The sequence below is a fragment of the Thunnus maccoyii genome, chromosome 16 (assembly GCF_910596095.1).
Source record: "Thunnus maccoyii chromosome 16, fThuMac1.1, whole genome shotgun sequence".
Lineage (NCBI taxonomy): Eukaryota > Metazoa > Chordata > Actinopteri > Scombriformes > Scombridae > Thunnus > Thunnus maccoyii.
This window is the reverse complement of record NC_056548.1, coordinates 7,737,965-8,006,034: the sequence shown is the minus strand read 5'-3', so window position 1 is coordinate 8,006,034 and position 268,070 is coordinate 7,737,965. Positions and strand designations below refer to the sequence as shown.

Sequence of the window (268,070 nt, the reverse complement as noted above, 5' to 3'; positions counted from 1 at the left end):
ATATGCAGTTATTAATTTGCAAAACATCTTAATAACTTAGAGTCTTAAGAGAAACTTACCTTTCAACATGTAGTTTTGTGTGTCAAACTACATATTAACATATAAGGTTATTTCTTAAAAATTTTATAATGACTCCATTTCCCATCTACTACCACATTAACATAGCAGCCACTTTTAGGAAATTATTGAGAAAATTTACTGGAAATTAGTAGGAAAGTACGGGACTCATAAAATAAAGTGTTACTGTTGGATATGTTTATCAGTTGTGACCAGATTTTTTCCCATTGTTTTATTAGAATAAGTTTTTGAGTCACAAAAAACTAAAATTATTCAGTAATTTAAAGCAAAGATTAGAAGAAAAAAAAAGAAAGCATAACCTCGTATAGGATAAATACGTTTTTTTTCCTCTTCTGTTTATCATCTTAGGACCCATCAAATTGATCTTGCGACCCCTTGTGGTGGTCTTGACGTGCAGACTGGGAACCACTTTGCTCTGCTGTCCCTAAACGTATCTCAACCACTTAATCTACAAAGTCTTTCTTTTGGTCACTATCCAAAACTCTGCCTGGAACATAAATTGATTGGTAAGCTGAATAAATTTTATTCTGCTAAAAGTAGATTTTAATCAAACAAGGCCTGAATTTAGATCTGAAAACATGTTTTGCACCTACAAAAGGTGCCCTTCACTCTAAAATCTTGACCTACAAACTACTTTTTGTGCTCACACAGTTTTGTCATTTTAAAACTTCCATATTTTTGAATGCCTGCCAGTGTGTGTGTGTATGTGTGTGTGTGTAAGAGACTGAGTCAATCAGCCTGCCTGTGTGTTTCTCTGCATGAGAGCATTTCACTCTGAGTGAATCTGCAGAATGAGAGCAGTTATTATTGCTGGGAACCTGCAGGCAGATTGCAATGGCAGCCAGTTATCAGTGCACCTCATACTCTAAAAATACCCTGCAGATGACATCCTTTTGTGCCCCTACCATCGCCCCCTTTCTCCAGCCATCAGCTCTGCTCCACTTATGGCGCAAAATGAATCTCCTTCCTCCCCAGCAGTCATCTGCTCGCCTCCTTCAACTTAATGTGGCAGTGAAGAAAATAAGTGGCAGACCGGGGAGTTGTAATGTTGTTTTGTGTTGTTCTCTGAAGCAACATCACTGTGCTCAGGCTGCTGCTGGTTGGAAGCAGGAACATTGTGGTAAATGTACCTGAATTGGTTGAAATAGTGGCTCAGAAATCAGCTGGCCAAGATTTTAGTCCACAGTAAAATATCTTGACAACCACGAACATTACAGTGATGATACTTTTACTCTTTGTCTGACTTTTTTACACTTCTTACACTAATGATGCCTTCAAGTGGTTCTTGTGTTTTAAGCCTCCATCTGGAAGATAACCCACTGGTGTGATAAGGAGTTGCTCCCACCAACAAACACTCGGCTGTGGAAGATTTTTCTAATTTTACATTTAATTTGCTGTTCATTAAACTGTTGATGGCTGGCCAGAGGCTGATTGTTGCCATGGTTACTGCTCTGCTACAGTGCAGCCTGATGATGCCAGTCACAGACATTTCTCTGGCTGCAGTCCTTGAACTATTTTTACATTCCAACAATGTTTCTTCGGCCATGAATTTATATTTATATTTGTATTCATATATGAACAATGGATCATATGATTTCTTGTATGTGAAGAAAGTGGCTCATCGTGATGAAGCCACAGAGAATTACCACTCGATTCAGAAGTTCCCCTTATTTTAGCCCCTTTCAGCCTAGTGTTTTGGTTTTCCAGCCTGAAACTTTACTGTTTCAGTTCACAGCTGCAGCAGGCAGTTGTTTTCAGCAACAAAACCCCCCCCCCCCAAAACTCACTGTACCAGAGCGGGCTATATACTTTGATAATTGAATAATTGTTTCTGTCAATTTTCAAACAAAAAGGCCAAATACTCTCTTATTTCAGTTTCTCAGATGTGATGATTTGCTGTTTTTTTGTCATATGTGACAGTAAATTAAAAATCTTCAGTCTTTGGGGTGTTGGTCATGAACTTTGAACCTCCACTTGTAATATAATCATTTCAAATCAATATTCAGTGTCAACTATCAAGTCGAGAGAAGTCAGATTTATTTGTGTAGCCCAGTATCACATATGACATCTCAAAAATGGTTCCTGATCCAGCTCAACTTCTCTTAGAAGATAAAACTCTGAGCATACGAGGAGAGGAAATGGTAGAAACTTCAGAAGAGGAAATTCACAGACAGATGTCCTCTCCGCGGACAGCTGGAGGTACCATAGTAGAAAATATAACAGTGGAATTGTAATCTAACAACAGGATTAAAGCACATGATGTTCAGTAAAACGAGTCCAAGAAATGAGTCCACTGAGTAAGTCTATATCGTTTCTGCTTTGGTCCGTAGCCATAATTGGGATCATGTGGGGGAACACAGTAATTACTGCAAAATAAAATCCATCAGCCTGATTATTGTAGCGGCACATAATAAATCAAGTCTCCCCTGCAGCAGCACAAACAGAAGTTCAGAAAATCAGCTCCTCTCCTGGCCACACGTCATGTCACAGCAGGTGTTCTCCATCAGTGGTCAAACACACCTGTTGTAATGGCACTGATGTTATATGCTTTAAAGTTTCAACCAAAAGAGAGAAGTACTGCAGCAGTTTTTATTTTTCTGATTCACTTTTGATTTGCATTTCAAGCAGACACACATAAGGGTTTTTTGCTTTAACTTCAAACACCATAATGACAAAATGAAAAGAAGCTCTACATTTGTACAGTCTGTGCACTAAGTTACAAATCATGAAATATTATGAGGAAAATGTGACAGCTTGTGATCATCACTGTGAATGTGTGTGTGGGTGGGTGTATGCGTATGAGCTGCAGAAGAGTACAAACAGCTTATATTACTGTTATATTCACTGTGGGAAACACATGGATGTTGAATTATTGATCTCTTTACTTTATGTTCTCAACAAAGAAAGCAGCTCTCTTACAAAGAGGATGTTCAAAAAAACATTTGTGTCTAGTAGGGTGCCAGTAGTTTATTTAATGTATTCATACAGGACAATTACAAATAACACTAATGAGTGCAACAGCAGTTACTTGGCTACTGTGCACATTTACAGGTGAAGCTAATTTGCAGCACTGTAATGTGATTTCTACTTCATTAAAACTGCATAAATTGATTCTTTGGCCACTTGCGGGCAGAGGAAAAATCAATAAACTCATCATTGACATATTATCACTTTATTAAGTTTATATGACAAATGTTTCATTACATATCCAGCAGACATGAAGCAACATTAGCTTTGAATATAAGTCCAATATTTACTCGTTTTGTAGCTCTGTTTTGGTCTCCACCAACTCCAACTCAGTTGCTGAATACTCCATTCTCTTCACCAGCTAGTCATGGCACCAAGCAGCATCTGGTGCTGGACAGGAAGTGTACAATGGATTTAACTGAGCTTTTTCATAAGACAACATTTGCCTGTTGCTGCTCCCGTTGCAAATAAGGTTGGTAACAGTGATAGCAGTGTCATATTAACCATTGTTAATATAAAAATATTGATTAGTGCATCTTCAAGAAACAAGACAGATTAGAAATAATCTTCCAGTAGCTACCAAAATGTTCCCACAAGTGTTCTGAATGTGATGTGAAATGCTTAAAGGGGACATATTATGCTTTTTTTTATGATTTTCTGTCATTTATATACTGTTGTAATGTCAGATGTTTATGTTAAACATGGTCAAAGTTCCAAAACTTGAGGTGCATGTATGTAAAAATGCCACCTTCAAGTCAAAATGTAGGGCCTCAAGCCTGCTCTGAACACTTCGTTTGTTACCTCTACTTCCTCCTTGTGATGACATCAGATCGTTCACACATGCCCACAAACGGCTGTCTGTTCTGTAGCCTTTGTTGCTAACGTTGTTATAAGGAGTTTTTTGAGCTGTAAATCATGCAAAAATATACTGGTACAGCCCCAGAATAAAAATATAGACCTGGAAATGTGGATGACATGTCCACTTTAATGGACAAACTATTAGCCATCCCATAAAGGCTTCTACTGCAGCGCTCTTTGTAGCACTAGCAGGTATACATGCTTATCTGTCTGGCAGCCATAATTCCTTGTATTCTGACAATTTCTTTTTCAATATTTTCAAGATTACTTAGCTTTCTTACATGCAGTAGACCTGCAGCTGTAACTCTGCATGGACCTGATTGCCATTGGTGGGTAGTGCAACATTTCATGTGCTACTGTATTGTTAAACAGCTCTCAGAGACTGTTGGCATCCACGTGACAGCTGATGGATTCCAGTAATTTCAAGGTTTCAAGAGTGATGAGTGAGAAGTGGCACAGCGTGGGAGTGAAGAAGTAGAGCATGTACTCCAATCACAACCAAGCCTCTTAAACTGTGGCTGCAGCATGCAACACTTCACAGTTAGTTACTTGGGGTATTACACTTCTTTCTGTCCCCAAATCTCTCCCTCAGACACACATGTACTGTATTCACTGTCACTGCCTTTCCCTTGCACAGTGTCTTCCTCTTTTCAAAATAAGCAATATTTAGGCTGGACTTCAGGCTTTGTAGCTGCTAATATAATATTCAAAATGGCTGTACAGATAGGACTGTGTTAAAGGAATAAATAGTCGGACATTTTGGGAAATATGCGCATTAGCTTTCTGGCTGAAGGTTAGATGAAAACATTGATACCACTCTCATGTCTGTCTGTAAATATGAAGCTACAGCCAGCAGCTGGTTAGCTTACCTTAGCAGTTACACGTTATATGTCGTCTCTTTAACTTGTACAAAAACCAATGTGTAAAAATTACAATTTTTACAAAATGAGATTTTATGGGTCAGACTGTTTCCTGGCCAGGTACAGTAACTTCCTGGAGTCTCAGCTGGTTGCCTGGTAACTGCTTTCTTGTTTGGCAGCCCCATTAGCAGACACACAAGTTAGAAAGTAGATGGAGTTGGTGGAGACCAAAATTAGAGTTAAAAATAGAGTGAATATTGGATTTGTCTGTCACATGGCCACATGTCGCTGTGTTTACTGAATGTGTAACCAGGCAACCAGTTGTAAACATTAATAAATTGATGTTACAGAGCTTTGTGTCTGTTGTTTAATGCAAATTTAAGATAAACTTGAACATCTCAATCTGTTTTGTCCGTGTTAATGTGCAATCAGCACATCCTGGTGTTGTAAACATGTTTATACATAAACAGTACCACTAAAATTTATATTTGTAAGAATGTCATTGTACATTACAACTGACTGTTCTCTCAAATGACAGTATGACAATAAATATTTGATTGATTGATAATGAATAGTATTAATCGAATATCTAACTTGAACAATTTGGTTTCTGGCTGATTTGGTGACATCTATGGTAACATCAAGAACATCATAATAAGACGAGTCCCAGAATTCAATCCAAAATGACACATTTATTGATCACTGGGGAAAAGAGAAACGCTTTGAGCACACATTAAAAAAAAAGTTATTTCACAGAAATTTACTATATTATTTTAAAGTTTTTTTGTTTTTCTACATTAAGTGTAAATGCAATAAAAATAAAGTAAATCATTTTTATTAAAAATATTCACCATAAAATAAAGGCTGTAATCTGTAAATTGATGTAATGGAATATTATAGTTTTTTTAACAGGATTATTCAATTACTTAATGGTTTTGAATGTTAAATTACATTGAATTCTATGTAGAAATACAAAAAATACACATCCTATTACTGAATGTAATTGAATGAGAATGAGATTCTTTCTGACTTACTGACCAATCTTGACGATTTGGAGTTTTTGCTCATTGTTTTCCTGAGGTGAATTTTATTCCGATGAAATGCAAAAGGCATAGGACTTCAGAAGCAGGAATTAAGTTTTGAAATCAGTCTTGCAACTACTACATCTGTGCTGTTGCTAAAATAATGTCTTGTTTCAGCAGCAAGTCAACATTTCTGAGAGTGAAGCTGGACTTGTGATTCTGATGCTCCAAATTACACAGTGAGTTTCAATTTATTTGTTTTATATGCCAACATATCAACGTAGATAATGTCCCATTGCTGTCTGTGTAGTAGTGTGTACTTTAGATTTATTACTATAGTGGCCTATATAAAACACATCAGCAATTTGCAGCAATATCCCAGTCCTTCAGTGTTTCATTCCTGGATGGATGCAACACTGAAAAATGCTGTGCTAATAATAATAATAATAATAATAATAAGAAGAAGAAGAAGAAGAAGAAGAAGAAGAAGAAGAAGAAGAAGAAGAAGAAGAATACAGTTTATAATACACACTGTTTTTGTTTTTCAGGTGGTTCACAGGGATAAACGCTGAGGGAGGCACCCCGTCCTTTCACTAAAGATGGAGAAAGATGACATCAGTCAACCCTTGTGTATTAAGTCTCTTAAAGAAACGAATGGACTTTTGAGTGGGACTTGGTATGAATCAGCAAACCCTTTCACCCACCCACACAATCAGTCTCTTAGCCACACTTTTCAGTGACTCACTGAGTTAGTCATGGTTACTTGTAGTGACTGTCACTCAATCAGTCACTTTCTCAGTCATTCACTCGCTCATTACAAACTTTTATAAACGCACACTTGGACAGTCTGGTTACAGCTTGCATTAGAGGGGCATGATTTTTTTTTTTTAATGGAAAATATTTTGGTTAAAGCATGTTTCAGGTTAAGAAAAATGAACACATTTCCACACTAACTTCTAAACTTTGTATCCAGGCAGTATTTGAGACTGTGCTGCCAGAGTTGTCCACGTGGTCACTTCTGAAATGGATAATTATGAACCTGGAGTCTACACAGAGAAGGTCCACAGCTGTGCCCCCGAGAGCCTTACAGGCTCTCAAGGCTCCCGTCGAGGCCCCTGCCCAGGCTCCCCAGCCGTGCCCCTGAGAGCCTTCATTATAAAATATTGCTAGAATGTTAAACAAATGTATAAATCTGCCCCAAAAAATGAAAAATATTGAAATACCTTAAAATTACCTACTTTAAATAAAGACTTGTTTTATACAGTATTCTCTTGTAAATTCATAGAATTATCCAGTTTTTCCTTGAGGCCGCCCAATCCAAGCACAGATTTCTTGATGTAAAATTATATTCAAATTACCGTCCTTTAACACCCATTAAAGGTATCTTGAGAGCTTAAGGCTTTAATTGTATGTGATTATATCATCTATTTACAGTAAATTCCCTTGTAAATATTGGTTTTATACTGTACAAAAAAATAAGATCATGTGAACATAGCTTACAAAAACATAATTTTAATAATCATTACTTCATACAAACAATATTTGAAAGTAATTACAAGCAACTATCCAAAATATCTAAAGACATTTCCAATTAATGAATGAAATTTAATGTATACAAATAGTATTTGACAGTAATTACCAGTAACTATCCAATATATCTGTCTGACACTCTTCTTCAGAGGGATATTTTTTGTATATTGTGTGTGCACTGCCATCATTCTTCAGAACCTGCCACTTATAGGCTACTTGAGGCTAAAGAGAGCTATTGTATTTAGGTCTTGATGCACAGCATATTGGTGTTGGGGCTACATATCAAAACCAAATGGTGATAAAATATATGTTTGTTGTATCCTATGTTCCATCCTAACGCTGAGCTGAAACCTGTCTGTTGTTTGCTGCTGTGCATCATTAAAAAAGTGATATACACTTATTTGTGAGTGCTGATGACTTCCTTTGTCATTTTTGTGATATGCTGCCCTGACAGTGTTTTTTTGTTATCATACATATTGACATGTGCAACACATGCTTATTTTAAAAAGATAAGTAATTTCATTTCAAAACCTGAAGGTAGCTATAATAAATGCTGTAAATCCACTTTAAAAATGTCTCTCAATACATTATGTTAGACCACAACTTGAAATTGCATATGTAGCATCCATGCGTTTTTTCCTTGTGAAGGTGTCATTTGTGGATCTAATTTTTCTCCTCTAAATATTAAGACCCAAAGTGAGTCACAGTCAGTCTATGTTCAACAAAATCCAAGGCCCTCATTGCAGTCCTACTGCTCCCTCAAATCATTTGGTCACTCCAACATTTCTACAAATCGAAGGGAACAAAGAGCAAAAAGCAGAGACAATATAAGATGAATAAAGAGGGACCTCAATATGAGTAATGGTTTACAAATGTTTTTTTGGTTTTTTTTATTAGCAATAGGTGAGAGATGTGTGAAAGATGGGGATTTGATGCTAGGACTGAACAGTTCAAGCAAGGCTTGAGCTTTGATAATATGGGTAATATGGGGGTGAAGGTATGTAAGACCTTAAAATAGTTGAAAAAACATATAAATGTAAACACAGATAATGTCTCTATAGTCTCTGTACTTCAGACTGATCAAGAAAGTGTGCGTAGATTCAAGTGTTATTTGTTTGTTATTTGACAGTAAGTGATAGGCAACTTTTGCTGCCAGACGTTTTACAGTTTTTTTACGCTTTTTTTTTTTTTTTTTTACAGTGCAGCTAAAGCTTCTGTCAGAAATACAGAAGAAGACGAGAAACTTGTATTTATATTTGTACTTGTTTTTCCCAAATTGTCCAGCCATGTATAATACATTTACTTGTACTGATGCAAATATGTTTCCTCTTCAAAATGTCAGGGTCCGGAGGGCATGTGTGCGTGCACGGACTCTTGAATCAGGCGCAGGAATAGCAAACTCTACCAGTGACAATGTAAACTACTATATAAAGAGTTAAGTGATGAGCATCAGTACATTTAATGGCTATAGCAGAATAAATTCTATAACATAAATAGCATCAAGAACTATGTTTGATATGATGAAAATCTTAAGGGTATAACTCTAAGTCCTGCACTTGTTTCTAGCACTAGAAAATCACTGTTGTATTGCTCTCAATAAGCTAAAGGCTTTGTGAGAAAACTGTCACCGCATCCATGATCAAGGCTGGTACACTCTGATCCTCTAAGCGTAGGCAGATACTGGATGAAACTGATGTGTTTGTTCCCTCTATAAAATCATGTTGCGTCAGCAGAATCAAATAACACATTTCCCAATGGACTAACAAGGAAGACCAGACATACAGTACCTGAAAGCTGGAGAGCTTAACGTGGCAATTAGAGCTAAATACCAGCTGTTCCAGGATCCTCATCAACATCTGGAGCCACCAGAGCAAGCCTAATTACCTACGAGATTTCATATTTTGCCCCATGTCCTCTCACATATCTTACTCACTCTCACAATGGGGACTTCCTGTAGTTCAGACTCTCTGAGGGATTCACTGCCAACTGCTCACACATTAGCTTCAGGCAGCATGGTTACACTCCAGCTGTTGCTGTAACACACTGATTATAACAGCATCATTCACTTTATTGCGGATAACTTAATTTCATATTAATAATGTGACAATATGTCTTGTAAGAGCAACCAGGTGTTGATTAAGGCATTTTTTCTAGCCTTGTTTCATTTGAAGCCTAATTTTCTGGCAGAGTTTTAATTAGAAACCTGGGATCTCCTCTACCCTTAAAGGCCCAAATGCACTGAAAGCATCTGACAAGCACATTTTGAAGTATACCGATTGTTTTAAATGACTGAATGCACACCAAAAGCCTTATGAGGCGCATCAAACTGTCTTGACACCCCTACTCTGACCTTGTTTCAATTTTGGAGCATCAAATGAGGACCCAGCGACCGCAGCTGTTTTTTTCTGCAACTGAAAAAGGGAGAGATAGAGCGAGTGAGCTGAGAGCACCAGCAAGTGAGAGAGAAAGAGAGAGAGACGAGTGAGGAGAGGGAGAGGCGGTAGAGAGAATGAGAGGAATAAAATGTTATTTTCTGATTGTTACATGGCAGTTACGTTCTAGAGCACAAATAATTAACCTTTAAACACTCAACACATGATTCACTGTGGAAACACTCTTAGTTTAATTTTCCTCCTCTGCATTTCTACTTTTCAGTCATTCATTACATCCAACTAATGCAGCAGTAAATACAAAGAACAACAGGACAAATCTGTGTTGGTTCTGTGGTGTTGGCATTTAAATCTGATGCCTGCAGTGCACCATAGGAGCATCAAACGACGCGTGTCAAATGAGGCGCGTCAATTATAGCTTTCAATGCATTTGAGCCTTAAATGTTCTATATGTAGGAATCAGAAATTCCTTCTCTTTGGCTGTTAAATGAGCTGCAGTCCACATCTTAGCACTTGCACGCAAGACTATTGCAGGTGATGTCTTTTTCCTCACTTACGCTTCTCATAATGACATACAAGATCTCTAACGTTGTGTTTTGTACCGTGTTTCAGCAAAGCATCTCTCACTCCCAGTCAGTCAAAACCTGCAGACACTGAATGATCCGTCCTTCTTCTCCGTTCATTTCTCTGCACATTTCCATTAGTGAGTCATGTGTGAAATGGGAGCTGTGTGGAAGGATGTAAAAAGTTTAAATTTTTGATATCTTCCACCGATCTTCTCTCCTTTTACGTCAACACTGTTATGAGTTTCTCTCCTTGGTGTAAAATCCAAACTACAGTAATTGCCTCTGTAACAGATACAACACCTCCTGCTCCGTCTCATAAAAACTATAAATCACTCTGCATCCCCAAAATTGCATCAGGGATTCTACGGCATAATGCTTATTCTCATTGGTTAAAGTTAGTACAAACAGTATCTGCAGTCTTCAGCTCAGTAGCCTGCAGAAGTGTCAGAGTGTCAAACTATCGAACCCTCTGGCCACTGATTAATGAGTCTCTCTCCGCCCACAGCCTGCAGCCCTCTGAAGATGCCACCGGGTCGTCATTTCGCCTTCATGTCCGTGTCACCTGAGGAGGCGATGTTTGACTCAACCCCACATATGCCACATGTGTTTGGATGTGCTGCAGACTGGATGATAAATGGTTTGTTTCTTAATGGTAAACATTAATCATGCTCCTTAGATAGACTCCACTAATTACCAAACACTTCTCTGAAAAACCAATTAACGCCAACATGGTTATTCCTTTAAAATTGCTCTCAAATGCAGAAAATATACCAATTTTTCTCTTAAAGTATCAGGATGTGTAATAGTTAATCACATTTTTCTAGCCAAGACAAGTTTTTAAAAATGGATGAGGATTCCCAATGTGGTTTCAACCTCACTCCCCTCCCACACTGGGCATCCTAACATAATTGCCACTGACCTATTATTGAAAATTTGTCTCCAGTTAATGCACAATATGGATGAATGGATGGATATAGGTAAAAGAAACAAATGCAATGCAATTAAAGGCTAAATTATATAACTAAATAGACTAACTGGGATATAAAAAGAAAATAAATAGAACATAAATAATAGATAAGTAACATAATCAATTATCAAAATATGAATCTGAAATTCAGTGGATAGTAAAATGTTTGATAAAACACTTTCAATTTACAACTTTTGCAGACTACTGTTGTTTGCCCGCTAGCCATGCTAGCTTGTGCAGTTTATGCTTACAACCCCACCAACAGTATTTCCTGTTCCCCAGTGTTTTTGGCCACGCCATTTGAGTAAACTTTGCCAGGCAGATTTTGGTCTGACTGCAGCTTTACGTAGAGATTTCACTACATTTTTACACCTACTAACTGCCTTGTGTTGTGCAGCTAACTGAACCAATTGGAATCAACTGACAAAGCTAATATTAGCAAGCTAGCGTTAACGTTTAAGCATCTTTTAGAGTGAGGACAAAAATATGAAATTATCGTAGTGACATCTGGTCTAACCCTTTGATTAAATGCTGTTGTTAAATAACACAACATACAGTACTTAAAATTACAAAAAGTTATAATGTTTTGCTAAATGACCCATAACGTCAGCTAGGTTAGCATCATCCTTTCCTCTAATTCTTAAATGCATTACTATTTACTCTGAAACACACATATTTCTCCATGTTTGCACTTTGCACTTGAACAAAACAAAGTCATATCTTCATTTACAACATATTTTCCAGCTAAGACTTTATTTAAGTTAATGGTACAACCTGGTTTTTGCTAGCTTACAACAATATAATACAATACAATACAAACAACATTATAAATCCCACTAGGGGCCATTTGTTTGGAGCAGCTTGTTGTTCACACAACCCAATAACATACAAACAAATAAATCATACAATATACAGCACACAAAAGTAATAAAAACACCAGGAAGCTGTATGTGGAATAAAAATCTTTAAGTAAGATCGATAAATAAGCTTGATAAAAACAATAAAAAGATAATCAGATCAGATAAATCATTCACCAACAATGACAATGGTAAGACCTACAGAGCATTTAGTAGTCGAATTGCAGAGGGAATGAACAAAACTAGGTCGTAGTTAAAACAAATTTAGGAATGACTTTACACACAAAGTTGGATTTAGCTGGTGCAGCCCAATCCTGGACATGAAAAAGCAGCTCCTAAATGTGATGAACGACCAGAAATTCAGGAGCTAAAGAACCATACAAAATGGTGAACGCCCCAGTGCAATGTGTGGTACCTTGTGGAATAAATTTTTATTACACTGCCAACCACCCAGGCAGAAGGAAGGATGGAGGAATCCATCACCTAAAGGGGAAGAAAATAATGTTTTAACCACAGAAACATAATTTTGGCTGCAGTGAAATTAACTCAGAAGCCTTAAGGTCAGTGCCACAGCTGAGTATAGGTCAGTGTTTAATTTGGTTTCCTTAATAGGTTTAGTTTAATCTCACTGGGAGCCTCTTTGGTGGTATGCATCTGTCCCATGGTGGAAAGTGCAAGTTGCATGCAACAATGGGCTTATGACGTGTATTCTCACATGTCACTGAATCTCCTTCATGTTTGTTTTTGGACGTCTGTTTAGGCATCTTTGTGTGTGCATTTTCCAACATGGTCATTCATTTTATTGGTCATCAAAGAGTGGTTTTGTGCTTGTCTTGCTCTGAGGCTCTGCAATAAGAGTTTCTCCCAGCTTATCACTGCAGCGCTCTGAGGTTTTATGCAAAGTGACTGCAAAGTGGCCGAGTCGCAGTGTGGCATGCAAGGGAAAAGGAAGAGGAGGGGTGATGCATTGAGTGACACAAGAGGAGGCGGTACGGTTAAAACTAGCTCAGTCGGACAGTGGGTCACTGGGCCGGGGAGCACCACTGATTCTGCTGAGCTCAGCTTAAAGAGACACATATGCAAGCACCCCAATGCCTTTCTCAGCATGTGCCAAAGGTTTTCAGATTTAATATTCTTAATCTTTAATGACACTTTATGACTTCCAGAGGCTGTGAAAGGCATATAATATTACTTCAGTAATAATTGAATGTGTCATGGCCTCAAGATTAGCCAGGGGTTCTCCAGATTGAATTAACTTTAATTCCATTATGTTTGACCTGCGATCAGAGAGCTTGAACCAACTATGATCCTTCACTTTACATGTAACTTTTGATGTTAGATGAACTCGTTAATAATCTTTGTCTCTAGGGTTGGCAATGTCAGTCAATTGGTCCACAACTTTGGTCCAGACTTAAATAACTCAACAACTATTGGATCGATTTCCACAAAATTTTGTGCAGATATTTATCGTCACCAGTGGACGGATTCTAATGACTAGTGATCCCCTGATCTTTCCTCTAGCATCGCCATGAGTTTAACATTTGTGATTCAGAGTGAAAAATTTTAATAACTTGTCGTGAAATTCGCTACATATATTCAGCTTACCAAAAGGATGAATCTGTAGTACCACCAGCAGCTCAAGGTTTTCATTTATTCAGTGAAATATCTCAAAAAAACCTTTTATACAGACATCTGTGGTTATATGTATTCTAGGGACTTTGGTCATATCCCCTTGACTTTTGTGAGTCAGATTAAAATATCTCGACAACTATCAGGCGGATTGTCATGAAATTTGCTACTTATATTCAACTTCCCTTAAGAATCTAATGACTATAGCACCACCAGCAGGTCAATGTTTTCATTTATTCAGTGAAATATCTCAACACTTGCTTGATAGACTGGTACACCATTTTATACAGACATTCATGGTTCTCAGAAGATGTATTCTAGTGACTTTGGTGATACCCTGACTTTTTCTTCTGGTGCCACACTGAGGTTGGCATTTTTGATTGTTATTGACTACTATCAGACGGAAATTTTGTACAAACATTCCTGGTCACTAGAGGATAAATTGTAATAACTTTGGTGATCCCCTGATTTTCCATTTAGTGCAATTATCCGGTCAAATTTGTCCAAGACTTAAAAACTAAAGACATTCCCTTCAGCCTCAGCTGTACTTTGTGTTTATTACAAATTCATAAATGTTAGCATGCTTAAACACTAAACTAAGATGGTGAACATTGACATGATTGTTATTGTGGGCATATTAGCATATTACTGATGTTAGCATTTAGCTCAAAGCATCGCTGTGCCAATGTACAGCCTCACAGAGCTGATAGTGTGACTGCAGACTTTCTATCCTGTTAAAGAAAATCTCCTAAATGTCTCTATGCAAAATATGTTTCTATTACAGTTTGGGAATTTGGAGCTCATGCAATGCTGAAAAACATTTTACAAAAACGTCATGCAGGGAAGGAAACAAGGTCAGTGATATTCAAATGAGAATGACCTCATCTGTTGCTCTGCTTGTCTTTGTTTTATTTTACTGTGTGTAGAGTAAGTGTGCTAAATTAAAAGAAAATCTGCAGCAGCATCTATTCATTAAATGAAAAACAGGCAAGTGTATTTGTTTGCATATTCTGTTTGGTTTTTGCATAACAGCAGGGGCAGGTTTACTGGGGTTTTGTATGCTGTAGATTAGTTCAGGAGCGCTCGTGGTTAATAGTGTGCAGCCTGGGATACCTCTTTATGAGGCTGTGTAAATGTGTCAGGCGGTAGCAGGGGAAAGCCAACTCCTCTGGTCCCTCTAATTGGATTTACACGTGTGGAAGAAGGCCTGGATTCATTTGGAACAAAAGACTATTCTACTCATCCTACACAGTCCGTCTATTGTTCAACATTTACAGTTCCCTCACTTCCATGCTGGAGCAGAACCAAGACTGGAGCCAAGAGTTGGCTCCCTTGTTATGATAGGTTAGGAGGAGGAGAGCATAGTTTTAACAACACATACTGTATGCAGTCCTCTATTGTTCTAACAGCCAAGATGAATATCAGGGAAGTTGGCATCCACATTTGTAAGAATACAAACAGGTGAGTGTTGAGATGTTCACCACCCACAGTACATTTATATTAGTACTTGTCTGCACACAAGATGAAAAAGCCCTTTGAGCTAAGAATATAGAGCCTGTAATTACATTTTCAGTAGTCAAATGTACAACAAACAAGGCTGCCGTAACCCACAGATCCTTGCAGTCCTGGGTCATGAAGCTCTGCTGAACACTTTGTTCATCATTTGTGGATGTAAACACACTCAGATTAATGCTGAAAGTCAGCACTTTAATCTTGTAGTCGTCGTTTTTTTGTCAGATCCAATGTTCTGGAGCCAAAATAATAACCAAGCATCTATTATCACTTTCCATTTTCTGACTGCACTGTATTGCATAGATTTTTTGTATATTTTTTTGGTTGTATTGCAGCTTATTTTCCCACATCACAGCCCAATATTATGTGCTCCTTGAGGAAACTGCTACAGAACACCAAATAACCCTCATCTTTGCTCACAATGTACCTGAACATTTATCAAATCTACTTTAAAAGCAGCAATGATAATAACTGTTCTCTGAGGATGACTCACCTTCATCCAAATATTAGGGACCAGACATCCCTGCCTTAATCAAAACTTTAGTTCAAATGCATTAATGCTAACAGCTCTGAGGGATCCATTAACATTCACACATGCTCACATTAATGTTGACACTCCTCTGTGCAGATTTGAAGGTGAAAGCAAAGAGGTGTTGAACACGTCTGATATTGAAGGGAAACTTCAGTATTTTTCAACTTTTCAACACTATTTTCTCTTCTTTTTTCTTCTTTGTGTCTAAGTGACTAATGGGGACAACAATTTTTGAAATTGGTCAAGTGTTTACCGAGAGCACTGCAGCCTGCAGCCATGACTTTGAAAATCTTTTAGATAACACTAAGCTATGCTTTCTGTACTCCAACAACAACAAACTCTTTCCGGCACTCCTCTCTCCAACTCTGTCATGGCTGAACGCTTAGCTGATTTTGACAATAACTCAACTCTCACAACATTTCAGAACAAGACTTCTCCTTGATCGAGACTTGGTTAGACACAATAACAAACGGACTGGATCCAAACCCCCAGGAACAACAACAGGCTTGGAAGCCAATCTGACATACTGGCCAAACTGTTTAATTACAACTTCCAGGTCCAACAGGGGCCCAAAAAGCATTTTTCCACTACACAATCATAGGAAAAGGAGCGGCTGTACAACAATGGACACATTTTTTTGAGCGTCATATCCCCCATGAAATGATTTCTTACACTATCAGAATTTGATCCATATGATCTGATAACATTTGGAAAGTCTAGAAGAGCCACACAATCGAATTTAATTACGTTAGTACTCGAGGGCTAAACTGGAAGTTAGCTGTCCAAGATGGCAGAGGTCTCTAGTGAGCATGTTCTATGGGCGGATGGGGCCCAACGAGAGCTGCCTGTTGAATGTTCTCGCTCAATACTGGACCAATTTCAGAAATCGTTATCCCCATTAATCACTTAGACACAAAAAGATGGGACAATAGGGTCCAGGTTGAAAAATACCTAAGTTTCCTTTAAAAAACACTGACACAAATGGCATCCCTTGGTATCTCATTTGCTGCTAATGGCATTTAATGATGAGACTTCAGAAACACACAGAAGACGGTTCATCTGTTGAGGCATAATGGGGCTGACAAACTCGGTCTCCTTCAAAATTAGATTTAAAGACTAGCTGCTTTGTACTGTTTTGTCCTCTTTTGTGTCTGTGAATGATTGCTGTCGTGTGTGTGTGTACACCAGCACAAAGGCTGCTTTTCAAATGATCTCTAGTTTATTGATTTAAATGCATTGCTTCTTTAATGACTGTCTGCAGTCCAGGTTATTTGATTGGTCAGACATTCAAATCTGGATTTGTATGCAGAGGCTCTGTTTTCCTAGACTGAAATTGAATTTGTGGATGATATAACCCAGGATCCTCATCAGACATCAACTTTTATATTTCAGGAGTAATCAGTGGTGGAAAGTACATTTTTTATTTCATTTTCTTTATTTATAAGGACAAAGTATAATCATCAACATTTGTGTAAATGTTAGTAGCAAAATTTCACCTGCAATCCTCTGGCAAGATGTTCTAAAGTACATTTATTCAGGTATCTGCTACTTAAAGCAGCTATAATTGATATTTGTATAATATTTATATAATAACAAATAACAAATTTTAACCAAATTTCCTGAATATCAGCACAAGAAAAAATTCTAATTAATGTGCTTTTCCATCCACAGTTGGGGCCATTAAACCGTTTCAGAAGAAGAGCACCAGTCAATCCTCCAACAGTTAAAAATAATAATGTAGAAAACATGATGGAAATATGATATTTATGGTTGCTTTATGTATTGTTTTGACTCCTCATCACTCCATACAGATCTGATGTTGTTGTCTCTTCAGTGGAGCAGAAGCATCAGTGGACATTTAAGTCACATTCATGTATGTCATGATTTAATCGCTAAATCTGTTTAAATTGCACTTTGTTGCATTTTGCTTTTACTTTTACAGCTTTTCCGACTCATCCAAGCATAAAAATGTTTTTGTGATATTTCAAGATATTTTTTTTTTTTAATTTTTGACATTTCTACTTTTTTCTACTCTTTTTTTATGCGCAAACTGAAAACGCAAATAAAAACAGGTGGATGGAAACTCACCTAATATGAAATGTGAGGAGAATTATCAACCAACTCCGCAGCTCCTCTCAGCTTTTATTGAGCTTTTTTAGCGAGTTTCAGCTTATAGTTTATCTGTCCAGCTGCAACTTTACTGTTTTGGTTCACTCTCACTGCTCTCATAGCGTTGTTTTCGGCCACAGCAGACAGCTGTTTTCTAAAAATCCCACTGTACACTACCTGCTCAGCACCAAATGGCAAACAGACACAGTTAGCGACTAGCTGGTGAACATAGTGGAACATTTAGCAGCTAAACAGCACAAATTTCCCTCGGGAGTTGGTGGAGTGCAAAAACAGAGCTAATGGAGAGTGAATATTAGACTTACATTCAGCAGGTGGACAGAAACACGACTCCAAATGAATGATAATGTTGCTCCGTAACTGCTGGATGTGTAAAAAAGCAACTGCTTGCTAATAAGTTTAACATATCAACTTAAAAGGTCAATGTACTGTTCAGTTTGGTTCTGCTATTTCTTGTGGAGTATTTTAATTTGTATTATAATCTATTGTGTTCATTGTGTTCAGCATAGCTACACAGAACCTTAAGTGAAGTTTACTTCTTCCACAACTGGGAATGGTAGCTTTAGATCACAATTCTCTCACTGAAAGCAAATACAGACTTACGCTGTTTACACTCCCTGTAGGCCTGTGCTGCTAAAATACATCAATCCTGCTCATAAAGAGAAAGAGAATCTTACATAAGGCGATTTCCTTGTTTCTAAGAATGCCCAATGCCCATGTAAGTACAATCATTCATGACTCAGTGACAGATGATGCTCTCACAAGCCTCTCCTGGTGTCTGAAAAGGGAGGAAGGATTGTCGGAAGCGGTGGGAGGACAGGACAGGCAAGTGTGAGGAAAAAGCCTGAATAGCAAGATGTGGGAGGCGCACAATGGCATATAATTCACGGACAGACACCCACGCAGACACACACTCATCAAAACCCTTAAAAATATATCTATGTAAGGAGGTTCCTGCCTGGAGCAAAGTACATGAATAAATCCCTTTCCTTCATAAAAATAGACATGTCCTTTGAAACAGACCCGTCTTTCATTTGTGACGTAAAAGGTTTCTCTCGTCACAAAGTACCTCTGATGATTTTAAGAATTACATCGCTGTCAGGATGCCAGGTGCGCCAGAGCTGCATTCACATTAAGTAATTCATTGATTCATGACGATGCCTCTTTGAACTAACAAAGATAAATTTCAGTCTATAGTGCAGCAGGTAGAAACTCTTCCTCTGAAACATGTCCATGTACATTTTCAGCCGCTGGTTTTGTGGAAGAAAACAACACATTTATTTTTCTCTACAGACTTTCAGAAAATCCTAAAAATAAAGACTTTAATGCTTTGAACTGAGCCACACAGCTTCCAAATTAATCATAAGCTTATATCAAAAGATTTAGAAATAATTCATGAAAACCAAAACAGGCAAGAACTGCCAGTGCATCACAATTCTCTATACTATGTCTACTAATAATGTATTCTTCAGCTCTCTCTCTCTCTATATATATATATATACACACCCAGACACTCTCTTAGGTCAATGAGGAAGAGTTGCTCTTCTGTTTGTCCTTACATATCCCTATTTACCGATGTCTTTCCCATAGATCAGAATGCAGATGTCACTGCAGTCTTTGTGACTGAAGCTCCTGCCTCAACGACGAACCCTCTTTCAAAATCACTTAGATCTTTTCCTCTTGCCTTCTTGATACAAAATCAGAATCATCTGGGCCCGCTCAGCATTTTTATACATGTACACAGAGCATGATTGGATGTTAATTGCGTAATTGTACCATGCAGTGCACCTGTGTGGATACATCTGCATTCGTTATGTTTCTCCACTCAGGTTTTTACTTTAATTTGTCACTCTGTGACATTTATACTAACAACCAAGAAGCACGGAGAGGCAGATTTCACTTATTATAGACCAAAACTGTGGAACAGCCTGAAACATCTTAAGACCTTTTTAATCTTGCGTTTAAGGAGGCAGTTTAAATTTTTATAGCCCAGCCCATTTTAATAAATCTCACTGAAACATTTATTTGTTTTTCTTAACTCAGTTTTATTGTATTTATTGCTTGTTTGCATCTTTTGCTATTTTATAGATAACATACAAGAAATGTAAGTACTGTGCTGTTCTGGACTAACGGGAAGTTTTGCTGATAATCAATCTGTGACTACAGACCAGTTTCAAACTTGAAAACTTATCAAACACTTAGTAAGAATATTCTTAATATATTACCCAAACATTTTAAGTTTTTTGGTTGCAGCTGTTTATTTTCTTACTGTTGTCACCAGAGCTGCTGCCAAACCATTCACAGTGGATTCACCAGTTCCTTTGCATGGCAGGACAACAGCATCGAAAATCAAGTAATTTCTGTATGTATGTCGTCTTTTTTTTTTAAAAAATGGAATTTTGTCTGAGGTGAACAATATTGTACCCAAAACATGTACCATATAATATAGAAATATATACAGAAAAGGTGAATGAACTATTACCATACACGAGACAATACAGCATTACCCCCAAAACAAACAAAATGATCATCGGATTACAACTTTTGTGACATTATTTTTCTCCTGTCATCCGAGAAAAACACAGTGTTTTAACATGGAGATGTTGGTGAAGTAGTACAAATCATTCAAACATTAATTTCTCTGTGCTCTGACTATAAAATATTTACAACTTTGAAACAAGATTTCTATCAAACCAGTAACCTCTTCAGTTGGTGGGAACTCTCTAAACCTCTAAACCTTGTTGGGTAGCAGTGTAGTTTAAAAGAAACTATTTTTCGGATCTCCTTCGTGTTGGACAGGCAGCTTCATTCAATTCACAGGGGGGACAAATCCACATATTTACTCAGTACTGAATGGCTTTGAAAGCTCACATGAGGCTGCTGCAATCTGTTATTTGTTGATTTCTTTTTCCTTTCTTTGCCGCGATCTGTTGCAGTTTATCACAGATACATTTTTGTACTGTGTTCTGTGTTGTAACGGTAGCTGTTTTTGTTGTTTTTTGTTGCAAATTGAAAGAGTATTATGGATTTCCTGATTTGTTGCGCTGCCTGTCCAGTAAAAAGGTAGGTTCTATCCAGGAATGTATGTACTTGTATATCCAGTATGTAAGTGTGGAATTGACACTTTTCTGTCTCAATAAGGACAAACATTATTATTATTGTAACTTAGAGCAGAATAAATAAAGAGCTACTACTAGAAACCCATGTAGGAATGTTGGACTGGATGAACACAACAAGCTGTTTCACCTGTGATGTAATACAGACAGAAAAAGAAGCGCAAGTGAAATATGAATGACAAAAGTTTACCTCCGTTAAAAAAAAAAAAAAAACTCTCCACAGACATTAGAGGTATGTGTACTTGTTCTTTCTTGTAGTACAGTGTGAGATCTAATATTAGTTCAGGAGTAGGCTTACTATACGATGACATTCAAAAGCTTTCAGTGATGCTCAGTGTTGTAGTTTGCAGTGCATTAACAAGGAGGTTTTCCAACAAACTCAGCTGCCTTTGGCCCATTTAAAGCATCTATTTTTGATCGCTTTGCCTCTCAAAAAGGCCGGGAATAGCACCTTGTGTTTAAAGGTAAAGTGGGTCTCTGTTGCCCAGTCTGTTAAAGAAAAATGTCTGTATTTTTCAACCTGGGTCTTATTCTCATAATTTTTGCCCTTCTGACCATAAGTTATGCTAACTTTTCACTCAGTAGCTCTGTTGTAGAGATTCCAGGAAATGTGACTCCAGCCAAACAACGTACAATATATCAGGGCAAACAGTGCGAGGTGAGCCACATAAAGCATTTGAAATGCTTCTTTCCAAGTCCAAAGTAAACACAAGAAGTAGTCCCCTTAATTGGCTATTGTAGCTAATGTACTGTTGCCAACTATTTTCAGAGGGAAGTAGCTAAAGTTGGGTTCAAAAAGTCGCTATAAGGCTGTGTTATTGGTGGAAATCCTATTGGGTCCTCCTGTAATTTAGGGATGAGAACCCAGTAATGCTGTAAGATTCTGTAAGCTCTCACCAAATAGCATTACTTTGAATGAATGAAATACCACTGGATGTAAAGTTGGATTAAAATGTGATCATCAGCAGCAGCAGCTCAGAAATACCCAAGAAAGTGTTTTATGTGTGTCCGTTTGCTAAATGATTTACAGTTTCCACCAGACAAACTGCTTTCCAAGAAAAATATAAAATCAACCATTCAATCTTGACCCTTCTCCATTTATCCAGCAAGGCCAATGCCAGGGTCTGACTGGTGGCTTTCTGATGTCCTTTGCTGTCGGAGCCGGTGCTCTCCGCCAAGCCTCTTATTGCTCCCCAGGGGGCTGCTGCTGCTGAGGTGGGGGAGGCATCAATGAGTAAACCAGTGGATCAATGGTCACCAAGCCAACCTCTCTGTCCTCATCTATGCTTGTGGGAGGTCAACTCTCAATGGCAGAAATGAGAGATTTACACTGAGAGCTGGGTGTGGCTGGCTGTCAAATGGAGAGAAACTTAAGGAGGGATGAAAGGGAAGAAAGGGAAGTGGGTAGGTTTCTGAAAATTACATTAACTTTGTCAATTATTTTAGAGGTTTGAACTAACATCACTAGCTGTATGAGTTGTAATCCTGAAGGTTTTACGGTGTGAGGAGAGAGGGAGTTATATTTCACCAACTGCTGTTGAGGGCTCTTCATATTTGATAAAGGTGTTTAATGGGTTTTTATCTTTGGGCTTTAGACTGTGGTAAGAGGAGCATTTTTCCGCTCTTCATAACTCCCCACGGAGTTCCCAAGCTTTATGTCAACTGATGGATATCGTCCATCATTGGAAAAGAATGATTTTTTCTTTCTTCCATCTTTTTTTTTGGCATGTTAAAGCAGCATACAGTACCTCCTTGTGTAGAATAAACAGCAGCAATGGCTGTAACATTATACTTTTTTTGTGCTCCATTTTCCCGCACCTGTTCTGTTTTCACTAAATTGGAGGTAAACAAAGGAGTCCTCAGGCCGGTAACAAAGCCTGCAGTAACAAGAGCCAATTCCATTAGCAAGGTCTCTGCTGGATGTGGGGGTTGGGGTTTGGGGAGAGGGACTGAATGTATGGATTGAGGCTTTTTGAAGCACATTGCAACTGTGGTGGTTAAGAATCATATAAAGAGAGGAGAAGAGAATACACCATCCATCTGGGAATCCATTTGCACATGGCACAACACCATAACTCTTAATTTTCTTGACATTTCTGGGTTAGTTAGAGTATTTACTCAGAGTCAGTCCTTGGAGAAGAGAGGAAAAGGTGCAGCTGCTCAATAAAAAAGGGCTTAACACTCTAAACTGAAGCCTTGTTAAACTACACAACTATATAATTCAAATAAACGATCCCTAAAGACACATCAATTTCCGCTTAGCTCAACTAATTTCAAACTACATGTCAGATAATTTGTATACTTTCGCCCACAGCAGCTCAGACACAGTTAGAACTGACTGATTGCATGTTTAAAGACAATGAAAAGAATCAATACTCTATGTTCTGTACTTAATTCCTCAGGTTGCTCTGGGTTAGGAGAACACTGTGTGAGTCCCCGTGCAACAGGAGAGCAAAATCCCCAACCCACTTAGAATAAAAAAAATCATTAAGGCTATTAATTGCAGCACATATTCTCTGCAGAGCCTGAACGGTTTGCACGGCAGAGGTGGAAAGTGATGCTGCACGTGGAGGCCTTTCCCTGCTCACATGTCTCTTCAAACAGCCCACACATACAGTGAAATGACGATTGCACTCAGTGTAGTGTTGCTCTCCATTAGTGATGCAGTGATGCATTGTGATTGCTTGTTTCATGGAAATTCACTATTACTCTGACCCTGGCCTCTCATACTCTACACAAGACCTCTGTGCAGCAGCAAAGAGAGAGAAATAACCATCCAGCACACAGCTGAGTATTTAAATGTATTTCAGTTGCAGTTTCAACCGCTTTGGTCTTTGTATTTTCACTGACACAGCAAAGAGGCAAAGAGCCAATCCAAATCAGCGGCTAAGAAACACATCATTATAACATTCCTGTTGCTCTTATTCCCTGCATGAACATGCAATATTCAAACACAGCATGCAAAAAGGCAACAACACAATTTCTCTTCTCTACTCAGTGATTTTACTGGATCAGTAAAATCCTCCTCAGTCAGTAAGGCTGCATGTTCTGACAACAACCATTGTTAAATTGCTTGAGCATTTTCCACAAACTTGGTGAGTGAATAAATGTGAACTTTTGCTGTGAAGTTAAAGGATTGAAGACTTGAGATCAAAAGTTCTCTTATCTTAAAGGCCCCATTAATGTGTGTGACTTTGGGTTGTCTGAGGCGTAAGTTGACAATCGTGAAAGAAACATGGTGAAATCTTTGGTCGTCAATCCAAAACGGTGGTCCTAGATCACACTGAGAGACACGTCTACTGACGACCGATTTAGAGCCTTGGTGACTAAAGACAGCTGGCAGCAAAATTCAAACATTGTCAGAAGTTTAACACTTATACACTGGCTACGCCCCATGTTTTTTCAAATAAAATTTAGGGGGAAAACATGCTTGGTCTCTTTAATACATCCATGGCACACAAAAACCAAAACAATAGAGGTGAAACAAAAAAGAATTTGTGTGACTTTTCAAAACATATGAGTGAGCTAATGACATATCTCTGGTTTCATATATTTTTTCTATTTACATTGTAGCACCACGATTCACCACACGTTCAGCGCACTTTCTGACATGCCTGACATTACATACCGTACAGTCTGACGCGGATTGTGACCAAGATTTTATTAAAGACGTCTCTCACAAAGTGACACGCTGATGCACATAACACGCTGCAAATGTTTCTATATTCTCTTTTTAATAAGGTCAGAGGGGTGGCCCAATACAAAACAACCATGTTACTTGTCTCACTGCATTTTTCCTTCAGGCCATGTTTGTAAAACCTCTGTTCACTCTCCTTCACTTCCCACTTTTCAGGTTATATAATAATGGGTGGATTCATTTTGAGACCAAATTTACACTTTAATAACATGTTTAGCACTGTGTTTACTGTCATTAATTCTGGAGCATATTGAGTTTAGAAATTATAATCATAAATATGACACATAATTTCCACTTTCTCCCTCAAGGCCTAATTTACAAATATTGCATCATTAAAATGCATTTTTCAGGTTACATTGAAGGGCACAGATGGGGCTGAATCCATAAACATGAGTTTGCTTTAAGTTGCCGAAGATGCCGCATTGCACTGAGATGTCAGTAAGTCAGCAGAGTGACTTTGGGCTTTTGTCATCCAAGATGCCCGTTCTGCTACAGAGAACCGTAATAGCAGATGGTGATAATGTGAGAGCTGTTGTATAAGGAAAGGTTACTGGAGGTGAACATGCGTGTGATCTATAGGCAAAGGTTTGATTCAGTAGTTTCTGAAGGTTAGATGAAGCCATGAACTTTGGGAACAGTATATTAGCTCAGTGTCCCTGAGAATTACATCCATATTGGATGATTCATGATTCATGTCCAGTGCCACTGTTCAGGAAGTAGTGTGCCATGTATGTAGTGAGGCAGAAAATAATGGTGTGGAGGTCAGAATGGTAACAAGTCTGACTTTCATACAAGAGACCTGAGTTCCATCAGATAACTGCAATTAAAGCTTTATGTGATTTTCTGTGATTTTTATACTGTTATGATGTTGGATGTATGTTAAACATGGTTAAAGGTCCAAACTTTGAAGTGAACGTATGTAAAAATGCTCCCTGAAAGTCAAGAGCCCAGGCATCAACCTGTTCTGAATACTTTAGTTGTAATGTTACCTCTATTTCCCCATCGAACTGACGTCAGATTGCTTCACACACACCCACAAATGTTACATAGTCTTTGTTGCACGGGTTGGTCACGTTGTCCTCTCACATGTTTCGGATCGGATTCAGACTCAAACATGTACGGATGTATTGAGAAGTTTCCATTTCTAGTATATGATGAGAAACAAGAATGAGATCTTACTACTGTTGTTTGTTTACATAGTCTTCAAGGCTACTGGAAGTCTGCAGAGGGCTAGCTTCCAGAGGCTAACCTATCGGGTTAAAGAGACAGGAGCTAGAACGGCCTGTTTCAGACAGAGGCTGAACCGAGAAGCTGCATAAAGAGCCAGTATAAGATAAATAAGGAGTTAATTGGACTGTAAATCATGCACAGATACACCCAGCCCCAGACGATTATAACAATAGACCTGGAAATGTGCCCCTTAGTTCCAATTAAGGGCAACGTTAATGCAACAGCATACAAATATATTTTACACAATAGTGTGCTTACAAACTGTTGCAACAATTAGAGGAAGGACATTTCTCGTTTAAAAATAACAGTGCTGCCATTAACAAAGCCAGGTTCATAAAGAAATGGTTTCCTCAGTTTGACGTGGAGGAACTTGACTGGCGCACACACGGCCCTGACCTCAAAACCTTCCAACACCTTTGGGATGAAGGGTAACACTGACTGCGAGCCAGGCCTCGTCACCCAACATCAGTGTCTGACCTCACCAAAGCTCTTGTGGCTGAATGGGAGCAAATAACTGGCATAACTGGCATAACTGGCAAATAGCTGGCATTTTATAACCAGGTTCCAAAATCTTACAGAGAGCCCTCCCAGAAGAGTGAAGGCTGTGATAGCAGCATATTAAAGCAGATGGTTTTGGAAGGATATGTTCAACAATGATGTATTTGTGTAATGTTTTGACCATGTAGTTTATACTGCATGGCAACACAGTAAGCATGTTTTGGGTGATTTTGTCTCAGAACTAGACTAAGTTTTGTTTGAAAATTACACATTTTTAGACATATATGTTACATATTGTGATACACATATTGTTGTTGAGATATAGTTATTGAAATTGTATTGATACAGCACGTCTTTGCTAACTCTAAACTTACTTTTCAACCAAATCCATCCACTTGACAATCCCCATTTGGACAATGAAGCAATTTTGACTCTACTTCTTTATCTTTAATTCAAAACAAAAGAAGCGTAGAAGGTTGTTCAGAGAGTATGTTTGCTTTGCTGTGTAATTTGGGACCCAGGATAATCATCATTTCACCCAAATTACAGTAACTTAATCCTTTAAAGAGGTATAAAACCACAACTTCTCTTAAGCTTGAGCTCAGAAACAAAAACACCAGCCGCTTCTATCCATATCTTGACAATATAACCAGTGTGTCCCATAGAGATTGCTATCTAGCCTGAGCTGTGTACCGTAAAGCTCCTGCAGTCTGTGTACTTCTTTACACAGATGGCTTGATGCCTCTGGGGCTGCAGAGGGAGTCCGCGGTAAGAGGAGTTAATAGACTCAGTCCAACACACAAAGGACACTTTATCCCTTATCGATGGAGGGGCAGACTCCAATAAATTACATGAGCTCCGAGCAGGACGATTGAACTGTGAGCTGAATACTGTTTCAACTAATAATGGGGGCTTTTCCTCTGGTATGTAAGATATTTAGGTACTGAAGGTTGTTGTTTTTGAGAGTGTTATGTTTCCTTTGAGTGGTGTATTTTCTCTTGAAATGTGATTTTTTTAGGAACACAAGACAGATAAGGATTATTCCAGAAATTCAGACCAATAGGATATCAGTTACCAGAGTAAGAAAGGCTGTTTTAGCTATTGGTACACAATAAGGTGATGACAAATGTGTTGTATATGTTATATTATTAAATATTTAATCAATAATTAATTAATATTTAATTGTATTAAATATATTAGCTTAAAAGTAATGAGGTTTTCAAGAAAAAAGGCTTTTAGGATGAGGAGTTACAAATGTGTTTGGCGAACACGCTAGTGTAAACTTACTAAACTAAACTTACCCATATCCAATAAAGAGCAGGATAGAGCCGCCGCTAACGTTAGCTTAAACTCTGATATAGTATCCTGGACCAGCTTTGAAACAGTTGGGAAATACTACAAAGTTGATTTAAAATTGTAAACTGTGCTTTCTTAAAACATAACCAATAAACCCACAAACTAATGTAGCATAAAATGCTCCTTGATCTAATAAGTGCGCTGTATTTCCCAGATCAAGTGCTGTTATGCTTTACTACTGTATTAAGTCAGGTATAGCCAAACATGCTAACGTTTGCTGCTAACGTTAGAGCAGATAAACACACAGTTTAAATCAATTATTTACACTTCTGCTCTTGTATTTGGGGTTTTGGAAATGCTAAAAAGAAAGACACCAACCTTCAAGCTAAGCTGATCAGCTGGTGGCTGTAGTTTTATATTTAATGGACATTCATGAGGGCGTTATTGATCCTTGCACCTAGTTCTTGGTTAAAGCAAAAGCCTATTTCCCAAAATGTCAAACTATTCCTGACTGACTTAATGTGAAATTAATGTGATATTGTTACATCATCACCAGCCAAGTAATTAGAAGCTATTTACGTTTGTCCTAATGATGTCTTCTGTGTTGCTCTCCAGGTCACCAAAAACGCACGAGCTTAATGACGAATTTAAGGAGCATTCTGGGATGTGATCGCTTAAAAGTAAAAAGAAATCTGTGAAGATTTTCTCCCAGAGCCGGATGGTGTGTCTGTCCTGGCAGCAGGAGAGATCTGGCACTGCTACAAGAAAAGGAAAAAAAAAGATGAAATAGAGATTTAGGAGGATTGGCCACTTGTCTGCTCGAAGGCAGCAAACAGGAAGATGCAGTGTGGCCCCAAACTGAGGAGATTACACAGTAGAACAATGTCATCATGCTGGAGGCGTCAGCAAGCACACATCCAAAAATAGCTAATGGTCTTGTTACAAACATTTGGTTTGAATCAACAATGTATTTGCTTAATTCCAGGGAGATATTTACATGGATAAAATTGCCATTTGTTGTATATTTTCTCAAATCTTAGAGAATTATGAGTAAGAACAATGTCATCACAGGAGGATCTGGAAGTAATTAAACACCAAATGTGTTGATAGTGTTGAAGAAGTGACGATCAGATGTACAATTTTCAGTTTTCAGGTGAATATTTCATGTTATGACAAAGGAAATATGTCTATATTTACATGAGGATCACTGTAGAGTTTGATTTGCTTATGAGTATTTCTTTTGAATCAACATTATAACCGATCTCACCGAGATGATACAAATGTCCACTTTGATATGTTTATCAGCAACCATACGTTCTGATTCATTTAACACATTACTGAACGCCTGACTGACTATCTTCATTCGACAAAGACATCCATATTAATGCTCTTCCCATTCTCAAACTGCTTTAGAAAATATGCAAATGTAATCCCACCGAGTGGCCTCACATTGCCCTCCATGGGTCTGAGAAACAGGCATTCCGTTAAAAGGGATTATATCATTTAATTTCCCCATCAACAGCCTCGCTGAGGACTAAAACGGGAGCTCATGTTGCCATGGATGTCTCAGTGATGACTGAGGTATTTGGCCGAGGCTCTGGATACTGAAAGAAAACCTCTTTTGAATGCAGTGAAGAGCTGCTGTTGCTCTATCTTATCTCGCAAGGTGTCAGTTTCCATGTTTTCAATCTCCCACAGGAGCGATCTTTGCTCCGCCGGCAGCTGAGAGGAGAAGATTTTCAACTAACAAACAATCAAAACCCTGCGAGTTTATACTAAGCAGCGGCTATGCAAAGCTATTTGGGCATTTATGCAGATCCTGGATTAACTGTTTAAAAATAGTATTTCCTGTTCCCGTCAGTCAGATAAAACCTACAGTGGAAACAAACAATTAGTGTCATTATCGATTAATCTGCCTATTATTTTCTCGAATAATTGATTAATCATTTGGTCATATCAGAAAATAGTGAGAAATAGCTGCTATAATATAAAAAGTCTTCAGATGTCTTGTTTAGTTCAAAGATTTTCAGTTTACTGTCATGTTTTACAAAGAAAACCATGAAATCAACACATCTGAGAAGCGGAAACCAGCAAACTTTAAGCATTTTTGCGTAAAAATGTATTAAACCGATTAATCGATTATCAAAATAGTTGCTGATTCATTTTCTGTCGATCGATTAATCAACAAATCTTTGCAGTTCTAGTGGAAAGTAACGAAGTACATTTAACAGTTTTGAGATACTTGTACTTCACTTGAATATTTCCACTTTTATACTTAATGATTCTGTTCCACCACATTTGCATATCAACTGGACATTTCTTGTTTGTAGTCTGTGACAGTTGTCTTACCCTGTTTATGTTGTTTATATTTATTGTTTTAATGCTGTTTATGCTGCTCTCTTGGCCAGGTCTCTCTTGATAAATAGATTTTAAACTCAATGAGACTTTTTACCAGGATAAATAAAGGATAGAAAAGAGAATTTCAGGGGGAAATATTACACTTTGCTTTATAATGCTGAAAGGATTCATCAGTTAATCAATCAGATCATTTATCAAACAAAAAATGCCAAACATCTTCTTTCAGCTTATCAGATGTGAGTGTTTCTGCTTTCCCCTGTTTTGTATTGTAAATTGATTAATATTGGATGGAAGATAATGATTGTCACCTTCAGGAGCTTGTGATGGACATTTTTCATTATTTCTTGACGTTCTATTGACAAAATTGTCCACTGATTAATCAAACAAAATAATCAATATATTCAGTAATAGTGACAGCTAATTGACTGATAAAGATTTGGCATTCAAAGCATGTGATGAGCTTATAAAACACGATCAATTAACTACCAAGCAGTGTATTTTAAATTATATTAGTTAGAACTGCAGCTACAACAGTAAAATGCTGCCTAAACATCAATGCATCACTAACAACAATCCAATAATGTGATATACAATAATATCATACTCTTAATATGCAGTATCATGGGGGCTTGAATGCAGGATTTGTAACTCATGTTCATGTTTACATTGTAGTTGCTGCTCTTCCACCTCCAGACTAATCGGATTAAGAGAGTATCCTCTAACAAAACACAATATTTTCTTTGGTTTTGATTGTCCTCATAGCATCATATAAACAAAGAATGATCTAATGTTATTGTGTGTGCGCACTGGCACGATTTATTAATTTATTCTCTATTCAAAGTAATACTAAAGTCTCTCATTGTTGTTCCTCATAATCCCCTAAACAATTAAGTAGGTGTTGCATGTTCAGTTATGTCTACAGACACAGTATCTGTTATTGTATCTCGCTGTAAAGCTCATTAACAGACCAACTCTACACTGACAGTCGTGTTATCCAATGGTTGTTTGGAATCCACCGGTTGTCCAATGATAACCCGGGCTGAGGTGATGCTGTGTGTCTATTGGTGAACAGTGTGTCGTATCGGTGAGTCTGCCTCCTCGGTGCTGATGCCTTTTCCTTTGGTCAAGGTTGCACTTGCAGTCATCGCAGTAAGGACGCGACTGGAGTAGCGTTTACGCACAAACAGCGCAAGACTGATCAGCCGAGGCTCTGCTGCTGCAACTTCTCCTGTTTGTGTTTGCGCGCCACAGAGGAATCTCTCACCTCACGGAAGCTGCCATGGATGAAATGGAGGAAGAGTTAAAATGCCCTGTTTGCGGCTCTTTTTACCGGGAGCCCATCATATTGCCATGCTCCCACAACATTTGCTTGGCTTGTGCTCGGAATATTCTTGTGCAAACCCCCGACGCGGAATCTCCACAGAGCAGCCGAGCCTCCGGATCCGGCGTCTCCGATTATGATTATCTTGATTTGGATAAAATGAGTTTGTACAGCGAGGCGGACAGTGGCTACGGATCTTATGGGGGCTTCGTCAGCGCTCCGACCACCCCTTGCCAAAAATCACCAAACGGGGTGCGGGTTTTCCCCCCGACTGTCCCCCAGCCTCCTCCGCAACAGCATCTTCTACCACAGCCCGGCTCCTTACCTCCGATCCCCCGCAACTCCTGCATCACTTGTCCGCAGTGTCACCGCAGCCTCATCTTGGACGACCGGGGGCTCCGCGGATTCCCCAAGAACCGGGTGCTGGAGGGTGTTGTGGACAGGTATCAGCAGAGCAAAGCGGCCGCTCTCAAATGCCAGCTCTGCGAGAAGAGTCCGAAGGAGGCCACTGTGATGTGCGAGCAGTGCGACGTCTTCTACTGCGACCCGTGCCGCCTGCGGTGCCATCCTCCCCGCGGTCCCCTAGCCAAGCATCGCCTGGTGCCCCCGGCGCAGGGGCGGATAAGTCGCCGCACGAGTCCGCGTAAAATCTCCACATGTACAGAGCACGAACTGGAGAATCTAAGCATGTACTGTGTACAGTGTAAGATGCCAGTGTGTTATCAGTGTTTGGAAGAAGGCAAACACGGCACACATGAAGTCAAAGCTCTGGGCGCAATGTGGAAACTGCACAAGGTACGTGCGTAAAAATTATTAAACTGCAAAATCTGTGTTTGCTGTTTGCATTTCATTGTGTGTGTGTAGCTTTTTTTTATTCACCATGATTCATCATCCTCTGAGCTGAGCAACAAGTACGCCTTGAAAATTATTTGCGCTATCTTGTCAGCTCCGCTTAGCATCCTGTAGATATAAGGAGCTTTATGAATGTTCATTCTGTCACACTGGATTTAAATTAATTCTCTGCAAAGCACCGCATAAGTGAATGAATTTCCTCTCCAGCACGCATTTCATTCATTTCATTCACGAGGCAAAGAAAATAAATGCGCACGTCTCTCCAGACTGGGAACTCCGGTGTCTTTGGTGCGCAAAGCTGTCAGGAGGAGGAGGAGGCACCTCTATTTGAAATTCTGTTCACGAGTGGACAACCAGAAAAGCAGCAGGCCTATTTTATCAACAGGAAACAGCCTCTATCACATCTGCACTCCTGTATGTTTGCCTTTAAATGACGAACTTGTTGCTCAGAGATTTTGGCAGGATTTCAGCTCTTGAACCATTTGTCCCCCCCTGAGCCTCCACACAGAGGAATCCTTCCCTCTATATATATGTTCCACTTCATCTGTGTTGCTTTGACAGCTCACAGGCGACCCTGAGATCATTAGGCACGGCTAATATTGGAGCTATGCTTTAATAAGACCCAGCAGTGAAGCACAGAATCCGGGGTCTTTGGTGTGGATTGAGATACTATTTTGGACACCGGGATGCTGTGGGCAGGGAGGCACTGTGCTTCAGAAGGCACAGCTGACTTTATCCACACCTCCGCACCAGCAACCCTCACCTCCACACTCCAGCTTCTAGAGCAGAGGGAGGATGTAGAGCTGGATATAGAAGCTCTCTGCTACTCACAAACACCCACATACACACAGGAAGAGCATTGTGTAGTAATGGTGTCTCCTTGTTTCTATGCGAAAAAACAGAAAAATGGTGAATGTGTTGAGCTTTTGTGCACAAGCAATGCATAAAAACACACACGCCGCTCTGCTTTCTTACTGCTGAAGATAAGCAGTCCTCGTCATTTACAGTCAGAATTGAATCCAAAACAGCCATATAACAGACCTCCAGTCCAATCATCTCCCTTTAGATGGTGGTGTGATAGTGTGTCACCTCAGATGTTTGAGGCAATTGTGAAATTGATGGAAAAATCAGCAAGGGGTCAAACATTTCGCTCACATCAAATTGCCATCACTTGAAAAGTTGACAACCTTTTCTGCTTCATCTTCCTCAGATCTAAAATGGGAAAAAGGGCTAAAGGAGTAAATTTGTTAGAAACCAATCGGTAGTACCAGGAATGTTGATGTCAATATCCAGCCTGTCGCCCTGTTTTTGGCTCGCATCGTGGCACCTGCTTATTTCTGACCTGTCATCTGAAGCTGCTGCCTACAGAGCCCTAACAGATGGCAGAGAGCTCGGAGCTGGCAGCGTTGGGAACGGGCATGTTTTGGAGCTTCGGGGTGTTCCTCACACAGCTCATCGGGGAAAAAAAATGAGAAGCTGTTCCATGTCCTGCGGATATAGTTTCTCATGTGTCACTTGTACTACACCATACTCATATGGCACTGGGTGGAAACACATATACTGTAGTGAGTAATGGAATCTGATCGATCACTGTAGCCAGATTTTCTTGTACAATACTCGCTCTGATTGACATTGAGATTGCCTGAAATATAAGACTTTGTTGTTCTTACGTAGGCCTGGATTGAAATTTTTAGTTTATAAGATGTCAGAAAAGTTACCATCAGTTTCCCAGAATGCAAGGTGACATTTTTAAATAGCTTGTTTTGTGTGATATCATATATCATGATTTTTTTGACCAAATACCTCGATATTGATATTGCGACAGTATTGTAGGGATGACTATTGGTGTTTCTACAAAATATGTACACAATGAGATTTTTGATAAATAATCAGCAGTAATGTGGATATAATGACTAATTAGTTAAAGGCAAATAATAGAACAGCAAGAACAGTCTGGTAAGTTCAGAAAATGACATCACTTTACTGTAACACAGCCTTTAAAACCAGGAAAAGACACTTATGCCATATCACGACATTACGATATCCAAAATCTAAGACGATATCTAGTCTCATATCACGATATCGATATAATATCTATATATCGCCCAGCCCTAGTGACAAATAGTTTAAAAGCCAAAGATATTCAATTTACGAAGATAGAAAACAGACAAAAGACTTCTTCACATCTGAGAGGTCAAAACCAGAAAATGTTTGGTTAAGACAGATAGAGAACCTGCTAAGTGTGTCGGTACATTTTCAAGAAGTTTCACAGTAATATTTAGACTATAGGAGTAAAATGAGTTTGACCTTTAAATCTTTAATTGCTAAAATGCCCCACTATGTTCTCCAGCTAGTTGCTAACTTTGTCTGTCTGACATTTGTTGCTGTGCAGGTGGCGTGCAGCCGGTTTATCTGAGATTTTTTGTGGAAAAAAAGTTGGTGAGAGTGAACTAAAACAGTAAAGTTGTGGTTGTGGCACAAAAACAATGAGCTGAAAGGCGCTAAAACGCTCAGATGAGCTGAGACGAACTGCAGAGTCGGGTGATAATTCTCTATGTGTTTGTCGCAAAGAGCAAACCTTTCACATAATATAGTAACATAATGTAATCATTTGATCCTTTGTTAATATAAAATCACCACAAGCATAAACATCTTTCTCTTCCTTTATAAACAAACTAATCAAAGTTGTTGTGCTGCTGCATCTTTCAACATCACCGCCTTGTTTCGATGCATGAAGTATTACACTTAGAAACTTGAACCATGTTCATATCTTAACTCAGCACCTGCAACATTTACATTTTAGAGCTGAAAATTTGGCGGAGCACCATGTTCTATCATTTAATAAGATCTCTTCTACTGGGATTTTGTTCAAGGTTTTTAATCTGTACCATCGTCGTCGTCGTCTTGGTACATTGGGACAAACTGTGCTCTTCCTATCTCTGTGAAACATTTCTCTCTTTACGGAGAAAGAGTTGAACCACCTGCCGCCATGGCAACCAAATCCCCCTTGATGTTGTGCAGAGCGGCAGAGGTCTCTAAGATACCGGACCCCATGAGGAATCCATCCCAGATGCTTTTCAGCATTCCCCTCCTCTTCTACATGTGTGTGCGTGTCTCAGCATGTCACTGACTTTAATATGTGCCCATGTGTAATAAAATGAATGCTGCCTCAGATCATCACTCTCGTTCTTCATGCTCTTCTTCTCTACAACTTCTCTGCTGGTCTCCCAAGCCCAAAGTCCCCCTTTGGACTGCGTGACCATGTCTAAAATGCGATGGCAATCAATTTCATGTCTCCAAAGTCAATTTCAGTTACAAAAGATGAGCAGAAATTTAAGAGCTATGTAGTGTGGTTAGTCCAGCGCTCGTCTGCCTCTTCAGATTTGTGTCAGAAGGTTTTATGCGGTGACAGAATGTCTGTGTTAATCTCCGTAAATCACATTAAAAAGAGTAAAGGGGCAACGTCAGAGTGTTAAATCTCTACACAGCGAGTGGTCCTCGGCTCTTCACGGATGTCATAAGAGGTCGCGCAGGACCTCAAATGCTATCTAGGTCACGCACTGTCGCCTCAGTGTGTTTAGTGGCAATTAAAGGTGATTAATCAGATACAGTAGGAGCTTATGTACAAGAAGATGTGTGGGTGTGCAGAAAATAAGAAGCAGATTGTAGCAGAAAATTAGTCATTTGCCCTCTTGCCGCTGGAGGAGAGATAAATCAAAGAGAGAGAGGAGGAGAATTTAACCTGGATGACCCTGAAAATCTCCCTTTGAGCTCTGCACACAAGCAGAAAGAGGTTGTAGAAGTGAGTAATTTGGGGAATTCGCAAGTGATTTAAGGATTTTTTTTCTTCTTTTCTATTGTGCACATGTGCCGCTCTTTAATGTCACCGTGTGTTTGATCTTAAGCCTCCTGACATAAACAGACAGCCTGCACACCCTGTCACAAAGTGAACACAGATGGATGCGCTGCAAGCTCTCATCTAAGATGCCCCAAAAACCCAAGCTTAATGAGGACAGACAGAGCAGGTACTAGGACAAATATTAAAATTCTCATCTCAGTCCTGGGGCCAATGTTGTCAGCAGCAGTTGATTCATGGGTGAGCTACCTGTAGGGTTGCCTGAGCTCAGTGGGAGCGAAGGAAAAGCCTTTAAAACTCAGACACCGGCAGCGGGATCCCTGCGCTTCTCTCCTGCTTTAACTCCTGTCTGCTGATAGTAATGAGGCTGACTGTCAGTCTGCACCTGTTGTGTCCACAACGAGTCCTGCTTTGTGGCTGCACAACATTCAGGACATCCAGACAAAGACCAGCAGGAAACTGTCCTATACTGAAAATATATGAACTTCATTACTATAGAAGGAAGAAGAAATGTGCTGAGCTACTAAGGTCGTAGACTCATAGACAACCCCGCCGTTATCCGACATCGGAAAGGTTCTGTTTTTCAACTTTACCGTTTTGGTTCAATCTCATCAGTCTTGTTTTCAGCTGTAGTAGGCAGCTGTTTACTGCACACAAAAAAAACCTCTAAAAACTGGCTATAAAGTACCTGTTTAGCACCAAGCAGCTAAACAGGTACTTTATAGCCAAAGTTAGGAACTAGCTGGTGAAGATAGTGGAGCATAAAGAGCCAGATATTTCCTTCAGGAGTTAGTAGAGACCAAAACAAAGTTGCAAGGAAAGTAAATATTGGACATTAGATTGCCAGAAACACTGCTTTAAATGAATGCTAATGTTGCTCCATGTCTGCTGGATCTACCAAAAGGCAGCAGTTATGTTTACAACCAATAAAAACAATCCTATTATATGATCTTGCAACATATCATATAATGCAGACTTTTGGTGGTCAGAGAGTCCTAATGACAGTTTAAAAGTATGTTTTGTAATTTCTCTCTATATGTTTATGAAGCAGACTCATAAAGGGATACACTAACATTTTTTGCTGAATCATTTTCAACTCGCATGGACGCATATTCATGTCAATTCACAACCACCCTGGGAGAATTCACGTCTACTCGCATCTTTTGACTTCAAATGTACTTGTGTTGTCTCTAAGATCCGCTTCATGTTCTGTGGTAAAGTGAACCGCTGAACCATTTATGTTAGTTTGCCCCAAGCAGCCAATGTACCAACTGTACATTAGCAGCTAGCAAACAACGGGTCATGTCTGCAGGAGAGTTTGTGTTCACTTGAGCCTCTGATTGGACTCAGAACTCACCAGAAACTTGTTTTTGTCGTGTTATTCCCCTCCAGTCTCAAGTCTTTTCCCAGATTCATAAAGCCCCACATCAATTTGCGCCACCCCAGAAAAATTAACATCTCCTCTTGTGTTTCCATTGACTACGTATGCAATAGCGCCACCGCTAACATTCGCTTCATGTTTTGTCTGTACTCAGAATGTGTCCTGATTGGTTGGTCTAACTTCTGTTGGTAAAAATGATAATTCGATCACATCATCCTGCTGTACTCCAAGACATCACGTCATGAGTCATCTGTTTAATGCTTTTTCTTCCTGAGTGTCCTCTTCTTCTCCCTCCTGAGTTTATGTCGAGTCAGTAGAGTGGCCCTGCGGCGACACCGTGGACTAAATCTTTAAGTACAGTACGTCGTCTTTTTCTTTGTGAGTGTGTGCAGATAAATGACACGGTTCGATTGTTCAAGATAGCACATTGTGATTCGCTGATATGGGGATGAGACGGAGGACAAAGGCAGGACTGAACTTTATAGAGAATGAAATTTCACAGCGGGACGGCTTGGATGTCTCAAAGCCGTTTAGGTTGATGCTCCATTATAGGCGGTGATATTTACCCTCGGAGCTGCCATGTAAAGAGATTAGCTGTGTAAATGTTAATGAAAGAGGGAGATAACGACCAGGAAAATGAGAGCGACTGAATGACCCAGAATGCCCAAAGAGAGAGGAAGTGAAACAGAGACCGAGCAGGAAAAGAGATGCAGCTGAATATCTCATCGTTGGAGTAAATGAGTCAAGTACTTAACAGAATATTTCATGTCCACTCTGCTTCTTCTTGAGTCCGCACAGAAAACATTGGCTCATGTACTGAAGGTATTTTTGTTTTGACATATTTTTATATAACTTTTTCTGGGTGAGAACACAGACCAGCTGAATATTTCAACTTGCTCCAGGCGTGGAACTGGAGAAACATAAATGCCTCAAAACTCAACCATGCCAATTTTCCTTTGTGGCTAAACTGGGAAAGAAAGAAAGAACTTTTTTTTTTTCCTCTCTCTCTCTATACATAAATGAGTCCCGACCAAAAAAACAAGTTGTCAAATTTTAAGGAGCTTTGCTACATTTTTAAAACAGAATCATTTATTACGCTATGATATATCTGGCTGCTCAGCCCACATTAAATGAGGACACCAGTTGCGTAAGAAAGTGAGCTCAACCTGAAATCTGGGTAGCAGAGGCTCCGGACAGGTTAAAGCCTGTCGACCGACCTCGTTTTCATCATCATCACTACCACAATTATCATCAGCATAATCACCATCAATGTCACTGTTTTGATCATTAAGTTACTTTGAAAATGGATGTAATTATCTTCAGTCTGTCCCAGTGTCTCTGCCTTATTATCTTCACAACTACCAAGATCTTGCAAAAACAAGCAAATTGGAATTAATTCAAACAGAGCTTCACTGGAGGAAGAAGAAGTCTTACTGGTTGAGTCAAACCTCACTGGATCAGGATTTCAGAGAGCAACTCGCTTGAAAAGGGAAAAAGGGAGCTTTGTAATGACTCTTTTTTACATTTATTCAAGTACATGATATCCATGATCTAAGAAAATCAAGAATGTACTCAGATAGATCTGGTTGGCTGGCAGGTGATCATTAAAATTGTATATCAGGACACCTGTAGTTACAGCCAACAGTTTGATCTCTGTTATAATCACTGCTACACCTCTATTAAGCTGCACGTTACCATAGAAACACTACAAATGCTCTACAGTATATACACAGTTGCACTGAATCCCAGTTAAACCATAGATATCCACCATTTTAGCCAAAAGAAGATAGAAAAAGCTCTGTTTTTGTTTAATTGATAAGTGATGGTGTAAGCATGATAATGTGCCCTGAAATACTCCAATATTGAGCTGCAAATGATTAGTTGATCAATTGATCAGTCAATCGACAGAAAATTAATCTGCAACTATTTTGATAATTGATAAATCATTTAAGTCATTTCTTGAACAGAAACGCCAAATATTTGCTGGTTGCAACGTCTCAAATGCGAAGATTTTCTACTTTACTCTGTTATATGTAATTGGACGCTGAATATTTTTGGATTGTCGACTGATGATTGGACGACAAGATATTTGAGGACGACACCTTGGACTGTGTGAAATTATAGACATTTTTTACTATTATCCATTTTATAGACATAATGATTCATCAAGAAAATAATCAACAGATGAATCAATAATGAAAATAATTGTTAATTGCAGCCCTAATTGAGAATAATGGTGTAAAAAAGGCCTCTGTCTTCTCAAGTCAATCTGTCGATTTCTTATGTCCGGACGCCTTGTCGAGCATCTTTGCTTACATAGTTCAGTGACGACAATTACCTGAAGTGGTGATTTGATTTATCATGGCTGATTTGTCTCCCTATTACACTTGATGGTGCGTTTCCAGTAATCCCAACCCGTTTCCAGCTACACTACAGGTGCACTCTACGCCTCTGGCCATGAAAACACATGCGTCCGAGTCCTGTAGAGCCCACAACAAATTGCATTGTCTGCACTTTGCACCACTGAGTCATGAAAGTAGAGCTTAAAAAGGATAACCTCTGCTACTACTCACGTTGCAATTGTGTGGGCTGTCACATGGAAAGTCTGAATTAGAAAGAGAAAGTCAAGATGTTGCCTCGAACATAAGCTACATAAGCAGCATCTTCTTTCTATTAATGTGTCTCTTTCTGCTGGGATTGTTTGTAGTTCCCTTGTTTAGGAATCAGACAAACTTTCTCACCTCATCAATTTTTAAACTTTCAGCAATCCCACTCTGAACCACCGGCCTCTTGTTACTGTTTCTGACCCAGAAATCTCACGTTTAACACTACTAGTTTTGCAGTTTGTTTAGATTTTACATTGTTTTGGGGAGAAAAAAAAAAACAACATTTCGACTTATATCAGTTCACACGTGCCGAAAAACATCTGGAGGATTTCTGAAAAATGCCGCATGAATAAACAGGAGATTAAGATTACGGGATTTAAACAGTTGCTGCTAAGGTGTGAAGATCCCCTCCAGACATGTCACATTATTAAAATACTCTGCTTTGAATAATAATTAGTGTCTGATATAGAGCTTTTTCCACAAAGAAGGTAAATTACCTTGTAAGAAATTTGTAAAATGGCATCTACTCCTTTTCCTTCACTGAAAACTCCAGAATCTATAAATATACAAATAATACTGCTGGATACAAGATGTCTCCTACTTCAATAAAAAGTCCATTCTCAGTGTTTGTGCAAAGGTGGCTTCTAGTTTCCACACTTTTTTTTATCACACTTGTGTAACTTTCATACAGGAAAGTACGCCTGAAACTCAGATTTAAGCGTAAAGAAACTTTCCTCCTTCAGTAGACGAATGTGAAAACAGCCTCCTAGTGTCAAACTCTGCACATGCATCATTCTGCACAGTGAAGCTCAAACATCCAACTGAAGTAACAAGAAGAGTGGAGGGGGACTTTTATTTCCAAAGAACAACAGAAACTGTACCTTCCTTGTATTTGTACGGAGTAGATAATAATGCTCAATTACCAACAGATGCGATCTAGTGAAAGAAAAAGGTATCAAAGCATCTGACATATAAAAGGAAAACATACCTTCCTCTTCCTCTTACACAGGTGTTATCAAGACTCATCTCGGTCCCTCTCAGGCCAGATGTCATCACTGTGACATTTTCAAACTAGATCAGCAGGTAGGCGACTTGATCATCTGCGGGATATGTCGCCCTCGCCAGATAAATGCAGCACTGACAAGAATAGATCACTTCTGCCCCATTTCCTGCTGTGCTGTCCCAGGTGTCCGTCAAATAAGGACTCTGTTTCTCCGATGAAGAAACTGTTCATTTTTTTTTTTCAAAGCCCTCATTATTATTATCGGAGTTTCATTTGCCTTTTTTTTTTTTTTTTTTTCTGTGTGGATAGTTAACGACTTCTTGTGCATTATTGATGACAGCAGATATAAGAGATGAATAATGTACCACCCACTTAAGTTCTGCTTGTGGAAGATGGTTTCATATGGGATCTTGTTAAACACAATCTGGCCGAATCTTAACTCTTCCAGCGTGTTTGGAAGATGTAAGAGCTTAATTTTTAACAACAGCAAGGTTCCCAAGACGGTAAATATCATGAAGTCGCCTGCTTAATATTTCAAACTGTATTCTCTTAGGGCCGCGGCAGTGCATGTAAACAACCGCAACCTTTCATGTTAGAGTCTCTGGTTACTGATACTGTAGGGGGGGAAACACAATCAGTAATCAAGCAATGAAAAAATTACATTAATTTGCACTTTCTTCCACTTGAGGGATTTAGTGGAAGTGTGTTTTTTTTTTTGTTTGCTGTTTTCATTAACCAGATGTTGACCTTACACTCAGCTTACGTCTGTTTACAGTGTGTAACCAAATGACTGTGTATTACACGCAGGATTAAATTAGCCTAAAGAGACTGTTTAAAGAATGAGAAACCCGAAGCACTGAGCCTGACTTTTAAAATTTCTCCGAGAGGTAACGCAGCTTTTTGAAAGTAGGTTAGGGGAACTCAAAAGCTATCTGAAACATTTTGTGGATGTATGTGTTTTTTAATTAGCTCGAAGTGGAGAACTTTTCCTTCGCTTTAAGAGCTTAGCAGTGACATTACACCTACCTCCTGCCTGTCCTTGCTCTTCCCACTTCCTGGTGGAGGGTTTAATCCAAATTGGCTCTGACGCCTCTCTGACATCTACGCTTTCCCGTGACAGATTGGCTAGTTCAGTCAGCCGCGGAGAGAAAATGAAACACACAGAATGGGCCTGGAGCTGCTGGTGAATTATTCATGCCATGCACGTGTTCCCACTCGGCTTAATTACTGAGATGATTAGTGCTCCCAAATAGCAGGGACACCCTAAGCCCCCCCCCCCCCCTCCAACCACAACCACCAAACCCTGCGTGAAACCACAATCAGAGCTCAGTCCTAACATTCCTGCATCCTCTTCTCCGCCCTGATGTTGCATGATGCTTTTATTTCGACTGTCCCTGAAGAAGATTTTATCCCTGGGGCCAACTAGAAGTCGTATTGCATTGATGTAAAAGGAGAATTGTGGAGCTGAAACTCAAAAAAAAAAAAAAAAACATGCTCTCTGAGGATCCAGTGTGCATGTGTTACAGCAAGAACTAAAATTACGAGAGCATGAATCATGTTATGGCAGTGAAATCCATCCCCATGACAAGAAATGAAAATGCAAATCCAAGTATGATGAGATGTAAATATCATGCACGATAAGTTATCGTTAATAGTTCTCATCTATCATCCTGGAAATGATGGAAATCTCATCATGTTGGCCATAAATTCAGCATCTCTTAAAGGACAGGTTCACAGTTTTTCAAGCGTGTATTAAAACAACAGTCAGATGCCCATATGAACACTGAAAGAGGTTTTCCTCGCTGTAATCATTCCTCCTGTTCATACTGGCTATTAAAAGATCCCCTTCAAATGTGCTTTCAATGTAAGTGATAGTGTATCTGAAGCTTATATGAGGTTTCAGCAGTCTGAGTTAGTCATATTAAGTGGATATCTGCAGCATTTACAGTCTTTTTAGCATCAGATTCCCTCTTTGTGTTTCCCTGTTGAGCTCCGGTGGAAGTATAGTAACAAAAAGAGGAACTTTGGCACTAAAAAGACCGTAATGTTGAAAGATTTCTACTTGATTTGGGCAGCTGAAGCTTCATATTAAGCACATCATCAGTTAACCACATTATTTTGTGGGATTACAGGTTATGTTACATAATCTTCTTTCCAGAACTGCAACGTTCACTATGGTGGAGCCATAATGCTACTTGAGAGTTTGGAGTTAGGCTATCTTAAGCAGCTAAACATTGCTTAAGATAGCCTAACGTATGTTTCCCAAACACCTCAGCTAGTCCTCACCCTTAAAACTTTTTCTTGTAAACATACTGTTTGAAAATCTGAAAAAATAATGCATAAATCTAACGTCTGTGTTAGAATGAATAACATTTTAATTTGATTTTTAGGTTAATTAGCTCTTTCTCAGCTAACTTTTTGCCTTGAAGATGTAGCTGCAGCATCAGTCTTTTATCATGTTATCATGTATGTAGCCATCATGTATCTACTTTTACATTGTTCTTGTTTTAAATCAAATCAGCAGGAAACATAAAAAGTCAGCTGTAGATGGCGTTCAGTCATTTGCTAATTAACCAACGATAGCTAATTAGAGCTGCTGAACTTAGCATAGCGTCATTTTAGCATTTTTGCTGACAGAATCGATGGTCATCAGCTAGAAATGAGAAGCCTGCTTTTGTTTCTGTTTGAAAGCAACGACCCATTGTTTTAGAAACTACTAAGGACCTTAAGTGGTAAATCTGCCACTTTTATCTTTGTAACCTTCATATGTGTCCTGCCAGAACTGAAAGCTCGACAGATGTAGCAACAGTAAGGGAGCTGATCGTGGCAAACAGTCAATTTAATTTCCCACTCTCAAACTGTGAAGCTTTGGTCTCAGTCCCATCATGCTCTTCAACCCATTTGTCACTGAAGTCTGTCTTTCCAAATGCCGACCGACCTGCTGGCCATGACACTGTGCCTTTACGACACAGGAAGTCGCTGTAAGCTGTGTAGAAATAAAACAGCCTCTACTTTCATGGCACGTTCTGACCTGGTTTTGAGGACTGAGCTCTGCAGGCTCTTGAACAGACGCTGCGGAAAAACGCCTCCAGACAATCAAGTGCTTTTCATTTCATCTGCTCTGTCACTGAACGCACGCTGACTGTTAACTGCAGCGAGGCGAGGCGGGAGCTCCCTCAACGTCCATCCCTGGATCACAGCAGGACAGAGAAGGAGAATGAGATAGAGAGAGAGGAAAATGAGAAAACTGAGAGAGAAAACAAACTCAGCTGAACGGGGCGGGTGTGACTGACCCGGCTGATCTTTAATGGAACCACCTGAGTTTTAGTGACCGTCGTGGATGGTCTGAGTGTGATTGGCAGGACCTGAAAACGATGGTGGCTGCTCAGTGATCCAGGTGAAATGGAGCTCATTGATTTCAGAGTCCCATCTCAGAAATAGATCAGGAGGCTAGATGCATAGTGTACTGTATACTTTTGTAACAGAAATACTTTTAAGCTGGAGTGCAGGACTTTTGTCTCCCCTTTCTGGCAGTCAGTGTAATTACAAAAACACTGTCGACACATACATCATCGGTTATGCAGTAGCCTACTCCGTCACTACTGTAAAACAATGGATAAATTGTTTTGAGCGTCACACAACTCCCACAAAATGACTAATTTCACTATCAGAATTTGATCCATTCAGTCTGATAACATTTCTAAAGTCTAGAAGAACATGATTAAGTCATTTTATCCCCATTTAAGTTAGCAGAGAGCTAACCAGATGTTAGCCGCTCTAGTGCACATGCTCTGCAGTATGCATTCAGCACGTGAATGTCAAACCCAACATCTAAAAACTCTGGTGTATTGTGACATCACAGCTGTGGCAAAGGCTTGAATTTAACGGACATTCATTAATATGTAAAAGTTCTGCACTGCAGGTTTGAAGGCATAGTTCAACATTTTGCTTTATTGGAGAGAGTTAGATGAGAAGATTGATACAAGTCTCAAATGAAGCTTCTCCCAGCAGCCAGTTAGCTTAGCTTAGCATAAAGACAGGAAACAATTTTTAAACAATTTAAACAAAGAAGATGTAACATGTTAATTATTGAAATTTAGGTGATGGTAAGCATATTTTTTTTACGTTAAGACAGAGCCAGGCTAGTTATGTCCCCTTGTTTTCAGACTTAATGCTAAGCTAAGCTAACTGTCTGGTTGTAGCTTCACATTTAACTTTCAGACATGAGACTGATATCAATCTTCTAACTCTCAGCAAAAAGTGAATAAGCTAATTTCCCAAAATATTGAACTGTGCCTTCAAGTAGACCAATTAACTTATATTATTTTGTTGACATATACTGTTTCCAAAAGTCAAGAAATAGCAAGCTAAATTGCCAAATTCTTAAATGTGAGAATTTCATGTCATTTAATGTCATTCATCATCTAATGATAAAGAATAAAGAAAAGATTTTAAAAAATATCACATTTTTGGCTGTTGGTCTGACAAAAAAAGCGATTTAAGTGTCACCTTGAGCTCTGGGAACTTTTTGTTTGTTTTTTTGTAACCCATATTTAACCAGGAAGTCTTTTGAAGTCTTTTATAAGGGAGACCAGGCCAAAATGACAGCGTAAAATAGGTGCCCAGTTACGTAAAATAAAAATACATATCATAAATTTACAACAATCACACATAACACAACAAAATAGGAACTGAGAGACATGAGAAAGATAAAACTTGACTATTTCAAACTATTACATTCATCCTAATTTTTTGAATGTGATGCTTGAATGCCTTAAAGACCTATCTGTCCCCCAAATTTAATGTAAATCTGTTTAGAAGGTTGTGAGATGTCCTGTTGACTAAGATGGGGGGGAAACATACATCTCATGTCTCCTCATTCACGTAGTTCTCTTGAGACGTTGACATACGAGTCCCAAGCTAACAGAGAGGAAGTTTCTTGAAGTCCTTGACAATCCTGGAAAGTTTACATTTCAGGCTTTGCTCAGCTGTTACCAGCTCAGACTGTCCCTCGGTGTAGTAGACTCATGTTAGCTGCAGCTGTCATGGTTTCCCAAACGCTGAGGTCAAAGGTCAGCTGCCGGCCCCCGCAGACAGATTCCCATTTGACCGGTTAACGTCAGATGCCAGTAGCTGGGTTGACACAAAGGGGGGAATGTGTGTAATGGGTTGTTTCCACTGAGTTTTTCACTGTATCAGCTAGTTGCAGGTTTTATTGCTCTCTTCCGGAGCTGAAGTGATTTTTCTTTCTTTGGTTCGATAACGCCCAATACCCTCTTTTCCTCCCAGGAGACAATAAGCTCCACAACTTGGCGGTTGTCCTGCTCACTCATCCGAACGAGGTTCCCACAGGGTCAGGCCCGCGTCCTCTCGCTCCGTCACCTCCTTGTTCACCACAGCCGCGCCTCACATACATGAACAACCCATTTTTCTATTCTTCCCACTATCCAAACAGGAGAATTTGAGTGTCATCGCACACATCCAAAGCAATGGCATTTCCCGTTACATGCAGCGCGTTCAACTCTTCATGCCCAGGGGCTTTAAACTCACAATAAACCCATGCAACAGTTAAGGGCTTTATTGTTCATTAATCAACTTAGTTTTAGTTGGAAATGTCAGTTTCGTGTGAGAATAAAGCTCAGAATAAGACTTTGTCTCAAGGGTGAAAACTTCAAAATATCAGCTTCTCAGCAGCTGTGAAAAGCAGTCTTGTTTTTAAATTGTCCGCTGTACATTTTAGAGTTATTTCAGTTTGGATATTTTCAAATGCAGGGTGACAGCTAATTACACTGGCCTAGAAATCTGCATCTAAAACAATTTCATGCTGGGCTGCCTCCTTCCTGTCAATGTTAAAGGTCCCATAAAGTTGTTTTTGGATTGTACTTCATGTACCATCAACTGACGTATTTCTGCATGAAACAGGATGTTGGGGTGGGATTTAATGTCAAGAGCAATATGATGTGGGAGTTACTACAAACTACAAACTGACATAAGTTTCCATCACCTCCATATACAAGTCATGTGAAGGGTCACAAAAAGAATGGATCTGATTTTATCTTAAGCATCAGACCTGGTGATGTTGATGCTTCTATTGCACACTGACACCAAATATACACCTCATGTTACTCCTGCCAGTGCTAATCAGCGGGGTAGACCTGCAGTTTTTATGTGATTAGAGGAGTTGAATATACGCCCTGAGTGCAAGATGAGTTTATGAATTATTGACATTTTACAGGAAATTGAAACAGGATTTTTGAAAATGTTTTTAGCATTAGATAACAGAACAGAGATATGCGCTTATAACATGGAAAAGCTACGATTCCCTTTTCATGTAAATGGTAAATGGACTGCATTTATGTATAAAGCGCCTTCATGGTCACTCAAAGCGCTTTATACTACATGCCACCATTAACTCATTCACACACATGTTCATACACTGATGGCACAGCCTTTGGGAGCAATATGGAGTTCAGTATCTTGCCCAAGGACACTTCGATATGCGGACTGGCATCTTCCAGTTGTTGGACGACCCGCTCTACCTCTGAGCAACAGTATAATGTATATGTAAAGTATAATGGCATCATTTTCCACCACTCGTTTGTCCAACTCCAAGCCAAGAGAAACTGTGTTGGAATTCTTGAAAATGTTGGAAAGGTTTGGGGTCAGTCTATAAAACCTCACACCTGTACTAGTCTATGGTTGAATAGAGTGAAAACAACACGTCGCCAACAGTGCTTCCGCTTTATCTCTGATGTCCTCTCTCTCTCTATCTCTGATCTCCACAGGGGCAGCTGTCTCAGGCTCTCAATGGCCTGTCAGACCGAGCCACTGAGGCCAAGGAGTTCCTGGTCCAGCTGAGAAACACGGTGCAGCACATCCAGGTACTATAAGACACACAAACACATGGACAACTGCTGCTTTTCCCAGCTGCATCCAGATATGTGCATCCGGTCACAGACATAGGACACTTAGATGGAAACGGACCTGATTTAGCAGATGTTTTGTCCCCTGTGCTATAGCGGTTTTAAATTTATTTGCTCATTAATCACAAGACCAGCCACAGTGTGTATTAGTCTATTTGTCTGCATGTATGTAATGAATGTTGTATGTACAGTATATGTATATGTGTTCTTGTTGTATGTAGATGTGTTTTTGTATGTATCTATGTACATTCTGGAGGCAAGTACAACGCAAAATGCACTGCGGAAACAAATTTCCCCTTGGGGACAATAAATATCTATCTAAGTATAAAATATTTGAATCCTATTAGTAATATGGCAGTGATGTGTGTTGGCTCTCTGTTATCCCAGACTGTCCACCACAGCATGTGATCAACAGAGACAGGAAGGCTTATTGTATTAAGTGTCACTGTTAGCATTTTATAATCCCTGGTTTAAGCTCACTTAAGGTGCGTTTAGAGTGTGCGACAACAATGATGGTGTATGTTTATCGCATTGTATGTCACGTTGTGCGAGACACCTATAGTCAAATCTTGGTCACAATCTGCATCAGACCGTACAATATAAATATGAGGCTGTCAGATCGTACGCTGGATGTGTGGTGAATCGTAGCGCTACGATGTAAACAGAAAGAATCATATGAAAGCAAAGACGCGTCATCAGCTCGCTCAGATGTTTTGAAAATGCAGCAAAATCAACTCAGCACCATAGGCGTATTAAGGAGGACGAATATTTTATATTTTTTCCTTGAAGTGTCATCTTAAGTTGTATTCTGATTGGCTGGTTTGGGTTTTAGCAGGAGTCACATTGTGAGAATTTGTTCTTAAATTTCTAAAACTGTTAGATTTTTGTCTCATGCTGTCTCTCAGTGCGACCTTAGCAGCACAGGTTTGGATTGATGAGAGATTTTAACCACTTTTCTCTCACGATTAAAGTCAACTGTCATCCATAAATCACACAGTGTAAAGGGGCTTTTACAGGGAGACTTAAAGTAGAGCTACTGTATGTTTCGCTCAGTTCTGACTTAACCCTCGACTCTGGATCAAAGCCTCTTTGCAATAATTTTCAACACATCAAACATGAAACTAGAATGTTTAAATAATAGACACTTTCATGTGTAGCGTAATAAACTCTAAAATGGCATCTTAAGAATATATTTATGACAAAAATTGTTTCATGTGCTGACAGTGCTTCAGTCACAGACTGTCAGGATGTAAAGGATCAATAAAGACAGTTGAATACAATGAAACAGCATCGCCATAGTAACAGCAGACCATTTCCTGCTGCAGGTTTCAATCTGGAGAATGTTTTATTTGTGTGAGCTGTTATATTGACCTGAGTGGAAATGTTCCTTCAGTCACAGTCAGTGGTGTCACATGTACTTAAGTACATTATATTGATCAGGAATAGATGTAGATGCTCACAGCCTTCTTCTGCCGGGTGTGGAGACAAAGCTTCAGTCCAGCTGGAGAGGGTGATTAGAGGAGGAAGGTGGGATCAGATGCCCTTGTTGATTATCATCACTCAATGGGCTGACACTCCAGGGAGACCCTAAGAACATCAGGATCATTGTATCCACCCACCTCGTCTGATGCAAGCAGCCAGAGTAGAGATGAGAATTTAAATGCTTTTTTAGGGAGTGTTTATGATTTTATTTTTGTAGATGGATTGAAGTCAAACAAACTATTGCTCCCTCATTTAGCTCAAACTCTTAACTAAAGCATAACATATAATATAGGCCTTATCATGTGTATTCATTTTAGTGTTAATCCAGCTTTTAAAATGGTGTATATTTTCTAGTCAGAATCAGTTTGAAAGTCTGTATGTTTTCTGTCTGTTTGTCTTTGAATGACGTCACTTTAGAGCTGCAACGACCAACCAAAAATGAATCTGCAAGTATTTTGTTAATCGATTAAGCATTCAAGTAATTTCTAAAATGTAGTTTACATGATCATACACTAAATTTCTCCTTCCAGGATCAAATTTTCAGACATTTTATAAACCAAACAATTAATCGATTCATCTAGAAAAAAAATCGTTAGTTGCAGCCCTACTTTCCTCCTCGCCAACGTTATGATTTTCCCGCCTCTGTGCGTTTGTCCTGCAGGAGAACGGAGTGGAGTTTGAGGCCTGTTTGGTGGCTCAGTGCGACGCCCTCATCGACGCTCTGAACCGACGCAAAGCTCAGCTGCTGTCTCGGGTAAACAAAGAGCACGAACACAAGCTGAAGGTGAGTCAGCAGCCTATGACCAGACACACCTGGGTACACTCACACTGTCAAAAAAAACTAAATCTGAATGTGTCAGACGGAGCTAGGACTGCTTTCAAAACTCTCCTTGGTGGTATTTACAGAAAATCAAAGCAAAAAGGCAAACAATAAGCAAAAGGATAATATTAAATGAGCTGTTTTTGCATTAGAAGTTTGATGTTTGAGTGATGAATCTAAAATTTTAGATTGGAGAGCTACATCCGCAACAACAAGGAGAGTTTTCCAAACAAGAAGAAGCAACAAATTGTGACAAAGTACTGATTTCAGGCAAGGTTTTAAATGTCTGTAAGTTAATTTTGAACTTATAGTGGAAACAGTGGAAACTACTGGTTTCCTCAATGGTATGAAAATCACTTTTGTTCTGACATTACTGACATGAACTGAAAGCAGCTGCTGCCTGCAAGGACAGAAATCCATCTTAATATTAATGATACACTTTAAAATGGTCGGCTGTTATGTCAAATGTGTTATCTGTAGCTAAATGGGCTGAATATGCAAAAGTGATATTAGCTTTGTATTTGTTCCCAAAGGCTTTTTAAATTACTTTGGAAGATTTATTCACTGCAAGTTACCTCAAAATGCAAAATTATACAACCTACAAAGAAGCACATTTTTTTGTTGTCGCTGCGTATAGGTGACAGTAAACATTTAGTGAAGATTAATGACAAATGAAGCTCGATTCCAATGATTTCAGATGCATAAAGTGACATTTTTCTTTAAACCATTTGCAACACATTGAACGAGGGACATAACTGAGAGACGGAGTCGACAGGAGGAGGAGGGGGAGGAGGGAGAGATACATTTGTGCTGTACAGCATCCAATTTCACGCTTGGACGGTCTGCAGAATCAAGGTTTCACACATGTACGTAGGTGGTTTGAGAAACACAGTCTGTGCATGGCAACATGTGAACACACTCAATACGCTCACACACTCACAGATACATACACACACTTACCTTTTCCTCCTCCATATTTGAATTTTTTTCAGATGTGAAGCATTTCGTGGAAGTGTCTTTGTTTATATCACTCACAAAATGAAAAACTAGTTTCATTCACATTTAGCAAACTGCAGATTGTCAGACCAGTTCTGCACCTGCACAACTCTGCCACCTACAGGAAAGGACTTGAATAGTTGATAAAGTTTGACGCCACCTGCAGGTAAAGAGAGTTAAACCGCAGTTTTAAATTGCTGCTTTTTTCTTTCTATGTTTTTGAGGTTTACCACCTGTTAGCTAAACATAATTTATAAAAGTGGAATATCATTGTGTCAGACTATCCTCCATTAGATATTAAATAATAAAACGGAAACATCCATAAATACAGTTGAAGATGTAAAACATCTAATGTTAGTTATTTTAATAATTTTAATAATTTACTTTTCTTTCTAAAGGTTTATGAACTGGGCTTAAAAAGGCATTTGACCACCAGACAAGAACAGCTGACTAGTGTTAACCATCTAGATAGATGAGGTCAAAAGATTTACAAATCGTTCATATATATATAAAATATATAAACGTTTTTTTCCTTTGAAAAAATTTAAAAAGAAAAAAAAAATCTGGTTAAATGCGTCCTCCTTCCTTCTGCAAAATAACTGGTAGGACAATCCTGGAGAACAGAGGGTGCACAATGACACCTGTTAAAAACTGTATTCTTTCAGTATTTAGTTTAAAATATGCTCCAGTTGACAAAACTCTCACATTTTGTAGGTTAAAATTTAAAATTTAAAACTTCTCACACATGCAGCAACTATAGGAATTTAAAAAAAACTGCAGTAACACTTGTTGCCTGCGGGTGTCACGACTGTCAAAATCAGCAGCAGCTTTTACTTTTTCTTTCTTTACCTGTAGATGGAGCACAGACATGTTCACACCTGCAGGTCTACGCTGGTGCCGATGTTGCTTTTTCGGACTAAACCTGCAGAGCCTGGTTTTGGGTGGCACTGCAAACACTTAAAGGACATGTGTGTAGACTTTAGTGGCATCTAGCGGAACGGACTTGGCAGACAGTATGTTTTAATTAGTGTATAATCACCTGAGTCATCTTCCATGGAGCCCACCATGTTGCTCCGCCATGTTTCTCCAGTTACCCTCCTACAGGCTTGGAAGAGGAGGGGGACGGGTATTCAGTTGGTTGTAATCTGCAACCTCACTGCTAGATGCCACTAAGTCTTACACACTGGTCCTTTAAAATGCAAAATCTGTTCTGTTAATGATGATGGATGGTTATTAGGTGGCGAGAGGCACATTGGACGCATTCACACCTCCAAGATGGAGGAATTTTAATATTTCTCAGGCAGCTCACATCTGATCCCGTCTGTCAGCCAACAGGTCGGCGCCTCGATGTGCTGTTCACTGAATCTTAATGCAAGAAAGACACATTTCTCCGTGATAGATCTGGTTCTTTTTTTGTGTTTTCAGTGTAGATCTCTCATGTGAATCTGTGCTGCTCACTCACTCAGGGACACAACTTCCATCACAGGAGTTTCCCATGAAGTCGGTGATGCAAGAAATGTCTCTCTGTTTCACGTGTTCTTTATTTTTCATTTGCTCCTGGAGGGCAGCGTAGCTCACTTTAGATATGAGGCAGAGGAAAAGGGGGGAAGGGGGGAAAGGGATCACCAGAGACTTTGCCTGTTTTCTGGAGTGCATCTCCAGTAATTGGAGCCCCTCTGACATGGGCAGTCAATGGGATGCTTTATGCTTCATTAGCATGTGGCTCAGTGGCGTAGGTCGTCCTGCAGCCGTAATTGAATGAGACACATTTCTGTCTGGATGCACTCCTGATGATAATGTAGTCCTTTGTGGTTTTTCCAGATGTAGCATCACAGATAGGATTTATTTGCATATGAAAAGCAGATTGTTGCTTAAAACAAAGTGCCAGCTATGCATTTTATACGTTTCTAATTAAGAAAATAACTAAGCGCCCCAAATAATCCTGCTGATGCAGTTGCATTTTTGTGCGGAGAAACAATAAAAAGCATAGAAAACATCAAATCAATTGAAACCTGTTTAGATCCTGCAGCTGACTTTGCATCTTCTACAGAGCTTCATGCTGCTCTCCTCTGGTCCTGGCTGCTGACGCCAAAGCCCGGTCGCCATGGTGACCAGGAGGACATGTTGAGCTTGTTGTTTGAAGATGTGGAGGCGAGAAGTAGTCCTTCATAACATGAGTCAGGTTCATTTTCTTTCCCAGCACATCAGGAGGACTGACCCATGTTTTTGTTTAGATTTCAGAGAGACGGCAAAGTGTCACACTGAGCGCTTATATAAGCATCAACTCACTCAACTATCCAGATAATAAAGTGGTGTTTGCTACTTTATAGTCAGAGCTGAAGCAAATACTGAGGTCCAGTTGTTCAGTGGTGTCACTCAACCCTGTGAAAAACACACAAAAAGTAAAACAAACACAAAACATGAAGAAAAACAGACAAACATACAGGAAAAAAGTTATATACAGTATATAGTTCATTAGTTCAGTAAACTGTCATAACACTTCATCTGAAAGTACAAATTAGTAGAGTAACTTAGTCTCCAGATAGTGCAACTGTTTAACTGTTCAGTTACACAGTTTTCTATAAATTACATCTTTTTACAGTAAATGCTGGTCTCTCATTTTTTCTTTTAATTTAGCTTCATGTTTTTGTTGAAAATTTGAAATATATTTAGTCTGAATGACATCAGAATCAGCCTTCAAAGCCCACCATGTGATTGTAAACTCCTCTTCGGGTCATTAAAAACCCCAATTTCCCCAAATACAACACTGAGGACCAGACTTCAGTGTCCTCGTAGCAGCTACAGTCCTGTTCATAGCTTAAAGGATCATGTTTTAGGCCCTTAACTTACTTAACAGCCATTCTTTTCACTTTATGTCAGTAGGATCTGAAAAGCAACTCACAAAGACTTGTTTCATACATAATCCATCACAGTGAACATTTTGTAGGCATCTTTTAAGTCTTTTTGTCATGAAGAGCAAAGGGCTGTGTTTTTTGGGGCAGTTTTGGATTCACAGACTATTCAAAAATCAAACATGTAAGACAAAGAGTTAGCAGACATGGACGTTGAATTTTGACATGTCTTGCTTTAAAAAGTTGCCGTTCTACAGCAGACTGAAGTGACTGATAGTGCTTCCCACTAGAGCTGCAACGATAGTCAATTAATTGGTTGGTTGCCAAGTATTTTGCTAATCGATTAATCGTTTTCTGTCATTTTTTTAAGAAAAAATGTCCAAATTCTCTGGTTTTCTGGTCTTCCAGCTTCTCAAATCTGAGTATTTTCTGGTTTCTATGACAGTAAACTGAATATATTTGGGTTATCTACTCTTGCTCAGGACAAAAGAAGACCATTTCACCATTTTCTGACATTTTATAGACCAAACACCTAATCGATTAATTGAGAAAATAAGTAACCGTTAGTTGCGGCCCTGTTTCCCACAAGCACTTGAATGAACCAACAATCTCTGATGTTTTAAAGACTCTCTTTGACAACGTAATAAAATAAATGTACCTTTCTCAAGCATGTTTCAGATCTCTACAAACTTATTTTTGATGGCGGGATAAGAAAACACCAGTATGGTCCTTCAGTGTTATGTAGAGAATGTATTAAAGATGATCAAACCGAGGCGCGCTGCCTCCGCTGTCAGTCCCTCTCACTGCATTTCATCTGCGAGATCAGAGCTCTGAGCACTGAACTGATGAGAGATTCTTCTGAGGGCTGATTAGAGCGAAACAAAGTGAATCTGAAACTAAGTCTCACGCTCGCTGTGAAGTTTGCCACCGGATGCTTCGTCCCCTGGACGCCCAGCACGGGTCGTTTAATGACCACATTCACACAGAGGCTATTTTTACTTCCACTGTAGTGGTTCGCTGTCTGTGTGGTTTGTCCTCCATGTTGTCTCCTCCTCGACTGCCTTTGCTCCAGGGGATCCCTGCTCCCCAAAGTCCTCAAGCACTCAAACATAAGGAAGAGTTTAGATTATACAGTGGCTCGTAGATGAACTCAGGAAATATAAAGAACTCCGGAGGCAAATATCGAATGATTCAGTCTCTCACTGTGCAAGATCTGCAGCAGAGACTGTTTATCAGCGGATTTGGCTGGGTGAACATTAAATATTTAGACTGCTGTCGAATCCAGTATCGACCTATTATTTCCCAGTATATTTGTGCAACGATTAGTTGATTGACAGAAAATGAATTGCTATCTATTTTGATAGTTGAATAATCGTTTTGAGTCATTTTTTAAGAAAAAAATGCCAAAATATTCTGGCTCCAGCTTCTTAAATATGAATATTTTCTAGTTTCTATAGTCTTCTATGATAATAAACTGAATATCTTTGAAACTTGGGCTTTGGGAAACAGTATTCGACATTTTTTTACCTTTAATTGACATTCCATAGACTGAACAACTAATCGATTAATTGATAATGAAAATAATCATTAGTTGCAGCCCTAGATTAGATTGATAGAAGATTAATCAAAAACAATTGTAGTCACAGCTTCTCAAATATGAAGAATTGCTGCATTTATCAAATTATAAGCTAAGTCTCTTTGGATTTTAGACTGTTTGGTCAGAATAAACAAGTAATTTAAAAGATGTTACCTTTGCCTCTGTGAAATTGTGATAAACCTTTCAGGAACCATAAATCTATTAATTGAAAAAATAACTAGAAGATCTGTCAATAATGAAAATAGTCCTTATTTGTAGTCTTATATCTGTCATTCTGACTCTTTGCTCTGTTGGATTTCTTGTCATGTTTGTATGTAACAAGTAAAGCTTCTCTGCATTTTTCCTGCGACGGTCTGACTAAGAGATACATTAATACCAAGCAGGCAGCGCCTTGATCTGCGCTGACAGCTGAGTGTCAGTAGAAGTAGCACTCGTCACTTTCTTTAACCGTCATACATACAAGACAGAGCAGAAGGCGTTTCTAATCCCATTATTCAGCTTCCTTTTTTTTTTCTTGTAACTGTTTAATTTAATGTTTCCTTCCACAATCCCTCTCATCCGTCTTCTCTTCTTATCCCCCCTTTTCTTAACCTCCTTTTGCTCCCCAACATCTTTCACTTTCCTCAACCTCTTGCATCTCCTTCTTTCTCTGTTCTCCCTCTCCCTCACATTCTGCTTATATATTCCACTTCCCTCTGTATTGTATTGTCTTCCCTCTGTACTATATATTAACATCATTAAATCATCTTCATGCACTTTCTTAATGTTATAAATGTCCTTACTTGTTCTGTCTACCAGCCTGTATGCTGCTGCTGTAAAGGGACATGTAAGAAAACTGCAGCCACAGTATCTTGCAAGGCCAAAAGTGCTGCAGTGGCCTAATAATTACAGCAGAAATGGATTGATGGAGATAATATATTTTACAGCGAGGCAGCAGGTCCTGCAGACTCACTCAGTTGATGAAATATGGGATAATATTTGCCCCCGTAAATATCTTGCCTTGTTTGATGTGCTTCGGTTGTTGTCAGAGCTTATAGAGAATATTTACATTTGTGCAGCTCTCGTGAATCAAGTCTCTCATTTAAAGTTGTGCTGTGAGGTTATTGAAGTTGTTAATCCAAAGTGAACAAAGTGTTTTAATGATACTGTGTCCCACTGCAAGAGAATACCTGCATGAAGAAATTCATGAAAACCTGCTGTGCCGAACTCGGACGATGACCGTAAAGGGAAATATCACTGCATGTTTCAGCACTTTGAGCTCCAGTTTCTATTAATTCTGTCCTCTCTCTCTGTTTGGGATTGTTTTAGCAGCACTGTTGAGCTGCCATGACTCTGTGTGACAAGTCCAACGTGCTTAATCACCATGACAGCCACATATGTCTGAGGGGACGGAGTTTGTTTCCCACGTGAGCTCCGTTCATCTCTGCCGCTGCAGAAACTGTGGCCCACTTGCACAGCCAGCTCTGCCCTCTACCGCTGTCCTGCACTTTGTTTACGTCACTCACTCCTCTCTCTATTTCTTCCTTACTCTCTTTCTTTTTTTCTGTCTTAATCCATCTCTCCTCAAGATGCTAAATTTCCTCCTCTACCGCCTCCACCTCGACGCTGCGTTCCGGTCCCTCTCTGTTAAATTCAGATGAATGAATCTTCCCTTCACCCATTATCCAGCGATCATCCGGCAGAGCGGTATTGCCGGTGGCTGCCTTTTTATCTTATTCCGAAGCTGATTTAAAGCAGATTTCAGGAAAGATGACTGGAATGCTGAGAGAAGCTGCTCAGTAAGCAGCAGCGAGAGGAAGAAAGGAAAGGAAAGGGAGATTCGATGAAAAGTTGTTGTCATTTCTCTGCATCTTTACCATCATGTGAGCTTCCTCCAAATGCATTGTACTCTGTGAATTAAGAGATTGTGATCCCAGCTGCGTGCGAAGCAGCGACAGAGCACGTCTGATTGTTAAACAGCCAGCGACAGCAGTGAGAAACTCTTCCTGGAGCCCTGCCAGGCCACTGCAGGGGTGTGGATGTTCCAGGGTTGACACAGCAGGGATGGTTTGGCCCTGAGCCAGAGACATATAGACTGAATCATCCGAGCTGGAGTGAAATCTCCTCTCACTGTAGAGGAGAGGTTAAACACGGTCCTCTCACTGATTGATTACAGCACTAAAAGAGGGGAATAATTAGAATATGATTAACTTTGTAGGTCTAAAATATTTATTGAGTAGAAAATATTCGGTTTGCATTTAATATTTAATTCTCTTAAAGTGCAGTTAGACTTTCAATTTGTTTTCCTTGGTCTGAACATTGAAGGAGAAGTTGCCATTTTGTATTTGGTTCATTTAAGTTCACAACTGTGGTTGTACCGATGCTCAGCAATCATTTTCGCAGCCCCAGAGGGTATGCAAAACCGCAGATATTTTGGCAGAAGATACAGTAATGGGTCAAAACAAATGTGATTCCAGACCCTGCAACTTTAGCTAAATGTGACTGACTAATCTTTGCTTAAATGCAACCTCCCTAGTGTTCACTGTAGATAAGAGTTCACGAGGAAACAGCTGAAGCAGTGGAAGCGACGAGGCCTCCAGTGTTTCAGAACTTAAAAAACACATTTTCAAGCGTCTTTGTGCAGTTAGACACCCGGGGTCAGTTAAAAATAGTTTCCAGCTGCCCAGACAAACTAAATTGGAACATAAGCCGTCATATTAAACTTACTTGGTGTGGTGGCATTAACACATATTGTCTAAATAAACTGCATCACTCAAGAAAGAAAAGTGATTATTAAACGATTATAACATTCGTTGGCAAAACAAATCACCACAAGGCCCTTTAGTAGCAGTTCTGGACCTTTCAATTGTATCGTACAAACATAATAATAGATGTTCAAATTTCCATTTATCAGCGTTTTAAGGACTTCTCATCCATGTTGGTTTAAAAGTTGAGAGGCCGAACTTAAGGTGGCCTTTTCCCAAAATGTGCCTCTTAAGAGTAAAATAACTTTACAAAGTGCTGAATGTCAATGAAAGTGTCTAAAAAAACATAAAAGCTAAAGATAAATGAGAACCAGCAATGATAAACATGATAAAATGTATATATAAAGGTACTTTATTTGTCACACATACAGTTGTACAGTGAAATGCATCCAACCCATCCTAAGTATGAGGAGCAGTAGGCAGCCACTGTGCAGTGCCCGGAGACCAACTCCAGCTCTATGCAGATGCCTTTGGTCAAGGTCACTGACAGCAGAATTAATCTAACATACATGTTTTGATGGTGGGAGAACATGCACGCTCCATGCAGAAAGACACAGCCGGGAATCAAACCCAGGACCTTCTTGCTGTGAGGCAACAGTGCTGGACACCGAGCCGCTGCACCGCCAAATAACAGATCTGTAAAAACACGACTATAAGAAATTATTAATTGAGAAGTTATCATTCATGTATCCTACAAATATACTTTTGAGCCCAAAAAAATCACCTTTTTTAAGTTATCACCTGTTTGGCTGAGTCATTTATATGCCTTTTAATTGAAATGTCTTGCAACGTGATTAGTTACGTCATTCATTTTGATACATTTCTTGTTTTCTGTGATTCTTCCTTAAAGAGAACGGATGTTTCAGATATGTTTATTATACCACATGAGCTCTGTATCATGTAAATTATAGTTTTAGTTTTGCATGTAACGACGTCCTTAATGCAGATGCTCTTTCCTTTAATATGATGGTTAAAAGACCTGCGTATATATTTTTGCACTCTCATCTTGTTATATCTTATATTGTTATATGGTGAACTTGCAGAAGGTCATGTTGAATGTTGCAAATTAATAAGCTGCACTGCTTTATGGGAATATTGGATTCAGAGAACTGTTGCATTACATTACATTCACAGCATTCACATCTGGTTATTATAACTGATTTCTTGAGTTCAATTTCCAGAAATTATATCATGATTCATATTGCTATTGTGAAACTGCACACAGAATACTGTGATAAACACTTTTTTATCAATATTGTCCACTGCTATTTGATGCCTGTCAGAGGACAATCCCAAAATCGTTTATGTTCTGAATAGATTAGAAAAGGGGCAATAAATAATATTTAAATATGTATTTACCAGGTTGATTACATATGTGAAAGGCCAGTTAATTAGATTACAATCAGCTATGATTACAGTGGAGTCTAAGACTGTGTTGGACTGTATGTGTCAGTGGTACAATACTTGCATACTTGATGCACTCTGACTGCAGTCATCAGTAAATCATCTTCATGTGTGCTGTCGGTCTACGGGCGGCTGCAGAAAGGATTTTCCTCTCTGTTCAGCCTTGGAGCCCCTCAGACAGCAGCGATGAAGTAACTGTTACCTAGCAACCCTCGGTCCAGCACCTCCGTTTATTTCACACTGTTGCAAGAGGCTCTGTGGACATCAGTGATAGAGAGGGAATCTCCCGGGTAGCATCGAATGCTGTGAGAAAAATATCAAATCAATCAAATATCTTATTGTACGTGCTATAGGGATGGTATTCGTAGCATGTTAGGGGAAGATATTATGAATACCGGGTGATCAGCATGTATCCGACAGATTTTTGAATGTCGAAAATGTTTCCTGTGACAAGCTTCAGCCCAAAAATAAATGTCCACCTACAGAAAATTAACTTTTACATGTCTCGGACTCTCGTAGTCGCTCAGAAAACTAGAGGCTAAATGTGTCAGAGCACGTCTCGTCTCTGATGTAATGCTGACGACTGTTCACACGTCCCGCGTGTGAAAACAAAATGTCACTCTCCTTTCCGTTAACGTCAATAACAGGATCGATGTCTACTCAGCCTCCTCTTCCTTCCTTCCTCCCTTCAGTCTGTGTCCGAGTCTCGAGAGAGAGAGAGAGAAAAAAATACTCAATCAATCACTTTGACAATCCCGGTGTTAATCTCATTATTTGTATTCCTCCTGGTCGTCCCATTCAGCTTCTCTTCATCCATTAACAGCTTTGTTTAATCTGTGTTTTCCAGCCTCCTCCCTCCATTCGACCTCTCCTCTTTCTCTTTCGTTTTGCCTCCTTTTCTCCTCTTCACTATCGCCATTTTTTGTTGTCACGAGCTCCATCCTTTCTTCTCATTCATCAACATCTCTCCCTCCCTTCTTATTTACTCTCAATTAATTATTTCTCTTCATCTCAAGTCTTTCCCTTTCCTCCTCTACTCTGCCCTATTAAAACCGCAGCAGCACTTTATTAAACCATCTTTGTGCATTTCATTCATATTCCACTCCAGAGTGATTACAGGAAAAGGATGATGATTAACATATGATTATCTTTGTTTTTGTTGTGTAATTGTATTATACTTGCAAAACTCGATTCCCTCTTGGCTTCCTCCTCTTCTACTTCTTCTTCTTCTTCTTCCTCCTCTTCTTTTTTTGCCTCATTCCTTCTTCTTTCTCTCCATTTTCCAGGTTGTTCGGGATCAGATCTCCCACTGTACGGTGAAGCTGCGTCAGACCACGGGCCTGATGGAGTACTGTCTGGAGGTCATCAAGGAGAACGACCCCAGTGGTTTCCTCCAGGTCAGAGACATAACAAACAAGTTCATTTTGCTACTGGAAGCTTTACCTTCTCAACCTTTTTCATGTCCCAGGTAACAGCGAAAGAAGTGGAGCAAGATGCAAAATGTTTGCACCTATTTTTTGCTCATGACCCCTTAAAGAAAAAACTTAACTCATAAAGCACCTTTAAAAAGCAAAGCTACAAAGTGCCTTACAGTATAAAATAAACATCAAAGAAAAAGTTAAGATAAAATAACTAAAAATGATAATAAAATATAATAGAAAAATAAGTGAGTTTTAAGAATGTTTTTTTTCAAAAAGAATACTGAGCGGCCTGAGACCCTCAATAAAATGATGCAATGTCTACTTACAATGTCTATCAGTTGTGACCAGTTCAACTAAAGAGTGATTTTCTAATAGCAGATTTATGTTTTTACTCCTGTTAATTATCTTGCGACCCATCGTGGGGCTCCCGCTCCCCCAACCAGCTTTCATAGAGAACAGCCAGAAAGTAAAGCTGTAAAATCTATTGTGACGAAACGTAAAGCGATGACGATCTATCTTTCTGCTTTTAAAGATGTAATTGTCACACTTTGTCCTACTTGCACTGGGAGATTCTGTTACACTTTCTCTAAGCAGGGAATTTACTCAAAATGACAAATTTCTCCTCAAAAACTGCTTCATTACTGGGAGCAAATATGACTCAGACTCAATACATGTTAGAAAACGTGGCCTTTTCTTCCATGTGAAACATAAATGCAACCAAAACCAAAGTGACAGATGAAGTACAGAACAGTTCTGTTTGTTGCCAGGAGAAGTTTTCGTAGCTCTCACTGAGTTATTCCGTCTTGTTAAAATCAAACATATTTGTCAGCTTTGAGTAAAGTTTGACAGTTTGATGGTGAGCAGATGTCGGGCTTGTGTTCTTCTGACTGTCGTTCTGACTGAAGAGCTGAGGTGTATTTGAGGCAATGATGACGAAATATTGTTCACAGCGTCATGATTGTTCTTGATGGTGAAATACAAGTGTTAACCGTGTAAAACAGACCATTTAGAATGAGATTTTAAGCACGGTGCACATTTATTTCACTCATTATGGTACAATATTTTGAAGGGAAATACAGTACAATGTTTAATTTCCTAATAATTTCCTTGTAAGTTTGTCATTTGTAACTAAATACAGGAAAAATGTTTTTCTTGGAAGAATCGCTCCAGTTATACCCAATTAGATTAGATACTTATTTTCATAGGTGTTGAACTGATGTCGACAGTTACCTTAGCAAATAATTGGAATCAATTGGAAGGCACTAATTGAAAACCGTCTCTATGTTCCCCTTAATTAGTACCAAATTACCTAATTTTGATTAAAAGACAAAATGTAAAGGATGATAAAAACATTTGGATACATCTGTGATTTGTCTCCTGCTGCTCTCAGATCTCTGACGCTTTGATCCGGAGGGTTCACATGACAGAGAGCCAGTGGGGGAAGGGAACCCTCACCCCGAGGATGACCAGCGACTTTGACCTCACTCTGGACAGCGGACCCCTCCTGCAGACCATCCACCAGCTGGACTTTGTCCAGATGAAAGGTAAAGGAGGAGATATAACGGGCACAGACACTTGAGGGATTTATAGTGGAAGGAGAGGGAAGAGAAAGGATGACAGGCAGCACGGCGGCGGGGAGACTTTTTTTAAACTTGAGGAGGCAAGTTCAAGACCCATCTGCTTTGCGGAAGTGTCTGGGCGAGACAGTAAATCCCTACCAGCCTGTGAACAAGATGTTCTGCAGTCAGACTGCTCTGAGATAGGAGTCAGATAATAGTGATGAAAATTTGAAATTTGTTTAAAGTAATTGGTTTATTGTGACATTAATGTTAAAATATGGATGTTACAACTTAATTTTGCACTAATATTTACCACTTTACCTCTTAAAATCACACATTATTTTCCTGGTAAACATGAGGTTAATTCAGAGGTGATTTAAATGGGGGAACTTGCTGTTATTCTGTATGTATGCATAGTGATTTGGGTTTGATTTGTGCATTTATTTATCTGATTTAAACAGCTTGGTATCACTGATATACTGTAGGTGTTTGCTAAAATATTCTATAAAATACTTAGAAAGTCAGAGAAGTTTGGTGTGTTGATAATTCATGATTCAGAGGCCTTCGATTAATGCGTTATGAATACATAAATACATAATGGAGTTTATAAATGATAAATATTGAACAGGTCATTGTGCGCTGTAGAGTCATATCCCTATTTGTGCACGTATGGGTGTCTTTTCATATCTCAGTGGGCTGTAATTTGGCCTGGTTTCCCCTCCTCAGTCCCAGCTGCTCCCATGCTCCAACTGGAGGAATGCTGCACTCAGAACAACAGCGCCACGTTGTCATGGAAACAACCGCCGCTCTCCACCATCGCCGTGGAAGGGTACATCCTGGAGCTTGACGATGGGAACGGGGGGCCGTTCAGGGTAGGTTTTCTTCTGCAGGTACAAGTTGAGATTTATCTGTCCTTACTTTAATGGATGACATGACTTTTACTCTTAAAACCTTGAATTGGGAACATTTAGATTTACATTTAGATCCCAAAGTAACACATTTTCACAAGTTAAAGACCAGTTAAAGTCATAATTCACCTTTACAGAACACTACTCCCCCTCTCTCTCAACAAAGACTCCTTCATTTGGTGCCAGCGAGGACACCAGCTCAGCCAGGCGAACGTGAAAGCAACGCTTTGTCGCTGAAATCCCTCGAGGCGAAGTGCGACGGCCGTACATCACAGCTCTTGGGCGATATGAGAGCAGGTCATGTGACGCACTGTAGCTGAGCATTGAATGACATGCCGTCAGGAGAAAGGGTCTGTAATGCAGCTGTCAGCCGGGATGATCTCGCAGGAAGTGTGATCCGGGATCAAAGCGGTGTTCGTACCCTCCCAGAGGTTCACCATGTAATCCATCCACCTTAGACCCTCCCCGGTTTTCCATACATTGAGGCCCCTGCTTTGTTATAACAGCAACTTATACCTCTTGAACAATGCCCTTACTAAAATGGCAGCGGATATCTGTCTGACCTCTAAAATTGTAAAGTTCCTCTGTAGACCTGTTGACTCTCATAACAATCTTTTTTTTTAAAGTGATGTTAAACTTAAGGATGAAGCTCCCAGCCAAGTGACTTGCTGCTGTAGAAAGTGTTGTTTCACTCTTTAAATCTGGCAAATACTTAAAGCAAACACTGTACAGACTCACTACTGGGAAGGAAATAATGGTTACTAATACAGAGAGAAAAGTGAGGAAGCAACACTCTTTTTTTCCATAGTGGCAGAATCCATATTGTTCCTTTGTTTTTGGGCCACAGTATGTTTGTCCATGTAATGAGAGTAAATGAACAGAGAAAAATCTGCTGTTCCCATTTCCTACTGAAACACAGGAGCAACCGATACAGGCTATCATGTACAGGAAGCAACAGTATACAAACAAAGCTTCTGCCAAATTTGTACCACAGAAAATGAAAACTCGACCCTTTATCTACCCTCTGCAATGTCAGTCAGAACTCCTTTACAGTTAGTAGGACACCAACAATGTCCTACCTTCATCCTAGTATTGCCCCTGGGCCACTGGAAAGTACCACCCTCAGAGCAGGGACTTTTCTGCACCAGGAACTGTAGCAGAGAAACTAAAGGTCGTCTCTGGTTCCTCTGGATTAAAATGCAGGTTTAAGTTCCTGCATTTTATCCAGAGGAACCAGAAGAAGAGTTCTTGTGGTGGAAACAGGCTAAAAGTCACTGTAATCCCATCTCATCCTTTGACCAAACTGAAGTTATGAACACAGCTGAAGCACATTTCTATCAGATTCCTCTATAATATCAAATATCACATAATCTGAGTGGTTTGATATTTGAGGTTCAACTTATTTGTTGTTTCTGAAGCTTTAATTGATAATGTTTTGATGTTGTTATAGTTGATTTTCCTTACTTTTATAACTCAAATTACTAGCTCTTATGGACAGCAAAATAAAACCCTGACAGTGCAATAACTGAGCTCAAATACACACACACACACACACACACACCTTTTCTTCATGTTGAAAATACAATATATAGCACCTCCTTCACTACCAAATGTTACAGTCTCAGTTATACTCCTTCCCTGTTTTCTTTAACTTGTCTTCTCTGATTTCAGTGATCTGTCATCAGCTTTGTCTTTAAAAATCGTTTTAAAATGCTCAGCTTTCATGCTTGTATAAACATGATATTTTTTCTTTGTAAGATCTCTAAATGCTTAAAAAAAAAAAGAATAACAAATCAGCCCCCCGGCTACACTTTTGACACAGATTTTGTAAGGCTGCACTGGTGAAATTTGATTGACTTTTACACTTTATAAAACTGAATAGATGGGAAATGAGATTACAGTTACTAACACTCAGAGCATCAGCTGAATGCTCCCTGTGTAATGTGAATGGTGCAGCAGCTGTTTGCTGAGGCATCCTGTGTTTTAATTTAGGAAAAGCAGGCAGTGACCTGCCTCTCTGAAGCCTGGTAGCTAAAGCCAGCTGGCCGTAATCTCTCGCCCTTTCGAGTTCATTGTGTGTTCTGTAATCGACCGAAAGTACGAGCCTCTATCTTAATTACAACTGCTCCGTAAGTGGACATTTACATTCAATGTGCCAACAGATCCTCCAACTCTATCCGCTAACTGCTAATTGGAAGGCAGTCGATGCCAAACTCTGTTAAAGCTTGGAGTCTTTCAGTGGTAGCCTGAAATTTACAACACAGGTATATGATCAGAGTAAATGTAGAGAATCATCTCAGAACACATTGTGGGACTTCATATTATATTTGTTGTGTTTAAATTTGCTGTTTAGTTTGTACCAAAGTTTGTTTGTTTGAGTGTTTTAAATGTCCGACTGTTGTTTTTGTCTGCCGAAGGTCTGTGCATCTCTTCAATTTCAACTCAAATCACTTTATGTCATATCTGCGCCTGATGCTTAACTTTGACAAACAAAAATTTTCCAAATTGCAAAGGAAGTTTTCTCTTCCTCTTCCATTCTCTGACTCATTGAGGCACGCCAACACAGTGCCACGCTGAGCTTGGCGAGTTGTGTCCCCATGTCTATTTATACTCCCATGTGGGCTGCCTCACCCACGCTCAGTTGTACAAACTCACACTCTCACTTATTGCACTCCCTGCCAAATCCAAACGGGACTTTCCTTTCAGATGCAGAGCCTGCTGGGTTAAAAAAAAACAGGGCTCTCTGTCTGTTCGGTGTCATGACTACGCACTCGCTGTATCTGCCAGAGCGTCTTCACAGGAAACTCTATGTGTCTTTACAGGAAGTGTACGTGGGGATAGAGACCATCTGCACGGTGGACGGGCTCCACTTCAACAGTACGTACAAGTCCAGAGTGAAGGCCTTCAATGCCAGCGGAGTGGGACAGTACAGCAAGACGCTTATCATGCAGACCTCTGAGAGTACGTAAAGCACCAACTCCTCCTCCTACTCCTCCGACTACTGTATATAACTGTATATCTTTAAGAAAAAAAATACACCCTTGAACAAAATCCATCCATTTGTTCCTCTGATGCCCACAAAGTTAGAATCCAAAGAAAGAGCGAAGACTCTAGTCTGTGTTGGCAATAAAACATACTTTCTAGAGCTTCTTTACTGGCAGTAAAGATCTCAGATACAAACCACTTCCATATATGTGTTATTTAAGAAATTTTATTTATATATCACTCTTCAAAACTATTACAGAAGTGCTTCTAAGAAGGAAAAAGGGAACAAGTGTAAAAGCTCAGTTTTGCACAACTCAGAAGGTTTGATTTAAACAAGTTTTACAGTGTCTGTAGTTCAAAACAAGTAACCATAACAGTTAGTCAAGTCCAAACAGGCAAACAAAGAAAAGAGGCTAGGCAAGAAAAGGCAGACAAAAGCAGAACAACTAGATGCTAAGATGATATGCACAGGACACGGTTTGGCAGGGAAGTGGGGAGGGAATGAAGGCTGGTTTATATACTGGCAGAGCTAATTACAAGGAAATAGAGGCTGGGTGAAGATGGTTATAAGTACTAGTTGTTCTGCAGTCGTGACTAAAAGAGGACATGTAAACATAACACAAACTGTACAAACCACAACCAATTTAAGATAACTGAGTTTTAAGATTTTAAAAAATGACAAAAAACAAGTGACATTTAGAAGCTGTTTAGAAATGTGCACTGTTTTGATTTCTCTTAGACTATGCAGAGGGCCAGAGCACATCTCTACACTGTATATACTGTATCTTTACTATCACTCTTTATCACTCGTTATTTCTTATTTTTATCATTTACAAAATGGCAACTGCTTTCAGTTGACACAAATAAAATTTAAATTGGATATTCATTTTTCAGCACTTTTGCTTTCCAAGCTACCTGCCACATGTTTGCTACTCTGTGTTTGTGTTTCTCAGGTGGATTTTACACATGATTTTTTCATTTCCGTTTACACAGGTGTTAAATTGCGAATTGAAAACACAGCCATGCTTACTCTTTGGTGTTGTTACTGTGCCAAAATATGTACTTCTTTTTTTGCCTCATCAAACCTTCAAAGAGTCTTGGGTACATTTCCATTGATTAAATGTTGGATTTTTTATGTTACTGATGATGAACCATGACTGTTGTGCATGAACCCAGGAGAGTAACTACTACTGTGATAATAGCTAATGCGGAGTTTAATGAAAAAACAAACAAATCCACATATAATTTGATCATGACTTTGTGTTCTAGCAAACAGCTGGCAGGTATTTTATTACAGGTCTAACACTAGTAGGAGTATAGTCTGCAAAATATTTTCACTTGATGAGATCACAGACTAGAGTCTCGCCTCAGTTTCCTGGTACTTTTGGGAACAACGTGTTCATTTGCAGCAAAAAAATCTTGACTGAACTCCAGAAGATCTTCAGAATAACAAATTGCTGCTGCCAAATTAAACCCTTGCATCTTCAACAAGTCAACTTAGAAATTCAGATTTAAAAAACTTGCATTTTAAGTTTGTAATTATGATTTTCAAAGTGGTTTGAAGGACCTGAGGGTCGTGAAATTTCCTCAACCTATTTTACCTTTTATCTAACAAAAAAATGATTGACACTAAAAGCCTTCAACATGTCAGCAAGGTTTTAACCCAACAGCAGCAGCAGGATGTGAATTCTGTTTTAGGGTGTTTTTGAGCTTTTAAACCAGGTGCATCCAGTAGCGGCTGATTCATGTATAATCCGCCCACGTGCTTGCTTTCCCATTAGTTAAATGCTGCTCTGCATAGACGGGGAAGCTTGTCATCCATCAGTGGACCTGAAAAGCCCAGACAGCCTCCCTACCTGACAGAGAGAGCACTCAGCATCTGTTGGGGGCTGCACAAAGTGATCTAACCACTCAGACGTTTTCAGTGTTTTGCAGAGATTTGACCTCCTTCGGCCTGACCGGACTGTGCTTTGATTTAGTCAGAAAGAAAAGCCTGAATTTCTCGACCAGAACAGTTTTTCTCTTTGTTTTCATGCTTGTTCTTTTCAAGTCTCTCCTGGTTTGTTTCTAGGAGCTCTTCAGTTTTGTTTTTGGGACCTCCTCTGTAATCTTTCGGCCACTGAGCAAAACCAGCTTCCCTGATCAAACCTGCTTTTTTACCCTCTCCGCCACCCCTCCCGAAACCTCTACACTGTCTGCTTCACTGCTTTGCTCCACTCTCCTGCTCCCCTCTTTTCTTTCCCCTTTTTCCCTCTCTTCCTCCTCCCCGCTTCATTTCACATTTCAGCTGGACTCCCTCCATGCGATATGCAATCTATAGGCACAGGTATGGACGGCTCTCATTGCTGACTGTTTCCACTTTGATCTCCTCCTGGCCATTGCCTGTCTTCACTCTTAAACCAGCAAGCGGGCAGTTTGCTGTTCTGTGGGCTGCACATATTAAACGTTCAATACAGGCTTCTAATAAATGCCTTTCCTTTGGGAAATAAGGCTATGTAATGAAACTTTACAGCACATAGTGACACCAATGAAAGCTGTGGACAAGCACGTGTAGTGGAGCCCATGTAAAGCACAAACGCCCGCCTGTTAAACTCCAACATTTCTCTATATAGAGTAGTTAAGATGATATATTTTCCAACCCTGAGTCAAGCAACTTAATTATTAGCATTTGATTGATCCTGCTTGAATGTAACGCAACAGCGCAGATGGTTAAAGGCATAAATAATTAAAATATGTTAACATAATTTTCAACTTAATCCCAGAGATATCATTTATGCAGATGGTTTTGGTGTTATTTGCTGAGGTTTTGAGATCTCTACCACCAACTTAACACAATGAACGTGAACAGTAATTCATCTGTAGTGCTCACATCATTAAAACATGAATATGATCCACTAGATCCAGAGATCTTGTTGTGGACGGATTTGACCTTTTTCTTTTACATTTGGCAGAAAAAAGGCCTGTTGAAAATTAAGTACAGGGAGGTTTGTGGATTCTCCAGAGGAGTAACCATTATTTCTAAAAAAGACTCGCTGATGTTGAAAATTTTAAATGCTTCAAACAGCACAAACAAAATTTCAAGTGAAGGCTGCAAAGATCTTGAAACCCCTTCAAATAAAACCAAAACTATCAGGACAACTACAACTAGATACCACTGGGGGATAAGTGAGAAACATGTTTTATTTTCTTTAAATTTAGTGTGAACTGACTGTTGTATGATGATGAAGAAATTACTAAGAATTTAAAGTCAGTTCATTACATCTTTCTGATTGGGAACTGAATCTGGATTCAGTAAACAGCACCTATCTGGTGTTCCAAGCAGGTGAAAACAAATGCCAGTTATTATGAGCATGACACAGGTGTGATAATTAAATAGTTTCCGCTATAGTTTAATGCTTAGAATTATTAATCATATGATCATAATGGTGATAGAGAATGATCATCTTCTTTCATATAATTATTATTCCTTTTATTAAAGCTATTTTTAAAGTGTAACTTCACCTCATCTAACCTTCAACCTCTAGACTCATGTCACCTTTGTAAAGTCTGTCCAACATGCTCGTGATTATTGCATCAGGTTTTATAAGTCAGTGACATCACAGATGCTAAATGACAGTTTGTGCTAACTATTCCCAGTCGCTTGGTTCACGTTTGACACCGCCTCCGCCCACCCGGACATCATCTTCTCCAACGACAACCTGACGGTGTCGTGCAACAGCTATGACGACAGAGTGGTGATGGGCAACTCCGCTTTCTCCCGTGGCGTGCACTACTGGGAGATGACCGTCGATCGCTATGACAACCACCCGGACCCGGCCTTTGGGATCGCACGGGGTGACGTCCTGAAGGATGTGATGCTGGGGAAGGACGACAAGGCCTGGGCCATGTACGTGGACAACAATCGCTCTTGGTTCATGCACAACAACTCACACACCAACAGGTATTTAAAGGAAATTACACTCTTTTTTGGTTTTGTTTGTTTATCATCACTTCTGCAGCCATGCACTGACAATAAGTTGTTTTTAAGTCTTTTATGCATCTTATATAAAAAGTTTATTTGGAAAATCCATGAGAGGATTAGAGGACACCTGCAAATAATCTCTGTGTATCACAAATCTGGCAGGATATTGCAGATAACAGCACTTATTTTATGTAAAGATCTGTCATCTCTTCAGTTGATTTCTCTCTGTGTGACCGTGCAGGACGGACGGTGGCATCAGTAAAGGATCTACAATAGGAGTGCTGCTTGACTTCACACGCAGGATCATCATCTTCCTCATCAACGATGAGCAGCAGGGTCCGGTGGCATTTGAGGGCTTGGAGGGCGTCTATTACCCTGCTATCAGCCTCAACCGAAATGTCCAGGTAGAAAATCATAATGTTTATATCACAAGGTGGTATTAGTTTGTTAGTTAGTTAATTCATTTATTGACTTAAATATCACAAAACAAATATATAAATTAACTTCACATGATCAAACAATATTCCATATACAATACACACCAATTAAAAAGAAAGCTACACTTTTAAACTACTTCCATTTCTGAGATAGAAGATTGTTGTAATTATCTGGCTGCTTAAAACATTCAAACAAGCCTTGTGGTGGTTCAGGTCGGTACAGAAGTTGTTTTATAGTCTCTTGTTCCACTTTTGATATCCAATTATACATGTACAGTACATGACATATCTTACATATATATATATATATATATATATATATATATATAAACTAGGCTCATACTGTATAAATGAATCTACATATCCTCGCTGATATACCACTGCTTGCTTATAGCAATTTTTTCTTGCCAGCTTCCTCCTGCAGTAGCATTTTATTCTACTGTATGCAGGTTTTTAATCTTTATTCAAATGTGTGTTAATGTTTGCAAAATGTAGTGTATGTCAGGCTCTACTAAATGAGTTCTGGAATAAATGGTTAAATTATTTCTGTTTTAAAAAGCTGCACACATTAAAATAACTTTGTATTCTTCATACAGTGTCACAGTAAACAAATGCATTATTCAGCTAAAATGTAATTACAAAATAATTTTCTGTCAATAACATGAAGTCTCAATATAAACCTTTTTTTGTTATTAAAATTTGTATTAACTTCTCCAATATATACAAAATATAATGAAACACAAGACCACATATTACAGAAAGTCAATGAAGAACAAATAACAGAACAAAACAAAATAAATACATCTGGGCAAACAGAATTAGCTACAAGTAAAATAAGAAAAAACAATAAACTGCAGAGACAGAAATAAAAAATAAGGGGGCACAATGATGTATCAGTAACTACAACATAAATGGGGTAGCACATTTCCATAAAAATACTAATTGTAGGAATATTTTCTTCAATATAAACCATTTATTAAAATTTGTAAATTGTCAATGCAGTGAGTCTCTACTAACTCCAGGTGGCGCTGTTTCATAGCTGACTCTGCATTCATACATCCCCAAGCAAAGCTGCAGGCACAGTTTTTACAAGCAGATCAATAAAGTATCACATGAGTACAGTTATTATTCATTACAACTGCTTCTCCGAGTTTTACAAATATGGGCTTTGAGGATTAAACCTTAAAAGAGGAATCTTCAAAGACTCAAACAACAGTTAGTAGCTTTGAATTTCTTATTGCTCTCAGCCAGTTTTTGTTCTGTGTCTCTTGGTGATGAAAGTAAAATGCCTCTAAGACAAAACACGTTAGTGACTGAAGAAACAGTTCAACAGCTCCACCCGCAGGCAGAAAATAAATCACCATAAATTATCAACACTTAGAGAATACATTCACAGTTTATGTGATAACTAATATGAGGCTTCAGCTGTCCACATGAGTCAAATCAAGTCAATATCTTTCACAGTTACAGTCTTTTTAGTGCCAAATTCCTTGTTTTTGTCCAATACTTCCACTGCAGCTGAACAGGAAAACACTGTCGGTAGCAACACAAAGAGGACTTGTTTTACTAAAAAAGTCTGTAACTGTGGAAGAACTCAACTTTATTTGACAACCTCAGATGACTGAAGCCTCATTATTATTATCTTTTAAATCTATTTTTGCCCAAAACAAGATCTGAAGGGAATGTTCTACTGGTCAGTATGAACAGGAGGAATGATTACAGCGAGAGAAAAACCAAAAAACGTTCCAGTTGTTAAAAAAAACTGTGAATCTATCCTTTAAATTTTTATGTACACATATTTTTCTTTTGCTCTGCAGGTCACCCTCCACACTGGTCTACCCATCCCTGACTTCTACACCCCCGGGGAGGCAGATCCGACCGGCTCCGTGTGCTAAAAGACTCACCACCAGTTTGGGAAAACCTCTCCAGGATTCCCCAGGGCTCATCCTACCAGTCCCACTCTCACCCCCCTCACCTCGTCAACTCCCCTCCTCTCGTCCCCTTGACCGACTGACCCCATGACTCTCTGCAAGAGGCCCATCCAGCGCTGAGCCATGCCTTTATCATGCCTAAACCTTGGACTCATGGACCATCCGCAGTACTCTACCAAAACGGATCTTGACGTGATACAGATAAGCTGTCGCTGAAGAAACCAAATTTAATTATGATCTCAAGCCGGATGGAAGAAGTTGTTTTTTAAATGGGTCGACTTAGAAAAAGGAACTCCGTCATTCCATCTAGATACAATTTAGTGCATTTTACTCCTCATTCTCATCCTGACACACATACAGAGGTAGTCTTTTAGAGTGTGTGTGTGTGTGTGTGTGTGTGTGTGTGTGCGTGTGTGTGAGGGTGGGTCGAGACTGGTCAGCAGGTGCAACGATCCACGGATGAGAGCAATAGTCCCGACTCTCCGCTGCTGTCACTGTCGTATCCTCGTCCGTGTAAATGAGACGCTTTTCTTAGTGGCTTAGCTCGTGTGAACCTTCTGTATCGTCTGTAAAAAAAAAAACAAATAAATAAATAAATAAAATACAGCATCGGCGTGTAAAATGCTACAGGAAGCGAGGCCTTCATGCAGCCTTTCTCTGCGGTGCAGCTCTCAGAACAGGAGGGAGGGATTTTTGGTTTCGTGTATCATACGAGCGGGCGATTCTGTTCATGGAAAAATGGGTTAAAGATGACGACTGTGAAGCTTCTTGAATAAGGTGCTAAAGCAGCTCGCTTAGTTCTGGCTTTTCTACTGTAGGTGACTGAATCCTGGTAGTTTTGTAATATTGTTATTGAGATTATCTATTGCAAAGAGGTGTATAGCTAAATAAGTTATTGATGTTCAGAGTTTTTCCAATGAGAATCCGTCATTGTTCCTTTATTTGATGTATAGCTATTAAAGCGAGGAAGACGCTGAATCTGAATTTTTTTTTTTTTTTGTCGCTTTAAAAATGTAGTTTGGAGTTTGTTCTTGAACTGACGAGGCTTTTCGGTTCGCTTTACGTCCTACAAAAGCAACAGGAAAGGTGACGATGTGTTGAGACATCGAATTTGGGCAACAAGCGGTTAGAAGTTTCTTAAAAATGTTTCCTGGCAGCACTGAGTGAACTCATGCGATTACTCTGAGGGAACTGTTGCCCAAAAACGTTGCATCTCAGCCCAGACACATACAGCACATGTCTAGCATACACACTAGGTGCTCTCCTGTGTTTGAGCTTCATGGGTGTGCCTTCTTCTCCCCCTTTTCAATCCTCCCAAACGATTTATGAAGCTTTGCTACAAACTAGATTCATTGCTTCAGCAGAGTAACCTGCAACATCTGTGATGCCTGACTTCACCTGCTGCTACATATTTTTTCTATCGTAAAAAGGGCAAAACTAGACAGTAATCATGTTTGCTATGGATATAATAACCACACAGTATTTAAGGAAATATTACAGTCAGGTACGGTGAGGTGTCGTTTCTTAATTTTCTGTGATTTTCTTTTGATTGTGGAATCATCTGGGATCAATATGACATGGTTGGAGTAATGGCTGCACTCAGAAAATTACAGACATAATGTCCAGTATGATATGTGCATGTATGCTGACACTTGTAAACTAAACCAGGCTGCGTTCAGTAAGCTGCACAGCTGACTTCAAGCTTTGATTCATTTAATTGGCCTGTTTTTCAAGGTGAGCCTTTTGTCCGGCCGTAATTATAAAGCTACAGCATAAAACCAGAGGGGTCACTGAGCAGCGAGAGCTTTCCTTTGAGACAGTGCAGCCATTATCACGGCATTACACAACCTCAGATTCCAGGACAAATAAACAAAACAGCTTTAGTTCAAATAAAAAACGGTTCATTAAAGGGATTTTCCATATGTCCAGCATGAGATGACACACACTTCTGTTACTTTTCAACACTCTCGTAACATTTTCTGTGTGAATTTGTGAAGCTAGATCAGTTTGTTTTTGATTGAAAAATAACATAAATGTGTGTTTCTGACCTGAACACATGGAGGTGCTGAAACTCAACAGTGTGTGATTGTAACATTTATTGTTTCTAAACCAGCCAAATACGCTTTAATGATGTTAAAACAGACCCGGGGATGATTTGACGTGAAATCATACTTTTATGAATTATTGACACACAGTCGCTGGGCGATACTGGGTGTCTTCAAATGTACATACATACTGTATGTGTGTGTGAGTGTGTGTGTTACCTGCATTATAACCTCATTTTAACTCCAAAGTGATTATTTTTGCCCCGTTTGATCTGAGGTGGAATGTCATCACTCGATATTATTTACAGTGATACTCGAATATGTCTATTTTATGGATATGAAATGAACATTGTTATTACTTTGATTTTAACACGGTATGATTACTATGATTGTTATAATTATATGTCTATCATTACCATATTACTGCTATTATTATTGATTCTTTGAAGTGTAATATGAGCCTCTGTGTTTTCTGTATGTGTGAATATTCAATAAATAGGTGTCAACAAGGTGTTTCGATGCCTGGAATATATATCTGTCTGTCTGTCCGTCTCATATTTTATTGTTTTTACAACATTTAATCAAAGTATATTTAATCAGTGTCATAAAAAAACCCTTTTGTGACACCAATCATCACAAAAAACAGATCTCTACAAAGTGATTTAAATGAATTACAAATAAAAAATGCATGTTTGCATAATATAATATTTACCCTATCTCCAAATGTAGGATTTAGTAGATTTAAAGTGTCTTTTATGACACTGAGTCAGTATTTAGTAGATACTTATTGAGTTTGTGTGGACAGGTCTCTCTCAAATTTACACATCTGGACAATTTTTACCCATTATTCTTTGCAAAACTGCTCCAGCTGTCAGGTTGCATGAGGATCTTGAGTCTTTTTCAAGTCAAGCCACAAATTCTCGATTAGATTGCAGTCTCAGGACTTTAACATTGCTTTATGCTTTCGTTCATGCAGGATTTCTCTGTTGTACTCATTTCTTTCTCCATCCTCACAGTCCTTTCAGGATTTACTGCAGAGGAGCTTCTTCACAGCATGACGCTGCCTGGCAGCGCTGTGCCTCATGGTGGGGGTGGCATAATCATTATGATGATGTGAAGTGTGACATGGGGTTTAGTCTAATGGCAAAAAATCTCAGTTTTGGTCTCATCAGATCAAAGAAGCTATACCTAACACAGCTGACATCAGGGTCTCCCACAAGACAAAGAGTTACTTTGTCTGTGCTGCTCTCTCATAAAGCTGCAACAGGTGAAGCACCCGACGAACTCTGAAGGTTGTAAACCTTCAGAGTCGTCAGAGGTCTCATTTGCCTCCATCACTTGTCTTCTTCTTGCACTCACTCAGATTTCAATGACAGCCTGCTTCAGGCAGATTTACATCTGTGTCATGCTCTTTCCATTTCTTAAAGATTTAAGATTTAACTGACTTGGATATTTTCTTTTCCTGACTTGTTCTTTACACTCTTCATTTTTCCTCTTAATGTAGATCAAAAGTCAGACCCTTAAGATACAAGTTTATTTATACTACAATTAACGGAAACCCATGACTACACACATGACTACACCATGTTAAACAGGCATTTGGCTGCAGCAGTGAATATTTTAGGTGTGTCCTAAAACAGGAGGTAAATACTTGTGCAAACTTGTGCAAAATGTATTTTGTAGTAATAAAAAAGTTAAACTTTTCATTAGAGGACAAACAACTATGTGGAAAAAGAAATATATTTTCAGAGGAACACGTATCTCTTAAAAATTTAACACTAGATGAAATATGAACATTAATCAAACAGAGTGTCTCCGCCTAGAAACTTGGTTCAACCCTTCCTATTTGTTGTCTCTGTTCACCTTTTCCTGGTGCAGCTCTGAAGCTCCGCTCAGCTGAGGCAGGAAACACCCTCCCCCTGAACTCACCAATGAAAAGCAGCAAAGGAGGAGACTGCTGCATGAAAAACTGCCACCATTTTACCTTTTCACTTCACTTCCAACCAGGACAGCAACAGTTACTCAGCACAAACCATGGCAACACCGCTCACCGACCACGAGAAGCGCAAGCAGATCAGCATCAGGGGGATTGTGGGAGTGGAGAATGTTGCTGAGCTGAAGAAGGGCTTCAATCGTCACCTGCATTTCACTCTGGTGAAAGACAGAAACATTGCCACACCCAGGGATTATTACTTTGCCCTGGCCCACACTGTGAGAGATCACCTGGTGGGGAGATGGATAAGAACACAGCAGTTTTACTATGAAGCAGATCCAAAGGTAAAGATCAGAAGTTTTAGTAAACTGCTTTGCATACTGTGAAAATACATCCTCATTTAACTCAGAGACGTGTCAATGACACTCTTTCAAAATATGTTTTAGATGTTTGAAATGCAGTTTCCTGGAAAATCTGAAGCACTCACTGTCAAATAAGTATGTTAAATACATGCTTTAATTGGTATCAGTTTGAGGCAAAAACTGACCAAAATATCTATATTTTATATATAAATGACACTTCACAGAGCAACACATCAGCATTTTCTTTCTCCAAGTATATATATAGAATATATTAAAGTGTATTTTGCAAAGCATATTCTGTGACATGTTTTTTTAACGTTTCAATGGGAAGTAGGTTGTGTGCAATGTTTTCACATTGCATCAAACTTTCCAGCAGTATTTGTAATGGCATCATGTTTACAGAGCTATTTCCTGCAGGAAAATGTTTGCTTATGCCAGCTTCATTCACATAATGTTTAAAACTAAATCATAAATATTTGCCTGTATTTAATCTTAGATCTTACCAGTTATAGTAACTGGATTAAAAAGAGGAACTTTGTGCACACATGCAGACGGTTTGTTTCTGCTTTTTCTTTGTGCAGAGGGTGTATTATCTATCTCTGGAGTTCTACATGGGCCGGACGCTCCAAAACACAATGATCAATCTTGGGCTGCAGAACGCCTGCGATGAAGCAATCTATCAGGTCAGACAGCAGTTACAGGAAATGCAGGCTACAACAAAGACATGTTGAGCACACACATAATATTGTATTTAATAACATTTTGCTTCCTCATAAAAATGAGAACAGTAGGCTCTTATGTTCCTCCTCTCTGCTGTAGCTCGGCCTGGATATGGAGGAGCTGGAGGAGATGGAGGAGGATGCAGGTCTGGGGAACGGAGGTCTGGGCAGACTGGCAGGTAAAAGGCTGCAGATGTTTGAACCTGTGCAGATATAAAACAGTGTGGCAGACACAGAGATGTCATACCAACACTCCTCCTAAATAACCCAGGGTTAGAGAATAAAAGACTACAGTACATACTTCTTTTAAACAAACACAAAATGAGCCAAAGGTCTTTCATGAAACCCAGAAACCCAAATACATAAATTAACAGCTATTTCTGCATGCAAACTCTTTATCTCCAGCACAACAATACTCCATTATAAGTCTAGTCTTGGCAGTTGTCCATCAAATGCCAGTCTGCCTGATGAACATTTGAAGCAACTTGCACCCACAGAAATGTTGCAAGAGACAGACAAATGAACAAATGAACACTGAACTTCCCCAACAGCACCACAAACAGTCATTCCATTTCTCAATTCAGCACTATGGAGTTTGTATTTTTGATTTTATGTTTAATTTTTAAAGTATTTTCTGCACACAGCATGCTTCTTGGATTCAATGGCCACCTTGGGTCTGGCAGCATACGGTTATGGCATTCGATATGAATATGGAATCTTTAACCAGAAGATAAGAGACGGCTGGCAGGTAAAAACTGTACACAATTCAGTTCATCAAAAGACTATTAGCTACACATTGACTGACCCTATTATCTAAATATAAATATTTTTATTTCAGTCAAAATATTGTGAGCTGGAGGTCACACCACAGATTCATCTCTAGAGATCTCTAGAGTTCATAGTTTATCTTTTCTTATCTAACAGGATTCTCTTTTCTGAACATGTTCATACTGTCAGGAGTTGAGGAGGCCAAAGTAGAAGTGAAGTAGGTCACAATACATCATAAGCTAATCATTAATACCAGATGAGTTTGTGGTTTACCTCCCTTTAGTGCCACTGCAGTGGTGCAAGTTCTGTGTAAAAGATGGTGGGTGGTTGGTTTGAGATGAAAAAAAAAACAACATACATTGCGTATTTTGTGATAAGAGATCCTCACACTGAAGGCTTTTGCCCTCTTGAATTCAGCTGGTTATTTGCAGGTCAAACCCTCAGTGTAAACATGCACTTCTGAACAGTGAACTAGATTTAGACTCAGTGTTTTTTTCACTGGGGTGAATGAGCCCTGCATGTTTAATCCCTGCTGCTTGTGGACAGTAAATTTTAGTGAAAATATGTATATTTTATTCAGAACTTCACACAGAATTTTATCAAAGGATCATGAACAGGACTGTGCTTGATATATCAGTGAGATTAATTAATTAAGTGAGAGTAATCATATCTGAAAAGCATGTCAGAAGTCAGGCAGGGTCTCAGCATGCAACATCATGTTAACACGATCTCATCTTTACCCTGCAGGTGGAGGAGGCAGATGATTGGCTGCGGCATGGAAACCCCTGGGAGAAAGCGCGTCCTGAGTACATGTTGCCGGTTCACTTCTACGGTCGAGTAGAGGAGACGAGCGAAGGCTCCAAATGGGTGGACACTCAGGTACTGATATTGAATTATTGATTAGGTCTAACATAGATAAGATAACAGGCTTCTGTAAACATATAGATCCTGTTGAGAAATGTAACATTTCTATGTGTCTTCCTCTCACTATTTCCTGTGCAGGTGGTTCTGGCGATGCCCTATGACACGCCCATCCCTGGATACATGAACAACACTGTAAACACCATGAGGTTGTGGTCTGCTCGTGCCCCCAATGACTTTAACCTGAGAGACTGTGAGTGCTGAAGCCATTTTTGAGTTTTTGGGGGTTTCTGCATTTCCTTTTAGCTTTCAACAGAAAAAAAGTTTGCAAGACAGAAGGAAACTGCCGCAACACTGGCACCTTGCAACAAGATATCTGTGTTGCAAAGTAGCTCAAATGAAGCAGTTTGTTCCTCTCCTGCAAAGTTTATTTCTTTGTTTACTATACATGCACCTATAAGCAGATATTATATGTGCAGAAGCCATCACTGCTGTCTTAATGAAACTGAAATGTATTTTACTCTCTTTAGTTAATGTTGGAGATTACATCCAGGCCGTTCTGGACAGAAATCTGGCAGAGAACATCTCCCGTGTCCTCTACCCCAACGACAACGTACGTTATCTTTGAAACAATCACTTTCTTCAGTAAACACTTGAAAGCTTTTAAAATCTACTGTATTTTCCTGCTGTTGCTGGACTTCTATCCTTTATTAAGCCAGATAAAAGTCTCATTGAGATTAAAATCTCTTTTTCAAAACACACAATATCCAGTTAAGATACAATAAGAGTATACAAATTATTCAGTCAATATCCAATGAAAGAGTAGACAAAAACATTTTAGTTTTTAGTTAAAGTTAAGATGCATAAACAGAAACAGAAATACATGATACACACACATACATTCCTACTAAATCAAGGTCTTAACTATCACTTTGCTCTTTCCTCTCTACACGTTTCTATGATGTAGTTCTTTGAGGGAAAAGAACTTCGTCTGAAGCAGGAATACTTTGTCGTGGCCGCCACACTCCAAGACATCATCCGGCGCTTCAAGACCACAAAGAAGGGCGGTCCTGGTCGCACGTCCTTTGAAACCTTCCCAGATAAAGTAAGTGTCAGAATCAGCTGCTTCAGAGGTGAAGACCAGTGTTTCATTTCCTCAATCACATGGCAGCTGCAACAAGATCTTTACAGCTTTTTACTCTTTGTACACAAATCTGTGGCATAGCCTCCAAACTCAGCTTGTTCCCTTGATTTAAAGGTGGCCTGTATTGCACAACAATAACATTAAAGTTATGTAAAACAGAGCAGAGATTCAACAGAAACATCTACTTAAGTGGTGCATTACTATGAAGAATACTGTGATCTTTGTATTCCTTTTATTGGTCTGAAAACAAAATGCATTACAGCAACAGCAGACATGTTTCATAATGCCAAATGAGAAACCCTGCAGACATAATATTGTGATTTTGTGCAAAGGCACGGCAAATGTAATGTAATGAGTGTCTTTAATTCTAAGATATTTCAGGTATTAAACACCTGCAGCCCCTTTATTTTCCCTGTCTAGCAGTGTTTCACAGGTGGTTCTTCAATAATACTGAGAGAAGGATAAAAGTAAACTAAGTCAAACTGCAACAGCACCAACACCTCATGCAACAGATTTTTTTGGAGCCTGCAGTTATATAGCAACAGCTAGAGGAGGTAACAGTGGTAGAGCTTACAGGTTGTCATATTTTCCAGGTTGCCATCCAGCTGAATGACACTCACCCGGCCATGGCCATCCCCGAGCTGATGAGAGTCTTTGTGGACATTGAGAAACTCGACTGGGACACGGTGGGTGAGAGTCAGATTTGGTGGACTGCAGGGTGAATGTTTTCAATCATTTAGCTTATTGAGAGTGACTTTTAATCAGTGCAACAGATTTAAATATGGAAATAATGGACAAATACAGGAAATGAAAGCCACACAGCCAAGATGACAAATGAAATACTAATTCCTGTAATTATGTGCAATAAGAAGTGTTAGGTCAGGTCATCAAGAAAGTAGAAAATAGAAACTTACAGGTTGCACTGTTGGTATGTCATTAATTACAAAGCTCAGGTGTGATGTTGAATGAGAGAAAAAAAACTCCTCTCACCTCTGCAGGCCTGGGATCTCACCAAGCGCACCTTTGCCTACACCAACCACACGGTCCTCCCCGAGGCTCTGGAGCGCTGGCCTGTGGAGCTGCTGGAGAATCTCCTGCCCAGACACCTTCAGATCATCTACCAGATCAACCAGAACCACCTCAACGTACGTATATTAGTTGATGTAGTCCTAAAGGAATTCTTGTAGAATACTGAAATGTTTATTATGAAAATGAAAAACTCAGGAAGGAAAGAGATTAATTCTGAAACCACTGAAAGAAATGTGACATTTTTAGAAACCCACTATCACACAGCTGTCAGTCTCCATCTTTATTCCTCCAATAAGAGAGAGAAGCTAATGTCTCATATTTCCTGAACACATCTGTGACACACTGCATGAATTTGACACCACGTCTATGTCTGTTCTGTTACTGCAGAGGATTGCAGAACTCTATCCAGACGACGTAGACAAACTGAGGAAAATGTCTCTGATTGAAGAGGACGGATGCAAGAGGGTGAACATGGCGCACCTGTGCATTGTGGGATCTCACGCTGTAAACGGTGTTGCTAAGATACACTCCGACATCATCAAGACTGACGTGTAAGCTTAAAAGCGTAGCTTAAAAACATGCAGCTGTGCACAAAAAGTAAAAAGTAGCTTTTAAATTTCATACAACAAATGACCAAAAAAAAGCAGTGACAAACTGTATCTGCGGATACTAACAAAGGTTACAAGTGGAAGCTCAGCAGCTCAGATGGGCAGACAACTAACTAGACGGTTGCTAAACACCACACGAGTATGGCCTCATAAATTACCACAGTATTGAATCATCAAGTCTGTTAACTGTAAAAAGATGTGTCACTCGATTTCACTTGAAAACTTCGACACTTTTCCACTAAATAAGTGGCAACTGTGACCTGCTGGTGGAGAAATTCAGACACTCACTTAGTCTCAAATATCCTCAGATGATGCAATCCATCTAATAGTTGTTAAAATATTTCAATCTGTTGATCAACCAATCGATTTATGGTTAAGAGGATAAAACAAACATGCTGGTGTGCTGTTTTAACTACTGTTTGATACTACTTGATACACACACTTCCATTATTTTGTCTCTGATAAACCAAATTTAGTCATTCTTTAACATTTCCCATATTTCTTCAACAGTTTCCGTAACTTCAGTGATCTTGAACCAGAGAAGTTTCAGAACAAGACCAACGGCATCACTCCCAGACGCTGGCTGCTTCTCTGCAACCCCGGACTGGCTGAGCTCATAGCTGAGGTCTGTTTGAGCTGCCATGGCAATAAATAAACAATCAATAAATCAATCAATAAATAAATGCTGCCAAAATACAGTGCAGTGGTTAAGACCTCTGACTCCCCAGCTGTAGTAATTTATGAGTGAATCTTGGCAGAGTTTTCCACATCTTGTGTTACAGTTAGATTTAATGCCTGTTTTTAGGTGATCGGGGAGGATTATGTGAACGACCTCAGCCAGCTACAGAAGCTGAATGACTTTGTTGACCACGCTGCCTTCATCCGTGATGTCTCCAAAGTGAAACAGGTTGGAGTTTAGAGTTTAAACAGAAATGACATAAACAGTTATAAGCAAATTGATAATGCATATGTATTCTGCACAGCCAGTCATAAAGAAGGTGTAGATTTAGAGGCTTTATCTGATATAAAACGTGTTCACATGGCATTTTGTTTCCTGTTTTGCCCTGTTGCACCATGAATACAATAACCTAAACATGAATTGTTCTAATGTGGGCAGTGGTAGTACTTCTCTCTGCACATATAACATCTCTCAGTCAGTTGTCTGTCATTTCTACACATCATAACAGGAAAAGACATTAAAATCTAATTCATTTGTGCATTGCCACATAGCATTTTGCCGCATTAAAACAAACACGTCCTGACAGGCTGCACCTGTGATTCAGCAACTTCACCTCAGTGAGTAACAACTCTGTTGCCAAGTCACGCATTTCAGATTTTTTTTTTTTTTTTCTCACAGGATAACAAGGTGAAATTTGCCCAATACCTGGAGAAAGAGTACAGGGTGAAAATAAACCCATCGTCCATGTTCGACGTCCATGTGAAGAGAATCCACGAGTACAAGCGACAGCTCCTGAACTGCCTGCACATCATCACCATGTATAACCGTATGTGAATGGCTCACTGCTCATTACTGAGTGACAGATGGTTTCACAGGCCGTCACAGGGCTGCGACTGTGAGTGAGAAGTTAAATGATATCATCGGACAGGCGGAAGATTCCCCACCCGACAGGTTCTCCGAGCAAGTTAAAACAAACACTAAGAATGACATGAATCTGACATTCAAACCAACAGTGGGAATTTTCCATGCAGGCTGAGATAAACAGTGCGGCAATTTTAATCATTCAGAATTTATTATCACTTCGAGAAAATGCTCATTTTCCCTGCATCAAAATCTTTTTCTTTTCTTGGAATGTGACTAAATTTTACTATACTTTTACTCAAGTATCATACCAAGTACAGTTTTTAGCTACATTATTCTTCTACTCCTCTACATTAAAGAGGAAAATACTTTAAAAAATAACTTTCACTTCTCTACATTTATCTGACAGCTATAGTTACTTTGCAGATAAAGATTTCCATTGAAACATTATCATTTCCTGAAATATGATAAATTGTCACACATTAAACTACCCAACAGTTTATAAATAAGTTCAAATTAGTTCCCCCTCGACCAGCTACAACATTAAAATGCTGCTTACATGTTAATGCATCCAAATTAGTAATTTGATAATACAGTAAAATATGTACCATATATAGTATAACATTTTGCACAACTATTACTTTTTCTTTTGATTCTTTAAGTACAATTTGCTACTTCTGTACTTTCACTCAAGTAAAGAATGTGAGTACCGTTTCATATATGTGCATTTCATACACAATTACAAATTTCATAAAATGTACAACATAAGACAGATAAAAGAATAATTAAGGACAGATCCATCATAGAAAAAAAATAACACATGTAAAATATCACAAATGAGAGTAATAAATAGTAAAATCAAAGTGGGAAACACAGAAAAAATAAATAAATTTAGAATGAAATATAACCAGAACTGGAGAATGCCAAAGATAAACCAGTTATTCTATGTGAGATATACTTGTTTACTTGTCTGCAAATCATTAAGATATATGATTTGTAGACAAGTAATAATACAGTATTTTAAAAATCATTTCCATGACTATTTTGTTGCCAGTGCAGAGACGTGAGAAAGGATGTGTTCATATTTCTTCATTATAATAATGAGTTTGTGTTCTGTATTGTGTCTCTAGGCATCAGGAAGAATCCGACTGCACCTTTTGTACCTCGAACAGTGATCATCGGGGGCAAGGTACCAGCTCAGCCTCAGCCAAAGCTGACATGACAAATAATGCAGATAAAGAGCCAATAAACAGACCAGGAAGTGTGTTAATAGTTTGTTTTAAAGCGAGTCATCCATTGTCGCCCTCTGCAGGCTGCTCCCGGGTATCACATGGCGAAGATGATCATCAAGCTGATCACTGCAGTAGGTGATGTGGTGAATAATGACCCAGTGGTGGGAAACAAGCTGAAAGTCATCTTCCTGGAGAACTACAGGGTCTCTCTAGCAGAGAAAGGTACCATCCAGACAACTTACTTTAACACCTACACATGGTCTTGACCTTTTCATAACACAAGAGCATGTGCAAAATTCTGATTTCAAGGGTTTAACTCCAAAACATTAAGGATAATCCACCAAAAATCACAGCTTAACACGTTTCCCTCTTTAATTTTAATCTAATTTTTCTTCCTCAGTGATACCTGCCACAGATTTGTCAGAGCAGATCTCGACTGCCGGTACTGAAGCTTCAGGAACAGGCAACATGAAGTTCATGCTGAACGGAGCGCTCACCATCGGCACCATGGATGGAGCCAACGTGGAGATGGCCGAGGAGGCCGGAGAGGAGAACCTCTTCATCTTTGGCATGCGAGTGGAGGACGTGGCTGAAATGGACAAAAAGGGGTAAAGGAGACTTCTTTTGCATGATCTGGGTACACTGCCAAACTGAATTGCCCTTTCGGGATAAATAAAGTTGTCTGAGTCTGTCTGACTTTTTACTTAAGATTTGATTTTATCTTATTTGGATCTTTTTTATTCTGTTATTAACTTTTGCTCATACTTTGTCAGATATGATGCCATGTCGTACTACCAGAAGATACCAGAGCTGAAACATGTGATGGACCAGATCACAAGTGGATATTTCAGCCCTAAAAATCCAGAACAGTTCAAGGACCTTACAAACATGCTCTTCAGACATGACCGGTGAGCAACACACAGATCAATAATCTCATTAAATTTAATGTATCCCATCTTCAAAAGCATTTCTTTTCCCCTCTTTGTATGAGTTTCACTGCTCACTTTTTGGATTTTTTGTTGAGCTCAAGTTGTCAGGCGTATTTATGTTTCCCCCCCTTTGTCTCTCTTCAGTTTCAAAGTATTTGCAGACTTTGAAGACTACTTGAAATGTCAAGAGAAAGTCAGCAAACTCTATCAGGTAACAATCATCTCACAAATATTTCTCAGGATTTTCAACAGAGGGCATACGGTCTTTTTTTTCCTCTTCTTGTATGTTCTTTTCTATTATAAAAAAGTGTATTTTTTTGGCGTTTAGAAAATTTACAAAAGGTAGTATAAAAAGAGAGGGTAAACAGAAAAATAACAAGCTGAAAATGAGCAAGCAGGAAAAATTAACTATTAGGATATAGAATAGATTGGTAGAATATGGTTAGTAGTAATTATCAAGAAGATAGAAGCAGGATTACAACAATACATCCTTTATAAAAACCTACAAAAATGTTTTATTTTTCTTTAAAAGAATCCCAAGGAGTGGACGAAGATGGTGATCAGGAACATCGCTGCGACAGGAAAGTTCTCCAGTGACAGAACCATCACAGAGTACGCCACAGAGGTGTGGGGGGTCGAGCCGACCGACCTGAAGATCCCGCCTCCGAGTGAGCCCAGAGAAGCCATCGAGGAAACTGCCAGAGCTCTGAAGAAAATGTGAGGTTGTTTGACGACCGAGAGGCTGCTTTTAATGTTTACAGTATAGTTTCTGTTCGCCTGCGCTCTTCAAGTAACACCTCACTGAACTTTTTCAAGAAGATCTGCACACGTCTTCGTTTTTATTTTTATTGTCAAAGCACTTGCATTGATATATGTCTGTTACAGTCCTTTAGCACCAACACATACAGTAAACCAAGAATTATTGTGGAGAGACAGACAGAGATAGAGAGAGAGAGAGGTCAAGTACTTCCTTATGAGCAAACTATTTCCTCATATTGAACATTCCTGGGGTACAGGATGGATGGGAGTTTCTGCATTTCAGGAATTCAGTAGGACGTCAGGCAGAGCAGGTGACTAAAGTGAATTTTTAATTACATTCCTGTGAGTATGCTCTATGTACATGTGTGACAATGCCTCTCCATACTCCAGGCAGATATAAACAAATGCTAACATGCTATTTGCAGATCTTACTTGACCCCATTCTTGTCACATTGTGTGTCTCTCTCAGTATCTTTCTTGTCATAGGAAAAAAATATGAACACTTTTCATTCCTGATCTAAAGTATTTCTTCCCAGTTTTGAAATAAAATATTAATATATAATGACATGAAGTGCTTTTGTTTCAGTTTTGAGAAAGATAAACAAGTACTGTCGGACAAAAATAAATCATGATATCAGAATTTATTGGACATTATCTTGCAAAATGTGCTTTATAGATGCCAACAATTGGAGATGAGAGCTGGAGCCAATGCAAAACTGCCACACTGCCAAGTTCTGTTGAATTACTTCTACTGTTTCAGGGTTTGCAGAAATCTCCTGCAACAAGAAGCAGATGGAATATTAAATGTATTAAAGTTTCCTGAGGGAAATGTGGTTTTACGCACAAAGTCTGCAAGAACAACACAGTAAGCTTAATGAAAAACACAATAATGACTGCAAAAACATGCACTGTACAGACAAGCTTTGGTGGATTAAACTATCCATTTCAGTAAACAAAAATTATACATTTAAACTTTCACCTGGACTAACTAGAACAAGTTTTTTTTTTTTTTTGCACATTGCATTGTAAAAATACATGTCAGTTTTCAATTTAAACTTACCCAACCGCAACTGGCAGATTGGGATCTAAGTAGATGTCGTTGTGGGAGAATCCAAGATGTGCACCGTAGGAGATCATTTCGACTTTAACATCTTTCTTATGTTCCTTCTGAGCCTCAAGTGATATCTGGTGCAGCTGAAGACAAAAAAAAAAAAGGTGCAAAGTAATTGAGCAAAAAGGCAGCAACATCCACTGTAAAAGGACATTATTTAAACACTCAAAGGAGGGATACATGAAGCTCTACTGTACCTTCAGACCCATGTGATAAGGAACAATATTGTCATCCTCTGCATGCAGTATAAGAACTGGACTGGTCAAGGTCTTTAAACTGCAGAGATGTTGGGTAGAAAATATTTTTACAGTCAGAGACGGATATAAAAAATGCCAAATAATGCCCCGTAAGCTGAATAAAATTTATTTAGCACCATATTTATCACATTTTTAGCACAACTAAAAACTAATAAACCAACAGCTAGAACAAAGGATTGGTTTGTAACAGGAGAGGCACTTTTTTTTAAAGTCGTTCTTACTTTTTATCGTTAGCAAATACTATGTTGTTCATTTCCAAAATGTTCCAAACCAAGCTCTCAAATCCCGGAAGGAACATGTACATCTGGAAGAAAACAGGGAACAGATTGTGAGGAAATATTTTTGTAATATCCTGTGTAATAACATGCACACTTGCGGAAAAGAAATGGCTGTTTGGTAAACATCAGTTTTCTGAGTGTATCCCAGTAGGAATGAAGATAATAAGACATTGTTATGCTTAGATATAAGAGCATCATTCATTTTAAGATAGTGAATATATTAAAAGTATGAAGAGAGTGTTAGGTGAGTTGTGTCACCAGTATATTTAAATTGTCATTATGGTAAATATAAGTACATTCATTTGAGGTTTCATTTATGAATTTAACCTTTGGGCCTCATTTAAAGCAGCTGAGCTAAAATAGGGGTGGTCAGTGGTTTTCAGATCAATATCATAGGCTATAAACATGATTTTGTGGGTTTAAATTCAATCCACTCTGACTTTGACACATTTTTGCACCTTATCCACTCTCCCTCTCCAGTCTTTATTTTTAATTTTCTCACAAACATTTTACCATAGGAGTAAAAAGTTGTTCTTGTTTGCATGTGGCATTCTTTTAAAATGAGACAAACAGCTGTGTATTTGTGGACTTGTAAGGACCCTGAAGGCTGCAGACAGACAAAAATGACAAAAAAACAAACGTGCAACAGGCCTCACCTTAGCAAGCGGATGGATGGCTACAACTTCTCCAATTCTTGTGTATGGAGCCTCAAGGATTAAAGCATCAACAGCAGACCCTGATATTAAAAAACAAATGATAAAATAAACATTAAATATGGATGACAAGGGTATTCAAATCAAATTTAGAGGCGTATAAAGTCAATATTCATTGACTACATGGCACACTATGCTGTATTATTGAGTAATTTTAACATAAAATGCAGTTTATAGCTCATGATTTTCAGTTTGTGCTTTTTATCTATTGCAGTCATTGTTTTTTGTCACCTGCTCATACCATGGCTGACCTTTAAAAAGACTGTAACCCACCTTGCTCTTGCATTTTCACTGCAGTATTGGTTGCCACTCTGCAAGAAAACAAAATGAGAGCAGGTTTTACTCATCTGATTTCTTTGCTGAGTTGCTTCTATTAGTTACACGTGTCTGAAGAGAAACTGACCCGGTGCCAAGCGAGTGTCCCCACAGACAGACGAGACTCCCACTGCTTTGCTTCTTTACCCAGTTGTACAGATAGAGGGCGTCAGTGGTCAGGCCGGTTTCACTCGGCTCCCCAGTGGAGTCTCCAAAACCTCATTAGAAGAAATATGAACCAGCAAAATCAGGACACTACTACTATTACTACTTCTAAGTAAAGTAGTAATACCTCAATGTGAAAATACTTTACATTACTACAAGCAAAAGTCCTGCAATCCACTTTTAATTAAGAAAAGGTACAGAAGAATTATCAGCAAGAGTAAAAGTAAAAGTCCTCATCAGGCAGCAGAATGGATCCTCACGGGTGTTATATTATTACATACGGCTACTATATTATATTATTTGATTGTTATTGATGCTTCAACATGTAAGCAGCATTTTGTTATTGTAGTTGATCGAGTTGAAGCTACTTTAAACTACTTTATATACACTGATGCAACATGGCATCGTATTTTAAAAACTTATGTTTTATTTGAAAAAACTAAAACTATAGTGGTCAAACAAATGAAGTTCAGTAAAAAGAACAATATTACCCTCTGAAATTGAGTTTAGTAGAAGTATAAAGTAACGTACAAGTACCTCAAAGTGGTACTTAAGTGCAGCACTTAAGTAAAAGTACTTTACACCACTGGACACAGCATTACATCAAGACAGCATATTGTCTAGACAATAAATTGATGATAAATATTCTGTTTTAGACCTGGATAAACTATCTGCTAGTTCAATTTCCACCTTTTAGATTACATTGTAAAATGACATTTGTAGTTTGCAGATACATATTGGTTTATTTAACAGGAACATTAAGAAACATTGCTGTAAATGTGCAAGAGTTGGTCAAAAGGCTATTTTCCATCTGCAGTTCCTGCACAGATGTTACAAAATCACCCTAAAAAAAAAAAACAATGTAAGATTTAAACTGACAACGTTATTGATATTATTTATGAGTGTGCAGGGCAATAATAAAAAGAGAAGAGAATATTAATGTTAGTAATAAATATACAGGACATTATACTACATTGTCAGGTACTTATTAAAACATACAACACAGAACGCATAATACAAGTGTCCCAGTCTGGCTCTGTGTCCCTCCATCAGTCCACTAGATGCCCTCAGACTTTTTCCCTGTTTGTTGGACTGAGTGGGAGATGGACAGATAAGATTAACATAAAGGACCACTTGAGATACTGTTGCTCATTGCATTTAACTTTTGTCCAGACGTTTTACTGCCTAGTTAGTAATACATGTGCTCGATTGGAAGAGCTAACAGAACTGAAGTGAAATCTGAAATAATTTTGCCTTCACCTGGTAAAGAATGAGTATGTTTGTTTTGAGAATGTGTTTCAGGCTGGTGTCTCAGAGCTGCCAGGTTTAATATCATTTGTTAATTCAAACTCCAAGTGGTGATGTATCAGTTTTTGGGTAATGGAACAGATCTATGTTTTGGACTTTAAAAATTTGCATGTCTCACATTGTCTTGCAGCCCACTTGGCTCTGTGGCACAGAGTCTTTTTTGTTTGCATTTGGCCTGCTGGCATTTGGGGCGTTCTTGAGCCTACTTGTGTTTTCTGGTTTTTTGGCTGTCTGTTTGCACTGTTTCCCTCCTGTGTTTCTCCCCAGCTCCTCCCCAGCCTGTTTTTCTCTCACACTTTCCCTACACACCTGCTCTGTATCAGTCTCGTCAGTCCTGCCCTGCTGCATGTGTCTTTGCCAGCCAATCAGCCCTTGTGTCTTTCCACCTGTTCCTCGTTGTTTCATTAGTTCAGTTTCTATTTAAGTCCTGGTTTTCAGTTCAGTCTTGTTGGATCCTTTGTTCTGTTCTGCTTTGCCTGCATTAGCATGAATAAAGCGTTATTCTTCAGTCCCTGCATTTGGGTCCATCTCCTGCTACTCTTCTTGACAACAAGACATACAAAGCAATGAAATGGGGAATATTAATGTTTCTAGCAACAATAAGCATCTTACCTCTGTAGTCTAAAGACAAGACGTGATACCCTGCAGCACTTAAAATCTGCAACACACAAAAACGACAAATTCATGCAACGCTGAAACTGTTCATCAAAACTGAGAATCAACCGTACTTGAGGACATAAACCGTACCTTCACAAGTTCTACTCTGTGATTTATGGCCCTGGAGAAATGACACAAGAGCAATGAATACAAACAAACAAGAGGCTTTCAGATTCATTTACTCTGACCCACAAACCCTCACATGTATTGTGCCTCTGGATGAACCAAGGGGCCCGAACAGTCATGTAATACCCACTAGACTCCATTAGGATCAATTCAAGGGTCTCTATACTGCCGCACTCATCCCACCTGGTCCCTAAGTTGCCATGGAGATATATAATAACAGGACGGCCGTCTCCCAGCGTCTCTTGGTACCACTCAGGGCTTCTCCCTGCGGACGCCTCCCATTGGCTGGCAGGGAGCGTATGCCTACGAGACACAAAGATGGAGAGAGCGAGAGAAGAGGAAGAGTGAACAGACACAAACAAACACGCTCATGTTGTAAGATATACAGCAGGTTTTTGAGTGCTTTCTTGTAGCTGAATGACTAGATTGTGGTCCCATTCACTGTGGAGCCACCTGTACCAAACATGCAAATACAGACACACTCAAATGGACACAACAGGAACCCACAGATGACCTACCACACACCCACTGAGACGCCCTCCTCAGTGTTGAGGTAGAAGTTGCACGTGTGGTTCAGTACGTCTTCAGGTCTGCCAAGATCCACCAACAATGGAAACCTCACTGAAGCCGCAGCGGAAAAGAGTACACAAGGTCAGCATGATTTTTATATATTGTATAGTTTTTATCACGTTGTATCACATCATATTAGGCTATACTGGTTTGTATTATCATTTCTTATCAAAATGTATCGTATTGAATAGTATCGTTTCATGTCGTATTAAGTAAGTTTTCTTTTGCGTGTGTAAAGATTTTTTTGTCTAAAGTATTGCATTACAATAAGACAGTTGATGTATTTAATTATTCAATCATAAATTTAATCATGCTCTATAGGATTTTACAAATATTTTCCATATCCTGGCATGTATCAATATGGAAAAATTATATTATTAACATGAAATTAAATTAAACCATATAATACAATCCTAGCATATTATATTGTATCAAATGTATCAAGGTGGGTAATTTTACAATTCCTGACGGGTTGCTGTTGAACTACACAGCGCTGCAGTCGACGCTGTTCAGTTTTTGTCACTCCGTGCTTTTGTTTTTAATGCAGCAGGAAGTGATTGAGCAAACTCAATTATTTTATCTCAAAGTCTCAAATATCATATATCTTGGAAATGTAAGCACCAATCTCATATCAAATTGTGGTACCAGTGCATATTCTATCAAACTGTGAATCTTTGTGGGTTTATAGGGCTTTGCATGTTTAGTGAATCTTTACACCTCTACAGTAAATGCATTTATTTTGCATAATGAGAATAGTGTACTGTATGATAATATCCAATAACACCACCAAGCTAGTTCTGTTTCATGGTGTGTTTCTGCATACATAATGTATTTTACATGAGAATACTTTATCATAACATGTTATTTTAAGTTTACATAGTAACCATAACATTGTCAATGACAAATTTGATCACCCAAGCATTATGTTGTTCTAGCAAACAGCTATACATTGAATAGAAGCCAGAATAAATATAGCTAAACTGATCTAACTTGTAGTGACTGTGCATTGAATAGAAGATGTGGATTTGAAAAATACACTACTTACACAAGTGAGCAAATATGGCATGGCCCAGTATCCACGGGAACAGGTATAAAATGACAGGCACTGAGACATACACAGTGATCAGGAATGACACAGCTCTCTTCATCCTTGCCACAGACGAAATTATTTCCCCTCAGCGGCAACAAAATCTGACCTCCTTGAGTCCCTTTTCCCTTGTTTCAGTCGTGAACTGAGGGAGTATCCAGCAGCGCTCTCCTCCTGACAACATGAGTATTGTGAAATACAGAGAAACGAGGTCAACGTTCAACTGAGACTAATCATATGCCCTACTGCTATTGGTTCAAATTTGATACAGTGATTCAAACATGTACTGAAGGAGCAATTCTGTCAGCTATGTACACTATTTATCAAACTATAAGGCATATCCAAGGACCTGAAAACCTTTTTTCCACAACAAAGGATACAAATCCATTACAAATGCAACTGCGTGATGTGTAGCCAAACAAACAGCAATAAATGTAGTAAAACCATACACAGGTACAAACACTTGGTGACACAAATGCACCTACCACCTGTATAACCACTAGCGACCCTGTAGTTTCCATTTGAAATGTAGTGGAGTACAAGTATAAAGAAGCACCTTTAAGTTGCACTTAATTACCACACTTAAATAAAATGTACTTAGTTACACTCCACAAAAGGATTTCAGGGTTTTATAATAGCACAGACCAACTAGTATCACTTTGTGTCCAGGATTATTTATGAGGGTAAATATGCAATTAGTGGACCAAGACGGGCACTGCAGTTGGAAGGTGAGAGCAAAGTTATGGCCTTTGTCCCAGTCTGATTCAAACACTGTAGAGTGTTTGGACTAAATAACCCACATTGTGTTGACAGAATACAGTGTGTACACTCTACACACACACACACACACATATTCTGACATAGAAGACTACCAGTGGTAGGAAAAGTATTCAGATCCTTTACTTAAGTAAAAGTACCAATACAGCAATGTAAAAATACTCCAAGTAAAAATCCTGCATGAAAATCCTGGTATTAGCAATAAAATGCAGTTAAAGTATTGCAGTAAAAGTAGAATTGGTCCCTCTGATTGATATATTATTATATATGACATCATGAGATTACTAATACTGAAGCATCAGTGTGTAAGCAGCATGTTACTGTTATAACTGCCAGAGGTGGTGCTAGTTTGAACTACTTTATATACAGTTAGCTAGTTTAGTCCGGTGGTTCCCAAACTAGGGGTCAGGCCCCTCCAAAGGGTCACCAGATAAATCCAATAATCCAATATTTCACCAAAAATCAAAGATGAGAGAAAAAGTCTTAAAACTGAAAACACATTTGTGTATCAGAACTTTGTTTTTTCTTCTTTCCTCTCCCGTTAATCATCTCACAACCCCCTCAGATTTATCAGGTGACCCTTTGGAGGGCCCAATGCCTAGGTTGGGAACCACAGGACTAAACTAGCTAACTGTATATTAAGTAGTTCAAACTAACTCCATCTCCAGCAGCTACAACAATAACATGCTGCTTACACACTGATGCTTCAGTATTAGTAATCTAATGATGTCATATATAATAATATATCAGTCAGAGGGACTAAACCACTACTTCTACTGCAATACTTTAACTACATCAAGCTGATAAAACATATATACTTTTTTCATGCATGACTTCTACTTGTAATGGAGTATTTTTACATTGCTGTATTGGATCTGAATACTTCTTCCATCACTGGAGATAACTAGACAGCTAGCTAAAGAATGACAGCTATATCAAGTGAAAGTTAGCTAATAAAGCTAAAACCAAAATTACTTATTTTTTTCCTTAGCTGTTTAATTTGATGAACCGATATGTCCAGCTTGTTATTCATAACTAAAAGAGAGAAATAAAGACAAGATGGAGAAAAAACAGCGAACGTTAAACTCCTGCTAAAGCTAGCTAGCATAACGTTAGCAGAGTAACAGCAACCAACTGCCATTTCAGCTTCTAAATCTAGTGGTATTTGTTTGATTTTGTGTAGTTAAGCTGCCTTTACATGACATAAAAACAAATACATATTGTTCACAAACCTTGTGAACAATAACTGTATAATTACAATACATTTTATTTCTTAAACTAGTTCAAATGGACGAGAAAGCTGTAAGCTGTAAGTAGATATACTGCATTTTCTACTTTCATTCAGTAAACTGGTCGATAGCAGTGCTGGTTTGGTTCACAGGGGGCCAGACAGCAGCCACTCAGGCCCTCGCAGGCTCCCGGTCACCGCCCCTTCCTCCACCAGCCGCTTTTCAAAAACCGCTACAAGCCAGAGGAGGATGACACAGCCGTGGACACAAAGCAACTACCAAACCCCTTGAAAGCAACAAACTCTCCAATTGGGACCAAACCGTCTGCCTCGTCAAATTAAACCCCCCGTCACACCCGGTCTCTGAGGAAAGGATAATTACCTGCGAGGGAAGTTAACGCGAAGAGAAATGTTGTAAAAGTTTGTTTTATAGCCGCGTTTCAATCTCTAAATTTCAGTTGGAGACGGAGACAGCTGTCTTCCAAGTTCAGCGACTTTGGTGAGTGTTTTTAGCCCACAATATTAACGCTAAATCCGCTTCCTCTCTTCTATATTCACCGCTGGTTTTAGCATAAAAAAGATAGGATGCAGTTAGCCAACAGCACTCCCGAGCAGCCGTTTCCTCCCAACATGCCTGCTGATAAATTAGCCCAGCGGTTAGCATAGCCCGTCACTTTCCTATCAATGTCCCCTTTTGACTGGTTGAACTAGTAAAAATGACTTTTCTGCTGGTTTTACTAGCCCCATTACTGACTTTAAAGTTTACTCTGGTGCAGTCATTAAATTAGTAAAGCAAACTGCGCTCAGGCATCACCAAGACAACTGTTGACAGTGTTTGCAATGAATGATTCTGCAAGGAGCTTATTGAGTAACTGGTTAAGTTAATGTGTCTGCAATGATACTGGGCATTTTTACTTCACTTTTCTTGTTAACTGGGTTCACAGCTGACTCAAAGTGTTTTGAATTTGTAACAAAGCCTTGAAAATAGTATATTTTGTGATTGAAATATACCAGTGTTTACATCCTTAAGAAAACCCTGCATGGATATGTGAAGCTGTAGCAGCTGGAGAATGATTTCAGTATTATTATTATTATTTTTTTTTTTTTGAAAATGATTGAGTGTCTTGTGAGACCCATTTTTTTACCATGCACTTTTCTCTCCCTCTAATTTCATCCAACTGGATTTGTGAAAGTAGTTGAAATGTCATTGAAACTTTTGGCTTTGTGGTCAAATGATGGCATGCCATAGATAAATATTACAGCTGCTTGGAGAAATGGTGATAAGAGTGAAGATCCTTTTAGATTGAATCTAAAGCTGCAATGATTTAGCAGACAGAAAATGTATTGGCAACTATTTTGATAATTGAATAATCAGTTTTAAGTTATTTTTTTAAGGAAAAGTGCCACATGTGCTAGTTGCAGCTTCCCCAGTGTGAGGATTTGAAGCTTTTTTGTATTATATACATAATAATCATTAGTTGCCTAATTTAATCAATTACTTTGTGTAATGCACTTTGCAAGGCATCTCCTGAGTTTATTAGTCTTTTTTTCTGCAGCACCTATTCATCATCAAATAAAAATGAAGGCTCTAAAGCATCGTGGACCTAAGGAAAACTAAGTTGCAGAGCAGTATATGCGTTTCATAAAAGGGTCATATAAAACTGATGTTAGGCTAATGTTAGGTAAAAACCCTTAAATATTCGCCATAACATTTTCTGATTATATTTTGTAAGCTTTATAAAGTTCTCCTTTTCATACTTAGTTTTTTGGCTGCAATGAATAGTCGATAAATTGATTTTGAAAATTAATTGCCAACTATTTATGATACACTTTGAATAATTGTTTTAAGTCAAGCTTTTAAAATGTGACTATTTTTAGTCCTCTATGACAGTAAACTGAATCTCTTCAGGTTGTGGACTGTTGATCAGGGCAAAACAAGACATTTGAGGACGTCAGCTTCAGCTTTGGGAAACAGTGATTGATATTTTTCACCATTTTTCGACATTTTATAGCCCAAACAAATAATCGGTCAAATGAAAAAATGGTCTCCAGATTAATCTATAATGAAAATAATCATTAGTTGCGGCCTTAGTTAGTTTAGACAAACAACTTTTCACGTTGACATCTGTTAACGATGATCACCAGTCACACCAGTACCAGTGAATGCTGTGATGGTGTGAAGATTAACCTCTTTCTTGTGACCTTGTCTGGTGTGATTCTCTGACCGCAGCAGCTGTCAGTCTTCGGCCACCGTGAGCCACTGCCGCCGCGACCGAGCCAAGCAGGAGGGCTACCGGGATAATTGGCTCAGAGGCTGCTTGCAGAAAGCAAACGTATAATCACTGCAGCAACACGTGCAAAGTGTGAGGAGTAAAACTTATTTGAATTAAGGTCAGGGTCGAAAATATCCTAATTGGCAAGACGCCATAGCTTCAGATGCTTGTCATAATGCTGAGGCGTGATTTTTCTTGCTTTTTATAAGCTGCTCAACTGTGCAGATGCAGAATACTGATTTGGTTTTTTGTGGACAGCCTATTGTCCGTCGTGAATGGGTACCCCGAGTCTGGGGTGTGGGGGACACCTGGCCGAGCGCTTGATGATCTCACTGAGAGCAGCTGGAAAAGCAGGAGGTCAGGAGGGTGCTTTTTTTTTTTGTATAGACATATAGGCTCAAACTGGGAAATTTCAACTCATTAGGTATAGTGGTAAACTCTTAAAGGTCTAAAATACAACATATATGTAATGCTTTTGTTAGATCAAAGTAAACTAATATTATAAGAAATGAAGAGGCCTTATTTATCCATTATACAGTAAGAGATTAGGTTCCTACAACGGTAAAAAAGCTGGTTTTAGCTGGAATAAAGTATGAAGTGGCATTAAAAGAAGGCCACCAAAAGTCCAGACATATAAATAGTTGAAATCTGAAAAGCAAAAAAAACCAACATATACAGTACAATTGAGGCATTATGTGTACATACGACTGCTGCCAACACTTTGAATACAGAATAGTGTCCAGGAAATGAAGCGGATATAAAATTTGTGGAAAGTATTTGTAAGTAAAAATAGAAGTAGATGCATGTTCTACTCTGTTCAGCTCCCCATTGCTATTTCCAGTCATGTTCACTGACATTTACCTTCCTTAAGCTTCAGGTGGCTGACCTTGGCTGTTGCGTCTGAGTTATGTCATTGCTTAAGATAGTCAGACTTTCATCAGATTTTATTTTCTTTTTTTGACTCTCATCTCACTTTCCTCTCTTAAAATAGCAGATCCTAGATAGTTACCCAGGATTCGTCGTTAACATCTCTTATAGATCCGAGAGACGTGGCTTTTTATGCATTTCAGTATTTAGCTGAGCTGAACGCGAGGCTTTGCTCTGTGTCAAATGATCTCATTGTTTTTCAATTACAGCGATGATGCATCCCAAGTAGAAAGAACAAAAACTTTGTGTAAGTGTCTGTAATTAATGCCACTGGCCGATACATGCTGGCACAAGGCTCTGGTGTAACCTTCTCAATTAGTCCCTGGCTGCTTTTTCACTGCCACTTTGCTGTCTTTGTCCTTGTTTTTATCACCAGTTTGAATAGCATTTAGTCTAAAAACTTCAAACATCATTCATGATTTTTACTTTTTCAGCCCTCTCAAAGTGAAGTTCCTTTTATTTTTTAACATGAGATTCATTGACATGATTCATAATAAATCTGAAATCTATTTTAACTACATCAAAGTTTATATTTTTCTATCTGGTCTGCTTCATGTGCAGTGTGTTACAGCAGTCATGAAATGTTCCTGCTAAGCATCAAAAGAGAGTCAGACTTGGTCATGTCTATCAATTTATCTGATTGTCTAATCGTTGTAATTGGATTAGCTAAAGCCTCCACCACAAATGACGCTGGAGCAGTGTGTTGGTAGCTCAGTCGCTCAGCGACAATCAGATGAAGGTACTGTTAGGAACTGCTGTTGAGATAGATGTTTCCACCCTGTTTGTGAGTATCTTTTTAACAATGACTGGATTTGCTGGATTGTTTAAAAGTGTTGGAGTGAAAGGATTTTCATCTCATCCTCCTGTGAGACCATGAGATACTGTGATTTTTAAAATGAATTCTGCTAAGATTTTTATTCTCTTTCTCTCAGGGCAGGGTGCTGTCCTGTGGGATGGATGACGCCCAAGAGCAGGACCACTACGAGGAGCGCTTAAAAGAAGTTTTTAACAGTTTTGACACCAGTGGCTCCGGCTCTCTGAACCCAGAAGAACTCTCCGACCTCTGCCAGTCCCTGCACCTGGGTGATGCCACGCCAGCCCTTCTCCACGCTCTGCTGCAGCAGCAGGACCAACTCACTGCCAGGGTAAGTTTACTCCTGCAACTGAAAAAAGGTGCTGTAATAAACTTTAAAATCTGTGGTGAAAGCATTGTGTGGCATTGTCTGTCCTGTCTTTGGCAAATGCTGTGTTTATGTGCTGTGTCGCAACTAGTGAGTTCAAGTAATTTGCTCAGAGAAAAATATTTGCAAGATTAAAATTGTTCCTTTTTGTGGTGAACATGGGGATTTTGGCCTTTTGGCTTTCCTGAGCACAGAGTCCTCTCTGTCCATTGAATTCGGCAGACGCCTGTGTTGAGCCACTCCAGCTTTCAGGTCTTTGTGTCTCTAGGCTTTCTGGTGCTTTGTTAGCTGTCTTGTTGAGGAGAAAATGTGCCCCCATCAACCCTCATCCCAGGTGTCTGTCGTCAGGACAACCAAGCCGACTAATCACCATTCACAGATGCATTTCTTTGAGGGTGCAGCATGTGGAAATGTACGAAATAGAAAGGACATTGGCCAAATCTGTACAACTGGACTCCGCGGGTTGTATGTTCTGTGCATCTCTAGTATTTAGTCTTCTTTTGGAATGAGATATATTCCAGACCTCTACACTTTTTGCATGAAGTTTTGTATGTGTATATAAGCGTGTGGACAGACGGATGGCTATTGTCTTGCGTGTGCGGGTGTGTGTGGGCGGGGTTAGCAGAGGGGCCAGTGAACTGATTGCCTTGCTATGGCATCCAACAATAAAGTCAAAAGGGGAAAAACCCCCACCTAAAGCCGGCAGCCGCCAACACAAAGAAAATCACCATATTCAGGGTTAGCAGCTGTTGATTCTTGAAGTGTGACCTCCCCACCACCACCACCACCACCACCTCCACCCAGACACCCAGGGACACCCGGCCCCCACCCAGCACATAGGGAATTACACCCAGTCGAAGGAATTTCATGAACTTTATTTTTTTTTAATCGTAGAGCAGATTTGCTTCACATACTAAGCATTGCTTGCATTTTATACAAGGAATCCTGTTTTTTTTCATTGTTGCAGGTTGACTTTGAACAGTTCAAGGATGCACTGATTCTGGTTTTGTCATCAAGCATCGAGCCACCTCAGGCAGAACAGGAGACCCTGCCAAAACCAGGTACGGTGTAGATTCTGGTGTCAGTCTCATGTTTTTTTACAATCACTAAAGTGTCAACCTGGAACCAAGCAGGCACCGTGAACCCATATCATTAGCCTAACCTGTCATTTATGTCAATATGAGTTTACTTTAAGAGACCTTTTTTCCATTCAACAAGTCATCCAAGCAGAGAAGGTGGCTGTGTGAGCTGAATAAGTGGATCAGGCCCCATGCAGATTCAGCAGTAAATCTACATACAGAGCCAAAACCACAGGCCCAAAGCCAATTAGCTGACAAGTTGAACTTTTTGCACCATCATGGTTGGACCACTGGCATGGTTTGTTTATTTTATGGGGGATGGTAGCACAAACAGTGATTTTTACACTTGGCTAGTTCACAGAAAAAATGTAATTATGCCCCCCCATCTTGTTGAATATCTTAAATAACTTTGCTAAATATGTTTTTGTGTGAGTTGAGTATTACAGGGGCTAAACCTTTTTATCTCAGTTATTTTATATCTTTAGAGACAAATCTCACACAAGCGGTCAAAAAAACTGAAACATTAAAGTGTTTGCATGAAATAAATATATAAAGAGATTTAGTTTTAGTATATGGTGCAAGATACTGGTGTCACAAGAGTGAAGTGTGGGAAATGTGATCCTCAAAGTAATTACTGCTCTGTCATTATTTACATAATTATAATATTTCAATATTTACTTAATGGCAGTGAAGCATAAAGTCTACTTAACCTACAGTTCCAGTGAATTTCTCAGCAGTTTGTTCCTGAAACACTGTTGACTTGAAGTTTCATGTCTGTTTTATTCAAACAAATGGGAACACGTGACTTTAGAGAAGTAGTTACTTTGTGGAGAAGTAGCTGCTGAATGCCGTGGCAAATATTAGTCATTGGTCATTCATTCTGTATGTGATCATATCCTCTGTTGTGTGCAAAGCATATTATGACTTTTTTTTTTAAAAAAGCTCTGCAGGGAAATGTGACTCTATTGAAGTGGTTTTACAGTTTCTTTTTTGTATTTTATCTCCTCAGAGTCTCCTGAGATCCAACCAAAGTTTGTAAAGGGCAGTAAACGATATGGCCGCCGCTCTACGCCAGAGTTCATAGCGCCTATTTCAGACTTTCCCGAAGTTATGAACGCAAACGTCGAGGAGGGGGAGGATCTGGAGGAAAACTATGACTCAGCCGTTCCTAGGAAGCGTGAGGTAAGACTGATGTTCTTTAAGTTTTACCAGCACTGTTCTGTACCGCCATCCTTATCAAGCCTGCTGTCCTTGTATGTACTGTGTTTCTCGGCAGCCACGGACTGGCGGCATGATGTTATTCTTAGCTAATCAGCTTAGCGGCATGCAGGGCAGATCCTGAAATGTAATGTAGATGCTCCAACACAGGGTTCACAAGGCCCTTTCATTGCATAACAACATAGCTTTGTCTGTAAATAACACTGTGAGCATCATTACTGTTTAATGAGCCTCGGGCAATCGAGACGTAACCACAATGTTTGTGTAGCGTCACATAGTTTTATCAGTTTAATATTTCATGCTGCCATTCTGTATCAGCAGAACTGTGTTCAGTGTCAAATTATACTTTGTACTGATTGTATAGACCGACACTGATGTGGTGGTCAAGGTAACAGCACAGTGTTTTAGGAATTTACATCATCATGTCCAACCAGAACAGAGCATTCAATAGGTGAAGCAAGAGGCAAGTGCATATTGTAGTGTTTGTGAATGCTTTAAATCTTCTCCTCCTTTTTATTTTTCTTTATTTGAGATTGACAGTATCAAAAGGAGCCTCACTTTGTCTGCATAAGTTTGCAGTTGCTCAAATGCAACAAGCTTCTGTGTCACAGTTTTCTAGCTTTCATTCATGGTCATGCGCAGCTGAGCGCTCAGCATGGTTCCCCCCTGTTGATCTTCTAGATCCTCGTCGTGGATAATCCCGCTCTTACTGCTGACTCTATAGAGTTGTTTGACATGTGTAGGAAGGACTAAGCTCACACTTTGCCTGAGTATCCATGACCTACAACACAAGTCAGAATGGTAGATTTCTGGTAAAGTAGTGCTGAAACAATTAGTCTATTAATGGGTGAGTCAACTGACAGAAAATAAATCTGCAACAATTTTGATAAAACACAAATTTTATGTAATTTATTAAGACAAAAGTGCCAAGCATTCACTAGTTCTAGCTTCTCAAATGTGAGGATTTGCTGTTTTTCTCTATTTTTATATGACTGAATCTTTGGGTTTTGGGCAGTATGCCTTTTTCACAGCAGCTATTATGACCTGTCGTAGTAGGAAAAGCACAGGTGTTACTAATAACGTTAACAATGACTCTGTTCTATTCAAGCGTCCCAGTAAGCCTTGACAACGTGACAGTGAGCCAGCATGCACAATACCAGGATCCTGAAACCACTGCAGTGAAAAGGAGTTGTCATTATGATTTTTACACTTGTGCTTTTCACACACCGTGACATGTCAAAATGTCTTCTATGAAAAAGGCCTGTTGGGTTGCACAAAGCAAGCGATTTGAAGATGTCACCTTGTGCTCTGAGAAACTGCGATCACTATTTTCTGGTTTGACGCAGCACAAAGTGTCAGTTTCTGCTAAGTTTGGGATTTACTGACCGCCGTGGCCTCAGGAGGGCAACAGGTTAATTTCTCATGCGGGTGCAGACCTTTACCAGGTTGAGACTAATCTCAAACATGAATGTGCTGCAGCAACATTAATGGAGACAAAGAAAAGTCACTGAAATGGTATGATGGCCGTTTCAGTTTGTGCACGGATGGATGTGTTAATATTCTGTGTATTGTCTGCGCCCCCCGACTCCACCCCAGATGCCTGCCAGCGCCAAGACAAACACTATTGGAGACATTGAACTGAAGCGTGTCTTGGTATTGAGTAATCTAGGTTGCAACAATACGACAATGTCCGGCCTGGGGACCAGCAGATGGGGATGGGTCAGGGGGCTCTGCTGCAGAGACTGCAGGCTTGGCGCTTTGGGAGGAGGAAGGGAGTGGGGCTGTGACAGAGGAACAATAAGCCCCACTAACCCCCACCCTCCTGGATGCCTATGCACCATGTATCAAAACGCCACTTGCAGAATCCCATCTGTTCTTCATTCCCTCACTGTTTGCTTCCCAAACAATAGATAGCCACGCTGGGTTCGGGTTGGATCTCAGTGGGTCACACATCACTAAACCCCTCCTCCTTTTATATTTCGTGACAAGCACAAAAAAACAACAAAAAACCACAAAATCTTTGTTTAAAATCTATTTTTTTTTAAAAAGCCCCCTGGTTCCTCAGATTTGAATTGAAATGTCTTGGTTTGTGGTTTGAAAATCATTTTAAAAACATTATTTTTCCTGAGCAAGAGTTTCATTTTCACCAGTAGCTACTCCTTCAAACATTGGAATTTCTTTTTTTTTTTAAATTTTGCACAAATTTTGCAATTTTGGGCATGAAGATCATTCTATTGCATGTCTGCGGGGGAAAAAAGGAAATAAAGAAAAGTGTGTCACACATTTTGTCTATTATTACGACCATTCCTGATTTGCCCACTGACCCTCCCTGGGGCCCGTGCCATCACAAAAGCTCTCTTGTGTTTTTTGTCAACCACTTCAGCCCCCATCGCACCCAAACTCAACCTTGTCTAATTTACAAACATGTCTGATTATCACATGAGAGAATCAGCCTGCAGGAATTTTTTATAAGGTGATTTTTCTCACCAGATGAGCTTGGATATTTTGAAATTTTAAAACTGAAGCTAAAGAAGCCCTAGATGGGTTAATTGTTAAAGTGTTAGCGATTGTTTACAGGGTCTTTGTGATGTTAATCTTAAATTCTGTGTCTCTAACAGCGCTGGAATGTTCATGCAACAAGCACAGAGGAGTACGAGGCGGAGGGTACGTCAAACTCGCAGTATTTTCAGACATTTCACTTCATAAACGTTTATCACAAAACATTCACGGTCTGTCACTTTGTGCGTAGGCCAGATGCATCTCTGGAACCCCGATGAGCCGAGCACCCCTCGGGGATCCATCGCTCCCCTGTCGAACCGTTTAGAGGAGAGGCTGCGTGAAGCCTGTGAAGAGTTGGCGATATCGTGGGACGGATGTGCCAGTCACACCGAACTGCTCACTCTATGTGAATACCTTGGCTTGGAGGTGAGACAACAGCTGAAAAGAGAGATCATACGCTTTATTTCAGTGCAGGTTTTTCATATCTGATACCTAATCAACCTTAAAGGTCTATAAATGACATTGCTTTGACTCTTGATTAAAATTCTGTTGCAGGATTTATTCGATGCCCCAGTGGCACACAATATAAAACACATCTTTGGTTCTAAATGAATGTGGTTATAATTTATTAACATTAAAGTAACCATACATTTTTGAATTGCCTGTATTCCTTTTGTTTTTCCTTTGCTCTATCTCACTACCTCAATACATGGCTCCTACACACTTTATAGCTGAATCCCATTAGTCTGTGTAAAATTTTGAATGAATTGTGAGCTTAACCACCTTCAAATCATCCCGGGGGAGTTTAAATGACAAAAATCACACACTGACACATGTATACAGTGTAAAGAAGATATTTATTCTTTCCAGCAAATATTGCTTCTTTCAAAAAAAAAAAAACAAACAGAACTGCTTTTATTTTCAGGTAAATGGGGATATGCTCCAGAGTCTAACCGGCGACGGAGTGATGAATGTTCAAGAGTTTGTTTCCAGGGTTGTAAACCACAACAAACCCCCGACACCCTCCGCCTCCACACCTTACAGACAACTCAAACGACTCCACTCCACTCAGGTGAGCCCTTTGGTTGCTGAGCGCTACCATGTCACAAGCTGAGGGGTAATTCCCTTGCTGTTGAATAACATTTACTTGGTTTATGTATTTTTATCATTATTGAAGAGGTGACACATTCCTGCACAAAAACAAAAATTGTACACACTGACTTTCGGAGATTAATTATATTTTAAATATATATAGTTTAAATATATCCATCATTTAAACTACATTTCTCCAGTTTTAAGACAGTCTTTCCTCCTTACAGCCGTTTGATGAGGGAGGCCGTAGAATAGCGACCTCCGCTGCCCTGACCAGCACCATTGGCATGCGTCTGTTCTCCACCCTCGATGACGGTACCGGTTACATTCCAGTCGAAGACGTCTTGGATGCCTGGATGGAAGAAGGCATCGAAAACAGCACTGAGATCTTGCAGGTGGCATATTTGACTAATTTTTTCCAAGTCTGACTGTGGCTGTTAGTTTTAGAAACCATCAGAATTATTTACTTATTTCATTTGTGTGTTTTATTTTCTGTAAAAATAATTTGACAGATAATGACAGACAGGAGTCAAAGTGTTATTCAAATGATTGTGCAAATGAGTAAAGTACTGAATGAAATATTCACAAAAAAGAAACATCTAATCATGCATTATTTTTTCAGGCCTTGAATTTCGACCTCGATGGAAAACTAAGTCTTAGTGATCTCACCATGGCACTTGAAAACGAGCTACTCGTTACTAAGAATGGGATTCACCAAGCAGCACTGGCGAGCTTCAAAGCTGAGATCAGACATCTCCTGTGAGTATGAGTCATCGCTATAATGCAGCTCAGTCAGATCTTAATACTGCTTAATATTGTAGAACAGTTGTTTAGTCTGAATTAAAATAAAATCCATACAACCTACATCAGGATTTATCAGTGTTGTCATGGGTAACTCTTTGTTTAATTATTATTCCTGTTGTTTTCTTCCTGTCAGAGAGCGTGTCGACCGAGAACTCAGGGAGAAAGAGAAAATCCGATCTGACCTGGAAAAAGCAGAGAAACTGAAAACTCAGCTTGCCACCGAGGTTGATGAGCATCACTCTGCAATCGAGCACACAAATAACCTTAATCTCAGGTAACTTTATTTCTTGAATTACAGCAGATATCCCTGCTGTTGTTTGTTCCTTTTATCACAGAAAGAGATCTCAGCCTAATAATTGCACCTATTTGACCTAATAGTCCATTCATAGAGACTTCAGTTGAGCCTTTTTAGTTTTATATACTTTCACATTACATTTATTTATATATACAGCACATTTTATTATTTTTAACTACAATACCCTGCCTTATGAAGCAAAGATTGTATAAATTGTTATAAATGTTTACTGCTAAATCCTGTGAAAAGTAAGTCTAAATACTAAATATAATAATCAGTCAACACGATGAGGTGAACCTTACTAATCCTGTTGATATTTGGTACAGTCAGTGTTATGTTCTTCTTGTTCAGTATGTAAGTGTTTAATTATGTATTCTCTGTGCCTGCATGTCTACAGGAAGCTTGAGCAAGACCACAAAGAGAAGCTAGCAGCAGTGCGATCAGAGCTAATGAAAGAGATGGACCAGATCCAGCAGCAGGCGGGCCTGCAGCGTGAGGAACTGGAGGCAGAGATCGAGAAGATCAGGGAGGATGAATCTTTTCTCCGAGACCATCTCTCCATCTCTGTGAAGGTACCAAAAACAGTTGTGGTGAAATAGTTTTCATTAACAACTTTGATATTGGCTACACTTTTCTCACTAAACATTACATCATCATTTGCATGTCCAAAATAACAAATAGTTGAGGATTGTAAACATATCCGATGTTGTTTGTATCTATTAGGAAAACAGACGTCTTGAGATGGAGTTGCTGGACAACACCGAAAAACTAGTGGAGGCACAAAGCCAAATTACAAAACTCCAGACGAGCATGGATAACGTTATGAAGGAAAAGGTACCAAGACATTTTCTGGCTATCCAATTCCAAAATACAGACTTTATATGTTGTTGAGGGTTTTAATTTTTTTGTTTGTGGTATTATTTTCTGTTTGCTTTTTTGTTTGTGATTTGTTTTTCAGAAGAACCCATTTAAGTCCACCTGGGTTTATCATATACAGCCCTTTTTGTTTGTATCTTTGTCTTTATTTGTTGATTTCTGAGCAAACAAACTAAACTTGTGTGTGTGATCTCATTCTTAAGTTTGGTGACTTGGACCCTGGCAGCGCAGACTTCCTTCTCCAGGAGGAACGTATTAAACAACTACGGGGCAGCTATGAAGCGCAGTGCAGGGTAAACACAACTAAATCACAAAAAGCGCACAGCCTTTCTTGCATCTTTTCTCTTTGTTTGCCTGTTTATCCATACAGAAACATGCAAGATATGTGTAATATTAGCTAAACAAAGTGGGTTTTAGATGCAACTTCAGGTGCAAAATATTTTTCCTAAGGTCTTGTGCTATATGTTGTCAGATAGTTAATTCTGTTTATTCTTTATACTCATTTAACTCATTGTATTCTTGTTTATTAATAGGAACTGCAGGATCGTATTGATGAGCTGCAGTCAGAGTTGCAGGAGTTCCACAGTCTCGGTCGAACTCATCAGTCCTGCCACAAACCTCTCTCTGAAGAGTTGGAGAGTAAAAGCCCCGGCATGGAGTCTGACCCAGGTAGGCCTACTACTACTGATACACGAAATTAATACCCAGAGAACTCGATACAGATTGCTATAATTTAACAGTCAGTACATTCACACTTTGCTTATTAGCCACCGACTCATAATTTCTGTTTTTGCAGGCCTCGGTTCAGAGGAGGTTCAGCCGTTCAGCATGAGCCTAGATGCAGAGATGATGCTGGAGCAACTAAAGGAGCAACATCTTCAGGAAATTGAGGAATTGCGAAACCAGCTGGAAAGCAAGGTAAGTCCAGTAGATCTATTATATTTAATTGGGTTACACATACACGTGGGAATTGTAGTGATTAAAAACAGCAGCAGGGAGACATGTGGATGTAATATTGTTGTGAATTGAGATGAGAGATTTCTCAGCCTCAACCTGCCATTGAGTTCCTCTATATTCTTATCCCAACAGATCAGTGAATTTGATGAGATGGTCGAAAAGCAGAGGGCGACACACGAGGACCAGAAGGCTACATTGGCCCTCCAGTACCAGCAGGAGGTCCAGGCTTTAAGGGAGGAGATGGCCGACGTTCAGAGCCACGCACAGGAGCTCCAGAGCCAGCTCGAGCAGGCGGAGCTGGAGCGGACCTGTCTGGAGCAGAAGCAGGCCGAGGAGAGGGAAGAACTTGAGAACTTGAAGGAGGAGGAAGTGGGAGCCCTCAAACAACAGCTGCTAGAGGCCCAAACCAACACTGCAGACCTGGAGGAGCAGCTGAACACCCTCAAAGCCCAGCAGGCTGCGACGGATGAAAACCTTGCCACTGAGATGGAGGAGCTGAGAAACCAGCATGCCGATAATATCAAGACACTAGAGGAGAAGAATGTGGAGCTGCTTGAAGCCAGACTGGAAGAGGAGAGACAGAAATTGCAGGAAGAAAAGGATGAGTTGGAAAAGAGATTGTTAGATGATTTTGAAGGGGAGAAGGGATTATTGAAACAAAGCCATGAGGATGAACTGAATGCCAGACTAGAGGAGGCAAAGTGCAGGTTTGAGGGAGAGCGTGACGAGACTGTGCAAAGACTGACGGAGCAGTGGCAGAAAGAGAGAACTCAGCTGGATGAGCAGAATAACGAGACTCTGCAGGTGTTGCTGGAGGAGGAGATGCTGAGACTCGTCAAGGAGCAGGAAGAGAAGGAGAGCAAGCTCAGGGAACAGTGGGAGAGCGAACGAGCTCAGCTACAGGAGCGTCACGAGGAGGCTCTGCTCGACAGAATCCTTCAGGAAAGGTTGCAGTTACAAGAGCAGTACGAGCAGAGGGAGAACAAGCTAAAGGAGGAGTGGGAGAGGGATAGGTTGCAGCTGGAGGAGGATTATGAAGGGATGCTCCAGGATAGGCTGAACGAAGACAGGGAGAAGCTTGAGAGTGAGAAAGAGGAGGCAGAGAGGAGAGCAGGATGCTTGATGGAGGAGGAGAAAGCTCGTCTAGAGGAGAGCCATCGAGAGGCCTTGCAGGAGCTGACTGTCAAACACACCGAGGAGAGGAACGCGCTCAGCAGCATGTTGGACAAACTACGAGACGACATCGCTCAGGAGAGGTGAGGCGTTTAACTTTTGAGAGACTTTTACTTGTGTTCATGTCATAGTAAATTATTCATCAATAAAACTATTAATAGTTCTGAAACATGCATTATTTACAGGAATAGTTCAACATTTTGGGGAAATACACTTATCTGCTTTCTTGCCAAGAGTTAGATGAGGAAAATTTGTACCACTCTGATGTCAGTTTTAAAAATTAAGCTACAGCCAGCAGGCGCTTAGCTTAGCATAAAGACTGGAAACAGAGGGAAACAGCTGGCCTGGATCTGCTGGCTCTGTCCAAATGTAAAGAAATCTGCTTACAAGCACCTCTAAAGCTCACTAATTAACTTGTTACATCTCGTTAATTTAGTAAACTGATGTGTAAAAATGACAAGCTGTTTTTTTTTTTAATGAGGTCTATGTGCAGGACTATTTCATGGCCAGGTGCAGCGACCTCCTGGAGTTTTGTCTGTGAAGTTTGTGTTTAAAATGTGTTTAGAACTACATATTAATTTTATACAGTATATCCTAAATACTACTGATCACAGTATATTGTGAAACAGATAAAGAAAAAGGAAGCCTACTACGCACCTCATCCTAAACACAAATGATGTAAACCATCCCACGATGGGCGTCATATCAGTTGCAACCTCAGACTCCTCTACATGTGCAGTGTTTCCCTTGTCTGCTTCCGCTGCACGTTGTATTGTGGGACAAGTGTCAACACACACACACTACATACTTGAAACCTGCTTAGAATTAGTATTTAGTATGGATTAGTCCTCTATGTAAACCCCTTAATGAAACCTCTATTTGACGTTTTTACACTTCAGCTTTTGTGTGGATTAAACAATTGTGTTAAAACTTATAAAACTTGTTAATTAGTGAGCTTAAGAGAGGCTGGTAGTTCGATTTTTTACCTTTGGACAAAGCTAAGCTAAGCTGGCCACCTCCTGACTGTAGCTTCATATTCAATGGACAGATATGAGAAAGTTATCAATCTTCTCATTTAATGGTTGATAAGAAAGCAAAAAAGCTATTTTTTCAAAATGTCAAAGTATTTCTTTAAAGTAAAATGCTGAAAAAGTAATGTTGCTTTTCAGAATTTTTCATGTTTGCTGTACTATTGAGAGTTCAAAACTGCTTCTGTAACAATCATTGAATAACCATGTACAGGAGGGAAATCGAGGTCAGCTTCTCCCAAAGAATCAAGGAGGTGGAAGATCGTTTCTCAGGTGATCAAGAATGTGTCGCAGAGCGTTTTAAGGCTGATATTTTGAAACTCGAACAGCACTACCAAAGTGAGCTGAAGACGCTTTCTGAAAGCCACGTTGAGCAGAAGCTAAACTGGGAGGCAGAGGTGCAGAAGGCCCTTGAGAACGCTGAAGAACAAAGAAAAATAATGGAGGAGGGCATGGAGCAAGAAAAAGAGAGCCTAAATCAGGAGTGGACAAAAGAAAGACATGAGCTGGAAGGTATTCACAAGGAAGAACTGGATGCACTGGTGATGAAGAACCAGCAGCTGCAAAATGAACTGGATAACCTCACTAGTATGGCCCAGACTAAAGAAATAGAGCTCAGCAGGCAGCTAAATGACCTCCATAACCGGCTTCAGGAAAACCTGCAGACCAAAGAGGAGCTTCTGGCTCAGTCTGATCAGAAAGCAGTTGAGGCTGAACTTCTGCTAAATCAAATTGTGGAAGATTTTAAACAGGAGAGGGAAGAACTTCTGAGTAGCCAGTCAGAACTTGAGGGAAAATACAACGAGATGCTTTCAATTTCTGAGAGGCAGGTAAGAGAGAGGATCGAACTGTTAACTGAGCGTGATGACTTAAAGATGAAGATAGAAGAGCTGGAGATGCTTCTTAAACAGGCAGCAGTGGACTTTGATCTGGAGAGGAAGGAGCTACTGGAACTTATCTCCAGTCTTGAGGAAAAGTTAAAAGATAATCTTAAGAATGAAGATCTTGTAGCAGAGCGAGATCTGCTGAGAATGAAAATTGAAGAGCAAGAGATGGAACTCAGTCGAGTTTTGGCCGCTGCAGAAAAGGCTGAGAAGATGGAAATAGTTGAATCAGATGAGGTGGAAGAGGTGCTAAACCAGGAAACATGTTCGGCACCCTCCGAAATCTGTCTTGATAATGTTATTCTTGCCGATTCCAATGAGGAAGTAGTTTGTTTGTCACCAGTTGAAGCAATTCTGGATGAAAAAGAGACTCCTGATGCAATGGATGGATGTCCTGAAAATATCCAAAGTGCTACTGATGATGATAAAGAAGACAACATGCCCGAAATAAAGACAGATGCCACTGAGAACCAAGAAGAAGCTGATGAAATTGTCATGCAAGATAAGATGACTGAGGACTCAAATGCTGTTGGCGAGGGATGTGATGATCACGTTGTTGCTGCTTCAGAAGATTACCAAGTTGGAGTTTCAAGCCCCGAAGAAGCTGAAAAAGACCCAGATGTAGTCTGTTGTTCTGCAGAAACTGAACTTTCTCATGAAGAAGATCCCTGTGATAACCATGACCCAGAATCCTCAGTTCCAGGCGAAAATCATTGCGGTGATGCTGAAAATTTGAAGAATGTTGAAAACAAAAAAGAGGCTGTTTCCTCAAATAGTCAGTGTGAAGTGGAAGAGTTCGCCTCATCGCTCGAGGCATTTGAAGGTGATGAAGATGCAACAGCTGGTGAGAACAAAGTTGCTCACGAATCATGTGAAGAGGAGAACAAACCTCAAGATGTGCCAGCTGAAGATGAGCTGTATCATGAGACTGCGGTTGATCCCTCAGCGCTTGGAGAGACAGGTGACCCTTATGAACTTTCTCTAGAGGATGCTGAGGATATTTGTCTACCGAGTGTCTCTCACGAGCCGGAACATGAAGTTGAACTTGATGAGGATGCTGACTGCGCACGTGATTGTTTGGAACTGCTGGATGAAGATGGTGATTGCGAGCACCAGGATTTTTCTCTCTTCAAACTACAGGCTTTGTATAACACTGCTACAGAGGAGAACATCCTACTACATGAGAAGATTACTTTGCTTCAGCAGAAAACAGAAATCCTTGAAAATCTTTTGGCTCATAACAATGAAAAGATCAAAACCGGCCAGCAGGTGTTAGAGGAGAACTACAGCCTCAAAGTCAAAATGCTGCTGTTGATGGAGCACATCAAAACGCTGGAGATAAAGGCCTTAAAAATGACGGATCTTCAGATTAGATACGAAGATTGCATGTGTGAAAATGCCAAACTGAAGGATCAAAACGGTGAACTTGAAAAGAGGGTTTGGAGCCTCGAAAGCAGGATGAATATTTTCCATGATTTCCAAGACCAGCAGATTGCACTTGTGGATGAGATCAGCAGGATGCGAGAGGAGAACAGTAAGCTGTCCGAGTTGTTCAGCGACTTGGAGAGGCAGGGTGACGCGCTTTCGGCCGTGCAAACAGACACCGGATCCCCACAGAGCCCCTCAGAGGAGTCCTTCCTGGATCTGAACAGCCAGGCGGTGTCTGGCCTGCAGGACTGCTGCATGGAGTTTGAGATGCAGAACATCAAACTCCGCCAAGCCATCACAGAGCTGCAGGACAAGTCGCAGACATTAAATGAAACGACACAGGTCCATAGGTAATGTGGAGAAAAAAAAAAAAACTAGGATCCCGTCCTCCTGTGTCTGCAGTGGCCTTTGTTATCCCAACCCTTCAAGAGCACTCTTTTGTTCCCAAGCGCGACGTAGTGCTGTTGTCCTACCTGTGATTAGGCTCCTAATGCTCCTAAACCTTTTGTGCAATGATCTTGGGAAAACTTGTGACTTTGCTGCTTTGATCCCTGTAGATCACCAGTGGAAAGTTCAATGTGTGTAAATGGTAGAATGTGTTGCTTTTTAATCGATGTGTTGCAAAGAATTTCCTATCAATGTTCATTTTTTATATCATCCTACTGAATTCTGAACACGTTTTCTGAGAATTATGGTTTTATAATAGCTCTTAACTAGTTTTGTCTGTCTGTAGATCCGAGGCCAGTCGTCTCGCTGAAGAAAACCTCCTCCTCAAGCAAAAGATCGATGCGTTGAAGGAAGAGGACTTGAAAGAGGCCCAGGAAGAGTTGACGTAAGGAAACAACACATTTAATTTGCGAATAGCCATTTCTGTGAATTTTGTTTTGTAATGCAAACATGTGACATTGACGTTTTTTCCTGTTGTTAAATTTTAGTCAGAGTTTGGAGCACTTTAAAAAAGAGAAGATTTCGGCTCAAAAGGCAGCAGAGATGTTCAAGAAACAGGTAAATGTGACTTGATATTATAAAGAAAAGTTCCTAAAAATAATTTTCTCTTCACACATACACCCTTCCTTCATTCAGTTCATTTACCTCCTCCTCTGCAGATTGTAGTGCTGCGTTCGCAGAGCCAGCAGCTAGAGGATGAGAAGGGGATGCTGTCAGAGAAAAATGCAGAAAATATTGCTGACATGGAGAAGCTAAAACAGCAGCTGGCAGAGCTGATAAAGGAGAATGAAAGGAGGGAGGCGTTCCCCGCTGACGAGAAGAACAAGGTAAACAGTGTTTTGTGACAAGACTCGCGGTCGTCATGGTGTCATAGCGAGTAGTTAATCGGTGGCTGTTTTGTGTTAGCTGGCAGCTTGTGTGTCTGCTCTGGAGGCAGAATTGACCAAAGCTCTGGAGGACACTGCACAGCTGGAGGAGAGGAATACCCAGCTGTCACAGCAGCTCTCTAGTCTCAGAGAGAAGGTGAGCATTGGGTCACGGGCATTTTAACGGATCTAATATTAACCACATAAAGCACACACAGAGTGCAAAAAATATTAACACCTCGTACTCTTACCATGAAATGACCCACTGAATCTAGGCGATCTTCAATAATGAATCAGAAGAAATGCTGAAGTATTTTTCATCTTTGGGACAGCTGTGATCTACTGGGATATTTCTGTGTGATCTAGCATTAACAGTTAAGGATTGTTCCATTACAACTGTCGTCTTCTTATTGTTCCTAGATGGTCAACGTCGACTCGATGGAGAATCAGCTCAGCCATCTGGTAGAGGAGCGAAAGAGTGTGGGGAAAGAGGCTCAGGGCCTCCGCAGCCAGCTAGCCAAAACTCAGGAGAGGGTAAGAGTCTGCCACAACTTACAGAATCCTCAATACTGTTGTTTTAATAATGAGCTCTCTCTTTAGCAACTGCTCGAGAACTGCTTGTACGAATTTTTGGCTTGAGTTATTTAAACAAGATGTGGGGGGAAAAAAACTACTTGGCAACTCTAGCTGACTAACTGGAAGAATCTTATTTATTTCACCAATTTGTTTTGGCACCAAGGTCTTCATCAGGGTGATTTTTATATTGAAATTAAGGGTTTTTTTTTTCCACTCCAGGTAAAGACGGCAGATGAAACTCTTCAGGCTGCCAACCATCAAAGTGCTCGTCTTAAGTCAGACGTCCGTCTTTTGCAGCAGGAGAGGGATGCCCTCAAACATGATGTTGCACTGCTGCACAAACAGCTGCAGAATGCCAACGATAAAGTAAGACATGTTTTATTTCTGTGACATGGCAGACTGATCAAATTAGTTATTAAAAGTGTAAACCTCATACTCAAGACAAAGAGAAAGATAATATCTGCTCAATTGTCCGGACAAGGAAGCACAATTTTGACAATATCTTGATTTGTGTTTATCGCAGAACCACATTCTGGAGATGGCCTTGCACTCGAGCGGTCTCCAGAGTCAGAGCAAGAGGCTGTACGGAGATGAGGTGTCTCTGCTGAAGGATCAGGAGCAGCAAGTGCTGAGGCAGGAGAACGAGAGGCTTCAGGCAGAAGTGCAACACATCAAAGGAGACCTCGTGCAGTCCAGAGAAAAGGTGACGAGTAATTTCTACCTTTTTTAAAGAACTGCAATGAACTTAACAAACCCACAGTCATATTAGTAGTATTCCTTTATCTCTGTCACTTATCTATGAGCTTTTCTCTGTGCAGGTCCGACAGCTTGATGCCACCATCCTGTCCCTGAAGCAGCACAAACACAGTCAGTCCTCGCTGGTGAAGGCCTTGGAACAGGAAAACGCCTCTCTGAAGCAGGAACTAGAGGCACAGAAGGAACTGACCAGAGTAAGAGCTGCATTATGTGCTCTCTTCTAAACATGCCGATTATGTGTTGCCCTCTTGTATTCTTATCGCTTTATGTGCATCGGTTTCAGGGTTGTGAAGCTGGAGAAGGACACACAGAGCTGGAGAGCCTTCAGCAAGAAAATGAGGCGCTCAAGGCCCAAATGGCTCGACTGTCTACGCAGCTCCTAGAGGTACCAAACTTTTTCTGTTTTTATTACATTAGGTTTTACAAAACAGTGCTATTTAAATAGGACATTAGCTTTCAATGCATTTGTTATCTGTGGCTGCAACTTTTGGACTTGTCTTCAACCTAATTTTTTTCCAAATATGGAATTAAGACTTCTCAATGGCAGTTCATTATTAACACATACATTCACCTCATACTGTACATGTTTCTCTTCCAGCTATGTTGTGCTTCTCTTACTCTTGTTTTCCTACTTTCAGACGTTTCAGGCTCAGTTGGTTGGTCTTCTGCCTCCGTCACCTCACAGGATGCCCAGGGGACAGCATCGCGGTGAAGATCCAGACAACATGCAGGTACGATACAACCAGAACCTTCACTCTTATCAGACCAGGTCAAACATATATATGTAGTTGAAAATATATGAGCTAAATGAAAGATACGTGTCTAAATTCTACACTGGAGGGATTAAAAAGTTTAAATGAACACTTAGAAATTAAAATTAAGAGTCTACTTTGAGCTTAGATTTAGTACCATTGCATCATCGCATGGTTTGGTTTTTCATTCATCTCCTGTCATTTCTCTGTTGTTGCATCATAGTCATTTGTCATAATGGTCATAAATTCATTATTAATGGCTACAAGAAGGGAACAACGAAATACATCTCATGTTGGAAATACTACGGGATATAACGGGAGTTAAACACCCAGTGCATTTCTGTCACTGTCACTTTGGTTTAGAAGGTGTTTCCACTCAGTTCAGGTGCTTGTAGATTAATTTGCTTCCTGACTGTTATTTTCACGTCTTTTAAGCAAAAAACAGTTAAACTAAATTATCATAAATGAAAAAGAAAAGTAATAAATCACCAAATTTTTCATCATCACAGCAAATACTGTATAAAATGTTAATAATAAATTGCTTAAAAGTGTGTAAATTCTCAAACACCTGAACTGAGTGACACTTTTCCATCATCTGTTTGTTTTAATGCTCGGTTTGCTGTGCTCCTTGTTTTGGTGCCTCTCACAGATCTTCCATCTCAGCGCCTGTCTGTCCTCATCTCCTTGTGTCGTGTGTGTGTGTGTGTATAGAGTTTACTTTTTGGGTTTGGTATTTAGTCTGTGGTGCCTTTGTGTCTGTTCGTTGTGTTTCTGACTCACTGTCACTGTCTTTATTTAATTTTCCATCTCGGGACTGAAGTGAGTTGCTTTGGTGAGATCCCCCTGGGTGTGTTCCTGGTGCCTGTTTTTTTTTTTCATTTGTCACCTTTCGCAGAGTCACGTTGCACGAACTTCCGTCTCTCGCCATCAGATAGATGTCATTTGTTCAGGTTTATATGTAAATAGAGACAAAAACAGCCAGTGCATTTTATTAATATCTGACGTTCTGTTGTGTCATTTCTATCTGTAGCATAATACTACAAGTCATCAATAGGTGATCATGAATGTCGTGATAGAAGGGTAAACATGACTAAACACAGTTTGCACACTTTTTGATATCCCATTTAATATTAACAGTTGTGTATATAATAACTATACATTTATATAACCCAAACAAATCAAAATCTACATAACCAATTCATTGCATGTTTTATTATAGTCTGTAATCCATAGAGAGTATGAAGCTTGTATCTATTTTAAGTTATTTTTCTCCTATTAAGCTTACAAATGGTTAACAAAGTGTTTATTAAAATGAAAACCATTTGAGGGACTCACAAGAAGGATTTTTTTTAAATGGTCAAAATAAATGCAGCACAGACCGAGATATTTTGACTTTTAGCTGGATCTTACATTTCCCATAATGCAACTGATTAGCGTCTGAGGGCATCATCAGAGTTTTTGGGGGGGTTTGTTTTAAGACTTTGGAAGGGTCTTCCACATCCACAGAAAACATTATACAACTATTTTCAGTCTGAGTAGAACTGGTGGAGTGCCCCTTAAATCATAGAGAAGTATAGTATACACAACTTTTATATAAAATGGGATCTCATAATGATTATTTAATACATTGAAAGATGAATGATCATATGAATAAATGCTATATACTTGCCCCTATGCAATTAAACATTAAATAGATAAATACAGACAAAATATGCAATATATAACCATGACATTGTGATATAATCTCATACATTTTTGAAAGTGAGCTTATTATTTGATTGGCTGTCCAGCACAGCAGCCAGTCACATGACCAGCTCTGCCTATTTGTCTTGATAAAAAGACAAACTTTAAGATAAGTGTCATTATGAAATAAAACAGTCATTGGGGGGGATTGGCATGTATTTGGCATGAAATTGCATTGTGAAGTAACTTTTTTGGAAAATGGACATTTTGAAATAAAAACAAACAACTAAATATAAATGACCTGAAATAAACTGTTGCTGTGAAAAGAAGCAACTAAGAATTATTTGTATTGCCGATTTAATCTGCCAGTTATTTTCATGATTAATCATTTGGTCAATAAATCAAATCAAAAATGGTGGAAAACACCCATCACAACATCCTGGAGTCTAATATGACATCTTCAGATGTTTTATTTTGCCCAACAAAGAGTTCAAAACACCCCAAAATATTACATTTACAGTCATGTAAGACCAAGAAAAGCCTTCAACCAGTGAATATTTGGCATTTTATCACAACAGTTGCCGCTTAATTTTCTGTCAATCGATTAATCGTTGCAGCCATAATTTTATAAAAATGTATAAGATTATTTTAAAATGTCATGGTTATATTAAATATATACAGTATATATTCTCTGTATTCATTCATATGATTATTTCATAATGTCTTATTTATTTAATATTGAACACACATCTCCATATATAAAATCCCTGTGTTAAAGCGTGTTAACTGACTAGTCTTGCGTAGTATTATAGTGTATTTGTAGGATCAGAGAGGAGGGTAGAGCTCTGGTGAAGTGTACCTGCCTTTTCTCTCCAGGGGCCGATGCCGGAGCAGCGGGCGGCTCACGCAGACAGCTACCGGCGGATCGGTGGATTGTAACACCAGCGTCTTTCCCTGCTCTCCACTTTAGCCTCTTTTTTTTCCTCCTCAAAGACTGCTCTGCTCAGTCCTGCTTCTTCCTCTGATACGTTTCGGAGCAAAAAATCTCTAGTACTGTATACGCCGCCCTTTCTGCATCCTTATAGGAGATTGTGAACAAATGTGGTGCCTGATTCAAAAGGCATGAATGTGTAATTGTATTGCACTGCTGCTAGGTGGCAGGAAAACACACAAAACGGCCCCGGATTGTTTTCCCAATGGGATTTCGATTAAAACACTGACATTATTATTAAAAATGTAAAGTTTGTCAGACACGCCATATCAATTGTAACATCTATATACGTACAAACTTACAAAGTTTTGTCTTGACAAACTTTAATTTTTTGAAAGCAAATGCTCTGTGCATTTTGTAGTGGAACTATCTTTGTTGATTACAGGGAATCTTTTTTATGTATTTCTGGGAATGTTCTGTTATGCACTTGTACCATTTATCATTGTTTGAGACAGGGTAAATCCTCAGAGGCTGAATCTTGTGTGACAGTTTGCCTTATGATCATCGAGGAGTGTTAAGTTGAGGCGAGGTTAGTGCCTAACAGCCTTCTGAGCCTTCTCTAACAATCAAGCAGTTCCAACCCGTTGATATAAGCTGTTACTGTGTCCAGTCAGGGTTTAGAGAGGTTTGTGAAGGAAAGTTTTCACTGTTTTTTTTTTTTTTTTTTTTTTGTCTTTTTGTCGTTTATGCCTGTATTTCTTACTTGACACTACACATAATTGAATGTTTCTTCAAGCTTCCTGTTGAATTTGTTCTTGTATTTGTGTTCTGGGCCTTTGTGTCGCTGCCGCACAACCAAAGTCATTCACATCTTTCTGGGTTTTGTTTTTTTTTTTTCTTGAGCGAGGACTGTTCAAACACAACGTCACTCAGCTGTTAACTCTCAATGTTAATCTGGTATTTATTTATTTATTATTAGAAAATCCACGTGAAGCGTTCAAGATGAAATCACTGTTTGTAGTGTGTCATTAGTACAATGTGTCGTCATCTATTACTGTCATATCTGTGTTTGCTTTTTGAGTCATTTAGTGATACTTTTGTAAAGACTCAAATGTATTTTATTTTATTATTTTGTTAATTATTTTAATATAATCATGTTAGTGTTTATTTTATTTATGCATTAAATTATTTTTGTAGAGGTATCTGGAATACATGGCATAATTTTATACCTATTTATATTTTATTTATTTTTTTTAGCGCATTGTCTTCTTCTTCTTTAGAAATGTACCAGACATCATTTAATGCAGAAATCAAGATAAAATAAAGCATCTAGCTCACAAGAATGTGGTCTGTGTACTGTGTGACTTTTCTCACCAACACAATATTTAGTTTACACCAGTTCAAAGGCTTAAAAAAAAATAAAAAAATCAAATTCTCATTCATCATTTTATTGCATTTGAAGCAATTTGATGATATCCTTCGCTGTCTTCTCACCAGGATGAAAAGGAGAGGAAGATGAAGAATATGGAGGAGCGTATGAGGGAAATTGAACTGTCGCTGCATAACGTCAAGCTGCTGCTCAAAGAGAAGGTCGCTCAGCTTAAAGACCAGGTCAGTTCAAAAAGCACATAATCACCTGAAGAATAAAAAATACTCACCCAAAACAAATCACACAATGGCTTTTGAAAGATTTTCAAGAGTGTTAAAATCATGGAACTTAGTAAAAAAAAAAAAAAAAGTATGGAGTTGTTTTTTCTGAGATAAGTTGTGATTTAAAGTATTTTAAGATGTTGTAGCTTTTAGAACCTGACCGATACTTGACGTTAAAGGTTGATTTTAATCTTTGAGAGCTCCAGCATCAGCATTATTCTTTAGAGAAACACTTAAACTAAATGTTATCTAATGCACCTCCTAAAGGACAGGTGTGTATGAAAACGATGATCATTTGAAAAAAAAAAAGTTAAATTTTTCAACGTTCTCAGCACCGAGTTTATTAGAGAAACAACATTTCAGTGTGATACAAAACATCTTTGTACTAAAGCCACAACCTGTGTGACCAACCAAACTGAAACCAAATCTCAAAACAACTAATACTACATCACAAAAAAACATCATTATCAAATAATTACTGAATATCAAACAAGCAAAAATAATCAATTTTGCTGTAGTCATTTGTCCATTTCAAACTGACCTTTAGAAGATCCATTTCAATGTATTTAGAGGTTTATCTGAAGATAATATGAGGCCTCAGCTGTCTGAGTTAGTCAAATAAAGTGGGTATCTTCCACAATTTGTCTTTTTGGTTGAAAAAAAAAAAAAAAAAAAATTCCCTCATTGTGTCTCATCAAACAGTGTTTTCCTGTAACAAAAACAGGGAATTTGGCACTACTTTGAAAGATACTGACTTGATTTGACTAATTTGGACAGCTGAAGCTTCACATTAGCTTAAAACTAATTTAAATATATTTTTGTACAGAAGGAGGTTTGTGGACTTTGGCCCCCATCACTTATATTAAAAGTGCATTATGAAAGGGTCTCTTCATGGCCAGAATGAACAGGAGGAATGATTACAGCAAGAAAAACATTCATTTGGGGACCTGACTGTTGTTTTAAGACAGACTTGAAAAATTGTGACCCCGTCCTTTAAAACAATATACATAAATTATCTCTTTAAAAGAGGTAAATGGGGAACCATCCCAACAAAACATCGTAATGAAATATCAACTCATTATTCAGGCTCTTAGGGGAAAGTAAAGTGTAGCTCCAATGAGTTTCCCTTCTTTTGAGAAGTGGGTCAAGGTTTCCCTCTCTTGGAGGAAGATCAACTTTCTGAATGCCAACAAAACAAAGAGTTGGAACATGACAGCGAGCGCCACTGAAGTGAAACGTGGCAGGATAACTGAGGTCTGCTTTCCTAATTGAACTTTTGTTTTCACTAATAGCAAAAATGCTTCATATAAACAGTCTGATAAAGATCCCTTAAATGTGGTTATTAAACAATTATGGCCAAGATAAGTACAGTTAAGAAATAAACTTGTTAGACAAACTGTTTCTAAACTGACACAAGCTAAAACTTTGGCCGGTTAATTTAACATCCAGCGACTAGTAACCTACACCAAATAAGACATAAATTTGAATTATAAAAAGTCTTAATCAGTGAATTTCTCTGACTTTTTTCCAGTTGCACAAGAATGGCAAAGCGGACGTGCTGATCAAAGACCTGTACGTGGAGAACAGCCAACTGCTGAAGGCTCTGGAGATAACCGAGCAGCGGCAGAAAATAGCAGAGAAGAAGAACTACCTACTGGAGGAGAAGATCTCCAGCCTGAACAAGATAGTGCGCGACCTAAACCCTTCGCCCCTCCCGTCACTATCTTACCACTTTAAATGTTCGTAAGGCATCGCTCAAAATGTCCGGGGGGGGGGGTTCAGGATGTTAACAACACTGGCGAAGCCAAATGTGAGTGTCCAAAGTCCACCAACAACTTTTTATTCTTGATCGAAATGCACACAAAAAACATGGTTTTCAGCTGCATGTCCACTGGCATGTTAGCTTAAATTTTATTGTGTTGCATATGCACTACTTTTTATTTGTTTATTTTATTCTAAGCAATAATTAGCTCATGTTTTGTTGGACCTACGAAGACCCAAATGTGACGCTAGATGGTAAAAAAAACGTGTGCTATTTTACTGTAAGTTACATTTTTAAACTATTTTTCAAAATGTTACTAGTAAATGAGTAAATATTTTACCATGACACTATATATTTCTCCTTCCAGAGAGAGCAAAGTATTACTTGTAAAACTGACACTGAAGTGCACTTTTTATATAAGTGTTCTTTTGTCCGTGTTGTCAAAGAGATTAGTTGTGTTAATCTGTCAGTCACTTCCTTCTTGAGCCCTTATGTAAAGACGAAACTTGTCTGTCAGTGGTTATTCATGTAAACAGAAAAGTCAAATAACCTGGTGACCTTTTCCAGGTATTTGCTTTCATTTTAGAAACAGTACCTGAAGTTACATTCACTTTTAAATGTCTGTGAAGTGGCAATACTTACTATTTAAATACACTCGAGTAAAATACTGTGATCTGTTGCAATGTCTAAAGTGTCAATATGTAAAGCTGCATTTTTGCCATCATGAATGTCTTTTGATTCAAATGAAGGATCTTGTATTTGTATTTGCTGCAAAGAAAGCACTAAAGTTGAGAACAGGGTAATGGTTTATGTTACAGGTATAAATAATAATAATAAAGACTACATGGATCGTGTTTGGTTTGATTTCTTAATTAGATTGATTTGTCTTATATCTGAATACTTTATTCCACCAATGTTCATACTTGCTGTATATATTGTACATTTAAGCAAAACTTTGAATGCAGAACTTTAACTCTTTAGGGAACATTTTTATTATATTACAGCTTTTTTTGTTGTTGTATTGTTACTTCTTATCACTAATGAGGCCAAACTACTGCAAAAAAAAAGTCACCTATTCTCACTCAGTTTAGTCAAAACAAATTTACATGTTATTTTTTCTATATATATTATATATTTTTTCTGTAAATTGTGCCCTGTTGTTTCAATGAATAAGTGGTGAAACTCAGCTATCAACAATATTTTTGTTTGAGCCAGTGATGGAAGAAGTACTCAGATCCTTTACTGGAGTAAAAGTACAAATACAGCAATGTAAAAATACTCCATTACAAGTAAAAGTCCTGCATGAAAAATCCTACTTAAGTAAAAGTACATAAATATCAGCAGCAAAATGTAGTTAAAGTATTGCAGTGAAAGTAGTGGTTTGGGCCCTCTGACTGATATATTATTATATGAAATAATTAGATTACTAATACTGAAGCATCAGTGTTTAAGTTTAGTCAAGTGGTTCCCAACCAAGGGGTCAAGGCCCCGCCAAAGGGTCTCCGGATAAATGTGAGGGGTCGTGAGATGATTAGTGGGAGAGGAAAGAAGAAAAAAACAAGTTATGTAAGACGTCAAAAACCAAAAAGGTTGGAAACCACTGGTTACATCTTTAACAATGTGTTGTATTTTAAAAGCTATTTATATTATCCATTGTGTCAAATCTACATCTGAAAAGTAACTAAAGCTGTCAAATAAATGTAGTGGAGTAGAAAGTATCAAAGACCCCTAAACTGACACAAATTGCAGAAAGTGTATGAAACCCATGGCCAAAATAGTCATATATTATGTCATTGTGTTACTTGGATGGGGTTATAGTAACAATAAATTATTCTCCTTTTTGCTGGGAATCCCCTGGAACCCCCTCAAGGACCCCTGGGGGTCCCTGGAGTAGAAAATACAATATTTCCCTCTGAAATATAGTGGAGTGTAAGTATGAAGTAGCATAAATGGAAATACTCAAGTAAAGTACAACTACCTCACATTAAACTCGAATACAGTACTTGAGTAAATGTACTCGGTTACTCTCCAGCTCGGTGGGCAGGACTGTACAGTAACCATTCCCGGTGAGGAGCAGCGCAGCTCAGAGCGGACCGGACCGCCGCAGGAAAGACGCATCCAGCAGCTCAGGTTAGCTGGCTAACTTGCTGCTAGCCAAATTTTTAAAAAGCTTAAAATGTTTCCTCTCCGCGCTTTGCAAACTGAACGGGATGGTCGCAGAGTCGAGGGATTGTGCCATGACATTACAGCGCCGTGTTGTTGATGTTTCCCAGCCTTGAGTTATGCTCTCGCGAAAGAAAAGTAAAAACGAAGCGTCGAAACCAGCCGAGGTACACGGGAAATATGTGAAGAAGGAAACGTCGCCGCTCCTGAGAAGTAAGCGCAACAAGTAGTTAGCCTGGTGGCTACAGTTAGCCTCAGCTAGCATAGTAACAAATGTTAACTTAAAGGGGCAAAAAAGTAGTTACTTAACAGTAATCAACATGCTGGGGTGAATGTGTTGAAACATTTTGTGAGACTGTTGTGTCTCATAAGCTTGTAATCACCTGTTTAATCGCTGTTTTGTAGCTTCACCGTAACCAAACAAGTTGCTAACCTGGTAGTCTGATGCTAACTGAATGTTATGCTACATTAACGTCAGCTGCAATGTCTAATGTTTAACTTCTGAGATAACGGTAACCACCCCGAAATTTAGTAATTATACTGAATTACTTGATTAAATACATATTGGGGTGATATTAGTTTTATTTGTAACTGTTTTCAGAAGCTATACTCAGTGTAGTGGTTAACTGAAAAGTCAGATTTGATGCTACAGAGCTGACGTCTGTCCATTGAATGAGTGTTGTCATCTGTTCTGGACTCACTGAATTGATGTTAAACAAACTGTTAGTAAGGAAAACTGCATTTTTCTAAATAACTGACATATAATTTGCCGTATATCCTTATAGCTGTTGTTACTGTTAGTTAAAATATTGCAGGAATGGTGGAAGAAGTGCTCATAGCAATTACTTTAAGGACACGTTCTCAATTTCTGTCCAGAACCAACAGTCAGGAGCCCAAATGACCATTGAAACATGTTTTTCTTGCTGTAATCATTCCTCCTGTTCATACTGGCCATTAGAAGATCCCTTCATAATGTACTTAAAATGTAAATTATGGGGGAAAAAATCCACAGTCCTCATCCTCTGCAAAAATGTATATAAAAGTTTTTCTAACATGAAGCTTCAGACATCCAAATTAATCAAATCAAGTAGATATCTGTCAATGTCTTTTTAGTGTCAAAGTCCCTCTTTTTGTCACTACTACCGCAGCTCAACAGGAAAACACTGTCTGAGGAAAAACAAAGAGGAAATTTAATGCTAAAAAAGACTGTAAATGTGGCAGATATCCACTTGAAATGACTAACTCAGACTGCTGAAGTCTCATATAAGCTTCAGATAAACTTTTAAATACATTTTTGCACAAAATGACTGTGTGGACGCACTGTGGAGTTTGGCCCCCATCACTTATATTGAAAGCACATTTGAAGGAGATCTTTTAATAGTCAGTATGAACAGGAGGAACGATTACAGCGAGGAAAACCTCTTTCAGTGTTCATATGTTTGGAGACAGACCTGAAAGATTGTGAACCCATCCTTCAAGTAAAAGTATGAAAGTGTTTTGTCAGCAAAATGAACTTAAATATCAAAAGCACTCATTATGAAGACTGTATTATTGTTATTATCAATGTATTAAAGTGTTATGTGTGTCATGTTTTAAGAGTGTAATTGGTTAAAGTGCAGCTAATTTTAACTACTTTACTGTAGAGCTGCAACGATTAGTTGATTAATTGATTATTTTGATAATCGTTTTGAGTAATTTTTAAGGAAAAATGCCTAAATTCTCTTGTTCCAGCTTCTTAAATGTGAATATTTTCTGGTGTCTTTAGTCTTGTATGATAGTAAACTGAATATCTTTGAGTTGTGGACTCATTTTGGATTGCCTCTTGGGCTTTGGGAAACAATAATCAATGTTTTCTGACATTTCAAAGATCAAACGACTAATTGAGTAATTGAGAAAATAATTGACAGATTAGTCTAATGAAAATTATAATTAGTTGCAGCCCTATTTTACTGCATACACTATTCAGTAGTTAAATCAACACAATAACAATAGTTAGATTTAATTATATGATTATTAATTTTGTATGTAAAACATTTTTCTGCAGAGTAACTATAGCTGTTAAAGGTACACTATGCAGGATTTGTTGGTTGATGTTTGTAAACAAACAGCCTTCAAAGTTGGCCCCTCCTCCCCGGCTCGACCAGAGCGAGCTCAGAGCACAGACAGAGAGAGAGAGAGAGAGCAGCAGTGATCGAACAAGCTAGACTGTGAATGAATAGAGCAAGCGGCACGGAGCAAGTTATCTCATGACCCTTCTCACATAGAGCAGGTCAAGACCGTAGTCTTTGATTTACAGCGACCCAACATACCCCCATGAACAAGCACTTGGCGATGGGGGCAAGGAAAAACTCCCCTTTTAATAGAAAGAAACCTCAAACAGAACCGGGCTCTAGGTGGCCGGCCATCTGCCTTGACCGGTTGGGTTGAGAGAGAGAGAGCGGAGACGGAGACAGCGATGTAACCTGGTCGTTATTCTACGAGTCCAGACCTCACACCTCTGCGTGCTGTTATTGGCTGGGGGCTACACACCCACTGCCCAAAGGTTGACGCCCAAATAGCATCCCGAACACAGAAAAATACTAATAAAATAATAAAACACAGGCAGAAAGCAGAGTCTCAGCAGATACATACACCGCCACACACTTCTAGTGGGTCATAAGTGATGATTGAGAGCGATTATTTTTGTATGAGTCTATATGTTGTTGTTTTTTTTAGGAAAATCCTGCATAGTATACCTTTTTAAATATGGTGGAGTGAAAAGTACAATATTTCCCCGAGGATTGTAGTGGAGCATAAGTAAAAAGTAGCATAAAATGGAAATAAACAAAGTACAAGTACCTCCAAAAGTATCTCCAAATTGTACATGAATACAGTACTTGACCTGTTGATGCTACTCATGTATTGTTGTGTTGAGTCAGTGACAGTTGTTGACACTTACACCGTTCACCTGGTTGCAGATCTTATGCCCTCATTCATCCGCCATGGACCCACTATTCCCAGACGCACAGAGGTCCCTCTCCCAGAGATGGGGCCCTCTTCCTACCCTGTGGCCCCCAGCCGGGAGCCTGTGGTGTCCCGCAACAAGAGCTTCCTCCGTACCCCTGTGCAGAGGCCCCCTCATGAGGTGGCCCGCAGAGAGAGCCACCGCATGTCAGCACCTCCATACCTGCCTCGCAGTCTGGGAGACCAGCCCCACGAGTATGGAGGCTCCTCACAGTCCTTCCTCACAGACGTGAGCCCCATGTCTGAGAACGGAGACGCTGGCCGGTATTATTACCCCTCTGAACCTTACTATGACAACCAGCAGCAGCGCCAGCCCAGGAGGGTCCCAGAACGCTTTCCTGAGGACTATAGATACTATGAGCACAATGAACACAACTTCCAAAGACTTCCACGACAGCACACTCCCCCGGCTCCAAGTAGACCCCCTTCAGGTAAACATGGAATGTGTTTTTGCTTTTTATTCTTTTAATCTGCAACTATTTTGGTAATTAATTGTTTTAGTCATTTTTTTAAGCAGAAATGCCAAATATTTGTTGGTTGCACCTTCTCAGATTTGATGATTTGAAGCTTTTCTGTGTCATACGTGATAGTAAACTGAATATCTTTGGATGTTTGACAGTTGATCAGACAACACATGACAGTTGAAGACATTTTTCACTATTTTCTTTTTTCATTTTATAGACAAAACGATAAATTGAGGAAAATAAATGGCAGGTTAATCGATTATGAAAATAATCCTGTAGCAGCCTTGTATTGGTCAGAAATATCTTCTATATAAGATATTAAGCAAGTGTTTCTGACATGAACATGGAAGAGAAAAAGAGTACAAAATGTGACACAGGATAGAAGTTGCAGGCTGTAGTTGCACACATGAGTTTGGAAAATATATGGCAGGGAGTTGTAGTCTGTTGAGGGTCTATAACTCATCTTTTTATGGCTTTTTGTCAAAAAAAATTCGAGGTATGAAAGTGAAGCAGTGATGTTTGAAATCACACCGGCAAGTCTACAACTTCTTAGATTTGTCTTTGACTTTTTTTTTAAGGAAAACATTGTCAACGTTTGGGTCCATAAATAACGTTGCGGTTAAACTAAAGTAGCTATACTAATATATGACTTCTGTTTTGAAACGACAAAGTAATATGGATTAGTTTTGGAGCGCTCACAGGGACTCTGAAAGGAAGTCAGGCCTCTGGTTTTCACTGAGCAGCACAAAAGACTGATTTTATTTCAGTCCTGCAGAGGAATTAAATATTTTCACGTTGTGCTCTACTGTAAACATCACTGTGACTCGAGTGTGTAATTTTCACGAGATTAAAAGTTTAGGGGAGGTCACAGGAATTTAGAGAACCTTTTATTTAGTGGCTGACTTGTCAATGTCACGCATATGGTTTAGTATGATGTCAGGCCTGCCTATCAGGTATCAGGCGTCTTGTTTGGGCTGAAGTTAAACAAGCATTACGGGCTATGCATTTTCACCTCTCTGTTTGCTGAATCTTTCTGCCAGCAAACTAGCAATTTAGCAGACCGCCCCCAGTCAAATGTCTCGGCCTCAGACTGCTCACTACTATGAATCATCTGTACTGCGTTTTGTATGCTCACATAGCAAACGTAAGGCTAATGCACGGAGTTGTAATCAGAGATGTTTTGAAGGAGTCATCCACCTAAACTTGTCTGACGGCCCCTTTGTTTTTGTTTTTTTTAACCAGCATTACGTTTGCGCTGTAAAAAATGTAATTTTCACAAAAATAGTTTTAAAATATTCTAACATATGTGTTTGTGTACTTCTTATATTTATTTAAAACAAATCTGGCAATTTATTAGTGTTTATTTTGAATGGGAAAAAATTAGAGCTGCAACGATTAATCAATCTACAGAAAATAACTTTGGCAAATATATTTATAATCAAATAAGTGTTTAAATCATTTTTCAAGCAAAAATGCAAAACATTTCTGTTTCCAGCTTCTCAAATGTGATGATTTGCTGTTTTTCTGTGACTTGAATATCTTAAAAAGTTGTGGGCTGTTAGTCAGACAAAACAAACAAATAGAAGACGTCACTGAGGCCTGTAAGAAATTGTTTTCACTATTTTTTTTTTTTAACATTTCATAGAAAATAATCATTAGTTGCAGCCCAAGGAAAAAACACAAACACTGTGTAGTTTATTTTCTTTTCTTTTTCTTTTTTTTATTAACCCCACATAATTATTCTGAGCATGCGTGACACATGATTAGCAGCTCATTTGTTGTCTTTCCATTTTCCGTTGACTTTCTATAAACAGAAGCATCATCTGAGCTCTGGTCCCAGCAAAAGTTCCCCCGTTTCAGTAAACTGATGGTAACAGCATATTCTCCCAGTAGAAAATCCTGTTTAACCTCTTTAACTTCTTTAAAACTATGAGCAGTATCTCTATATGAATTTATTGTCAATAATCGGTGTTTGATTAATGTTTTTTGTCGTCACAAAGTTACACACTTTTGTTTCCTTGTAACTGCTGAATCACCAGTTGTAAACTAGTCTTGATTGTATCCAGTGAAATTCCTGTGATGCATTGAGCTTTAGGTCTGCAGTGAGTATGGCGGGCTGCCATATTTCTAAAGGAAAGGGCAGAGATGATGATGATGATGATGAGGTGGTGGTGGTGGTGGTGGTGGAAGAGGAGGAGGAGGAGGAGGAGGAGTAGTGAATTTCTGCGGAGCGCTCGCACATTCCGTCCCTTCACTCACCAGCTGGCAAAGAGCTCCAGCGCTCTGTTGCTGTCACTCTCGTGCAGAATTTATCAGATTGAAGCCGCCATTTTGCTGAGATTCTTCATTCCCTGCACATTCTCGTGTGCTTTCAGCCCTTTCTGGGTCCCTCCAGGCTCACTCATTCTGACTCATGATAGTTCTCACTCCTCCGCCTAATTTGTCCACACAGCTGTTGGCAAAAATTCCTCGCTGACATTATTTCACCAATAAAAGCACAGAACCTGTTGAACGGACCGGCTCTGCTGTCTGCTCTTACTGCAGTGTTTGGGAGTTCAGCGGTTTGTCATCGTCCAGTGAAAGCTCTTCTTGTGTGTGCAGAGATTTCTCTACCTTCCTGTCTGAACGTAACAACACTCCCATTTCCTACCATTCATCACACGATGTCGGTCAGAATAAGATGCTCCGTCACAATGGTCACGGAGTTGTAGGGGATTAGGAAACTCTGTCCACAATCACTGCAACACTTAAAACTGCATCAGTCATGTTTTAAGTGGTGATTCATTGCATTCCTCTCTTATCCTGTTGTATGCACAGTTGCCAAATCAGAATGACCTTTTTAAATGCTGTACATTCCTCTCCTTTAAATGACAGTTTCCCACACATGATGTTTTTAAGAGTTCTCCCAAAATATTTTTTCTTTCCCGGAGGCTCTATTTTCTGGCAGCTGCTCGGCTGTATGTTTGGTCAGACATCTCTCTCTCTCCCTCTAGGTTTCTAAAAAGAAATGTTTGTTTTCCTCAGGCATAGGTCGAATACAGGCCAAGTCTTTGGGGAACCTCTCTAGTCTGACGGGAGAGGACCTCCCTCTTCCGGCCGGCTGGACCGTCGACTGGACCATCCGTGGCAGGAAGTACTACATCGACCACAACACTAACACTACACACTGGAGCCACCCTCTAGAGAGGGAAGGGCTCCCTCCAGGCTGGGAGAAGGTGGAGTCGGCTGAGTTCGGGGTCTACTACGTGGATCACATCAACAAGAGGGCACAGTATCGTCACCCTTGTGCTCCAAGGTATGTCGTTAGTGTGAAAAATAAAAGTATCCTGTGTGAATTTTTTATTATTTTTTCAATCCCTCACTTTAAGACCTGAATGCTACATTTTGTGTAAATAGTAAATATGATATCGGTCTGTTTCAGTGTGCCTCGCTACGATCAGCCCCCTCCGTTACCACCTCCTGTGACCTATCAGCCGCGTCCTGCAGAGAGGAACCAGCCGGTGCTGGTGCCAGCTAACCCGTACCACACCGCCGAGATCCCAGACTGGCTGCAGGTGTACGCCCGCGCCCCCCTCAAGTGAGTAGTAGTATTTTCGATTATTTTCTAGAAAATGGCGAAGAATACCAGTTGCAATCTACAGAAGGCAAAGGTGACGTCTTCAACTTTCTTGTTTTGTCCGACCAACAGTCCTAAACCCAGAAATATTCAGTTTACTATCATAAAAGACAAGAAAGAGCAGCAAATCCTCATATTTGAGAGGCTGGAACTAGGAAAGGTTTGGCAGTTATGCTTAAAGGATAAAGCTGGTGATTTTCTGTATTTTTCTTATTGTCAACAAATCTCATGCGCAGAGCCAAACCAACAATGAAGTGATCCGACAATACCTACAAGCATTGTGTGTTTATACAAAACATGATTGCTGTTATTAGTCTTTGGAGCCGTTTCTAAACAAACTAACGGGACAGTGCAACAGTAGTTCAGTAGTTTTTGATCAACAACGGAGGTCTACCGCACAGAGGAATATGATATATCAGACTTACACAATACTTTCAAGGATCAGTTGATCGTTGGTTTGGCTCTGCACGAGATCGGTTGACAAGAAGAATAATATAGAAAATCACCACCTCAATTACTCCTTCTCTCCTTTTATTGGCACTTGCTACCTTTTTATGTCATTAACACCACCCAGTGTTTATATGCTGTACCGCCCTCGGAAACCAGCAGGAATTTGTATTGTATTGTGTTTTTGGCGTGTGTGAGCGTTTGCACATTAGAACATGTTATACAAATAAGCAAAGACCCACTCATCAAATAAATACAATGAATCTCTTCCCTTTTACATCAGGTATGACCACATCTTGAAGTGGGAGTTGTTCCAGCTGGCAGACCTGGACACGTACCAGGGCATGCTGAAGCTGCTGTTCATGAAGGAGCTGGAACACATCGTCAAATCCTACGAAGCGTACCGGCAGGCGCTGCTGTCCGAGGTGGAGGCTCGCAAACAGCGGCAGCAGTGGTACGCCCAGCAGCCCAACAAGAACTTCATAGGGAACATGTGATGTGTGTGTGTGTGTGTGTGTGTGTGTGTGTGTGAGCGCAGCAGGGACTCCATCGCTGCCACACCTCTCTGAGGTTCCCACAGTTTGGGAGCGGTCAGGGTTTCCTTTTGAAATCATGATTGACTCTTAATTGCCTCTTTACCAAACACATCTGTGCCTTCGCTTAATCCAAATATATCAGCCAGGAAGTCAAGACGCACATTGGCGGTGGGGGGGGCTCCTCAGGGGGCCCCCCCTTTTTTCCCCCCCATGTGACACTCAATGTATGAATGACTGTGTGACTGAAAAAAAAAAACAAAAAAAAAAAACTCCAATGAAGAAAAAGAACCTATAATGTGCTACATCTGGGGAGACTGCTTGTGGTGCCATTTACAGCCACTGCCCTGAGAGCTGAATTGCTGTATGGATTTTTTGTTTTAAAGACTGAGGAGTACAGTCTGAAAAACTCTGGATATTTGTTCAAAAACATCCTGAGATTGTGCCTTTTTTTTTTTTTTTTTTTTTTTAATAACATAAAACGCAGCATTTCTACAATGTCAGCTCATATCGCGTATACAAACCAGCTACTCCGTCGTTTTTTCCTCTGGGAGAAAAAGACAGGCAGCTTCTTCTAATTTGTTTCCGTATTAAAATACTTTTTGCCTTTTTGCTTTGTTACCCTCATAAACTGAAACCACACTTTTTTTACATTAAACAAAAAGTGTGCATTGTTCCTTTTTTTTTTTTTTTTTTTAATGACATATCCTTTATAAGACAATCCACCAAAACTTTGACAGATATTTAAGTTTTGATATGAAACACGTCTTTATTTAAAGACCTTGTCGGATGAAGCATCACATTTGATGCAGTGGTTTGAGCATCTCTCGGCTCTTGGCATTACTGTAAGTCAGGAATATTCTTGTGTGTGTTTATAATGAAACATAAATAAGCTACTGGAACTTTTTAAAAAACACTTCAAGAAGACATTAAGTTTGCCAAACAAGTGCAATTCAACTTCTTGTTTCATTCTTTCTGGATATTTCTAGCCTCGGTAATGCCTTATTTTTATGAACTGACACGTCTTTTCTGTGATTAAAATTGAAGTGCAGATTCTTGGAAGCTTATTCTAGTGATCACCGATCAATCACACACTTTTAAGATACTCAGAAATGTCTTTAAGCCATAGGTTTTTGTCTAGTCGAGGCTGGTGCTAGTTTTCTACAACTATTTGTCACTCATGGTAGGAAATATAAATAGTTTATGACACTATTACCTTTTAAAGTTACGTTCAGGTCACCTCATAAACTACCAGGAATTATATTTACAGCAAGAATAAGAAATACAAGTGTTTGATTGAACTTGTATGTGATTTCTGAACGTCCTAAAAAGAGCGTTTGATCGGTGGACAGTAGAGTAGGTTTTTTTTTTAAGAACCTCAGCTTTTTTGTTTCATGAGTCCTCCTCAATGCAAGAAGGTCTCAATTGCATCTTTTTTCAGAATGGTTTCACCAGTTTGTACATACCTAATTTTTGTGGATTGCAAATACAGGACATAAGCAATAAAGTCTGCAGTGAAGAAAAAAAAAACACAACCCTTTGAAACTACAGTTGTTGCCTCTTTGCTACACTTTCACATACACAGATTTCTTTAACAGACAAGTTTTGCAATGTAAAATAATTGAATACAGCCCTGGTATTGAGCATAATAAACTACTCAAGTCTGGTTTTCATTAATTTGGTCCAACTTTATTAGTTATTATTTCTTTGTAACTGAAATTTTGCAATGCGTGTGCTGAAACGTTAGCAGTGTTGACTTGGAAGAGGCTGATTCATTTGACCTGTCAGGACACTGAGGCTCCCACGATATCCGGAGTTGATTTATGTGTGGATGAGGGCGGCTTTAGGAATGAGTAGTTAAACCCAAGAATAATATGTTATTTTCTTTCTTTTTTAGCACATAAAGTCTTTGAATTAATAGTCAATTCGGAGTTTAAATGCAACACGATGTAAACAAATGCTACTCTGTTGACTTATGAATGGACAAAACGCTTGAAACAGTCATGAAAAAATGTGATTTTTTTAAAACCTCACGCTAGATGGTTCTTTGTGTGGAGGCCTCACTCATGTTGATTATACACTGTGGAAGACTGGAGAAGCCACTCTGCTGCAGTGCCTTTAAATTTTCAACCCTTGAGGTCAAACCTCAGTATAAACTTGCTAAATATGCATGACAGTGTTCCTGTACTGTCGGTGAGCAGATACACACGGGGGACGAGGGGGGGAGGAGGGTGGGGGAGAAAAAAAAGAACATTTCTGACGCTGCAGCTGTATGTGATGCAAACATTTTTTACAGTGCTATGATTCAGGGTTATTCAATGAGCTTAAAAACAATAGCAACCACAGTTATACAAACGTACAGTAACAGTCTACGAAGCCAAAGTGTTCAAACACCAAAAAAAAAAAAAAGTGCTGTCACCATTACAAGCCTTTTGTTTTTTAACGAATGCAAAGCTGTTTTTGGGGAACACAAAAGTCTGGCCGGTCCTCTTTCAACCATGCAACTTTTTTTTTGTTGTTGTTTTTTGTTGGTTTTTTTTTTTGGTTTTTTTTGTTCACAGATGATTCAACTTAAGTGTGTGAAGATGATGAAAGAGATCTGGAATGAGGATCCTTTTCCAAAACAGGCCAGTCGCCCCGCCTAATAACATCTAGCTTTGATTCCTCGGTGGCCACAGAATAGCTACATTCCACGGATTTGCTCGAACATTCAGTGAGGAACACAACAATGGTTTCAGCTGCCACCTCTACATCACAATGGAAACCAAACACACTCTTTTCCCTTCAGCCTCAAACGCCAAACACATATAGAGTATCACTGTGACGCTGCCTAATTACAAAACTGCAAGCAAAGACTATAAAGTGAGAGATAATGTCAGCTATGTTGTGTAAACTTTAAACCATTGTGTGTGTGTGTGTGTTGTTTTTTTTTTGTTTTTTTGTCTCTTATTTGACAGAACATGCCAGCACAAAGCTATTTCCTGATCCACAAGTCTGTCAAAAGTAACACCAACCTCCGAAACAAAACGAAAATACCGTATACAACTCATGAATGTGCCATCGTAGCCGGGCTGCGAGTAGATGTGAAATCATCTTAACATGTTATGGCACGATACCACTTTGTCACAACTATTAAAACTCAAATTTTTTTTAAAAGGTATACCTGGTTTTTTAGAGCTTAAAGATGACAGACATTAACAATTTACCATGCTGATGACGCTTGTAACGCTTCATTACTTAACATACAGTACATATTTTGGCTTTCAAACATTGTGTAGATATTGTTTTTTTTATATAAACAGCACTAAACTTCAAAGAACGGAACAATTAGTCACAAATGGGGATTTCACAGATTTGGCTATACTTTGAAAACTGTTGTCAAAATCGTGACAAATGATGGGGGGAAAAAAAACAACAAAAAAAAACTCGTCTGGTATGAAAATCAACAGCCGACTGGAGGTTGGATATGCTGAGGCCTCCTCCGGCAGAGCGCCTACAGTGTCTGTACAGCAGGTGTTAATTTGATTTCACAGACAAAAAGTGAGAGATGATGATGATGATTCAAAAGGCATCCATCGCTTGAAAGCAGGCGCCCACTGAGAAGATGCTCTGGCGTTGCCTATACATGAACATTACACAGTCCCTTATTAGATTTTAAAGTAGTGAATGTACCGGTGGGCCGCCCCAGCCAATACCAAGATAAAAGAGTGCCTGATAGGTGAGGATGATCCTCCCCTCCTCCAGTCCATTACCAGGAAGTCCCTGCTGTGGTTTGTCTGTGATCTGATCAGTCCCTCTTCCTGTCTTGCTCCTCCGCAACGTCCTCCATCTGCGGCCCCGGGAAGGCGTGGTGGTACAGGTGCCTGTGATTGGCCGCTACATTATACAGCTTGTAGAGAGCCTGCGGAACGAGAGGCGAACCACGGTGGTTACAGGAAGAAGAATTTTCACTCGTCAAAAAAATCACTTGAGGAAAAAAATGTCATGGCAGGGATACAACGGAGCAATTTTGGGAGCGATGCGGATGGGTAACGGTGATAAAAACAGGCAGCAAAGTCACATTAGCATCTACAGGTTCATGTTTTTATGGAAGTATAAATTTTAGAGCCTGTCCGTGCTCTCCAAAAAAGTTGCTCTTTGTATTCCTGCCTTTGTGAATATTCCCACTTGGATTGCTCCACTTACCTCATTTGTGCTCCCCTGAAGAGGCAGAGGAAGGAAAAATACATATTGTGAGCACAAACATACAGACAGGACATAACAAGTGAGGCAATAAGAGAAGATTCTTCAATAACAATGTCATGTTGTTGTAAAGGATCTGGGTTTAATTTGTCTGCCACTGATTTAAAGGAGACTGTTGCCATCTAGTGGTTTAAACATATCACATACAGGATGTTACTGATACTGTATGTATGTACCTGAGAGAACAGTATTTATTATTATCCATCTTTAATTATTCCAATTATCAATTAATTGTTTAAGTAAAGATTCAGTGGTTCACTGATTCAGTGATACTGAATATGTTTTGGTTTTGTACTGTTGGTCAGACAATACAAGCCATAAATAAGTAAACTGTAGGAATTAATAATATGATTTTTCTGTGATTTTTATAGACCAAACAATTAAAATCCTCTTTGCCATAATCATAAACCTTGATTTCTTCATTTAATGTAGAATTTGTGAGCAGTTTTTCATTTCTCTTTATCCTACATATACAGAATTTGTTTATTTTGTCATGCTACACTGTTGCATTCATTTATAGTATCTACAGACTACAGAGCTGAAAACACGAGTCAGTTAGTTAATCGTTTAAGTCATTTATCAAGCAAAATGTCAAAGTTTCACCTGTTTCAGCTTCTCAAATGTGAGGAGTGTGTTGTTTTTGTTTTTTTTTAATAATTGTAAAGTGAAAACATTTGTGTTTTGGACTGTTGGTTGGACAAAAGAAGCAACTTGAAGACGACACGATTTGCTCTAGAAATGTGATGGACATGTACTGCTTTCTTGTGACAATATAAATATACAAAAGGACAAATTGACTAACTGAAATGGTCCATAAATTAATCAGTAATGAAAATAATAGTTCATTGCAGCCCTACATCTAGGAAAGATTACTGTGTGCTTTTCTCCAGTCTACTTAAGATCATTGAAGGGTTTTTATTTGGTTCAAAGAGTCCAAACCAGACGTTTGACCGTTTATGACCAATTTAGGCGTCTTTTTATCGGCTGACATTTCACACCAGAGCTGATTTTAAAGTTCTCCTTCTGAACTACAAACCCCCTAACAGACAGACACCGTCTTGTTTATCTGATACTAAACCATATACAATATCCCAGTACATCCTCCATATACAGTATCCCAGTACATCCTCCATATACAGTATCCCAGTACATCCTCTGTATACAATATCCCAGTACATCCTCCATATACAGTATCCCAGTACATCCTCCATATATACAATATCCCAGTACATCCTCCATATACGGTATCCCAGTACATCCTCTATATACAGTATCCCAGTACATCCTCTGTATACAATATCCCAGTACATCCTCTATATACAGTATCCCAGTACATCCTCTATATACAGTATCCCAGTACATCCTCTATATACAGTATCCCAGTACATCCTCCATATATACAGTATCCTAGTACATCCTCTATATACAGTATCCCAGTACATCCTCCATATACAGTATCCTAGTACATCCTCTATATATAGTATCCCAGTACATCCTCCATATACAGTATCCTAGTACATCCTCTGTATACAATATCCCAGTACATCCTCCATATACTGTATCCCAGTACATCCTCCATATACAGTATCCTAGTACATCCTCTGTATACAGTATCCCAGTACATCCTCTATATACAGTATCCTAGTACATCCTCTGTATACAGTACAGTATACATGTTGTGCAAACATGCATTATGTAATTTAATCTATATTTGTGTCTATCCAAGTTTGGTTTGGACCTGTCTATATATATTTTCCATGTGGGTGTGCACATATAAAATGCAGTGTGCAGACACTCTTGCTGTCAATTTTGCATTATTAATAAACTGAACTTGAACTTAAGCACTGATTCAAATATTGATAAAGTTAAACAGCCAGATTTGTTTCGAAACTTAACTAATGATCATGTTTTCATTGACCTACCTGGTCCCACAGTGCACCAGCCACCTGGTCGATGACAGCGCCCAGTTCCCGGTATTCCCCAGAGTACCGGATGTAGGCCCAGGTGCAGAGAGTGATCAGTGCCAGACCGAGGATCATGTTACACAAGCTGGCAATGATGTCCACGCCCACAAAGCCTGTGATGCCCGCGGCCACGTACATGACAAAGATGACCACGAACAGGGTGGCCGGCGTGCGGGCAGCGTGGAAAATGTTCTTGGAGTCATTGTGCTTGATGTACTGGACAAACACCTCGTCGATTTCTCCCTCCAGCTGTTGCAGGTAGCGGCGGCTGAACTCCTCGCCTCCCATCTTCTTCACGCCCCGGAAAACCTGCAGAGCCTCTTCTCTGATGACGCTGTGTCGGGCCTGCAGCTCGCTGGGGGCCAGGAAGGGCCGATCACCCCCGCAGACCTGCAGACAGAGGAGAGTTTAAATGTAAAGGATCACACAGCTGGTGAAACTTTCCCCCGTGTTTCCCCTTTGTGTTTGCACCCACCTCCTCCATTTTCTTGTTGTACAGATCCTTCGCAGCTGCAACTGCTGCCAAATTATTCGCCTCTGCTGTGGCCTGAGGAGAAGCACATGGAGACATAGTGTTAATTTGTTTTAGATTATATAAGATAAGATATGAAAAACTAAATTAAAGTGTCACAGCAGCAGAAGCACAGGAACAGATGCATTGATAAGAAAACTTTTTTAAAAATGACATGAACTATATTCAACTGAAACACGAAAAAATGTAAGTAAAAGGTGTTAAATATTATATATACCAACATAAATAGCAACTATAAAGAGAGAGGGAGACAAAAGTGGTCACCAATTAAGTGAGAAAGGAAAGAAAGTTGCAATAAAATATACAGAAGCAGATAGCATTATGAACTAATAGTCAGTAATATGGATACACTATCTTAACCCCTTAACATCCACCCTTTTTATAGAATTTTCGCCTATTTAGCATACCCAAATGGAAAAGCTCATAACACAAGAACTGTAAGGCCATGGTACAGGTATTAGGCTTCATGTGACAAGTGACATCTTCTAGTTTCTGGAAATGTGCTTGTTTAGCATGTGGCTAAAACACAAACAAAACTACATCGGTTCAAATAAGGCTCAAACAAGTGTTTTTGGTCCTCGTCTATAATGAGTCATATTTGAATAACAATAATTAGGACATGCTTTATGCCAGAACTATGCCGAACACCATATACCTTCTACATCTTGTCAACCTGTATAATATTCCAGACCTCTAGGCCTAACCTTATGGGAGCTAGGGAGTTTTTAGTTTGTGGTGTCACTGGTGTCCCCGAACCTCTCCAATCATCTCAAATTGGCCTAATTGTGCCAATTGCTTTTACTGCATGATGCTACCGCTTAAAACTGGCTTAAGCAGGTCGCCAGCGACTCGGTGGATTTTAAAAGGTTAAACACAATGCTCTAAACACAGTAAGAGAAATGTACCTGTAGCATGGATTTTGGATGAGGCAGCTCCTCACCTTGGTAGATTTTGATGTATGCCTGAAATCACCAGAGGAATAACAAAAATCTGAATAAATAAAATAATATGCTCGATTTGGACTATTGCTTAAACATACAACAACAGTTACTGATATACATATAAAGAGTTTTAATTACAAAAGATAAAATATCTCAGAATAGTCAATATTACAAGAAAATGCACAGTGTTGTCTTGTGCGTGTCATAGTCCTGTGTCTGACCTTGAAGTACTCCAACAGGCCTCTGCAGGTGATTTTGCTGCCGTTGATCTCCTTCACGTCGATGTTGCGAGGACTCAGCAGCCAGGGGACCAGAACCTTCAGGTTGTTTATGAACTCGCCGTCGATCTCTAGATGAGGAGGAGAGGCAGCGGCTGGTGAGTATTTACAACAATATGTGCAGGAATTCAACAGTGTTTGCTCAGTTTTACTCTGATCTGGTGGTTTGCAGAGGAAGAGAAAAAAAAAAGGTGGGAAAGATCAGCACTAAGATCATCAAACAGCTTGTTTCCCCCGAGATCTGGTTCTCAAAAACTCCAGTCAGTGAAACCACCTGGTCATGCACAATTCATAAAAACCTTCCTCTGTCATTCAAAGAACAAAGAACATCAGGTACTATACTGAAGTACAAATGTATGGTACTTGTACCTCACTTCAGTATTTCCATTTTATGCTACTTTATATAAATCTAGAAACAATTCTGAGGGTAAATATTGCACTTTTTTAACCACAACATTTATCTGACAGACATAGTTAGCAGTTACTTTACAAATTAAGAATTTGCATACAAAACATACTATGATTTTATAAAATGTGATGTATTATAAAGGATTAAACTACCAAACAGTATATAAGATTAAAATTAGCTCAATTGCAAAACTACAAAAGTGAAAAGTCTTCTTACACATGAAAACACTTACAGGAGTAGTTTTACTTCTGATTTAAGTGAATTTTGCCAATTATTCTTACTTAAGTTACATTTACTTGTCATTGAGTATTTTTATAGTGTAGTATTGCTACTTTTACTCAAGTAAATGATCTTGTTTCTTTTTCCAACACTGTATTTATACCTATTTTACCTGTAGAATCCATACAGTATTGTTTAAAATCTGTAGATAAACAGTATGTTTATCCTTCTTATAGTAATAATGTGTTATATATGTTATCAGTACAACTGGTCAGGTTTCAAAAAAGAAACATACGGTTTACTTAAAGTTACTTACATTTCTTTTTATGTGTAATGCATTACTTATGAATAAAGTAGTATTTTAGGTAGTACAATTGTGCACCACTTATGCTCATTGTATACAGTATAGTACTGCCTAAATCCTTTTCCCTCAATTACCTAATTAAAAGATTTTCACTGATTTTACATTGTTAATGTTTACTGTAACACATAAGAGCAGCCAATCAAATCAATTTGTTGTATTTATGAAAGTATTTTTCCTAAATGTTTTTCTGAATGAACTCACTTGAGGTCAGAAAATGTTGGACTAGAAAACACTGCGACTCTGTGCTGAAACAGTCACATGTTGTGCTGTGAGACAGAGGAAGTTTACCTTTAATCCTTCCATCAAAGTGTGGGTTGGTGGCCACTTTGAGGCCGGGGTGAGGCATCAGGAAACAGGAGATGTTAGTGAAGCAGGAGTGGATGTGTTTACGCACGTTCTGCAGCTCTTCATGCTGGTTCTCTGAGATCTACGACACAAACACGACCGCAGGAATCACGTTTTAGATGTGCTTCAGTTTGGTTCAACTACACTCATGTGGATCTGTAAAGCTATTGCTATTAAAAACTGTACGTTATCCATGAAACATTCAGCACAGTAAAAACACACACCTTGAGTCTCTTCTCAAGGAACTTCATGCCTCCGTCCTGTCCGTACGGAAACTCGTAAGGAAAACTCCAGTCTCGAATAAGGAAAATCATGGACTAGGAAAGAAATGTGCCGTGTCACTCTCATTCTTAACATCATGCTCATATTTGCAAATAATTTACAGCATTTGTTTTAGTTGTTTGAGTATTCAACAACTGTTCACTTTCAAACCCTTTTCAGTGATTATCAGAAGTTTCCATTACTCATTAAATTATCTTACGTAACAATCTTCCATTCAACATTTCAAGCTGCTTGAAAAAAAAATACCAAGAATTATTTAGAAAATGTATTTTGCTGATATTTGTATGCAATCAGCACACTGTTGCAGATCCAGCAAGTGAAACTGATATCTGTTACCTGGAAAGGTTTGAGGAACGTCTCCTCCATCGCTAATCTGCCGTACTCAGTGAAAAGCTGAAATAAAATGGACAAGAACATAAAAACTGTAAGAAAATTATGTGAAATGCTGAGTAAATAGCACAATCATTTAAAAAAAAATCAAAGATCAACATCTAATTAAAAAAAAAAAAAGTTTTGTATATTCTAGGTCACTTTAGGAAAAGTCAGGCTAACAGAACGTTTAGGTTTTGGGTGTTTTTAATGCTCTCAAATGTAAAAATGAGTCTAAGACATATATGGCCAAATACTACAATACATTTTTTGCTTAAAATAGGTTTCAAATCTTGATCTTGTTCTTTAAAAACTGTATTATGCATTTAGGAAATGTTGTGAGTTACCTGCAAGTGCTGAAGGTCGTCTTCTTGTACATTCTGTGAGATGTTGTAAACCTGAAAAAAGGCAAAAATATACAGAATAGTTACTTCAAAGCAGCTCCAAGTGGAAGGAAATTGCACAGTAAAAGAACAAAAAACGATATTATGGAGTGATTTAATGATCAAAAATGGCAAAAAATGCCTATTCTTATAAGCCTACATACTGCATATGTTCCTAATTTATATTCATACATAAATATGCATAGTGTTTACTGAAGTGAAGCTGGGTCAGATGCGTCAAAGTCATTGTACCTGCATTGAGGTTATCATGGTGCTCAGAGCGAACACAGTGGCTGAATCCCTCAACGTCGACTGGCTGTCGAACGTTCCCTGTGTGTCCATGAGCAAGACGGCAACCTGCGTAACGAGACGGATGAAGTCATTGACCTGCGCTGAAAGGTAATCTGTACTGTATGTTTCTCATGCCTCATGTGAGGTGTAACGTAGTGAGTGAAGGACAAGACGAGCACGTGGAACATGCAGTACAGGAGTGGAAAATGAGCTCATGAGTTGGCTTTGAATGTAGTTTAAGAGATCTGGAATAATGGAAAAATGGTTATTGAATTTTAAAAATAATATAGACAAAGTGAGATTAAATCTAAACACCAGAGACACTCATTTGTTTTGAGATTAGAGATTTTTGTCTGACACAGGTATAAAAGAAGTTACGTGTCTATATGAAACGGCATAAAAAAGGGATCTTCTAATGGTCAGTATGAACAAGAGGAATGATTACAGCAAGAAAAACCTGTTTCAATGCTCATATGGATACATGACTATTGTTTTAAGACGGACTTGAAAAATTGTGGACCCGTCCTTTAACTGGCCAAACTGGCCAACTCCTGAGTGTGAAAGTGTGTATCTATACTAACTGTTGCAAAAATAAAGAAACTACAGAGGGTAGAAGTTCAAAGCAAAGAGGAAAAGGAAAGAGAGTTGTGTATCATATTGAGTTATGTCACATTGTGCCTCATTGTATTCAATAGTCTACTTGACATTAATACACAGACTCCACCTTTGTTCCATCTGGCTTGTCCACCAGGAAGACCTCACTCCAGATCTGGATCCCTGTAGTCTCCCTCTCTGAGCCCCCCCTCCAGGAGAAGCCGGTCAGAGGCTCGTCTGAATGCCCGAGCCAGTCTTCAGATGCCTGAGCACCGTGAGATCAGACGGGTTAGTTCATAGTTGGAAGTTCTTTCCTCACTACAGCAAAAGGGTCTAAAACCTGAAGTTACATCTTATTTGCCATTCCCATTTTTTCTCTGATTTCCTATCTTCATTTAAAGGACCTAAAGGTGGCCAGAAGGTTGTCGGTTCAATCCCCAGACCAGCAGGATAAATCCGGGTGGGGAAAAGTGAAAAAGCAGCACTTGACCCTCATTACCAGCACTGAGGTGTCCTTAACCTCAGCTGCTCTAGTGAAGCTGCTCAGTGCCCAGCAGATCAGACTGTTGTGGTTGTACTGGGCGGCTTCCAGGTGTGAATGTGTGTAACTGTGTGAATGTGAAAGTCATCAGAGCGTTCCTGCAAAAGAGAGGCCTCCTCTCAGTGAAACTTTCCTGAATAAATAAGGGATTTAAAAAAAAAAAAGGAAATTCATTGCTGCCTCCTGTCAGAGCTGCCACCACTGGAAATGTGATTAGTCTGGGTTTAAATGTCCAGCGATGAGCTTAATAAGAGACTTTTCCATCGTCACATTTTCTGGAGAAAAAGCTGATTATCTTTTCAATGAAAGTAAAATATCAGCAAAAGGTCAGATATTGGCAGCTTTAGCGGAAGAATGCAAGTTCTGCTTTTGGTCAAACTCCAATATGCAAAAACTCTGCAAATTCTTTAAAACATGCAGCCTTCACTAAAAAAGCTTTTACCCTTGAACAGCAAGAAAACAACTTACGTCACACTAACAGACCCAAAAATCTCAACTCCATCTCTGCACGGACACTTACATGGTTGTACATGTAGCGCAGCATAAAGTCCATGAGGAAGGACTTGCCCTTGCGGAAAGCTCCGGCCACAGAGATGGCCACCACCTCTCGGTCTCTGACCTCCTCCGCCAGCAGGATGCGACTCAGCGCCGCCTCGTCCAGCTCGAAGGTGTGGTCGTCTTTGACCAGCAGCACCTGGATGGGCCGGGCTCGTCCGTCCGGCTCCTCCTCCTCTGAGCTCCAGTCGTAGACATTTTTATCACTGAGGGACCCTGTGGGAGAAGTCAGAGGAGAAAGGAGATTAAAGTAATGTATCAGTGCTCTGGAGAAACTTAACTAATCATAATTATGAATCTTTGATATAAGAATGAGTTAAATTAGCATGTTGATATGTTTTCTACATCACTACTTGTAATTATAAGTGAAAAGTCAACTAATATGTTATTATATGAGCGAGCAAAAAGCCAGAAGTACTTCATAGTGAGGAGAAAACTGGTCCATTAAGCCAAGAAACAGGAAAGACAAGTCCATGATTACTTCCTGTTGGCCTCAGATCAATAGCTTCGCCTGAGAGCTTGTTAATACTAATAATGAATCATGCTCTGCTATCCATCCCATCTGTCTGCATCCAATGAGATCATGTGCATTCAGAGCTTTTTCCGGAGCTTTTCCAGGCAGTGACTCAGTGTGTTTCCAATCTCTGCTGTCTCATGTAGAGACTGTGCAAGCTGCATGACCGTCCTGATACAGAGACCGGAGGCTTTTTTAGCTCTTAAATCCCTTTCTTGTAATGTACGCTTTATGCTAGTGATTCTCAAAGTGGGGTCTTTGAGGGGTTTCCTAGGGGTCCCAGGAACTATAATTTCATCCATAAGTAACACAATGACAGTAGGTTTCATGCACTTTCTGTAATAAAACATCTAAAAGCATAAAATCTCATCAGATGGGGGTCTAATTTGTGTCAGTTTAGGGAAAAAGTTTGGGAACCACTGATTTATGCTACAACAAACTTGGTACAGGCGGTGGCACAGAGTAGGAAAAGAAAGAAAATCCTCAAGCAACAACACTCACTCTGATCTGTGTGGCTGCGATGGTGATTTTGAGAATGAAATTGTAAATTAAGCATGCTTCTAAGTCTCATAAATGCACTGTGACACATTAAAGAGTAGCAGGCACATTTTTTTTTAGGGAGGGGGGGGGGGGGCTTGTTCAAAGATTAATGAAGGGTGCCAAGAATGCACGGTGAATAATTTAAGGAGGAATCAGCCAAGGTTTCCTCCTCACAAGCCTGAAGAAGACTGTCTGACTTCACCTCTTCTCCTGCAAAGGCCTCAGCCGAGCCCAGTTAACCTGATCATGTTGCTGTCCTTAAAACAGCCGAAGACGTCAGAAGCACCGTATGCTTAAAGTGGGTCAGTCCAGATAAACTCTCTAATGACAAACAGCAGCATTTCTCCTCCTTTTTTCCCCCCTACACTCCTGATTCAATCCTTTTTTTCCCTCCTCCCTTGCAAGCCTGCATTAAAAGTTAACATGGACCACAGAGTGATGTCAGTGACAATTAGGATGCTTGTTATCATCATAATCACTGTGGTAGAGGTGATAATGATCACAGCAATAACGATTAGGATAAAGATGATGGTCATGAGGATGATGACAAGCTATTTACTGATGCAATATTACATAATTTCATGCTAGATGCACCATATAACATCATATGAGGCTCAGTGTGATAAACAGTAAAATCAGAAAGGTTATTTTCAGGCCTTTTGGGGCCTGGACCGCCCCTTAGGGGTATTTCCTGTATGCTGGTTATTTGATATATTATATATTTAATTTTTCCACCACTGATTTTGATAGTAAAGCATAATTTCTAAAGCAAAAAATGTCTGTTTGCTTATATTTGAATGAACATATGGGCGATTCTCCTGCAGTGACACACAGAGACAAGATGTATTTACCACCAACAGGAACATCACGTAATATCAGCATCAAGATAAACAGACACTGGAGGAAATTTTTGTCGAAACGCAAACAAGCCCTTCATCATGGAGTCTAAAATAAACGTCTAATTGGCCGCACTGATTACACCCTCGCCCCGACAGAAATAAAAAATGTATGTGCGTCAAGGTACCGTGATGTATGTATATTTTTATATATATATATATATGAAATGTTGTACGTACACTCACCCCAGCTGTCTCTGTCTTTACGGTGCTTCGCCATAATACTGTCCTTATGTCCCTCTGTTTGTCTGTTCATGCACGGCCCTAGTCGGTGGTCATGGGTGTCGGGGGTTGGGAGGATGCCCTATCTCCACCAAAACGATGCTCGCATCGCAGGAGGATGATGGAGCTTTTTTATTCCCAGCGCTTTGCAGGGGTCACACATGTCACCAGGGGGCGCTGTTGTCTGTTGTTCACTCCCGGCTGTAGAGGTGGCGGCTTCACAAGAGAGAAAAACATCCTGTGGTTTAGTGTCAATTTTTTTTTTTTGCTAAAATAAACCCAACCGCCTAGTATCGCCCGAGCATTTACGACACGTCTCTTTCATTACACTGAAAATACTTGGATGCGTTACCAGCTGCTGACGGTAGGTGGCGGTAAATACACAGAAATTGGAACGCATGCTGCCTTCACGTACTATCGTAAATATGCGATTTTTAAAGCATAGCTTCACAATTTTTTTTAAAGTCTGTCTTAAAACAACAGTCAGGTGGCCATATTAACACTGAAAGAGGTTTTCCTCGTTGTAATCATCCCTCCTGTTCATACTGGCTATTAAAAGATCCCCTTCAAATGTGCTTTCAGTGTATTTGAAGGGGGACAAAATCCAGTCATTTTGTACAAAAGTGTATTTAAAAGTTCATCTGAAGCTTATGTAAGGCTTCGGCAGTCTAGGTTAGTCATATCAAGTGGATATCTGCTACATTTACAGTCTTTTTAGCTTCAAAATCTCTCTCCCTTGGACAGTGTTTCCCTGTTGAGCTGCAGTAGAAATATAGTAACATAAAGAGGGACTCATTTGGATGGCTGAAGCTTCATATTAGCTTCAGATAAACTCTAAAATACATTTTTGCACAGAAGGAGGACTGTGGATTTTTATCCCCCATCACTTACATTGTAAGTGCATCATGAAGGGATCCTCTAATGGTCAGTATGAACAGGAAGAATGATTACAGCAAGAAAAACCTGTTTCAATGTTCCTTTTTGGTGCCTGACTGTTGCCAACATACTGGTATAGTGGACAGTGGTGGAAGAGCTATTCAGATCCTTTACTAAAGTAAAAGCAGCAATACCACAAAATAAAAATATTATATACAGGTAAAAGTCCTGCATTCAAATTTATAGTTAATAAAATAACTACAAAGAGTATCATTAGCATAATTTACTTAAACATCCTGTCCAACTTTTTTTCTTTTTTTATTTCTTCTTAAATTAAACAAAGTAATCAAAGAGAAGACATCGATGTGGATGCTGTCACATAATGGTCTGGTGGAGGCACACTGGAGCTACATGACATACAAAGCTCAGGCTTCTATTCATTGTACTGGCTTTGTATCAAGATACAAAGTTAAGTACAAGTACCTTAGAAATATATTTAAGTATGGTACTTGAAAGTAAATGTACTTATCACTGAGACTGTGCAAGGCTGAAGTTATTGTGATACTAAATGTAGAGTTTAAAACATAGAACTGCTGCCAGTAATGAATACAAAAAGTGATGTGTACAATATATTACAAAAACTGCCAGATTATTAGTTTGTCCTCGTTTTACTGAATTACTTCTCTCAATTAAAAAAAAAAATCCTTTTGTAATTGTTTTAGGGCTGCAGCTAACGATTATTTTCATTATCGATTAATCTGTTGATTATTTTCTTGATTAATCAATTAGTCATATGAAAAATGAATCAAAAAATGGTCAAAAATGTCGATCACCGCTTCTCTAAGCCCAAGATGTAACCCAAAATGTCATTTTTGTCCCAACCAACCAAAAGAAGTACAGTTTACTATCATAGAGGACTAAAGAAACCAGGAAATATTCATATTTAAGAATCTGGAACCAGAGAGCATTTTTTCTTCTTTTTTCTTACGACTCAAATAAAAAGCAGATTTTGTGGACTTGCATGTGAATGATTAGTTGGAGTAGATTGCTGTGAACTTATAACCTGTAACCTAATTTTCTGTTAGTTATTACTTTTTACTCTTATGTAACCCCCTGTTTGTCTGTTGTCTTGTTTATGAATTAAGAAAAAAAAAATTTATTTTAAATTAAAAACCCGTAGTTTGGTAATATTCATCATTTAAGTAGTTGTTTTTTGTTTTTGTTTTTTACATTATTAGTATTACTTTAAGTGTTGTTGCTGTATTTTCTTTTAAGTATTTTTGAATTTTCCATTTAAGTCTTACTTAACGGTTTGTCTGTGCTCTATTTTACGCGTTTCTTTTCTCTCTTACTGCAAATATATACATAATAGGGCTGGAATATGTACATAGGTTATCTATACAGTGTAAGAAACAGGTGATAAATGTATTTACTTCTGCAAAAAAACCCAACTCAAAACCATTAATCGATTACCAAAATAGTTGCCGATTAATTTTCTGTCGGTCGAATAATCGTTGCAGCTCTAAATTGTATTATTATTATTATTTTATGCTAGAATATGGCTGTGAGACCAGACATTTTGTGGTGTATTAATTTTTATGTCGAGATGTTCGATTTTACGAGGAGCTCCTGAACGCGGCATCAAAATCCTGTAACTGACTCCACAGAGATTAGCAACAGACTGTTGCTTTTTCGGCTGATGTTTTGCTTATAAAATTAGGAACAATACTTGACAATATTCATGTAGCTTACCGTTAATAGTTCACACATGAGTCTGACGCTTCTCTAAAGCTGTCGACAAAAGGGAAATGACATGTCAACGGCAAAACTCAACGCGAGGACTGAACTCGTCGTTGCACTGAAGGAGCGAACAGCAAGAGCCAACTGAAGTTTACTACTGTTTCGTCGATAACAAAGGGGGACGCTTTTCCTTTTTTTGTGCGATTTTTCGACGCCATCGTGCTGCTAAATGCCTCGGGAAGATTTTAAAATGCAACACGTACTCGTCCGCGGTGTCTGTATCGTAAAAGGTAAGCACAAGTTGAAGTTATAAAGCAGGAGAGAGGCTAAGTTAACGTTTGCTTGGTTAGCATTAGTGTTAGCTGCTAAAGCCCCTAACTCGCCCTATTCAGAGTCATGGTAGACCTGGTTCTGGCTATTTGCTGGAGTGACCACAGTGTCCATGCTAACGTTAAACACTAGCTAATGTTATTTTAGTGGTTGTTGCTTTGTTACAAGTTTCGTGACGAGCCTTTAGTGACTTAAAGTTGGTGGCAAGTTTAAGAGAAATGAAATACAGAAGTTGTTGGTGTTGTGTGACAGATGTCAGGATACTCATATCTCCTAAATAAGCCGAGCCCTCGTTTGACTTTCATACTTTAAATGTTTGTGTTACCATTAAGCCACATTGCATGCATGCTATGTAATGTAAAGGTTTCCTAAATACATTTCTCCCATAACTCTCTCTATCAGGACATGGAGCAGGGGGAAGGACCATCTGAGTAACATTGATCGACTTCTTATTCAGGACCTTTTGCTTCATTAAATCACATTGACACCAGATTTGATCAAGCAAACTAAATGTAAAGGATCGTTTGAGTCAAGCCACCATGGATATCTATCCCCGGCCAAGCGGTGAGATCCAGAGGAGGAACCCTCAGCATGACTTTGAGCTCATTCAGAGGGTGGGAAGTGGCACATATGGAGACGTGTACAAGGTACAGTGAAGTAGAGCTGCAACAAGTAGTCGACAACAACAACTATTGAGTCAATTGGCAACTATTTGGATAATTGATTAACCATTCTGAGTAATTTTAAGAAGAAAATATCCAAATATTTGCCTTCAGCCTCTCAAATGTGAATATTTGCTGGTCTGTTTTATCCTCTATGACAGTAAATAAATATCCTTGGGTTGTGGACTGTTGGTCGGGGACAAAACAAGACATTTGAGGATGTCGCCTTGGGCCGTGGGAAACTGTGATCAACATTGTTCTACATTTTACGGACCAAACAACTAATCGAGAAAATAATCGATGGATTAATCGATCATGAAAGTAATCGTTAGTTTGCAGCCCTACTGTAAAATCGCTGGCTCTCACTGTCTGTCATCAGAGCTGGAGATATCTTGGCTTACCATCACATGACTAATCAACCCGTCATCCCTAATTTAAGAAAGTGTTGTTTGCTTTGTAAGTCGTAAAAACATGTGAGGAAACACATTTGACAGTTTCTCCCTCTTATTCATCAGCAACAAAAATACACTTAGTGACAGACTTAACTGCGAGCTGTCTGGCGCATCTTGATATCAGATAAGACATTGTCTTTGATTTTGGATGCGTCATTTTTGTGGTATAGCTAGATGTTGTCTTTTCCTGGTTGTTGCAGGCCGCGTTACGGTGAAGTGAAACAATTTACTGAACTTGTTTGACTGTTTTGTTTGTGTGAAACGAACAGTGAGTGCTTGTGCCTGCTTGTCAGTTATATCCACATCGCTTTGTACTTGTTATTAGCTATTCAGTAAAAAAATCTGCAATATCTAACCGTTACAGTTAGAGCTGCAATGATAAGTCGATTAATACATCAGTTGCCAACTGTTAAATCAGTCACCAATTATTTTTTGAAATCAGTTATTATTTTGAAAGAAAAAAAAAACAAAATTTCTCCAATTCTAGCTTCTTGAATGTGAATATTTTCTGGTTTTTAGTCTTCTATGACAGTAAACGGAACATATTTGGGTCGTGGACTGTTGGGGACAAAGCTAATCATGTGAGGGCGTCATCTTGGGCTCTGAGAAACACTGAGCAACATTTTCCACCATGTTTTGACATTTTATAGACCAAACAACTAATCGACTAATGGAGAAAAATAATAATAATGAAAGGAATTGTTAGTTGCAGCCCTAGTGTCAACAATGTTTGAATCTACAAATTTCCCTCAGCATTGATTCTGGCAAGACAATCAGCTATAATACATTCTGATATCTGTGTAGCCTAAGAGGAAAACACACTCCTTGAAGTGGCAAAATAATATGTTAAAAAGAGGGAACTATACCTTTTATTATGATTATTATATTAGAAACCCTTCCGGTTTAAGGCAGTATTTTTGAGAACTGGGATGAAACTGGGTAGGAGTTTATAGAGTTTCACATACAGCCACATTTGCACGATAGCAGTCAGTCAAGTGTCAAAGACTGAAACTGCCCAAAAAAAAAGGACATTTCCAGAAATAAATCATCTGTTTTTGTGTTAAATGGAGGAATATTTAGAGGAAAGTTTCTGTAAGAATGAGTTTATATTATTCATTGACATGATGTGCTTGAGAGCAGACACTATTACTATTTCATTGCACTAAAATATGTTATTTTTCAATGAACTATCAAAAAAGATTATTTGATTCTAGACAGAAACTATCAAGCTAAACAAAACAATTCATCCTGATTTTCCAGCTGTCTCTTGGCCAGAATGAAACGAGATGTGTCGCGGTGGAGAATTTTCTTGTTTATCCATCTGCCACAGATAAACAGACGACACATCTGACCCAGTGTGTGATAGTTCAGGCGGCCTGTGATGGCCCCTCTCCATACAAAGCCTCTCTGGCCAGCCCCCACCCCCAGACAGGCCACCGGTGGAATGCTGCGCCTGGTATTCTCCCAGAGCTCACAGGCCGAGGGCTGCAGCAGGCTGAAATATGATCAGGCCCCTGTCTAAACATGAGTTTCACTGTGGGTGTGTTCTGTACCACACTGACAGCGGAAACACCTCAAATTGGGAAAAGTCCTCCTCTGGCATGCTGTGCACAGTTGAGTTTTAATGGGCACAGCATTCCTCGCCTTGGATGATTTATTACATGTCATTACATTAATTTGATGATCAAAAAATTTGTACTCTGTTATTACTGGTGATAATGAATCATTTATCTTTAATATAGTGTCATACTTTTGGCTATCAGTGTGGTCTGTTGTTATAATATCCCTTTTATAAGCTATTTTTATCAGAAAAATAGTTTTATTTTTATTTGCATCAGTGGATGAAAAGCCAAACACTCTATCTATGAAAGGTCAATATAGAAGCAATACTGCTTCTCTCCGTATTTGTGTCAAAATTTGATGAACCACGAATCCTGCACACTGTTTTTTTTGAGTTTTTTTTTAATCCTATACACTTGTCAAAAAGCCTTTGTGGTGTGCAAGAACTTTGTTGATGTTGTTAAAAGTTAGATGTAAAGAAAATATTTTCTTTATTGTGTCAAGAGACTCTCATCACTTTCTCGTGTGTCCACATCCTCACTACAATTATTTGAACCTTAGATCTATCTCGACATCAGGTACACCTTTTTTTCCGTCCCTAGAGTCCGATATTGTGATTGATCTTGTGTCAGATCTTGTCTCTTTAGACGTGTGTTACATGTTAGACTGTTCTTTCCTTCGGTCAAAGGTTGGTAAGGCTGTGGTGTCAGCTGTACCACATCTTTGAAGGATCAGATCAGAACTTTCTGATTTTAGTTCTCAGGTTTGCTCTCTAGCTACATCAGGAAATGTGAGGTGGTGTGAGTGAGCACGTAGTCATTACCTCAAACTTTCTATATAGCGGGTGTCGATTATATGTTGTGTGAATGCATGTATGTTTTGGCCTTTGTGTGGTTTACTGTTTCTTTGCGAATCACCAGCACATTCTCAGTGTTGAAAGGTGACCGCTGGACCGCAGGAGGGTTTAGCGGTTAACGGTTGATTTAGCTGCTTGTACCATCTCTTCACTCCCACGGATTAGGGAGCATCACGTCTTGACCTGGATTTGGAACTCACTGCAACCTACTTTGACACAGAAATTACTCAAACGATGGATGGATACGTTTAGTCTGATAGAATATTGCATTGTGATAACGGTACTGCACAACTATACAGAAGAAGCAAAAAGAATATCAAGAATGAGCAAAAATATGGAGCGCCCTAGTAGCCGTTACGGCACACGCCACATATCTGCAACGCCCCTGGTTCGAGTCTGGCAGGGAGCCCTTGTTGCATTTCATACCCATCTCTCTTCCCTTGTTTCCTGTTGACCTCTTAGCCAGTAACTTTCCAGTAAAGGCAAAAAGTGCCAAAAAAAGAAAAAGAATGAGCAAAAATATTTAACTCTAAGCTCGACTGAATCACAAGTCATTTACAGCAGAGAAATTAAAGTAAAGGTTACTGACAGTCATAGATGTGAGGCCTCTCCCCGCTGACTAATGCCGCCCCGTGAGGTTGACCTCATGACCTCTGTGGTTGATGCTTGTGTTCGTTGGCCCAGTAGAGGTAACCATTCAATGTGGCATTGCTTGAGAATGTAGCGGTGTTCAGTTTGTCTGATGGAGGTGCTGACATTTTCTCATGTTGAATATTTTCAGTCCAGTTCTCACAAAGCCGAGAGGATCATCCAAATCAAATTCACTGGTCTGATGCCCATGTAGGCCAAAGCTGTGACTGATGTCCCATCAGAGTATAGTTTGATGTTACGTAATGTACAGCTGCAACTAGCTATTATTATCAGTGATGATTTATCTGTCTGTCATTTATTCAATATTTAATGCTATATAAATAGTATATAAATAAAAGTAACACATAGTGAAAACAGTAAAGCAAGCCTATCACAAGGTCTGAGAGCTTAGGGTGTTATTGGCCCCAAACCCCAAATATTCAATTTACAATGATTTAAAAGAGAGTAGGGCTGCAGTAGTGAAAAATATCCATTACAGTTCCCCAAAGCCTTAAGTTGACTTATTCAAATTGCTCAACCAACAGAAAAAAACCTTAAAATATTCGCTTTAGTGTCAAATAGGACAGCCAAAAGCAGTAAATCCTCAATTTTCTTCCTGTTAAAGTTTTTTTTTTTTTTTAGTTTTTCCTTATCCGTATCAAGGGTCTAAGGATAGAGGATGTTGTATTGTTTTTTTACAAAATTCATCATTTGTGATCTTGGGCTTTATAAATAAAATTGACTTCACATTTGAGAAGCTGGAAGCAGGGGATGTCTCTGCTTGACAAATGACTTAAATGATTAAAAGACTTATCAAAAATGTCTCTGTTGATTGATCGACTAATCACTTTAGCTCTGGAAGAAACATTTTCATGTATGAGAGGCTTGAACCAGCAAATATTTGGTATGCATACTTGATAATCAAAACTTCTTGACAACCAGTTTTCTGTCAATCAACTCATTAGCTGCAGTTTAATGTTCAAAGTTGTCAGAATTAACAGTCGAATAAAAAGTCTCACGATGTTGTTAATGTGTCTTTCAGGCTCGAAACATACAGACAGGAGAGCTCGCTGCAGTGAAGATCATAAAGTTGGAACCAGGTAAGAGCGATTATCTCATTATCTCAGTTTTTCTCATCACAGTGGGGAGAAAATATGTTGTTTTCTTAGTTTTTGTCAGAACTGAGAAGTCTGGAAAATGCATCTGTTATTTTCCAGGGTTTCGAATGGAATGCACGAAAAGTACTAAAAAGACTGAAAAATATTGTCGTACAGTGCCAGGACTCAAGACTGCTAATATTTATGTGTTCATAGACCCGGTGTTTTACATACTTTGCCGTTCACATAAAAAAAATATCAATCTTTGGTTTATAGATGGCAATGGTCTTACATTGTAGACATTTCTCAATAATATCGTGAGCTGCGTGTCATGAGATTGTATATATTCTGACCGTGACCGGCTCGGGGTCTGTGCTGGTGATGACCTACTGACAGAGTTAGTGCGATCCAGATTAGTGGGATTACGAGAAGGGCTTTGTACCACCAGCAACCAGACAGAGCTCAGCTGATTACCAGTTGGTAAAAGGGGGAGCGATTCACTTGTGTGTTTGTTTTCTCTTTCATTCACCGTGTCACTGTTGTGGTGTTGCACAGGAAGTGAGAGGATGGAGGGATGTTTCTGTCCTCACGTGTTGTTGTCATCATCATGTCTTGTGTTTGATCTCTAAGCTGATCAGAAACAACTTTCTTTTTTTTTTTTTATCTTGGCTCAGATGTAAAGCCTTGACATTTTCTGCTGGAATATAGGAGGAGGAGGAGGAGGGGGGGGGATTAGAGAGTGTGTGTGAAGCAGAAGATCAGAGGGCTTAGCTGCAAGTTGGAAGAAATTCTGGAGAAGGGTTTTCCTTGCCGTCATGAGTTTTGAGAATATAAATTATAAATACAAACTCATTGATCTGGATTCATAGTGGCCTGCTGCACAGCTGAGGTTTTAATCAAGTCAAGGAATAGTACAGAGAAGTGTTGCTGTTTAACAACAACATGTGCTTGTAAATGTATGTCACTTTTATAGCTCTGGATGGGTTTTCCCACAACCATCTTTGGACACCATTCATATTTTCTTTTTTTTTTAAGCTGAAATAGGGAATATCCCAGTTTAGGTCATTCTGTTTTAAACAGAACTCTCTTTTCTTCCCCCCTCTTTGCAAGAGTCACTCCTTTCTGTGCTTCAGGTAAACACCTTTGGGCGGATCGTGAAATCAAACAGGTTTGACCAGGAGGAGTGACGCTGGTATGAAGTAAAGGACAGAGAGAAAGCAGCAAGGAGTGGTGAAGCCCTCTGGCTGCAGGGGCTGAGGGGCATAGAGCAGCTTAATATGAGAAGTTAAGGAGGGTAAATGACCACTGAAGACTAAATTAGTGTTGATCTTTACTTAGTAACCAGAGTTTTTCTCTTTTTTTCACTTTTCAGAATGTTTTTATTGTGCACATCGTTTATTTGCAGTGTAAAAACAGTACTAGGGCTGTGCGACATGACAAAAATGTCATCCTGATATAGAACATTTTCTGGATATTCAATGAATAAATAGTTTCTGGCCCGTGCCCCCCGTCTGTCTGTCCTTTATGCAAATTAAATTAAATTACTCTGGCTTTTTAGTTGTCGTCAACTGGAGTACTTCACCTGGTTCACCGTCTCTCCTGTATGTGCTGCACACACATGGAGGGCTCAGCCCCGCCCGCGGTGAACCATAGAGAGCAGAGGAGACTAGCCCGACCAAAAATGACAGCAAAACACAGTAGAGACTCTCACGCTGAGCTGAAATGAAATGAGAACTAATAAATTGGGTAAATGACATAAATAAACAGAGTGTCTACTGCGTTTTACTGTCATTTATGGTCTCCGTCTCGCTGCTTCTCTCCTCCTCTCTGCTCTTTCTCAGCGTGGGCGGGACCGAGTCCTCCGTGTGTGTGCAACAGACACAGAGGGCTACTGTAAGTGCAATGAAAGCTTCACGAGTAAAAAGCCAAGAAGAGTAATTTATCAATGTAATCAGCGCAAAAGATGGACAGAGTCCAAATGACAGAAAATATTGCTGTAAAGAGTGATTTGCGACACAACGAAATAATTGACAAAGCACAATATGAAACGATATATGTTTATCTATCCTCACACGATATATATCGTCCTATCACACAGCCCTAAACAGTATCATCCTCCTGAACAGGATATTGTCAAGTAAAGAACAAAAACATGACACTCAGAACTAGTTCTTTTAAACACTAGCACTACATTTCACTATATGTTTGTTCTTCTTATGAATTTTTTTGTTTTGTGCTGTTGATATTGAGAAATCGGCACCAGCTCCTGACTGTATTCATCAGAAAGACACGTCAAAATCAGTAACGTTGCGTTAAAACAACCACAAAAAAAAGGATCTGCTTCTCAGCTGCTGCTATATTCTGTACGTGACAGTTTTTGTACTTGACTTTTTTGACTTTTTATCTTCAAAAATGTTATTTATTGTAAACTGACAGAACTGGTATAAGATTAGCCAACTGAATATATCTCCAACTCAGTGAATTGAAAGTTGAAGTGATGAGCGAGGATGTTGTGTATGTTCAGAGAGCAGAGGGAAGCGCTCATTCTTAGAGGAAGTGGCTGCAGTCTTAGGCCTCAACTTACCAACTTGTCATGTTTTTTTTTTTTTTTTTTGGTTTTGTTTTTTTTTTTTTTTTTTTTTGATCCAGCTCAGTCATGTCGGTGAAATAAGCCTTGCTCAGATGTTTGTGGCTCCCTGTACTATTTGCTGCTTGTAAACAGATATATGTAAATATCTATGATCAACAGTAGTCCCTCCTAACAAGAAATGGCTCGAAAATGAAGAACACTGTGATTACAGATGCAGTAATATGTCATTTTAATTCATTTAATGAGTTCCCAAAAGTATGACTTTCCTTTTAGCTTTTTATAATGTGGCAAACTAAGAAGACCAGAGCGGGAAATGATTATTTTCACATTTGTCAAGCTGTGTGCTAAAGCTGTAAAGCAGACTGATTGCATCCTTATGCCACATACTGGTGAGTAGGACTTCAAACTGAATAATATTGGCACTTCACCTCCATGTTTTCAGCCATGATGTTCTTGAGCATAGTTGAGACATTGTTATTACAGACATGTTAAGCATCTAAAAAAATAGACATGATTAGCTTTTAGGAATGAATCATGTATGCCAGCTCTTAAGCATTGAGAGGATGAAACTGTAGCAGGTTACCAGATGAGACCAAAATGAGGGAAATATCATTTAAAAAAGCCTTTCAAAGTCATATATTAATGTAAAACCAGTTGGATATACACTCCACTCATACTTCCTATATACGTTGCATGTTCAGTCTACATCCTCCTAATGGTGACTTGCACTTCCGTTTGCACAGTCACCTTGTCAGTTGTGTTAAAACCAAAACCTTTCATGTCTCCCTCCCTTGATTAAAAGATAAAGCTGATTATGTGCAAAATGTTTGTCATTGTCAACTAATATTATGGAAAAACCAGAACCAACAATGTTTTTTTGCCTTTCCTGTCTCTCAGTACCAAACCCTGCATTCAGCCCTAAGCTCATTCACTCCCACTTAAGATGTAACTCTTAAAAATGGGTCACACAAATGTATAGTTTCATTTGTGGACACTGTGGTTTGTTATAAATGTTACTCAAACTGTGGTAAACCGTGCGTTTGTCGGGTACTATTTCCAGTTGCGGATTAATACACCTTTAATGACGCTCTAGTGAGTATTTGTGGCAGCAGGATGTATCTGGGATCATCTCAAAATAGACTACAGTACCCATGTTCATTGTAATGAAGGAACATTTCATAGAGTGCAACAGTGTGTCTCGCTAATGTGTTTTTAATAGTTTTTTGGACAACAATAGAGGTCTATGGCACAGAGGAATAAGCAACATCAGACTTCGGCTACACAGATAAAACTTAAAAGTACAACAGCTGATTTTGGTCTTGTCATTGTGTTTGTTGACAACAGGAAAAATCTTTAATATCAGCTGATGTATCCCTTAAAGGACCAGTGTGTAAGATTCAAGGGGATCTATTGGCAGAACTGGAATATAACATATAAGTATGTTTTAATTAGTGTATAATCTCCTGAAAATAGGAATTGTTTTCGTTACCTTAGAATGAGACCTTTATATCTACATAAGCAGCAGGTTCCCTTCCATGGAGGCCGCCATGTTGTACCGCCATGCTTCTACAGAGCGGACAAACCAAACACCTCACCGTTAGATGCCACTAAATCCTACACACTGGTCTTTTTAAGGCATTCCCCTCTCTCAGTTTTAAATGAATGAGACAAAGGCATCACGCGTGTCAGTTGGTTTAATTTGATGGATCTGTTTCATGAAAAGAAAGTGTGATGTTTCTAATATAGTGAACACTTAGCGCAGTCACAAGGGATGCAATTATACATGCTGTAGTTGTGCTTTTGTGTAGATGAGACAACTAATAGTTGCACTTTCTTATGTCTTGTGATGTCTCTGAGTACTCAAATTAGTAACTGATGTTAAGTTTAAAGCTAATGGAAATTCACTAGTTTGTCGTTTATCTGTTGGATAATTATGCACGTGTTTGCATTCCAACCAGACTTTAACTCAGACCCTCACGTGAGAGGGACTAGACTGAGGGACAGACTGAAAACAGGACTTCTGCATAGCAGTCGCCTCATTGGGCTACAAAGTGTTTGTGTCCTTGAAAAAGAGCCTCTGTGGTCCAGGATTTTCTCCATTTTTATCATGTTTTCTTCCAGAGTTCAACTGCTCCCGTATCACTAAAATTAGGCTTGACCACAAGGCACCTGGTATAGCATCTGGAACTGTATACTGCAGGTCAAGAGCTTATTTTTGCTTTTAGGCCACAGTTGGTGGTAACCGCCAAATTTTTCTTGACACACAGTTGAATTCAACCATCAAAAAACCTTTGCTTACAGTGCCACATTGATGAGCACAATTGACACACTTGACCATACGCAGAAAAAAAAGAATTCTCTGACAGTAATTTCCACCACGAGTAATGTCTAGTGCACTGTTTAGATTTTACTGTTTCTTGGCAGAGATTGTATCCCTTAAATGAGCTTAATCTGGACTTATGCCTATGATGACAGACTGTTGATAGAGCGCTGAAGCTGGCAGAGTCTGGTAGATCTTAACCTCCAGTTAATGTATTCCAGGGCCCGTGTCTCTGCACAATTGGGAGCAGCTGGGCTTACATATTTTTGTCTTCTTACTTCCTACTGATCGGATGTGTTAGAGTGCTTTGCTGAACTGGAGAGCAGCCTGGCTTTTTAGACTATACCACATAAAGTTTATAAGTACAAGGTGTTCCTTCTATTGTCACTGGCTGCTCTACAATCTCCTGTATTTACACAGACATGAAATATTGAACCATATATTCAGAGGGAAGTATGGGAAGACTTTGTTCTGTGGTTTCAACTTGGCAAACAAAAAGGAAAGTTTTGAGTGTTTCTAAGACATAAACTTTATGGCCTTCACAACCTTTGTATCATCCGAATTACTTGGAGTGGCTGTTTTTGTCAACATTTCAAATACAAGGTTTATTCTGAAAAACAATTTCATAGTGATGAATCATAACCCCAATGGTTATAATTTCATTCCCAACATAATTTTGTGAGGTGTTTATTTCCAAACGTCATATCGTTTCTCATTTTAAAATGGACCTCTAAAAAACAATTCCCTGTACTGAAAATAAAAAATATAATTTTTTGTCCATGTGTCTCTGTGATTTCTCCCTCTGTTTCCAGGGGATGACTTTTCCATCATACAGCAGGAAATCTTCATGGTGAAGGAATGCATGCACCACAATATTGTGGCCTACTTTGGGAGCTACCTCTGGTAAGAGCCAGCTATAAATGCTGCTGCTTTGTCATTTTATAGTCAGAATTTTCTCCTCTCTCGCAGCCAGTCCGAGTGTACGATTTGTGGAATTCATACGTTACTGTCAAAAGGATTTATCGAGCCTCCGCCTGAAGCTCACATGACGTATTTAATTACTTAGTCACACCTGTGTGTGAAGTATGACTCAAGCTCTTCAACTGGGCTAACTGGTGCTGACTAGGCCCTTCAGTGCCAGGATGCAGCTCTCGTGTTTTAATGGAGCCTATGTTTTGTGGCTGGTATCTGAGAGGAAGTAAGGCCGGTCCGCCTACCACTGTCTCAGACTTCCAGCAGGTTTAACTGGAATATGAGCCTCTGATCTGTTTTTATATGGCAGTTAGTCCAGAGAGACGCATGTCTTATCGCAGCAGGCATGTCTTGTACAGTCTCGCCACACTGAGCACAACTGGTTACTTTAAAACATTAATGAGCAACCCCACATGCATTAATTATCACAAAACTAAATTAATTGTCTTAGAAGAACCACCGTTTAATTTGGGGAAAGTTCAAGGGTTCTCTCAGATCTGTTTCCTGACCTAAAATCATTTCCATGTCTAAACAAAGTGTGTGAAAAGTAGCAATAAAGTTGGGATTGAGAATCAGTGGCAGTATACACTAAGTATCATCACCTTTGCTGGCCAGTGTCACAGTTGTGATCATGCAATGTTATCACAGTTACACTAGTCTTATTTTTAGCACCCACCCTCTCTCCTTAGACATCCAGCTCGCCTTTCTACACAAGCACTTACCTTTGTTATTCTTCACCTCTCGACATTATAAGTATTTTCCCCTGTTTATTAACATGTGTTTGGAAGTTTATTTAGCATGTGTTGGTAAAGGTGTTTCAACAAGAATCCTTTGCAGAACGCTGTGCTGCTTAATCATGCTTTGATACAAAATATTTGGCTACGTCGCTTCATTAGTCAAACTGCTCAGTAATCTTCTCTGCTTTCATCAGTCGGGAGAAGCTTTGGATATGTATGGAGTACTGTGGTGGAGGATCTCTGCAGGACATTTATCATGGTGAGCTTTTCTTTTAGTCACAACAATACTATGTAAATCCATGTGAAATCTATTACTGTTATCTTAATCTGTCCTCCCTGCATACATAAAATAAAACGTGTGTATGTTGTAGTGACGGGACCTCTGTCAGAGCCTCAGATAGCATACGTCTCCAGAGAGACCATACAGGTATTTGCACATTTAAATAATTCTTTGAATAAATATTTAGGGATTAGTCATTTTAATGTGAGTCATACTAAATACATTTTCTTTGGCAGGGTTTGGGATACCTGCACAGCAAGGGCAAGATGCACCGTGACATCAAGGTACCTCAACTTTTCCTTTTTGCTTTTTTTTGTTCTTTTAACCTTAATTTTATCCAGATGAAGCCTGCAGTGAGGTGCATTGACACTGCACCATGCCATTACAGACAGATTAACAATATAATCAGAACAGTAGTAGTACAGAAGAGTAGAAGAAGAGAAGAGGAAGGAGACAGACATAAAGAAGCAGAAGTGGCACAGCATCAAAAGCAATTAATGTCACTGTAAATGCCTCAGTTGGCCCTTAAGTAGTCTAGAGGTCGGACTTTGCTCTGATGCTGCAGCACTGCAGAGGTGTGAACTGAACTCACAGGAAAAGCGTAGCCTGGGATGTGCTCGCTCGAAAGCATGTGACCACTGGTGTCAGTTACCGCATGCAGTTTTTGAGGTTGAGCTGAAGTTGAATGTGCCCGTTGCATGCACGAAGGCTGGAGCCTCGGTCTTGTGTGTTATCACTGAAGGTCAGGGCTGGACCTATTATCTTTACTCAGCTCTGCGCAGTGAGCACTTCCTGTTTCCTCTACTCTCGCCGCAGGATGCCACCAGAGAGACTGTCAGTCACAGCCAACAGAAACACTGTCAGTGGAACTGTCAAAAAGCTGTGATACTGGTGGGATTTTACTGGAAGTCAGATCAGTAACAGACCTGTGCAGTTAATGCTTTAACCAGAACAGATGTTTCTGATCAAGTTTAACACGGAGTGATGAATCAGTATAACAACAAGTCAGCTCAATATCTCAAACTTTGTTCCAACTTCAAACTTTGCTATTTCTCTGAATAAAATAAATGTTTACGGGATCTCTTTTAACAGGGAGCCAACATACTTCTAACAGATAACGGAGATGTGAAGTTAGGTAAGTTGCCCTTTAGCGTCTTAATTCTCAAGGACTTGGAACTGTTCTGCAGCTTTCAGGTGTTTGTGGATTGCATAATCTGAAAAGCCCTGTCTATCCTTGTTACAGCTGACTTTGGAGTTGCAGCCAAAATAACAGCCACCATTGCCAAAAGAAAGTCCTTCATTGGAACACCTTATTGGTGAGTATGTCGTCGCCATCAAATGAGACATCGGCCCTTTGATAGGCTTTCCTGAATAGGTTCAGAACCCATATCTTTTTTCCCTGGAGTTCAAAGAAGCACTTTCAATCAAATACTAGAACTTTTTTTTTTCAGTAGACTGTCTGACAGAATCTACTTTGTGGTGACAAGGTGCACAAGTTGTTAGAGAGATGCTTCAACTGAAAGATACAACTTCAAATTCCCACAGCAACTAAAGTGCTCTGGTCTCTGTACTGTCACTGACTCTGACGTCGTAATACACTTTCAAATGGGTAAAAATAAAATGTTTTCCCCAGGGGGATCAACAGAGTATCTTAGTTAGTATTAATTTAGTTTTTTACTGCGGTGAGTCCTCCATAACCAGCCTTTCGTCTTTATTTTTGTGGAGTATTCACTGAATTTTTGATGTGTGTGTGTGTGTGTGTGTGTGTGTGTAGGATGGCTCCAGAAGTAGCAGCGGTGGAGAAGAACGGTGGCTACAACCAGCTGTGTGATATCTGGGCTGTTGGCATCACGTCCATAGAGCTGGCTGAGCTACAGCCCCCAATGTTTGACCTACACCCGATGAGGTAAAAAAATGGTTCCTCAGAGGACTCTTAGGATGCTTCCTGCTTTTGTGTTCCTCTAATGTTTCATCACATCTTTTGATTACTCGAGTAGCCATCCTGTTTCATTCAAAATACGGTGACGAATTCAAGTACATTTTCCTCTTCCACACTTTCAATTCATGAGTGTAATTCTTTTTTTATTCTTAGGGCCTTGTTTTTGATGTCGAAGAGTAGCTTCCAGCCTCCCAAGCTAAAAGACAAAAACAAATGGTAAGTGGTGCTTGGTATTCAGTGTGCTATTGTGGGATTACTGTTTGATACTTTATACTTTGGTCTCAGAGGATAATTGTGTTAACTCAAATTTATCTTGCTGCCCAGGTCCGCTGCCTTCCACAACTTTGTCAAAGTGTCTCTGACAAAGAACCCAAAGAAGAGGCCCACTGCAGAGAAACTTCTATCAGTAATGAAGCTTATATTTGTCTCAGACATGTGGTAGACATTTCCTTATCCTGGGGAGATTTAAATATTTGATAGAAAGAAATGTTTTGCAGCTATTCACAGTAGAAAATGTGTATGTTAGCAGTCTCAAGTCTCAAAAATCTTGTTTTATTACATTGTTAGCTTTCTATACCATTACCATTAGTTAATCCTGAAGACCAGGATTACATTTTAGATTCAAGTTTACTTTCAAGTTAACGAAGTAAAAGTGCTGCTGCTAAGCAAAGAGGAAGCTAGTCAGTTCACACCTTTTTAGGTGTTATTTGCAGGCGTCAGTCGATCTTAAAAGATGCTTTCTATTATTCACACAGTGCATGTCTCTGTCTGAGGAAAGGTCTATTAATGGTTGAAGAACATCATGATTAAAATAGACAGTTTAATTTGTAAAATTATCCTCCAATTTATGACAACTTGTGACCCAGTGTTGTTTCTCGCAGCACGTGTTTGTGGCACAGACGGGTTTGACAAGGAGGCTGGCTGTCGACCTACTAGACAAGATGAACAACCCAGACAACCACCAGCATTACAGTGAGGTGGATGATGATGATCTTGAGGTATGGAAACGGAAGACACGTGGAAAGTCTATTCAGCAGTAATCAAAGATATAAATACACTGACAAATATTTTGAATTATATACCTGGAAATATGAAATAAGTGCCCCTTTCTTGTTTATTGCAAGAGTAGCTATTAGCCTTATCAAATTTGATGCTATCAAATCTTTTAGTAAAACAGACTTTCATGCAAACTCTGACATGTTCTCTATCAGCGATGAATATAAATATTAGCACAGCATGTTTTTTCAGCAACTTGGCAATCAAAGACAAAAGGTGAGCTTCGCTAAAAGTGTGTTTTCATGTTCCCCTGAACCTTCCCATCCCCCTCCTCTTGATTCTCTCCATCGACATTATTATTCCAACTGGAATCAACATCACATTTATGTGGCAGCCAAAGAGGTGGTACCAGTGCCTTTTTAAAAGACCATTGTGCCTTTATCCCCCTGACAGCAGTAGCACTGTCTTGGCCACGATGAATGAAAAAACCCTGAAGGCTATTGACTGCGAGCAATGGAGCTAGTTGCAAACAAACAGCCTCTGGGATGCATAATAATGTAATGATGCATTCATAAATGCTGTGCAAAAAGTAGCTTTCAGTTTCAAAATGTGTTTATGCAGATAACTTAAAAAGATAAATGTCATAATTGTGTCAAATAACTCAGAGTCATGCAATAAACTTTACCCTACTCTGAGCTCAAGTGTTGCTCCCACTATGCAGATTTGTTTCCTCATCTCTAAATCTTTCTCTTTCTCTTTGCTTCAGCCCCTCTCTGCAGTCAGACACACCATTCGCTCCACTAACAAACAAGCCAGAGCTGAGAGGACGCGCTCAGAGATAAACTGTAAGTGAACAAAAAGCCACTTTCTAAAAGCTCAAAGCCATCACCAAGGCCGCCCCCCCCCCCCGCCATGAGTCCTGTCATTGGTCGGTGTGTCAGTTAGCCTGGCTGTTTAGGTCGATAGAGGTCTGGCGGCTTGTCTGAGGGTCATCCCACTAATCCTGCAGTGCTGGCTGGCACTTTTCCAGACCACAGCATGTGGTAGTGTGTATAAAAATAGCCTGGGGATTCACAGAAGAGAAAGTGGATGTAGTAAAGTCTGTGATGCTTTTTTGATATTTTTATGTAGAGAGTGTCTGTTCTGCATCTTTCACTCAATAAATAATGTGAAATAGCTTGTCTGAAGGGTCGTTAACGGTGCCGGGGATTCTTGAGGAATTTGGTTGTCAGTCAACAGTTGTTGGTGTTGAATTTGACAGAGGATCCAACTTGATAGATAAATTTATGTTAATTTTTCAACCCTTCAGGGAAGTTGTTGTGTGTTTGTGTTGTCTTCAGTTGTCGTAGATAAGAAGCTGTGTGAGAACGCTGTGTTGTGCCTGAAGGCTTTGACTGTTTCCCATTTCATCATTTCTGGCTTAGATGTAGTAATCAGTGGTGAGAATGTGTCTTCTGTGGGATGTTTGTCATATTTATTTGTAGCGTTACATACTGTGCTTCATTGTGTTTTGTGCTTGTTTGTACTGTGATCGTTTGTACTAGATGCAACTTCCTGTTTTGGTTTTTATCCATATTTCTCACAATTACATCTGACTTTCCCTCCTACATGAAGCAAACAATGGGACAGACCAAGGAAGGCCATGCTCAAGTCCTAGCTTCACTGAGGGACACAGGGGGGATGCAGGTTAGTGACAGTGTAGTGAGACAGTGTGTGTTTGTATAACTCCCAAGCTCACTCCCCAAGACTTCTGAGAAACAGGATAATGTCGGAGCATGTAACAGAACATTGTGTTTGAGAACTAAGTGGCACTAATAAGGTGAGTTCCTCTGCATGGAGTGGCCACGTGTTTTGGCTTTAGGTTGAGTAAGAATGAATATTTTTGACATTGTGACATCTGGGTTATTGTTGGACAGACTGAAATAAAATTACATTGTAGATGACTAATCAGATCCTAACCAGGAAGTTATGTTTGTCTCATACCTGACTCCTCGACTTCACTTTCTCAAACAAAAACGCTCTATGTTGGTTTCATAAGTCTGGTTGTGGTTCACCTCCTCATTGTTATCTGTACCTTAAATACTGCAGCACCTCCACATTATCAGCATACCTCAAACAGAAAAACACACTGGGGAAAAAAAAAAAATCCACGGTCTGAATTCTCGAATACAAAGTTTCTTTGTTAATGAGAAGCTGATTATGTGGGAGTATTTATTGGCAGGTCAGTTGATTTCTTTCGCCTTCATAATTACGACTGGATCACACCGTGTTTATACTGGACACTAAACCAGCCTCCTCTAGTGGATCAACTGTTTGGCAGAATGTGACCTTAACCTAAACTGTTCCCTGATTTATTTGTAATTCTTTCTCTCTCACCAATATTTCCCCCAAAGGGAACAGATCTGGTTAGTGTCAAGTATAATCTGCGTTTGTCTTTGGTAACTGACTCGTCTTCAGGCTCCAGATCAAACATTCATGTAGGAGTATAATAAATCAGTGAAGGATCTGTGTGGTGTGCTGGCAGGTCTGGAAGCAGTTGATCTGCTTTTGGTTAGTACTTACATGTGATTTTATTTTAAGAACGGACCGGAGAAGTGTTTTCCAAGGCTCCTAGTACTAATACACAAGGGTACTACTACTCCCACGGCTTTGTGTGCCTTGATGTCTTGGGCGCTGATGCCCTCTAGTGCCAAAGGTGTGTGCAAGAAAAGAAAAAAAAAAAAAACTATAACTGAACACAATTTTTGTCATTCACAGTCGACAAGCTCCAGTTCGAACCACCACTCCGGAAGGAAACTGAAGCTCATTCTGAAATGGTGATAATAATGTTCAGTTTAATCAATACTGACGCTCAAGTGCTGCTATCTGTTTCTATCAGTTACACTGATGCGCACATAGAAAAAATGATGTCCACACATTTAAGAACGCAGGTTTTTAGAAACTCTATTTTTGCTCATGTGTGACTTTCCACAGGATGTGAGTAAAGATAATGACTTCCCTTCCCCCTGGAGTCCCTTTGCAGAGGGAGGAATAACAACCAGGTAATCCATGGAAACTGTTGTCATGGGAACTGTTCCTATTTACCTCTCACTCTCTGTGTGTGTGTGTCTCTCTCTGTCTTTACCTGGCTTATTAAATAGATGCATCCCAGAGAGATAGGGCACATGCATGGTTTTTTACTTCTTCAAGAACAGAAGATTCAAAATTTGATAAATGGATAGTGGAGTGAAGAAGAAAGAAAGTAAGACTTCTTATGAAGAAAGGACTAAAGTGTGTCAGTCATTATGTTTTGTGATCTGATATCCATTGTTGACACAGTGTGTAGAAATGCTCCTCACTGTCTCTCACATTAACCTGCTGACTCACTGGTGCTAACTTTTGCCTGTGCATGAACTCACTCTTCCCCCATCTGCAGTTTAAAATGTTGTTTTGCTGGCCTGTAAGCTCCTTTTCACCTGTCCGTGTGCTTTCACTGTTTGTTTTTTTTCTCCTTCCACTTCTCTCTGTCTTCTTTTGGCTGTCGGCCTATCTCTCGTCTTGTCCCCTCGAAGGAGCCTTCTCAAAAGCGTTGAGGACGAATTGTTCCAACGGTAACACTAACACTGTGTGTGCTGTAGTTATTGTACGCCATCCACTCCACCCCTCGCTTGGTCACCGCCCTTTTTTGCAGTGAGGTTAGACACCCAACATGTCCACAAATCACCCTCCCTGACACCCCTCCATTCACCATGTGTGATGTGATAATAGCTGTGGATCCAAGCTATGCATATATGAGTCAGGCAGGCTTTCACTTGCTTTCACTCACTTTCACTCGACTTAAATGTCAGCATTCAAATAAAATTACTTGTTTGTGCTGCCATAACCCTGCATAGACAGACGGAGCCATACAATTATGTCCATTGCTGTTTTAAAAGGCTGTGATCTACTGATGCCGCAGGAATCTCAGTAGTTTTGGCTCTATCCAATGAGCTTTATGTATGATGATGGTTGCATCGATTATTAAAATAAAGAGATGACATTTAAAGTTCTGAAGGTTGTCTGCAGACCTTGTTTTAGTCCTAGTGTATTTTTCAGGCTGACCTTATTGTAGTGAAGTGATAGCGGATCACAGATGTGTGTGTTAGAAGTACCAAGTCTTTTTTTTAGAACAAAAACTACATTTTAATACAGCTCTAGAAATGTAGTTTTTGTGGTTTCCATCCAACGGTGTTCTCTCAGGACCTCCCCCCTTTCCCTCAGAGTTCTCTCTTCATCTCCAAGGAGGGATTTTACATAAACATTTGCACCATCAACACCCCTCCTGAGCTCTGATGAGTCTTTTTCTTCTCCACACTGATTACTGTGTTTGTTTGCCGCAGGGGACACATCGCCCATCTTGAAGACGCCTTTGAGGAAGTAGAGCTGTGAGTGACACCAGTTGATTTAATCATAAAGACACTTTCATTGCTGGAATTTACATCTTTCTAAAAAAAACAAAACAACTCCTTTTCAGGTCAACCCTCAAGCCAGGAGTTCCTCCTCCTCTGCCCCCGAAGGTGAGAACCAAAAATTACAACAGTTGGTGTCCATGTTACAAGCGAATGTGCTGCAGAGTGCTTTAAGTAAATTTACCCCCCCATCCTCTCTCAGCCACACTTAAACAGCCCGTCAGAGGAGCTCGGCCTTAACGATGAGAGGTCTCTGACAGTTCGGAGGTTCCCTAACTCGGAGAATGGACCAAGCCAGGTGGCTCGCAGACAGAGCACACCTGAGCAGGGCAACAAGGTGGAGCACTCATCTCCAGATTTCCTCTCCGCCAGTGTCAGCAGCCCTGGCCTTTTGTCTCACACCTCAGATCCTGGTGAGTCTCAGACTTTTTCTAAATCAACTTCCTGCAAAAACAAATCAATATGAACTCACTTATAATTGGTTTCTGTCTTCTTAAATCAAATCTGTTGCTAAATGAGCACTTATTTCATTTTTACAAGCTCTCATTAAATCTCAGTGCAAAGGTAAGGGAGCCTGATGTAAACGCGACTGATCCTTGGCTTTAGGTTCTTCACATTGGCCGGTATGATTGATCCTTACGCCACAAATGTAATTTTCATCTGCCTGCTATCTCATAACAGATGATGATTCAGATGGCAGCATGAACGGAGACAGTCCCAAGCCGCCACCCAACCGGCAGCATCGGAAGGAGAAAAAGGAATTCCCTGTGAGTTTTTTAAGATATTGCACAACATATTACGTTTCAATATGTGTCTCAATCAAGACTTCTCATCTTCAGTGTCATCGGTCATTAGAATGAAAATATCGTCTGTAGTCTCGCAGCCTATATTTCATTTGCAGAGTATCTCCCAACAAACTGAAACCTCAAATATGATGTTTTTCCTCTGTCAGATCCAAACGCTGACGGTTAAAGAGGGAAATCTGGCCTCCACTCATGTCGAACGTTTAATTGACTTTGACAGAACACGCACTCAAAAAACAGCCTGTATTGTTTGTTTGTTTGGCTCATTGTTGTAGCTGGAGGGTGAATTATGCAGCTAAATTTAAAACAATTGTCTCTGCTTTGTTTGTGTGTTCTTCATCTATGGTATCTTATGTTTTTTTTTTGTTTCTTCTCCTCCTCCTCCTTAGAAACCAGCTATCAACGGCCTGCCACCCACTCCCAAAGTACTGGTGAGTGAATCATCTGCTTTCATTATCTCTACAGTCTTCACTCGTCCCTGCTGGCCCGGTTTCATGGGTACTGTTATTAAACTCTTGTCTGAGCTGCTGCTGTACATGCCATAGATATTTGGGGTCCGCAGAGCTTTCTGCTTTGTGGTTGATTCTGCTCAGCTCAGCTCCAGCTCCAGCTCATTAAACCCTGGCTGACATTTTAGCGCTTCGCTGAGCCAGAGGCTGTCTGTTTTCAGCTGCGTCGCTTTTCATTGCAGATGGGAGCCTGTTTCTCTAAAGTGTTTGATGGCTGTCCACTGAAGATCAACTGTGCCACATCATGGATTCATCCAGACACCAAAGGTAGAAAGGCAGACATAAGCACAGCAATACACACAAACACACACACAGAAATAACATATTTATTAAAGCCAATACATTTTCTTCTTTCTTCTTCTAGACCAGTACCTAATCTTTGGGACGGAGGATGGCATCTATACGCTGAATCTTAATGAGCTGCATGAAGCCACGATGGAGCAGGTAACCGCAACTGACATCAATCTAAATAATAATGATCACAACCAATATTAAGATTCCTGTTTATCCTCATTAAACAAGTTGTGGGATTTATATTTTAGGAATGCCCCTTAAAGTTGATGATTTTGACAGTTGAATCAGTGCAGTTTTGTTTGCAGCAGCGTCATTGTACACAGAGCAACACATGATAGCAGCACACCAGGCTGTAAACTTATACAAACAGAACTAGAAAACTGACTGTAATGGAGTAGAGAAGCGGAAACGGAGGGCAGAGGCTCCGGTGTGATCGTCACTATGGATGTCAGCGCTTTGAAACGCTCCTCAGTGTGTTAGGATTTTATTACTCAAGTATGACCAGGACGCACAATGTTTATTTCTTTGACTGTATAGAAATGTTTTCACATCACAGATGATGAACAGAGATACAAAAACATGAGTCTTGTAGATAAAACCTGAGACATGACATAAGAGAGAGGGAGGTGGCGTTGCACTGTAGTGTAACTGGCCGTAAGCTGTGAAAATATATTTCTTAAAATTGAAGGTAAGGTGTACTGAAGAGAAAAACATCAGTAATATTGTTAGGTATTTATTTTAAAAAAGAACACAAGCACCACGCAGCCTAAACTGGGAACTCATAGTCCTTTTCACAGCTGCAGTTGACAAATTGATATTGATCCACTGAGAACAAACATCCAGCTATACGGTGACCGGTACCTTCTTTGTTTAATTCCCTTTTTAGCTGTTCCCGAGGAAGTGTACATGGCTGTACGTTATCAACAACAACCTGATGTCTTTATCAGGTAAGTGATGGATTTATCCCAGCCTCCTGCTCCACTGGCCACTGCCATAACCTGCTGCTTCTTTGTCCTGTTATCTGGCTGCCCCTGAGGGCAAGACAGTCACTCCATATCTGCAGCCTTCAAATAACTGTTTCTTTTGTTTGACATCAGAAAGCCTCTATAAGAGCTCTGTCCTTGTGGCACAGTGACTCATTTATCACACGTGGCTTAACGGCCTGTTCTTCAGCAGAAGAAATACTCACATACGTTGATCTTTGTAGGGTACAAAATATACTAGCTGCAAAAGCAAGTATAGTTTGTTTTATATATTAAAACAGACAAGCCGGTTGTACTCAGAAAGCTCAAATAATCTTTTATTTGAAACCAAACTGTCTTCGCTTTGCTGTCTTAAGAGCCGAAACCTTTTCTTGGTTTAACCGTTGAGGATGGGATTACAAAGCGTGAGGTCTACTTTCGGTTTTACCTTCAGCAGTTTGCCCCTTGGTATACTTAACCTCTGTTCTCTTCTCCTCTTCCCTTGGACACTGTCCATCCTCCTCTCGCCTGGCTTGATTTGATATTCTACTAACTGGCTTCATCAGAAGGTAATCATGCTTCACACCATCGTCACACTTCTGTTTTTACCCCTGTTCACATCTAACCTTTCTACATGTGAAAGCTGCTTCATGGGATCCAGGATTTGTTAAGCAAATTCAGCAACTGTATCTTTTTGTTTTTTTTGTTAATATTCTAAAAACGGTGAAGAAAATATTTACTCAGCTCTTGTCTGTCATATTTTTTGGACTTTATTACAGCTATGCTTCTTCTTATATTTACCCATTAAGCTGATGATTGAATGTGCTGCGTTCTGCTGTAGGAAAAACCTTCCAGCTGTACTCCCACAATCTCATCGGGCTGTTTGAGCAGCTGAAGAAGCCCGGCCTGGCCGCTCAGTTCCAGACTCACCGCTTCCCAGACAAAATTTTACCCAGGTGAGATCAGCAAGCCTCGGTTCCTTTGTCCGAAGCCAAAAAACACAGCAACACCATTTGTTACACTCCTGTCACTTTTGTGATAAGGTCACAACTCTGCTTTTCTAAATTTCAATGGAATTGCTACACTCATGCTGTGCATCCCGCATATTCATTGTTGTAATTCACTGTCTGCTGTCGTGACAAATTACTGTGTTGGTTGAAAAAAAAAAAAGGAGAACAAACTACTGCACAACTTCCCCGATTCTAGACGTCATCGGCTCTTTCAAGACTGTGGTCACAACAACTTGGCTGTTTTCTCTCCTCAGGAGGTTTGCCTTGACGACTAAGATCCCCGACACAAAGGGCTGTCACAAATGCTGCATTGGTGAGTCGGTCTTTCCCATCCAACCTCTTTGCTTTATTTATTTACGCCTCCGTCATATTCAAGTGTGTCAATACACAAGGAACATGTCCTCACTAGTCATGTCCTGCAACTCTTTTGCTCTGTAAACCCTTATGTATTCATTTGAATGGTGTAAATGTCAGATTTTTTATTATTGGGACTTTTTTTTCATACTCCCAATCTAAACTGTTTACTATCTAGCTAGTCTCCTTGACATCCTTCTCTCATCTGTTACATAGTGAGAAACCCGTACACAGGCCACAAGTACCTGTGTGGAGCGCTGCAGTCTGGGATTGTCCTGTTGCAGTGGTATGAGCCCATGCAGAGGTTTATGCTCATCAAGGTCAGTTTTCCCACCTCAAACTTTATTTTTCATCCATAGTTTGTCTTTGTTGGCCTGCATGTTCCCACTGAGAGACTGTACTAGGATGACTAAAGTAAACTGAAAATGCTCCTTCCACTTGTGCTCTGAAACTCAACTTGCACGTTCCTTTGTTGGTGTTTTTTTTAACAACCATAATGCTTCTAAAATTGTGCAGCACCTTGATTTAATGCAACAGAATACATTTCAATTCTGTTATTGTCAGAGCACCACTGACTCTAACCCTCTCGTCGGTTCTCTCTTCCTGCGGCAGCACTTTGACTTCCCTCTTCCCAGCCCGCTGAAAGTGTTTGAGATGCTCGTGGTCCCAGAGCAGGAGTATCCTCTGGTGTGCGTGGCCATCAGCCAAGGCACCGAGCCAGGCCAGGTGGTCCGCTTTGAGACCATCAACCTCAACTCCTGCTCGTCCTGGTTCACAGAGATGGGAACAAGTAAGTCAAACTCGATGTACTCGGATGTAGATGGTTGGATAGACTGACTAAACCAGTAAAAATCATCTTTTAGTCAGTAGTATTATTGTATTATTAGTATTACTATTGATATGTGGGTCTGTGCTGATATAATCTTGCACTTGTCACTTTGAAGCAGTTACATTTCAGGTCTTATACTTGTGGCTGCTATTTATTTGTTGTTTTGTGTACTTTATTTGTATAGACATTCATATGTTGTGTATGTTGTCCAATGCTTACTGGGGATCAATAAAGTTTCATCTTATCTTATCTTATAAAATACAACATAGTCTTGACTCTCTTGTAGTTTGTGCAAGAATAGATTTTACCTTAAAGGAAGTAAAGAATGTTCTTGTATGAAATAAATGGTACGTTGCACGAGGTGTTTATCAGACAGGGTTGTTACGTTTTCTCCCTGCAGCTAATCAGCAGGTGGATGCAATCCATGTGACCCAGCTGGAGAGAGACACCGTGTTGGTGTGTTTGGACCGTAAGTAGAACCTCAGAGTTACTGTAGTTTCATCATGTGTCTGTGTCTCATATTTGTCATGATTATTTTTTGTTTTCCATATGCATACTCTTATTTTAATATTGAATAATAAAAAAATCTACAAAGAATGAAGAATAATAAAATCTACAACTGATTTTTGTGAAATCAAGATGTAACTACTTTCTGAAAACAGCATCCTAAGAAAGAGCCTTTTATCATTTTTTTCTCTCCAGAAAATTTGAAGATTGTTAATCTCCAGGGCAGACTGAAGTCCAACAAGAAGCTGGCATCTGAGCTCAGTTTTGACTTCTGCATTGGATCTGTTGGTAAGATTTCAGAAAGGTTTTCAACTTCACTGTCTGTATAAAGACATAAAAATACATCTAATGCTCGGTGAGACGAATGAGTCCTGACAACACACCAGCTGAAATCCTTCACCTTAAAAGGAAATATGAAGAAGTGCCCACAATCTGACAGATCGAAAGTCCATTTATAAAACACCTTTTCCTTTTTTTCAAACTGAAAGCGAATTGAATTGTTCTTACAGATACTGTTTGTTCATTTTAATCACATTTGACTGATGTTTGATTTCCTTACCTCTCTTTTGTGACAGTGTGCCTTCAGGACAGCGTCCTCGCCTTCTGGAAACACGGCATGCAGGGAAAGAGCTTTAAGTCTAATGAGGTAAAATGTCCCATAACCTTCTACAGCTGGGTGAACTCTTTATCTGCTGATACTGGTTCCAGTAGTTAGATTTAAATACAAATTCCAAACATTTTGATGCCATATTGCAGTAAAGTACATTATCTTCGATTTGAGGCTTTTAAAAATGACACTTGAAGCTCTCATAAACATTTTTAAGCCTTTTTGATACTTAAAAAATCTGAAATATCAATGAAATCAATATTGATGGCAAAATATCAGCATCTAATTTCATGTATCTGCAGTGACTACAGAGTGGAAACTATATGCAGTTTCTGACGCCTTCCTGAATACAACTTGTTGTTCTACACATGAACAAACACCTCTGGTTGTTGTCAACAATGACCCTGAGTACTGGCTGTTTACATGCGTAGCTACATGCTGTAGGTGATCCCAGGAGATTAGACCTCAGGTGGAGCCAGACAAAATGTCTTTGTGTCGGCCCCGAGGTAATGAATTTGTCCGCCATTCACGGAGGGATTCCATGTTAACCTGATCACGAGTTGCGCTCAGCGGCACAATAAAAGTTCAAGAGATCACAGGGAGGTGAAGCATTCTGTTTTTATGAAAAGTGATATGGTGATAGGGGCCACCCTTTTGAAAGCTCACTGTGTCAGACCTGGTCCCGCAGCACTCGGATGAAACAGAAGGTCTGTTTGCCGCGTCTGTGCCCAGCCCAGCTTGACAGTTCTCCCATAGCAAGGATTTTTGAAATGTCAGCGGGCATGCAAAATTCATGCTCAATCATAAACGAAACCCGTCACACAACAGGGAGCAGCACTAAATAATTCAGCCTTTGTCTCGTTATGATTCCTTTCAAAAGCGATGGCATTCAAAAGGGGGGGCAGGCCTATTGATCCGAGCTTGCTCCGGTGGGTGCTTCTCCGAACACCCGAGACCTTGTTCTCGTTAAGGCTTAAACAGATCAGATCTCTCCCAAGGCCAAGGACTTACACCTAGCAGGTGTCAGCCGCCGACTGTCTCGCATCTGTCGACAAGTTTTCATGACACGTGTCAACACGTGGGAGTGTTTTTGAAGGGGCCCTTGTCTTTTTAAACTGCAAAGAGTCAGGATACATCTTCTGACTGGTACAGGTAAGCTCCAGGATTGTACATAATAACACAGAATCCCTAAAGACATCACTCACTTCCCTGCAGTCTGTTAAAAACATGTAGACGTTTTGGAGTTAAACGCACAATACGTGATCCAAATGTAAACAGTGGCCCCTCCATCAGAAAACAAAACAGAACAGGAATCTGCTGACTCGCATATTGATTAACTTAGACTGACACTAAACAATAATCAAATCTAGCTTAATAATGTTCTCTGATGCTAATTAAAGTTTGTTTATATCAGTAATGTTGGAAAAAAAACAACTAAATGTTATTTTTGTCACCATTAAGTCAAATTCTTCAATTATAAATGCAAATATAGTTTTATTTTTATGTCCAAAAACACAGATTGGGCCTTCAATCCTAATCCTAATTGTATTTCACCCCTTTATTTGACACATTTGGTAGCATATGACACTATGGGCATTTTTAAATCTTTTTGAGTCCAGTTAGTTGGACTCTGCCATATTTTCCCTCGTGGTGGGATTTGTTTGAGCAGGTCTGAACACAGCAATCGTACTCAGGTACGACCCTTTAGAGGATTTGGTCTCGGTACGGCCCCAACAAAACCCTGGAGCGGTTTATTTGCAGTAGGGATGGGTATCCTTAGGATTTTATTGATACCGATATCGATACTGATACTTATCGATACTCTTATTGATACTACTCTCCATAATTTGGTGCAAAAAATAAAGACATGACATGAAAAGATGTGAAAAGATTCAACAGTTATTTTATTATTAACGGCTACAAACATCTGGTGTTTATGTGTCTTAATGCTGCGTCACTACCAGAAACTAAACTTAAACAATATTACAAATCACCAAAGAACAATAATCCTTGAGCTTCTCAGAAGTTAACAGAAATAGATAACAATGAAATTAACTTAAAAACATAAAGAGTAAACATATGTAAACAGAACAATGTAGATTATTTGGCCCACAAAAAAATACATCAACAGTTTCTGTTTAGGAAAATGAGCGTGTTGGTTTCACTAAAGACTTTATAACGATAATGAGCGTTAAGGCCCAAACACTGAAAGCGATAATTGGCGTTCCTCGTTTGAATCGTGTTGATTGATGCTCTTGCGGTGCGCTGCAGGCATCAGATCTGAAACACCAACAACACAGATTTCATCCTGTTGTTCTTTGTATTTACTGCTGTGTTAGTTGGATGTAATGAATGAATGAAAAGGAGAAATGCAGACGAGGAAAATGAAACTAAGAGCATCTGTTTCCACAGTAAATCATCTGTTGTGTGTTTGACGTTTATTTGTGCTTCACAACGTAACCACTGGGAAAAATCAAATCAATCAAAAATCGCTCGACCGCCACTGATCTCTCTCTCTCTCTCTCTCTCTCTCTCTCACTCTCGCACATAAAATTCTCACACGACTTGTAGTGATGCATTTTGGTTCACTTGGATTTTTCTCTGTGTGAAAAGAAACTGAACCAACGCACCAACTCATCTATTGATTTGGACCTGAGCTTAACGATTTATAGGTGTAAAAACTCCCCAACACAGGAGCCACTCATGCTGAAAACTTATACCCGTGTGTGTTGTAAAGTCCTCTGGTGAAAATGACTTTAATTCTGTTTATATATTCTTTCTTGCTTTTCAACGCCTCATCTGGTCTCTGCACCACCGGTACTTCACACATACAAATAACCAGTTGTTTCTTTTTTTTTCATTCACAGGTGACCCAGGAGATTTCTGATCCAAGCAGAGTCTTCCGCCTCCTTGGATCTGACAGGTTGGTGCAGATATATTTCCATCTTTAGCTTCATCAGTACACACGAGTGATCAAACGGAACAAACACGTACCACAAGAATCTCAAAGGAGTTAAAAAAAAAACAGCTAACAAAATGAGTCTCTACACCTTCGTCTCAACAGTTCATCCGTCTTTCAATCAGTGCTGCTGTTGGTATCATTTAACGGCCCCCGACCTCCATGAAACCAGGTCCTCTTGATTATGGCCGTCCTCCCTCAGGTCTTTGTGTTTTTCTATTACCTGGAAACCATCGAACAAACTTCTCACCTGCTGCGTCCTGAGCCCTCAGCGCTCATCTTCTGCTGGCTCCGGTACATCTCTCACTGTGCGGATATTTTTACCTGCAGCCGTGTTTTTCTCTCTCTCGCTCTTATGTTCATCTCACCTCAAACCAACATATTTTACTCTCTATCGAATCTAAACCCTACTGGCCCTGTGGGAAATAACTAGTAAAATATTGTAGGGCTGCAACTGGCAGTTATTAGATTAATCAATATATCATTTTGTCTATGAAATGTCAGAAAAAGGTGAAAAGTGCCCATTATATTTCCCTAAAGTCCAAGTTGATGTCATCAAATTTCTTGTTTTGTGTGACAAACGGTCCGAAACCCAAAATAAATCGGTTTACTGTCACACAAGATGAACAAAAGTAACAAATCATCACAGAGGAGAAGCTTGAATAAGGGAATGTTTGGTATTTCTGCTTGAAAAATAACTTCAATAAGTCGATTAATTGACTAATCTTTTTAGTTTTAATGTATTATTGAGGAATCAACTAATCATCTCAGCACTATAACAAAGCCACCTGTAAAAGAAATAATGTCACAGTTCACAATATCTTGAAAAATATGAATGTGCAGGTGTTTCATTGAAGGCAGCAGCTTCACTCTGTACAGGCTGATATGATGACGGTTGGTTTCAGCTGCACACAGCACGATGTGATTTTGCGTCGTACCTCACACACACACACACACACACACACACACACACACACACACACACACAGAGATCATGCAGTGCAGGACGATCTCAGTCAGTGATGACTCCTGATGGAGCTGCTCCGCCTGTGGCACCGGAGCGAGTCCTCTCTCTCTCTCTGCCCAGCCCTCCATGTTTTATTCACCGCCGGCCGGGCACTGCCAGCCTGGTTTGAGTGTCTCTCCTTGCCTCTGTAATTTCATCTGATGGAACGGACAGTGTGGGCCGCAGCGTCCCTGCTCACCTGTCACCGCCAAGAGACGGATGCCATCTAAAGATGCACCTACCGCCGTCCCGATCCGTCATCCGACTCGTTTAATCCGCCGTTTAACGTGTACGACTGTGTCATTGTGCTGATACCATGAACATGATGCTTTGAGCTGTGAATTGGCAGATTTTCTTCCCTCAGTGAGCTGCACAGAAAGCTGCTGGTAACTGAAGTTAATAGTGATCCTTGTATATTATTTTTAAAGTTTTCTGTCGTTCTTGTAGAGATGTTTATTCTATTATCTGTCAAATCTTTAAAAGTTCAAACTACAAAACGTTTTTCAAAGCACACTATACTGTATGTTTTTAGATTAGATTCTACTATATAAGCTGCCACTAGTTTCCGTCCATTTACAAAGTTATAATTACATAACTTTGACTAAAAATAAAGCTGTCAAAATGTTTGATTTTTCAAACCACACTGAAATGGACTGAAACCAGCAGCTGCCTGGAAGGAAAAAAAAGTATCTAAACACAGTAGTATGGTTTTGAAAAATGGTCAATGTTACAGGAACAGTTCAGTGTTTTGGGAAATCTACTTATTTGCTCTCTTGCTGAGAGTTGGATGAGAAGTTTGATACGACTCTCACGTCTGGCTGTTATATATGAAGCTAGAGCCAGCAGGCGATTAGCTTAGCATGAAGACTGGAAACTGAAAACGTACGAGTGTAATCCCCAAAATGTCAAAATATTCCTTAAATATCCATGTAATCATTTGTTATTTATGGCTTAGGTTGTTCCATGTGTTGTTCATATTGTCCGCTCACATATTTCAAGTCGGATTCTGACTCAAACTGATATATTTTGAGATTTATTTTTTATATTTCAAATAAAGAACGAGAGAAAAAAGCAAAATCAGACCAGTCGGGACAGAGTGGGCTCACTGGGAGGGAGGCCGTAAAGAGACAGGAGCTAAAACAGCCTGTTTCAGACAGAGGCTGAACTGAGGAGCTGCATTAAGAGCCAGTATAAGATAAATAAGGAGTTTTTTGAACTGTAAATAATGATAAAGATATTCCAGAATATAAATATAGACCTGAACGTCTCCTTCTAAGTCTCCTGAATGTGCAGCTGTGACCTTCCACCAGGTATCGTAACCTCCTTCATTCAGTGTTTCTCTTCTGTGTTTCTCTGGCAGGGTGGTGGTCTTGGAGAGCCGACCAACAGACAACCCCACGGCCCTGAGCAACCTCTACATTTTAGCAGGTCACGAGAACAGTTACTGATCCTCCGCCAGAGACCCGAAGGCTCCCAGAGAGAAGCAGACGAGATGCATCGATATTTTTTTTTTTTTTTTTTTTTTTTTTTTGGGAGAAAATTCCAGACTTTCCACCCGAGGTTCTGTGTCATAGGAAATGTCTGGAATTAATAAAGTTATTGGGAGCTTTTGTTACTGCTGACTGGATCCACAGGTCAGTGAGAGAGGAGCCTCTCCAGTACGGATTCATGAGTAGCCTTATAACCAGCAACACGTTCACCGCAGCCCCCCCCCCCCCCCCCCCCCCCCCCCCGATCGTCACAAGCGACGAGGAAACCGTTGTGAACAGAAGGTGGAAAAAAATCTCAAACGAGCATTGTTACTTAGCATTTTTCTCACTTTTCTGTACTGTGTACTGAGTTACAAACGCGTTATCTAGAGGTATTATTGATTTTTTTTTTTTTTTTTTAAAGTGCCATTAAAATTCACAAGAATTTGTGATTGTATTAGCAAACCATGGGAGATTTCTGTTATCGTCCGTAACGTGTCACTCATAATCACCGCCCGTGGCAAACGTTATACTGTAGGCTTGAGAGGAGATTTTTTTATGAGCTCTGTAGTCAGACTAATAGATCAGTTTAAACAGAAACCCATGAGCCATGTGGGTTATTTAAGCAATATTTATTAACCTCGTGTTAAGTAATAGGGTATGTTGGATTTACAGACAGAGACAGTGCAGTCCTGCTGTGTGCGGATTAACTACCTAGTGAACAGATCCTGAGCAGCTTTTGGGTTATTTTTACTGCTATGTAATATAGTCGCATCTCTCCTGCTCTGCTGCGTTTTTAGAAGTTGAATATAATGTAAAAAAAAAAATTTTTTCTTTACCCTCCTCCTTTTATAGACCTTTTACTTCTTATTATTTGCACCATGTAAGCACTTTTGTACATTTTTTTTTTTTTAATTTAAAATAAAATGACAAAATGAGGGACAATGCTAGGTTTTGTTAACATCTTTGCATTCCCTTCGCAAAATGTTTAATGTATGCTGTTTTTGTAATAAAAAAAAAAGCTGTTGTTAACATGATAAATGGATTCAGCTTTTATTTTTTTGTGTTGTTGTTGTTGTTGTGAGATTGGCTTGATGATGCACTCAATGTCGCTCGTCGCTGATGATGAGTCTCTGCTGGGAGGAACAGAGAGAGACGAGTGAGTATTAGTTTCCATTATTTTCCCCCGTTCAGTCTACCATTCCTGTCACTAATTGGTCTCAGTGCGACAGGACAGCACGTCAGGGTTACATTTTCCCGTTTGCAGCTCACACATGCTGGATGATGTCAGACAGATGTGGGTTTAAGGTTGTGAGTGTATTGATGAGCACCAGAAACTTGAAAATGACTGTAAGATTCAGTCTGGTGCTGCTGACTTAAACTGATTCCAGATGTGAGAGGATTCAGGTAATTTAAGGAAAGTGTGGGTGTTTACTCTGATGTTTACCTGCCTCTGTACTGATAAATACATCTCTGATGCTCCGTCTGTCAGGTGTGTAAATCTTACAAGTCTGCAAAGAAACCCCCACAGGACTCCTGTTCTCCTCTGGTCCTGGAGGTGGAGTCTGTTCCTATGGGGACAAGCTTGGAGAAGAGAAAATGTGTCAAGTCGGTCGGTGAGAGAGTCAGTAGATAGAGCTGGAAGTTAGATGATTTCACCTTCAAAGTAAAAATACTGGCACTTCATTCACTAAAACAGATGGTGAAAAGGTTATATTAGTTCAAGTTCTTGCCTTTATTACTTGTTTTTTCTCTTTTGTTTTAGTCTGTCCATCTTTACTCTCCGTTTAACTAATGTTATGTGTCTTCTTTAAATCTGGTTTTAAAATAAAGAATTTTAACAAAGCATTTTAATTTTAACACCTCACTCAAACCTGACAAACTAAACTTTGACAGTCTAAAAACATTTGAAGATCCCTAAAATTGTGACAACAATTTCTTCTTTTTATAACAGAGTTGCCATGCAATAAACACAACACAACAAAAAATAATTAGAGTTTTAAAATGACATGTAATAAAAATCATCAGTATCACTTCCAGAGGAGACTCAGTTCAGGATTTTATCAGAATGGATACAGAACAGGGTCTGTCTTTTCGGCTTGAGCACTTTAAAAGGGTTCAGAAAAGTGCTACATCAATATATAATACTATTCTTTTCATCAGTAGTATCAATTAGTGTTGTCATCAAACACTTTATTTTCATGAAGACTCAGACAATAAAATTGTTATTACTATGACTGCACAGTTAAATGAAGGTTTCTGCTCTGCTTTTTATCTCCTCATGTGCTGAATTAAATGTATTAAATAAAATTAAAGTCCGTCTCCACTCAAAAATACGTTTGTCTTCTTGTTCCTTCAGTTGCATGTTTGAGCTTTACTGTGCAGAATGAATGAGGCCTACAAACATGATTTGTGACATTACAACTGTATTTGAAGCCAATCCTGATCCAATATTAAACTTACGCAAATGTGATGTGGAAACTTGAAGCCTTCAGTGCACAAACACTGAGAATTGACTTAAAAGTGACGAAGGAGACATCTTGTGTCCAGCAGTGAAACTTCTGGGATAAAAAAATATTTGTATATTCATAGATTCTGGATTTTTTTAATTAGGGAGAAGGAGTAGGTGAAACTTTAGGGATTTTAACAAGATAATGGAACTTTTTCCTTGGAAAAAAACGTATCAGACACAAATTAATATTCAAAGTTGCTACCAAGCAGTTCAAGTCCAGTGAATCTACTCCAATGGTGCAAAGGTAGACGGTGAACTACCAGAAGTAAAAAAGGTTACCAAAACTAAAAAATTAATTAGTTAATTTCATATATAAAATGACATTTTCCATGTAGTAATAGGTAACAACTCATAACTAACTGCAGCAATGGAAGTAAATGAAGTCTTGAAAGTTGATGCAAACAGTTCCTACAGGTTCCAGACCCTGCAGAGCCAAGCAGCACCCTCCGGTCTGGATGATCAGAGGTTCATCCTGCAGCAAGATAATGATCCAAAACATATCTACACACTACTTTAGAAAAGAAAAAGAACAAGACGGGAGGCTTTAATGGGACAGTCATCGAGCTGGTTTGAGATGAGCGGGACAGCAGCATGAAAGCAAAACAACACATTTAACTTCTGCAACACTTGAGAAAAATATTGGACTTCCATTGTAGGAAAAACGTCACGAGTTTGTTTGGCTGTTAGATATTAAAAATTAGATAATTTCAGAGTACACTCAGATATTAAACTATGTAAATTTCAATAAAAACTGGAAAAAATGAGGTGGTCTAAAACCTTTGACCAGTAGAGTATTTTATATACCTCTTAAAACATCTGGAGGGGATCTTCAAATAAATAATTTATGAGATTTTTTGTTAACAACAGAGTACAATTGCACAAGCAGTAAGCCTTACTGCGTATGTGTCAGTTTCTGTGGTTAATTACTTAAAAAGCTCATGAACATAAACCCTCAAAACTTTTTCCTCACAAGAAGAAATGTGTTCACGTCTGCGTTTTATTTTGAAAGGTGTGACCAGATGTCAGGACTTAGTCTCTCAGACTTGACAGAAAATCTTTGACTGAGGATTGTTGGATCTGCAGGGACAGTCGAGCTGTGACCCTCCAGCTTGCAGGACTGTGTTTAGGAGAAGCAGCAGCTGCAGCCTCTGAATCCCTGTCTGACAAACATCTGAGAGGATCCTTTCACTGACAGTAAGTTTAATGTCATGACTCACAGGAAATATTGAACTATGTCTTTATGATCAACTGGTTTCATGAGGCAACTTTGCTCGTGTCGTCAGGATTGAGGTGTTTTTGATCACATGCAAGCCTGCAACATCATTTATAATCATGCAGGCTGAGCTGTTCATTTAGCTGTTTAGTATTTAAACGTCCTGGTTATTCCTGTTTATAAGTGCAGCACTTTGATTGTATTCCCTCCGGCTCTCTCACCCTCTGTGTTATTTTGTTTTCTGTCTCCCTTCAGGGAAATGACCTAATATACTTTGCATTGCAAATGTTTTAGTTACGCAATCTAACAGTTGGGACACAGGTGTAATGTTGCCTCTAAGCAATTAAATCTATCATTTGGAGGCAGCTGAAGAGCTTGTTTTAAAACATTTTTGGAGGTTAAACTCCAAATCTGAGTTTGGCTGCAGGTGTTTTATAGCTCAGATTATAATTTGTAGTTTTTGCTTGTGAAGCCTTTATTGTATATTTTGTATATATTCAGAGAGATGCTGTTCTGTTTTTCATCTGCAAACAGAATCACTACAGCTGCTAATCAATTAGTCTAATTATTTTGATAATCGATTAATCACTTTGAGTCTTTCTTTTTCTTATTTTTTAAGAAAACTGCCCAAATTCTCTGCTTCTCACATGTGGATTTTTTCAGGTTTCTTTAGTAAACTGAATGTCTTTGAGTTATGGACTGTTTTTCAGGACAAAACAAGACATTTTAGGTTGCTTTGGATGTTTTTTTTTAGCATTTTCTGACATTTTATAGACAAACAACTAATTGATAAATTGAGAAAATAATCAACAAATGAATCAATAATTAAAATAATTGTTAGTTGCAGCCCCAGTTGCCACCAGTGTAGAAAGAAAATCTAAATTGCTTATATCATCACCAAGATAAACCCAAATCAATTCTATTTAATGTCAAATGAATCCCTCCTCTTCCTCTTCTCATCTGTTTTCAGGCTGCAGAGACTCTCCCGCCTCCCTGGACGCTGCACTGTAAAGGCGTTTTTTTTTTTTTTTCAACCTTCGGATGTCTGCAGGTCCAGCCTGAGGATGGAGAAGTACGAGAAGATCGGAAAGATCGGAGAGGGCTCCTACGGCGTCGTCTTCAAGTGCAGGAACAAAGACACGGGGCAGATCGTCGCCATCAAGAAGTTTGTGGAGTCCGAAGACGATCCCATCATCAGAAAGATTGCACTGAGGGAGATCAGGATGCTCAAAGTAACGACACACTCAATACTTTTCTATTCCTCACCTAAAAAGTACATTTATGACATTAACTGACATTAAGTTCATGTAACAGCAGTCCAGGTTTACCAGGCTATGGAAGCCTATTTCTGCCAGAAAAAGATAAAAATAGATGTAAAGAAATTCAAGATTTAAAAAAGCTCACAGTACGTCAGAAATTATGAGAAACTTCAAGCATTTTTATTTTTATCATGACTAACTGTTCATCTATTTTTTTTGCATTTCCTGACTTCCGTACACTCATCTGATACTTAAAATTCATGCAAACAACATAGAGCAGCATCCAAATATCAGCCAACCCATAATACAAATATCTTATTGTACTGAATCACCTTATTTCTAGATTTTATGCAAGAAACCTTTAAGCTTTTAAATGCATCTTGTAAAATACGGTTTACTAGATTTTATTCATAATTTGAACCATAGAAGATGAGAGAATATACTTTCAAATAGTCTGATAGTACAAGACACAACAGAAAATAAACAGAAAAGTGATCAGAGTTCAGTTTATTCTCATTTTTATTAACCTCTACTTTATATTCAACAAAATCCTATGATGCAATACTTTATTTTTAAGTTTTATTTGATGTCTTAAAGATGCAAATCCTGTTTTTTTTTTTAGCATCAGGAAATAAACAGTCTCCTCTCTGTTGTGCAACCAGCAGGAGGGACACCGTGCAATTAATTCAGGAGACAGTGGGAAGCATTTTTGTGTAGCTGCTGTTCAAAGAAGCTCTCATTCACAAGAGTAGCATTCAAAACAGGTTTAGAGGGTTGTAATCGCATAAAGGAAAAAGCCTGGAGGGCCGACACGAGTACCTCAATTAAAATGTGAAATATCTGTGAGGTGTAAAAAGGGTTTGGCACCAGCTGAACATCATGGTGAAAGTCTGCTTGTCTCTTTGTTTTTAACAAGTTGACTCTAAAATGTCAGTTTACACTCTGGATGCAAGACAGAGGATGTTAGTTAACAGTCACTTAATTAATCTTAAAGGAAATCTACAACATAAGTTAGTTCTTTGTTCTTTCTCTGACAAAAAGCATTAATTTTATCTTCATGTTTGTCTAAAGCAAAGGCTGAAAACTGTTTGTTTTGTTTGTCTTTCCTGCATAATTATTATCAAAGACGTACTGGTACAATTGTTGGTGGTTTAATTAGTCATGCGGTCGGTGGGAGTGTCGGTGGCCTTCTGGACACCCGGAGCTCATAAATAGGACAGGATGGGGACAGGTTGTCAGGGGCAACAGCATGTTTATTACCATCTGTTAACAGTTTAGTCTGGTCGAAGACAGCAAAACCACAGATGGAACAGCAGACTTCCTGGTTTAGTCATTTTTATTAAAACTATATTTGTCTGAATGTGACTGAATTTGCCTGTTTGTGTGCAGGATTTTAAATAAATCCCTGCTTGTCATGTTCTATTTCCATCTGATGTGTCTCTGCAGCAACTGAAACACGCCAACCTGGTCAATCTGATCGAAGTGTTTCGACGTAAACGGAAGCTTCACCTCGTGTTCGAGTACTGTGACCACACGGTCCTCAACGAGCTGGACCGCCATCCCAGAGGGTGGGTGACCGACACTGATTTCCTCTCTGAAAACAACGAGATATATCCGTTTAGTTAGTTTAGTTCATATTAACTTTATTATAACAATATAAAAAGTATAAAATACACAACCTACAGAGAATTATCAGTGACTCTGCAGCCTCTCTCGGCTCTACGGAGCTTCATAGTTAGTTTCAGCTCATTGTTTAGCTTTACGGCTGCAAATGTACTGTTTTGGTCCACTCTCACAGCTCTCATAGTGTCGTTTTCAGGTGCAGAAGGCAGCTGTTTTCAGGGAAAAAGCTTTAAAAACCCACTGTACACCACCTGCTCAGCACCAAATGTCAGCAGACACAGTTAACAGATAGCTGGTGAACATAGTGGAGCAATTAGCAGCTTAAGAGCCAGATATTTCCCTCAGGAGTCGGCAGAGAGCAAAAAAGGAGCTAATGGAAAGTTAGCTAATGGAAAGACAGAAACACAACTCCAAATTAATGATAATGTTGCTCCATAACTGCTGGATGTGTAAATAAGCAACTATTTACTAACAAGTTCAATATATCAACTTAAACGGTGATAATAAGTCAGTGTTGTGTTCATGATTTGTTTCCACTGTCAATAAGGAGCCATAAAAATGCAGGTTTAAAGCTGCACTATGAGCTTTTTTGGCCACTTGGAGGCAGCAGATCAAGCTGTAAACACAACATTGACGTATTATCACCTTATAAAGCAAACGGTTGCCTTTTTAAGCATTTTATATCCATTTGGAGTCGTGTTTCAATCTATAAATCCAATATTCACTCTCCTTTTAGCTCTGATTTGGTCTCCATTAGGTCCTGAGAGAAGTATCTGTCTCTTTAGCTGCTAAATGCTCCACCATATTCAGCAGCTAGTCGCTAACTTTATCTGTCTGCTGTTTGATGCTTGGCAGAGTATACTGTATACTTTTTTTTGCTGAAAACAGCTGCTTGCAAGAAATAGGCTTGACGAGAGCTGTGAGAGTGAAGCAAACAGTAACATGGCAGTTTGTTAAGAACAAAAACAATGAGTTAAAAGACGTCAGAAACTTTCTGCAGAGCTTAGGTGAACTGGGTGTGAATTCATGACTACGAGCTTCACTTTTTTTAAGCATTTGATACATTATTTTTTGTAAAGTTTTAATTCAAAAGTTTGTTTTAAATGTGTAAAATTAAGTAATTTAGAGCTAATACCTCAAAATGGTGTGAAGGTATGGTAGTCCAACACATATTTACCCTTTAGAGATGTACAATAGATGTATAATTATGACTCAGGGGGCTTATAGATTATTTTAAAAACTAATTATTGATTCACCATGCTTGTTTACAGGCCCTGGGGGGCTCCTCATCCATTTCTTTTAGATAAACATCAAGAGCAGCTATCCTGCTGTTGAAGTCTTAACAAATATTGAAGTGAAACACAGTTAATTACATTAAACATTCATTTATATGTGATTTTACACACATTTGCCATATCTCAACATATACTGACATTTGAAAAATATTCTTTTTAATATAATTATAATAATTTCAACCATGTCACCCAGCCCTACAGGTATGTGTCAAGTCCTTTCCAATTCGTACAGACTGTAATAGTACTTGTATTGGTAGAGCAATAAAAAGAAAACATCAGAAATACAAAATACATTAATTATACATCAATTTCAGGACTTTAAAGTTATTAATTGAATGCACAGCTGGCTGCTCGCTGTACTGTACTGACCTTCACTCTGACACACTGAGATACTGAGAGCATAAATCTGAGTTCGGTCGCTTTTCATTAAACAAAGTGCTGTGTACATTCTATTATCTCTACATTACATATATACCACACCGTACACCGAGCTTTGTCTGCCTCTGATGGGCACAACGCTCGTCTCCGGGGAAGCTGACCTGCTCCGTGTGGAATGTTTACAGTGACACTCTCCCAGAATGCTTTGCCTGCGGGGAGCTGTCGAGACTCTTTAGGCCCGGCCACATTTTATACGGAGTGTTTTCGCTGTCTGGTTTCTTCCCCCTCCGGTCCTGGCCTGTAGCCTCCCGGGCCGCAGAGGGGTTCAAAAGAAGGGAAAACAAAGTGGGAAGAAGGGGCGGAGATTGTTCTTAATTGTCAGTCACAAGGCTCGATTTAGCCATTTCCACGGCAACGCTGATAGATGATGGTCCCTGAACCAACAAAGCCTCAGTGTTGAGCATCGGGACTCACAATAGGAACGGCGGGACTGTTCACCGTCCTCTACAACCGTCTGAGGGAAAAGAAATGTCTGGAAAACACAGCAAAAGTAGACGGAACAAGGAACAGAAGTTTTGCTTTCACATAATCCAAGAAGAAAGTTATTTATACAGTCCATGCTTCTTTATTAGATTCATCTTTTTGACTAGATTCATTTAAATTTTGTCCCAGATTTCTACAATCCAAATAAACTTAATTCTGCAGATAAGAATTAGTTTAATTGTAAGCTACACTAGAGTTGTAGCTTCAGGGATGTCTGTCGGTCCACAGACTGAAATATCTCAACAACTATTAGATGGATTGTCAAGAAATGTTGACACTCGTGATCCCCAGAGGATGAATCTTAATAACTTTGGTGATCGCCTGACTTTTCCTCTAACGCCACCATGAGGTTGACATTTGTGGTTTTGAGTAAAATTCCTTAATGATTATTGCCGTGAAATTTGGTACAAACATTCATTCCCCCCTCAGGATGAATTAAAATAACTTTGGTGATTCTCTTAGTGCCATCATCAGACTTCTATAAGTCAAATCTCTTTGTAATGAAACCAGACAGAATTATCAACCTTGTTTAGAGATTGTAAGTATGAGAGCGTTGTCATTTCTGATCATGAGCCTGTTGGTTTACAATTATCACTTCCTAAGAAATTTAGTAGACTTGGCGTTTTCACAATGCTTTACTCACTAATGAGGACTTTTCTAGTCATATTAATACAAGAATAGACTTTTTTCTTTCAATGAATGACACACCAGAAACTATTAGAGCCTTTTAAAGAGGAGACATTTATTTCCTTTATCTCCTGGGAGAGCAGAAGTAGAAATTGTCTCAGTGAGCACCAATCAAATACAAGAAATGGATTATAAATACACAATTGCTTGTATCTGAACGTGTAAGGTCGACTATATGTATGGAGTTTGATTTGATAAACACACTATATGGAGAAATTACTTCTTAACTTTTGTTCTAAATTGTTTGAAAATTCTGAAAAATCTGGTAAAATTACAATTTGCCAAATACGTTGGTTTATTACAAAACACCTGCAAAACTCACGACATTCCCGTCAGCCTCAGCTGTACTTTGTGTTTGATCAGCAAATGATAGACTGCAAACACGCTAAACTAAGATGGTGAACATGATAAACATCCATTAAAAAAAAACATTACACCTGCTAAACATCAGCATGTTAGCTGCTTAATATGACTGTAGACTCTTTGATTCCTCAAAACAGTTGTTAGCGTCATTCTTAAGGACAATACTGGATTAATATAACTGAAAAGATTTATCTGATTTTTCAGTTAATGAATTTATAATTTATTTATTTGACAGAAGCTTTTATACAAAGCGACTTACAAACAAGACAAGACAATCAAGCGTTAGAGGAAAGTGACTCAAAAAGAGCCGCAGTACAAATTCTCAAGTAGTTGACAAGTATAAAGAGAAAGAGCACAAGACAGAAGTTTAAAAAAATATATTATTAAAGTAAGAAACAACTGCAAGTAGACAAATGCATAACTGTAAACAACAAGAAAGCAGCAATCGGCAAAGTCTCAGAGTCTAAAGTAATGTCTGTAAGTAATGCAAACCTCGTCTGAACAAAAGCAAAAAAAAAAACAAAGGATTTAAAGTAGAATGACATGAAACAGAGAAAAATAATCAAATAACCTCTTTGTGAATCAAAAGTGGGTTGTTTTTTTAAATTAATAAATGACTTTTAACACTTATTTAGGCTTTTCTTTATTCCACAATGACCCCTTGATATAGAATATGGACATAATTAGCATAAGTATGGACATGTAAGAAATATACTTTAAATAAAGTGAACAGTGACACTTGTTGTCCAGTAACTGAAATCAAACTTTTAGCACACATTTTTCTTTTCCTGCTGATCAACTGACTGACTAACTGACTGTTGTTTTTGGCTCTAATGTTTGATTTCCTTCTTGGTTTACAGAGTTCCTGAGCAGCTTGTAAAAAGTATAACCTGGCAAACGCTTCAAGCTGTCAACTTCTGTCACAAACAAAATGTAAGTGACTCACTTTTTCTCCTTCTGGCTACACAGTTTCTGCTCTACCTGTCTCTTCATGTAGGATACAGTTTATTAGTCAGTTGTCAAACTTCCTCAGTTTGTTTTTGAATTCCTCCGGTCTCCTCCCTCCTCCAGCTGCCAACAAGCCTTCTGCTTTATGGCTCTTTTTTTTTTTTTTTAACAAGAATTCCTTCCCCTTGGCTGACCAGCAGTTAATGTATCACCAAGACACAACAAATGCTACAAGGGCCCCTATTTAACAGGCTGTTTTTTTACTGTTTCTCACACAGCTCCTTTATCCTCAGCATCTCTCAACCGAGCCGAGAATCTGAACTGTTTCTGTCTGTGCAGTGTATTCACAGAGACGTCAAGCCGGAGAATATTCTCATCACCAAACACCAAGTCATCAAACTCTGCGACTTCGGGTTCGCGAGGATTCTCAGTAAGTTTTTTTAAAGACTTTATCCACAGTTGTTGTCATGTATTTAACTGGGCCACCTGCTGGGCACCGCTGTCCTTACAGGTCACATCTAGTCTGGGAAGTGTGAAGCTGCAAAGGTTGAACTGAAACTGAGTTTTTATGTCTTTGTGCTGAAGCTGCAGATGTTCAGTGTGTTAGATGTTGTTTATTTTCATGCCACAAAATGACAAATATTTATAGATTATATCAGAATTAAAATTCTTGTCTGGTTAGAAAATTTCTCAGACTGATGTTTATATGTTTAATGATACATTTTTAATACAATAATAATAATATAAGTTATGATAAATTCTGTATCTGGAGCTTCCTTCATGCTTTGTTGTAAACTTGATAACTCTAACTGATGAAAATGAAAGACAAATGTTATTTATTCTCTGTCTTTTTATTTTAAGTTTACGCCGCTATCCTCATTCGGACTTTGTATTGACTTCCAGTCATTGTGGACGGACTAACCCAAACCTAAACCAGGACCTCAGATATGACATTTTGTCTCATTAGGATCAGGCTTTGGTCCTGACAAGGTCGACGTTTATACCAGAAAAGGAATATATATATATATTCTTTATTCTTTATTTGGAACCTAATTAGCTTCCACACAACAGCAATGACAACAGTAATTTTATTTATATAGCACATTTCATTACAATAAGCTCAATGTGCTTTGCATTTTAAACAAAATATAAAAATATAACCATAAACATGACAACATAGTTTACATAAGCAATATAAATATAAGCATGAAGCATAAACCCAACGTTCATTAAACATACCGCACAGCAATTAAAAACCCCAAAACTGCAATAAATAAAAGTAACATAGCAAAGAAGAAAAAAATATTTTTGTTTTATTTGTTGTTATTTATTTGTTAAATTTGTTTTTGTTTTTTTTATGCCCTTTCATTCAGCTTTGCTTTCGTTCGTCATGTGTCAGATATCTTAAATCATTCATATATAACCTGTAACGAGGGGCCATAAGTGGGGATTGTTTTGTTTTAAAGGGCCACAATCTGAAACGTTTGGGGGCCGCAGATGTAGAAAATCATGGGAAGCAAATAATGATACAGAATACTCAATAAACAAAGTGAAGAGGCAAACTAACTTAAATATCTGATGATCAATAAAAAGTAATGTCCTGAAACATAAACACACCAGTATATTGATCTAAAGCTGGTTCAGCAGAGTGGTTTGTGTGCGGCTGGATGACACATCTACTGTTTACACATCTTATTTACGTTACATCATGACCTTTTAGCTCCTTCCATAGATACCTCATGTCATGTGTTCCCGTGTTGTGTGTGTGTCTCCAGCCGGACCTTGTGACTACTACACAGACTACGTGGCCACCCGTTGGTACCGGGCCCCCGAGCTGCTGGTGGGGGACACTCAGTACGGCCCTCCGGTGGACGTTTGGGCCATCGGCTGCGTGTTTGCCGAGCTGCTGTCGGGGATTCCTCTGTGGCCCGGGAAGTCTGACATGGACCAGCTGTACCTGATCAGAAAGACTCTCGGTAAGCTCAGTCTGCTGCTGATCCGAGCGGAAACCTGTACGTGTTTTACAGAGTGAGAAATATTTCCTTTTGCTTCATAGTGACGTCCTTCTTGTGTGTGACGGGATGATTATGGTCAATTCCTGTCCTTTCAGTACAACCACATTGTGATGAAATGATAAGGAGCTCCATATGGGTCATACAAAATACACAAGTCTGTAGATTAATGATAAAAAGTTAATTGAATTTTCTCACAAAATGAGCACAAACAAACTAAAGGAAGAGCATTTAATTGCAGTACAGAGATTTATGTTTTTATCAGCATGTAAATCAACAAATGTTAGCATAGATATTTATATATCTAAATATGTTAATTAAAAAGTAATTTCTGATGATTTTTTGGATATTAGTCACAAAGCCTGTGTACACTGGATACTTAGGCCAATGTTTGTTTGGGTTTTTTTAAAGATTTTTGTTTATTTTTTCATAAATTCTTGAGAGTAAAACAGATGAATGCAAGACAAAAAAAATAAAATTCTTGGGAAAGTTATGAAAGTTGAAAAAATGTTTCTCAGGACAAGATGAAAATTGTAAAATGTCTTTAAATTGTTGGACAAGTGATGGAATCCTAAATAATAATAATTATTATATTATAAAATATTGTCAAAATGAGTTCAAGCTAAAACAGCAATAAAACCGGACTGACTGTGTTCTTCTGTCTTCTCTGCAGGAGATCTGATCCCTCGACATCAGCAGGTTTTCAGCAACAACCAGTTCTTCAGCGGAGTTTCCATCCCAGAGCCTCAAGACATGGTGAGCAGGAAAGAAAACACCGACCACAATGTATCTGCACTTCATCTGACTTGTAGCTGACGTTTGAATAATGAATCATAATAAAAGAAAATTGGTTTAAAGCGGACTTCGCCGGCCTTAACTCGGCATATAAAGTTTAATTCTGTTGAGGAAACAAGGAAAGAAAAAGGGAAATGGACCAAATCAAATAAAGTCTGTGTAGTAAAAGTTTTAAAAAAAATACTGAATCTTTGTCCTTTTCTGTTTCTGTAGGAACCTCTGGAGCAAAAATATCCAATTCTCTCACACCAAGCTCTGAGTCTCATGAAGGTAACGGTGTTGTCGTCAATCTAAGATGTTACAATCTGTGGCAAAGTAAAAATCTGCAAGCATTTCTCACACAAAATACACTGAAATGTGCATGTTTTACTACATCTCATCAGTCAGAAAAGTACTGAAAAACTGTTGATTTCAAGTACTTTAAAATCTAAAGATCTTTAAATGAATTTATAATCTGAAAAACACTTTTATTCATCTACATAATAAATCAGAAACTGTGTGTAAGTGCTGTGAAGTGTGCTGCATGTTCCCAAATAACTAGAATAAATATTTTATCATGTATCTGCATAGTTCTGGCTGTAACTACCAAGTTCTGTTTCACACAATCGTCATGACAAATGCTGGTCAAAAGAAAAAGAAATTCTCGCTTTAACCTTCACTTTCTCCTCATGTTGGCGGTTCAGGGTTGTCTGAGGATGGACCCGTCCGAGCGGCTGACATGCGAGCAGCTCCTCCAGCATCCGTACTTCGACAGCCTGCGAGAAAAGAGCGAGAGCACTTCTCGAGAGCAGGAACGCTCCAGCAACAAGAGGACACGTTTACCTCGCAAACACCTCCCTCCCGGGGTGAGCGGCCCTCAGTATGAGGAGTAATGGTCGGGCTCATACAGTATGCTGCCATGATTGAGGCCATTATGAATGTTTTTATTAAATATCACATATTGTCCAGTCAGTGTTTTCAGCTATCAAACTGGAAAATCTGCCATAAAAATATTTCCTTTGCGAGAAATCCAGCAGGGAACACTGGATACATGTTATTTTTGGGTATAAAAATGGACATTTTAAATGTATTATTATGAGGTAACAGCAGCAGCCCAGGTAAGAAAAATGTCAGAAATAATAACTCTTCAGTTTTTGGAACCACTAGATTAGAGAATGGGAAGTCTGACCAACTTTATTACCAGCTTATCTTGAAAAGTTGAAGTAATATTTATGTAAAAAAACACATACACAAAATATATACCTCTACTAATAATTTAGATGCAACTTTCTTGAATTCAAGGAGGTTATAAATCTAATAAAAAGAAAAGAAAAGAAAAGAAAGGATTTGATGCTTTCCCCGTAAACCAGCCAAACTGTAAATGGCTTCCAAATGAACTATTATGTAGCAATTAATGTCTTTTCTAAAGTGGTTGGGCTTCCTTAGAATAAACCAAACAGCTGGGAACCAACAGGAAATGCAATGAATGTATGAAACTAGATGTAAATCACATTCTGGAGCTGTATTCCTCCTGAACTGTGACTATTTTTTCTATATTTCTTGACTTCCACTGACTCAAAATAGAAATTTTACAATTAGAATGGACAGTACAGTACTTGTTTAATCATTTATGATCATTATTGTATGTTCCAAATCATTTTAATTAATATGTAAAATTATTTATTACACTTAAACCTCTCCCTGAACTCTGATTTTTGTTTTTTTCTCTAGTATTTGCCACAACTAACTGGCAGCAGCATCTTTCCAGCTCTGGATAATAAGAAGTACTACAACAACCTGCGCAAGTTCAACTATCACCTACCAAACATCTAAACATGCTGCTCCTGATATCTGAAGTTAAACCCTGAACACCATCAACAAACAGGGTTATCTGAAAAAAAAACAACAACAACAACTCAGGAAATGAAGCAGATTCTGGTGGCACCTTGCGTTTTGAAGCATTCAAGAGGATTTGGTTGGTTTTTAAAATGTTTGTTTTTTCACATGGGGTGTACCGGGTGTCTCTTGATATTGATGTAAGTCTATGCACTATTCCCAACATGTCCACTCAGACATGCTGGTTTATGTATGTTGCCTACATTTCAAGCTGATTTTGTTGTATTTTTGTATAGATGTGTAAAGACAAAGAGCAATGAGCTGCTCTGCTCTCTGAGTGACTGAAGGTAAAACTGCAACGTGCTGCCTTGTCTGGTTTGCCAAATGTTTTATATATATATATATATATATACATATATATACTGATGGACTCTGTAAGAGTGACATGTTTTTGGTAGTGAGTTTATGTTGTTGTCACCTTGAATAAGTTATAATGTAGGACACAACTTTTGACTTTTTTTTGTCACATGTAATGACTCATGAACATTTCTGAAAATAATATTTATTGACGTCAGGTTTGAATACATTTAATATTCCTTTAACTAACCTTAACTAGCAGTTAGCAATACCACACTGTACTCGTTATCTCTGGAACTTTGGTGCTAAGGATGTTCACAGCCATCTGTCTGTCCTCAGATATCTTACAAATGCCAAATTAATCTAAAGAGAAAAGATGAAGAAGTTTGTTTTTCTCTGTGTACACACATATGGAGTAACCTGAATGTTGAGAATATAATAAATAGAATAGTTCATTCTAGCAACGGAAAAACTATTGTCAACAATATAAAGTGCTTCAACTTTTCTCTTTTCTGGACTGTTTCTTAGACACATCAACTCGAATATTTTGCATAAAGAAGAACCTTTGCTGCACATTCTCGTTTAAAAAAAAAAAAGGCTTGCATCGTTACATTTGCATGCAAACACACTCGATGTTACATCTGCATGTTGGATGATCAAAGCGCTGTATGCCTCTTCCGGATTGTGTCTTTTTCCAAAGGTGTTCATACTTTACAAACACACTCTAAAGCAGGAGGGTGTTTCCTCACTCCAGGTCCAGCACTAAATCCATACGTGGAAGTGCTGTCTGTAATCTGTCAGCTGTTGTCTGTTTGTCTTTGATCCCAGGCAGATCACTGAGAAACAGATACTCCAGATTCCTGTGTGGAATTAATACAAAATATGTTATTATGAGAAAATGGCTGAATTAGCATCAGTTGAATGAACAGAAACTATCTCATTTTAAGATTTTGTAGCATCATAAACACTCACTTGAGTTTATGCAGAGTGATGATGCCCTTATCTGTGACATTTCCACATGAAACCACTTCCATCATGTACAAAGTCTCCTGCAGATTCTCCATTGAGCTCAACCTCTCCATGCAAGTGTCCTCGATGTAGATGCACTTATTGAACCTGATCTCCTCCACATATTTCAAACCATCTAGAAAAATGAAAACAGCATCAGAACACTCTCTGCTGATCGGTTTACAAAACAGGAAAAAGTGGAACTTTGCACTAACATAAAACTGTGTGGACTCTGGCACTCGGTTTTGAGTGCGGCAGCCAAAAAGGTCAGAGACTTTGTGTATCTGTGCCTGCTCGGTGTAAAACATCCTGGCTACTTGCGTCACTTTTGGATAATCAGTCTGGGAGAGACGCACTTTCACCCTCGCCTTTCCTTTCTTTTTAGCACAGAGGGGAATCACTTTCAGGTCAACGGTGGAGGTCTCACTCATGTTAAAAATTGATAGTTGCTGCAAAATTTACACTTTCTGAACATCGCTTCATAACAGTCTCATGGCTTCAGGAATGGAAATGTCTCTTGATCCAATACTTGGGTTCAACATCTATTGGATGGATTGCCATAAAATTTGGCAGTGACATTCATGGTATCCAGAAGATAAGTTATATTGAATGATTTTATTGTATTCTTTATTATTATATACTTTTAGGTGAAATTACTGTACAGCTGCTTGTATTTAGATACTATTTAACAGTTTAGCTTTTTTTGATAAATGAAAAAAGGTTCATAGAAAAACAGTTATATATCTCAAATAAAGGGATCAGAAAAAAGTATGTTATGGTATCATAGTGGCTCTATTCAAAAATATCACATTATACCAAAGAGTTACAGCCTCACTGGATGTGTGGCTATAGAGTCTTTGTCTTGTTAAATCTATTTGAGAGAGAACATTAATGATCACAGGAGTAAATGGAAACGAGAGAGAGACAAGTCACAAGGACAAGAACACAATATTCTCCACACTCCCAACACTGACCCAGATGGTCGAACCCTCTGTGCATGATGCAGGATTCAGTAGCGTCTATCGCCTGGATCTTGTATCTGCCCAGAGGCCCAGTTGGCAGTCCGTTGTAGTCATGATGCCAGCGTTCGAAACCTTGAAACCTCACTCTGGCGCCGCATCTCAACAGCCACTCTGCTGCAGCTCGGTCCGGACCGACGGCTTTGATCCTCTCATAGTCCACCCTGAGAGAAGATCAACAAACACGTTGATGATGACGTGTAATGAAATGGATTCACATTCTTGGGTGCTGAGAGGGCAGAAGAGAGGAGTCAAAAAGGGCTATAAAAAACTCCAAACTCCAAATGGCATTTTGTAACCTGAGCAAATAAAAAATATTTGTTTGGTTGGTTATTTATCAAGCAGAAGTGCCATTTATGTTTATATTTGCTGGTCGCAGCTTAAAATGTGAGGATTTGCTTTCTTTTCTCTGTTGCACAACTTTATAGACTCAATACTTTGGGTTTGGGGTTTGTTGACAAAATAAACAAGACCACCGGGAACGTTGGGTTCAGATAACTTGTGATGGACGTTAGTCATTATTTTTGACATCTTAATAATCTAAAGGGTCAGTAGATTATGGAAGTAATATAACCTGAATGTTGTTTTTCTGGTCTTAAAGTCAACAAACATAACACTGATACAATTTTCTGACCATGAAGTTTGTTAATATTTGTTAATGTTTGTTTGTAATACTGAGGTATTTAGTTTTGCTTTTTAAGTTTGAATTATTTGTCATTTAAACTATTAAAAAAATGTTGTTCAAATGGGATATCATCATTCTTCAAGACCAAAGTATAAACACTGACTAAACAGAGAAGCATCAAGACAGAAACATGAAGCTCTGGAGTGTTTAGTTGCTCCAGATGCTTTGAGTGCAATATAAGGTGAGTATGTTAGTATAAAGTGCATATAACAGAGTAAAAAGGTAAAACATGATATACACTCAGTCTAACCTCATTCATATAAATGCAGTGGACACAATATTTGTAATGTAATACAATTCAGCACAAACTACAGTCTCCAAAATAACCATAAAGTTAATCATCACCTCTCTAAACCAGTTTTAACAAAACCTAAGCCCTCATGAATGTTATTGCAAAGCTGTTGTATTAGACTGTGTGTAAGTAGTGTACAGTATAATAAATGTAATTGTAAACAGATGCAGTGGTGGAAGAAGTATTCAGATCCTTTACTTAAGTAAAAGTACCAATACAGAAATGTAAAATACTCAATTACAAGTAAAAGTCCTGCATGAAAAATCCCACATAAGTAAAAGTACATAAATATTATGAGCTTGATGTAGTTAAAGTATTGCAATAAAAATAGTGGTTTGGTCCCTCTGACTGATATATTATTATATATGACATATATGACATCATTAGATTATTAATACTGAAACATCAGCTGTCAGATAAATGTAGTGGAGTAGAAAGTATAAAGTAGCATCACATGGAAATACTCAAGTAAAGTACAAGTACTTCAAAATTGTACTTAAAGTACAGTACTTGAGTAAATGTACTTAATTTCCACCACTGAACATATGTATAACATGGCAAAAAAAAAAATGATATAAGGTGACTATGCACACTGGATTCATGTTAACTGAGGTGTGTGTTGAGTGTCTGTCAGTTTATAAGCCTCTTCGTGCTTTGCTGTGCAGCCATTAGCTCGCATTAGTGTATAGTTAATCTTAAATTAGCAGTGTCTCACTTGTTGAAGACTGCATTGAGCCAACCCCAGAAGTGTCTGCGGCTCCAATCTCTCTGACTCACAGCAGACTGCACTGCCTTCGATAAAAGCCTCATGTCTCAGAGCTGAAACATAAATAGAAAATAAATAAATACACAATTAGCTTTATTTTTGGATTTAAAGTGAGCAACTGCCGGATTCTCTTTGATAAATTGAAAAATAGATTAAAATGTCTTACATTTTCTTCTTCTACTGCTTTATTGACATAAAAACAGTTACAAGTTTCTCTTCCACAATCATCATATACAGAATATCAAAATATTTATCTTACGGTTTGCAGAAGAAAAATAAAAACAGGCATTCATAGTTGTTACAGCCTTTGGATTAGAGGAAAATCAATGTATTGTTTAACTTCCTTTGTGAAAACCATGAAGTTTGGCTTTTTACCTGTGAATTAGCTGTCATGACTATGACATTTAGCTAACAAAAGATTAAAAGATTTGTAATATAAAGCTGTTAATTCAGTTAAGAGTTATCTACTGGTATTCCAAACAGTACATGTTTCCTAAATAATATCACATTTTCATCAATACGGCTGTTGATAAAGATATTTGCGAAAATTTCTCACCTGTCCTCCAACAGATCGGACTGTTTACATTTGGAAGACGTCCATAGCTGTACCCTTTGACCTTAAGACGTCATCAAAAAACGTGCTTTCCCATTGGCTGGCCGCGTTTACGTACAGCGTCGCTAGGAAAAGGGGCACGGCCAACTTCTTGGCTTTCAGGATGGGTGGCTAACACCGGCAACAGGAGGAGGAAACACTAAACAGAAACCCCCGGGAAGTGTGTTTGGTAGTTGTACAATGAAGAAGCTACTCTGAAGGGTTTTTTTTAACTGTGACAATGATTCGGACTCTGAGCGCTGCGTCCTTTAAGGCTGTTTGCACAGCGCAGCCGAAACTGCTAAAGGACATTGCGAGCAGACAGCTGCACAGGTGAGTCTGACATTACAGAGAAGAAAGCAGGCAACAGTGTGTGTTTGTAGTCTGGTTCAGTTGAATGTAAGGGGAATAGGTGAGTGCTTGCTTTACTAGTTCACTTTTCATGCTATTACTGACAGATAAGCGAAGAAAACGTGCAGTCTTACGAGTACCTGCTTGAATAACAAACTTTTAATTAATCCCAGTTCCTGCCAAGGGCATTTAGCACCAAGAACCAGGTTGCACAATATTTCTGCTCTGTGTTTAACCTGATCTGCACACTCCACTTAATTATTAACGGACGCAAAAGATTTGTGCCTCCCCCATTCACATTTGCAGCTTTTATCCCCCAGAGCACTTGTAGTTTGACTGGCTTTTACCTGCAAGAAGATATTATCTTTGTCACTTTTCAACACTTTCAACAGTCAACGTTTTGTGTTTCCTTTTAGGAAAACATGCATGCAACATGTGTTTCATATTAGACATATAGAGTCAACAGGCAACTCTGTGGGATGGCAAGCCACTTATGTAATGGGGTTCCCTTTGCAGTGTGCTTTAAGTAAACTATGAGATATAGACGTTGTAACTTAAAATGATTGTTTGCCTTACAATTAGATAATTCCCCCTCTTATTTAAATGAGACTAACAAGAGATTGCAAGAGCTTTCTAGGTTTAAGTAGCAGCTGTACAAGTTCTTACAAGTTCTGGCAGCCCTGTTGTAGCTATCTGGGTGCAAATTAAGGATCAAATCCCTTGAAGCAAAGTTTCCTAAGTGATGATCCACCAATAGGTGCAGATGGGTGGGCTGTGATAATCCCAAACAATTGTTTTTCTCCCACCGGATTGATGGTACCATTTTGTCTGGTTCTAATTTTCAAAAATGACAACAAGCTGTTGACTGTTCTTAATGTGTTGTATGTTTATGAGGTTACAGGATGTAAAATGTTGTCTCAGGAACACTGTGTTCTTCTAGGTCTTTGCCTTTGTTTCATTGTGGAGACGGATGAACTGCAACTACACGTTGAGCCCCCCCACTTGATTGATAGTCTATGCTAATTAGATTTATAAATGGATTTACTTGGTGTAGCCCTGTGACAGAGCTGGGTATTCTCTTTGTAGATACAAACAGCCTATCTACTACAACTCTGGTGTCATGGGTTTCCCTACTGGTCAGTTTAAAAGGTCTATTGGTTGCTCACTCAGACATGTACAGTTGGACATTGAACCACTGACCTAAATATTCCTCTCTAACTGTGAAACCAGCTGTTTGCCAAAGCCAGTTATTAGTGACCAGCTTAAATTTGAACTGTCTGTAACCTCACCTTTGTCTTTCAGCACGTATGACGTGGCCGTGGTGGGAGCTGGCATCGTGGGACTGGCTACGGCCAGAGAGCTCATTCTGCGACATCCGACGCTCAGCTTCGTCCTGCTGGAGAAAGAAAAAGAGCTTTGTGGGTTGAGTTTTGAATGTTGGTGTTTTGGTGAACAACCTGTTCGATCTGTCACACGATACAGGTGTTAAGAGCTGAATTTCAGCTTTAATTTGAGGGTATTGAGTGAACAGTTAAGCAACTGTAATCCTGTCATGTTCTCGATGACACAATTCAAAACTGAATATAGTCCTACACTGTTTATGCGTTGAACACACTTCCTTAAAGCTTCATATCTAATATGCTGGAGTACAGAGCCAATACTAAAGCATTAAATACCACAGTGCTGAAAGAAATGTGCTTTAAGAGAAAATAAAAGACTTTGTGAAACTTAAATGTTCTGCTGGTCTCATTTGGGAGCCCTGTATAGGTTTTCAACTTTGGTTATTGGCCCTTTAAGTATTAATGCTGAACAATGTAACACTTGAAAAACACGGATGTAGTTGACAATTTTGGCCTTAAAGGAATAGTTCAACATTTTGGGAAAGTCACTGCACCTGGCAAAGAATAGTACGGCACATAAACTCCTGTAAAAACACAACTTGTCTTTTTTACGCTTCAGTTTTTGTATGGATTAAATAAACAAGATATAACGTGTTAATTAGTGGACTTAAGAGGTGCTGGTAGCCAAATTTTTCCCCCCAGGCTAGCTGTTTCCCCCTGTTTCCAGTCTTAATGCTAAGCTAAGCTAATTGGCTGCTAGTAGTAGCTTCATATTTAGTGCACAGGCATGAGAGTGGTATCAATCTTCTCATCTAACTCTTGGCAAGAAAGCAAATAAGCATATTACCATAATATCAAAATGTTCCTTTAAAAGTGAAAAACTTTAAGACTATATTTTTTCCCATTAATCTATGAGTGTTAATAAAACCTCCTTTCTTCTTCTTGCTCTTCCATTCTCTGTCACTTTCTTACTCACCAGCTGTACACCAGAGTGGGCACAACAGTGGAGTCATTCACAGCGGGATCTACTACACGCCGGGGTCGCTGAAGGCCCGTCTGTGTGTGCGAGGAGCCACTTTAGCCTACGAGTACTGCGAGAAGAAAGGACTCCCTTACAAGAGATGTGGAAAGGTCTGCGTTTTTGTTTGAACCACATAAGATATTATACAGCATGTTTACTGTGGATGACGCTCTCATAGGGCTGAGCTGACATGCTGACAGGACACATTCATACATTACACTGCAATATTCATGTAATCATGTAGTCATTTATCAACTCTTTACAGATAAATAAGATGCATGTTTTCCATGATTTAACAAACAAAATTCTCTGTCTGATGTTTATCTGTAAAGCACATACAACAGATTTAATTCACAATTTTACATTTTGTGAATTTTATTTTCAACTCATCTTTTAGATATGATAAATCATGTTAAGAGACACTAAAAGGTTGCTTTTGTTTTATTATAAGCATCCATTATTGTTATATAACTTCTGTTTGATTTATGCCCCCAACACTAGTGGTGTAATACTGTGCGGCCTTGCAGGAGTAGAGCTGGGTAGAATTTTTCCACTCCAGTACCAATGCAATACTTAAATATTGGCAGCAATACCAAAACAATGTTTTTTTTCATGGGGAATATAATTATGTACTGTATTTCTACAAAACCCTTACAGTAAACCCTTAACAATAGAAACATTTTCAGCTCTATATTTATGTTCTGGGGCTCTACTGGAATATCTTTGCATGGTTTACATTTCAAAATTTAATGTCCTTATTTATGTTATACTGGCTCTTTATGCAGCCCCTCAGTTCAGCCTCTGTCTGAAACAGGCTGTCTTAGCTCCTGTCTCTTTAAGGCCCGCCTTCCTGATGAGCCCACTCTGTTCTGATTGGTTAGCTCTCAGAAGTTGCCTCTCAGGAGACTTCCAGCCGCTCAGGAGTCAACAAACCATTAAACAAACTATAGTAGTAGGATGTTCAAGCTGAAAACCTAACCCTAACCCTAACCCTAACCCTAACCCTGAAATATGAGAGTGGCCAACACAAGCAACACAAAGATAAACCTTAGCAACACGACTACAAAACGAACAGGTTTTACGAGCATGTGTGATGAGCTGACATCAGCTTGTTGGCAAGTTAGAAAAAAATGTTGCAAATGAGGCGTTCAAGGCAGGTTGAAGCCGTGGCTTTTGACTTGCAGGGAGCATTTCTACATACGTTAACCTCAAGTTTTTGAACTTTGACCATGTTTAACATAGACATCTGACATCGTACCGGGTATGTAAATAGTGGAAAATTACAAAAAGCATGATGTGTCCCCTTTAAATGTTGTTAGACACAGTTGTCGAACTTTTCCTGCATCAAATTGCAATATAAAAGTGGCAAAATCATGATTTAATTCCCAAACTGTCTGATCAAAGATTAAGAAAAGAAGACTACAAACAAATATGAGCAAACATTTGATGCCAGCTTTCAGTACCTGACAGGTTTTGCTACTCTGTCCTATTGACACATTTTAATCAGTACAAAAAAGGATTGAGGTTTGATACTCAGCCTTATACAGGAGCTGTAAAGAGCTGCCATGTGGATCATTGTGTTCCGTCTACCTCTGTATTGATCTGAGTTATTTATACATTGGCAGCTCATCGTCGCCGTGGAGCAGGAGGAGATCCCCAGACTAAAAGCTCTATATGAACGCGGCCTGAAGAACAACGTGCGTGATCTCAGTATAGTCGATGCGAAGGGAATCCGAGAGCGAGAGCCATACTGCAGGGTAAGAGACTCTGAAACACTGTTTTTATTTGGACTAAAGAAAAACAGCAGCGGAGGCTTACAGTATGTCGTCCTTGCAGGGCATAATGGCCTTGGATTCACCCTACACTGGCATTGTGGACTGGAGGATGGTGGCTCTCAGGTACGGAAAAGACTTTGAAGAGGCAGGCGGCACGGTGGTAACTGAATATGAGGTCAATGACATTTCCATGGTCAAGGAGAGCCCAGCTGAGAGCACTGAAGGTAACAAACAGATTCTGCACATCAATATATCAACATAATATGACATATTTAACAAGAGCTGTAAAGTTATTTGAATTCCACCTCAATATTTATCTCTTTTTTTTTAAATTTATTTTGCAGGAATGAAATATCCAATCGCAATCAGAGACAAAAAGGTAAGATGCATGCATATGAGTGAAAGAGAGGAAAAATCACAATCTCTTCACGTTTATATTGTTCTCCACTGTTTCCATTGTTGTATTTTAACAGGGCAACGAGGTGCGGTGCCAGTATGTCCTGACCTGTGGAGGCCTGTACTCAGACCGCCTGTCGCAGATATCTGGATGCAGTCCGGAGCCGCGGATCGTTCCCTTCAGAGGAGACTATTTGGTCCTGAAGCCAGAGAAACACTATCTAGTTAAAGGAAATATCTATCCTGTAAGTCTGCTGGAGAATCACATGTCCATATTCCCAACTTTTTAAAATTGTGTAATCCACATAAATTATTTGAACAGCAGACACAAGAACTGTATGTGCTCGGCAACTTCAAATTTTGGCGGCCCCAAGTGGCAGAAAGAGATAACTCTTTCACATAAGATCAGCAACCTGCAGCCTTTGTATGCTTGTTTACTGGCTGGAAGGGGTGGAGATGCTCGGGTATAAAATTCACAACCGGTTCAGCTGTTTTTAAGTCCGTCACTCCCTCTGTATGTGTTTAAGGTTTCCAAGAAACACCATAACAGCTTAGAGTAATTAAGGGAAAATGGGTTGTTTCCACATCATTTTCAGCCCTACTTGGGTATTTAGGCTGAAGCGATAACCCGTAGAAAGAGATTGGTAACACTTGATTTTACACGTCCATTAATTTTATACAAATTTCTTGGAAATGACCGGAGTAATTTGCAGGCATTTAACGGTTAATTTTTAGCAGATTAGACCCTCTCATTATATTTGGGTTCATATGTAGTTCATTTGCAAAATTTTTTAATAAATTAAGACTCTTAACTGACAGAACAGACTTAGTTTTCAGTGTGTAGATTTGTGTGTCAAATGGTACTATATTAGGATTTTTCAGTTATTTCCTAAAAATAGCTGCTGTGTTACTGTTGATGTGTGTAACTGTCAATTCTTTGAAAGGGTGATGAAATTTGGGAGTAGACAGGAAATGTGCTCATTATAGAGTTTCTGAGAAACAGTCTGATATAGTAATTTGAAGTTTGATACACAAAACTACATACTGAAAACTAAGTTTAATTGGCACTTATTTAACACTTTTTCTGTTTTTTCTCTCTCTATAAAATGTCCTAAAAAGTAACAATTAAACACCTGCAAATTACTGTAATTATCCACAAAATTAGTATAAAAATAAAGGACCTGTAAAATAAAGCATTAGCAAGAGATCATCAAATCCATCCCTGTGACCTTGCGGCAGGTTTGAATTAAAGAGAATTTCATCAGTAGGGATTCATACATTTTGAACACTGTTCCTGTAAGAGTGGAGTCACTGTCTGTGTCATAAACACAGAGGCATGTTTTCAATTTCAAGCTTACGTTTTTACTTTGAAATGATCATGTGGAGCAGATACAAATGACTCAGAACTGGTTCGGTATATATGACACTGAGTGTTTATGTGTTAATGTTCAACCTTACCAACAGTTTAGGCCTGTGACGTCAACAGTCTAACTGATGCATTGAGCAACACGGCAACCTGCTCCTGATGATAGTTTGAGCTAGTTTTGCCTTTTTCTTGGAGCACTTCTACTTATATGTTGAAAGTACCGGTGGACCCCCTGATACTGTTATTAGATGGATTCAAATAATGCATACACACTTCATTGTTCATTTTGTCTCTCTAAAATGTTTTTTTATAGGTTCCTGACCCTCGTTTCCCCTTCCTTGGAGTTCACTTCACCCCGCGGATGGATGGAAGCGTTTGGCTCGGCCCCAACGCGGTACTAGCCTTCAAACGGGAGGGTTACAAAGTGTACGACTTCAACGTACGAGACTTTGCAGACGCACTCTCATTCAGGTACAACGAAAACTTTGAACTGGTTTCATTCTCTCAAATGTAAAGTGTCATTTATACAATTACATTTCAGCCAACGGCATGACAGTATTCATGTGTAATTATTGCTTTGTTTCTTTATATTTCAGGGGCCTTCAGAAACTGGTGCTGAGGAACATAACATACGGAGTTGGAGAGATGTATAGAGGAGTTTTCATTGGTGCACAGGTTAAAATCCTGCAGAAGTACATCCCTGAACTCTCGCTGAGTGACGTGATGAGGTAAAAATGCATCCATTCTATAGAAACAGGCACCAGTGCGCTTAACTTCAGAGGAAAACAAAATGTAACCTGGTTGTTTTCCTCTGCAGGGGTCCCGCAGGAGTTCGAGCTCAGGCTCTCGACCGGGAGGGAAACCTCGTGGATGACTTTGTGTTTGACGGTGGGGTCGGGGATGTAGGCAGTCGGGTGCTCCATGTGCGTAACGCTCCCTCGCCGGCGGCCACCTCCTCCCTGGCCATCGCTGAAATGATCGCAGACGAGGTGGAGAACCGCTTCTCGCTGTAGAGAATCACTGTGATCGCAGAACAGAAAAACAGAAATACCAAATAATGAAGCTTGAGGTCACCGAGTGAAACTGTAACGTTGTAAAAAAAAGCTCTCACTACCTCAGCGTTGCCATCGAGACATTTTTATTACAGGTCAAGCCTTAATTGCAGAGGAGAAAGTAACAGACTGTATCTTACATAATTACATTTTTAAGCTTTCATAGGAGGAAACAGGTGCACTTCTGCACTGAAATTCAGTCGGGTGCTCTGCCTTTATAAAAAACAGTCTGTGTTGTCCAGACCAAAGTCAGGTAAAAAAGGCAGCACTCCGTAGTTTAAAAAAAGAAACATTTTAAAAATCACTTTTAGATGAATTTATTCACAAAACCCAACCCTCCTCAGCCCATAGATTGTGAATAAATTCATCTAAAAGACCAATACATGAGGGGATTTTTTTTTTTTTTTTTGCTGGTTTTTAACTACGGAGTGCCGCCTTTTTTCATGAGTTTGTTTTGGACGACACAGACCGCATTTTTAAGATTGTTTTATTTCTAGTTTGTGCTATTTCAGGTTGCGTTATGTGTTTACTGCACCACATTTCAAAGTCAAACGTGTCTTGATTCTTCTGCACTACATTTGCTGTCAAACAAAGTACATCATGAGATATTCATAATGAAAACTATAGAATAGAGCAAAACTGTCAGCTGCGATACTATAATCATAAGTGTGAAACGCTCAAATACAAATACTGAAATACATAGAAATGTACTGTGTTAAATGTGAAATTAACTTTTATTTAGGGAAATTTTTACTTTTAAATTAAGAGTGTAATTCTAGGATAGAATTCCCTCTTTGACCTTTGGATGTGTTGTGTTTGTTAAGCCACTGACATGAGAGCAGTTTGTCGCTATTATAAAGCCAGTTGTGAAAGCATGAAGAGTTTCAGTCCAAAATGCTGTATCTATTTTTTGGGCATGTTGATTAGGTAATATTTAAAGACAAAATGAATTACACTTCCCTCAAAATTAAGTATTTTATAATCAAATGTAAACATATCCTGTATTTTGGGATTATTATTTTTTTTAGGGTTTCTCATTTTGGAGAGAAGAATGCACAGTAAACGCTACGGGACGCACATTTTACAAAGGAAGACGGGTTATTTTAAAGTTTCAGGCGTTTGACAGTTTTGTCTGCCAAAATCATTTTGTTATTAAAAATAGAGTTTTAAATTATATCAACACTAAATATTCTAGTCTTATGTCATATTTACATTGCTGTAAGCTGGTGGGAGGGGATGTTATATAATTCTACTAAAATGTGCTGTCTGACAGCTTCAGAGACTACAAATGTTATTTAAATTGTCCAGATATAATGGGTTTCCGATGTTGTCATTTTTAGCCAATTTATTGACAAATGAATGTTAAAGGATTTTTACTATAAATACATATTTTGGGATTGCAGATGTCTGTGGTTTGTGCCATATGATTTTTAAATATAGGGTACATATTATTTTCTGTTAATCTGAGGTACTTTTTAATATTAGGAAAACAAAATAGGGATTTTTGGCTCAACATCATCTACTGTACTGCCAAGATGCATGGAGAAGGGAATTAGTCAGAAAAGTCTGTCCTAAATCAACAGTCAGGAGCCCAAATGAATGTTGAAACTGTTTTTTCTTGCTGTAATCTTTCCTCCTGTTCATACTGACCATTAGAAGATCCCTTCATAATACACTTACAATGTGAATGATGGGGAACAAAATCAACAGTCACCCCTCTGTGCAAAAATATATTTAAAAGTTTATCTGAAGCTTCAGCCATCCAAATCAAGATCAAGAAGATGTTACTTTGAAAGCACATTTGAAGAGGATCTTTTAATAGCCAGTATGAACAAGAGGAATAACTACAGCGAGGAAAACCTCTTTCACTGTTCATACGGACATGTGACTGTTGTTTTAAGACAGACTTGAAAAATTGTGAACCTGTCCTTTAAACAGTTTGCCCACAAGGAGGCAGACACATACACACATACATACATACACACACCAACAACAGAGTAATGTGTGAGCAAAATGTCTAAATTCGTTGCTATTGTGAAAAGTCATTCTTAATGTTTTTACTGTTAATGCTTGTTTAATGACATGAAAATAAAGCGAATTTGGCATTAATGTGGTCTATTATTTAATAAATGTATTTATATGTGTGTTTCAACTGTGATTTAATATCAATCAAACTTCATTCATATAGCACCTTTCAAACAAATCAAATGCAATTTAAAATGCTTTACAAGCGATTGATAAAACATAAAATGTTAAAAACAGATTTAGAAACCAAAACACATCAAAATAATTAAAAGCAAACGAGTTAATTGAGTAGGACAATAATAAGAGATAATAGAAGATTAACAAAAGATAATACAAGCAATAAAAATAACAATAAAAAAATTATGAAATACACAAAATAAATGAATTATAACTTATTATTCTTTTCTTTATGTTGTGTTTTTGTGTTATTAATACTGAAGTACTTTTCACTATGAATGAAAAGTGCAGTACAAATTAATTGTATTATTATTATTATTATTATTATTATTATTATTATAAAACAGTAAAATGTTAAAACAAAATAGAATAAAATAAGTAATGGTGATAATAAAAATAGAGGTTTATAATAATAAAACCAATCAATTATAAAACACTACATAAAAGCCAGAGTAAATAGATGGGTTTTTAGTTTACATTTAAAATATTTATATACACTATATGTTTAAAATATCTATATTTTTAGCTCCTCCAATAATCCCAACTACAAAACAGTTACTACAGAAAAGTTAATATGTAAACTTTTCTGTAGTACATAAAGTAGGTACTTCTCTTGTATATAAAGTAACTTTCTTCTTTCATCTTTTTTTTTTTTTTTACCATTTAATATTTATCTCATCACTCTTTGCACTCTTCACTTATTTTGCACTATTTATATCCTGTTTACACTTCATTTCACCTGTATATAGAACTTCCTTGTGTATATTTCTGAAGATTGTTGTGTTGTTATTCTGTGTAAGTACATTGAGAGCCACTAAACCGGAGTCAAATTCCTTGTATGCATAAACATACTTGGCCAGTTAAGATGATTCTGATTCTGAAGATTAAATTAAATAACCTACCTAGAGCCTATTCCCGAAAATATGTATCCTTAACATGTGTCTACATGCCGGGGCAGACTTTACCATTAAGCAAGGAAGGCAACTGCCCCAGCTATAGATTTATTATGATATTTAGATATGAAAAATATTGAATTATGTTACTATTTTAACTCATTGTACACCAAAATAACTTACAAAAGGCCCCCAAAGCACTTCAAAAATATGCAACTGTATATTTGTACTTTAGAGGAAAACATTGCTCCACTATACAAATAAAATATGCATTATTATTTTCTAAATTATCCAGCATTATATAAGAATTAAAAGCTACACATAGAACACAAGTTAAGTACATTTAAGTAGATTGTGCTGATAAAAGCTCTCTTTGATTTCAGGACTTTTACTGTGCAGTATTAATAGTTTTATTTCTTCTACCACTGCCAATAACCAACATTCCCAATTAGAGAAAGGGTGAAGTTTGCCTGGGGCCCCCAACTATAACTTTTAGTTGGGGACCCCAGCTATAGCTTTATTATAATGTTTAGATATAAAAAATATTGAATTATGTTACTATTTTAACTCATTGTACACCAAAATAACTTACAAAAAGCCCCCAAAGCACTTCAAAAATATCCAACTGTATATTTCTACTTCTGAGGAAAACATTGTACCACTACATAAATAAAATGTGTATTATTATGTTCTTAAATATGAAGCATTATATAAGAATTAAAATCTGCACATAGAACACAAGTTAAGTACAGTACACAAGTAGATTGTGCTGATAAAAGCTCTCTTTGATTTCAGGACTTTTACTGTGCGGTATTAATAGTTTTATTTCTTCTACCACTGCCGATAACCAACATTCCCAGTTAGAGAAAGGGTGAAATTGGCCCGGGGCCCCCCAAATCACTAAACCCGCCCCTGTGTGCACGGTGGGTCTTTACTGAGAGAGACAGAAGTCCAGCCTTGTTTTTTTTCTGTCCAATAAAATGTGAAATTACGCAGCGTGCGTGCCTGACAGCGGAGCGCGGCGCAGAGCGCAGCAGCACACAGACAGACAGGCAGCGGAGTTGGTACGAACATCTTCGACTTCTCAAACCAAACCAAAAAAAAAAAAAAAAAAAAAAAAAAAACACCTCGACTGCTCTCCAGCTGCTCCGCGCACAGACATGCCTCGGACTGATCGCTGATTTTTTGGGGGGGATTTACGTTGGATTTAAGCGTCTGATCAATCCGGAGAAGATGACTAAATGTGAAGTAAACAGCGCAGGAGAAAGTGTGCCTTGTTTGGAGCTGAACGGGTCTTGTGCCACAACATAAAACTCGGAGCGCATCAAAAGGCCAGCAGCAGCCTGTAGCACCAGTTAGCTCGGCCGGCTAACGCTAGCCTGCTAACGTTACAGGTGTTTAGGCAGCAAAATAACCAAACATAACTTGTAGCTGTAGTTAGCTGGCCACAAGAGGAACTCCCATGACGTGACTTCAAACTGAACTTAATGTGCCTGTTGTAAGCTTTTTAGCAAACGCCAAGTAGCAAGTATAACACTTAGCAACATTGTTATTAGCCGTTAGCTTTTCAGTTAGCCGCTGTCCCGTGTTTACAGCAGCAGCAGGCTAGCCCCACTAGCCACCAAGCTAGCGAGTTAACTTTATAGCTACATGTGCTTATTTTCTTATGTAGCTAATCTTTCGCTGTTTAACTCGACTCGACTCTGGACTCGTTTTAGTTTTAGTGACACCCTTTATTTTTGCTAGTGAGCCAGTTAGACTTTTTTTTCCTCTCTCCCCACCGTGCCTGCCCCTGGACTGACCCACCCACAAGGACTTATCTATCCGGGGCCGATGCTGACAGTTCAGCCCGGATCACGGCAACGCCAGGAGCCGCTACAGCAATGCAGCCCCAGCAGATATACGACTTTTCAAGTGACGAGAACAGTCACAAATGGAGAGGCCTCTTCGTGCAAGCTTTACGAAAGGTAACACTGCGATTACTGCACTAGCAAAACCCCCCTCCCATGAAGTCTTAAAATCTCCCTGAAGTCTCTTTCAAAACACGCATTCCCGTTGTTGAGATAAATTGATACGAGATTCAGAGTACTAGTCTCATCTGCATGTACACCTTACTAACACACAAACTTTTTCAACTTCAGCCAAAAGTCCCAAATTGTTCATTGTATAATAATATGGATTTTGGGAGATGCAAACTAATATTGTCAACCAGGAGTGTCTGGTACTGAAGTGTCCCTGTTAGATTGAATTAATCAACAAAGAAACCATTTCATATTTGTATTGTTGAAACTGCTTTCCCCATCTTCTGCAGTTGTTGACGTGTCTTCAGTGTGTTTATACCAAAAAAAAGTCTCACACAGAAGTTCCCTATAATGACTTTTTTTTCTCACAATGATTTTGAAGAAGTTGTTCAGTTTTGTGCCGTCTCCTGATCTGTTGATAGTGTTTCATAGAATTGAGAGCAACCACACTATACATGACTGACTTTTCACAACAAATAATAACCCTATAGGGTGCTGATGTTAACACCCACCAAGTTAAACAGCAGTGAAGCTCTCCTGGGACTGCTGCCTTGTAGCTGAAAGGCACCGTCAAACATCATTTGTGATGTGTGTGTCGCTGCCAACATCTTTATTAGTTCCTCATTTGGTCTAACAGCAAAGATGTCTCATCCTTGCAGTGCAGAGACCTTCTGCAGCGGTTTCTACACTGCTTAAATGTCAAGTTTCCCTCCTTTTTCTAAAGAAATGGCTCTTAATTCTCATAAACCTGATTGAAACTTTCAGGACAGGAAATATTTTAATTTTAATATACTTGGTCAGCAGGACTAACCCGTATCGGTTCCTTTTTGACTGACCCTCTCTTTCCCTTTTCTTGCATCATCTTGGCTTCTCCCTGTCATCACCAGGTTTATTTTCTGTTTTGTGATTCCCCTGCCCATTGCTTCCCTCACTCTTTTTTTTTTTTTTGCTTAGACTTGTAAACTCATGACAGCCTGGTTTTAACCGAAAACAGTTTTGTTTTTACCTTTTAGCCTTACTTTTCCATTAGGTTGCATGCAAACATGTGATACTGGAAGATGCACACAGCTTTGTGTTCTCCTTTCACATTGAGATTGTGTAAACCAACAAGGTCCTGTTGAGATCCACTCATACGTTTATTATCCTGATGCGGTTGGAGCTCAAGGAGTCACTCATTGCCTAAGAGAGCGGACACAGGCTGAATGGGACAAGCTTTGCTGTGGTGCAAAGTTAAGACAGGACCCTTTTTTTTGTCTAATTTCCAATCTGTTGGCATACCTGCACTTTGCTTTTTAGCAGCTGTGATAAGGGCTCATGATGTAAGCGTGGTACAACAGGATGGCACGGTAAAGGCTGTTCACCTTGGTGACCTGTAAGAGGTTTGAGGTTCAACCAAACTGCAACAAGCTCTTATGACATGCGCCTCCTCTAATTAGTTCACCGTGTTTCTTCATTTCCCATGCATCATTTCCAACTCAGATTTCATCCCCTGACAAAACATTATTGCTGTAGACCAGTGTTTATTGAACAGGGACTTGTCAGATGAACTCTTACGAATAACAGTGCACTTGGCATACCGTTTGGTCTTTTTTTGGAAAGCGACGTTGTTTTAAATACCGAAATATTTGTGTTCCTGAAATAGACAAAAGTACTGCAGACCGAGTTTATTTTCAAAGCATGAAAGAGGCATGTCTGTGCTCCACAATAGACCTCTCAGTGTTGGTAACTTTTTGTGTTGTGCTTTGATAAAATTGGTGAACCAATTACTTGTGTTCAAGTTGTCGCTAATTGTGTCTACTCCAGACTGTTGCTGTCAGATCAGGCTTTGACAAACACAATCAACTCCTCATTCCTTTTTTTAGAGGTTTTACCTTTTTATTAATGCAAAGTTACATTAAAACAATATCGGCAAATTGATTTATTTGATTATATGTTATTTTCATTATAAAATTGGTCAAACAAACAGTGGCTTGCATCCAAAAGGCAGGGACTTAATCAAATATGGTTATGATGTTTGTCCTTTTAATGTGTTAATTTTAGTGTCACAAAGGTGCTTACAGAGGTAACCAGCCATGAATTAGCCATGTAGCAACATCCTGTTTATAAATAATACAGCCTCTTCTCTGTCAGTTATCCATAGGACAGTAGAGATGGTGTGATGAATCAGGTGAAACTGAGAGAGCAGGTGGTGGGCCGTGGTGCCGCAGTTTTATTGTCTCAACTTGTTACACAACTGCCGGAGGGAAAGCCTGTCAGAGATTGACGCAAGAGAGTTTTGTTATGGTTTTGACAAACTGTGACTCGCTGTGTTTCGCAGCTGTCCACTGGGGGGGTTTCCTTGTCAGAAGGAGCCGTGGTGGATGACTCCACCCCTGAGAATGATTTTAGGTTGTTATTTAGAGGCAGGATTAAAGACAACCTGTTGACAGGTAAGACGCTCCTCAGAGCCGGAGGAGAGAAGTCACTTCTGTGAACAACGAGCCAGCCGGTTTGAGAAGTGTCACCTCCGGCTTGTGGTTGATCACCTGCAGAACGATCTTGTGGGAGAAACAGACGGATCCATCTGCAACTTAAATCTACTGACATTTGATGGATTACTGTGCAAACAGGCTGCAGTCTGCAACCAATGATTATTTTTCATTTATCTATTAATCTGTCAATTATTATTAGTTTATTAAAAGTCCACAAAGCAGAGCAGTGATATCAGTTCACAATGATATACGACACATAGAAGCAGCAAATACTCTCGTTTAACGATCTGGAACCAGGAAATATTTGGCATTTTTGCTTTATTAAACAACTGAAATTTACATTTTTTTGTCAGTTGACTCATTGACTAATTGTTTCAGCGCCAAAGAGGCACAGTGAGCCTTTATTCATACCACAATTTGAAGCACTGTGATCGCTTCACATGTAATAAATGCAGGTTTTGTACGGCCATGAAAAACCTGGAAAAATCATGGTATTTGAAAATAGCCATTTCCAAACCTGGAGATGTTTTTGGAAGAACAAATAAACCCAGAAAGTTTTGGAAAATTCATTGAAATTTATTGGTAAAAATGTGTACAAACCCTGTAAATACATATTTAACTGCACATCTGGAACAATGAGGTTTCAGGTAACAATAAAAAGTTGTAGCTTTTAGTTTTTTTTTATTGTCAAAAAGGAATAAATTGTATGACACTTAAATGAAAGCAGCCTGCCAGTTATATTGTCAGCAATAAAAAGGCAATTTTTTTTGTTAAATATAAATGCATGATGCTCAACTTTCCAGTCACATGCAGTTCACACGCATGTGCAGCCGTCTGTGTTTCTGTCTTTACAGTTGATGCTCACTGTGACATTTGGCCGCGTCTTAACGTTTGTCTCCTGTCTGCGTCTGCGTGTCCCCGGCTATTCTTGAGTACCGCAGCTCGTGCCCGGTGCTATACAAGAGCGTCATTTAGCCTCCGACATGCTGGTGTTAATAATAACTGTGCATTCCCCGAGTCTGCTGTTTCACTGGCATCGAGAGAGAGAGAGAGAGAGAGAGAGAGAGAGAGAAAGGCCAGAGCTTTTGCTGGGTACAGTTTCATTCCATTGCCATGTTGAGTTAGCGCGGCACGCTGCTGCCGCTGCTGCTGCTGAGTTCACGGGACTTCGCTCCCCCATGAGGGTTCAGGCCAACTTTTAAAGCTGAGATTGGTCAGATTACAAGCCTGCTTTGTTTTTGTGTTTGTGTTGCCTCTTTTATCCTCTGAACCTGAGTAGTGGATGACTTCACTATGAGCCAAAACTTAGAGCTGAGGTAGTTTTTTTTTATATTTTAGTCAGTTGCTGCTTGTTTACCCAGGCTAGACAGAGAAGTTGTCGCCTCAGAATCAGTCAGTGATTTATTTCAAGCCATCCAGCGCTGTAATGTATGAAGTCCAATCTCTCTATGATAACAAATACTACTGTATTTATCATCTATCTGTCTTATATAATACCTGGACAGAGTTGAAAGTCTGACTTGCAGAGTTTATGATACTCACTCTGACGTGAAGCCTAATCCCGTTGTAACATCAAACAAACCTTTCTGCAGTATACGACGTGCCAGCAGGAAGTTCACCGAGACACAGAAACATAGTTCAGTTCATCAGCTGTGACCACAAAGTTCTCAGAGAAATCAGTGCGCATATCTCCTTCAGCGTCGTTACCCTCCCCTCCCCCCCCCCCCTCCTCACCCGACACTCGCTCTGATATTCCCCCACAGCCACGTGCGACAGAGATTTTTATCTTTTATGCGAGAGTAGGTAGACTTTTTTCTGTGTGACAGCAACCGTTCTTACCCAGTTCATAAACGTTTATTTGTGTTTGCCGTGTCTGTTTATTTTTATCACCTTTTTTTTTTTATCTATCTCATCTCAGAACTGTTTTCAAGCGGGATAAAGATACCTTCACTTCAATAGGGTGAATGACCCGGTGACCTCGAGCGACTGTGCTGTGAGCAAAGCAGCCTGTAAAACACGCCAAAAGAGATTAAATTTGCTGCGTGCATTCAAACCGCCGCCGCCGCCGTTGAACACCAGTATTGTCACTGCAACTCCAAACGCTTGTTAAATGGCATCCTTGAAAGATGATAGAGGGTAGAAGTTCACTGTATTTTGCAAGGTCCGTAAACAAAAAGCTGATTTGTAGTTATACCAGTGAATCAAGGTTTTAGGTTTTTGCTTTCATCTCAATAATAACGATAAAGTTTCTGCTCATGTTGGACTAAGTTTGCAGAGAGAGTTGCGATCATTTTTTTAAGAGCAGAATCCAGCAGTCATTATGTTTTTATTATTGTTTTTTTTTAGGCATTTTATTCCTTTTTGTGAAGTTTATAGTAGAAAGGTTAGAAGAAACGAGGGCGAAGAGAGAGACTGGAGAGACTGGAGACGTTGCGGTTCATGGTCGATGCTTTTAACCCTTTGTTCACCAGGGAAAACCTATTTTTTTCATTTATTTTTCTTATCATGGTCAGAAGGCCTGTACAGTGATCTGCAGGGACAAAGGTTGAGAAGAAAGAATAATCGAAGCTTGTATGCTCTGTCATTTAAATGTATTCCCCTCCAGAAAGTGAACTTCTGGTGCATGAATATATGTTTCTCTGGCTTTGCTGCCAAAAAAAAAGTCACAACCTAAACAATAAATATGGAAAGTTTAAAAAAAAGTAGAGCAGCTGGTGAGCATCAGCTTGTATCACCTCCTTAAATTAACGTCGAATCAAACATTACAGAGCATGTGACATAATCTGAACCCTGTCGGTCTCGGGCAGCACGTCATCAGTGAAACGCTTCGTCTCCTTACCGAGGATGAGCTTTGTGTGTTGATCGAACAGGACGTTCTTGGTAACAGGTTGCACTTCCTGTGCAGCAGCAGCAGCAGCCCCGGGCCCCGTCCACAGAGAGAGAGAGAGAGAGAGAGAGAGAGAGGGGCACAGGCGGAGGATCGGGCTGATTAATACGCGTTCCCCACCCTTCCCGGTATATTGAATCAAGTGTTGTGAACGTCAGCGGTGCTCTTCATCCTCAAACGGGGTTCAGAGTAGAGGATGGGCGGACGCAGGCAGGGGTCACCGGGTCAGGTCTGACTGGGGTCACAGCGAGGCCACATGCTGTTGAAGGCACATCCACCAGCTATTGTCTTAGTGCTTTGAATGCGAGGAGGGATAGCTAAATGCCAGGCGAATCGTGTGTGCGTGCGTGTGTGTGTGTGTGAGATTGAGAGGTTTTGTTTCCTTGTTGTGTACATGTGTGTTTCTTTGTCATCTGGATGCATGTGTAGTGTGTTTTCGCTGTGTTTCTGTTTGTGTGTCTAAATGATTATCTCTGTTTATGTCTCTTTGTCTTTGCGTGTTTGTGTGTTGTATGTCTGCATTGTGTGTGCTCGCGCATGTGTGTGTGTGCGCCTGCCTGTTGTCTCAGAGTTGATCTCTGCCCTATGGTTCCCCAGACAGTCTGGTTGTAATGGCAGATGATGTCATGGCATGAATCACAAACAGTGACACATGCTCGGGTATAATAACAAGTCCCACCCCCACCTCTCCACCCCACACACACACACACACACACACACACACACACACACACACACACACACACAAGCACACAAGCACACAAGCACACAAGCAAGCCACATTACCTGCAACCTGAGCCTGATGCAGCCCCATATACACAGCCAGGAGAATAATCAATCGAATTAGAAATGTTAACCCTGTATTTACACCGTCCGGCCTCGATTATTACCTCCCAGCCTTTCTGTTCTTTTTACCACCAGCACACACACACAACAACAACAACACCTGATCGCTCCGTGCGTTACAGCCGAGACGTGCATGATGAAACAGGATGCAAGCTGAGTAAAAAGCTGCCCGTGTACTAGTGACCGACATCTCTCCCTCCGTCGATGGCACATAGTTGATACACGTCGACTTACTACACAGATTCTGACCTACTTTTGTCATATTTGGTGTGCTTGTATCAGCTCCTTAGTTCATGTACTTGGCGTCAACAAATTTGTGTCAGTTTCCACGACTAATGCTTTTGATGATGTCGCACTTTTCGGGGTAATAAAATCTTCTTTTTGAGGTAAAATATCTGTGGTTTGGATATTTGGAGAATTGCTGAGTGTACTTTTCCACTTGAACGGTCATATTTTTTCCCTTAACTCTCACTTGTAAGCTACACAGTCAGCTCCGTTGTTTTCTCTCAGATGTTATTATTTCAATGTGTTGAGGCAGAACATGCTGCAGTGTTATGTTTTAAGATGCTGGAGGACTATAAGTAATGTACAATTTGTGTTTTATCAGGATTATTTTGTTTGTTTGTTTGTTTTAAATCGTGTAATTTCATGACAGAGGTCTCCGCAGACGCCTTGATGACGCTACCGGTTTCAAAAAAAGGCTTTTATAAACATATCATGTGCTAAAATTACATCATATTACTCATTTTATGAACATCCTTTTTTGTAGGCGGACAGTTGTGTGTGTGTGTGTGTGTGTGTGTGTGTGTGTGTGTGTGTGTGTGTGTGTGTGTGTGTGTGTGTGTGTGAGACTCTCATGACAATTTCAGGTTCTTGGATCTGTTTGAGGAAATGATAGTGGAGCATCTCTTCTCTGTGTGTGTGTGTGTTGTCTACTTTATGCACTTTTACAAGAAATGGAGACGTATAGTAGGGCTACAGCTAATGATTATTTACATTATTGTTTAATCTGTAGGTTATTTCAATTAATCAGTTAATCATTTAGTGTATAAAAATGTCAGAAAATAGTTAAAAATGCCCATCGCAGTTTTCCAGAGCCCAGCATGAAGTCTTCAAGTTGTTTGTGTATGTCTTAATAATAACAGTACAAACCGCAAATATATTCAGTTTACAATGGAAAAAAATGAAAAGCGGCAAATCCTCACATCTGATAAGCTGTAACCGTTTTTAATTAATTTTTTTGGATGAATAATTGCATTGAGAAAATTTCCGTTGATCAACTGATTGATTTATAGAATAACAGTCAAAATGCACCAGATGCAGATGTGACGCATCAGGTAGGTAGGGCAGAGCGGGGGTTTTTTGTAGCATCTAGTTGCGTGCCAGCCATTGAGTTTTGCCAAGTGATAAGTTAGTTGGTTATGAAGGGTTTGGAGGCGTAGGTTATATTAACTGGTACTGAATTAATTTACTAGATCGTTTCAACTACAGGATCATGGATACACATTGATTTGATTGATTTATTGGCGTCGCATTGCCTCTGGTACAATGAGATTTTTATTTTATTCCTTTTTAAATAGATTGTACTTGTTTTTTACACAGCACCATGTAGTTTTTTATCTGTTGGAGGGCCGAGAAGCCGTATGTAGAGAAAAAAAATAGACAAACTGCATAAAAATACACATTCAGTTTGAAAACAGCCTTGCCTTAAACAACACACAGGGCTGCTTCGATGGGAGTGTGTCGCTTCAGGTACCGATGAGACGATCCAGGAAGTCCAGTTTGAATAATGGATACATAAGTTTGAAGGCACGGTGGCTTATAACACTTGGAAACAGAGGTTTTACAAATCTAGAAAGTTTATAACAGCAGGAATTATTTCATCGTTTGATCGCGAGGTAAACAGAAGCAGGTTGAACTCTTTTTGTCTTTGTTCATTGAATTGAATGAGGAGGCAGATTGGTCCATTTTTAAATGGTTTGATAAGATCAAATAAGTTCCTGCGTAGGTTTTCAGGCCTGCAACTAGCAATTTTCCTTATTATTCTTTAAGATTAATTGATTAAATGTTTAAGCTATAAAATGTAAAAAAACAAATACAAAATGCAGTTTACACATTCAGAAAGCCCGAAGTAATGTCATAAATTGTCTTTTTTTTCCCAACCAACAGTCCAAAACCCAAAGATATTGAATTTATGTTATGGAGCAGCTGGAATAAGTATATATTTTACTAAATCTTTATTAACCTATCTATTATCAACATTATTATTGTCAATTACTTGCTCTGCTGATCAAGTAATCAGTTGATTGACTAACTTACGGTTACTGCAAGGTGTTGTGGATCAAACATTGACCAGTATCACCAGTTTTCCTGGTGGTTTTTTGTCTCTGTGAATCCTGGTTTCTCCTGCTTTTGGCCGAGCTCCAGCCTGCGTGTGCAGCATGAGCCTCCTGCCACTGCTGCCTCCTCGTACACGCACATCGATACCTCTCAGTCTGCTGCTATGATCTCGTCTCCCCGGAGGCTTCGCTCTGTGTGGGTAGAGAACGAGGCGGGGGGGGGGGGGTGGTGGGGAGACGGAGGAGGGAAAGTGAGAGTGAGTGAGTGAGCGAGTGAGCGAGCGCTGGGACTTCCTGTATGCTAGCCTTTCCCTTCTTAATGGAGCTGACCCATGAAACTGAAGACCTTAACGTGGCACCGGAGGATGAGCATGACAGCTCACATATGATGGAGATTCTGTTCATTTTAATGTCTTTGCAGAGTTATTTTCATTATCTATTACTCTCTGGAATAAACCAGTTGTTTAATATATTGATTGTTAGTCCAAAATCTAAAGGTACCTAATTAATAATTAAGGGCCATTGATGATATATATTGTGAGACAATATAGGTGAATTTGCCTACTATGAGAAATATTGCCGACTGCATTTTCATTATCGATTAATCTGTCTTTGATTCTCTCGATTAAATGTTTTTTTCTGAAAAATTTCAGAAAAGAGTGAAATGCTTTAAATAATAATTCTTATAATAAATAATTCTTAATATTTTCAGTTCAAGTTGACGTCAGATCCTTTGTTTTGTCTGACCAACTGTCCCAAAAACAGCTGCAACAAGTTTATTATTGATTAATCTGCTGATTGTTTTCATGATTAATTGATCATTCGGTCAATAAAACATCAGAAAATGGTGAAAAACTTCACATCATAACATCCTGAAGTTCAAGGTGACGTCTTCAAACGTTTTATTTTGTTAAACCAACTGTCCAAAAACCCCAAATGATTTGACATCCTCAAACTAGCGAATGTTTGGGAAATCACAGAAACTATCATTCAGTGATTAAAGTCATTGTTCTATTTGATAATAGTTGTATTATTAAAATAATACTTTATTTGATTCACTATCATATAAAAAATAGGAAAGCAGCAAATCGACACATTTGAGAAGCTCGAACCAGAGAACATTTGGTATTTTTGCTTCATTTGATTTATTGACCCTCGATCGATTAACCAATTAATTGACAAATCATTTCCAGTAGCGACACGTTACTTGTTTATTAGACTTATTGTGGACGATGCTGCAAATCAATAAGCACAATTACTTTATGAAAATATTGGACTTTTATATGATTTTTCTTTCATTAATGTCATGAAGAACTTTGATTTGTCACATCTGAGTTGGATTCAGTTCATATTTTGTGTTTTCGGTCAATAAATTGAACACAGGTGGATTGTTTAAGTTGTAGTCTATTAGTTTTCTGTTAGTGGACTGGTTGAATAATTGATTGATTACTTAATCTTTATTGCAGTTGAATTTACAACACAGCCAGCAGAGTAATGCTCATGTTGCAATGCATGATGGGTGATAACTTTGATGTTTTCTGTTGTTGTTCAGCTCGTTTCAGTCAAATTAAAAGTAATGAGGGAATTTTTTTTTATAATTCACCTGCGCTGCTCCTCTGAAAGGGAAAAATATTTTTCCTATGATGACATACTGTCTGCCTCTTGTCTTTGTTTTGAACTGAGTGTTTTTCAAACTCAGGAGTTCCCCTGTAGTTTTTCCACTCGATTGCTTTCACTTGGCTTGCTTCTTTACGCTTCTTACTTCAGCCTCCACCGCCAACTATATTAGACCGTCTTACATCAATCACCCATTAGGCTCAAGTTGCAGCGGTACTGTAAATACACTGAGCCGCAGTCATACCTGCACACAGCCCCGCTCTGCTTTCAGTCCTCAGTTTAGATGTCGGTCCTCATCAAACAGACAGAACCGACAGATTCACTGAAAACGGCTCATAAAGTGTCGTTTCAGTCAGTCAAATTGATTTTTAAATACTCTGTGTAAAAGTCTTCCACTAAGTAATTCTCTAAGCAAGCAGGTAAGGCTGCAACTAATCATTATCTCCATTATCAATTAGTCTGCCGATGGCTTTCTCAATTAATCATTTGGTCTATAAAATGTGAGAGAAAAGTGACAAACACCCATCACATCCAGTCCAAAGTGACTTATTTTAAATGTTTAGTTTATCTTAGAAGACTAAGTAAACTTTTGATTTACGTTTGAGAAGCTGAAACCAGGTAATTTTTTGGCATTTGCAAAAAAAAATACCTTTTGATTGAGTAATCTGTTACTAATAGTTTCAGCTCAACACGCTGGGGAAAAAACAAAAAAAAGCACAGATGTTTACAAAGAGCTTAATTGTGTCGCTGCTTGTTACCTCACAGCATGTCACAGTTACGTTTTTACTGTATTTGAATTCGCTTTCTGTTATGTTTTGATTCAAATCACATTCAGTTTTGTGTATATATTTGCCGCTCCGTCTCCCATCCTGACATTGTCGGAGATAGACGGCACTTGTTGGATGTGGGCCTCTCAGAAACGGGCCAACTATTCTGTGAATGGAGTCAGGGGAAACCCCCGTAGTTTCAGTGTGGTGACTCACAACTCCTGGTGTCCTGTGGAATTTGGTCAAATGCCTATTTGCGGTCAAGAGGATATATCTCACAACCTACTTCTGCTTTGATATATATTTTTTTTTTTCCGAGTGCAGTTTATACTTGCTGCTTATTTATAACTGTTAGGTCTTGTGAGTGTGCATCAAAACAGAAATGACGTACAGAAACGTAAGCGGGGCCAAGTTGTGGCTTCAGATTTTCCAGCTCCTCTTGTGTTTTTTTTTTTTTTTTTTTTGAACAGCATCTGAATGGTTAATGAAGACAGAACCGGGGGAGGCGGTCTTTTATATATAACCCCTCCCCAGATTTATCATTTTATCTCAAACAAATGAAGTCGAACTTGAGACAGAGGGGACATCCTGCCACGCCGCTGCATCTCTTGTTAAGTCAGAGCACAAGAATGCATGAAGCCCGGTCTGCTCTGACCTTTTAACTCTTCTCTCACATTCCTTAATCCGGGGGCAATGGTTTGTCATGATAACGCCCCACTTTACTATATGCCAGGGTAATTCCATCACTCGCATGTGAACAGGCTCGGCTTTTGTGAGTGGAAAGTAAATGTGAGGCTCTCTCTCTCTCTCTCTCTCTCTCTCTCTCTCTCTCTCTCTCTATCCACCTCTCCTCTCGCTCTCTCCCACAGCTTCGTTTTTTTTTTTTTCTTCCTCTCCCCCTCCGGTCTGCTTTGGGTGCTATAATAGTATCTCAACTGACAGCATTCCTGCAAGAGGGCACGGCCCACATGACGACAACTTTTGGGAGGTTGGAGGGTGGTTGTTGAGGGGGAGTGGAGGTGGAGAGAGGGGGAGGGGGGGGGGGTGTTCCTCTCTCTCTCTCTTTCCACTCGTAGATCTGATGAAGCCACACCTTCTCTACTGTCTGCACCTTAAAGCACACCGTCTGTCAGGCTGCTTCCTCCTTCACGACTTAAATGCATCTTGTCTCTTTGATTTTGAGATATTTATCTTTTAACAGCACTTTGCAGCTTGATTTGAGGCTGAATATTTTGTTGTATTTGTATTTATTGAGACCATGTACAGTGTTTAAACATAAATGATAACATTTGATTTATTGCACCAGAGTTAGCTTGAAGCTAACTTTCATTTGCAGTCACTTACAATTAAAACACACAGGACACATTATACAAAATACAAATCTACACACAATAGCACGTCACATACACCCACAATGTCAATCAGAAATGAATAATATAAGCCTGTCAGTTTGTCATGTAAGCTTGTTACAGAGCTGAGTAGATAGAGAGTTGCAACGACTAGTCAGTTAATTGATTAGATGATCAACAGAAATTTAATCTGCAACTATTTTGATAATCGAATAATCGTTTTAGCTATTTTTCAACCAAAAATGCCAAATATATGCTGGTTCCAGCATCTTAAATGTTAAAAATGTATGCTTTTTTGTCATATATGATAGTAAATTGAACATCTTTAGAGTTTGGACAGTTTTTGCTACATGAAATCTATCTGACTTTCATTAATCTTCATTAAATCCTGTAAATGTTTCCAGAGCTGCAACAATTAGTCGATTGACAGAAAATATATCAGCAACCAGAGTGGATAATTAACTTCCAGTGGACAAATGCCAAATGAATGTTCAAATTTTACCAGCCACTTACTAGTTTTTTTGGCTAATTATTAATTAATTGTTAATCATTAATTGATTTTTTTGGCTGGTAAGTGAAGCAAATCTACCAGCCACATGCTGTTGGCTGGTGCTTATTTTATGCCCTGTTGGAAACTATTCTGATAAATGAATAATTGTAGAAAAAATGCTCAAAATTTGCTGGTTGCAGCTTCTCAGATAGGAATATTTGATGCTTTTCTGTGTCATACGTGATAATAAACTAAGTATCTTTTGATTTTGGACTGATGAGCTGATAAAACGAGACATTCGAAGACATCAACATGAGCTCTAAGAAATTAGAACAGGAAGAGGCTGGCGGATTTGCATATCGGTGCCCAAAAATGACAAATTGTTCATGCATGCTACTGCAGACCAACATTTCATATGGTTCATATTTTTAGATTCATTTTCTATCTTCCGTGCAGCTTTTTGTTCCATCAATTTCAGTGTGGTTTAAAAAAAAAAAAAAAAAGAACATTCAGACTTTCTTGAGAGAAATTCATGAAAGAAATTAATTCATTGTGACTATTTATCAGTTTTTAATTATTTTATTTGTTTGTCAAAAATATTGTTATTGTCACATCATGGAAATGAAGTTGCAAGCAGACGCTGTTTTGAGAGCTCTGCCTCGTTTTGTGCTTTTAAAGGACAAACTTAACATCTGAGAGACAGGAGAGGCTTCAGTCAGCTGCCAAAAACAATTAACACATGATGTTTTGAAAATCAAATAATAAGCAAACATGGAAGTAGTGAAAACTGTGAATCTGGTGAATTAATTCTCTTGCTGTTTAACAGTTAACTTGATGTTTGAGCTTCCTTGAGCTTCCTAAGTATACGTCCACATGCACAGGATTTTATAAATAACAAAAAATCCATGTTCACCATGATGAATTACTTAAAACGAGCACGTTTTATGTCTCTAACTACCTGTAGTATCTTTGGAAAATGACCAGCTGTGATGAAAATTACATGTGATTTGTAATTAATGGGTTGAAACATCCAAAACCACCAAGACGACCCTCTTTAAAACCCAGAAAAGGTGTCTTCAGTCAGTCACGGTCTGAACTTGCCGTGTTGACGTCAATATAACGTGATCTGATCGTAACTGTGGTGCATCATACCAGGTGTTAATGATCAGTTCCACCTATTGCACAGTTTCACTTGACGTCGTGTTAGCGGCGCAGGAGAAAAGTGTTTTCCTTCTTCTTCAGGGGATAATAACGGCTGATCAACATCAAACTCTAAAGACTGCCATTTTTTTAAGTTCCCTCCCTTTTCGATTGCATTGAGCGCTTTTAGCCAGCTTATTGTATCTGTCACTCATCTCTTTCTGTCTTCAACATTTCCAGGTACAGAAGCAGGTCCACCCAAACCTCATGGCGAAGGAGGACGCCCTCCAGCACATCGAGGAGCTGATCCTGCAGCTGCTCAACATGCTGTGTGTGGCCCAGCCTCGCTCCGTGCAGGACGTAGAGGTAAGTCCTCTCCTCTCTGCTCACTAGTACCTCTGCACTAAACATAAATTTTTAAAAAAAAGTGCAAGTTTACATCCCGACTGTCATGTTTTTCTTTCCTCTCCTAACTGAATACTTCTGTGTGATCGTAATTCTTTCCGATTTATGAAGCGTGGAGAGGAAAAAAACTAAGGTTTCTCTCTTCTCTCTCGCCAGGAACGTGTCCAGAAAACCTTTCCCCACCCAATAGATAAGTGGGCGATCGCTGACGCCCAGTCAGCTATCGAGAAACGCAAGAGGAGAAACCCCTTACTTCTCCCTGTGGACAAGATACACCCGCTGCTTAAGGTAAATGACTCCTGAACAAACCACCGAAGATATGAAGTTCAACATTCTTATAAGACCCAGTCAGCTCTGATGCAAGTGCCAGAGAGTTACGGCAAATGCTGGGAAATACTCATTATCCAATTTATTATACTGCTTTGGCAGCTTGGTTCAGACTAATTCAATTACTGGTACCCTGAACTTATCTGATCTTTCATGCAGTTTAAGACTGACACCGGGAAAGATTTTTACCTGCTGTTTGACCTCAGTTTTAACAAAAAAATATGTCGTTTTCCTCTTTTTTCTTCCCAACAGGAGGTTTTGGGCTATAAAGTCGACTACCATGTTTCCCTCTACATCGTGGCTGTTCTTGAATACATATCAGCAGACATACTGAAGCTGGCAGGCAACTATGTCGGCAACATTCGGCACTATGAAATCAGCCAGCAGGACATCAAGGTGTCCATGTGCGCAGACAAGGTGAGTAAAAGCCGACACTCATTCACATCAAACAGTTTAATAGACGCAGGCTGTAAAAACTAAACATCACAAGGGTTCCTCTCCTCTGCTGTTTGTTTCTAGGTGTTGATGGACATGTTTGACCAGGAGGAGGACATCGGTTTGATGTCGCAGTGCACAGAGGAGCCGTCGTCCTCCGGGGAGCTCACGTACGACGACCTGGTGAGGCTTGAAATCGCGGAGGAGAGGCAGTACCTGCGCGAGCTCGACCTCATCATCAAAGTGTTCCGCCATCACTTCCTGTCCAACCCCAAAACCTTCACGCCTCAGGTGAGAAAGGAAATTAATTACGACGCTCTCAGAACTGCAATATTGTTGATTTCTAAATTTTAGTTTGATCAAAGGAGAAACAGTTTCAGACACCTCGTGCTCATATAAACATACTGCTGCACAGAATAAATGATTAAATTAAAGAGTAAACTGTAATCATTACTTTTCTCAATCAGTCAGCTAATTGTTTGCTCTATAAATTGTCAGAAAATAGTGAAAAATGCCAAGGTAACATCTTTAAATTGTTTGTTTTGTCCGACCAACAGTCTAAAATCCAAAAATATTCAGTTTATTATCACACGAGAGACAGAAAAGCTACAAATCTTCACAACTGAGAAGCTTCAATTAGGTGATGTTTGGCATTTTAACTCTTGAACTTTTTGATTTTTGTCCCGTTAAGCTTGAAGAAACGTATTTCTCTCCTCTGTATCCTTTCGACAACAGAGGAGGAGGAAAGACGGAGGTGAAACAGGAGCTGCGGTCAGCTTACTCTAAAGCCAGCTTATAAACAAACACTCAAGTTTCTAACTGAGCTTAATTACAAAGCAATTTCAGCCAAATCCAGCTTAAGAACATTTAAATATTACAATTGAAACTCTGTAATCGGCTAACGGGTAATCAGAACCGATGAGTGAAAACCCACACAGATTTTTACAGCTTTTGTTTTATTTTAATAAACCTCAGAAAGAGACGGCCTGACAGTGGTGTATGTATATTTTTCCACTTTCACTTTCCCTTCACGCGGTGCCAAGTCACTCTCAAATCATCTGTGAGTAAAGACGGTTGTTTAAGAGCTGCCAGTATATCCATGCCTTTTTTTATTGTGTCACCTCCAGCGGCACCGCCCATCCAGTAAACGAACATTCATATCTGTCTCGTGACGGTTAACCAAAAAAAAAAAAACAACAACAAATGACTAATTACATTGTGTCTTATATGGCAGTTTCAGCGCTCTAGAGTACCGGGTCGGGGGTAGGGAGCTGAGCTGATGTGGGTCTATGCGTTGAGAAGAAGTAAATGGAAAGTTGAGTTTAATGGGCTGCTGTGGCTTTGCATATTTTGGGTTGGGTAATTTGTGGTATCATTTGGGTGAGGAAGATAAAACCTTTTGTGAGGCCCAGTGGAATGCAGAACATGTAATTATGCTGAGACAGGAACAACATCTGCAGCCCTCGCCAAAATAACCTCAATTATGTATGTTGAAACACGGTATAATCTGAAATTACTTGTGGATGTCAAAAAAAAAAAAACAACCCAAACTGTTACGGTCAAATAATGACTGGACAGAAGTTCTATTCAAACTTCAGCAGTCAATAATCACTCTGTTGCTATTTTTGGGGGGTTGTGCGTTCTCATCTGCTTGACTAATGATTTCCTCTGGCAAATTGAGCCTGTTGTTGTTGTTGATTTTAGCGCATTCTCGACACTATTTTTTTTTTTTTTTTAAGCGTTTATTTATCCAAGGGAGGTTGACTGAAAGTGGGAGCTCTTTCAGTAACACCCGGCTACAGACTCGTATGGTTAAACACATTCAGTGTGTTTACTTGAACGTAAGTAACCTGATTACTGTCGGGTTTTCCGTGGTATCCGTGATTTTTTTTTTTTGGACGTCATTTACAGAAAATACTTTTTAAGAATAAAGGATTATAGGAAACTTTTTTTTTTTCTCAGGAGAAACATTAATTCTTGGCCGTGTTTACACTTTATCAGGTTTCTAAAGGGATTGTTACTGGTATATTATGTGCATGAGTAAGACTTTAGACAGGAAAATATCTCTGTGGTAGCAGTGTGGTGCCAGAAAAGAAGAGATCTACAATCATAGTGGTTTATTCTTGCATCTAAGATAATAAATACTCAAGAGTATGGTTAAAACTGAAACTGAAACTCAAATAAAAAAAAAGGTCTCTAACTGTGCTGTCAGTCCAAGTCAGATGCTCCAAGCGAGAAAGACCGAAACTCTAAATACTGAGCAGCTGCATGTAAACACAGTTTTCGGAGGAATCAGGTCGTTGCAGCATAATGTTGACACATTCTCTGATTTGTGTGCTTTAACCGGATTTTTCCCGATTACACAAGCGCGTATAAACGTAGACGCAATAGATCTTTTAATCTGTCGTCGCCTGTCTGCTCATTTTCATTTACAACTTAAAAGGTCAGTGATGCACAGTTAACTCCCTCCCTGTGACAGACGTTCACAGCTGGTTTAAGGAGTCAAACACAAACCTGCCTCTCTGACCGTAAAGCTGCTCGTCTTTCACAACCCTCCCCTGCAGCCGGTCTTTTTCGCAGCAGCGCAGTGAAGCTTGTGTTTTGTAATGATCGTTCATGTCTTGTCGTGCAGGATGCGGAGGTGATCTTCACTAACATCCTGGACATCCACGAGCTGAGTGTGAAGCTGCTCGGACTGATTGAGGACGCCGTGGAGATGACGGCCGACGGCAGCCCTCATCCGCTGGTGGGCAGCTGCTTTGAAGATCTAGCAGAGGTACGGAGCATTTCTGACAAGAAATCCTTTAAAAATTTGGTAGTTTAAAGAGTCCAAGACCCTGATCTGCAACGACACCTGTCTGAGTTTGACTGTGGACCTTTGTTCCCCCCGACTCTCTCCTCTCATTTCCTGTCATCTCTAGTAAAGAAAAAAAGAAAGATTGACAATATAAACAATTATATAGGTGCATGTTTCCTCCCTGTGTTCTCCACAGGTTGAGAATTTGTGATGTGTCATGTGACGATGAAAAGATCTTAATCCTAACTTAACACTTGCACGGTAGCGCTCTACGGGGTCAAATAGATTTTCAAGCACACCTTTATAAAAGGAAGAAATAATACATATATAAAAACAAAAACATGAGATTTTTCTTCACGAGAGCTAATCTGTTGAGTCGGCTTTCCCAAAAAATAAAATATTTTTTAACAAACATTTGAAGTGATGCAAACAAATAGCGTATGTCTACATTAAACATGGCTCTGTTCATATTGTATCAAACAGATGATGTTGCAGCTCTTGTATGCAGAAGGGGGATATCTGTCCGCAAGTCTTAGGTTGCTAACAGACTCTAAAAGGCCCCATGAAACTGAAGTTAGAGCATCTTTAGCTTCTGTACTGTGACGTATTTCTCAGTGAATCAGAATATTTGAGCGGTTTACAGTTACAAGAGGGATTTAAATCAAATCCATCACATTTGATTGGTCCACACACCCCCAAACCTGTTGTTAGATCAGGAGGATGATGAGGGAGAGATGGATGAATTAGACCTCAGCCACATTGTTTTCGCCCACTGATATCCGAACACACACATCTCTTCCTGTCTCTCTCCATATTACTCTGTGAGCTACTACGACCAACAAACGGTGAAATACAGTTTTATATGCAGCATTCACTGTGGGTGCACCTGTTCAGAAAAGTCAGTTTGTAATCGGGAGGTTTTATTACAGAAGGTGTTAGATACTGTAAATTATTAGCTCATTAACTGATAATCAAATAGGAGCAGCTAGCAGGGGACATACTGCGTGCATCTAAGCATCCTCATCCTCATAGTTATATAAGAATTTTGTCAGTGACAAAGTTGTAAAACACTAAATGTTGAATTATTCTCCTTGTGTCTGTAGGAGCAGGCGTTTGACCCCTACGAGACCCTGTCTCAGGATATTCTCAGCAAGGATTTCCACGAGCACTTCAACAACCTGATGGCACGACCGACTGCTGGCCTCTACTTCCAGGTAAGATGTTCAAACCGGCCTCAGAGACGGTTGGTTGCAGCTTGTCGTTTGACGCAGAGTTCAGGCAAATCAGGAACGGGAACTTGATTTGATAACTTCTAGGCCGTTTTAGCTTGTTTAAGATATACAGAAAAGTGGGGAAAAAACAATGGAAACCAGTAGATTTGCATGATTATCACATTTTAGCATATATCACTTGTAACCTTAAAGAATAGGATGATACAGCATTCTGCAGTCATTGTGTTCAGCCATTATTATCATACAGAATTTGACACATTTACAAAAAATAATGCAATTTTCAAGAAGAATCTGAGGTAGATATTCCTTCTCCTGTTAATAAATGATTGATATTAAGTAATTATATACAGTATATAGTATTTTTATCAGTACTGGAGGACTAAAGTAAGTGATATGTACTTCTCCTTGGACTGATTCATGTCTTTCCTGTCATTCTCAGATGTCAACCTTTCTTATAAACCACAAAATGCCATAAAAAATGAAAAAGAAAAAAAAAAAAGTTGTTTGTTTTTAATATGAAGGTACAAGTAGGTCACTTATGTGTTTACACCAAGCAAACAGTGTTTCATTATTTGTTCCTGTTTTGCTTTGAAGTTAACCTGGGTGCCTCGTGGAATTCCTCCCGATATCGTTTGAGGGCATGTCACGACATATTCGGCGTCCTGTGTACAGTTTATTCACTGCTGCCGCATTGTTTTATTTGGACATTCCTCACAAGAATAGCATTGAATTATGCTCAACGGGGTGCAGTTTGGCAGCCTTTGAAGATGAAATATTTTCTGGTGTTTTCTCAGGCCAAGGACCAACGAGTCCGACTGTTCACATAAAGCAACATCAGGAGCTCCAAACTCAGAGCGGTATTTACAGTATGAGGTGGAATCTTCAAGGTTTACTGGATATTAAGTTTTTATTTGAATAGATCTACTCGTAGACACACTGTATGTCTCCGTTGTCTGGTAGCGTATATAAAAGTTAGAAACTGGACTTCAGGTTGAGGCCTCGCTGTGTTTACCCTCAAACCACCAGTTTAACCCCAGTTATATCAACACTGCTGGCACTGTCCTCTGATTACCCACACCCAGTGTTTATTTTCATATACTCATTGTATGAGAGTGAGGAAAAGGGCACAGGAGTTAAAAATAAAGTTGTTTTTTTTTTTGTGTGTGTCCACCGTGTTGATAGCACCGCAGTATTCATTTAAAAAGCCTTGCATTGTTTTATTCGCTGTTTAATTTAAAAACTAAAGCAGTGTATAACATCAAGAAGGCAAACTTGTCTCAGTACACCTGTGTTTGAGTAGAAAAATTGATTCATTCATTTATTTTTCATATAACTCAACACAGGATGTCTACGACTGATTGATAGATATCGAAAAACCACAAAAACATCAAGAAAATATAAAATCTATTTCAAGCACAATCTGAAACTAATTGTTGTAACCGTCATATTTTCATGTTAAAACATGTTTTGTGGTTTCTGTGTTTGGAATTAGTAATAGTGCTTAGTGGGAAAATCGTGGGCTGCTATTAACAGTTATTTTCGTTATCGATTCACTAACTATTTTCTCGATCAATCACTTGCTCAATAAGATGTCACAATATCAGCAACGGTTTCACGCACCATCAAGTCTTAAAAAAAAATGTTGACTCAACAAAGGAAACAAAGAATGAATTTTGCCTGATGAATGTCTGAGGACCGAATAATCATTAATAAAGTGAGTGATGATCAATAAAATGTCCGTCAAATAGCTTCAAACAGTCCAAAACCCCAAAGACAAAGTCTGTTTACTATCATAGAAAACAGAGAAAAACAGCAAATATTCACATTTAAGAAACTGGAACCAGATCATTTTTGTCATGTTCGCTTAAAAAAAAAAGACTTAAACGTATTGTGTTGCTTTGCAAAATCCATTTTGCTCTGCTGTGTGTGAGCACAGAGGTGTGTGTGTGTGTGTGTGTGTGTGTGTGTGTGTGTGTGTGTGTGTGCTGGACGTCAGCGGTCCCAGGGGCAGATGGTGTAATGGTGTCTCTCCACCAGCCTCCCATCTGAAACCCCCCAACACACACACACACACACACACACACACCTTCCAGCCCTTTTTATGAAGCAGCTCCTGCCTCGTCTCTGTGCAGGGAGCTAATCTTATTTTAGAATCTCTCACTTTGTGTTTCATCTCTGACCTGCTGCTTCGTCATATCATCATCATCGTATGGACACATTTTTATCCACAGCACCTGGTCCAAATACAAACCTATTACAGCGTTTGCTTCTCTCCTACCTCTTCAGCTTTTGTCTCTTTTGCGTGTGCTTCATCTTTCTCACTCCATCCTTCTTGACTTCCTCCCTCCCTCCCTCACCGCTCTCTGTCAGATAGATGTGTCTGTCGAGCACTCAGCCCCTGCACTCTGCAGCGTCTGGTATTGTGGGTAAATTACATCGCCTTTTAAAAATAGAACAGGCAGCCACACTGCGGGCCATTTTTCTCCTGGGGAGGAGGAGGAGGAGGAGGAGGAGGAGGAGGAGGAGGAGGAGGAGGAGGAGGAGGAGGAGGAGGAGGAGGTGGTGGGGGGGTGGGGGTGGCCCAAGGCACATTTCATGTTGAAAATAAGCTGCGAATTAAGACGGCAAAAGACCACGACATGGGTTCAAGCAGTCCTGTACCTCCTGTGAAACGGGAACACGTTGTTCTCGTAGTCGTTCTCTACCGTGTTCCTGCTGCACTCTGTGTTTTATATTTAGGCTGCTGCCACAATGATGCACGTGATGTAGTGACTGATGATGAAAGAAAAAAGTCTAAATCAACTTTACCTGCTCAAATCAGACGTAAATGCAGCCCTTCACACGTCAGATCCACGCGGTGATAAGTTGAGCTCAAGCAATACTTGATTTTTAAGCTAAATATTCAGATCAATATTTAGTGAGGATACCTGGTTGTTTAACAGCTGTGACAAAGATATTTTAGCAATTAACTATATATAAAAATCAAGTAAATATAAGATAATGTCACTGTTAATTAGATATTATATAGGATAACTGCAGTATAAACATGAAGTACGGTCAAATATAAAGCTCTAAAACATCTTTTTGTAACAGTCAACAAGAGCCAAAACTCATATCCGTGTCAAGAAGGGAATATTTTAACGAGGTTCCAGTTAGTCGGAAGGACTACATGACGGGAATCTTCCTCTAATCCCAGCAGGTTTGTCAACTATGACTTCATTGTAAGACTATAACGCAATACAAACCAGCTGAGAATAAACAAGCAGAACCGCAATATGTGTGTCACAGTGACATGATGAGTACCATTAATGTTCGGGAGTATTGTCTTGTACAAAGATTGATGCAGTCATGAATGTGTTTGGAGTTTTTGTTCGCCTTTTGTAGTCAAAATGTTCTCGACTGCAGCAGCGAATGCATCTTAGAAACACAGTTAACTACAACGTATTTGAAACTAGAGCCGCAACAATTAGTCTGTTAATCAATTAGTCGAACGACTAAATGAGTCGGCAACTATTTAGAGTCATTTATTTAAGAGAAAATACTCAAATGAACTGGTTTCTTTAGTCTTGTACAGCAGTAAAATCTAAATGTGCAGCCTTAATGCATGTTTGTAAAGCTGAAGGTTGCTGACACATTAAAATCTAAACTTAGTTCATTGTTCCTCGGCTGTCCATCAGTGTGCATCTTTCTTTTCCATGCACACAGACCCTCCTCCCCTCGCCTCCCTTCCCCTCCCCTCCCCTCCCCTCCCCTCCCCTCCCTGAGCTTCTCCTCTCCACGCAGACAGTGTGGCCGCTGCTGTGGAGTCTGAGTACTAGCGTATTGATTCTGAGTCGTCTATCAGGGGAACAGGAGATTTAAATGGATACTATGACGGCCTCCTCTCCGGTTACCCTGCAGCCTTACTCGGTCAACCGCTTCTCCCTCTCCCCCCTCCCTCCCCTGCATCCATCACTCGTCACCCTCTGGCCTCACATCTGATCTAATTCAGACTCATTTATAAACTGAAACACACACGTTTGACTCGACCTCATCTTCACTGTTCTCTTCTTTCTCCTATTTGTGAATTTTAGCAGTATTTTTACCCGAAAAAATACCCCTCCTGTTGTTTTTAAAATCTGGGACATATTTCTGTAGTTTTCATCATTGCGTCTGTCAGTTATGATCACATTTTACTTGCTTGCATCCAAGACATGTGAATAATACCAGATGCATCTTAACAATGGCTTCCAAAGGGGCCACAAAACACAAACAGCCTCTGACAGCTTTAAACAGATCCAGTCCTCTAAACCACTTATTTAGAAGTGAAAATGAAAGCTGAGGTTAAGAGTTCTGTATAAGTTCTGTGTAAACTGGTATGTCCTTGTTCCTTTTATTGCGGTTTGGATCTGGATTTTGTTTGTTTCTTTTTAGCTTCTAGGATTAAAAAGACAAAAGAAAAATTTTCGTTAAATAAATCCCAGTTCTAGCTCGGATTAGTCTCTCCTAGTGACACATGCTGTGTCAGAGTTACAAGATTATTACAGTTGTTTAAATCTGTTCATGATTTCTTTACTCCCATCTATCACTAACACCTCTTATGTATCTTTGTCTCTCCAGTCAGTTGCAGAAGGCTTCAAAGAAGCGGTCCAGTATGTCCTCCCACAGCTGATGATGGTCCCAGTGTATCACTGTATGCACTACTTTGAGCTACTACAGGTGAGTCCTGACACACAGCGACAGTTCTGATCAAGGATGAGACTCGTTTTCTTCGTATCTTTAGTTTCTCTTGAAGAATTATTACATTGCTCCTTCTTTATTGGTTTATTATTGATTTAAAACCTGGTTAATGATAAATAATCTGGTATTTCAGCTTATTAATGTGTCAAAATGTTTGTTAGAGATTTTGTCACCTTGTTGCTGTTTTTCTAGCAGGAAACTTATTTGTTTGCCATCAGCGATATCATACATCTCTAAAAAAAAAAAAAAAATCTAAATTTTCCTTTTTTCTGTTTTATTTATTTATAAGGACAACACACATTAATCCACATTTCTGTAAACGTACCAGTGTTCATTTTCAACTTTTGGCAAGATGTTGTGAAACCAGTGTAACGATTCCAACTTTAAGTTCCGGTTAAGCTTTAATATTTTGAATAACCTGATTTATAATTGACTTTGTCTCTTTCTGTAACTTGTTGGCACCTCTACTGCTCTCTGTCTCACGTGGACATAATGAACAGGGACAAAACAAACTTGATCGTCTCTGATGGTGAAATGTAAACTGGCTGGAATTGTGATCAAATCTTATATAATTGTATAATTTTAATGCAGCTTTTCTACAAACCTTTAACACATTGAGACTTGTTACAGCAGTAAAAGCGCAGGTGTAACTCATAACAGTAACGACAGCTCAGTTCCAGTGAACCATGTCCATGTAAGGCAGTTGTTGTCATTGATATTAATGTGCCTTTTACGCAACATTGTGACATGTCAAAACATCTATAGACTTCTTCTGTACTGCGTTATGAGTCATAGCAACGTATCTGATGCGTCATTTCTGCAATTTCACAGCAACTTCAGGAGCGCAGTGAAGACCAAGATGACAGAGAATGTCTGAAACAGGCCATCACAGCGCTGCTCAACCTTCAGTGTAGCGTGGAGCGCATCTATGCCAAGCACCTGCCTCGCCGTAAACCTGGGTGAGTCTCCGCTGAAAGTATTAATGATCAAATATTAAATCTGTCGTTCTGTCAGCATTAATTAGGCAAGATGCAGTAATAACATCCAGACAACCTGCATGTATTTGTTCGCTTCTCCCTCACAGCGAGCCCATGTACCGCCTGTACAGCAGACAGGTTCGTAGCAAACAACTAGCCATCAAACGCATGAACGAGATCCAGAAGAGCATTGACGGCTGGGAGGGGAAGGACATCGGTCAGTGCTGCAGCGAGTTCATCCTGGAGGGACCGCTTTTACGAGCGGGCGCCAAGCACGAGCGACACAACTTCCTGTTCGACGGCCTGATGATCAGTTGCAAGGCCAATCAGAGTTCACGGCTCCCGGGGTCGGGCAGCGGGGCAGAGTACCGCCTGAAGGAGAAGTTCGTGCTGAGGAAGATCCGCATCGTGGACCGCGAGGACTCGGCGGAGCTGCGGCACGCCTTTGAACTGATAGGCAAAGATGAAAACTGTGCGGTTTTCTGTGCACGGACAGCGGAAGAGAAAGCGGCGTGGATGGCGGCGCTGGTGACTCTGCAGTACCGCTCCACTTTGGATCGCATGTTAGACACAGTGTTGCAGCACGAGGAACAGGCACATCCTCTAAGACTGCCTTCCCCGGAAGTTTACCGCTTTGCTGTGCAGGACTCTGAGGAGAATATAGTTTTTGAGGACAAAGTTCAGAGCAAAACAGGAATCCCCATCATTAAAGCCGGCACAGTCGTCAAGCTCATAGAGAGGCTCACCTACCACATGTATGCTGGTAAGATGTTGCAATAGATCTTCTCGTAGAAAGATATTAGAATTCAATTTGCAAAGATACATTTTGACTTTTTCCCCCTCATTGTCTCACGGTTTCGTCTCTTTGTAGATCCTAACTTTGTGCGCACGTTTCTTACGACATACCGATCATTCTGCAAACCACAGGAGCTTCTCACCCTGCTGATAGACAGGTATGTTTAACCAGAACATCTTCACCTGGACGTTTTAAGACAAATATGTTATCAGTGATGTGGTGTCGCGGCTGTCCTGACATGTCTGATTATTATTTCTCCCAGGATCGAGATCCCTGAGCCAGAACCCACTGAGGAGGACCGACAGGCTCTCTGGAACGGCGACCAGCCGATGGCGGCCGAGCTCCAGAGGTTCCGCAAGGAATACGTGCAACCAGTCCAACTCAGGTAACGACAACCGTCCAATCACAGCCGATCCTGCCTCAGTTGATGGTTCCTGTAAGGCTCTTAAAAGACAAAGAGCAGCAGATAGTAAAAATTGAGGGGAGAAAGAATGAATTTAATGCACATTATTCACATTAAGGAAACTTCTGAGTTTGTCCAGAAGTGGTTATCACTGAGTTTGCATTTGCATTATTTGCATGGCACCTTTTTAAAATCCATGTCAGTGAATTAGTAAAGCATCACAGTCCTAAAATAATTTAAGAACAAATTAACTTAACTTCTCCTTTTAAACCGCCACACAAAAGATTTAGTGTCTCTTTGCCTCCTGTTGTTGTTTGGCTCTTTTAAACTCTCCTGTTAAGGCCTGAATGTTCTCACTGAACCACAGAATTACTTTTGTATTAGACTTTGTCTCCTTATAAGGAGCAACAGAGTCAAGAATAGTCCTGTAAGTACCATTAAAAACTATGAGCTCCTCAGTATTGGACTGCAGTCCTGCTGTAGTTACGGGCAGCTGCAATAAAAAAAAAAAAACCTCTAAAACTTTAGTCACAGGACCAGTTCAAACACACGTTAGGAGGTATCAGTTTTGTGGTTTCTAGACTGTATATCCTCTGCAGCAGCATTACTTTTAGAAGATGGCATCAAGTCAGCGGTGAATCACCTAACATGAACAACAGTTTGACTTTTTAAGGATAAATTGGGACAGCATTTTTTATTTTTAAAAAAAAGAAAATTGAAGGAACTTGTCCTGCAACTTGGGTGGTCTGTAGTTTAATAAACAGAGTGATGTGGTCCCACTGTTTATTTCTAAATCAGGATACTCAAAGTAAGTAAAAATATCTCCTCAGACATGGGTTTTGCCCTTTTAAAGCACATGTTCCTGGTGTTTCCCCTTTTTTTTTAAGTATCTACTCTTAAAAAATGTTAACCGACCACAGTGGGGATTACACAATGGGTGGATTATTAATGCGATTTCTTCTAAAAGTAAACGGTTTGGTCAAATGTCTGGCCGCTGGAGTATGTGGAAAAAGTGGGTTTCTTATGTAACAGAATGACTGCGCAGCACTAAAATATATTTTCAGTTGGAATTTCCTCAGAAATCGAAAGTGGAACTACAGCTGAGCTTCTAATGAATTATTACTGACTTGTCTTTACTTCCCAGGGTCCTCAACGTTTTCCGTCAGTGGGTCGAACATCATTTTTACGACTTTGAAAACGATCCAGAGCTGAGAAGTCGATTAGAGGAATACATCACTAGCAAAATTCAACTCCGAGGTCAGAGCTGCACACGGATTCTCTTTCGTCAGAAGTTGATGTTTGATGACTGAAGTTTTTTTGTGAAGGAACTTTATTTAAGTGTGGATGTGTCCCTGGTGTTAGAGGGGTTGTTTATGCAGTCTCTAGTACCTCATTTAACTCAGCTAAATACAGCGAAACACAATGTAGTATTATTATATGAGCTGGAGAAAGTGTAGACGTTGTTTACTGTATGTTTTATGTGTGTTTCCTTTGTAGGCAAGTCTATGAGAAAGTGGGTGGAGTCCATCAATAAGATCATCAAGAGGAAGCTGCAGACGCAATCAAACGGCGTCAGTCACAACATCACCTTCGAGAGTCCGCCTCCTCCCATCGAATGGCACATCTGCAGAGCGGGCCAGGTGGAGTCGTTCGAGCTCATGACCCTTCACCCCATAGAGATCGCCCGCCAGCTGACTCTGCTCGAGTCGGAGCTCTACAGGTGAGTCGCTGATAACGCACGGAAGCGAAATCTGTTATTAGATCGTTTGTTCTCCTGTAAACGGTGTCCGGTGTTGCCCGTCTGAATGTAAAACCGCTCCGTCCACAGAGCCGTCCGGCCGTCCGAGCTGGTCGGCAGCGTCTGGACCAAAGAGGACAAAGAGAAGAACTCACCGAACCTGCTCCGTATGATCCGTCACACCACCAACCTCACGCTGTGGTTCGAGAAGTGAGTGTCAGGAAGCAAATCAAGAAAAACGTTGGGTTTTAGACGCCTGGAGAAACCGAATATCTGTAACTGTGTGTGTGTGTGTGTGTGTGTGTTTCAGGTGTATTGTAGAGACCATGAACCTGGAGGAGAGGGTGGCGGTGTTGACACGGGTCATAGAGATTCTGCAGGTTTTCCAGGAGCTCAACAACTTCAACGGTGTGCTGGAGGTGGTCAGTGCCATCAACTCGGTCCCGGTCTACAGGCTCGACCACACCTTCGAAGTGAGTGAAGCTTTTCACAGCGATGCAGGAAAGAAACTACGACTGGTCGCGTATCTTTAGCAGAAAGAAGAATTGTAGGAATCCTGATGCATATTTTTTCACTTTATGATTAGTTATTATTAAACCATCTGATCCCAAAAGATGAAAATAATTCTGCTATTCACAGTTTTCACATGTGTGTTGGTCCTGTCTAAAGCTGAGCTGGTGATAAAATCCTAATTTATGGGACTGTTTCTCCCTCCTACACCACAGGCAATACCAGAGAGGAAAAAGAAAATCCTGGAAGAAGCTGTGGAACTGAGCCAGGACCATTTTAAGAAATACTTAGCTAAACTCAAGTCAATAAACCCGCCCTGTGTGCCTTTCTTTGGTAAGTCTTCTACAGTGTGACAGCGTGTACTTAATGTCCTACAGTTGAAGTGTGAAGCTGACCCAAAAATACTTCAAATATAACCAGCCTAACAATTATTATTTATTTGAAAGTGTTTTATTTTTCTCAGTTTGTGTTCCTCTCTTGACCGCCGTCGACCTTTTCCCTCATCCTCAGGTATCTATTTAACCAACATCCTGAAGACGGAGGAAGGCAACCCGGACTTCCTCAAACGCCACAGCAAGGAGCTGATCAACTTCAGCAAGAGGAGGAAAGTGGCGGAAATCACCGGAGAGATCCAGCAGTATCAGAACCAGCCCTACTGCCTGAAGGTGGAGCACGATATCAGGGTGGGTGCTCGTAAATTTTGTCTTTGTAACAGTTTTTTTTTAACACGTATAATACACAGATCCTGGACTCATAACGTGTGTTGTTTTTGTTGCACAGAGGTTCTTTGAGAACCTGAACCCGATGGGAAGCAGGGGTGAGAAGGAGTTTTCTGACTACCTGTTCAACATGTCTCTGGAGATTGAGCCAAGGAACTGCAGACAGGCTCCCCGATTTGTAAGTGTTTCCTCTGTAGGGAAGTTTTTGTTGGAGCAATATTTGGTGGGGGGGGGGGGGTTCAGTTCTATGTCCTTTTTTTAGTATCAGATGCACTTTTACTGCAGATCGGCATAAAAATCATTCTCTAAATCCTTGATCATAATTAAGTTTAGTTACTGTGGCCTGAAATGAAATGAAGAGCTTTGTAAACGCAATGTCCTCTGCAGTAGTTTGCAGCACTGAAGTGATTTTACCCCCCAAAAAACATATTTTCTCACTTACCTCTCGTGTTATCTAGCCGTGCATATAGTTTTGTTTTTACTTGCCAACATGTCGGAGTGATTTTCTGTTATTTTTACTTTATAATGTCAGATGTCGATGTTAAATAAGGTCAAAAGTCCAAAACTTGAGGTGAACGTATGTAAAAACGCTCCCTGAAAGTCAGAAGCTCTGCTTCCTCCTCGTGATGACATCAGGTTGTTCACACATGCCCACAAACGGTCGTCTCTTCTGTAGCTTTGTTGCTCCGTGAGTTGTTGGCGTCGTCTGCTCTCATATTTCAGATGAGATTTGGCCTCGAACATGAACGGATGTATTTGGGAAGTTTCCATTTCGAGTAAAGAATGAGAAGTAAAGTAAAGAATGAGTTGGCCGATCAGAACAGAGTGGGCTCTTCAGGAGGCGGGGCCTTAAAGAGACAGGAGCTAAAAGAGGCCGGTGTAAGATAAATTAGGAGTTTTTTTGATCAGAGATATTCCAGTAGAGCCCCAGAATATAAATATAGACCTGGAAATGGACATGATACGTCCCCCTTTAAATGGAGATTCAGTCTTGTTTGTGTTTCTCAAAACGTTGGAAACACGCACTTACGAAATTCAAAAGTCTCTTGTTACACTGAAAAATCCACAGATCTCATTTTCTTTGCTAGAACAGAGTTACAAGAGTTTCAGCTCACATCCTGTTGACAGATATGTGCATAAACCCGAGATGTGGTGACACTACAGGTTACTGTTGTGTAAGTCAGACTGAGACACCAAGCGAGAGGGTGAAATTTGGTGGATTTTTACAAAGATTTTCCAGCTGCAGTGTTTAATCAGATTTGCCAAAAAACAAGCCTGAAAGTAATAATTTATGAGATAAGATGCTGGCAGACATTGTTCTTTTTCAAATGAACGAGGTTTATACTCGTGATAAAGCTCCCACAGTTGAATCAGTGCCTCTCGTCTCTGCCTCCTTGCAGGCCAGGAAGACCATGTACAATCTGAAATCACCAGGGATCCGGCCTGTGCGAACGTCTACCTCTGGCACCCTGAAGGGCCACCCGGTCCCCCTGGAGAGGGAGCCGCCCCATAAGATCACCTTCCGGAGTATCGCCGAGACCGAGCCGGAGACACCGGCGTCGGTCTCCGTGCCCACCTCTCCGAACACGCCAACACCCCCGCAGTCGGCCTCCTCTGACCTCAGCTCAGTCTTCATGGAGCACGACCTCAGCAGCTCCTACGGCGGTGAGTTCACAGTCGGCACATTGGTCAGTTTTATGGAATAATATGGGAATTTTGTTTAACATTTCTAATCAAGACAGGGAAAGTTTTTAGTTTCTTAACGTCTCTTCGGAAGTCTGTGAATATCAAAAGTTTTCACAAGTGTTTACAGTGTTTTAAAGATTCATCGCATGACATCCGGTCAAGAAACAAAAGTTCTGTCTATGTCGACATTTAAACACGGACGTTTGCAGCACTAATGCAAAAGGTAAATCACACACGTTTCTTGTTGAAATTAGATCTTCATCTTCTGTCTGTTTGAACTTTACAGGTAGCAACTCCATATTTGCTACAGTTCTCCTTCCGCCTTCAAGTGAGTCTTTAATTTTGTACCCGAGTGCTTTCTGCTGCATTTATTCATGCAAACACTTGTCACACTGTCACAAACCGCGTGCTGTTATTTGTAAGCAGGGCATGTTGTTGATTCTTTATACATGCAACTTTTGCAAGTTTATTTATTTATTTTTTATAACTTTGTGTGTGTGTTTCTCTTCGTCTCAGAGTTTCAGTCTGTGTCTTGTGGCAGCCTCCACCAGCTCGGAGAGGAGCTGCTGAAGCCGCCTCCTCTGCCGCCACGAAGGAAAGACGCGATGTCTGAAGCTAAAGTAAGAAGTGTTTTCCAAGCATTATACACTTCATCATATCAGTCTGATTGGGTTTAGCATATCTGTGGTAAGATTCAAGATTGTTGAGAAACCTTCTAGTACAGAATTAGTAAGTGATGTAATTCTGGTTTAAAGATATTGAGTGTGAGTTGGCCCGTCAAACATGATTTTTGAGTAAATATCTCAGACAGTTTAAACTTGAAGCAATTTAGGGGGAATGATTTATTTTAGGTGTGTTTTGGTGTTTAAAATATATTATAATAATTGGACTAAAGGGGCACTATGATGAAAATGTTTATCTGCTAAAAAAAAAACCCCATAAATCAACTGGAATAAAACCTGTTAAATAAATCCAGATGTAGTTATTATAAATTACACTGATCTAATAGATTTACCTTTGGAGGACTTCCACTGAAGCACGAGTTCAAAATTCAGTCAGACATCACTCTCATAGTGAAACTTGCATCCACAAAGATTATTTAGAGAGTTCTGGCGTCACATCCAGCGTCCGTAACTCAGTGCAACGTCTCATTCAGTGTTTCTTTCTGAAAAAATGTAGTGTGTTCCTGGAGTTTACTGTCCATATTCTAAGACAAATCAGCGTCCACTATAGCACTTATTTTAGAAATTGAAACCTTTGTGATTTCAACAAACTTTAACAACAATTAATTTGTTTGGGGGGCTTTTTTAATGATTATTTTTTTGGCACTTTTTCAACTTTAATTTGATAAGTGAATGTGCAGAAGGACAGGACGCGGGTAGAGAGAGGGGCACGGAGCCAGGTTGCGGATGCTGCAGCCATTTGTCACGTGTGCTGCGGATACTTCTGTCATTCAACACTCTCTTCTAATGCTAAACTCTCAACTCTTTAGCTTTACTCTCTGCTCTCTAAAAACTTTGCACAGCGTTCGCTCCTCTCTGTCCCGCTGTGATTAGACATTAGACACTCCCAATACGCTCATGGACTCATAGACCTCTTTTGTTGAGCTTTGACATTTAACCTACAATTATCTGGGTCTCATTGGAAATGTGGTTCATTAAAGGCTGCTAAAAACAATGGTATTTGATTGGGGGGAGTTTTTTGTTTGTTTTTTTTTTATTCTTATCTAAACATCTGGAGTGAAGGACACAACATACTGTCATGTTCCAAGTATTTTTAGTTAGTTTTAGTTATTTGTGTTATTACAGATGTCAGATAGATTTCTTATTTCTGGATCAGAACTGAGTAGATGTGGTTTCTCTTCAGCAGCAGTGATGTGTTTTAATATGAGCAGAGGAATATTTTGTATTGACACACACGTCTCTGTGTCTCAGCTGAGCTCCAGGTCCGACAGCCCCCCAGCCATCCCTCCCCGGCTGCCCCCTCCTCTGCCCAGGAACCAGCCTCGACCGCCGGTGTACAACGGCCCCATCGACGGCCCCCTGCCCAGCCCGCCGCCTCCGCCTCCTCGCGACCCTCTGCCAGACACGCCTCCCCCGGTGCCCCAGCGGCCCCCGGAGATCTTCATCAACTACCCGCTCAACCTGCAGCCTTCCCCCGTGGGCCGCTACCACTGGGACTTCAGCAGCTCGCCCAGCTCGCCGAACACCCCGCCCAGCACGCCGTCGCCTCGCATCCCCAGGCGGAGCTGCCCGCTCAGCGCCAGCCAGAACAGCCTGTGCCCTTTACCTGTCCCCATCACCGCTCCCCCTGTCCCCCCACGCCACAACTCCAGCCCGCAACTCCCCAAACTCCCACCAAAGACATACAAAAGGGAGCTGCTGCAGCCGCCATTACAAGCCCTCTCATTGGTGGAGAACACCGACAGCAGCCAGTGAGTCCGCTGTCGCTGTATTTTTTTTTTTTTTTTTTTTTTAAACGCCAAGAGGTGATCTTGAAATGCAAACCGTGTCCTGCAAACTACGACACAAAGCTACTGATCAGAAAGAATAACACTGCTCCCCCCTTTTTCTCCCCGCCAAACACACACACACACACACACACACACACTCTTAACTCCCCCCACCCGCCCTCTGCATTAACCAATCACAACACCCCCCCCCCCCCCCGCTGTGCCTCTCAGGGGATCAGTAGCTCCGCCTTCATCATAAACCCTCTGTGCCAATGAGAAACCCACACCGGTGTGCCAGCTAATAAACAACAAGGAGCACCAAGACACTGTTGCTGTGTGTGTGTTTGTTTGTTCTTACGGAGCAGGACTGTCTGCTCCTCATAGAAATCTTTGAAAAAAAAAAAAAAAACAAGAAGAAGAAGTTCTCACCCCTCACACACTTAAACTCAAACTTAACCCCACGTCCCACTCCAGTACCAGGGTGGGGGTGCATGTGGGGGGCCTTGGACTTTGTAGCCTCAACTGTCATGCTTTGTTTCTTTGGGCATTGACATCATCGTTTTTCAACCCTGGAGTCCTGCTGCAGCTCACAGATTTTTTTTTTTTTTTTTTTTTTTTTTTTTAACAAAACCTCGCCTCTCCTCAACGATCAACTTCGACGTAGCTCTTTCACTGTGGGTGTGTGAGCGGCAGGCAAACAACAGACGATTATTTCCATTGACTTGTTTTTCCTACGAACTGAAGAGAAAACAGTTGCCAAAGTCTTATTTTATGCAGGGGGATAAGGGATTTCCTTTTTTTTTTTTTTTTTTCTTTTTTTTTTTTTAAACTAATGTGACATTAAAAAGAAACACGAAAAGGAGGCAACACTGAACCCCCCCCCTCTCCCCGCCCCCCATATCTCCCGCCCTCCTTCCACTTGTATCTCAACTGTACACTGTGACTGTATAGAAGTGAGTCAAACTGTCTGACTGTTTTTGTTTTACTTTCTTTTTTTTTTGTTATTTTTTTGGTCAGGCTTCTCCGCAGCCACAAAACGTTGCCTTTAAAAATCCAACAGCGGTGACCTCTGACCCCCACCCCCCTCACCTCCCCTACTCCTCCCCAGGCTCCACGTCCTCTCGGCCCCGGATGGGAAAAAACACGAGAGCCGAGATCACTCCATTTGCACATCGAGCTTGGGCAAAGTCAGCAGGTTTTTTTTTTTTTTTTGCGATGAGACTATTAAAACATCCCCCTCTCTCTGCGTCTTTCTCTGTGTGTCGCGCAACAGAGGTGGAGGGGAGTGTGGGAGGGGGGGTGGGGGGGACGTCTGCCACGATATCAAACAGCACCGATCCAGGAGGAAGACGAGGAGAGAAAACTAAAGACGCAAACTGGCGAAAGCAGTTTTTTTTTTTTTGTTCCTCTCTCTCTCTCTCCGACTCTTCGAAAAGCCGATGTCTTAACCCCCGACCCCCTCATACAGACGTGTGCTGCTGTCTGACACTGTGCTCTTCTCCAATAAGCCCCCACATGACCAACTCTTAACTCATTGGTATTAAAACTCAGCACTGGAAGCACGCAACCCCCTCCTCCCACCACCACCACCACCACCACCACCAAAGCTGGGTCAGCTCCCCCCAGTGGCTGCTCCAAATACCTACAAACCCATTTAAAAAAAAAGACAAAAAAAAAAAAAAAAAAGAGGAACTTTTTAACCCAAACTTCTTCTTCATCTCTTTCTTTCTTCTTTTTTTTTTTTCCTGCTCGAAACATTTTTGGAAAGACTGAAATAATCCATGCATCATGCTCAGATGTGCCTTTTTATTTTGTTTTCTACTTTACAGAATAAGCAAATGGTGTCTAAAATGCTAAAAAATAAAGTTGCCTATGTAATGTTTAGAACAAAGCTATACACTATGAAATTGTACATGTTTGTGGATACTGTGTATATATAACATGTATACACTAACTAAATAATTTGTATAAAGTGACTTTTTTTTTTTTTTCCTCCCACCCCTGTTGTATTGTATCCCCTCATCCGCATCTGTTCAGTCAGTCGAATATTGCCTAATAATCCAATGCTGCTACAGTCGGATAAAAAATTTAAAAAAATCATAAAAAAAAAAAATCCAAACAAAAACAAAACGAGAAAAAAACAGGTCACTGTCACTAACTTACTTACAGACAATCTCCAGTTTTAAACACTGGGAGTATTAACTGAGGAAAGCCATTTTTTTCTCCCCCCCCCTCCTCCCTCCTGCCCCCCCTCCCCTCCCCCTTTAGCTGTTTTAAAGCAATGAAAATATACAGTTCAATATGCCAAGCACTTACTAGACGTGTGCTTCACTTTGTACATCCTACTAATTGCCTTTCGATTGTCTCCTTTTCAAAGACTTTTTAATGCTAACACTCATTAAACAAGAGGTTGGAACTGTATTAAGTTTGCAGTTGAATATATGTAGAAATATATTCGGTTGCAAGTATTTGAGCATCGTGAAGAATTGGACTTTTTTTTTTTTTTTTTTTTTTTTTCTTCTGAGAAACACACTTTGTGCACTTTAGGCTGTACTGTTGAAGAGCCGCAGTTGTTATAGGTCATATGTTTGTAAATGCAGTGGTCCTATGCAGCTGTCAAACTCACTTTATACATGGATCAGGGCAGAAAAACACACAAGTCTACCACCTCACTTCTATTCCCCCCCCCCTCCAACAAACCCCAGACCCCCCCCGTCGAGTTTAGGAAAAGATAGAAACACCTGAGGATGTCTGATGTCAGCTGACAAAAAAAAAATCCTCCTCGCTTCGCTCTCACAGAACAGAGCGCTCCTCCTCCTCCTCCTCCTCCTCCTCCTGCCATTTGTGCAGCTGATGAGTTTCGGAGGATTTTTTTTTTTTTTTCTGTCCGTTTCCCTCGATCGACAAAGTTTTCCCAAGAAGTCAGTATTGGTGGGGTTGAGTTTGCCATGTTTTTCTTTTTGTTTTCTACGTTATTCCCAGCCCGACAGAATAACAGATTGGTTTTTTCCTCCGGTGGCACTGTAACAGCTTGATCCAGCAGTCGGTTTATTTGATGGTATGTGGCCTTTTAACTGCTTTGTATTAATGGTCTTGATGAGATTAATAAATCACCCAGTCTTATTTTGTACTGAACTACTCATTTCTCCTCTTGTTTTACTGTAACTAAAGTGGGTTTTTTTTTAAACAGGTATTGCAGAGGTTTTCCTCGCTGTAATCATACTGGTTATTAAAACATCCTCTTCAAATGTGCTTTGAATGTAAGTGATGGGGGGGTCAAAATCCACAGTGTGTCCACAGTTATTTTGTGCAAAAATGCATTTAAAAGTTGATTTGAAGCTTATATGAGGCCTCAGCAGTCTGGATTAGTCATATCATGTAGGTATCTGCCACATTTAGTCTTTTTAGTGTAAAATTCCCTCAAATTTGTGTTTCCCTGTTGAGCTGCGGTGGAAGTATAGTAACCAAAAGAGGAACTTTGGCACTAAAAATTCTGTAACGATGAAAGATATCTACTTGATTTGACTCATTTGGATGACTGAAGCTTCATATCAGCTTGAAATAAACTTTTAAATACATTTTTGCACAGAAGGAGGACTGTGGATTTTGACTCCCGTCACTTACACTGTAAGTGCATCATAAAGGGATCTTCTAATGGCCAGTATGAACAGGAGGAATATTTACAGCAAGAAAAAAGCTCTGATCGCTATTAAGTTATATAAAAGTTGTTATTTAGCACTTTTCTTAAGCTACAGATGGATATATCCTGGTCTTATATCAGGCAACATCTCTGAATGCTCAAGGAAATAAGGTTAAGCATATTCAAGTGGGGTTTTAAAAATAGAAATCAAGAAGGAAAGTGTGATTTCTTCATTTTCTTGCCAATGTTTCCTCATATTAGATGTTTTCTGCAGTGTCATTGTGAGACTTGTGCTCCTGCTGCTGCTGCTGTTTGAAACACAAACCCCCTTTTTTAGTTTTATCTATTTATCCTACAAGTGTCATCCTGAAGAAATATAACAGCTAAACGGATTCAGATTTAACAGACAATCAAGAGAAATCCATGTTTGTTTCACCGATTGTTCGTTCATGCATTTATGTTGCTGTTTCTGAGTCCGTCCGTCACAGAGCTCCAACACAGTATCTGCAGTTTTATGTGTGACAGTTTGGTTTTTTTTCCCACTGAGAGTCTTCTGGTCTCTTGAGGAGGGACAGCGGGGGTCAAACAGTGCTGCAGGGTCCCTCGCTGTCCTCGCTGTCGTCCCACAATCCTCCACTGTTCTGCACTGCTGCGTGGCCGCCTCGCTGCTGAACCAGGCCTGGTCTGAAGAAACCAGCAGCAGGAAACAAAAAAAATGATTATTTAACCAATCAAATTCAGGTTTAATCATGTGACTTACAGCTTCCTGCTTCAGTCATACCTGTAATGAGAGTAAGGAACAGGTAAAATCACTCTCATGAAGGCTCTCACCTCAGATTTTCTCTGCTCGGGTTGAAATTCTGAAAGCTTTGCCTCGCTGTAGCTTGGATCGGTACGAAGCCTTGTCTGTTGTCCTTCTCTGGAGCCGAATCAGCCTGATCCATGAGGTGATGTGGAGACACAGAGCAGGTTTGAGGGTATAAATAAACAGAAAACTGTGCAAGAAAATATGGTATTAAAGGATTTAAGAAAGACTAATCATATCATATTTGAAGATGGAGCCATAATGTTCTGCAGTGCTCATTAATAAGGATTTTGGTCCCTTTTGTTTGTTAGTTGGCAGCATTTCCAAAAAAAAAACAACTCAACAGATTTCACTGGAAAGTTGCACCATGAGCCAGTGATTTGTTTTTGGCGCAGATGCAGGAATCTGCGGTTTTTAAAGCATTACTTAACATTGCTAGATAAGCCATTTTTGGAACATTTTTATCTCAAGAGCCATTAAAATCTGGCAGATGTGTCCCGTTACTGCCTCGTATGTACACAAAGACAAGCTAATATATGTAGAAGTTTTAATGTGATTATAGCATCTTTCAAATTACTCTGACGGTCTACCACTAGGGGCACCAGATTCATAAATTTAAAGGTTTGTGCAGCCTTAATACAAGTAGATAATGTGCTCTTTTTGGAAGGTTTGTTGTCTGACACACTTTAAAAGCAAAAATGCACTTTTTTTTTTTATTATTCAAGCAGGTCAGAGAGGTTCTGTGAATGCTGAGTGCTTTATGTTGCCAGTTGCATCAACTGAATCCCCCTCTGTCAGAAGGAATAGGCGGACTCTCTGAAGTTCAGTCTCTTTAATCACCTGCACAGACGGTGAAGGACATGAGCTCTACAATAAGATGGTATATTATTATTTATTATGTATATATGTCTGTGTGTGTGTGGCATCTGAAATAGAAATGAAAATACATTAAAGTCCGGGACTACAAGGAGTTTTTAACAAGGGAACAAGGCTGTGTAGCTTTGTAAACTTTTCAAGGAGTGAAATATTGTAATCAGTTCCAAAACTAACTGGATGCCAATATAAATATTTAAGGACACATCAGATTTAGGGCTCTGGCTGTTGCATTTTATTGGTGTGAGCTGCCCACAGTCTCTTAGACAGCCAGAGACAAGAATCCTCTCACGCTGGACCAGTATAATTACACAACACAGCGCTTGTGTAATAAAAACTTAATTACCTGTTTGGACGGGTCATCCCAGATGGGCCTGAAGGCACTTTTCGGATGGAGAGGAGGTGACCCTTTCCTGACGCTGACCAGCCTCTTCCCGTAGGAGCTGACGAGGCATGGCGTGGGCCCGTCCACACACTGACCTGCGGGGTTTCTCAGAGGAGGGTGAGGGGTTAATCTGGGAATCTGCCACCTCAGACACACAGTCCTCTCTCTGGGTGCATCTCTGGACTGCTGCTGCTGCTGCTGGCTTAATGAGGGCTTCAAAAGCACCGGCACCTGGCTGTCCTCCTCTTCGTCCTCCCCACTGTTGCTGCCCATCGTCTCCCTGCGCAGGGTGCCATCAGGGCTGCAGGAGGTGACAGAGGAGTAGTCGAAGGCCGAGGTGTCGTCCTGGTCTGTCTCGCAGTCATCAAGGCTGTGGTTGGCATGAGGCGCCTCCAGCTCGTTGGTGCCTTTCCCAGTGGGCTGGCTGAAGGTGCCCTGGCCTGAGTCGCTGTTCTCTCCCCATCCTGGAGTCTCCGGAGTGAGGAGGGAGCAATAAGCGTGTCCGCAGGGCGCTGGCTGGTTCAGGACCGCCGCCCGGTCTCTTCCACAGCCCTTCCTCCTCACCGGACTGCAGGACCAGCACTCCAGACGCATCGAGTGACAGCCGTCAATCCCGTTAGTGAGGTTAACGGCCTGCTGGTCGTCTCTGTGGAGAGGAGAGAGGAGGTTACTGTACCAGGAGACATCAGCTGGTAGAATGAGGGACAGCAGCATGAAGGTTGTAAAAATCTGAGAAAAGAAAGTACCACATCATTTACTGAGAAACATAAAAGATCTAATCCACACTGTAAGGCCTGATTTGTCCGTCTGTTCAGACCTAAACCCTCTTCTCCACTCAAAAATGTGTTTTTCTTATTGTTACTTCACCTTGATGTTTGAGCTTCACTGTGCAGAGTTTGACACAAGAAGACGGTTTCAAAATCATCTAGTAAAGAGGAAAGTTTCACTTTGCTATCCTTAAACCTCCGTTAAGACGTCTACCTACAGGTATGATTAATGACATCACAACTAGTTTGAGCCAATCATGGTCCAGTATGCAGTTTAAACAAATTATTATTAGACTATTTTCATGTCTTTAAACAGTTCAGAAGGGGCTCTTTAAAATTTTCATCATCTTTCATCTTTTTATGAGCCTTTAGTTCAGTGAACTGATTTTTGTGTACCAAGAAGATGCTGGTGGCCACAGAGCATTAAAGTGAACAGCAACAACAGGAATGATGGAAACTGAAGAGTGAACAGAAGCTACACATGCAGCAAAAGATTTACCATGTTTTATCCCATTTACTGCGAAACACTGTTGCTAAATTTGCAAGTTTTATTGTTTTTTCCCTAACTTTTAGCTTTGGTTAGCAGCTGGTGACAGCTGTTTCAGATGATAGATGTTGGAACTTTGAGAAAAGTGATGGATTACTGATCTCAACTAGTTCAAAATGTCTGCAAATTGATTTTCACACTGGACTGAAATGAATGGACAACACCATCATGGATACCTGGAATGGATTTTTTTAAAATTCAGACAAAAACCTGCAAAAACACTGTTATGGTCCTTATGGTGCTTTAAACCCCAACTGCCTCAGATGGACAGTCAAAGCATTCAGATGTTACTGAAAGTAATAATGTGAGTGTTGCTGGAAAGATTAAGGTCTTCCCACCACAACTCCCCCTGGACATGTAGAGGTTTAAACAAAATCTACGTAGGAACAACATATAAAGAAGCATTTCTGAGGACAATGGTGCCAGTCATCTAAATACAGAACAAGGGTCATTTTTGCAAGTGAAAAAGACACTTCTGTCTACGTCTTTTGACTGCAGAGTCTCTCCTACCTGCTGTACTATCTAAAGCCAGCAGAGGGCAACACTCACCTCTGAGCTGCAGGGTTTGACTCCCCTCTGCCCTTCTGAGACTCTCTGGGATGATGGTTCCTCATGCAACAGTTTGCAGAGGATCCTCCGGCTGCTGAGTCAGAGCAGCTGTTGGTCATGCACAGAAGAAATTATATTTTAAACTCTGAACTTTAGTCAAAAACACAGAAGAACAGGCATTTCATATCAAACTGGGACAAAGGGCTGTACTATGATAAATCATCATTTTTAATCTGTTTTAGCTCATAGATCTATGTAAAGTCACCTTTAAGCCCATGTACTGGATTTATTTTACTTTTCAAAGGAAAAAATACCTAATCTGATGTTTTCCTGAGGCATAAATGTTACTTGAGTGTTTTTACATGATTAAAAAAACACACACATGCAGTTCATGATTAGACAGTTAATCCTTTCGATGATGCTCTCACCTGCTTCCTCCAGCTCCCTCTGCTTCCTCCCATCGGACATCTTCCTCCAGAATCACATGACAGCGAGACAAAACGCCCCTCAGCGCTCGCTCGGTTCCCAGAAGGAGGCTGCAGTCAGGATGCTCTTTACCCGTCCACTGCAACAAGTTCTAGAGGAGGAAGGTGAGGCAGAAATAAGCAAATCAGTCAGTGTTAAAGTGAGTAGGAATGATTTTCAGTTTATCTCCAGTCTTCAGTAGGGCTGCCAATTATTTTCTTGATTAATCAAGTCAGAAAATAGAGAAAAATGCCTGTTATCATCTCTTAAAGCTCAAAGAGACGTCTTCAAAATACCCTGTTTTGTCTGATCAACAGTCTAAAATCCAAAGATATTCAGATTACTATCATGCATGACACAGAAAAGCTTAAAATCCTCAAGTTTGAGAAGCTGCAACCACTGAATGTTTGGCATTTTTGCTTAAAAAATGGTTAAAACGGTGATTCAGTTATCAAAAGTTGCAGATCAATCGACTTATTGTTGCAGCTTTAAACAATCAGTTAACTTAAATATATGTATTTAATGTTTAATATCTTTAAAAGCGTTTCTAAACCTTCCAACAATCCACTGATCTTTCCCCCCACTTTTCTTTAAACATCCTCACGTTTTTTATTTTCTGATTGTGTTTTTCAGGTGTTGGACGTCTCATTCTGGGCTGCAGTTTCAACTTTAGCTTCGCTCAGCTCAACTTTAGGGTCAGCGTTCGCCTGCAGTGTCACTGACTCGACTCACCGTCTCTGCTGACTCACCTGAATGTGACTCAGGTAGCTGTGGATGCGAGAGACGGGTGCCAACAGCAGAGACAGCAGTTTCATTTCCTCTCTCTCCATCTGGCCACTCTGTAAATGGCAGACAGAAAATATCCATCAGCATGTTTGGTTTCTAGTCCACTATGACTGATTACTGTTAACGCTGTAATTACCTGTGTTTTGTGACTTTTCTCGGGATGATTCAATCTGTTGAACTCCAGGGAGAGGAATGATGCCAGGGTTGTTGTGTATCCAAGGTACATATCAGAAAAAGCTGTCTGGAAAATGAGAGTGATTATAAGCACCCTCAGAGTTCAACGCAATCACCTGAATCATTTTTTTAGAAAGAAAAAGGATCTACTTGCATCGTTTTGGCCGATAAGCTGCACCAGGATGTCTCCAACCAGAGATTTCCAGTGTTCAGCAGATAGTCGTTCCTGCAGGGTGTTCCTGAAGAGCAGATGTCGCTGTAACAGCTGCTCCACAAACTTCAGATACGTCTGACTGGATACAACAACACAGATAACAAGATTTTTTTGATGTTTTACTGTACAGATACAGATGTGTATTCACTGCAGATGAGAAAACATTCACATTTTATAGAGATCTTTTCCATTTCTGCTTCCTCATGTTGTGACTTTCCATGCTAGGTCAGTTTGAATCAACTTTCTTTCTTTGTACAGTAGACAAAGAAAGATGGAAGCTGTTTAGTACTTACTATGGTTCTACAGTCATCAGGTGGGCCGGTGGTGTCTTGTATTTGTCATATAGCTGGTTTAAGGTTGATACGTACTCCCACTCAGAATGGAGAAGCTGCATCGCCACCTGATGTCGTGCATCTGCTCCAAAAAAAAAAAAAGTCAAGTCAAGTCTGTCCTAAAACAATTGCATTATGAAAGAATCTTCTGATGGCCAGTATGAAGGAATGATTAAGGGAAAAAAAAACCTGTTTCAATGTTCATATGGACACCTGACTGTTGTTTTAAGACAGACCTAAAAAACTGCAAACCTATCCTTTTCTTTACGAACAGCAATTCGTATAATATGATATTTGTTGTTTTATATGTGACTGAATCAGAAAATGACACGACATGAACACAGACAGAGGTAGAGACATGAAATACATACAGAAATATACTAACAAACCACATATACCAACATGTGTAAATTCACAGAGGAGCTGAAGAGCTTTCAAGCGATCACTGAACCTCCAGTGGCTCCTGTAACATGATGATGTCTGCTTTCTTATGGTTAAAAGGTTTAAAATTGTGTATCCCCTAATATACATGTTTCCTATGGCAGCACAAGCTTGTTTTGTTCCTGATGTGTGATGCTGTTTTGTCACTGCACAAGGAAATAAACTAATACTGGATTTTTTACAATCCTTAAAATGGTTATTGAACATTTTACCATACACATATTTTGTCAAAAAGATATTTGGTACAGTTGAAAGCAAATGTAACATGCAGCTTGAATCACAATTGTGTTTTTCTACTAATCTGACAGATGATGTTGACCTCTGTGTGAGCTCACCTGTGCCTTCGTTCAGTCCAGCTTTGAGGCCCTGCAGGAAACAGTGGAGGAGCAGTTTTCCTCTGGACAGGCAGGCCGAAGGACCAGATGAACAGTCACAGTGACTCCGTCCCCCGGCCGGCTCGACTGGATCACTGCATCACAACAGTGGACGGACGCCAAAATGTCTGATTTATCTGATTTATTACATGTTTTTAACATACAAAGATATGTTGTATCATGCATTATCATACTGTAATCACAGTGTTTTCTCCACCTGCTGACCAGGTCAAATCAGCTAGTTTTTGACTGCTGTGATTGTATTTTAATCATCATCATCATGACATAAATGAATCACGACAATATTATCAGATTATATTATTTTCTCAATTAGTTGTTTGACCTGTAAAATGTCAGAAAATGGTGAAAAGTCGATCACTGTATTTTTCACTGTATAATATTTCTCATAAACCTTCAGATAAATGGTCTGTGAGAAGCCACTGATCATCGGGACTTTGAATCAATTTGTTTAAACTAATAATGCAAAGCTAGTCTTCTTATCTGAGCTGCTCTGTAGTTAATATCTGTGTTACCTTTCTCTCTGTTTTGACATGGAGCTCTTTCCATCCTCCCGAGGTCTCTGTCTGTTACTGTAGAGCTGCAAGACCTGACACTGCATCACACCAAGTTCCTCCTGCAGGATGACAAATGAGTTTCAATAAGCATCATTTAATACTGTGTTATATCTGTTTATGATGCACAGTCCTGGAGAGAACTCCCTGCAATATGTTTCTGTGGTTAATTTTCCTTCCTCTTTTAATCATCGTGGGAGTCTAACTAAACTTTACACACTTGATTTGTCTCTAACAGGCTCTCACCCGCAGAGACTCGACCAGCGCCTCCAACCGTAAAGCCTTTTTCTGACAGGTCCTCCTGTTCTCCTCCAGCTCCTCCCTCAGGTAAGTGTCTCCATGTTGGATCTGACTGAGCTCCAGCAGGGCGCTCGTGAAGCCGGTCTTCAGCTCCGAGACCATGCATTGTAACTGAGGGAGACATCAGGTGGAAATATGTTAATCAGAAATATCAGATTTATTTATCACAATGCACAACAGAATGTATCTTTACACATTGATCTCCTAAACTGCACTCAGACTGGATTTATTTTCCATCTGCTGCTGATTTTGCAAGAAGTCAGAGCTTGAAATTTACAGCGAACTGTCTCTTTAACAAACTCTAGCTGATGGGGAAAGCACAGAATACCTTGGAGATTTCAGTGACAAGCTCGGCCTCTTGAGGCTTCATGACCTGTTCAGAGAGAGAGACACAAACAAAGCTGTGTGCAAACACTCAACAGTGATTAATGTTCATCACACACTGTGCAGCTTAAATGACCTTTTTTGACTATTACCGGCCGTCAGTCAGCTGGCAGACTGTAGATAAAAACAGAGTGTAGGTGCATGTTCTCCTGTGTCCTCCCAACATAGATCAGATAGTGTAGCAGCAGACACACAATGGGAACAAAACAGGGGAAGTCAACCTGTTTTTCTCACAGTAAAGTGAATCCTTAACCTCTTTCTAACCGAATGCTCACACACATTATAAGAAACTGGCTTTAATTTAGCATCTACATAAGGTTTGACTGAAGAGTTATGATTTCAAGCACAAAAAAATGCAAAATCTGTCATCATTTATTCTTTCTACCTCAGTCTATTTAAACCAAAGGAGTCAGAATAACATGTTTAACCTGTAATAAAGACTTTCATGTCTGTATACGTGTTTGTTTGTAGTACCTGCTCAGATGTTGCCCCTGCCAGCAGCCCCTCTGCTAAGGAAGTGGCAAGCCAGCCAAAGAGCTCAGCCCTGCAGGGGAAAAGGCTGCAGGAGCCAAGATCCCTCCTTATAAGTCTGCTGACAGAAGGACAGGCACGGATCAGCAAAAAATATGAAATATGAAATAAGCAATAACCTAATGTTTTAACAGCAAATTAACCAAATAAAAATCCCTCTTTTAGAGGTTAATTATAGCTATCCTTAGGTCATTTTAGAGCACTTTTGTGTAATCAAAATATGAAAAAAAACCCATTTTCAGTGTAGGTTACAAGACTATGATACACATACTATCTAGTTAAAAAAAAAAGTGATTATGCTTAAAAGCACAATGATAATTCAGCTGTCCAAGTGTTCAAGAATCCTTCAGAAAAAATCAAGCAATGAAGCAAAAACAAAGCCACAGGAAACTCACCTCAGCTACAGCTCTGCAGTATTTATACTCCAGACATTTGAAAAGATGCAGTGATTCATAAAATCCTCAAAATGTTCCGTTTCTCTCTTTCTGTGCTAAAACTTTCAGTTTCAGTCATTTGCGGTGTTTGAAGGCGGTGAAGCTTCATGTTGCTGTGTGCTGACAGCAGATGTCCTGCATGACGCTCACTCAGCATCTCTGTGATCTACTGAGGAAGTCAGGTCGAGTATGAATCATGTAAATGCCCTGCTGGAAAAATAACTTTATTATAGAGACATTTACAGTAATTCGGATATTGTTGTACATTTTATTATTAATCGACCTTCACGTGATCCGGTTTGTGCTTTTTTTTTTAATTTAGGTCACATGGCACTAAAATACTGCTCATAGTTTTTAATATGGAAATGTGAAATTGGGTCAGTGGAAGTGTTGTAGATCTCCTATAAATGATAAATTCCAGTGTTTTCCAATGTACGTGAAATATCGATAAGATAAAGGTAAGAAAACAGATAAAGATCTACTATATTATTATAATAGAATAAATTAAAAAAAAGAAAGAAATTACATAAATCTGAGATATCACACTAAAAAGCGTGATATATTATATACAATACAATTCAAAGACTTTATAAATGAATTATTTGTGAGAAATAAATCCAGAAATTAGGTGATGCAACACCAGCAGCTATAATTTGTATACGATATATGATGTAAATATCTGTATATGTGTATAAATATTAATAATAAATACAATATAACGCATAAAAACATATTAAAGTACGGTATATAGTGTTGTATGTATATGCAGTTTTATATGTTTTTTAAGTATGTTTGTTTATTTATCAGGCCAATCGTTTTATTTTAAAAGAAGCTCTAAAATATCGATTGAAATATGACTCTACTGATTCATTGACGATCATTGAATAAACAAATTCTATCATTAAACTCAAGAAAACAGATAAAAATTTCTCTTTTTTTAAAGTTTGTCTCATTTGAGGGTTGTCGCCACTCATCGCAGCCTTCACTCCGCCCGTCTGGATCAGTCGGTAAATTAAATCGAGCGCACAAATGCGTGTACGTTGTGTTTTGGAAGGGGCGTGGTTAAGGGGAAATACTTGAATCTGATTGGCTGCTGGGCCCACGGAATTTTCAAACCGAGGTAGCAGCTGACGGAGCTGTCAAAACAGCGGACGGGAGGAGTTCGAGACCGGTGAGGAATAAAGAAAAAGCTGCAGATATATTGTATATTTGTACATTTATATGAATGTCTGTAATACTACACGGCTGTCTTTTCTTTCTGGTAACTGTTAGAGAAAGATTTAATATCATTCTTCTCCGTTTTGCTTAAGCTAGCTAATGTTAGCAACAATTTCTCTACGAGCAACGTTCATACAAACGACTCCAGGCAGAAACGTTACCGTCAGTTCTGCAATAAGAATAATATTTATACTTTGTCACATAATATGTTGTCTTTATTGTAATAATCGTAATACATTTCTAATATTGAAAAGTGTTTCACTATTTCATGTTTAATTCATATTTTACTGGTTAGTGTGGAGCCATAGCTCCTCGTGTTGAACACTTATTTAAAGCTGTGGTTCTCAAACTGGGGTCCGGGGACCCCAAAGGGTCGTTGGGGGGTTTCCAGGGTGTCCCCAGCAAAAAGGGGAATCATTTATTTTCTTTATAACTCCATCCATAAGCAAAACAATGACAAAATGTGTTACTATTTTGGACATGGGTTTCATACACTTTCTGTTATAAAACATTTAAACCAAAAATGTTATCAGATGGGGGTCTGTGGTCTAAGTTTTGTCAGTTTAGGGGTCCTTAATATGAAAAAGTTTGAGAACCACCGGTTTAAAGGACCATACCTAACATGGCTTAACATGTTTTCACCAATTTAGAACAAAATACATGATGCTATACTATACAATGCAGGAGGTGGACACAATAAGATAAAAACACCTGCACAATATAATTCAATACAAAACAAAATCCCTGCAAAAAATACTTTTTTGTGAGGTAAACAAAATAAAATGCCTCAGAAATTACGTGTGTGGTAAAACAATCGAATCTCTCTTGACAGTTTTGACAAAAACTGAACATTATGAGCTTCACAAAGGTAGTATTTTTACTGCATGGTTATTGCATCATGTTTAGAGCTGCAACGATTAGTCAATGGACATAAAATTAATCTTGTTTTCAGAAAAAATGTCCAAATTCTCTGGTTCCAGCTTCTTAAATGTGAATGTTTTCTGGTTTCTTTAGTCCTCTACGACAGTAAACTGAATAACACCTTCAGCTATGAGAAACAGTGATTGACATTTTTCACCATTTTCAGACATTTTATTGACCAAACAACTAATCAATTCACCAAGCAAAATAATCAACAGATAAAATAAATAATAATAAAAAATCGTTAGTTGCAGCCCTAATTATATTGTACACCTTGTATTGTTTTTACACAATGCAATTGTTGTTTTTTTTAACAAATTTATTGTTCCGTTTATTTCTGTACAGTATTGGAATCAACTTGCAGAGACTTTAAACCAGCAAATATCATATACCTTTTTGTCAAAGTTGTATGTTAGTATTGTGCTTATGTTGTTTTTTAGCCATCTATGTAGTTGTATAATTAGACTATATGATACATATTAGTAACATAACTTGGAAAAAAAAGGCAGATGTAATTTAAAGTGATGATTTGTCTGTTTGAATCAAGTTTAGGGTTTGTGCTCGTTGATTTTCATACTGAATAGAAATGACCAGAAATCATCGAAGGAATACGTCCAAATTATCTAAAAAGACCCTTGAGATAAGATTACAGAGTTGTCGTTTTATTCTTTAACTGCTTCTTGCTTTCTTACAGTCTGGAGGACTGAAGTCATGAGGACGAGTGAGTTTGACTCCTCATCTGAAGAGGAGGAGGTCGGAGAGGAGCAGCTGACTCCCTTTCACATTTCCTGGTAAGTTTCAGCTGTTCTTTCTTGGACGACTAAAAATTGTGTGATTTATGAGGGTCATTTTTTTGAGGTTTTTAAATAGAAAAAATGTAAAACAAGCATCACTTTGTTCATGTATTATATATTTTGTTTGGCCGTAAGGTTGCCTCTGTCCATAGTGGAGTCCTCCCAGTTTCTTGGGATATGTGCGCTACCAGGTAAAGTGGTGTTTTATTATTTTACATTCTTCATGTTACTGTTCTTACTTCATTTGTAAGATTTTGTGCGACAGATCATTAAAAAAAATGTTTCTTTCATCTAAATTCAGGTTGCAAATACAAAGATATCCGCAGGAGTCTGCCAAGAGATGTTGGTAAGGCGACTTTCTTCATGATGGTTAAATTAAAAATACTCTCTCAAGCTAATCTTATCTTTTATTTAGACTTTTCGGAAGTGTCTAGTACCTGTAGATTTGTGAGAGTGACGGTGAGCCAGCAGCTGTTTGCAAGTTTTATTGTCTCATTCACAGAGGAGCTTCAGAGTCAGGGGGTGCAGGATGTGTTTGTTTTCTGCACCAGAGGGGAACTCGCCAAATACAGGGTTCCCTCCCTGCTGGATGTCTACCAGCAGCGGGGCTTCACAGTTCACCACATGCCCTTCCCAGATGGAGACGTTCCTGAGCTGGAGCAGTGCTGTCAGATCCTCAAGGAGCTGCAGGTCAGCCTCGAGAACAACAGGAGGACGGTGATCCAGTGAGTTTAACGACCCCTCAGACTGTGATTTAGAACAAAAACGTGGAAAAAAAGCAGACCAGGCAACATATTTAAAGTCCCCCTCAACTCAAAAATGTGTTTTGCTTATTGTTGTTCCTTCAGTTGGATGTTTGAGCTCCGCTGTGCAGAATGATGTATGTGCAGAGTTTGACACTAGAAGGCTGTTTTCACATTTATCTGCTGAAGAAGGAAAATCTCAGTTTAAGACGTCTACGAGCATCATTTGCGACCAATCAAGGGCCAGTATACAATTTACATAAGTGTGATATGGAAACTTGAAACTTCCAGTGCACAAACACTGAGAATAGACTTTTAGGAGAGTAGGAGACATCTTGTATCCAGCAGCTTAACTTTTGAAATGAAACATATTTGCATATTCATAGCGTAGATATAGATTCAAAGAGTCCGGATCTTAAATGAGGTAGAAGGAGAAGATGCCATTTTAAGGATTTTTAATAAGGTCACTGAACATTTTTTTGGTGGAAAAACATGACTGAGACAATTTATTATTCCAAGCAGAGGATTTTTATATGTCCTAAAACCTGTCTAGAGGGGATCTTTAATATAAAAAAAATCCCTATTAAAAAGTTCAATCAGTGTTAAAAAACATAACCATGAAGAGAAACTTTTAATCACTGAGATTATTTCACATTTCCTAGTTTACCTTCCTTTTGGTTCTGGAAAAAATGGAACAAAAAATGGCTTCATACATATAAAATACTTCATGTGCGTTAGTCTCAAACTGATGTTGAAAGAGGTTTACAAGTTGTCATGTAAAGGCAAATCAATGGTTTAGTGCTTTGCCTCAAAAAAGCTGCAAAAACATGAACATGAGAAACTCTAATAATACCGTTAAAATCAATCACTGCAAAGGATGAACCTTATTTTCCCAGCTGCATTGTTTTATTAATTTAACAGAGCATATTTATACTTGCAATAATACAAATACTTAGATTAAAATACTGAAACAGAAGGAAACACTTCTATTTCTCTACCCAAACTATTAAACATGCCTCATTTCAAGATGTTTGTTTTGTTTGGCAGAGAGATGTTTCATAAATTACAACCAAACAAAAGGAGCATAAATGAAATGGAAAGTAATCATTGAGTGTTTACATGATAAATTATCATCCTTGTATCTGAATGTGACAGATTTAGATCACAGTTAAACAGTTTAAGTGTTTACATGAAGCATTTTTATTCTCTTAAGCAGTAAAATGCTTTATGTAAACGCAGCTACTCACAACAACAGACCAGTGTGATGAAATGAAGGTTGTCGGTTCGTGTCACTCGATTAAACCAGAACATGTAAAGTCTGCAAAGCTTTCAGCTGCTGCTGAAAGGCCGCCGAGAGGCTCTTCAATCCCCGAGTGAGCTTACAAAGCTGCTCACCAGGCAACAGGAAGAAACTGGTTGTACTGGTGTGTGAGTGTGTTTGGTTATGTAAATGTGAAGCAGGGAATCGCTGCTACCTGAACATGCAAACAACGAAAGGTTGAAAATAGACATTGATGCAGTCAAACCTTCTGTGACATCATCAGATTTTGTGTTTTTTTTTTAATATTTGAAAGTTATTTAAACACTTTTATTCCACGTGTTTGCTTTCAGCTTTATAAACATGCATTTGATAAGATTTTTCCCTTTTTTTTCCTCCATCTTTCAGCTGTTATGGAGGCTTGGGACGCTCTGGATTGAGTAAGAATATTTGACTTTGATTCTCTAAATATAAATGTTAAACAGTTTGACCTTTTTAAAAAAAATACAAAATCATCTCGACTGGTTTTTCTTTCACGTCTCTGATCACACGGCTGTCTCTCTGTGTTCTCTGCCGTTCAGTCGCCGCCTGTCTGCTGCTTCAGCTCTCTTTCACAATGACGGCAAACAAAGCCATCGAAATCCTCCGGGAGCACAGAGGAGGAGGAGCGATACAAACAGTGAAGGTGAGTCGTTTTCTTTCTTCTTCTCTGAATCTGGACAATCATGCTGGTGTGGTTTTTTTTCCCACGGGTTCTTGACATCCTTGAAAGTGTTTGAATGAGAGAGAAAAAAAAATCAAGGCCTTGTAAGTTTTTGAAAGTAGACATAAATATACATGGGTCATTGAAAGTGCTTGAATTTATATAGTTTGTGGAAGAATAGAGTATTGTTTTGCTGCGTTAGAGAAGGCGAGAGACCACATAGTCTGTGAGTTTCTGTAAAGCCTGCTAGTTCTCATTATAACAATTCTGTGTTGTAGCAGTAATTAACTGTGATTGATCCGTGTCTCAAACTATGCTGTGTCGGGTCCTTGAATTTTAGGAAATTGGGCCTGTAAAGTCCTTGAAAAGTCCTTGAATTTAATGTTTAAGAAGGTGTCATAGATTGATTTTCCTCTTTTCATGCAGGTGCAACTGGTTTGCATTAAATTCAGTAAAATAACTACGCAGAGACTCAGAACTTCTTTGGTAATTATATAAATTTCTCCATGGTGGTACGTTTATTTTTGAGAGAAAGCATTCAAGTGCTACGCAATGCTTTCAATAAATCAACCACACAAGACAAACAATAAGCAAACATGGTATTTGTGAAAACGGATAATGGTAAATTACAGCCTGACTGATAAATCAGCCTCACGATCTTATTGGCCGATATTAGCAGTTGCCGTATATGTCGGCCGATAAATAACAAAACATTTTAGTACAGATGTGCCAAAGATATGTTTATGGTAATTCATAAATGGTAAAATAGCACCAAAATATGCAAATACGTTTTATTTATTTACTGCAAAATCTCCTTCTCAGTAAATATATTGTTCACAATTCTTTAATAACCAAATTTAAGAGATCCTCATTAAAAATATTTCTTTATGTTATACCTCTATAAAAATAAAAAAAGGACTATCCACCAATATACTGTTGTCTAAAAACCCTTATCAGTATCACCATGTAATGACAATGTAAATATAAAGACACAATCTTGTTTCAAGCCTCTAGACATTAATTATGATTCAGTACTGAAATGCCAGTAATAAAGCTGATGGTGTGTTTTGGAAAATGAGCAGTAAAGTAAATTATATGTAATTATTGTTAACATTCAAAACGACAGCTGTGTTACTCCTTTTTAAAAATGAATGATTGCTTTGTGTTTTTAAGTTTCTCATTAACTGACGGCTTGATTTTTGCTTTTCCGTAGCAATACAACTTCCTCCACGAGTTTCGGGAAAGATACGCAGCCTACCAGGAGAGCCGAGAGGTCTGTACAGAGCGATCGGTGTCTCGGTGATCTCCGCTCCTTCTCTTCAAATCATGAGCCGTGAAAATATTCATCTCTTCAAATTTGCTGTGATTCTTTTCTGATTGTATGTGTGATATAATTGTATTCTCTCATGACTGCACTTTAAAAGAATACTCTAATATATTGCTTGCTGTCATCCTCATTATAATCAAATAAAAGACTTGATGAGGAAATCCTGCTGCTAAATGAGTTCATAGCATGTTGCTGCATTTATAACATTTAAATCAATGGGAAAAGGTCGCCTGCTGTATCTGTACTGTATTTATAGTATTACTAGAATTAAACCGGACAGGAGCTTTTCAGGTGTCAACTAACCTTTTAGGAGCAATATATTGATATTTGTTTAACAGATACAGTATATTCAATGAGATGCATTTTACTGGTTTTTCTTACTGCAAACACTACAAACCAGAACTTTCTCACTCTGTTTAATAGTTCAGTCATATCACCTTTTATATACTATCACATTTAACTGCTGTGTTCAGGTTGGCATCCCAGATTCAGCTAATACAGCCCCTGATGTCCACACAGCCATGTGTCTCTGCACATTAACCAAATGTAAACTGGCTCTAGGGATCAAAATATCAGTCGGTCGGTTCACCACTTTGGTCCAGAGTGAAATATCTCGACTATCAGATGGTTGCTGGGACATTTTGTACAGATGTTCACGGTTCCCAGAGGATGAATCCTACTGACTTTGATGATCCTCTGACTTTTCATCTAGCATTGAGTCAAAACTATAATTAGTTTATGACCAAACACCTGTAATGACATTTCCATCAGCCTCACATGTATAGTTTAATGCTTAATAGCAAATGTTAGCATGTTAACTAAGATGGTGTACGTTTCAACATTACATGTACTATTTAATATCAGTCCACTGTCATTGTGACATGCTGACATTAGCATTTAGCTTAGTACAGCCTCACAGGGCTGTTAGCATGACTCTAGACTCTTATGCTGGGTGACATTTCCATACTACAGACTAGTTGTATAAAGTATATACTATCAACTAAAACAATACTGTTTTATGCTGTTAGTATCAACACTAAACTGTTTTATACCAACAAGAAATGATACAAAGCTTGAATGTCAAACTTCAACTATAGAATGCTTCAGCCAGTTAAACTAAACAGACAGCAAAATGTTTTTCCAAAACTTTAATTATATATATGTTGTTTTCTGAGCTGTTTCCCAGCATCCATAGTTTTAATCCGGTGCAGCCAGCTCCTCCAGTTTCATGGTGAAGTGTGTTGTTAGAGAATAATGTCCATCAACAACACACTACATATTCAAAACCTGCTTATATTTAATATGAAGTACTTGGGAAACAACATTAGTCTCGTTAGAAAATGAATATGTAAGGACTGACGTGCATTTCATCTGTTATTTTTCAGAGCACTCGGTTCGACATCACTCATGCTACTCAGACAACCAGAGTTACACAAGTAACCTAGTTTAAATAAGTTTAATCGCGTCACTGTTTCACATCCTGAAAAAACCCTTGATATTAAGTAGCTGTTATAACTAATCAGGATTTCTTGGTTGGATCATAAAGTATAAAATGGTCTGACATGTCTAATTATGACGAAGCCTT

At 39.4% G+C, this 268,070-nt stretch overlaps 14 protein-coding genes across 28 annotated transcripts; 9 read left to right on the top strand and 5 right to left on the bottom strand.

Moving 5' to 3' along the window:
* The first annotated feature begins 30,479 nt into the window (after positions 1-30,479).
* On the top strand, positions 30,480-75,683 carry trim9 (tripartite motif containing 9). Its single transcript, XM_042437123.1, has 10 exons — positions 30,480-32,206; positions 47,895-47,990; positions 50,176-50,298; positions 61,214-61,324; positions 62,739-62,892; positions 63,634-63,779; positions 66,638-66,776; positions 70,437-70,740; positions 71,003-71,165; positions 73,016-75,683. The coding sequence occupies exons 1-10, from the start codon at positions 31,370-31,372 to the stop codon at positions 73,091-73,093; spliced, it is 2,151 nt and encodes a 716-aa protein (XP_042293057.1). The 5' UTR covers positions 30,480-31,369; the 3' UTR covers positions 73,094-75,683.
* Positions 75,684-77,132: 1,449 nt separating this feature from the next.
* On the top strand, positions 77,133-87,623 carry pygl (phosphorylase, glycogen, liver). The gene is made up of 20 exons (XM_042437119.1): positions 77,133-77,451; positions 78,051-78,152; positions 78,289-78,367; positions 78,833-78,936; positions 79,704-79,835; positions 79,959-80,070; positions 80,348-80,430; positions 80,785-80,922; positions 81,555-81,647; positions 81,960-82,106; positions 82,378-82,541; positions 83,109-83,223; positions 83,404-83,505; positions 83,956-84,103; positions 85,269-85,327; positions 85,451-85,592; positions 85,771-85,978; positions 86,144-86,278; positions 86,444-86,510; positions 86,832-87,623. Exons 1-20 carry the CDS (start codon positions 77,209-77,211, stop codon positions 87,018-87,020), a joined length of 2,562 nt encoding a protein of 853 aa, XP_042293053.1. The 5' UTR covers positions 77,133-77,208; the 3' UTR covers positions 87,021-87,623.
* A 61-nt stretch (positions 87,624-87,684) lies between these two features.
* On the bottom strand, positions 87,685-96,120 carry LOC121914118 (lysophosphatidylserine lipase ABHD12-like). The gene is made up of 13 exons (XM_042437191.1): positions 96,033-96,120; positions 93,604-93,819; positions 92,507-92,609; positions 92,172-92,291; positions 91,953-91,983; positions 91,818-91,863; positions 89,821-89,950; positions 89,691-89,728; positions 89,361-89,440; positions 88,648-88,730; positions 88,367-88,445; positions 88,119-88,252; positions 87,685-87,834 (listed from the first exon to the last, which is right to left on the bottom strand). The coding sequence occupies exons 2-13, from the start codon at positions 93,704-93,706 to the stop codon at positions 87,807-87,809; spliced, it is 975 nt and encodes a 324-aa protein (XP_042293125.1). The 5' UTR covers positions 93,707-93,819; positions 96,033-96,120; the 3' UTR covers positions 87,685-87,806.
* On the top strand, positions 95,288-123,641 carry nin (ninein (GSK3B interacting protein)). 4 transcript variants are annotated; one of them, XM_042437080.1, is made up of 28 exons: positions 95,288-95,731; positions 99,783-99,995; positions 100,999-101,092; positions 102,120-102,292; positions 104,947-104,992; positions 105,078-105,253; positions 105,753-105,899; positions 106,147-106,314; positions 106,542-106,678; positions 106,857-106,997; positions 107,416-107,590; positions 107,742-107,852; positions 108,098-108,187; positions 108,428-108,563; positions 108,691-108,812; positions 108,984-110,107; positions 114,098-114,196; positions 114,300-114,369; positions 114,471-114,638; positions 114,718-114,834; positions 115,098-115,211; positions 115,473-115,619; positions 115,777-115,956; positions 116,072-116,203; positions 116,293-116,394; positions 116,648-116,740; positions 120,873-120,986; positions 122,557-123,641. In XM_042437080.1, exons 2-28 carry the CDS (start codon positions 99,804-99,806, stop codon positions 122,770-122,772), a joined length of 4,584 nt encoding a protein of 1,527 aa, XP_042293014.1. In that variant the 5' UTR covers positions 95,288-95,731; positions 99,783-99,803; the 3' UTR covers positions 122,773-123,641. The 4 variants fall into 4 exon arrangements, with proteins under 4 accessions (XP_042293014.1, XP_042293013.1, XP_042293015.1 ...); XM_042437079.1 differs by lacking the exon at positions 95,288-95,731 and adding an exon at positions 96,062-96,149; XM_042437082.1 differs by lacking the exon at positions 95,288-95,731 and adding an exon at positions 111,267-113,714 and having other exon boundaries at positions 99,784-99,995.
* Positions 123,642-124,773: 1,132 nt separating this feature from the next.
* On the top strand, positions 124,774-135,934 carry sav1 (salvador family WW domain containing protein 1). Of its 3 annotated transcripts, XM_042436884.1 has the most exons (6): positions 124,778-125,163; positions 127,908-128,384; positions 131,442-131,712; positions 131,839-131,994; positions 132,764-133,011; positions 135,918-135,934. In XM_042436884.1, exons 1-5 carry the CDS (start codon positions 125,070-125,072, stop codon positions 132,975-132,977), a joined length of 1,212 nt encoding a protein of 403 aa, XP_042292818.1. In that variant the 5' UTR covers positions 124,778-125,069; the 3' UTR covers positions 132,978-133,011; positions 135,918-135,934. The 3 variants fall into 3 exon arrangements, with proteins under 3 accessions (XP_042292819.1, XP_042292818.1, XP_042292817.1); XM_042436885.1 differs by lacking the exon at positions 135,918-135,934 and having other exon boundaries at positions 124,774-124,917; positions 132,764-133,480; XM_042436883.1 differs by lacking the exon at positions 135,918-135,934 and having other exon boundaries at positions 132,764-133,480.
* atl1 (atlastin GTPase 1) lies at positions 133,461-150,209 on the bottom strand. 4 transcript variants are annotated; one of them, XM_042436877.1, is made up of 15 exons: positions 150,123-150,209; positions 147,453-147,710; positions 145,288-145,538; positions 144,357-144,491; positions 143,594-143,698; positions 143,306-143,356; positions 142,926-142,982; positions 142,532-142,624; positions 142,251-142,389; positions 140,914-141,041; positions 140,657-140,713; positions 139,695-139,766; positions 139,178-139,609; positions 137,199-137,213; positions 133,461-136,914 (listed from the first exon to the last, which is right to left on the bottom strand). In XM_042436877.1, exons 2-15 carry the CDS (start codon positions 147,526-147,528, stop codon positions 136,801-136,803), a joined length of 1,725 nt encoding a protein of 574 aa, XP_042292811.1. In that variant the 5' UTR covers positions 147,529-147,710; positions 150,123-150,209; the 3' UTR covers positions 133,461-136,800. The 4 variants fall into 4 exon arrangements, with proteins under 4 accessions (XP_042292811.1, XP_042292812.1, XP_042292815.1 ...); XM_042436878.1 differs by having other exon boundaries at positions 147,459-147,710; XM_042436881.1 differs by lacking the exon at positions 137,199-137,213.
* map4k5 (mitogen-activated protein kinase kinase kinase kinase 5) lies at positions 149,991-181,525 on the top strand. 4 transcript variants are annotated; one of them, XM_042436873.1, is made up of 35 exons: positions 149,992-150,400; positions 150,843-151,087; positions 155,643-155,700; positions 161,420-161,510; positions 162,511-162,575; positions 162,688-162,743; positions 162,833-162,880; positions 163,689-163,731; positions 163,840-163,912; positions 164,371-164,502; positions 164,689-164,751; positions 164,860-164,941; positions 165,417-165,533; positions 166,298-166,376; positions 167,146-167,217; positions 168,289-168,347; positions 168,505-168,572; positions 169,890-169,934; positions 170,024-170,066; positions 170,161-170,371; positions 170,640-170,725; positions 171,151-171,192; positions 171,453-171,537; positions 171,635-171,714; positions 172,451-172,511; positions 173,093-173,095; positions 173,368-173,482; positions 173,791-173,849; positions 174,107-174,210; positions 174,503-174,680; positions 175,120-175,188; positions 175,422-175,514; positions 175,802-175,872; positions 178,701-178,756; positions 181,159-181,525. In XM_042436873.1, exons 2-35 carry the CDS (start codon positions 150,980-150,982, stop codon positions 181,244-181,246), a joined length of 2,703 nt encoding a protein of 900 aa, XP_042292807.1. In that variant the 5' UTR covers positions 149,992-150,400; positions 150,843-150,979; the 3' UTR covers positions 181,247-181,525. The 4 variants fall into 4 exon arrangements, with proteins under 4 accessions (XP_042292808.1, XP_042292810.1, XP_042292807.1 ...); XM_042436874.1 differs by lacking the exon at positions 173,093-173,095 and having other exon boundaries at positions 149,991-150,400; XM_042436875.1 differs by lacking the exon at positions 167,146-167,217.
* A 3,305-nt stretch (positions 181,526-184,830) lies between these two features.
* cdkl1 (cyclin-dependent kinase-like 1 (CDC2-related kinase)) lies at positions 184,831-197,174 on the top strand. 2 transcript variants are annotated; one of them, XM_042388624.1, is made up of 10 exons: positions 184,831-184,973; positions 186,044-186,224; positions 187,698-187,819; positions 192,001-192,073; positions 192,428-192,518; positions 193,864-194,064; positions 194,774-194,856; positions 195,109-195,165; positions 195,579-195,740; positions 196,606-197,174. In XM_042388624.1, the coding sequence occupies exons 2-10, from the start codon at positions 186,057-186,059 to the stop codon at positions 196,705-196,707; spliced, it is 1,059 nt and encodes a 352-aa protein (XP_042244558.1). In that variant the 5' UTR covers positions 184,831-184,973; positions 186,044-186,056; the 3' UTR covers positions 196,708-197,174. The 2 variants fall into 2 exon arrangements, with proteins under 2 accessions (XP_042244558.1, XP_042244556.1); XM_042388622.1 differs by having other exon boundaries at positions 185,963-186,224.
* An 82-nt stretch (positions 197,175-197,256) lies between these two features.
* Positions 197,257-201,470, bottom strand: dmac2l (distal membrane arm assembly component 2 like). Its single transcript, XM_042388625.1, has 5 exons — positions 201,394-201,470; positions 200,787-200,890; positions 199,050-199,258; positions 198,040-198,211; positions 197,257-197,927 (listed from the first exon to the last, which is right to left on the bottom strand). The coding sequence occupies exons 2-5, from the start codon at positions 200,879-200,881 to the stop codon at positions 197,813-197,815; spliced, it is 591 nt and encodes a 196-aa protein (XP_042244559.1). The 5' UTR covers positions 200,882-200,890; positions 201,394-201,470; the 3' UTR covers positions 197,257-197,812.
* A 55-nt stretch (positions 201,471-201,525) lies between these two features.
* On the top strand, positions 201,526-208,714 carry l2hgdh (L-2-hydroxyglutarate dehydrogenase). The gene is made up of 10 exons (XM_042388621.1): positions 201,526-201,762; positions 203,083-203,198; positions 204,100-204,251; positions 205,767-205,898; positions 205,978-206,140; positions 206,261-206,295; positions 206,390-206,557; positions 207,992-208,149; positions 208,275-208,406; positions 208,496-208,714. Exons 1-10 carry the CDS (start codon positions 201,671-201,673, stop codon positions 208,689-208,691), a joined length of 1,344 nt encoding a protein of 447 aa, XP_042244555.1. The 5' UTR covers positions 201,526-201,670; the 3' UTR covers positions 208,692-208,714.
* Positions 208,715-212,824: 4,110 nt separating this feature from the next.
* On the top strand, positions 212,825-249,199 carry sos2 (son of sevenless homolog 2 (Drosophila)). Its single transcript, XM_042388938.1, has 23 exons — positions 212,825-213,792; positions 227,993-228,118; positions 228,314-228,445; positions 228,737-228,901; positions 229,004-229,210; positions 231,552-231,695; positions 232,820-232,930; positions 237,548-237,646; positions 238,499-238,626; positions 238,752-239,407; positions 239,516-239,597; positions 239,703-239,825; positions 240,988-241,100; positions 241,341-241,563; positions 241,672-241,791; positions 241,892-242,054; positions 242,307-242,424; positions 242,602-242,774; positions 242,872-242,988; positions 244,211-244,475; positions 244,783-244,824; positions 245,013-245,116; positions 246,431-249,199. Exons 1-23 carry the CDS (start codon positions 213,709-213,711, stop codon positions 246,932-246,934), a joined length of 3,999 nt encoding a protein of 1,332 aa, XP_042244872.1. The 5' UTR covers positions 212,825-213,708; the 3' UTR covers positions 246,935-249,199.
* A 1,391-nt stretch (positions 249,200-250,590) lies between these two features.
* LOC121881151 lies at positions 250,591-257,391 on the bottom strand. 2 transcript variants are annotated; one of them, XM_042388807.1, is made up of 9 exons: positions 257,262-257,391; positions 256,447-256,567; positions 255,902-256,232; positions 255,729-255,818; positions 254,943-255,091; positions 254,515-254,622; positions 252,613-253,297; positions 251,420-251,523; positions 250,591-251,272 (listed from the first exon to the last, which is right to left on the bottom strand). In XM_042388807.1, exons 3-9 carry the CDS (start codon positions 255,989-255,991, stop codon positions 251,170-251,172), a joined length of 1,329 nt encoding a protein of 442 aa, XP_042244741.1. In that variant the 5' UTR covers positions 255,992-256,232; positions 256,447-256,567; positions 257,262-257,391; the 3' UTR covers positions 250,591-251,169. The 2 variants fall into 2 exon arrangements, with proteins under 2 accessions (XP_042244741.1, XP_042244739.1); XM_042388805.1 differs by lacking the exon at positions 257,262-257,391 and having other exon boundaries at positions 256,447-257,191.
* A 363-nt stretch (positions 257,392-257,754) lies between these two features.
* On the bottom strand, positions 257,755-258,542 carry LOC121881060 (rho guanine nucleotide exchange factor 33-like). Its single transcript, XM_042388710.1, has 3 exons — positions 258,501-258,542; positions 258,119-258,283; positions 257,755-257,934 (listed from the first exon to the last, which is right to left on the bottom strand). Exons 1-3 carry the CDS (start codon positions 258,540-258,542, stop codon positions 257,830-257,832), a joined length of 312 nt encoding a protein of 103 aa, XP_042244644.1. The 3' UTR covers positions 257,755-257,829.
* Positions 258,543-260,603: 2,061 nt separating this feature from the next.
* On the top strand, positions 260,604-266,646 carry cdkn3 (cyclin-dependent kinase inhibitor 3). Of its 2 annotated transcripts, none has more exons than XM_042388539.1 (8): positions 260,604-260,692; positions 262,355-262,451; positions 262,590-262,645; positions 262,756-262,800; positions 262,957-263,144; positions 264,864-264,895; positions 265,037-265,140; positions 266,372-266,646. In XM_042388539.1, exons 2-8 carry the CDS (start codon positions 262,372-262,374, stop codon positions 266,533-266,535), a joined length of 669 nt encoding a protein of 222 aa, XP_042244473.1. In that variant the 5' UTR covers positions 260,604-260,692; positions 262,355-262,371; the 3' UTR covers positions 266,536-266,646. The 2 variants fall into 2 exon arrangements, with proteins under 2 accessions (XP_042244473.1, XP_042244474.1); XM_042388540.1 differs by having other exon boundaries at positions 262,957-263,179; positions 266,372-266,543.
* The last annotated feature ends 1,424 nt before the right edge of the window (positions 266,647-268,070 follow it).

Excerpts from the sequence above, each read along its gene's own strand:
- l2hgdh (XM_042388621.1), top strand. The coding sequence starts at position 201,671 with ATGATTCGGACTCTGAGCGCTGCGTCCTTTAAGGCTGTTTGCACAGCG. Across the intron at positions 205,899-205,977 it reads AGCGAGAGCCATACTGCAGG|GGCATAATGGCCTTGGATTC; the intron begins GTAAGAGACTCT and ends TCGTCCTTGCAG. Across the intron at positions 208,407-208,495 it reads TCGCTGAGTGACGTGATGAG|GGGTCCCGCAGGAGTTCGAG; the intron begins GTAAAAATGCAT and ends TTTCCTCTGCAG.
- sos2 (XM_042388938.1), top strand. The coding sequence starts at position 213,709 with ATGCAGCCCCAGCAGATATACGACTTTTCAAGTGACGAGAACAGTCAC. Across the intron at positions 228,902-229,003 it reads TGTCCATGTGCGCAGACAAG|GTGTTGATGGACATGTTTGA; the intron begins GTGAGTAAAAGC and ends GTTTGTTTCTAG. Across the intron at positions 231,696-232,819 it reads GCTTTGAAGATCTAGCAGAG|GAGCAGGCGTTTGACCCCTA; the intron begins GTACGGAGCATT and ends TTGTGTCTGTAG.
- sav1 (XM_042436884.1), top strand. The coding sequence starts at position 125,070 with ATGCTCTCGCGAAAGAAAAGTAAAAACGAAGCGTCGAAACCAGCCGAG. Across the intron at positions 131,713-131,838 it reads CGTCACCCTTGTGCTCCAAG|TGTGCCTCGCTACGATCAGC; the intron begins GTATGTCGTTAG and ends GGTCTGTTTCAG. Across the intron at positions 131,995-132,763 it reads TACGCCCGCGCCCCCCTCAA|GTATGACCACATCTTGAAGT; the intron begins GTGAGTAGTAGT and ends CTTTTACATCAG.
- atl1 (XM_042436877.1), bottom strand. The coding sequence starts at position 147,528 with ATGAACAGACAAACAGAGGGACATAAGGACAGTATTATGGCGAAGCAC. Across the intron at positions 143,699-144,356 it reads ACAAGCCAGATGGAACAAAG|GTTGCCGTCTTGCTCATGGA; the intron begins GTGGAGTCTGTG and ends CTCGTTACGCAG. Across the intron at positions 141,042-142,250 it reads CTTTGATGGAAGGATTAAAG|AGATCGACGGCGAGTTCATA; the intron begins GTAAACTTCCTC and ends CTCCTCATCTAG.
- trim9 (XM_042437123.1), top strand. The coding sequence starts at position 31,370 with ATGGATGAAATGGAGGAAGAGTTAAAATGCCCTGTTTGCGGCTCTTTT. Across the intron at positions 50,299-61,213 it reads AGCACGAACACAAGCTGAAG|GTTGTTCGGGATCAGATCTC; the intron begins GTGAGTCAGCAG and ends TCCATTTTCCAG. Across the intron at positions 70,741-71,002 it reads AACAACTCACACACCAACAG|GACGGACGGTGGCATCAGTA; the intron begins GTATTTAAAGGA and ends GTGACCGTGCAG.
- LOC121914118 (XM_042437191.1), bottom strand. The coding sequence starts at position 93,706 with ATGAAGAGAGCTGTGTCATTCCTGATCACTGTGTATGTCTCAGTGCCT. Across the intron at positions 89,951-91,817 it reads CTTGTCTTTAGACTACAGAG|GTTTTGGAGACTCCACTGGG; the intron begins GTAAGATGCTTA and ends TCTTCTAATGAG. Across the intron at positions 88,253-88,366 it reads CTTATCACATGGGTCTGAAG|CTGCACCAGATATCACTTGA; the intron begins GTACAGTAGAGC and ends TTTTGTCTTCAG.
- LOC121881060 (XM_042388710.1), bottom strand. The coding sequence starts at position 258,542 with ATGAAGCCTCAAGAGGCCGAGCTTGTCACTGAAATCTCCAAG. Across the intron at positions 258,284-258,500 it reads TTGTCACTGAAATCTCCAAG|TTACAATGCATGGTCTCGGA; the intron begins GTATTCTGTGCT and ends TGTCTCCCTCAG. Across the intron at positions 257,935-258,118 it reads CGCTGGTCGAGTCTCTGCGG|GAGGAACTTGGTGTGATGCA; the intron begins GTGAGAGCCTGT and ends GTCATCCTGCAG.
- cdkl1 (XM_042388624.1), top strand. The coding sequence starts at position 186,057 with ATGGAGAAGTACGAGAAGATCGGAAAGATCGGAGAGGGCTCCTACGGC. Across the intron at positions 186,225-187,697 it reads GGGAGATCAGGATGCTCAAA|CAACTGAAACACGCCAACCT; the intron begins GTAACGACACAC and ends GTGTCTCTGCAG. Across the intron at positions 195,166-195,578 it reads AAGCTCTGAGTCTCATGAAG|GGTTGTCTGAGGATGGACCC; the intron begins GTAACGGTGTTG and ends TTGGCGGTTCAG.
- LOC121881151 (XM_042388807.1), bottom strand. The coding sequence starts at position 255,991 with ATGTACCTTGGATACACAACAACCCTGGCATCATTCCTCTCCCTGGAG. Across the intron at positions 251,524-252,612 it reads GGGATGACCCGTCCAAACAG|GCTGATTCGGCTCCAGAGAA; the intron begins GTAATTAAGTTT and ends CTCATGGATCAG. Across the intron at positions 251,273-251,419 it reads CCGAGCAGAGAAAATCTGAG|ACCAGGCCTGGTTCAGCAGC; the intron begins GTGAGAGCCTTC and ends TGGTTTCTTCAG.
- nin (XM_042437082.1), top strand. The coding sequence starts at position 99,804 with ATGGATGACGCCCAAGAGCAGGACCACTACGAGGAGCGCTTAAAAGAA. Across the intron at positions 104,993-105,077 it reads AGAGGAGTACGAGGCGGAGG|GCCAGATGCATCTCTGGAAC; the intron begins GTACGTCAAACT and ends CTTTGTGCGTAG. Across the intron at positions 116,395-116,647 it reads TGTCTACGCAGCTCCTAGAG|ACGTTTCAGGCTCAGTTGGT; the intron begins GTACCAAACTTT and ends TCCTACTTTCAG.
- cdkn3 (XM_042388539.1), top strand. The coding sequence starts at position 262,372 with ATGAGGACGAGTGAGTTTGACTCCTCATCTGAAGAGGAGGAGGTCGGA. Across the intron at positions 264,896-265,036 it reads CTTGGGACGCTCTGGATTGA|TCGCCGCCTGTCTGCTGCTT; the intron begins GTAAGAATATTT and ends TCTGCCGTTCAG. Across the intron at positions 265,141-266,371 it reads GAGCGATACAAACAGTGAAG|CAATACAACTTCCTCCACGA; the intron begins GTGAGTCGTTTT and ends GCTTTTCCGTAG.
- dmac2l (XM_042388625.1), bottom strand. The coding sequence starts at position 200,881 with ATGAGGCTTTTATCGAAGGCAGTGCAGTCTGCTGTGAGTCAGAGAGAT. Across the intron at positions 198,212-199,049 it reads CAGAGGGTTCGACCATCTGG|ATGGTTTGAAATATGTGGAG; the intron begins GTCAGTGTTGGG and ends TCATTTTTCTAG. Across the intron at positions 197,928-198,039 it reads ATCACTCTGCATAAACTCAA|GAATCTGGAGTATCTGTTTC; the intron begins GTGAGTGTTTAT and ends AATTCCACACAG.
- pygl (XM_042437119.1), top strand. The coding sequence starts at position 77,209 with ATGGCAACACCGCTCACCGACCACGAGAAGCGCAAGCAGATCAGCATC. Across the intron at positions 78,153-78,288 it reads GCGATGAAGCAATCTATCAG|CTCGGCCTGGATATGGAGGA; the intron begins GTCAGACAGCAG and ends TCTCTGCTGTAG. Across the intron at positions 84,104-85,268 it reads CATCATCACCATGTATAACC|GCATCAGGAAGAATCCGACT; the intron begins GTATGTGAATGG and ends TTGTGTCTCTAG.
- map4k5 (XM_042436873.1), top strand. The coding sequence starts at position 150,980 with ATGGATATCTATCCCCGGCCAAGCGGTGAGATCCAGAGGAGGAACCCT. Across the intron at positions 171,193-171,452 it reads CACCCACTCCCAAAGTACTG|ATGGGAGCCTGTTTCTCTAA; the intron begins GTGAGTGAATCA and ends TTTTCATTGCAG. Across the intron at positions 174,211-174,502 it reads AGAGGTTTATGCTCATCAAG|CACTTTGACTTCCCTCTTCC; the intron begins GTCAGTTTTCCC and ends TTCCTGCGGCAG.